At 44.3% G+C, this 243,187-nt stretch overlaps 1 protein-coding gene across 2 annotated transcripts; it reads left to right on the top strand.

Moving 5' to 3' along the window:
- Positions 1–30,152: 30,152 nt before the first annotated feature.
- LOC146861069 (transient receptor potential cation channel subfamily M member 8-like) lies at positions 30,153–217,782 on the top strand. Of its 2 annotated transcripts, none has more exons than XM_085645108.1 (18): positions 30,153–30,353; positions 39,774–39,876; positions 72,538–72,656; positions 73,426–73,704; positions 74,772–74,873; positions 102,777–102,906; positions 109,011–109,156; positions 116,866–116,978; positions 140,448–140,658; positions 154,635–154,726; positions 157,713–157,851; positions 159,724–159,895; positions 181,500–181,677; positions 189,412–189,602; positions 193,880–193,979; positions 199,704–199,737; positions 203,133–203,201; positions 217,493–217,782. In XM_085645108.1, the coding sequence occupies exons 1-17, from the start codon at positions 30,333–30,335 to the stop codon at positions 203,181–203,183; spliced, it is 2,181 nt and encodes a 726-aa protein (XP_085501234.1). In that variant the 5' UTR covers positions 30,153–30,332; the 3' UTR covers positions 203,184–203,201; positions 217,493–217,782. The 2 variants fall into 2 exon arrangements, with proteins under 2 accessions (XP_085501234.1, XP_085501233.1); XM_085645107.1 differs by lacking the exon at positions 217,493–217,782 and adding an exon at positions 203,374–205,256.
- Positions 217,783–243,187: the final 25,405 nt, after the last annotated feature.

Here is a 243,187-nt window from a genome sequence, read left to right on the forward strand (position 1 = left end):
ACATGATTGCTATTGGTATAGCAGCCTGGGGAATGGTCGCCAACAGAGACAGCCTGGTTCACCAACAAAGTACCAAAGTATGTTCCATCCCTACAGCAAGACACTTTACACCCAGGGCTCAGATTGTCTAGGAAGGTTCAATGCATGATTGTGATTGCAAACTTGATAACATGGCCTTTGAATATTGTTACTGGTAACTTTTAGAATAAGGGTAAGTCTGAGGATTGTCAACCTACATAAGAGCTGGAGGGTGTCCAAATGAACACTTTTATTCTACTTCTTAGCAGTATTAGTATATGCTGCTTAGGAGAAAAACTGCTATACCAAAAAGGTTCTTTAAAGGAAGTCGTTCATTGAAGAAATCATTCCTTTTAGTAAGCGTCAGTCATAGATCAGGAAAGTTGATTACTAAGTAATAACTGATCTTCCGTTTGTTGCATCATGGACAGATATCAGATCTGTACCACTGCTAGATTTGGGCTTCGGTTTTAAGTTTTACGTTTTTTTATTACTATTCAACTTTGGTTCTTTGTTCAGAAAGGACAAAACATACTCAAACAATGTGACTTGTGTGCGTATTTAAAACACAATTGGGGGATTTAGGGCAGGTTCACCAGTTAAGCAATAGATGGTAATTGATACTGGCAGGAAAGGGGCAGAATGCGCTAATGTCTGCCTTTTTATTGTTATGCTATTTTAACTGTTTTAGTTCTGAACGAGGACACAGGCTCCCATTGAAAAAAAGGGGTGATTAGGGAAAATCGTACACCCTTGGTGGGCACCCCATGGTGCCTGCCACACTGTGCATGGTTGTAAAGAGGGGTCGCATGGGCACCCTCACGTGGCCAATTCCTAAGGCCCCGGGTGAAGGGGGGCCTGCTGCAGGCCTCCAAAGTCAGATTCCGACAGCCAATTTATTTCAGAACAACCGATTCGGAAAGGCTGTCCGAATCTGACATCCTAATTGCTCGGTCGGAAATGCGTTCCCTAGATCACTACGATTCGGCTCTGACCGACTCGGTTACTCCCAATGCCTTTCAAAACCGAGTCGGACAGTTTGAACGCCTCCCAGCCATCGTATTCACTCATCGGGAAACGTGTCCGAGTCGGTCCAGAAGGCGGGTTCCAAATCGGATTCGACCGAATCGAATGCCGTTCCTAGCCTTTCCTGACAACATCCTAATCGACCCCTTAGTTGGAATTATTTGGCACCTGTTGAGGTGCCAGAATGCAGAGGTGCCTCAACTCTGTCCTTAGTTTACGTCACTGACACTTTCCCTCAGCTACCAGCTCAGAACAGGTAGAGCCTTTCTCAATTTACTTCTTAGCACAATGTGGCACAAGCAGGAGATAGAGTCTTCTTTCATTTTGTTTCTTTAATTACTATTCATACCAGCTGGTCACAATATTATGGGTACATAGGTTCTCCACTTTGCCTATGTTAAAATCACTCTTCCAAAATGTAATTACCAAAGACAGGCAAAGACATCATTGCAAAAATTTTACTAATTGTGAACCACGAATTGGAAATGAAATACTGTGCACTCCTTCAGTGGGTGTAAAACTTTCCTTTGTTAACCAACTCTAAACAGGAATACGCAGGTCGAAAACTGATTAATCCCACTCTATTTACATCGTTTTCCTTTGATAAGCTTATACTACATGATTCGTTTTTGGTATCTTTAATCCCTATACAGATGTAGGATTTAACTTTTTAGAAATGCTACTGAGATGCACTATAATTAACTATATTTGAGCTCAATCAAAAATATATTTCATCATGAAGTCTACCCGAGACATTCACAGTGAGAATAATTAGGATACACATATGAATTTCCCCTGTATACTTCAATGAATACTGGAATAAACAGTGTATATATACAGGAGCACTACACCCGTGTAAGTGCTGGTATCTTTGACAGCTTTATGATAGGATCTGCCCTTGTAACGGCTACCCTCACACATCTCCCTCACAGCTCATTCATTCTTCATTCTCCATCAGTCAAAACTATTTTGTGGTCGAAAACACTCTGATTCGCAGTTTGTGACCTCAAACAAGTGTTTGGCTAGCTACCAAAACCATTTTAGGAGTCAGAAACGTCTTAACAACTCCTAAAATAGGTTTCTGACTGCATACTGATTCAGTATTTGGAAGGGTGTGTTGGGCATCAATTCCAAATGTTGAATTGGTACTGGAAGCATCAATGGCGTGTGACTGAAATTCAGATTGCAAATCATTGAAAAGTTACTGATTCCCAAGTTGCGGTGGTAAGTCATTTGCAAAGGGAAGGGGGTCCCCATTTGTGATTTGTTGAAAACATTTCTGTTGGGGGAGGCAAGTTAAAAGAAATTGAGAGGAAAAAAATCCAGATTTGCTCAAACAAGCTCAGTGAAACTCATTTTTGGTTGGCAAATTCTCTCACAAAATATTGTTTTTTAAATTTTCCTCTAATGCGTATAACGATGACTTCAGATGCTTGGTTATGAGTGACTATTTAGAAGGTAAAATCTCAGAGAAGCGTTTAAAAAAGGAAACGTTTCTTTTTTAAAGCAGCTCAGTTTCCTTTAAAGAAAATCAGACTGCTTTCTGAATAAAAATGTTTCTTTAGTTTATCCAATCAAAGGGAGTTGCAATTAGTGACCAACCTAATTAATAGTAATTAGATAGGTCAGTTTGCAACCTAGTCCAATTCAAAATTGTTCGAATCGATATAATAGTACTTAGATTGGTAAGTAAAATTGAATACTGGTCGCAAAAATACTCAGCACAAATTGCGACTAATACAACCGTAAATCTGGACCTATGTTTGCCTCAATGCTGGTAAAACATTGCATTACCCCCAGGTCCCTCCTGTCCTCGTCTCATTCCTTAACTAAGTGGAAATGACCATCTCCGCGACAGAAAAAAGAACAGGAGCATGCTGGGATACCCAACCCACTCCCTCCCACTGGGAGTACATAAGCGGTACCAGTCAAGCATGCCGCCTATTCTTTTTTTCTGTCTTCTGACAGAATGGGACGTGTTTGGACTTACCTGCTGGATTCTTCGTTGGATGTCTCGCCGGGGCTGCAGGGCTGTCCTCACCGTCCTCTTTACGCGTTCTCCTGGCCTGTCGGGCTTGCCAGGAGCCGCGTTTCTTGCCGCCTGGCCCTTTGCGGCTGGGGCGCCGTTCCTCCCGGTCTCTTCCAGGTTGCAGTGCGCGTCTCCCTGTGGCTTGTCCGGACTGGGGGACGCGCTGCTGCGGCTTTTTTGCGGGTCCTGGGGCTCTGCTGGGTGATGCTCCTGGGCCCCCTGCCTGTCGTTTTGGTGCCGTCATGATGGCTCAGCGTGTTGAGTGCTCGCCCCGGTCAGCTGCTGTGTTATGGAGGACGCAAGTTCGGATCAAGACAAGCCGGGCGCAGCTCCTCAACCTTTCTCCTGCCAGCCTCCTCCAATCTTCCTGGCGCCCCTGATGCGAGGTTGGGTCGGTCCGGGGGATGGCCTTGCTGTGGCCTCGGAGGCCGTCTTTGTCAGGCTGCTCCACCCGGCGCTGGTTTCCTGGTGCGCGCCTGGGATGGCTGATGTGTGGGGGGGGGGGCAGTGAGCTTGTGGTGCGCTCTTCCTGCCTCCTTGGTGAGTACCACGTAGCGTTTTTTCATTTTTTCTACAGTATCACAGGGACTGTTGGGGTTATGTCCGCATCCCCTTCTCTCGTGTGTGCTCTTTTCATTTGTGTATTGTGTTGTGTGGTGCTCCAGATGTGCTGGGTGTTCCATCAACTGTGGTTTACTGGATCTTGGGGGCTGCCTGGATCTGCACAGCACCCTGCCCCCACACATGGGCGCACATACATTTTGGTGAGACGTTCTGGTTGATGTTTCTGCCTCTTCCTCTGCAGGTTTCTTGTTCGGCCTGCAGCCTCCCTGGCCTGCAAGCACATGGTCTTGTCTGGTCTCCGGTGTTGTGGTGGTTCAGACCTGGGTAGTGCCTGGCTGGGGAACGCATTGGGATGCCTGGTGCCGTGGGCGTCCGGGTGTTTCCATGGTTGTCGGGCTGTCTTGGCTTCAGCTGTGCCTCCCTGTGTGTCCCTGGTCTTGTCTTCTTTCTGGCTAGGAGTTCACCTGGGTATTCCTGGTTCGTTGGGCTGTTGGGCTTTCTGTGGGGTTCACTTGCTGCCCTGGCTGGTGTGTCTTCCCCCTTGCTTCTGGTTGCTGCCACCCTGTGCGCCTGGCCCTCTGGGGGTGGTCGGGGTTTGTTCCTGGGGCCTCCTGCTTGCACTGCTTGCACTCTGCTATTGGGCTGAGTTCGGCTGGTCTCCCTGGTCCCTTGCCTTTTGGGTTCCTTGCTTTCTTCCGGTGCTGTTGGTTTCCGTCATCCTCAGGTCTCTCCAGGTGCTGGTGGATTCCTGCTGGGGCTTCTCTTTGTTGGCTCCTGTTCCTGCATGCAGGCCCTCTGTGTTTTGCTGGTTGCGTGAGGTGTGGGTCCGTTTGCTGTCTCGGTCCGGGGCCCTTGGTGTCTCCGGCCTGGTTCTTTGCCTCCGCTGTCTGCTGCTCCCGGGATCCTGGCTGTCTTTCAGCATCTTTGGCTGCCTGCGACGTTGGCTCCCCTGCCTTCGATGTCCTGTCTTGGGCCGTGGTTTCCCCTGGGTTGCTGCCCTTTTTTTGAGGGTTATGCCTGGGGGGTGGGGGGGGGGGGGGAACCGGGAGTCCTTCGGGGCTTCCTCCGTGGGTTCTGTGTCCCTGGCCTTCTGGCTTTTCGCTTGTTCGGCGCTGGTTGCTGGTTGGCATCTGGGCTGGGGGTCGGTCCCTGTGGGTCTGCTGTTGGCCTGTCCTCTTGGTGCATACCGCCTGGTGGTTTCTTGCTTGAGTTTCCTGACCTGCTGCCTTGGCTTCTGTTGCGCCTGCTTTCCGCCCTGTGGGTTCGCCGGGTCGGTCCTGGTTCCTCCCTGGGATGGTGTCTGCTTGCTGGGCCGTGGCACGTTTTGGGCGGTCTCTCCCAGGGTTTGTTTGCTTCTTCTTGTGGCCTCTTTGCCCTGTCCTCTGGGCCTCTGGCCGTCCTGCCCTGCAGGCTTCTGTTGTCCCTGGTTGGCCCTGGTTGGTGCCTGGTTTGGGGTGCGCCTGGGTTTGCCTGTTGCTGTAGCCTATTCTGGTTGCCCCCGGCTGATTGTCGGGCATTTTGCCCTTTTTCGGGTCTTGTTGCCTTGCTATTCTTGGGCTTCCTATGGCTGCCTGCGGCCCTTCTGTCCGTTGGTTCCTGCCCTTCGGTGGGTTCGGGCCTGGTGCGTGCCTGTTTGGGTGCCTTCCTGCCTGCGGTTTTCGCTGTTGGGCGCTTCTTGCATCCTTCCGGGTGCTTTTGCTTGCCTCGTGCTTGGGGTGTCTACCTTCCATGGGTTCGATGGGTCCACCACCTTGTTTTCCGGGGGGGAGGGGGCTGTTATGTCCTTCCTCTGTTCTGGTGGTCCCTTGGCCTTGTTGGGCTGTTGGCTCCAGGGCGGTGCTCGTTGGGGCCCTAATGGGTTCTGGCAAGTGTTGGGTGTTGGCTTGTTGGGCTTCCCTTCTAGCCTGCCCCTCCTTTTGCCTCCTGAGGTGACTGGGTGTGGTTGGTCTTCCTTAGCCTCTGCCTTGGGTGGCCCCCTTTTTTCTTAGGGTGCTCGGCTCCTGTGCCCTGCCCTGTCTGCTGTGCCCTTTTCCTACTTGTGGGTGTTGGGTGTCGGCCTCCCCTGGTGCGTGGACCACTTTATTGCTTCCCACTCCTCTTGTTCCGCTTTCGGGTTGCAGTTGGCTTTCCCTTGGGTCTGGGGCTCTGGCTTTTTCCCTTTGGGGGGCCTGTCGTTGGGCCTGTGCTCCCACGAGTGCTGGTTTTGGCCTGTGGTGTCTGTGACCCTTGCTCTCTTGTTGGCTCTGGGGTGTTCCTTCTCCCCTTGTTTGAGTCTGTTCCCGCTCCCCTGTGGCTTCTCCGGGCTCCTCTCCTTTGGTTTCTGGTGCCTAGGTTGTTCCGGTGTGCTCTTGGGGCCTGGGCTCTGCCTCTGTTGGGTTTGCCCTTGTGATCCCTGTGTTTGGCCTCCCATTCGCTTGTGCGTTTGGGTCGCTGGTGCACATCTCGGCTTGGTAGTGTCAGGCTGCTCATTCTCTTGGGCTGGTCTTCTGTCCTCTCCTGTGCCACTCCTTTTCGGCTGGCTGTGGTGCTGGGTCCATTGTGTGGGCTGCTGGGCTCCCTCCTTCTGTTTCTCCGCTCTCTGGGTGGCGTGGCTGTGATTGGCTGCTGTGTCTTTACCTGTGCCCCTTCTTGGTTGGGGGTTCTTTTTGCCTCTCCTTCCGGGTCCTGGTGGTGCTGTGTTGTGTGCCTCCTGGCTGGGTGGCTGGCCTGATGGTTCTTCGGCTGGCTTCTTGGGCATTTGTGGGTCTCCTGCGGGGTTGGGCTGTTGGTCTCCTTGTTGCTCTTTCCTGTTTTGCCCTTCTACCTCTTGGGGTTCGCCTTCGGTGGTTCCTTGGTGTCCTCCTTTCTCCTCCTGGCGATTGGTCGGCTCTTGGTTGGTGTTGTTTCCTCCTTCCCGGTTCTGGGGTTTTGGTTTCCCCGGTTCCGTGTTGGGTCTCTGTTGTCATCTTTCTTAGTTGTGTCCTGGTTTTTGCCGGGTTTTCTTGGGGTTGAGCTTCTTTGCTCTCCCTGGCCCCCGTTGGGCGGGTTGCTGGGCTTCTTGTCCCGGTGTCTCCTGCTTCGAGGGTGTGCCTCGGGCCTGGCCATTTCTTGTGCCCCGGTTTCTTCATCCAGTGGGGTGGCCTTTTGGTTCCTGTGGCTCTTCAGTATCTCGGCCAGGGTTGGCCGTTGGTCGGTCCTGCCCTGTGGCCTGGTTCTTCTGTGGGTTTCTGGACTCTGGGTTCCCTGTTGCTGCTGTTGTCGGCTGGGTGGCGGGGGCCCTGCTTGGGTTTCCTGCCCCCTTTTCTTCCTGGCTGTTCCTCTGGGTGCGTGCCTGTTTGCTTGCCCGGTTCTGCCCTCTTTTATCTTTGCGACTCTGCTGGTGGCTTCCCCTGATGTGTTGGGGTGTCCTGTGGATGGTCGAGTCTTGCCTCTGCTTTGTTCCTTCCTGGGCCTTCGGCCCTGCCGCCCTGTGCGGTCTGTTCTCCTCTGCTCTTGGCCGTTGGGCTGGGTTGGCCTGTTTGGTTCCGGGTTGGGTGGCTGCCTGGTGGTGCCTGGGTCTGTGAGCTTCACCCTTGGGGGTTTCTCCCTGGTCGGTTGCCCTTTCTGGCTCCGTTTCTCCGTTGGGGCACGCCCACTTCTCCTGGACTTCCTTTGGTCGTTTGGGGGGAGGGTAATGGGGCTTGGTTTTGGCCCCTCTTGTTGCTCCTTTGGGGCTTGGCTCTACGTGTGTGGCCCCCTTCTGGCTTGCCTGGGGGGTGTTCTTTGTTTTTTCACTGGTCGTCCCCTGCTGGTTTTGGGGATCTCGGCTCTGTCCGCTTGGTTGGGGGCATGCTTGGTGTGTGCTCCTGCCTGCGTTTTTCTCCTTCTTGTGGGCTCCTTTTTGCTTCTGTGGGGTGCCGATTTTTGGTCTTGTGCCCTTGGCGTTGGTGGGGGTCTGGAAGGCTGGGTTCTCTGCTTTGGTATTCTCCACTTAGTTAAAGAATGGGACGAGGACAGGAGGGACCTGGGGGTAATGTCCTATTACTTACCGGTAATCTTCATTACTCCTGGTCCCGTTGTCCTCATCCCATTCCTTACACCCTCCCTCCCTCCCTAACGGACGGCCGTCCGGTTGTTGGTTTGGTATTTTCAGACTGCATGCTGGGCTGGTGCCGCTTATGTACTCCCAGTGGGAGGGAGTGGGTTGGGTATCCCAGCATGCTCTTGTTCTTTTTTTTGTCGCGGAGATGGTCATCTCCACTTAGTTAAGGAATGGGACGAGGACAACGGGACCAGGAGTAATGAAGATTACCAGTAAGTAATAGGACAATCCTCGCAGTTTACCTGGTCACTAGTTGCAACCGTATACTGCTGAACTAGCAGCCCTCTCACTGAGACGGTGAGCATGGCTCACTGAAACATTCTCTGTGATCCCAGGAACCAGGGACATTTTCAGGATAAGTCTGACAGAGGCCCTGGGTTGCTCACTCAAGTTCAAATAGATCTCTATTCGGTTGGTAATACGACCATAAAGGCTCATAAAAGAAATACATTTGTTAACCATCAAGAATATAAAGACATAAAAAAAAATTACAAAAACTATTTAAATATCAAGTAAAATCTTAAAGCCCACATCACCCAATTAAATTCATTAAACATACATAATTCACCTATTGAGCAATATATATTAAAAACATATAAAATGCCATTAAATATCAGATAAAAATAAATCATACAACCTCAACATCGCCTAATTTAGTTAATTGTGTGTACCTCTTTCTCAAACTTTATGCCTGAATGACAAAATTTAAAACAGCGAAGCAAATTGGTGGGGACTCTAAGCGCTGCAAAAAAATCAGCCCTTCAAAATGCAAGTTAAAAGCCCTCTGTTTAGGAATTGGCCGCAGGAATCTAGATCTCTAAGCTGCAGAGTGGGCAAAATAATATTAAGTGGTTAGTAGATTCACCAGAAATCCCATCACAAAAACAAGGGGGCTGCTCATTCAGTGCCTTCCATTTGAAGGTATCCTCAGCATTACCTCTTCTCTCTCCAGCTCCTCACTCTGAATTCTCTCCCTACCGCCCCCCAACTCCTATCTGACAAGCATTCTCTTCACCTCAACACGAGCCCCAGCATTTAAGAGATGACAAGAGAACATAAAAAGAGACAAACAACAGTCCTGGTGAAATGTAACTCCTGCTAAGTAAACAAAAGATATGCTATGAATCTTATTTAGACTAAATGACATTGAAAATACTGTGAAGAGCACCAGCATCACCTCTACCAAGGGGCCTATTCCGATCCGGGTCAGAAAGAACTCCGACCGAGCCGGATCCGGAGTGTTTTCCGACCGAGCCGGAGTCCTGCAGTCCGACCGAGCGAGTACGATGCGGCTGTATGCTGCCGGACTCGGTTCGGTCGGACTCCCATAGAAGTCAGTGGGAGCCAGTCGTACAACACGTACATGGGCTCCCATTAACTGAATGGGTATGTCGCGGACAAGGGCTCCCCCTACAGTGGGTACGCGTCGGTGCCATCCACACCATACATGCCTGTGTTGGGGAGACCCATGGGTCTCCCCCTGTGTCCGAGTCGTAGGGCTGCGGGTGACAGGGTGTCCGACGTGGACCCCCAAAGACAACCACCCGGACAATTTGCGAGCCAGACACTCCGGCTCGCACAGGCTGTCCGACGCGTGCATCGTACTGGCTCGGTTGTGAATCGCATCCATTGCACGCCAGGGTTAGCTTACGACCGAAACGTACGGAGTGGTTCGGACCTGAAAATGACTCGTTGGTGAATTTCATGGAGCTCGCATCGTAGTTGCTCGCTCTTACAGCTGTACGAGTCGGCCAGAAAACACGCGTACGGCTCGTAGTTTTTCCGGCCGGATTGCGATCGGTGCCCTTCCGACCCGGATCGGAATCGGCCCCTATATAGTCACTCATAGGCAAGAATCTGAAGTGTCATCCGAATAGGTATTACAGGCAAACTTTACAACAACAACAAAAAACACATTTTACAAGTGAATTCACCAATAAAAAAATATAGTTTTGCTGTCAATTGTTGTTGAAATCTGGATGTATTCTCTCAATGTATTTTAACTTTGCAGCATTCATGACTTTATAAAGCTTGCAAGAAAAAAAACAAAGTTTGTGTTTGAGGGACTTTTCAACAACGCACATACCTGCCTATATAACAGTCTGTACTTCCTTTTCATTCCAGTCTTGATTTGTGGGTAGATATTGGTCTTGACAGTGCTCACTTTACATTATTCTCTTTCAGTTTTTGCTTGTTGCCTTGTGTTTCAAATTCGTTATTAATTTCCTATAGAACAGTTTTGTATTTTTAGGTCTCGCCTAGAGAGCAGCGCGCATGCCCTGCACTAGGAGAGGGCCTCTTGGCATCGCTACAGCTTTTGTCTGCTTTTCTTGAAGCTCGTGCGTGTGGTGCTCACACGCTATTGGGCTTTGCGTGCGTCTTCATAAAAAGACAGCACGCAATTGGACAAAGGCGGGTGCATGTCCCACCTTTGTATCCGCCCACGGCCTACGGCTTGCAAGAGCGAGCAGCAGCGCCATCTGTTTTCAATTATCGCGCCCGCGCCCCGGGCTCGCGTTAATTGTAAACAGATGGCGGTTGAGCAGCGGCTTTTCTCCCTTGTTTCTAAGTTGTCTCCAGCAACAGTTTGGGGGTATTTCTTTTTTTTTTCCTTTGCAAGATACCTAAAACATTGTAGGTAATAAACGTGACTCAAATGCTTCCTTTTTGATTTTTCTCTGGATTCAGATTTGTTTTACATTTTACATGCTCTTTCCTTTAGCTCTAAGCTCATGAACAACAAGGCTGGTTTCTTACAGACTATAGTTTTTTTAAGTATGCGTCAGTAGTATGCTAATAGTTGTAAATACAGATTGATTTCGCAATTACTTGGCCTGATTATTCATTATGAATGCATTAATGTGTAGGAAAGCTGTATAGGTTTTAGTTTTCAAATCCACTTTCAAGGTAACTGTTCCGATCACTCTGCACTTTACATGCCTTTGGGTATTTGGCACAATACAGATCTAATAAATAATTGTCTGCAGCTGCTACCTCACAGCTTAAATAGCACTTTAGTCGGTTCTCGGCCTGTGTGGCAGCTCAGAAATTTGTGGGGAAAAAAGCCTAATTCACCAGAAAATATGCATTCAATCCTAAATTGACCGAATCCGTTGTTTACCTTTTTTGTTTTCACTCTCTAAATGAGCTTGTCTATACTGCAAATAACGTAAATGAGTTATTGGCATAGATTACTAGCAAAATACTCACTTCTTGCAAAAAGCCATGGCACATTAATCTAATGAGCATTCTACTTTACTGCCCAAATGAACATTATTTGCAGCGGCGGGGTTGTTTCTTTTATAACATCATGGAAGATGGAGACCTCCCAAAATGGTCCCGATTAACACTTGTGCAGAGTGGAATTCCCAATGCAATTAATACTCTGCATAATTATACAGGGCCTAGTGTTCCCACACCTGGGCTTCCAGGGTGCAGGAACACTCGATATTATTTTACCGTCCAGAAAATCTACCCGCTAAAATTGCATCCGGAATAGGCTGCAGTGCACAGTTTTGCGTGCGTGATTGGATCCCTACTGAGTTCTAAGAAACCGAGCTCTCTTCCCCTCAGTTTCCGAAATTTTTCCAGCAGGCAGGACTTGGAGAGATTTTATTTTTGAAGACTACTTATTGTTTGGGGTTTCTTGGAAAGCAGCATATTTATTTGTGCTCCTTTGTTGTGTTTTCTAATGTTACAATCCATTTTATTGGCTCTCCATTTCAAATAACTTTAGGCACAGAGATAGATGCACCAGGCTTCCATAAATAAGTCTTGATGACTTTAACTAAGGTGTACCGTAGCCTTTAAGTAAGTCATTTTAGTTTGCTATCTAGGGGTGTGTGAAAAGTGCGTAACTTACTTTTGTGAAAACTACGTGAAAATATGCATGATTATGTGAACGTGCAAATCTGTCCATGCCATATTTTAGTGGGAAATACGTCATTGCATCAATTTCTGACACAAGGACGAAAATTGCAAGTAAGGGGAGCAGCAACATCTCAAATTGTGACCATTTGTGTTGTTCCATGCACTCACCGTAAGTTTTTCTGCACACTGCGTAAATACGCAGTGTGGCATAATGGTTTAATTTCAGGAATTTCATGTAACCAGCGGAATGCGAAATTCCCAAAATTAGGCTGGCATAATTTAAATATTTCCCAGATCAAGTGCTGTCAAGGCATTAAAAAACTGCCCCCTTTACAACCTGAGCTCATGATTGGCAAGCTGGAAAATGGATTCAAGTCACTGTTTGCTCAGGCAGAAGGCAACCTTAACAAAAACTTCTGTGGACTTGAAACCTACTGGTGTAGCCACACTATGCAGCCATGCTTCTGATAGCATCCTATCCTGATTTAGCTGGTATTTTTCCTGCTGATCGCCATTTTACTAAGCGAGTTGCTCACATTCAGAAAGCCCAAATCGGCTGGAAATGGGGTCCACCCAAAGTGGTACTCCTTTAAAATGGGTGATTGCCATGCCTTACCCAGGCCATAACATGACTAATAGTTAGGGGTGGGCGGAATTTGCGGAATTAACCTTCGCAAATTATCGCGAGAATGTTTAAAATTATCGCAAACAAGCAGAAATATCGCGAAGATGCGGAAGTTTTTTTCCGGCATGTTCGCGAGATTTTCTGCATGGTTGCGGGTCGCCAACTTACCCATGTGGTTGCTTGCGGGCGCGGCCATCTTGTTTTGAGTTGTTCTCGCGGTGCATGATCGCGAGAAGAAAGACGTGATCGCGCGACGCATGACGTCACTGCGGGCGCGAACTGTCGCGAGACAGCGCAAATGGCTAAAAACAATACAACATCTCATGGAGAACGCGACCGGATCAAGAAAACTTGTCGGCGAACGCAGGGATTCAGGTAAGGCGATCGCGCGCGCGCGAGAATGTATCATTTTACAGCGCGAGCAAGAAACAAATTATCGCCAAGCTGCGGAAACCGGAATTTTTGACATTTTCGCGCTCTCCGCGGAACGCAAAAATGTCAAATTATCGCAATTTCCGCGAACGGAACGAAATTTTTGCCCAGGCCTACTAATAGTTGCAGGCGGATGAGAGAAGGAGGAGAGAGAAATAAAAAAACAGAGTTTATTTACATGTCTGCAAAATTCGATGGCACTTTAAAACACATGCCTTCTGTATAGCCTTCTGTTATACTGCAGTAAATCAGTAAATTCAATTTTCTTACCACAGCTACAGAAAAAAAGTTCAGGTTTTAGGAATGTACAAAATACACTTTTTTTCACCTATCTGATTTGTTAATGCATTGCAACACAATACATAGGATAATGTGCTACATACCTAAATGCTTATTAGGTCCCAAAGGCAAGACCTATTGGCAATGGCAATGCTTGTTTTATTCCCCTGTTGGGTTTTCCCGTTTGGCTTTCCTGATTTTCATTATGTTTTGCAGACATATTAGGATTGACTTTCTGACTGCTTGTCAATGGCTACCCATCATGGTATATTCTGGGTGTTTATAAAGCATATTCCTGCTTGAATCAGAGTATCAGAGGTGGAAGGAGGCCACATTGTTCAGATCCATCATCCATATATCATATATTGGCAGTTACCAGATTATCTTTGATTCCATCTAGGTATTTTCTGCTAAGGAAAAAATGCTTGCCCTTATTCTTGCAAATGTCTGCCTATGTTTCCCCTGGGTTGTACTAGCAGGGAAGATAGAGCACCCTTAGTTTGAAGGTCCTCATATAACTTCATCACTTGAGGGGTGTCTGTCTGCAGGACCAGCTACTCCTAGGTAATGTTAGTCTTTAGAAACCAGTGGCCATAGCCATGGAGGGGCCTGGTAGGACCACGGTCCGGCATATTAATACTGGGATCCCTGAAAATTCAACAGGCTAAAGGCAGTGCCCGCAGGTCAGGGTCAAGGTATACAGCAACAAATACTCAGCTGATGTTAACACTTCCTTCATCTCTGAACATGTGCAGCATGCAAGCTAAAATCAAAGACACGCACTACACTGTGAAACAAACTCCAAACAATTTCTGTAACATTCAAACTATCAGTGAAACTGCTCCTGCCTGGTCAGGTCTACACAAATTAGCATATTAATAAGAATGTACTGTAATGTATGAATAAGTGAAATGCACTAGTTACTTATCAGTTCTCCCTTTCTTGAAGTGACTCCCTCTCTCTATAGGAAAAACATTATTTCAGAATGTTTGTCAATGTATCCTTTATAGAACCCCTGTCTTCCCTGGTCTATTATTTGCATCAGCAGGTCTCTTGTCCACCTTCATCCTCAGCCCACATGGGTGGTCTATCTCCTAAATGGTTGGAAGTAGGCTTGGAGTGGTATAATGAGTTTATAAGCAAGCTATAACATCATGAGAGACTTTAATGCTGGCCCACTGACACAGGAAGACCCACACTGCCACTAGGAAACTGGCACAGTGGGAACAACAATGACAACACTGTCATCGGCACACTACCACAGGAGCACAAACACTGATATGGGGACATTGATGGGGGTACAGTGACAAAGGATCACTGACACTAAGACACTTAAAAGAGGACACAGACACAGGGCACTGGCAACTGGGCACTAGCACTGGGATAATGACGAATGCAATTCAACATTCGCACTAGGACACTGGCACGGGGACACTGAACCTGAGCACCAGCACTAATGCTGGGACACTGGCATGTGGGTGTTTCACTGGGGCATTGGCACAGTGACGCTAGTAGACAAGACCACTGACGTGCAGGCACTGCCACTAGGACACGGACACTTGAACATTGATTCAGGGGCACGGACACTGACATGGACATGTTGACATGGACAAAGTGGATAAGTGGGTCAACATCTTGCCCACACCGACTGCACAGCCTTTTTATGTCCCGCCACTTTGGCAACCAATTCATATTATTCCTTCATTTTAAAGCAACGTTTAAACCATGTAATCCTTCTTAGTGTGTCTTTCATTACATTCAGTCTTTGCTTAAATCCACACGCGGGATGTTATGCCTTTTCCATGTTTCTAATGTTGAAGCTGTGCCCATCCGGACCTCTTGCTCAAACACGACAAGCGCAGGATTTCGTCCAAAACAGCGTTTATTTAAAACCCTAATGCATTTCGGGCCACAGGTGCCCTTCGTCAGGAATAATATGAATTGGTTGCCAAAGTGGCGGGACATAAAAAGGCTGTGCAGTCGGTGTGGGGCAAGATGTTGCTCCACTTACCCATGTTGTCATAAGTTTTGGTGCCATTTGGGCAGGGCATTATACCGACATGAACACACTAAGACAAGCATAGACAAAAACGAAATAAAGAAAATAATGAAAACAAGAAGAAAAAGGTGTGCACCCTACCACCCCTATTGGACATGGACAAAGTGACATCGGGATATTGGCATGGGTCACAAACATTACAAGCAGGACGCTAACACAGAAGTATCAACAGTGACACTATGGCACTGACACAAGCACTAGCATTCAAGCGGTGACACCGATGCAAAGGCACTAATTATGGGTCATTGATACGGGGACACTCACATGGGCATATTGACTTGGGAACAGTGGCACTGAAACACTGACAACACTGGGGTACTGATCTGTTGACACTGACCTAGGGTTCTGATTCTGGGATAATGACAGAAAGACACTGAACTGGAGGCACAGACCTAGGGTAACAAGCATGGATGCTAAAACTGGGACACTAAAATAGACAGTGGGCACTACAACACTGCCAAGGGGTACTGCCACAGCAACACTGCCTGGGTACACAGACAAACACAGGGACAAGAAGACGCTGCCACAGAGACACTGAAACTAACATGACAACATTGACTTTGGGATGCTGACATTTGCCCTTGAACAGTGACCCAGAAGAGCTGACATGGAGAGATTGATACTGGGGCATTGACGCTGGGACACGGGTTGATGGGGAAATAGGGATGCTGACATTGACACTGGACATCTTAAAGAGGGAAAACAAAAAGAGGGGCACTGACAAATATCCACTAATACAGACATGAGGGACACTGAAAAGTCTACAGACGTTAGTGCTGGAACACAAGAACACCAGCACTGAGACACTGACAAAGTGGAAACAAAAACAATGTGAAGCATGGCATGAGTGTTAATTGTGCTGTTTCTACCAAATAAATGTGACTAGTCGCATTGTGGTACTGCTTTTCATACCAGCGTCAGTTTGGCTCTTGTTTGACACTGGCACCCTACTTATCGCGTGTGATTATTGAGCCTTACAAATCCACATAAAATACCATATCTGGTCAATGTCGATTCTAGATTGGCAAATATGCTTCTTGTCCCGGGAAAATGTGGTTTCTGGCATGACAGTGGTCCTTTACATACCCACAGCATACTTGAGGCAAGCAGTTCTGCTACTTACCCAGTACGATCATAGAAGGGCTTCTCTGTAGCACCTATGAATTGAAAGGGCAGTAAGAGGAACCCCAAGGGGCTATCTCCCAGTAGAAGATGGCTGTTCTCTTGATTATCTTGGGCTGGGAGGATTGCAATCCTACATTTTTGTGGTTATTACCCTAGAGGACACCTAGGCTGGAAGGTATCTTTATGGATGTGTAACATGTCATGTGGAAACATCAGGCAGTCATGGATTTTTAGTATAGACTTAAAAATTGTAGCATGCAGTGTTGAACCTTACAAAACAATACTGTCTGAAGGGGTGACACAACCTGAAGCAATTGGGAAGCCATGCCAATGCAAGTGCAAATATTCAGAAAAACATATCAGGATAGTTCAGACACAAAATGGACTTAGTATTTCAATTCAGATTTGTATTTCTAGACAGTGGGTACATTTGTGGCTATGCACTTACATACTTCCTGTAAAATGCAATCAGAATAGTGCAGGACACTCAGCACGTTTAACAAAGTGAGATATACATTGTGACATATTGCTTTTCTTCTAGGGGACCTACGTTGCACACTATGTCATTGATGACGTGCAGAAAGACCGGTTGTACTGCCTTGACAACAATCACACTCATCAAATACTGGTGGACAATGGTTCCCATGCACACCCCACCATAGAAGCAGACCTTCGGGCACGCTTGGAAAAATATATTTCAGAGCTAAATGCCACAGGTTAGTATGGACGTCTATCACTGTTGCGCAACATGGACCTAACCTAACTCAACCACCACCTTACTTTAATGTTCCATCCACTTTACTTTGAATGTATTGTAGCAGTAACCGACCATTCTGCAAGGTTCTCACTATGGTATTTGTAAGAAAAGCACCTGAAAGCTTGATGGTAGAAAGTGGCCAAAGGCTTGGATGTGTGTCATGGCACAACACGAACTGCACCTTTTCCACACCCCGCAGAGGATCACGACTGAACACCATAGTACGTTTTTGCCCCACGTTTGGGCAGTATAATCCAAGACATATTCTGCAGAGGATATTGGTGGTGCAAGGATGCAACAAGTGAAACCCAATGCATCAAAAATGAATACAGAATCTAAGATCCAAACAACGTTCTTAAAATTAGGAGAAGGGAGGATCATGGGTACTTCTGCTTACCACTGGCTCCATGGTCTTGGGTGGGATTGTTCTCCAACTGCATAACCAGCATATTTGCATTGCACGTTTAACTCTCCATGAGTTCTTTGGTCGAGCAGTCATGCATTACCTAAGGGGATAGCAACGGATGTGGAATCCAAATACAAAATGCCACAATAAACTTTAGTAGCCAGTTAGCACTAAATCTTTTAAAACGGTGGGGCAGTTAAAAGGATGATCAACAAACTAAAATAGGATGGTTCTAACACATTATGGGACTGAGTTTTTTTTTTCCACAACATATTTTATTGACATTTTGTACCATACAGACCAGAAGGATCCGGACAAAGTGAGACATACATATCCGTTTTGAGAAACAGCAATAATTCCTATTTGCCCACTGGCTACGGGTGCAGAATGCATGGAGAAACATAAACCAAAACGAGAATGTAAAGTAACAAAACTATATAAAACATTGCGCATCCATACTCTGAAGTCCATACTCTGTTCCCTCCCGATATCACTTAATTAGAGGCCCTGACAATCAATCAATCAATCAATCATAACATTTGTAAAGCGCACTACATACCCGTGAGGGTCTCAAGGTGCTAGGGGGGGGGAAGCTGCTACTGTTCGAAGAGCCAGGTCTTGAGAAGTCTTCTGAAGATCAGGAGGTCTTAGGTCTGCCGTAGGTGGATGGGGAGGGTGTTCCATGTCTTGGCGGCGAGGTGGGAGAATGATCTGCCGCCGGAGGTTGCTCTCCGGATGCGGGGGACGGTGGCGAGGGCGCGGTTTGTGGAGCGGAGCTGGCGGGTGGGGGTGAAGAAGCTGAGTCGGCTGTTGAGGTACGCTGGTCCAGTGTTGTGGAGTGCCTTGTGTGCGTGGGTGAGGAGCTTGAAGGTTATCCTCTTGTTGACAGGGAGCCAGTGCAGGTCTCTCAGGTGGGGTGTGATCTGGCTGCGGTGAGGGATGTCGAGGATCAGGCGTGCGGAGGCGTTCTGGATGCGTTGGAGCCGTTTCAGGAGTTTGACCAAGGTTCCTGCGGAGACGGCGTTTCCGTAGTCCAGTCTGCTGCTGACGAGGACCTGGGTGACCGTCCTTCTCGTTTCGGTGGGGATCCACTTGTAGATCCTGCGGAGCATGCAGAGGGTGTTGAAGCAGGAGGAGGAGATGGCGTTGACCTGCTTCGTCATGGCGAGAGTGGAGTCGAGGATGACCCCTAGGTTGCGTGCGTGGTTGGTGGGTGTTGGGGGTGCTCCTAGTGCAGTCGGCCACCAGGAGTCACCCCAGGCCGAGGGGGTGGATCCGGGATCCGAGGATGAGGACTTCCATCTTGTCTGAGTTCAGCTTCAGTCGGCTGTTCCTCATCCAGTTGGCGACGGCCTTCATTCCTTCGTGGAGTTTGGTTTTGGCAGTGTGGGGGTCCTTGATGAGGGAGAGGATCAGCTGGGTGTCGTCGGCATAGGAGATGATGTTGAGGTCGTGCGACGTAGACATTGAACAGCGTTGGGCTGAGGGATGAGCCCTGGGGTACTCCGCAGATGATCCTGGTGGCTTCGGAGTGGAAGGGGGGGAGGCGGACGCTCTGTGTTCTGCCGGAGAGGAAGGAGGGGTCCAGTTCAGGGCCTTATCTTTGATTCCGGCGCCATAGAGGCGTGTTCGTAGTGTGCGGTTGCAGACCGTGTCGAAGGCGGCCGACAGGATCCGGAGGATGAGGGCTGTGGTTTCTCCGTTGTCTAGCAGGGTCCTGATGTCATCGGTGGCGGCGATGAGGGCAGTTTCGGTGCTGTGGTTGCTGCGAAACCCGGACTGGGAAGGGTCTAGGATGCTGTTCTCCTCGAGGAAGCTGGTCAGTTGTTTGTTGACGGCCTTCTCGATGACCTTCGCCGGGAACGGGAGCAGGGAGATGGGTCGGAAGTTCTTGAGGTCGTTGGGGTCTGCCTTGGGTTTCTTGAGTAAGGCGTTGATCTCTGCATGCTTCCAGCTCTCCGGGAAGGTAGCTGTCTTGAAGAAGATGTTGATGGCTTTCCGGAGATGGGGTGCGATGGTGCCGCTGGCTTTGTTGAAGATGTGGTGTGGGTAGGGGTCTGACGGGGATCCGGAGTGGACGGTGTTCATGATCTTGATGGTGTCGTCATCGTTGATGTTGGTCCAGGAGAGCAGGCGGTTGGTGCTGATGGTGGTTGTGGGGGCGGGGGTATCAGTGGTTGCTGGGGCGGTCGCGCCGTTGAAGCTGTCGTGGATGTCTGCGATCTTGTGGTGGAAGAAGGTGGCCAGCGAGTCGCATAGTTCCTGCGAAGGTGGGATGTCGTTGGTTTTGGGGCTGGGGTTGGAGAGTTCCTTTACGATTTTGAAGAGCTCTTTGCTGTTGGGTGCGTTGTTGTCTAGGCGGTCTTTGAAGGAGGCCCTTTTGGCGGATCTGATGAGGTGGTGGTGTCTGCGGGTGGCGTTCTTGTGGGCTGTGTAGCTTTCCGGTGTTTGTTCGCGGATGCAGTTCTTTTCCAGCTTTCGGCAGGTTTGCTTGGGGGCCTGGAGGTCTTCTGTGAACCAGCTGGCTTTCTTGCTGGTGTGGTTGTTGGAGGAGGCATGACATGTGCTGTATTGTTCTGATCTTGCCCATAGGAAATGATCTCATTTTCTAGTCGGAGGCCTATTGTAGTGTGTGGTTCCAGCGGCAAGCCTCCTGGGGTTAAGGTTTGATGACAAACTATTTCACAATGCCTGCATAGTAAAATGTTAACATATAAATTGTATTAACATTCATGGAGATATGTGATCCTTTGGGGACAGTTTCATGGGCTCTTGTCTTTTTTTGTAAATCTTCAGATCTCAGTATTTTTATTTTGTGTCCCACTGGCAGCCTCCTTGTGCCCCCGATAGGCACTTGGAGATGGGAAGGTAATTTTAGGATCCAGTTGCATATTTGAGCTGCAATATCTGCATAACTGGAAGCACTAGAAAGTTGGTTCAAACAGTCTTATAATCGAGGTGAACAGTCACAACCAGAAGGATGCTAGCCCACAATCTAGGGTGAATGGGAAATATGTTCATGGCGTGCCGAGGTGTGAAAATGTGAGATGGAGGCTCCCACAAAAAAGGAAATTGTACAGGGCAGGTAATGACGATACCGGGTCCCAATACTCACAGCCCTTGATTGTCCCTCCAGATATTTAACTTTCTGGAAAAATTGTTTCTCTCAGTTAGGTCAATGCAGCTGAAGAGCATGCCTGGTGTGTTTCAGTTCCTGGAGATGTCCTCCAGGCAAGCTTCCGTCGGCTGGTCCTTACTCGTTGTTCTCCTGGGTGAGGTTAATACCTCCCCACACATGAAGCATCACAGGCCCTGCTTCTTCCAGGACTTCCTCGAGAATCTTAGGTTTGTTCCCAGCCTTGGGGAAAACAATACTTTTTGGAAACCTGTTCTTGATGAAGTGTCTCCTAGCCAGTAGTACTACAGATCATCTTCTGCAGTCCAGACATATAAAAACTACTGGCTCTGGTGGAAGGGGGCCCATACTCACCAAACATTGGGGCCGAATATTGGAAGCTAGTGCCAACTAACATGTTGTGATGGGTTCAAAATGAGAACCTCAGCCAAGCAAAGTGAGGAGAATCTTTACTGACCATCTTCCTGGGCCTTCATAAAGGAGGGGATAACAGTCACCAGTTGGGGAAATGAAATGTGATCCCCAGGCAGACATGGACTACTGAAGTGGCTTGTGTGGTATCCTGTCTGTAACCGCACACAGATCGGTGGGGCCATAGGAGATGGATGGGGCCTCGAGCAAATCAGACATGCAGAGTGGAGCCTGCTCACCCCCAGATAGACCTGCAGTGAGACCTACCAAGAAACAAATCACTCGTTGGTCAGTATTTTGTGTTCAGGCAGGTCGCTGGACTGAGCATAGAATGCATCCAAAAGCAAGGCATGGGCGAAACTGCGATACAGTCTCTGAACCTGTACTAAGTATAGGGGATACGAAATGTCCTGATCCAGTGCAGAGAAGCCTCATCTTTGTCTACATGAAACACGTCGATGCAGAAACAAACCACTCACATGGCACTCAGTCAATGTGCATACTACATGTCAGTGCAGGCATACCACATGAACTTTGAGAACAGAAGGACCCAGTTATGGGTGACTGAGTACATTTTACATGGAGATGGTGAGAAATATTTTCCCGCCCGTAGATGCCCCATACAAAATTGCTCAGTGTCCATAAACAGACCTGCAATTACATAATCATTGCAAGAGATGTCTATGGGCCCGATTCACAGAACTAACTTAAGACAAAATCCTAAACTTACTCCTTTTGGTATTCACAGAAGGCATTAGGTAGTAGTAAAGTTAGGATTTTGTCTTAAGTTTGACTTAAGACAGACTTAAGACAGTCTTATGACAAACTTAAGACAGACTTAAGACAGACTTAAGAGAAACTTAAGACAGACTTAAGACAGACTTAAGGCAGACTTAAGACAGAATCAAGACAGATTAAGGACAGACTTAAGACAGACTTAAGACAGACTTAAGACAGATTTAGGACAGACTTAAGACAGACTTAAGACAGACTTAAGACAGACTTAAGACAGTCTTAAGACAAACTTAAGACAATCTTAGGACAGACTTAAGACTGACTTAAGACAGACTTAAGACAAACTTAGGACAGACTTAAGACAGACTTAGTACAGACTTAAGACAGACTTAAGATAAAATCCTAACTTTACTACTACTAAATGCCTTCTGTGAATACCAAAAGTAGTAAGTTTAGGATTTTGTCTTAAGTTAGTTCTGTGAATCGGGCCCTATGAGAAGAGCACAGGGGCCACCATTGAATGGTACAGAAAGCAAAGACAGTAGAATGCACTGGTTCTGTTTTATTTTTTTGTGTTCAAAATATTTTTTTGAATTTTATAATATAGCAAACACTAGACAAAAAAAACAGCACAGAAAAAGGTAACTAGAAGATTATCCTTAACATTAGCAGAAATGTAATAAATGTACCTATACCATTACAATTGTATTATGATATGGAAAAATAACATTAAAGGATAAGGAAAGGGAAATAAATACAAAGTAATGTCTATACAAATATTGGTTGCTAAACTTACTAACTTAACCTTAAATTCTTTATGTATTGAACACTACATGACATGTTAGAAATACTTCTTTATAAATATAGTGCTATATGTTATGTTATGTTATGTTATGTTATGTTATGTTATATTGATTTATTATGCGCACAGCTACTCCAGCCAAGGAGCGTCCCGGCGCAAAGACAAGGAGGAACACAACACAACAGAAACGGGAAAACCTGAGATGAACAACTAAAACAAAAAAGTCTTAATGGCTCTCCGGAACGAAAGCAGATCGTCTAACTGACGGATTTCAACTGGGAGGGTGTTCCAAATTAGTGCAGCTTTCACGCTGAAGGAACGACCCCCCATCCGACTGAGTCTAAATCTAGGGACCACAGCAAGGGCCTGGCCCTGAGATCGGAGGCTACGAGTGGGGACATAGAAAGAAATAAAATTGGACAGGATTTCAGGGCCTATACCTCTTAATATTTTAAAAGCCAAGCAAAGGACCTTGAAAAGAATACGCTTCCTTACAGGGAGCCAATGCAAGGAACGGAGGACATTCGCCACCGGGCAAAATCTGGGTAGGCCAACAATGGCTCTGGCCGCAGCATTTTGAACCCGCTGTAGGCGAGTTAACTCAGCCTGATTAGCCCCAGCCAGAAGAGAGCTAGCGTAGTCCAGGCGAGAGATAATAGTAGCCTGGACTACAAGCTGTCTGGTTGGGGCATCAAAATATTTAAGAACTGGTCTAAGTCCTCTTAACAGACCAAAACAACAGGCTGCCGTTTTTTGGTATGTCCTATAAAGGTAAGGCCAACGTCCAACCAGACCCCAAGATTTTTCACCTCCGACACTGGGGTCGGAGTGGGGCCCAGCTCAGAAGGCCACCACTGATCGCCCCAAAGCTCCACTCCCTTCCCAACAACCATCACCTCTGTTTTTGTGGCATTGAGCTGGAGACAGTTTTCTGTCAGCCAGCAAGCCACCGCCTTCAGTCCAGACTGAAACCTGGGGGCATCTTGATGAACATCTCCGCTAAGGGTAACCGCCAGCTGAGTGTCATCGGCATATGAGACCAGAGTGAGGCCCCACTGCCTCGCGACATCAGCCAGCGGTCTCACGTAAAGATTGAACAACGTGGGACTTAGCGAAGACCCTTGCGGAACCCCCATGGCCAGAGGCTGGAAACTGGACGAAAAGGGAGGAATGGCCACACAGAAGGAACGGTTGTCCAGGAAGGAGCGGAACCACTGCAGCGCCAGACCACTGACACCGATCTCCTCAAGCCGATGCAGGAGGATGCCATGAGATACAGTGTCGAAGGCGGCGCTGAGATCTAACAATATCAGCGCCGCCGTCTGACCCGCATCCAACCTAGCACGCAGCTATTCCACCATTGCGAGGAGAGCGGTCTCCGTGCTGTGACCAGCGCGGAAACCGTTTTGTGTGGGATCAAGGGCGTTGGTCCGGACTAGATGTTCCGACAGGGCCAGATTGACATGGGCCTCTGTCAACTTTGCCGGCCAAGGTAGCAGCGAGATGGGGCGAAAACTTTCAGGCTTAGACGGGTCTAAGGAGGGTTTTTTGATATAATTATCAATAGCTTTCCAAAATAAATGATAAGTAGAGTTGTTATGCACTACACCGGATAAAGACAGATTAGCACATCTTCTAGTAAATATTATCCATTACCACCATATATGGAGTAATAATAATGAAGGATTCTTTCAATTAGCAGTAAAAGATTTTAAAGCTGCAGAGATTAAGAAATCCAGAAGTTTGTAATTTAACTCAGACAAATTTGTGGCAAGAACTTCAGATTACACTGTTTTTGTTTTATAATCATACCAATGTGTCTCAAGACACAGCATGTCTGCAATGTCCCACAGTTTTACAAGCACAATGAAGATTGTGCGCACAATGTACACACACATGCACACAATCAGAGTCACCACGGTCCAAGAGGTTCAGTGAACGTTAGAAGAACACCATGATTGTCCAACCACAACAGATGCATGAAGTACAGAAGAACACAGCGGCAGCATTATCCTGCCTGACCTGTTAATTACAGAATGCAAAGACATGCAATAGGTTGTGTGACCTGCACTGCTGTTGTACATAGAGTGGATGATAAGAGACAATGGGCAGAGGATGAGAAGTAACAGCCAGAGCTGCCTACTTTTGAACTGGGTTCGGGTCTCGGTGCCAGCTCAACAACCTGTGATTCTGGGCAAAGCACTAATCTCCCCGTGCCCACTAAAAATGAATGTGTCCTTGTGTAATGTAACTGGTGCTCATGTAAAGCGCTCCAATACCTTCAGGTCGCGTTTGCACTGTATAACAAATCTCACATAGTAATCCTGAAACAGTCTCGAGTTATTGGTTGCCAATTCATCATTCCTGCTTTCCTTTTTGTGCATTTTCGCAGACTCCATCTATGGTGGGAAGATTCCAATAGTATGTTTTGTACAAGGAGGAGGATAAGAGACTCTCAAGGTGAGTATTGACACCTTTGGGCATTTGTTCGCGCTGTAGAAATTGCCAAATGGATCAATCAGTCAATCAATCGAGTAGTGGACTTTTCCCAGACCATTTATCCCACAGGAAACATTTGTGCCTTCTTTGCAGGAAATCGCAATGATGAAAACAAAAAAGTGATGAGTAATCACCAGGGGCTGAGACTAATTTAAGTAATCCACCCAGCACATTTATGCTGTCCTCAGTGCTGTGCAGGGAAGCACATTTAAATATTCATTTCATTTATTTGGCTTTTCATAGAGAGCTGCCTGTAACCTGCGGTTTCTTCAAAGTGCAAGAGGAGAAGTAGAGTAAAATATAGTTATTAGAGAAAGAGGTGGGGGTGCAGGGGCTCATCTGATCATGGCAGTGGGTCAGCCACGGCTGATGTTCTGCGATCACTGTCCTGGTAAATGGAATCTCCATTAGAACAAAGGTCAGAATAATTCAATTTTCAGGAGTGTGATTTCCAATTACTGGTGAGGGTTTATCAAAACATGTATATGGCCCGTCCTTATAAGCCTGCTTTTATAATCCACCGTACCAACTAAGGTGAGCTGTGCAGCCTTGTATGCATGCATATATTTAGCTTTGCTTGCTACCTAGCGCAACCTAGCTGGAAATCGAAAGTGTGTGGTACCATTGGCCAAAGCCCAAAAGAACAAATCTGATCATATACAGTGAGGTTGGTAACCAGTTACTTCTACTGTGGAGGGAGTCGGGAGGGGTGCGGGCGACAGAGAAGATCTTTTAAGGGATATGCTGTCAGTTTCTTTCTGAAGTGGCGAAGTGTCAGAGCAGTTTTGATTTTGACAGGGATGCTATTCCACATTCTAGGTGCCTAGGTGGAGAATAACCCTGGGCGTAGTTCGCGAAGTAGCACTACGCGTAGCTACGCAAAGTGCACTTCGCACTACGCGAGCTACGTGTAGCACTTCGCGAACTGTGTAGTACCCTGTTCGCACTGTGCAAGATGCCGTTTTCAATGATTGCACAGTGCGGACAAGCATCCGGCACTGTGCAATCATTGAAAACGGCATCTTGCACAGTGCGAGCTGTAGTTTTCTGCCGCTCGAGTAGATTTTTACTTGAGCGACAGCTTTCGCAACGCGGATTGGTAGTTTCTCATCGCGAGCGGTCGCGAGCATACGCGACCACTCGCAATGAGAAACCTGACCTCCCCGCGTAGAGAATCTCACCGGGAGGTTTATTTTCCACGCTCGCAATCGCCAACTTGATGTTGCTGATCGCGAACAAGGAAAAGTCTCGCCGGGATGTCATTTTGCTTCCTCGCAGTCGCCAACTTGATGTTGAGGACCGTGAGCAAGCAAAAAATGACCGCTGCACTATGCAACGCTACGCTACGCTACGCGTGTTTGCACTGTGCTACGTGCAATTCGCGTAGTGCGAAGTAGCGCAAACTTCGCAAACTACGTGAGCGTTGCGTAGTGTTTTCCCCAGGGTTAGTGGAGAAGACTTGCCTAGGTGGGTGACCACTCTAGCATGGTCTAGGCTACTAGTGTGACACTGTCTCTTTCGGGTGGTTAGTGTCTTGGGCTGGCATGTCTTGGTATTGTTTCTGATAGCCTTGTTGGTGATGCAGCAGGTCTTGAAGATGATTAGCACCTGAAATGTATGTGAATATAGTTACTTGAGCATTGGGAATATGTGGTGAGACATCTTTGAGCCCATGTGGTGACATGTCAAGGAGTATAGGATCTTTCTGGGGGTGCCAGATTGGTGTCTGGGAGGCCATTTTGTAGGGTGCTGCTTTCGTCCAGGTTGGAGAGGACCAGGGCGTTTATGCTGGTTCTGGAGTCAGTTCCTGGAAGAAAGATGTCAGTTTCTTTAGGAGGAAATGCTGTTTGGGATTTTGTTCGATTATGTTTTCTTTGAACGTGACGTTGGTGTGGAAGGTGAATCCAAGGGATTTTACGTTCCATGCCATAAGTCAGGCATGAATCAATGGTTGTTTAAAGCTCTTGGCAAACTATAGAAATCCTCTCTTATCTAGGTGCTTAACACCCAGCTCTGGATGTGCATAATGCAGGCTTTGGGTTATTGAGTATTACTGGGTGCAGAGATTTTGAGGTAGGGTTGAATGTTATTTACTTATTAATGGATCTTGATGTGGTGGTGGGTAAGTAATTATCCGAGGAAAAAGGGAGCAGCCAGAAAATGAAAATAGTTCCCACTTTGAACTGAAGTGCTGATGACACCAAACAATTGAAGCAAGTGATGCCAACCCTCCCTCGAACAGCTTCCTTGTCACTTCCTTTCAAACGCATATCCATTCATTTTTTCTCCTATACATCTACCTGCTGATATCCACTATTTCGCCTTTACATTCATTCATTCTTTCATCCATCATTTAATTTTTTCCCATTCCATCCATTCATTCATCAATCCACCCAACCTGATATCTATCATCCATCCATTGACTCTGCCATCCATCTGCCCACCCATCCATCCACTCTGCCATCCATCCATCCATCCATCCATCCATCCATCCATCCATCCATCCATCCATCCATCCATCCATCCATCCATCCATCAATCCATCCATCCATCCATCCATCCACCCATCCATCTTTCCAGCCACCCACTCTGCTATCAATCTATCTAGACACTCTGCCATCCATCCATTCTTCCATCCTTCCATTCATCACTTCTACCATCCTTCCACCCATTTCTATTAACCCCTTATTCCAGTGTTAATGAGCATTTGTCTGCCGAGTTGCAGACAGAAGAGACACATAAAGGACTCCACCCCCGCTGTAGCTGCTAATGCCTGGGGTCCACGACGCCCATACAGAGGAGCTTAATGCAGAGTTTGTAGATGATGGGTGAGAGAATTGGACTTCAAGTGAATTGATGGATGAATGGCAGAGTGGATGGGTGGTATGGTGGATGGATGGTACTCCTCAAGAGACCAGGAATCTCTGCAGTCCCTACTCCTACTTGTATGATGGCAGGACTGTGTCGGAAATGACCATGCATGTTTTCAGGGTGTGGCTCAATGCTTGATGATGGACTGCGTGAAAGGTCATGCTGAGCAGGATCAGGGGGAAAGGGTCTTTTCTGCTATGATTGAGGAAGGATTTTTCAACTACTTGACTAGTAGTTTTTCTGTGCTGTTGCCTGATTTGAAGCTTGCCTGATTGTCCTGTAGCAAATTGTTCTTGCTAATCTTCCCTTATAGCACTATGGTAAAAGCTTCATCAGTGATTTTTCCAATGATTGGTAGTTGGATGATGGGACGGAAATTGGCAGGTTCAGGTGAACCCAGGGTCGGTTTCTTCAGCAGGAGCATCTACCCTGCATCAAGGACATCCGGGAGGAGTTGACGATGTTGAAGCGGGGCTTGTAGTCACCTCCACAAAGAATCTCAAAGATGAATGAAGGTAGATTGCCATCTTCATATGAGGTGGCCTTAAAGAGGTCCAGGATGTTGATGAATACAGTGTTTGAGAGGAGGTATCCATTTGGGGGTGTCACCATAACTTCCCCCAGGGCTTAAGTTCTCCATTACAATCCCGCAAATTACAACGTTGAGGCCATCACTGGTGAAACTGGGAAAATACTGTGAACATTGTCATTATAATCTGATTTATTAGGCAAACTAAAAATCTTACGTTTTAACACAGACAATTTGAACAAACATAATGTAGGTAAGAAGGCTGAAATAAGACTGACCATCAGTATGTGTCCTGGTGCACAGAAAGTATATACATAAAGAGATAATTACTTGAAAATAAATGGTGGTTTACCAAAATATCATCAGAAAAACAGTGTTTGACAAATATATCATGTCCTAAATTATGTTTACAAAAATATCAACCTGTGTGATTTAGATTTTCTATTGTTTTGCATTGCTGTAGCTGAGAGCCACTTGCATGAATCTCAGATTCTAAATCTGGTTATTCGCTGGTATAACATAGTGACTTTGGTTGCCAAAAGTTGTTTACCATAGTTGCTACTTCATCTAAGAATTCCGGGCTTTGTGGCGAGCAGTGGCGTAGGAAGGGGGGTGTGGTGGGTGCGGGGCCACCCGGGTGTCATCACTGAGGGGGGTGACAAAAATGTGTGTTTTAAACACATATTTTTGCCATTTTGTCAAGCCGGGGGTGATAAGTGTCATCACTGAGGGGGGTGACAAAATGGCAAAAATATGTGTTTTAAACATATTTTACAAAATGGCAAAAATAAGTATTTTAAACATATATTTTTGCAATTTTGTCAAGCCGAGGGTGACAAGACATTTTCCGCACCAGGTCCCACCTGACCTTGCTACGCCACTGGTGGAGAGGGCTATCTGAGACCCTGTCAGCGCTGCCCTTGCTCTCTACTCCAGTGAAGAGCAGAGAGCACAGCTTACAGAGGAGAGGGGTTAGGGCGGCAGAGGTTGTGGGGGTGTTGAGGTGGAGGGGCGGTTGTTGTAGGCCAAATATTTTTTTACATATAGAACAATTTCTGGATTTGTTTTAGGCTTTGGTACACAACCTCCCATTAACTGATGTTTTTAGAGAACTATACATATGTATAGATGTGTTTATTCATGTGTGTGAGTCTATTAAATGTATATTATCCCTATTATTATGCATCTGTTCATTTATTAGGCATATTGCATGACTTTCAAGGAGATAGTACTTGGCTTGTGTATGAGTACACTACATGTATTCTCATGTATGTGAGTTCTGCCAATCCCATTCAAAATTCAAAGCAGGAGTTATGTAAAAGAATACACATTATACATTGTTTAGGTTCTACATATTTTGATGCATGAAGGTTAACACAAGAGAAAGCAAAAGGTAGACCACTGTTAAAGTTTAAAGGTAGCCATTTGTTATAATTTATGGTTCCTTTGCCGACCAAGAGATTGATAATGACATTTGTTTATGTGTAATTCCAAAGGGTTAGTCAAAAATGTGAGAAAAGAGATGGAAATTAACAGGAGACAAAACTCACCTTTTTCTTGGAGACATCCATCTAATCCACAGAAGAGCACAGTTTTTGAATGAACATTTGTGTGACATGTCCACTCTAGAGAGGAACAAATTTGGTGTGGAAAAGGAGCATACGAAACGTAATAAATTAGGGAATTATACGACGCAACAGAGCCTTTCCCTGTTTTGCCTGTTGTTGACAAATACGGCACTGGCACAAAGACACAAAAAATCTACCTGATTCATTGTGTGAATCTGACAGCTTGCTCGTCTTCGGCACAGGAGTATCATGTTGTTTGTCTTGGCCTATGATATGCAAGATGGATTGGTTTCCCATAGTATTGCATACGTGAATGATGTCTACTTACTGAACTTCTTGATTCTTTCCTAGTCCGTCCATGTTGCTCTCAATAATAAAATCCCCTGTGTGGTGGTGGAAGGGTCAGGGCAGATTGCTGATGCCATCGCTGCTCTCATCGAGACAGAGGAGAAGCCCCTGTGCTCCTCCTCCATCAAAGCAAAACTGTCCCAGTGCCTGCCCCATACGGCTTCCCGACTGTCCGAAGAGGAGATGGAAATTTGGATCCAATGGGTAAGTGTGTCTCGTGCCATAATGCACACTGTGGTGTAGGATGCGGGCTTGTGAGAGCGAGTATTTATAAACAAATGCAGGGATCCAGCACCCGCATTGGACGGGCCCTAGACTTTAAGTGCACTCCCTTCTAGCAGAACTGAAGCAGTTCTAGTGATTCAATGCATATTGCACCCATGGGAAATGCACGTTGTAAAGTGTAATATACCGGTGTTTCATTGACTTTTAACCCTGAAGTGGCCTTTGAGCAGCATAAGGTGTGTAATATTACCAATGAGCAATTTATAAATGGTTTGTGTATCAAGCAGTTTAGGAAGTGCCAGTTTCCCAAACAATCCCTACAGCCTAGGCTGGAATTTCATAACTGCTGTATTTGCCCAAAGAACCATGAGTGCCTGCCACACAGTGCAGGGATGTGTACAAACTTTCAGCCTGCCGCACAAGCTCCCATTGAAAATTGGAAGTTTGTGACCACACCATGTGAGGTAGCATCCTAATGGAGTTGTCGGAACCGCCGACCTAAGGTCGGGAGGTACCTTCCCTGAAACGGTGTGAGTCAGAGGGAAATCCGACCGACATCATAATTCGGGCCTTAGCGGTCACAGACCCTGTGATTTAGCGAATCGCAGGCTTTGCGACTACTAAATGGCTTCTTACATCTGGCACCAAGTTATCAAAAATATTGTCTGTTAGAAATCTTATGCCCTAAATTACATTAAAAAAAGATGTCCCCATAGATGTAGATTTTCTTTTATTATCTCTGATGGGGTCATATTATTCTAAATGATATTAAGGGCATGACATTTTGTTTACAATATTCTGATACCCTAGCAGGAATTTATAAGCCTCGATCATAGATTATTTAAAAAAATATATATTTATTGATTTTATTCATAACTAAAGCCTGGGTACATCAAGATATTATTTCGGCAATTAGTAGGCAAAGTCAAATGAAATATGTATCAAAACAGTGCCAGGAGGCACTATCAAGGGTCCAAATATAAGATAAAAAATAAACCTGTACAGTAACATATAGGAGATAATTTTAAATATACCTCAGGGGTTAATGAGCACCAAATAAAGTCAGGCAATAAACCAATCTATTCCAAACAACCAAGCCCAAAGCCACCTCCCCTCGTGCACCATCCCATCTCTCTGCCTATTAATGACGTACACATAATGTAACATTCCCTAGAGTGTCATTCACCTCTCGAGGACTCCCATTCAGACATCTGGGCATCACTCAGCTGGTGTAAACAGATCGTTCAACCTTGTCAGATAGTCCTTCTATTGTTCCATGAGGTTACACTTCCCATCCTTGGCCCTAGCATCAGCTCTTATCAAGAGTTCTGCTGTGGCCCAGCAAAACACATCCATTTGCCATGCCGTAATTGAGGGGGTGGTCATCGCCTTGCAGGACTTTCAAATGAGATGTTTGCTAAGACAAGAGCCAGACCCTGAAAGCACACCAGGTGTTTTGTTTCTTTTGTTATTACCCCTGCATTAAGGATGCAATGGGTGGGATCACAAGGTAAGATAGAATCCCTGATAGCAGAAATACAAGAGGTCACCAATCACCAGTAATCCAAGATCACTGGACATGCCCACACCATATGAATGAAGTCCGCCTCAATCTGCAAGCATCTGGGACACTGTGTACTTGTGCCAGGGTACCTCTTGCCTATTCTGTCTGGAGAGGGGTATGTGCGATGCAGATAATTAAATTGCGTGAAGCGGAACCCAGCAAATCGATTTGAGGGATCCACAACATCCCTGCCAGACAGTGTCTGTCAATTCTATTGATAATTTATCTTCCCACCATCCCTTGAGGGTATGGAAGCAGGGATCAAAGGGATCCAGAATCAGCTCGAGCTCGAGGTGCCTAGAGCTCGAGGTGGTCAGCATTAACTCCAATGGACCAACCACCCTTGATAGATCTTTCTCAAAGTCCCACATTCTACTAGTCACATCCCAGAGGGTAGAAAATAATAGAAACTGTCCTGGGCCTAAGTCGCCACCCTCCATCAGATCCTCGAATGTGCCCAATCTGCCCTCCACTAGTACATCTCCCCACGTCGTGTATCCCGCTGCCGTCCAGGCATCCACTTCATGTAGAGCCTGCTGGGACCTACAAAGCGGTGGTTCCCATAATGGAAAACTGGGCTCAAACGGCACCCCGTACGTCCATGGTGGATATACTGCCTTCAGCACCACACCACCACGTTTACTAGGACATTTGGCACCATGCATCAACCTCATCATCCGAAGCACAGCCCTCACTCTCCATAAAAATACCTATTGATGTGTTCCCCTATGATCATGCAGAATGCTGTATCTGTTAGTGCCCGGGGCTGTAGGCGCCAGGTAGGTATAGATGAGCGAGGTCTCCCTCAATGAAAGTACACCAGCAGGGGATAGTGATCAGACAGTGTCCGTCTCAGATATTTTGCCCACTTGCATTTATTCACTAGTGTCCCGGTACCGTAGATTGGGTCTATTCTCATGTGGAGGGAATGTAATGCAGAGTAATGTGAGTATTCACGCTTATGCGGGTATAACATGTGCCAGACATCAAATACCTGCACATCTGTGACATCATTCCAAATAAGAGGGGATACTGTGTCTCTTGTTATAAGTGCCCATGCCCCTCACATTCCATGTGAGTATTTTATATTCATGTGTGGTCATGTAGTATGTATGTGGTAGGAGATATTATCTGTGAACTGCATGGTAAGGTGGAGATGGAACCGCAGGGAGGCTGGGCAAAGAAACAAAAATATCAATCAATAGAAAAGAAAAAACCTCAAGAACAATCACCCAAAAACCACAAATCCCAGCCCACACCTTGAATCGGTTATGACCAGACATCGCCAACAATGATTGGTCCCCTAGTGCAACGTCTACTTGGTGGTGAGGGGGATCCAAGATAGCCAACCCTCAATAATACAATTAGGCCCCCTTTGACAATGCAGGAGAACAAGGACCTGTTCCTACTGCTATAGTAGAATTGCCCGTGGTTCATATCACTCCCTCAACCCACCAGGGGACACCAGACACGAAGAAACATCACAAAAAGGATATATGTTTTGTCTTCAGGTACTCTGCAATAATTCGGCAGTACTTGGGGTGGCCAAGGGGCCATCTTTCAGTTCCTCCTGTAGATCGATTTCTTGCATAACATCATGCAATGCCCTCACCTCCCCATCGGATGTTCTGCCGCCTGGGCTGGATAGGGATGTCTGACTTGTTGCTATTGGTTCCTCCGCTCTGCCTAGCACCACCCGCATCTTTGATTGTCTGCCACGGACGTTCCTAGTAGAACGCCTCCAGTTCCGTTGCGTCTTCCAGGCTCTCTCTTGAACCGTTTGGGAGGAACGTTACTAGTCATCTCGTGTTTTCAGTCAGATTTATGTCTTGTTGGGTGAGTGGAAAAATAGTGCCTCATTGACTGACATGACCCTAGGTTTTGCAGGAAACAACAGTGCGTATTTGATATCCAGAGTACGTAGATGCTGTTTCACAGCATGGAATGAGCCACGTTGCCTCCGTACCTCAATCGTGTAGTCCGGGAAGATTGTGACAGTGCTGTTTCTGCAGTCCAGGGGCTCTTGGTTCTGACAATGTTTAGGATACTGTCTCTCTCCCGAAAGTTAAATAATCTTGTCATCACAGGTCGGGGGTGATCTCCCGGGTTCGGTGGATGCCCTGGTACTCGATGAGCACTTTCTATAGAAAATAACTTGGAGATCTTCCCTCTCAATACTTGCTCCGCTAGCCATGTTTCCAAGTACAGCTCCATACTTGGACCTTTGTGCCCTCAGGAAGGCCCAACACTCTAATATTGTTCCGGCGGAAGTCCTCCTCAGCCCTAGCCAGTAGATGGCATCATCAGCCCTAGCCTGTAGATGAGCCACCTCTTTCTGCAGTGTCTCAATCTTTTGCTGGTGTTTAGTCACAGATGGACAAATTGTTGCCAATTCTGTTTCAGCGACTTTTGCTCTATTGTTTAGTCGTTTATGGTCCTCACACAGTAACCCTACATTAATCATCAATTAATCCAATTTAGGCTCCAGAGAGGACTTAAGGCTATTGACAGCTATTAATAGTTCCGTAAGTCTCTCTGTGTGGTCTTGCAAATGTTGTTCTGCAGATGAATGGTGCACTGGAGGACCTACGTATGTGGTAGTGCACACGGTGGGTCCATCTTCTCCCCTACCCATTTTCAATTTAGAAATGTTGGCAAAGTGAAGTTAAAAGTACACTTGCTAGGTCGGTTTGGGGAAGGTAAGAACGCATTAGTGTTCCAGAGGTAGAGCACAGTGCCACTCATACCAAAGACGTTGATCAGCATGTCTGGCAGGGTAATGGTTTCACTGGCAACTCATCACCCCGCCACGGCCTCCACAATTATCCCATAGGCCCTTATCCCCCAAAAACCATCACCTGTGCATTTTTTCGTGGTAGGGGAGATAGCTGGTGAGTCCATGCAGTGCCTTCAGCAGAGCGAGAGTTTTGGCGTGTGTGGGCTGTGTTTGAGCAACTCATCCCAGACAAACGGGCTCGCAGTGTGCATATGACACTCTAGAAGGAACTTTGCAGGATTAGGAGTAGAGTGCACTGCATGTGTAGTTAACAGTTAGTAAGGGGCAGTGATGAACAGTGTGGTCACCAGGTTCAGGGCAGTCAGTGCCTTTGCAACATGAGTGCCAGCAGTGTGTAAAACAAATCACACTCGAGAAGTTCCTTGTGAGTATGGTGTCATGGTCTCAGTCACCTTGAAAGGACCTATACAATTGGAAAATCCTTAGAAATTCACTGAAAAAGCCAAAGGTTACAGGGGCATTATAGTTAGGCTCAGATTTCACTCATACAAAACCTTTGAAATTCAGGAGTTATAGTTTCCTGCGTTAACTATAACTTACGCCCCTGCAATGCGCTACTTATGACCTTACATATTACATCACTCATGACATGTTCAGTGACATCACTGATGACATTTCAAATGACATCACTGATGACATCATCCAGTAATTGTAAGTATTTCGCAAATGTTTCGGAAACTTAAAGATATATAGTAAGCCACTGCATAAATTAAATTATTATTCTTTCTGTACTACTAATAAGTGATACTATTTCTAACATGTGATCTGAGTGGTTGTGTGACTGTCTGTATCTGTGTGAGTGGGTGTGTGAGTGGCTCTATGGGTGTGTGAGTGGGTGTGTGAGTGGCTGTATGGGTAAATAAGTGGGTGTCTGAGTAGCTGTATGGGTGAATACGTGGCTGTGTGAGTGGCTGTATGGGTGACAGGGTATATAAGTGGCTGTGTGGGAGAATGAGCGGCTGTTTGAATAGGTGTTTGGTTAATTGAGTGGGTATGTGAGTGGCTGTATTGGAGAGTGAGTGTCTGTGTGAGTGGCTATATGGGTGAGTGAGTGGTGGTATGGGTGCTTGTATGGATGTGTGAATGTGTATATACATGGTTGTGAGTGGGTGCATGAGCAGTTGCATGGGCGAGTGAGTGATTTTGGTAAAAGGCTGTATGGATAAGTGAGTGTGGTTGTGAGTGACTGTATGGGTGAATAAGTGGGTGTGCGAGTAGCAGTATGGTTGAATGAGTGGATGTGTGAGTGACTATATGGGTGAGTGAGCAGCTGTGTGACTTGGTGTATGAATAAGTGAGTGGCTGTATGGGTGAGTGAGTGTATGAGTGGCTCTGTATGAGTGAGTGTGGGTGTGAGCAGTAGTACGGGTGTGTGAGTGTCAATTGAGATGTCATCAGTGATGTTACTGGCCATGTCATGAGTGATGTAATATTTGAGGTCATATGCAGTGCATTGCGGGGGCGTTAGTTATAGTTAACTCAGGCAACTATAACTGCTGACTATCACTGGTTTTGTATAAGTGAAATCTGAGCCTAACTATAACGTCTCTGTACCCTTTGTTTGTTTCAGTGAATTTCTATGTTTTTTATGTTATTTCCTAACTATAACATCCCTGTAACCTTTATTATTTTTAATCAATGTCTACAGTTTTTTTAATTGTATTTCCTAACTGTAACTTGTAGCCTTTGAGAGTGGGTGTGTAAGTGGCTGTATAGGTTGATGAGTGGGTGTGTGAGTGAGTGGCTGTATGGGTTGTGTGTGGGTGTGTGAGTGACTGTATGGGTTTGTGAATGAGTGTGAGTTGTTTTCTGGGCGTGTGAGTGGTTCTATGGGGCTGTGAGTGAGTGTGTGAATGCCTGTGTGGGTCTGTGACTGGGTCTGTGAGTAGTGCTATGGGTCTGTGAATGGGTGTGTGAGTGACTGTGTGGGCCTGTAAGTGGATGTGAGAGTGACTCTTTGTGTCTGTGAGTGGATGTATGATTGGTGCTATGGGTCTGTCTCCTCATATACTCCCTCATGTTCTATATTTAGAATACCCCACGGCATTGTGGGTCAGTGTCCTATGGCTCTTGTCTATTTGTACTTTGTGAAAGAGAAAAATTAATGTATTCACCGATGGTCAGCGAGGTATATAGCTAAAAATAGATGAGGAAGCATTATATAATATTACAAACTGGTACAATTAGTAACTAGCTTGGCAAAATGAATGACATTCTCACAATTTGCTTGACACTGAATTATGACGCTGTGTGACGTGGAACTGAAGCAAAATACAGAGGGCCTGATTCACAAACCATTTGCACTCTAAATCAGGATTACGTTAGCAAGTGACTTCTACACATTCACAGTCACCTTTCAACTATAAATACATTAACTATGTGTAAGTATGCCACAAATGTGTACGATGATAAAGAAGTAAGATCTATGCAAGCTCCAAACTCCAATAACACCTAAGTTGGCGAGCATTCACAAACTCCTTTGTGAACCTTATCCACCCTTTAGATGGTCTTAGAATTGGCCCTGAAAAGAGTTGGAGTAAATCCCCTTCTAGGGTGGCAGACAGATTGACAGAACGGAACATCTCCAAACCTAGTAGAGTGTAAAGGAAGGCGAAAAATGCCTTAACTATTGAAAATAAAAAAGCGCAAATGCACAGTAGGGTTTCACTCTGTTTACAGGGGAAATTTCAATCTGAAAAAACGTCAGAGGACATTCACAATAGTATACCTGGAAAGGTGTGACTGACACAGCTTTAAAGGTGTATTATCTCAGAGAAAAATATTTTATATTTTCTACTTTATTTATTGCTCCCACGAACCACTCCACTATCAAACAGGACACATTAGACAGAACATTGCACCCACATTCAGCACAAGGCACTCAAGCCATGTAACCAACTATCAAGTGGCTCACAACAACAGCAGAAGCCTTTAAGAAATAGAACACACAAAGTTTCAGTAGAATACATTAGACAGGGCACATTTGAAACAGACAGAACAGTCCAGGTATGCTATAGAGGCAACTATCACATGGATTCCAACAGCCCTACCCTTAGAGATAGCTCACACAGGCATCTAATAGAGCACTTTAGACAAGCCCACTCCAATTCATCCTGCACAGCATCCTATCAATGCTACCAGTGCTCTCACAGCTGGGCTTCCACCATGATGCACCACAGTGAGACCCAACCGGACACATGATACAGAACTCCTTACACACATCCAACAAGGTCCGGATATGCCACATTCCATATAGTTAGGTACCCAACCCTCGCCACGAGGACTAACACCTGCATCTTCTGGGGAACGGGCTTATCTACTACCCTATGACTTGCCTATGCTGCCTTTCTGTACCCTAAGGCACCAAATCTTAAACCCACAACTGAATTAATGTAATGGCACTTAACCAAGATAGAAAGATGTATTTTGCCTTTTTTTAAACAAAAACTTTATTGCATTTTAATAAATTCACTTGATGGCTTAGGCAAATCATGACATCATACAGTTACACGTCAGAAACATGAAATAACAATCTGGTGTGTGAGTATCATGCATAAAAAGTGATTGAGTGTTGCAATTCCGTCTGATTGAGATAAACAAAACCATATACATCTTAAATATGTGTCCAGATGAACTTAACCAATCCCACCCCATCCCACCTGTCGCCAACTAGACATCGTCACCAGGTCAGTCAGTCAGTCAGTCAAATACGCTTTATTCGATTTGTTAAAATCATAAAAGGCATAAAATTAACATACATACAACGTAAAATCGTCACCAGGTAGCTGATCTATGTGTGTAGGGCAATGGGTATTGATGCCTATAGAAGAATGTACGTAAAGTGGATGTTGAGCCTGTATTACCCCTGATGCTGGTAGATAATCCTCTGTAGGTGCTGCTGAGCTGCGTCATAAGTAGACCATGAATTAAGGAGCATACCTGGACCGTACCAGTAACGGTGCAAGATCAGGGTGGGGGGGAGGGGGGTTGGCGGGGTATTGGATGGGGCCGTCAGTCTGGCACTGTATCCGGGTCATTTCCTAGTATGGCTGCGATCACTACTCCCCTTCGACCGCCTTCCACTCAAAGGTTGTGTATTACCTTATCATCTCCAACACATCGTAGGGCTTTGCACCGTTTCGGAGGAACCCTCCCGAAAACACCTACCTGTAAAGTAACCTTACCCTAACCTACTTTTTATTTCAATAACTCTTTCGCTTATCTAACTCACATGAAACAAAGGAATGCCTGGCAGTATACTGGAGATGATGTAGTGGCCTGGCCAGGTGAGGTAGCGAAGATATTCAAAGAGAAACAACACAGTGCCAGTAACACAGCATCACATGCTCTGGTTAGTGCAGACAACCGCAGAAACCCACTGCACTCCCAAGAGTTCCACGAGGCAACGCCAAAGGAAGAATGTGCGCCGTACAAAACCTCGTAGCCGCACATAGCATAAGAAAACATGAGATGGCGTTGAATAAAATAACATAGCATTACAAGAGAGTCATACATGTTGTTATTAGTCAGGCGTCTGAAAATGATGGTATGTTAAATACGGATGCTACTCTTGGGTTGAGAACGGACGACACGCGGAGGAACCCACGTCACTCCCCCATAATCCGCAAGGGCAAGTGGCCAGCGCCCTTTGAGAAAGGGAGTCCAAGAACTTTAGTTCCCTTGAGTTATGGAGTGCTAGAAAATGAATGAGGCCATCTGGAAGGGCTGGATAGAAGGGAGTGCTTTAGAGAGTGCAAGAGCAGGGCCATTTAAAGGTGTGTCTTGCAACTCCCATCAATGTATTCTAAAGCATTTTGGGCAAGTAATTCAGATGGCATGATTACTAGCAAAAAAGGGGCACGAGAGGATGGAGGTGCTGTTTAAGGAAACGTTGCATCTGAGGATCAAGAATTGATGGAAAATTATTATCTTCACCTGTTTTCTGCAATTTCTATGCTTAGATTTCTTCAAGCTTTTTATGTGGCGATCAACTTGTTTTTTGTTATGAAAAAAGTAATTTTTTTAACATATTTTTCAGATCAAAGACATCCTGTCCAAAATGCATCTTTTAACAGTGATGAAAATGGAAGAGGCTGGAGACGAGTCTGTCAGCAACACAATTTCCTCAGCGTTGTACAAAGGTAAGCAAGGCTATAGTGCGCCCATGAGTGTATTGCATCTGTACTAATTTCATGCATGGGCCAGATTTACTAACATTTGGCGCAGTAAGATGACTTGTTGTGCTGCGTCAAATAGAGAGGGCAAGAATGCTCTATACTTACTAAGATATGGCGTATTACTGCTCTTTCCGCTCTGGCGCCAACGCAGACACCCTTGTGCCATAGTGCAAGGGTGCCTGTGTTACAGGCAGGATTGGTTTTGTGCAGGAAGGGACACGTTCCTGTACAAAAATAATCATCAGAGGCATTTTCCTCTTTAAACGTGTGCTACAGATTACAGCACACAGAGAAAGAGAAAATAAACATATTTCTCCTAATACATCTCTGTGCCTGATTCCGATCTCGTTCTGAAAGCAAACCAAATGATTTGTGTCTGTAATTCTTTCCGTACCACTCGTGTCAGGGGAGTCCGACCAAACAAGTATGATGCATTTGAATGCGTCCGGATACGATTCGGTCTGACTCCCATTGACTTTAATGGGAGCCTGTGTACCGAACGCGCACACAGGCTCTCATTGACAAAAGGGGTGGTTGGGGATCATCGTGCACCCTGTGGCGGGCACCCCTTGGTGCCTGCCACACTGTGCATGGTCTGAAAGGGGGGATCCATGGGTACCCGCACGAGCATGATTTGGAGAGCCCTGGTTGAAGGGGGGCCTGCTATGGGCCCCCAAAGACCGATTCCAGGAGCCTTCTTAGTCCAGGCAAAACGAATAGTAAAGGCTGTCTGAATCGTTCATTGTACTTGCTTGCTTGGAAAACCTACTCCATAGAGCTGTACGATTTAGCTCCGGAAGGCTCTATCTCTCTGAATGCCTTCCGGAACCGATTTGGTCAGTGCTAAGGGTTTCCAGGCATCGTACTTGGTCATTCGGAATTGGGAACGAGTTGGTCGGAAACAAGGGCTCCGTATCGGTTTAGGTGAAACCAAATCCGATTTGGACCCCTTGTGACCGAGATCAGAATCAGGCCCTCTGTTGGGATGGATTACCATTTGATGCATTTCCAGGTTTACACTCCAGCCTGGGAAAACCCTCCCAATGCAAAGTAACGCAAGGCAACGACTTGCACTGCTTCGCTTTACTCTAGATTTGCTAAGCCCCTAGAGCCATGCATGGTGGCTTTGCATTGCTTAGTGGATCAGACTTAAGGGTTTGCATTGCCTAGCATCGGTTTGAGAGACGCGATGGCAACGCAAGCCCTTAGTAAATCTGGGCCATGATGTGCACACTACACTTTCACACTGTTAAGAATTTTATACGTGGGTGAAATGTGTGGCATTTATAGCACTCTATAGAACTCTCTCCAGGGATGAACTGTGTCTCCAAAATGTGGGAGAGTTCCCAGCGGGATACAGCAATATGAGTTGGTTTTGCTGCTGCACATGAATAATTTTACTAAGTATTGAGTAGACACTGAAGTTATGATCTATTTTTTTCAAAATGTACTTTTGGAAAGAACAATCTTATGATGCTTATTTAGTGCAACATGGGGATGGTGCTGCACAGTGGACAAGGGATGTTGGTTCCTAGTCTTGCCCTGTGTTGTGTTAGGAGAGAGCAGGACCTGACAGGTCTTTTTATTTATTGAGCTTTGCACAATATGGTGTCACCAACCTCCCCTGCCCTGTATATTGAAATATATGCATACATACATGATGTCTGTCGGGTCTGTCCAGGAAGAACCCTGTTGTTCTCAGGAATGGCATGATGCTAAGAATGGACCACCTCCAGGTACCACTGGGTTCCTATATGAAACTAACATAGGACCCCTGAGATGCCAGGTTAGGGGAAGGAGGAGGGAAAGGAACAGCTAGGAAGGAGACCTGCAATGACAAATGTAATAATAATTAGCACAGTCTGTGTATATTTCAAATTCAATAGTCATCGGCAATGTATGTACTTGTAATACCACTGGTACCTTTAATAAATGGCTTGAAAATCTTTCCTTCGAAAGGGAAATAGTCCTTTCAGAAATTAGATACATATATATCAGTGGTTCCCAAACTTTTTTGACCTGTGCCTCCCTTGACCTAATTGGCAGTTGGCCGTGGCTCACCACCATTTTTTTACCGGGGGGGGGGGGGGATGTAAGCCCGACCACGGGAGTACTTACAGTTGTCTTCCTTAAATTAATTGGGATGCAATGAAGGTATTATTATCATATTTGTAACAAAATAAAAATATAACAGTTGTTTAATAAGAACTCGTTAAGTGAGAAACACTACAATATTAATTGCCAATTGTTTCCATGATTTTAACATCTTTTTTTAACCACACAACAAGCAAGCAGGACTCGGCCAAAGTCAGTCGGAAGGTGAATAAGGGGGACTGAGCTAATTCTGTTTGCAGGGCAGACAAGTAGATCTGGGTTACAGCCAGGCACAAAGCAAGTTCATGTGGCGAGCCTGTCACATGCCAAGTCTGCTGGACAGTGGGAGAGAAAGTCACTTTGCACACCGGCCAGTACATCTCAACCGAGCAATTCACATGGCAAAACAGCAGGGCAGAGGAAGAACAAGTGGCATGAGAGGCTAGTTACATTAGTAGTGGATGCAGTCCTGGGCTTCTGCCAGTTGCATCCAGGAGTAGAACCAGCCTAATTGGGCATTATATCCTGCAATACAAAAGCCCTAATTAAAGAATATTCATTACACTCCACATCCACATCTCCGGATTGCTCTGTATTCATGTGCATTGGGTACGGAGGGCACTGACATATCCCTGTCTTTTTAATCTGAGATGCTTGTGTTCCCCAATTCTGGGTCACAGGCTGCTCCGGTACATACAAGACACAGTTCGTGCCTGTAAACAGCGAGGAAACAATCCTTTCACCCTCCTTGAGCGGGTAGAATGACGTCTTCGGCTATACCAGGACCTGAATTCAGTGAAATAAGCCTTATTATCACTGGGTTAATAATCACAGCCCACAAATATCAGCACTGCGATGTCTCGTCCGAGGTAGAAGTGCTAGGCTAGTCAACTGTAAGAAATAGGGACTGGTAGTACCAGTGCCAGAAAAAGTTTTATACTGAAACTGGAGAAATATACGGAGGGTCAGATTGCAGCCAGGAAATTAATCCTGGCTGCAATGCAGCCTATTTTGACAGCCACGAGTTTGCCCACTGGAATTTCTGATTTATAAAATCAGTCGCGGTGTTTCAAGTTCACACATAGTGCGGGAACAGCAGACAGCATATAATTATACATGGGCTGTGTGAAGTTGTAGCAATATTTGACATCTTAAAGTTTATCTTGTTCTGCGAGGAGCCTGCCCTACATGTTCTTTAGGATGCTGTCCTGTTTTCCGACAAGACTGTGGGCCACTGCACATTAATTTAACTTGTCCCTTTCAAACTCGACTTATCAAAATAAATGAGTTAAACATGGGCGAGCAGTGATTCAGCCCTCTGACCTATGTAACTTGTGAAGAGGGCCCCACGAGACACGGCGGGCAGCAATAATGCCCAACTGTCTGCTGCGTATGCCGGCGTATGCGGAGGCTACGTCTGTGAAAGGAAAGCACATACGTACGCATGTATGGCGGCAGTGCGCTCTTACTGGGCCAAGCCATGTTCCTGGATTATGCAGGTGGCATTTCTAACTCCCCCGTATGTTGCGCCACTGCTGGAATGACCTTCAATTGCTCGCTGCATTCAGGCCCTGGTAGGGCGTCATGCTCAGCATACGGCCAATCGCTATTTTCCCATATCGTGCGGGGCACCCCTGGCTACTCATAACGGCGCACTGGGGTGCCACGGCACACAGTTTGGGAACCACTACATATATATATATATACATATATATCTATCTATCTTCTGGATACGTAGACACAGGAAAGACTTGATACAATAGTACTTAGTCCACAATGTTCCTCTCATAAAGAAAAAATACACATAGCTTGAATCTTCTCTCTATGGACATGTCTTGTGATAACTTCTCACAATTGTGCTTAGTTCAGCATGCAAATTCATTGTGTCTTTGAAACTACAAAATAGCTGTGCTTTTCCTCTGCACATGATGCTTCATTAATAATGATATAGTTCAGCTGGATTGTGCTTTCCTCAATGCTCGTTAAGTAACATCAATTATATTTGGATCTGAGTTTATATATGCAAAATGAGACTGAATAGCTCACAAAGTTTGTTTTAGGTAAATGATACATCCTTTTACTTTCCTGGAGCTTTAGAATAAGCACGTCTTTTTTTCTGGAAAGAGTTAAATGTTGTTGTGCAGTCTTATCAACCATTTGAAACTGAAAGCAATTAACAGAGTTCATTGAAGAACATGACTCATCCAAATACTTTGAGCCTCTTGGTAAATACAGTGAATCTTATTTTATCTCAGAAGAGTTAATCTTGAAAGAAAAAGTCTTTTAACTTTTGCATCTGAAAGCAGATAACAGCATACACTACCACACAAGCTGAATGCATTTTCCTTGGGTTTCTTGTTAACAATGAGTCTTATGATCTCAGAAGATTTAAATACTTGTACAAAGTCATTTGACTTTTGAAATTGTAATGCAGTTAAACAGGCCAAGAGAGACAAATGCATTCCTGGCATACTTAAACAGAAAACTGAAACAGATATTTGAAACTTTGCTTTTCTAAAAACAAAGGGCTACTACAGAGCTGCTACAGCACCTCACAAAGGTGAAACAGAGGCCGCATTTACTTGTCAGATTTATGAGCGATCAGGCACCACAAGGATTCTGAATGATAGCGAGCTCCTACCAAGGTTCCACGGATACGACATTTGGAAATCACAGCGAGAGCACTCCTCCTCTCCATTCATCGAAGGATTTTTCGAATAGTAAGCGTTGGTTACTTGGTGTGGCTACCTTATAGACAGGAGATGCCCAGCCAGGTCAGTGCAAAGTATCATGGTACTCGTAGCCTTTTACGATCAAGGATTGTTATTTTCTTGTTATTTGGCCTTGTCCACGAGGAGAGACTTGAAGCGATCATCTCATTCCAGATCATGACAATGTCCTTCTTCTTCCACCATTCTTTGGCCATTCCTCTCTATCCTTTTCTGAAGAAATTTGAAAACAGAACACCTGCCCACATCACACTTGGCAGTACCTTTGCCTTAAAAAAAGAAATCCCACCCCCCAAATATGAAAAAATACCTACTATCTCGCTACGGTCCTCATCACCACACATAAAAACTCTTGCTTCCTCCCATCCAAATAAAATTAAAAAACCCTTGGAATCCTGGGGCCTTCCATCACCGCCTTCTACTACACAAACGCTATGCTGTGTGCTCTCAATAAGTGAAAAAAGAGCTGCCACCATCCTGGCAGCAGCTCTGGAAGTTTTGCAGCGTGAATCTTTCTGGATTCACTATGCTGTGTATTATTCCGCCACCTAGTGGTTGATTCCAGAATTGTAGTATTTCTTCTTTTTTTTTTTCCGTGGCCTGGTGGGCTTTGACATACCACCATTTGGTGTCCTTCTGTGACGTCAACGTGCGTCCTCCGGAAGCTCCCACCTTTGGTCGCCATCTTCAGATTCCGCCGTTGGGTCTGGATTGAGACGGAAGGAGCTCCAGAACTTTGGAGAGAAGAATCCACGAAAATCATCAAAAACAGAGGAAAATAACTGATCGACACACCGGCCTTCAACGCGGTGAACCAGGACGCAGAGAAGTAGGAAGAATACCAAAAAGCTTCGATGTTCTACGGAGAATGCGCACACAGGAGGCTCCCTGGGCACTGTAATGGGCAAGACACCATTCAAGTTCTGCGACAATTGCCACAACAAGTACACGCAGAAGGACCAACACCCGGTCTGTAACCTTTGCCTGCCGCTCGACCACCGCTCCAAAGATTGCAACACGTGCTCGGGGTTCACCCTAAAAAAGTTGAGAGTGAGGGAGAGGCAAAGGAGAGCAAATTACAACATGCAGGGGCAAGGACCACCACCATCACTTCAAGACTTGGGCCGCTCCAGCGAAGAGGAGGACAAAGTCGCCGAAGGCCCCAAAGGCGAGGAGGACGTACACGTCCAAGTCGTCAATGCCAAAAAAAGAGCTCCGAAGGAGGTAAGGGAGACTACGACCCGTAAACAATCCACTGAGCCCCGAAAGAGTGACTCTAAGTCCTCCAAAACAGCCCCTGCGCTGAAACACTCGACGACCGTGAGTGCTTACAAGGACAAACAGTCTGTCGGTTCCTTAGACAAGGACTCCCAGATGGCAAAAACCCTTGATAAGACCAAGTTGTCGAAAAGCAGTAACGAAAAGGCTTCGACTTCAACGCCGACAAGCGCCACGAGAAAGCCTGAAAATCTCGACACCGAAGCACAAGCCTCGGAGCTCGAAAAGAAAAGGAAAAGGCTCGAAGCCGAAATGGCAAGTATCTTGCAATGCAAGAAAGACTTCGACGAGACAATAAGGCAATTCAAGATCCTGCCGAAACCTCAATGCTACCCGAAAAGGAATTTGAGGAGTTGCAGGTACCTACAACCCCAGAATCGGCTGATGAAGAGGAGGGAGAAGACTACTACTTAGAGGCCGAGGGAGAAGAAGAAGATGACCAAACCTATCACGGTTCGGCGACTTCAGAGACACAAGAGATGCAGTGAGAAGATCTCGACGCCAACTCACCAGAAGAAGGGGTAGACTCATACCCATCAAGGCCCTCACCTCCCGACGACATTGGGATGTATAACCAGGTCATAAGGAAGGCTGCAGACACCTATGGAGTGCAGCTAGAGGAGGAAAAGCCACAGTCCTGCTTCCTCCTAGAGACCTTGCTGCCCACACAGACATGAAGTCAGTTCCTGCCCATGCTCCCAAGTGTGCTGGACCAGGGTAAGGAAGCATTGAAGGAGCCTCCGTCATGCAAGGCAGTAACATAAAGGGGAGAGAAAAAGTACAAGCACTCCTCTAAGGACCCAATGTACATCAGAGGGTCAGTGCCTGCTGACTCTATGATAGCTGCCAAATCAAGGTAAAGGGCCAATGTTCCCACTAATGCAGGGCCACCACCAGACAAGGAGAGCAAAAGGATGAATCTCACAGGGAGAAAGATGGAACGAAGCGTGGCAATTCAGTGGCGCATAGCAAATTATAATGTCCTAATCAACAGGCATGCATACCAGCACTGGGAGGAGGATAGGCGAACTGATAAAGAATCTCCCAGATCAGTTCCAAAGAAGGGCAGCCCACTTGGTGGAAGAGTGGAAAACATGGCCAATACATGTTTAAAGTCAGCCCTAGATGCTGTGGAAACATCAAGCAGACAGATGATGATAGGGGTTACAGAAAGAAGACATGCATGGCTAAAAATATCAGGGTTCAAACCTGAGGTCCAAAGTAACATCTTGAACACATCATTCAATGGTGAACAGCTATTCAGAACAGCTGTGGACGACAAGCTAACCCAGCTGAAAAAAGAGAATGAAACCGCAAGATCCATGGGGGCCCTAAAATTCAGAGGACTGCGTAGGGGAACACCATCACAGAGACCAACAGGCAGAGGCAACCATGAGCCAGTAGCCTCACACCAGACCTTCCAGCAAACTTATCAAGGAGGGAACCAAGGCCAACAATAGGATCAACAAAACCAATGTTGACAATTCCAACAGGGGAGACCCTTTCGAGGGAGCTCTCAAGGCAGAGGCCAACAGCAAAGAGGGGGACAACAACCCACCTCCAAGTGACTGCACTACAGCCTGGGAGCACACTCTAAAAAGAACTCAGAGGGCGCTAAAACAAGGAAACTTTCAAACACAAGGTCCAAAGAAAAAAACACCCCTCCAACACACAACACCAGTGGGAGGCAGAATAGGACACTTCTTCCAGGAGTGGAGAAGGATTACATCCGACAAGGGGATATTAACATAATAAAACACGGATACTTCATAGATCTAGCAAAACAACCGCCATGCAGAAGACCAAGGCACAAAGCGCACTCACAAACAGAAAGGTCATATATGCTCAAAGAAGTGCAAGAGCTTCTAAACAAAGGGGCCATAGAGAGGGTGCCTTACAAAGAAAGGAACAAGGGGGTATATTCAACTTACTTCCTCATAAAAAAAGGAGGACGGGACATTAAGACCTATACTAGACTTAAGGTTCCTAAACAAGTTGGTAAAAACTAAAAAATTCAAAATGGCGTGCTTACGAGAAGCAATACCTCAGATACAGGTAGGCGACAACATGGCAACTATAGATCTAAAAGACGCTTACTTGCACATCCCCATGAACAGCAAACACAAGAACCTACTCAGATTCGTAGTCAACAAAGCTCACTACCAGTTCACGGTGCTAGCGTTCGGACTCAAGTCAGCACCAAGAGTCTTCACAAAATGCCTAGCTGCAGTAGTAGCCCACCTGGGAAGGCAGGGAATCCACGTTTATCCATACCTAGACGACTGGTTAGTAAGAGCAAGCACATACGACCTTTGCAAACAGCACATTCAAAGGGTCACAGACACCTTGAAATATCTCGGTTTCTCAATACATTGGGAGAAATCATCAATAACACCAGAGCAGGTAAAGATATTCTTAGAGGCAAAAATAAACACAACATTAGGGAAGGTGTTCCCGTGCACAAAGAGAACAGTAGCAAAACTGAAGGAGACAAAGCTATAAGGCAAGGGGCAAGCTCTGACAGTGAGGACGGTGAGCAAACTGCTGGGAATGATGGCTTCATGCATTCATCTAGTCCCACACATTCGACTACACATGAGACCATTCCAGGAATGGCTCCAACAACAATGGTCACAGGCAACAGGGAGTTGGGAGGATCTAGTGGTTGTCACAGAAACAGTACTTCAAGAAATGACATGGTGGAACAGGAAACGCATAACTCATGGGAGACCCTTCACACAGCCAACTCCTACAGTAACCATACCAACAGACGCCTCCCAACTAGGATGGGGGGCACACATGAACAACCTCAAAGTGAGGGGTTTAAGGACACAGCAAGATGCTGTAAAGCACATCAACTTCCTTGGAATTAAAGACAGTGTCCCTAGCCTTAAAAGCCTTTCAGAAGGAGCTTTACAGAAGGAGGGTGTTGATACAAACAGACAACACAACCACAATGTTTTACATCAACAAACAAGGAGGGACACAATCATTGACACTATCAACCCTAGCCCAAGAACTATGGAGATAGGCTATCCCGAGGAAGATAGACTTACTAGCAATTCACCTTCCTGGGCAGGACAATGTGGAAGTGGACAGGCTGAGCAGACAAATATCAGCGTTCCACGAGTGGGAGATGACTCAATCAGAGATTTAAAAAATCTTCAGAAAATGGGGCACTCCACAATTTGACCTATTTGCAACACCCCAAAATGCAGAATGCCAACACTTCGCATCCAGACAGCCGTGCGCACAGTCCCTGGGGAATGCGCTATAGATAGACTGGTCAGGGACATTTGCTTATGCTTTTCCCCCAATACCACTGCTGCACAGAGTACTCAACAAATGCAGGACCAGCAGCAGGACACTCATCCTCATAGCACCAAAATGGGCCAGGCAAACCTGGTTCACACAGATAATGGAAATGTTGCAGGGGACAAAACACGAGTTCAGGAAGGACCTCCTTACCCTGCAAAACGGAAAGGTGCTACTCCCATGCAAGCCCGCCTCAGATCAAATTGAGAGCCCGGTTGTGTGTGTGAAACTCTGGTCTTCGCTTTTTAAAAAAACGAAATTTTTACTTGCTGGTTGTGTGTGTGAAACTCTGTCATTGCCTTTTAAAAAACGAAATTTTTACTTACTGATCTTATTTTTGCTATATGCACTACTTTGGGGGGACTGCTGCTGGGAATCGTTTTTTATGCTGTTTTAAAATTTACTTGCCATTGTCCTGAGTGTGCCCGATCCCTGTAGACGCTCTAGCCGGTGTGTCTTCTTTCCCTCACTTCCTGTTGAGACACTGGGTGAGCGCCATTTTGGTTGGCGCTCTAGCATTCTAGCGCAATAACGATCCTTCCCTCTTTAAAAGGTAGACCCATGCAAGAGCGCAGCGCGTGCACGCAGCGGGCACGCCGAATACACGCCGAATGCGCGCCAGAGGCAAGCCCGTCTGCGCCCATCCGCGCACTGACTGTGCACAGTGCCAGTCATGCTGCAGGATCGCTCTCCCAGCCCCCACGCCCTGCTAGTGTTTGCTAGTCTAAGGACTAACTCATGAGGCTTGGTGGGCAGAAGTCCGAGGTAGGGGTTAAGGCTGGGAGGGAGGGGGACCAGGCCTTGCGTACTGATGGCTCGCTGATTGAGGTAATGTGCGGTCTTGTGAATGCCAGGTCTCTAGTTAAACACTTTCAGGAAATACACATCCTGCTGGAATGTCACGACCTGGACGTACTTTTTATCTCAGAAACCTGGACTCGCACTGATTCTTTAGTTGAACTAGGACTTGTTGCCCCCCTGGGTATAATGTTTTTCACAAACCCCATATATCAGGGAGAGAAGGAGGGTTGGGAGTAATCTTTAAAGATAAATGGATCTTCACCCCTCTTGAATTAGATGAGGCCGAAGGGTTCGAACTCCTGGGGTTTTCCTTAAGGGAAGCTCACGGCCATCTATTAACCGGTATGCTTTGCTACAGACCCCAAGGAGGACCTAACTCTAAGTGCTCTGCCCTGATTGATGTGGTGTGTAACTTGGCCTTGACACACTCTAAACTGATCATCCTGGGTAATTTCAACTTGTGCGCTGATGGCCCGCTGGACACGGCGTTTAAGGAATTGTCGGAAGCTTGCGCAAGCTTCGATATGCTCCAGCTGGTGTTGCAACTTACGCACGAGGGTGGACATATATTAGTTCTACTGTTTGCTAATTCCAACATGGCTACAATTACAGATGTTTTACCACTGTGCTGGACTGATCATAGTCTGGTAAACTTTAGGCTTACTCTGCCTAATGTGTGTTGTAAAGTCTATCATCAGAGACAATATCGGCTGGCCAGAGAATGGGCCACATTGAGTAAGCTTAAAAATTCCTTGCATTGGAATGACTTAGACAGCCTGGACCCCAGTAGGTCGGTGGACTGGAACTACCATCTCCACTGTGTGCAGATCCGAGACAGGCTTGATAAGCATATTCCTGCAAAGAAGCTAAAAAAGAGAGAGAGACCCTCAGCCCCCTGGTTTAACGAGGAATTGCGAGCACTCAGGATGGGTTGTAAAGTGGCCGAAAAAGCCTGGAGAAAAGGATATAGTGATTCAGATAAAAATGCTTTTAAGAATCAACTTAATCTGTACAAAAACACAATAGCGAAAACTAAAGCCGAGTACTTTGCTAATAACATTCTTCTAGCAACTAATAGCACCAAAACTATATTCAGCTTTGTAAAGAGTCTGTCTAAACCTGACTGTGCTAATAACAAAATTCCTGTTACTCAAGCTTTATGCGATGAGTTAGCTTCCTATCTGGAGGATAAAATCGACAAGATAGTTAGGGATTTTGATCCACCAATAGCGGTGGAAGAACCTGACCCTCAGTTGTCCAATGCTGAGCAGTGTTCTCTGCCATCACCAGACTCTAAGTCCAGCAACCCTACCATTTTAAAACACTGCCGCATACTCTGGATTGCTTTCGCATTCCGGATGAGGAAACATTTGATACCTTAGCCAGGGGTGTCTCCTCTGGTTCCCCCTTGGACCCCCTTCCCCACAGAATCTGGAAGGAATACGGGGCCGAGCTCTTTCCCTATTTACGACAGATTTGTGGTCTATCCTTGAGTACGGGGGAGGTCCCTAAAAACTGGAAGGAAGCAGTCGTGACCCCTCTTCTAAATAAAAACACGCTTGACCCCGGGTGTGTGGCCAACTATCGGCCAATTTCTTTATTGAAATATCCTGTTAAAATTCTGGAACGCATCGTCAGTAAGTCCCTATCCCAGTATCTTGAGGAGTATTCGCTCCTTGACAAGCGGCAATTTGGCTTTCGGCCCAAGCACGGTACTGAAACAGCACTTGTTACCGTGCTTGATGATATGAGGATGCGGGCGGACAGTGGCCATTCAGTGATCTTGGCGCTGTTGGACATGTCAGCAGCTTTTGACAGTGTAAACCACGGTATACTGTTGGAGAGACTTAAAGACCAGGGTGTGACCGGCCGCGCCCTCGACTGGCTTTGTTCTTATCTAACAGACAGGACACAGACATTGTGCCTTCAGCCGTTCTCCGCTAACAAGTCTTCCTTACGACAGGGGGTCCCGCAGGGCTCAGGGATTAGTCCTGTGCTCTTTAACATCTATTTGCCGCCTCTCATTCCGCTTATTATATCTTTTGGAGTGGAGGTGGTCAATTACGCGAATGATACCCAGCTCGTGTTTTCCTTGGAAGGGAATGATTCCATTTCCTTGGAAAGATTTCACGAGTGTATGACTAGCATCACGAAGTGGCTTAAGAAGAACTGGTTACAATTTAACAGCTCTAAAACGGAAGTAGCCCTGTGTTCTTCCAGAAGGTCTGATCAGCCTGTTTTACCCATCTTTCAGCTGTCCCCTACTGGCGCTCCTATTACCCCTTCTAGCACAGTACGCAATTTGGGGGTGATGGTGGATCAGTACTTCCAACTGAATTCTCAGGTTAACAAAACGGTTGGCACTTGCTTCTCGCTAATTCGAGTGCTGAGAAAGATCCTCAGTTTTTTGCCTAACTCTGCTAGAACGCAGGTTGTGAGATGCGTAATTCTCAGCAGACTTGATTACTGCAATTCTACATCTTGGTGCGCCTAACAACCTTATCAGGAAGCTGTACAGAATACAGGCCATTGCAGCGAAACTTGTTTTAAATAGGCAGCGAGGGACCTCAACCACATTAGCCTTGCGAGATTTGCATTGGCTGCCGATCCACCAGCGAATTCAATTCAAAGCTCTATGCACTGTCTTCAGGGCAGCTCATGGAATGGGCCCTAAGAACCTGCAAAGAAAATTCAGCTGGTATTCTCCAACTAGAAACCTTCGTTCTGCTTCTGCATTTCTGATGAATGTGGTCAGGTTCAGGCGGTCCAGAACATGTGGCAGATCTTTCTCTGCCGTTGCTTCTCGGCTATGGAACACTCTCCCTTTGGATCTACGTCAGGTCCAAAGTCTTATGGATTTCAGGAAAAAGTTGAAAACGTTTTTATTCCCTAGGCTGGAGTAATGTTTTCTTCTGATATTATCTCTCTTTTCCTCCCTTCCTATTTCACACCTCGGCTGCCCCTATTAACTTCTGGTGGGGACTCTCCTTTTTAAGCGCCAGGATACCCGTCGGGTGATAGAGCGCTATATAAGAACCTCATTACATTACATTACAGAGCCAGAGAGCCTAAACCTGACAGCATGGCTCCTGAGGACTTAGAATTCTCTCACCTCAGATTCCAGAAAGCACAATGGCAGTACTCAGAGAGGCAAGGAGACCTATATCGAGAAAACGCTACACAGCAAAATGAAAAAGGTTCTCCCTTTGGTGCCGCAGGGAAAAACTTTCACGAAAGGTCACAAAGGAATCAACAGTACTCAAATTTTAACATATTTGCTTCAATAGAAACTAAGCTACGCTTCCACACGGGTACACTTGGCAGCGATCATAGCTTACACAAGAGGGGAAACAGGGAGGAGTTTCTTCACATCCCAAGTGGTCAAACGATTCCTAGAAGGAGCAAAAAGGATAGCACCCCCAAAGAGGGTACCAACACCCGCATGGAACCTCAACGGGGTGCTCACACAAATGATGAAGGCATCATTCGAACCAATCCACAAAACTTCTTTACAGATGCTCACACTAAAGACAGCATTCTTAGCGGCGATTACTTCACTACGTAGAGTAAGTGAATTACAGGCTCTAACACTACAAGAGCCCTACTTCCAAATACTTAATGACAGATTCGTCATGAGAACGGATCCACACTTTATGTCAAAGGTGGTATCTAAGTTCCACATCAACCAAATGATACAAACAGGGGCGTAACCCCCGCAGCCCCCGCGGTGTGGGGGGCCCCCAGTCTTCAGTACATGAAGGGGGGCCCCCCTCAGCTCATCTGTAGAGAGCTGTGAGAGAGAGGCAGAAGCAGCTGCAGTGTGCAGCCTGCTCTGAGCTCCTCCCACTGACCCAGGACTGAAGAGAAACAAAGTAACAAGTTACATTGTTTCTCTTCAGTCAGAGCCATGAGCCAGGCCCGGAAAAAAGATGGGGGTGGGGGCCCCAGAGAGAGCAGGAGGCAGCACAGAGAACTGACAGGGGCAGGAGAAGGATTGCAGCTCCAGGAACAGGATCTGCTGGGACGCCTTGGAAGGTGAGAGTTAGAGCTATTGATATTGTAAAGGACAATGTATTTTACCTATGCGTTTTCTGTTTGGAGTGGAGTGAATGTGTGTGGTGTCAAGTGGACATATATGGTTTGGATTGTAATTGTTAGTTGTGGAATTGTGTTGCATGGATTTGATCTGTATAGTGAAATAATGTGGCAGGGTGTGCCGTGTAATTATGCGGTATTGAGTGGGGTGGGATTGTGTGTTTTGTAGTGGGATTATCTGGAATGGTATTTTGTGTTGTGGAGTGGTATGTAGTGGAGCTTACTTATGTGGTGTGATGCTGAATATTGTACCATGATGTAGAATTTTGTGGTGTAGATTGGATGTATGTGGTGTGTTGTGCATTTGTGTTGTTAGTTTGAATTATGTAGTTTCTTGTGAATTATGTGGTGTGGAATGGAAATGTGTGGAGTTGTATTGTGTGATGTGGAAGTTGTGGTGTTGGCATGAGGCATGCTGTGAAGTGTAGCTATGTGGAGTGTTGCTACGTGGCATAGACTGGATTTATGTGGAGTGTATGTATGCAGTATGGAGTAGAGCATAATTATGTGGAGGTTAATTATGTGGTGCTGAGTGGTATTATGTGGAGTGTAATTATGCTGTGTGATAAATTGTGTGGGAATGAATTGTGGAATTGTGTGACGTGTGGAATTATGTGGCATGGTGTGGTGTATAATTGTGCACAGTAGAATTATGCAGCATGTTGCAGAGTAGTATTTTGTGGAGGGTAATTATGTGTTTTAGAGTTGAGTGTAAATATATTGTGTGAAGTGTAATTATATAGGTTGAAGTGGAATTATGTGTAGTTGAGTTGTGTGGAGTGTATTTATGTGGTTTGGAGTGGTATTAAGTTGTGTGGAATGTTATTCTGTGATGTGGAATTATGTGGTATGGAGTGAAGTGGAAATATGTGTTTTTTAATGTTTAGGATTGTAATTATGTGGTATGGAATGTTGTAGGGTTAATTTATTTATAGTAGAATTATAAGCAGGGGCGTAACACAGGCCCCCGCACACTCCGCGCTTCAGGGGCCCCCTCACTCAGTGGAGCACACAAGCCCCTTAGTTCATGAATTAAATGGTGTGCATGGCCATGGTGAGCACGCATGGCCTCCTGATTAATTAAATGGTGCCCGCACCGCCAGCGACGGATCACAGGCCTCATCAGCCCCCAGCAAGCCTCTTCATGAATTAAATGGTCTGGCCTCTTAATTAATTAAATGGTGCGCATGTCCGCCGGGACCCGGGCGGGCCTCTGAGGCTCTTTATTATGATGCGCAGCGTAGCGATGTCTCTGCGTCTACACGAGTGCGCATCTTCAGGGTCGGGCATATGGTGGGGTTGGTGATCATACCATTGTCATGCGCATTGCGCAGAAGCGCAATAAAAAGTACGCGTGATGAGTGCAGTGAGGCATCCCACCCAGGACCCAGACAGAGTGATTACTGAGAAAGACCGTCACCGTGCAGCATCCCCGGCCATAATTTAATTATTACTAGCCCCTGCCTGGGGCTAGCCTTGCCCTTGCCCTCTTCTGCTGCCCGCTCGTGCCTGCCACTGAAGCTGCAGGCCAGGCCTCAGGTGAGTTTGTCCGAGCCGAGGCAGGAGTGGTCCGTGGTGGCGAGGAGTCTCAGTGGGTGGGTGGGGTGGGATGAGATCATAATTTAGATCAGGGAGGGCATCATGGTGGAGCCCGACCGGGAAATCGGGAATAAAAGTAAAATGTAATACGTAGGCCGGCCCAGGGCGTAATTGACCCCCGCAGAGGTGAATGACTTTACGCTTGCCCTGGTTGCAGAAACCTCTCTAAAAGGCTGGATTTGGGGAATACTACACATACTATCTGTAGGTAGAGGAGGGAATACACAGACTGTCAGCTGCATGACAGGTAGTGCCTGGGCCTGGAACAGAGCCATAACACTCCAGGGATGGAAAAGGAAAATGACTAAGGAAACTCCTCTGTGGGTAAGTACCTTCTTAGAAAAGGAACACATTGAAAGGATTTAGAAGTTGGCATCTTTATGGAATTTCCAAAGTAGGGGACCTAACACAGGGCAGTGGAGCACGAAGACACTTGAGCACATGGAAAGGAATATAAATAAATACAGCTAAAGCTATGTCCTGACGTCGTGCCCATAATATGGGCTGAATTGTTGGAATATAGTCTGTGGGAACGTGGGATCCTAGTGGAACGTTTGTCTAATGGACAATTCCTGCCCTTTACAAGGCTCCGAACAACAACATGTCTGGCTGCCTCCATAGGCTTACAACCTCATGGGAAAGAGATCTGGGCCCCCTCGTGGGCACTGCCTGGGATACGGCCCTCTTGCCCATGAATTTGAACAGTGTCACTCATATTTTGGATCAGCCCACAGGAAAGCATACTTAGAGCAGAACAATCGGTCAGCCCTCTTTATCCATGGCTTTGTTGAAAGCTTCATTTACATTTCTAAATGCTAGTCATCATGACTGACTGCAGTTTTAATCTTTACTTCTCTGAATTTGCTCACTTTTGCTTAAAGGGCTTTTGAGGGGATGCTGAGCAGCTCCCTCGAGGGTGAGGGTTAATAGCCCCTCACCCCTGAGCAACAGCTGAATTTGCAAGGAAGAAAAGTAGACTTTTTCCATATGATCTGGGTGTGTAGTGCCATACATATCTACTGGAGAACTACAGCCAGTGAACTCTCAGGAAGAGTGAGAAAATGGTCCTCTGACACCACTATGCATAATTTAAGGACCAAACGATGTGAACTTGGCTAGAGCTAGACTTGCTTGTTGCTTCTTTGGGCCTTATGGAAGAGAAGAGGGATGTAGTTAGAGCATGGGTACTCACAAACACTTTACCAGGGGCCACAAAGTACAGTCTGTGGTGTGACTGAGGGCCACACTGATGCCAGCAGGGTGGCGGTTGGGTGATATGGGATTTGTAAGGTGGGTGTAGAGGAAGCGAAGCATGTAGAAAAAGTGGCTGATTTGCACAATGCGAAACCATAAAACCTGTTATCAATCCCGCCTTCCCCACTTGACCAAACTGTGTGATCCTAAGCAATAGTTTTTTTTTCACTTTGCCCCTTTTTCTTTTCTTGTGTTAATATTTAATAAGCTATGATGTAGTCAATTTATAATAGCAGCCCAGGCCACCCAGAGGGTGCACATGACAAATGACTTGCCTCAGTGCACTATTGACATTGTTGTCATGGTCGGTGGAAGCATGAATGTTTCTAAATTGATGCGTGAAAACTATCCTATTACAATAAAAAAAACTCTCAACGCAGTGATATCATCAGATATATTGTGGAGAAAAGGCTCTACAGGCTAATGAAAAAGACGTTTTGGAATTTTGAACAGACTTTATCATATTTTTACACGTTTACTGTAAGATGTCTTTAAAAAATGAAGGTGGGGGGCATATAAGGGGTCCTACAGAGGGAAGAGGGCTGCATGGCAGCTCGAAGAAGGAATAATGAACCTAGACCATCTTATCGGTTTGTAGCACTCGTACACCCAAAGGTCACCTAACGGTGCTCATCTCTGGATAATGAATTAGTAGACATTTCAAAACCAAAACTGAAGAAAAGTATGAGGATAGCTAGAGATTTGGGGTACATTTTCCAAATAAAAGGCAGAAGTTTCCTCTCTCAGGTTAAAAAAGGTTGTGCTTGGATAAGACCCGTAGGCTTTGTTAGAATGGCATTCAGTGCTTAATTTGAGCCGGTGGGGGCACTGGCACTTATTTTTGGGGACCAGCACTGTTCCGATCGCAAGAGAGGAAAAACACAAAGAACAGAAAGCAGCCAACTGCAAGAGAGAGAATAAGGGGCAGGGAGTCCATAAAAGACTGTTGGCCTTGGTATTTGGTGCACCCATGTTTAATTGCACCGCCGCCAGAGCTTTGGGTACATTTTTAAAATTACAAATTAAGCACTGGTGGAAACATCGGTAGAGGTGGAGCGGAGACCAGCAGCGGAGAGATCAGCTGGAGGCACTGGGAGGTGAGTGTGAAGCAGAAAGAATGGCAGTCCTGCGCCAGCAGCCTCGGTAGCAGTCTCAGCTCCCTACAGTCTGTATCCTCTGCTCACACCATGGCAAGTTCTGCTGCTGAGCTGTGAGCTCCTGCAGAACCTGCCGGGCGCACTCGGCAGAACCTCCAGCCCAAAACACCTCATGTTGGCCAGGTTCTGCAGCCGTCCATTCCCTGGTACACTCTGTGTGGTGTGAAACGCCCTCTTCAGTCTCTCTTTTCTTCACTCTCAACCTGTGCAAAAATACACACCATAATAAGGTAGAACGAAGGTAGACTGTGCAATGAAGCACTACCTTAAAGTGCTGAAGGCTGTTTTAATGTAACAGGTTAACCCAACACCCTACAGCATATGTCTTACAGCCTAATATTCACCTTAATCATACAATTAATTGGATCTACCATTCTCACCCTTAATCCTCCAGAAGAAGCCCAGACCAGCCAAACGAACCCCACCACATCCCACACATTCCTAAAGCAAGTCAACTGTTATAGTCCATTGTTGCACCCTTTCTGTTCAACCTTGCCAGTCACTGAACACAACTCCACCACGGCGAGCTGGAACTGACTGTCCTGCCACCATCCCAACCATCACTTAGTCCTCCTGCCAGCCATTCCTGCTGCCATCCAGCAAAACCTCAACAGGTCTTTCCTGCCCCCCCCCCCACTGCCCTACCCATCTCCCCAGTACTCCCCTCTATCACCAACATGTTAATCAAACTAGTGGTGTAACAATAGCCCCCGTAGACGGCCGCGGTGCAGGGGGGGGGGGGGCTCCCGAGCTCCTGGTGCCCCTCCAGCACTGACAGGCCCCTGGCCAGTTAGCTTCAGGCTGGGTCCGGAGCGTGGGGGCCCCATGCATGTACTTTGCAGGGGGGCCCCCTCAAGCTTTGTTATACCACTGGATACAAATAGCAAGTTTTTTCCAAAAACCAAAGACAAAAGCAGAAAGAGCATTGCACACCCTGGACGCCAGAAGGGCGATCATGTACTACATAGAGAGAACAAAGGAATGCAGGAAAACAAAGCACTTCTTTGTCTCTTTTGCAAACAGTTTCCTCGGACGACCAGTCACAAAGAATACCATTGCAAGATGGATTGCACAGGTCATACAGTTCTGCCTCAAACAATCAGGACAAACCTTGCAAGGAGATCCACATGCTCACTCAACAATGAAGAAAGGAGCAACAGTGGCTATCCTAGCAAACACACCAAATTCAGGACATTTGCCAAGAGGCAACACGGTCTCCAGTGCACACGTTCACAAAGCACTACTGCGTGGACATTCAGATGAACAAGGAAGCACAAGTAGGACAAAAGGTCTTACAGCATATATTCACAAACCAGCGTTCATCTTCCACCCAGCCACCACAAGACTAGCAAACCACTACAAAGTCTATGCACAGCATAGTAAATCCAGAAAGATTCACGCTGCAAAACGTATAGTTTCTTACTTGTCGGTGTAGTTTTGCAGCTTGAAGACTTTCTGGATTCACTAGCGAACCCACCTGCCTTCGCCAGGAAGATGACAAAGGAGTAATAAATGAAGGGAATCAAAAACGAAGAGAAAAACAAAAAAAGAATTCGAAGATAGCGACCAAAGGTGGGAGCTTCCGGAGGAAGCACGTCAACGTCACAGAAGGACACCAAATGGTGGTATGTCGAAGCCCACCAGGCCAAAAAAAAAAAAGAAGAAATACTACAATTCTGGACCCAACCACTAGATGGCGGAATAATGTACAGCATAGTGAATCCAGAAAGTCTTCAAGCTGCAAAACTACACCGACAGGTAAGAAACGATATGATTTCATATCAGTGCAGAGAGAGTTATATTGATAATAGCTCTGCCAGAGCTGCTTCCAGCATGCAGGCAAAATGCCCTGTATTTTGTGGATCTGCAGTACAGGAGAGAGGGGAGGTGGCAGCATGAAAGCTTCACACATATTCACCTGCCTCCTTCTTTTGTGCGGGGACCCAGGAGAGGCAGTGGGGAAGGTGGGATGGCACCTGCCATTCCACTGCATCATTGGGTCTCTGGCAAACGAGTCAGGCAGTGGAATTCTGTTCGTTTTGTAGCAAGTATATTTACAATATTTGCTAAAAACTCTATTTTTAATAGCAGTTACGCCTCTTTACCAAGAAAACAACATAATAAAACCTTTTCAATTCCCTTAAAAATGCTTCATTTACAAGGATTGTATAGAAGAAATCTAAAACCTACTAAATTAACCAGTTATAGGTATCTACCTAATCATAACTCATGCATTTGTGTGCATGATCTTACACGCAATATTACAAATGACATAATGGATGATACCACAGGTAATTTTACCCGCCACCCCCTTTTACATCATAAATTACATCATTGAAGCCTCTCAGCATTCCTGCACCAAGCAACCCATTGGGTGAAGGGTCTAGTCATTGTCCATACTATCAAATATATGTTGAAACATGTTCAGTGGCGCAAGTTTGTCACTGCTAAATGTTTTTACCTTTGCACTAAAGCCATTTACAAAATCGCAAAAGTATTTTCGATTTAGTATATCAGTTTTGAAATGGCTCATGAATCTCTATTTGAAGAGGCTATTTTGTGGGCATTCCTTCCAAACAGCCATTCAGTATGATGTATCAATGGTTTGTACTGTAATTCCAATCGCAGACCATTAGGGCCTGTTACATTTTTTTTATTTTAAAAAAAGTTTCTGGGTGAGTAGGAAGTGGTCCAGGAGGCCACTGTCAACTGTCAAAGAAACTTTTAAAAAAGCAACTGTATTTCCTTCAAGGAAATTAGGCTGTTTAGATATTTTATCTAAAGTCACTCACAGACATAGTGGTCTTCTGACCTAGCAGGCCACTATCCCTATGATTTTCTCCAATCAGAGTGGGTCTCAATTTGCAACTTAGCGCATAAATATTAATCATGTAGGTTGGATTGCTACCCACTCTGAATCCTTTTTTTGATAACCGACCTATTTGCACATGTAAATTGTGCATTTGCAAAAAAGCCCTTTGTGGTAACTAAAATATTGATTGTCAATTGCACCCATTGTTTGACACTAAAATGTTCATACCGCTTGTTCTATATGCCTTTTGACCCTGACAACACACCTTACTAGGCATGGTCTTCTGTTGTTTTGAGGAACATCTTTACCATAATCTATGTTCAGTGCCCATATCCCAAGATCACACAGGATATGAACTTTAGCCATTCATAGCATGCATTGTGTAAAGGTCCATGGATTTTTCGTAGCTGTATGCTCTGCACCCATTCTCCAAGATTTCAATGGACACAATCATGTGTTATGATGAGTCGGCTCTGGATATGCCAAAAGAAGAGGGAGGAGGAAAAGCTACCTATATTGTGTTAGGGTACATCCATTAAATCATTTTACCCATCAGTGCAGTTGATATACAATTATTAGTAGATTGATGGGAGTCCTTCCCTGTGGGGACAATTTCCCCTAAGACAATGGAGCACATGGAGTGGTTCTCTTCCCAGATAGGATAAAAATCACTGTCTCAATGAAGTGACCTGCTTCGTCATCGGGCCCCTCCTTCACCCTGTTGACATGAAGTTACACACAGTGGACTTCCTCAGTATCTCTTTAGCTGAAAGTGTGAGTGGTTGTCCAACTGCTATGCTGTGTCCTGAAGGGCCTGGAACACTAGAATTAGAAATGTAAGTAAAGGTGATTGTATGACCTTTATTTATCGCTCCCTAAAAACAAAAATGTCTGGAGAGCTGTTCAGTGCAGGGTTCCAATGTTATGCCAACTTGTTTTCCCCCTCTAAAGTGGTCTGAATTGGGTGTGTGGCATTTATCAAGACAAATGGGTCACCCAATTCTTAACACAAACCATAAATGAATTGTTTAGAGTAATAAGTCTGTTCATCAGTTGTGAAAGGGAAAGACTACACCCCACCTGTTTGAAGCATCCTCCCGAGCAGTGACTTCAAAAGAGCTGCAACACGACAGGTCTCAGTCAGGTGCCAAAATTTGAGGCCATAACCAGTCAAAAGGTCTGTCTGTGGCTCCAATGGGCATCAAATGCCAATTCCTGAGCCATGTTCCCATAAGTCTTGAGTGCACTGCACATACCCAGTGGGAACTATGTAAAGGATATGACCTGTGAGCATTCCCTGCATCCTGATGTCTTCACAATGTATCCTGGATATGGTGTGCTTGTTCTTTGGCTATGCCCTGAACAGGCTACCTCCAGAAGAAAGTGAGCATGTTCTATGCCCAGACACAGCAAGCAAAGTGCATTAGGGTGTGCTATTTGACCATGGCATCACCCTACCTTCAAGCCCTCTAAGCATCTCTTCCTTTCTATTAACATCTCACATTAAGGATTACCAATTTGCAGAGCTATCAGCGATTAACTATCTTAAGGTTTCTCCCCCTGACCCTGCAATCTTTTCTGTATTGCAGAGATGCTCCTACCACACATCAGGAAGTGCTCAGGTAGAGGGCTTTAGGTTAACAGTCTCAAGACCCTGAAGTAGCGTGGCATTTGTTGGACAATTCTCTCATTATTAACTAATGCAACAAACGGTTCCAAGTCTAACAGCGAAGTACATTAATAATTGATAACTGGACCATTACAATATATATTGACCCAACAACTGAACATGAAGCTTCAACTTCTAGTTCAGAGCAACATCTATCAAGGTATTTATTTATTTTGAAAGTCTTATATAGCGCGAACAAGATCCTTGAGGATATCAGAGCGCTTTACATAACAACAACTGTAAGTTGAAACAAACAATAGTGTGCAGGTGACAGTCATATAAAAACAACATTTCGAGTAAGAAATCGTAGGAGTATTAATCAGGTAGTGCATTTTAAACAAGCTCTAAAGAACTCGGGCATGGATAGCTAGTGCTCATGTAAATTTTGCCATGAGCAACGCTTTCACTTCTTTTTGAACGATGCAGAAGAGTCATTAAGTATGGTTTCAGGGGGAAGAGTGTTCCATATTTTGGGCACCATCCCTGAGAAGGATCGTTTATAGGTTTTCTTCTTGTTGAACCTTTTTGGTTTCAGTAGAAGTTTTCCAGCATTTCTAGAGGACCTTAGACCACCAGAGATAGTCAGTTTCTGCGCGAGGTAACTAGGAGTGTTGTGATGAAAGGCTTTATGAGTCATGCACACAATTTTTAGATGGATTCTCGCTTCAAATGGTAGCCAGTTCAGGGATTTAAGGTCAGGGGAAATGTGAGCACTTCTTTTCGAGCCAGTGATGAGTCTAGCTGCCGCGCTGATAGTTGCTCTTAGTGGGGCTGCTGCAGCTTTTGGGAGGCCACATAAGAAGACACTTCCGTACTCCACATGAGGGATAACTAGAGATTGTACTGCCAATTTGAAGTCCTCGAATGGCAGGAAGGGTTTAAGCTTCCTCAATGTATTTATCTGGAAATTAGCTCCCTTTGTAGCGTTACTGATGTGTTTTTGCATCGTAAGGTTGCTGTCAAGGGTAATTCCCAAGGATTTTGCTGAATCCGCGATGGTTGGTTGAACGTTGAAGGCGGTAAGCTGTTTGATCAAGTCGTGCATTAAAGGGACTTTGACCGGTGGTACTATGAGGAGGAATTCTGTTTTTAGCGCGTTTAGTTTGAGATGATTTTCTGAAAGCCAAGACTGGGTGGTCCTGAGTGTGGAGTTAAGCATATTAATGTCTTCTAGGGAGTTGATCTTGAGATATAGTTGTGTGTCGTCCGCGTACATATGGAATTCTACGTTAGATGCGTGCAGAATTTCAGTGAGAGGTTCCATGAACAAGTTAAATAAGGTCGGCGAGAGAGAGGACCCTTGCGGAACCCCAAGTGTTACAGGTGAGGAATTGGAGAGTGTGTTGTTGACCTTGAATTTTTGTGTACGGTTATGGAGGAAGGAGGTAAACCAGTTTAACACTGTGCCTGACAGACCCATTCTATGCTCCAGGAGATCAATTAGTTTCTGGTGTTTGACCGTATCAAGGGCTGAGGAAAGGTCTAGCAGGATGAGTAGGCACGAATCGTTCTGGTCAAGGATTTGTAACGCATCATCAATAATGTGTGTCATGGCTGATTCTGTGCTGTGACCCTCTCTGAAACCTGATTGGTGTTTATTTAGGAGTTCAAAGTGATCTATGTGACTGGTTAGTTGTCGGCGAACACATTTTTCCAGCAGTTTGGCCAGGGTGGGAATATTGGATATGGGTCGATAGTTGTTAAGGTCCGTAGGGTCAGCAGTGGGTTTCTTTAGAATTAGTGAGACTTGACCTACTTTGAGGGAGTCCGGGATGCAACCTTGTTGAAGTGAGCGGTTAATGATTTTGGTCCAAAGTGGAAGAAGCCAAGGGGCAAGGTCTTTGACTGCATTGGCACTGAGGGGGTCAATGAGGTGATTGGCCGGTTTCAGGGTATTGAGGATTTTGCCTAGGGCGTGTTCAGTGTACGTATCAAAGGAGGACCATGCTGCCTCGTTTTTAGGGCCAAGCTTAGGGGGGGGTTGGCCTGACGTGGTTGGAAAAGAGGTGGAGATTTCTGTATTAGGAGCAAAGTGTGGTAGTTGGTTATTGAGGAGATCCTTCAAGATGTTGTCGGTCTTCAGATTAAAGAAAGTAGAGAATTCTTCACAGTTAGGTTGAGGGCGAGCTAGGTCTTGTAGCCGTTGGGGTGCATCCTTGGATTGATTTTTGATTAATTCAAAAAGTTTTTTGGGGCGTTTTTTTGCTTGGTTTAGTTGATGGCTGAAGAAATCATCAGCTTTAGTGCACAGGGGGCCTCATGTAGGTAAATAAATTTTACCGTTTCTTAAATACCGAGCCGTACCGAATCGGTAAATTAGAATCGGTAAGTTATATGTAGGTAAAAATTCGGTAACAGTTACCGATTCGGTAACATTCGGTAATCACGAATCGGAATTCACCGAATCGGTAAATACCGAGGTGGTATTTACCGAATCGGAAAATACCGAGGATACTACCACCTTCCCTTTACTAAGAAGCTAATATTATTATTATGCTAATAGAAGGTCTCTTAGGCTTGAATAGGGGACCCCATACCTCAAAGATCAGCTTAGTGAAATCACATCACAGGAGCATCAGGAGTCTTCTCGCAGGAAGGCTCGTCTTCGGTCTGAATAATAAACATGATGTCTGTGATATTAAAAGCACCAACTTTCAGGTATTTGCAGCTGCGCGTGTGTTATGGCTAAATAGTGGGTCGATCAACCGAGAGTGGAAAACATGCATTGTGTAATATTCCAGACTGTTTGTCACACCATGTACAGACCAAGGTCGCTGCGCAGAGCTTGGGATGGTAACAACAGATTGCTCACGTGTGAAGCAAGTCTCGAGTCAGCAGTTTATTTAAGAAATAACATGTAAACGCAGTGTCGTGTGCAAAGACAAAAAGATGGCTTTCTAACATTTAACGTGGTTATGCGAACTTAACAATGTATGTACGTATTCAGGGAGAACTCACTACACGCCCCCTTGATCGAAGCACTATTTAATAGGCAAGAAAAGAGAGAACGCAGAGTTCAGTTTCGTCAGAGCAGAACAAGGCGTAACCAATGCTGCGCCAAAGTCCGAAACTACAAAAAATAGCAGCATAGAATTCCCCAAAAAAATGCAAGTATATGAAAAAACTCAAAACGACCATCAGGAAGAGAAAAAAGAGAAATAAAAGAAATAAATGTTGCGCCAGGGTGCTGTCCAGTAGCACAGGCGCAATGGACGACAGTCCAGTTAATCCATGAATGTATAGGCAGCATATGTGGCCACTGCTTCCAACAAAAAATCGTTTGCAGGGCCACTAAAAGTCTCAGCCATCCAATTAAGTAAAGAAAAGGAACATACGTGTTCTCCAACCATCGGAGCCTCTAGCACAATCAGAGGGCACCCGGAATGTTCCTCCAAATAGCTCATAGCCAAGAAGTCGTAGGCGGCCGCAGAGATGTCCCAATTACCCAGGATACCATGCGCCGCACCACAGGCCATAATCCGGACACCAGAACAGGCCAACTCGTGAGACACTAAGGGCCTCATCAGTCGATCGAAATCCGGCACCGGAGACACCATGTTGGTCAAGCACAAATCCAGAGGCCATTCAAAGGGACAATCCAGGCAGTGAAATACAGGTTGTACGCAGGTGAAGTAGGAATACCTGAAGGATAATCCATAAGCCAGGCTCAAAGTCGCCAATGGCAAAGTACCATAAAAGTCAAGCATCCTATCACGAAGAAGATGCAGACGGGACAGGTGCTCGTGTGGCACAGAAGGAGCAGCCATTCCGGAGTATAAAAAGGAAAAGCAGCACACCTGCCACTAGCGCCAGAAGCAGCGGGACACCTCCAAAGATGCTCGAGAAAAGTGAATGAAAAAATGCCGGAATCACACCAAAAATAGTTTGGAAAGAGGTCACGAGACCCGAGCCCACAAGTTTAAAAAAATGAGCCAGGCCGGTCGTGGACGAGGCATTGAAAATAGTTTGGATTAAAGAGCCGAAATGCAGGGGGAGGTCAGTATTCAGAAGCGCCTGTACCTCAGTGCGCGTATTTGCAACGTGAAGGACAAATGTTTCACGAGAGGAAGTCAAAGGCACCTCTTTTTGGGACAATAGCGCTCTTATTCTGCTCAACTTGTTGAACTCTGCTTTCAAGGTTGGAATCGAAGGCCAGATGGAAACATCCAGCCGCCCATGCGGGGGTGGAAAAAGAACATTATTGCAGCAGACAACTTTCTGCGAGACAGTTACTATGTACGGGATTCCCACTAACATCCCGCAGCAAGCTTCATTATTCAAAATTAAATAACTACCGTTTGCAAGCAGCGTGAAAGAAGGTGTAATCACAGGCACTGGGATACCTCGTAGGACGCACGCCAAATTCGGGGCTTGTACATTGCATGCGCCGTGTAATTGAATGTGCCTACATACCAAGGAATGGTCTGGTGTTGTGGTACATTCCTCGCCTTTCAAATAAACCTCAGTTCCGTCCCTAGTACATCTATACGTAAAGGGGAGGGACCAAACCTCATGTATGAAAGCGGTGCCCAGCGGTTCATACCTACCCAAAGCATAATGTTTCATACAAGACGTAAACTTAAAAAGCGCGAAAGGGAGAGTTATCAATCCGTGTACTAACCACGTAGCTGAATTGATCTCCGCTACAGAGAAAGGCAACGGTTCTAACTTTTCAATCTGTAACAATGAATATGTAGCATCCTTCATGGACATAAATCGCTGCTTGTCAGTAAGGTTGTAGGGAAGGAATAACGATGTAGTGTTCAGATAGTCCCAAGGGACCCTCCCTGCCTTTAACGTCTGCAACGTCCATGCAAACTGCATAACAGAACGCAACTGGTTTTGACCATGATATAACACAGACATATCATCATGCACAATATCAACAACCGAAGAAACAATATTGTCTAATGTATAAATCCTAGAAGAGAGAGTGCTAATGCTATTATCTATAACGGCTAAAACCTTCTCCATGTTTGCTTGATCAATAGCTCTCAATCTGGAAGCCGCCTCAATCTGCGACAACTTCCAGACTTCGTTGTAAATAGCATACGCCCACCTATTGGTTCTGCCACCCACAGGACCCTTAACAAAATCATTCAAATCGGTATGCACATTGATGGAGTGGGTGGACTTCCTGTTCCTGTAGATGTGCTCTGTGTCAGCTGGTGGACAGATTGGGATGTGTGTACCATCAATACAGCCGATGACATGGGGGAACTGTGCCATGTGATAAAAGTCTGTTTTTGTTTTCTGCAGTGCAGCCTGTGTGTTGGGGAAGCTGATGTAGTGGTGCATTCTCTGCATCATGGCATCCAGGAACTTCCTGAGGAAACGTGACAGGCAACTCTGGGATACACCACCCACCGCAGCTATCACCACCTGATAACTGCCGGATGCCAGCAGATGTAGGCTGCAGAGCACCTGCACATGTGGGGGTATGGCGTGCGCCCTTCTTATTGGCTGGTCCAGGAGTGGGTGAAGGTCCCTGATTAAGTCCATGATGGTTTCGGGGTGTAGCCTGTACCTCTCATGTATCTCTGCATCAGTCAGCTGGAATAGTGTGATGCGCTGTCTGTAGATGCGTTCCTCCCGTCGCCAAGCCCTCAGTCCTGCTGCCTGTAGACGTAGGCGCCTTGCAATGACATACATAGCGGCCATGTTGTCCACGCTGTTGCATTTTGGGATTGCTTATATGCACTGTTGATGGTTACCACCTGCTTTCAATCCGTGTTAATTACCGACTCTTATTTACCGATTTTCTTGGATTTCTTAATTACCGAGTGCTCCTACATGTCATTTTCATTTTTACCACTTCATATTTACCACTTCATATTTACCGATTCGTTAAGTATGTATTCGGTAAATCTGATTCGGTATTTTAGAATTCGGTAAATATGATTCGGTATTTACCGCCTCATATTTACCGAAAAGTCGTTTTTGGACTCCTACATCTCACTTGTCTGAATACCGGTCGGTAACGGCATATTTACCGAAAATCGGCCGTTACCGACCGGTATTTGGCTACCTACATGAGGCCCTTAATCTTTTTGTAGTAAGCATTTCTCTTTTTCCTTAGAAGTTTAAGGTGGATAGCTGAAGGGACTGATCTCCAGTTGCGTTCAAAGGATCTGAGGGCCCGTCTGTCCTCATTAAGCAGCGTGTTGTACCAAGGCTTGGAATCTTTAATGGGAGCTCTCTTAAGTTGCAGAGGGGCTACCTCATTAATTATCGTAGTCATAGCGTTGAGATAGTGGTTGGTGAGAACATGAACGCCAGAGGTGACTGAAGGGGGCTGGAGCAGATTGTAGCTGGAAGAGGGTAGTGAGTTGGGATTGAGTTTTTTCAGGTCTCTTTTCCAGATCTTTGGTTTTGTGGATTACGCTGAAATGAGTTTGGTGGTTCCATTGATATAGAAGGCAATAATATGATGGTCCGACCAGTCACAAGGTTGGATCGAATCCACATGGATGATGTCAGATTTAGCGATTATAAGATCAATGGTTGAGCCTTTATTGTGTGTCGGGCTGTTGCAGGATTGGATGAGGGTAAGATCATCCAAGAAGTTTTTGAAGCTCTTGACCACTGAGTCATTGTTGTCGTTCCAATGGAGATTGAAGTCGCCAAGGAATATTTGGGTATTCTGCTGACCCGTGTAAGAGGCGATCAAGTCCATGAGGTGTTCGATGAAGATGAGGTTGTCTCCTGGGGGATGATAGATGATGTGGGATGAACCTACTGGTTTGCCATTGCAACTAATGTCCAGACACAAGTATTCGCATGATGTGAAAGTAGGCGATAAGGCTCTGTTTATGGTGATGTTGCTGCGATGTATACAGGCTATGCCACCCCCTATTTTGTCCGTTCTGTCTAATCTAATGATGTCGTAGTCAGGTGGTACAAGGATGTCGAGGAGAGGGGTGGATGATTCTGTTAACCAGGTTTCAGTTAGAAATAAGATATCCAGCTCCTGAGAGATGATGAGGTCAGCTATGTCAGCTGCTTGTCTGGAGGCCGATCTACAGTTTAGCAGAGTGCATTTCAGATGGGGTGAAATGAGGGAAGAGGATGGGTCCTGAGTGATAGGGATCCTTTGTAGGTTGTTATCAATGACTCCTCTGTTGTTGTGTGTAGATAGTCTGCAGGGGTTGAAGGGGACAGTCGGGATGGTCATCTGAGAGGGCGTAAGGGAGTTGGGGAGGGAGGGTTCGTAGGAGTGCAGAAGGGAGAGGAGATCGCTCTCCGAAAACGGGTTGGTGCTGCACCTTGGGCGTGTTAGTGTGTTGTGAGACGGAACTGTTTTCCAGCTGGGTGGGTGCAGTTTAGAGGCGGATGAAATGAGGTCCGGGTGCTCGTGTAATTTATAAGTCGTTGAGGGTGTGAAGTGCAATGAGTGTTTAGACAAAATCACCTTGAACGCATGCAGCTCTGCTTGAATTTGGTGCAGGACGATCATAATATCCTCTAGTCTAGGGTCTGATGCGGATGGGAGAGAGGTTAGGGAGTGTGTTATGCCTGAGGATGGCTGTGTGGGAGGGTGTAGAGTGGGGGTTGCTGACTGAAGGTGTGGAGATAGGATGGAGGGTGGAATGCTCATAGGGAAGCGTAGTATCAAAGGGGGGTGAAGTGAAACGTTGTTAGACTGCTGATTATGTGGGGGTGGGTGAATGCGCTGTGGGGAGTATGTGTCAGGAAAGACCTTGTCTGGCAAAGTGGATGTGGCAGGAGAGAAAGAGACAGTGGGGAGAGGAGCGGAGAGCTTCAGAGGAATATGATCCCCGCCAAAGGGAGGCACGTGGGCTGCCTCCGTCGTGCTGGGCCGTAAAGAGCATGGGTCAGGTGCAGTGGCGGGAGGACTGTAGATGTTAGGGGTGTACGGGGGGAGTGCCGTAAGGCACCGGTGCCAGTAGTGGCGGCTGCGGCGTGTGCAGGGCGAGGGTGTGATGCGAGCAGGATGGTGAGGAAGGGGTGAAACGCGATGTGTGGGTGAGGGGTGTAAATTGAGTGGGGGAGGGACGAGGACAGGGCGGAAGCGGGGAGGTAATGTTTGTCATGGTGGGGGGGCTAATCCGCTCTGTGTAGCCGCAGGTAGCGGGTTGCGAGCGCAGCTGGGATATAGATACCCGGTTTTTAATGATGGGGAAGATGTTGTCAAAGAGATTTAAATTGCAGTCTGTGGCTTGGATGAGAATAGTGCCGTTATTGTAAATGGTGATGGTCGCTGTCGCTTGATAAAGTTGGGAGGGGGAGATACTGAAGGCTGTCCCATGCGCCGATTTCCTTGTAGAGGAGATCGAGAGAGAAGCTAGGAAAGCCTTTCTCCATTGGGCTCTTCGTTTAGTGTGGAAAATGAAATCAGTGGTAGAAAACCCACTATGATTTGAGAAATAGGGGTCGGCGAAGAGAATTTCGGGGTGGAGTTTTATGAAATTATGCTTGAAACGTTTGGGTGACAGTTTAGAGAGGTTAGGGGGATAAATGATGCTGTAGGTGTGTGTACCTGCAAGCTCCATGGTGTGAACCCCCCCAAAGCAGTGCGAATCCCCCTAGGGGGAAGCGATAGGGGGGGGAGCAGCGTGAGGGCTGAAGCCAGGGGCAGAGTAACAGTGGACTGAGAGGAAAGGTGGCAAACTGGAAGCAGATGTAAGCCCTGAGGTGCCGATTGCAGATAGGGAAGAGAAGTGCAAGAAGGGGGGTGGACAAGGAAAAGAGTAAAGGTTTAGGGGCAGAGAGAAAAAAAAAGTGTGGAGAGAAAAAGCGATGATCAGTCTTATCTGGGATGATGGGTGGGAGCAGTCTAAGATGGCTGCCTCATTGGGGCTGCGCAAATAGTGCAAGTATGTAGTCCATTGTCAGTTTCCATAGCCATTACATATGTGTCTTCAGAGTCCTCTTTTCTTTTGAATGGGAAATATGTAGAGTAAGGGTACATTTCTGTCCATACGCACCTCAAGTGAGTTTTGTAGAACCCCTAGCTCCAGATTTAGTTATTACCCCACCCATCTGATGTTTATTTTAAGATGCCTTTCCCGAATTACACTTCATACTTTGTTGAAGTTTCCCCATCATATTAGTTAATCCTCAGCAAAGTCTCCAATAAAGTCCTCAGCAAAGTCTTCAATAAAGTCTAACATTTGTTGGAAAAACCCTTCTTGTTTTTAGTTCATTATATATCTTACTATTATGGTAACCTGTTTTTCCTGCAGACAAACTTGAGGAGAATCGATCTTCTCTCTTTGACATCCTGTTTCAAATCAATCCTGTAAAAGAGAGTATCTTTATGTTAGGATATGACCATGACACTTGTTTTAGACACTTCTGATGCAATTTTTGTATTTTGTTATTAAATAGATGTATCTCCATTTATAGAAAGTGAATCTCCTGTAAATAAATACTTGAAGACCTTTCACACACTTAAATAACCCACATTTTTATGTTCTTTGGTTGAGAGTTTAATCCCTTAGCATTTAATAACAACTACATAACTATTGTTATTGGTTGCCAACCAGTTTATTGATGAGGTCTCTTGATTGGTGCTTAGTCCCATAAGTATTAGCTTACACTTTGTCATCAGGTTACGCACCCCTTTCCCAGCCAATAACCCAGAAAGAAAAAATTAAAGTCAAAACCTTTTACAGCATAGTAATACACAATGGTTGTCTTGTGCTTGTTGTGTCCACAATGCTTCATATGTCTTCCTCACTGATTCCCAGCTGTAGGTATGCAGCCTTTATATCAGTAATCATAGATCAGGTATAGAGGCTTGGTACTTTTGGTGGCATTTGTAGACTGTTTCTTAAACCTCTTGTGTCTACTCTGCAGCATTCACTACTAACGAACTGTACAAGGAGAACTGGAGCGCTCAGCTGAAACTACTCCTGGAGTGGGACCAGCTGAGCCTGGCTAGCGAAGAGATCTTCACCAATGACAGAAACTGGGAGGTAAGGAACATAGTTAGTATAAATTGAGAGCTTATGGCGAACCCACCAGAGTGGGGAGATATTTCAAACATCAGAGACAGCACTCACTACTCCTATTGACTAAGGGGTGTGCAAATATTTTCATGAAATACTTGCAATTTTCTCAAACGTGTGCATATTACGCAAAACAGATTTTATCTGTATCTCTAGTAAAAAAAAATCTCAATCGAATACCTCACATATAGAAGTCACGCAAGATACTGGTTGGGAGAGAAAGTATCTTGTTTGTGGCGAAACTGTCTCTAGTGAGACATTTTCTACCCTAACCAGTCTCCCGCAGGAAAAAATCACTCTGAAATTTCATGTTAGGTGAAATGGCAGAACATTCACACATTTAGCCGAAATTCAGGAACCACTTAAAAGTACATCAGTTTATCAGAACTTTCACAAAGGTCTATGAGTGACTATTAGCTGGTCAACGGTTGCATGTTTTCAACAAATTATCACAAGTGCAGTCTCAAATAGCATCTGTTAACATGTAACTAGCAAGAGTTGACCATTAGATACAAGAGCTACAAGACAAAGTCCCCTAAGCCACGCCTTTGAGGTGTCTATCATGTTGGCCTATGGATAGTTCAGACCGAGCAATATTAGTGAATTCATTCACTGCAATAAATCCACTGCTTTGAATTTCAGTCAGGCTTTCTCAGGGTCAGTCCAGCACACCCTTTCTTTTGAAGCGCAGCTCTCTTGTGCCACTAACAAAGCCCTGTGCTTTCTTTCTCCTCAGTCTGTTGACTTGGACGATGCTATGTTCTGGGCCCTAGTGAAGGACCGCCCACAATTCATCCGCCTCTTCATGGAGAATGGATTAAACTTGAAGAAGTTCCTAAGCAATGAAGTGCTGACAGAGCTCTTCTCTGAGAACTTCAGCTCCCTAGCCTATCAAAACCTCAAAAATGCCAAGAATTCCCACAAAGACCCTCTACTTAGGTTCATTTGGAAAACGGTCAGCAGCTTTCAGAAGAACCGAAAGAAGAATCAGGATGGGACAACAGTGCAGATCACTGTAAGTGACCAATGAGACAGCTCACCCTCAGCCGCAGAGCATTATTATGAATTTACTGCATGAATTAGTGACATATTTACTGGGTTAATTCTGGCATGGGGAAGTAGTGTGAAAATGTCTCATAAATACTAAGGGTTTGATTGTGACTTTGGCGGTGCTGCGCCACCTTTGCGCCAGGACAGCACCACCAAAGCCATGCATAGTCTGCACGCCAGATTACAAGTGCAGCTCGTGTCTGGCAGGCTTTTCTTTTGCCGTTGATGAAAACAGGCATCGCAATCGGAACGCAAAAGAAGCTCCTGAACAGCATGAACTGTGAATACCATGCAGTGCTGATACTTGTGGTGCATGCAACCCGGGGTGCGCATGTTGTGCCCCTCTGGATGCATCCTAATGGGGGTGGGGGCCTGTCGGGCCACCTTTGTTTCCACACCGCCAGCGTTTCATGGCAGTGAGCCTGCCATGAAAATTCTGGCGATGGGGAAACTCGAAATAAGCTTGAAGGACCATGGCGGTCCAGCCTTGCATATTGGATGGCATTGTCCGCTGCGCCACACCCAGTCAACAGCGGTTCCCTGCCACAGCCGGCGCAGCAGCCGCGGCCCTTGCAGGTAAGAGCGTGGGGCTGGGTCGGGGGGATTTCGACGGATGTGATGAGGGAAAATTAATTATTTATTTAATTTTCCCTCATCATCGTCCGTCGAACTCTCCCACCGCCCCGTCCCATCACCCCACTGCTCTTACCTGCACTGGCCGGGGCTGCAGCGCAGCAGTGGTTGGTCCCAATGGCTTTCTCAGAATAGGGCAGCCACAGGACCGCCACCGCTGTGCCACCGCGAGTTTCGTGGTCAAAGTCCGAACTCCCAGCATTCTCTTCCCTCTGAATTTCCATGAAAAATAGCGATGTTGATAAAAGGAATTGCACTGTTCTAAATCTTATCCTGTGTATGTGATAGATCCATCTTTGTTCTTCTTGCTGCAAATTAATATTCACTTTAACATGTCTCTAATGTTTTTCCATTTCATGCAGTGATTTGCCATGTTTTTCACCTGTGGTTTTTATTTAGGAAAAAGACAAATCGCCAATCTCCAGGCACCGGATGCATGCCCTGTTTACTTGGGCCGTTCTGCAGAACATGGGAGATTTGTCAAGCGTCATCTGGGAGAAGGTATAAGGTCTTATCCTGCGTAACTCACTGTTCTTACGGATATTAAGGAAACGATGGGTCACATGACAACTTCCAGACACCAGGACAGCAGAAATTATTTGTAGCATAGATTCATGCATGTTTTGGTCTGCTGGGCAGTTTATAACTCCCACTCTGTGTGACCAAGCATTAAGTGCTCCCGTATAGCAGGTTTAGGTTAATATCTGAAGCAATTAAATGCTTCCCTCCCTCTTGGGGGCATATATACAAGCACCTATCGCCACAGGAACTTTGTGACATTTCGGTGGCGATAAGGGCTTCGCCTTATTTAAAAGGCAGCATTAACCCACTTAATGTGGCTTAACACTGCCTTGTAAATAAGGCCCCTTTCACGCTATTCTTAGCATGAAAGGGGTGGGCAGTGGGTGTTGCAGTGGCTGACCCCATCTGCTGCTGCTGGTTCCTTTGACCCGGAGGTCAGGTGTTTGTGTCCCTCCTCCACCTGCAGGCTCCTGTCTGCGCCTCATCCCTGGCAGTCTATTTAGTTTCATTTGTACAACACAATTATAGCCAATGCCAGGAAATGCTTGATGCGCAACGTTATAGCCATCACTTGCTCAGGTCTACAGGAACCACTGTGATCTCACCTCAGCTTCCACTGCTATCTGTGACAAAGATGGCAGCAAAGAAGCAGCGTCAATGAGAGACAGCAGGTGTGGCCTAGTTGAGAAATGTAGTTAATTAGGGCACCACTAACTCCCTTTCGGACTTTCCTTCTAGGTTCTATACTATTGTTTCTATAGTCCTGAAAATCCCCAAAGAGCACTGAGCTGACCATGAAGGACTGCTTGACTATGCAAAGTTACTTTCAAGTTTCTCTAGACAGTATCTCTTTCCTCAGCCCATGAAGGGGCAGCTCCTCCACAAGGGCGAGAAAGCCAAAACATAAAATGGTAATAACCTTTAGTTATTACCATTTTATGTTTGCTTTGTGCATTGTGGGTGGGCGGGCCTGGTCTGCTCTTTGAGCAGGGCAGGGGAGGAGTGGTTTGCCCACTCCTGAGTGCACAAACACTGTTTGGTCATGCGCTCTCTGCCCTTCTCCGTGCAGGCAGCATTGCAGCCTGCATGGGGAACATGCCCACCCTACTTGCCCTTGGGTGGTCGTCGTCCCGACCAATCACAACGCTGCATTGCAATGTTGTGATTGGCTTAGGGGAGGGAGCCTGGCTGCCTGGCTGCCTGCTTCATGTTTCTGTAGGAGGCAGGAGAGCAGGAGCAGAGAAGACTCGGGACCCAGCGGAAAGGTACATTTAATTTTATTTCTTTCATTTTTTTATTTCCCCTCAACACCCCCCGCGAACCCCCTAATGACACCCCTGTGATTCCCACCCCCGGTGACCCATTGTGCCCCCCCACCCACGAGCAATGCTGGCCGCTACTGAGCCCATGTCTGGGACACACCGGGGTGATCAAATGACACTGGTTAGCATGGTCTGTAATAACTAAAATGTTTTGTCTTGGCAGAGTGAAGAAGAATTCAGGAGAACTTAGGACCTGATTTAGAACATGTTACTATCACAATGTAACGGATATCCCGTCTGCCTATTACAAGTGTCATAGAATATAGTGGACTTGTTAAAAGGCGGATGGGATATCCATCACTTTGTGGCGGAGTATGACATCTACCAAATAGTAAATTATGCCCTTTGTCTTTAAGTTTACACCTGCATGCTTGCTGCTTCTTTAAAGCCAGTCATTGGACCTATAAACCATTACAACATTAGCAGATTTGCAGGGATCCCACTCTACCTGAAAAACCATTTCAAGTGCAGCATAGCAAGGCTGCCAGGGACCTCTCAGTGCCAGCTCACCTTCCTGATGACAGTAGAGGAAAAAGACTGTATCTTGGCAAGTGAGGGTAATGCACCAAAACAAGAACTGCCTATTACCAATCCAAGTCCACAATACAAAATCTCTGTCTGCAACCATGGTGTAAGAATGAGGCAAACACCTGCCCCCCCCCCCAACTCACTGTACCAGGTTTTCTTATTAACAGTGCCAAGGGTTCCAAACCAGCACAGAAAGAGGATGGCATCCAAGCCCCAAAGCGGAAGTTGATGACTGATAACCCCCTTTCAGGTTCATCACCAAAAACCTGGAAGTTCTGCACTCTGCCAGGAAAGGAGGCTGTGTTGAACTTTAACCACCTTGAAAGAAGAAGCTCATTAGCTGTGGGAGATGTGTACAAGAAGGGGAAGGTTTTGAGGGGCTGTGCTGGATGAAATGGCTTGCTGCAGCCCAAGGAACTATCTGCATTGCCAGGCCATTGGCTCCAGCTCCCTTGCAAGTCTTGAATCTGTACTCACATAAAGGTACGTTGACCTCTGCTGAGCCCATGGAAAGTGGCTTAATGTGGCCAAAGGTGAGGAAAGTGACCAAGAAGGGCAAACTCCAAGACAAAGCACCTGGTATGTGTTTGCTCTGGAAAGATTTGCAACCGCCTTCACTTTTTCACCCATAAAATGGGGCTGTAATGGCCTCAAGCCGACTAAGATCACAAGCACGTTCAGCAGAAAGAAGATGAGATTGTATCCCGCCAGTCCCTATGGGCCAAATAATGTGCTGGTGCCTTAAACGTGTTGTGCTCTATGTAAACTATTGGGGGTAACTTTACAGAAATACTCACTTCCATTGTTAATTATGCCCCTTACTCCTGCACTATGAATTTTATGTATAGTATTTAATTATTGCTGAGATTTAAATCAACTTTATGTTTAAGTAAAAGCAATAACTGGACAAAGATTTATTAACTGTTATGTGCCCCACTGAGTTCTGAGTTTAAACCTCACAACACCTCCCAGAATAAGTCTTGCACTGCTCAGCTTTGGTACGCTGAGGGCCAAGTGCTAAAGAAATGAACTTGGTGCTGCGTTTTGTATTCAATGGCAAAGTAAACCCCTAGGACACCAGCGATAATATTGTTACAGTCTGAGCCCAGTAATAGTGATTGGCCCATGACTCCTGAAAAGGTTCCTTCAACTCTTTTCATTCTCAGTCTGCTTTGTGCCACAGAGTTTCTGCCCATCCTGGCCTCAAAGACCTTCAACACCATCTCCAGAATAGGTTATCTACCAAGCATCCTGAGAAAGTCATGGCCATCTAGAATGCTTCTATCTACGCCAATACGTTTCCAACGTGAAAGATCCTTTTAATATTGGAGTATTTCTGTCATCAAGGTTGTTTGCAACAATATGATGTCAAAGTCCCTTTCGATGTTGAGGGTATTCCCCTTACATCAAGGACTTCTTTAAAGGGTGAGGACCAATGCACTTAGTCCATCACAGTGTTCTGGGACTTTCTCAAGTTGAAGGGCCACACAGAAAATCTGGATGCCTATGAGGAACCTTTGTGAGTTATCATAAGCAACACCATTAGGACTCATGTCGGAGCACTGACTCCTTTGCTGCTCCTTTGCTTGAACTCATAAATCAAAGTCTTTTTAAGTAGTATCATAATTTTTATAAAAGTGATGCACTAATCATCAATTGACTGATGGAGCCACTGATGCATTGCAGTCACTTAGGTCACGATTACGTCTTCGGCAGTGTGAGAGCGGGACTGCCATGCTGCCACCCCGCTCCCACACTGCCAAACCTGTGTGCGCACCGCTGGCCAGATTACAACTTTTACAGTCACTGACAGGAGGTTCTTCGGCCGGCCCATGGCATTGCCTATGACATTGGCTGCGTGATAGGAACATCAAAGGCAGTACCTGCATGGCATGGACTGGTCCAGTCCATGCCATTCAGGTACTGGGGGGCATGCATGCAGGGGGACACAACATGTGCTTCACCTGCATGCACCCCATGGCCCTGAAGCAACAGGGCGGCCCTGTAGGGCTCCCTTTGTTTTCTCTCCACCACGGTTTTCATGGAGTAGGAGCCGCCATGAAAACCATGGCTGAAAGGAAACTCGTAATATGCTTGGCGAAACTGCGGCGGTCCTGTCAAGCATATTGCGGCCTCAAGACCACCGCCAAGGATCTCTGGTGGTGCAATGGCTGTTCGACTGCCCAAGTTGTGATAGGGCGATCAGACCACCGGTGCGGAGGTGCCTGCACTGCCACTGCAGCTACAGCAGTCCATAGGACTGCAGTAGTCGTAAGCGGCCCTAATTAATGCAGAGGATTGTAATATTGATTTCCACACTGCTGTCACTGCAGAGAAGCCATTTGCTGATACTCAAGAGCGGAAAAAGTCACTTTCTGATTACTGCTAGCTTCCTCTCACTAAAAAGCAATGATTCCAAGCAAGTTTTTCTGGCTAGGGGAACGAAAACTGCTTCACAGTTTCATCTGTAAATTGAAATTGGCTATCCCACTATAGAAGAATTCATTATTTGTGATTTGTCAAGTCATTCTGATGAAGACACAATTTTGTCTATCTCAACACCTCAATGTGGTCAGAGGCTGACTGAATTATGATCATGCTACTGACAATCCAAACAGCTGGGACTAAGGCCGTAGTGGAAGAATGGGCAGGAAGGGGGCAAGGGCTGTCCCCACACGTCAAAGGAAAAGAGCGCAGTGGTACATTTAAAAGGATTTTAGGAATGCTTTAAAAATTTGCTGAAAGTCATATTGCTGTCTGGCAGGTGACAATCTTGCTCCAACATCCATTGTATGTACCACTCACAAAAAGGATATCCTAAATGGATTTCTGGGCTGCGACAGCCAACCAAAGCATATACATTTGACATTCATGTTACTACACACTTACATTGTAAACATAAATGTAGCATCCATATTCCATATGGATGGGCATTCCTCAAAGATGAGCCCCTCAAAATTGCACAGAACAGGGTTCTTACTACTTCAGTTTTTGTGGCTTAGGAAAGCAAAAAGAAGTTCTTAACAATTTTTAAAACCAGCAGCGAAGTGGCACATTGGCTACTGGTAGGGTTCCAAACTCAGATGGGCTCATAGTTCAAACAGCAGCTGCCTTGTGACTAGTAATACATGAATGATATAAGGGGCTGGATTTTGTGGCATTGATTTCTTAGTGCAATGTTAAAACTTCTTCCATCAATCAACTTCAATGTGTAAAAGTCATGGAAGAGTCACAGAGGTACACCATTTTATGCATCTGTAATTCATCTTGTGTTGCAAAGTGAAATACCATGTGAGGATCGCAGTATTACAATGTAAGAGCTTGTAGTGAAATGTCTAGACTTGAGAAGCCAAATAAGAGGCTGAGTAATGTGACAGTGTTGTTTGTGCAGAATTTTGCTACAAACATGTCAGTTTTTCACCCTGTGCTATAATATTATTATACTTAAAGGTATTATAATGTAAATTAGTTTTGAATATTTACTTTACCGGGTAGTTATAGTTAGGTCAGCTGTTCCATAGGAAAAGCGTTTTTTGTGATGCTAATAACTTTGCCACCGTTTGACATGATTGAAGTTTGTGTATGGAAACATTTGGGGTGAAACATCAGTCATGGCCGAGAAGAAAAGGGGTCGCAAAACACAAAATCCCCATACATTTTCCATTGACTTCTTTAAGAATGGCTACAGCAAACATAGTTTAATATAATTACATAACATTTGCCAGAAAGCTAGATCTTGGTCCGCAGATTGAGCTTTGTGTGATTTGGTGGAAATTTGTTCAGAATTTTTGAGAAGTTTAGGTTTAAAAATAATTGGGAATCTGGATGGTTGGGTCTGCGAGATGTTTGATAGAGTTTTGCTGGAGCACGAGTTTAAAATTAGAGCACTCTGATTGACCCAGAGAGCTTTTTTTCCTTTGGCAATCTCTCTCCCGTGGGAGTCAGACTCTCGCAGGAAAGAGCGGTCTGATAGGCTGCCAGCAATATTACAAAAATGTTGCTGGCAGCCATTGCAGAACCTGGGGGACCTAGTTCCAGTTCTAGATTACCAAATAGACAAAGTAGGCACCAACCTATAGGCCCTACTCCTTTTGGGGGCCCCACAACAACAGATAAAAATACAACTTAAAGTACATAAACCAGAGACATCAAATTCATGTAACAGTTTGTCTTTTAAGAGCTTATCTTCTGGCATCTGTCAGTTTGTATAAAAAATCTGGTACATTGGGTATTAGGAGATAACTTGTGAGGGGAGCCCCAAAATTTCAACTGCCTAGGGTCCGCCACAGGGTTTATTCCGGCAATGCTTAGTCCCCTGTCCTGAACATGTTAAAAAATATATATAAGAGGGTAGGGAGACCCTGACACCATAGTCCCCAAAATTGTTGCGATCCCAGCAGAAACAAATGGCAGCCAGACAGCATTGTTCAATAGAGGCCCGATGAGCATGATTGTGAGGTTTAATACAGTATATTCCTGTACTGGATTGTGGGCATGTTATGACATTAGTGAGAGGCCCATATTAATATGTTAGTATCACAAGGCTCTCCATTGATTGGTTTAACAAGATGTGCCTTCAATATTTTGAATTTGCATTTTGTTCCAATGTTAATACATGGTACACACTGTGGTACAAGTCATCTTGACTGGAATAATACCATTGACTATATGTGCTATGTTTGAACAAATTTGTTATGATTATTATATTTTTTGAGTTTTTTGCTATGTTTTCATGTGCTTTGGTTCCAACTTTTCAATATGGTGCTCAATTTGTACAGGCTTATCAGTCCTCTTTCTATTAGTACTATGCACATTTATGGAGGCTGTTTTCACTGAAAGCAGCACACATGAGCAAGGCCAGAGGGTGAAACGCGTTGTTGAGATGTCTTGTTTTATTTCAATAAATGAAAGATTTTTTTTCAGTCCTGAGTACGCGTTCATTAACTTTGACAAGATTGTAATGCTGAAACGCGTAAGGATAAGGGGTATCCTTTGCGCTGCTGTGCCCGTGGAAATAAAGCCTGCATCTCCGCTATTGGGCCTCTGTGTGATGTGTAATGGAAGTCAAATTGATGGGCTGCTCCGTGCCCGTTGTTAGAGGCCGCCCTGTAGGGTTGGAGGCTCCTTGCTCGGTGGCATGTTGTTGGATATATATATATCGTCACTGAAAAAACCATAGGTTTCACACACGTTATAGTTAGGAATTAGCATTTAAAAAACCTTGCAAATTCACTAAAAAAAACATAGGTTTCACACATGTTATAGTTAGCTGGACATAACACTCGTACAAAACCATTGAAATTCCCCCGTTATAGTTAGTTCAGCTAACTATAACTCGCGCGACCGCAATCCACTGCTGATGACGTCACATATTACATCACTCATGACATGGTCAGTGACATCACTCATGACATCACTGATGACATCTCAAATGACATCACTGATGACATCACTGATGACATCATCCAGTGAATAAGTACGCTCGTGGACTTTTGGTGCGTGCCCCGTGCACGCACGGTGCGCGCACGGTGCGCGCATATAGATATTTATGTATTTTTAACTGCACTTTTCTCAGGAACTACTGAACAGATTGACACCATATATGCAAAAGGCACATGCCTGACCTGAGGGCTACCTCTTTGCCAAATTTCAAGTAATTCTGTTCAGCCGTTCGGGCTGTACCTTCGACTAAAGGTCCTATGGGAAAATGCATGGGGAAAACGCGTTTTGGGACCCCCCTTTTTTCTCAGCCCCCGCTTGACGAATCACCCCAAGACTTTCAGGGTAGGAGCTGAGTGGAGCGCCCCATTAGTTTTGGAAATTTCATGAAGATAAGTCAACCGGCGCCAAAGTTATTCAAAATAGAATTTTCAGATTTCCTATGGGAACTCGTTCCTAACTATAACTATCTACTGGCGACCGCCAGTAGATAATATATGTACATATATATATATATATATATATATATATTCATATATATATGTGTGTGTGTGTATATATATATATATTCACTGAAAAAACCATAGGTTTCAGGGGCGTTATAGTTAGCTGGACTTTTCACTCGTACAAAACCATTGAAATTCCCCCGTTATAGTTAGTTCAGCTAACTATACCTCGCGCGCCCACAATGCACTGCTGATGACATCACACATTACATCACTCATGACATGGTCAGTGACATCACTCATGACATCACTGATGACATCTCAAATGACATCACTGATGAAATCCCTGATGACATCATCCAGTGAATGTGTGTTTTTCTGAAAATTACATATGTTTTATATATGTATATCTCAAGGTCGATGGAAGAATAAATGGGTATATAAATGTCTACATGGATGATTTATTTTTGAAAAATTGATTGTATAACTGATTGATTAAGTGTATCTTAGTGAATACATGGCTTAGTGAGTAATGTTTAAATATGTAAATATCTGTATCAGTCTCTCACTTTGTTTATAAGTGGCTGCATGGGTTGGTGAGTAGCTACATGAGTGTCTATATAGGTTATTAGTTGTTTTTTGAGTATCAGTACAAGTGTCTGAGTGTCTGTATGGTTCGGTGGGGGGTATTACGTAGTGCATAGGTGCATGAATGAGTGACTCACTGTTTGTATGTGTTGAAGACAGCATGTGTGCAGGACTGTATGGGTGGATGAGTGTGTGCATGGGTGTGTTAGTGAGTGAATGACTGTCTCAATAGTGTCTTTATGAGTAACTACATATGTTTTAAACTAGTATATGTGACTATTGGTGTATATAAGGGGGTATCTGGCACATGCATCAACAATGCCATTTGCGATTCCTTATTAGCGAAAAATAAGGATTCGCTAATAAGGAATAGCAAAAGGCTATGCATGAAGAAATCGCTTACAAAATAGCGATTTCTAAACATTCCTTAATTGCAACTCGCAAATTGCGAGTCGCAATGAAGGAATACCTCCCCATTCATTCCTATGGACCTAGAGGCCCATAGGAATGAATGGGAAGACATTCTCAATTTGCGATTCTCAATTAGAGAATCGCAAATTGCTCATGCAATTTCAAGGGTGCCAGGGTGTCAAAAGGACACCCTGTTGCACCCCTGAAATCTGCATATGAGTACATCTTGCACACACACATGCCCCAAGGGCATGTGTGTGTGTAAAATGGAACTTTGAAAAATTCACTTTAGTGCATTTTTCAAAGTTTTTGCTATTTTTGTTATTTTTACTTTCATGCATTGCATTTAAGGAATTTCAATTTGAGTTTCCTTAAATGCAATCGCAATTTAAGTAATCGCAATTTAGAGATTACTTACATTGCAATTTTTGCATATGGGATGATACATCCCAAATGCAAAAATACCGGTCGCAAAGGGGCAGATTCTGAGAATCTGCCCGTTTGCGACCGTTTTTTGCTTTGATGCATGTGGGCCTATATGTGAGAGTGAGAGATTGAAAGAGTTCCTGTCTGAATGAGTATGTGTTTCTATAAGTGATTGTTTAAAAGACTAAGTATGTGTAAGTTTCTGTAGAAGTAAGTGTGGTGGTGTGTGTATAACTGTATATGCAAGTAAATGGATGTTTGATTCTTTATTAGCATGAGTGACTATGTGTGTGAGTAACTCTATGGATGAGTGGCGTTGTGTAACAGGATGTATAGGTGTATGAGTACATATGATGAGTGAGTACATGTATGAGTGACTGTATAGGACTGTTGGTGAATGAGCGGATGTGTATGTGGATTTTAGAATTACTGAATATGTTGTTGTAACTGGTATTGGTATGTCCATTGTTTTGAAAATTTTAGTTTCTATTTTTGAATGTGTGTATCAAAGGTTATATTAGGAGGAGAGGAGGTCTGCCACTCTATCACAAGGATGATGTCATCAGTGATGTCATCAGTGATGTCATTTGAGATGTCATCAGTGATGTCATGAGTGATGTCACTGACCATGTCATGAGTGATGTAATATGTGACGTCATCAGCAGTGCATTGCGGGCGCGCGAGTTATAGTTAGCTGAACTAACTATAACGGGGGAATTTCAATGGTTTTGTACAAGTGAAAAGTCCAGCTAACCATAACGCCCCTGAAACCTATGGTTTTTTCAGTGAATTTCTAAGGTTTTTTAAATGCTAATTCCTAACTATAACTTGCCTGAAACCTCTGTTTTTTTCAGTGAATTTCAAAGGTGTTTTAAATGCTAATTTCTAACTATGCCTACAGAGATAGGACATGTGAAGAAAGAAGAAAAAACGCACAGAAAGAAGAAAAAGAAATGCAGAAAGAAGCAACAGAAGTCCTCAAAGACGAAGAAAAGTGCAGGAAGAAGGATAACGTGCAGAATGAACAAACAGAAGAGCAGAAAGAAGCCTTGTTACAAAATCATCCTGTACCCTCAACTTTTTCAGACGGATACTGCTGGTAACTGAGTCTGACTAGCCAGTCTTAGAGCCAGTGCTATGTTAAAACACACTCAGAATACAGTGAAAACACCTACATACACTAGGGAACACTATGCGTTGGTGTCCCCCTGTGATTAGCATGACCTCCTCTGTAAGCCCCTAATATATAATAGGGCAGGGGATTAAAACTACCTCTTAAAACGCGCCACAGGGCATGTTTGCACACATCACCTCAGGCCCCGTCCCTTCACTTCCCCACTGTGTAAACACGCCCTGTGGCCATTTTAAGTTGGGAGATTAAGTCCTCTTGAATCCTGAGGGTCCCTAGGGTCCAACTAGACCACTAGGTACCTCCAGTAAGCGCCACAGAGCTGCGTTGCAGAGAGATGTAAAAAGGATCACGGCCTAGACCACCTCTCTACAACGCAGCGCAGTGGCGCTTACTGGAAGCACCTGGTGGGCTAGTTGGCCCCCAGGGTCCCTCAGGATTGAAGGGGAATTATTTCCCCAACTTAAAACGCTCCACAGGGCTTGTTTGCACACGTTAACTCAGGCCCGGTCCCCTCCCTTCACCACTGTGTAAACACGCCCTGTGGCCGTTTTTAGTTGGGAGATTAAGTTCATTTGAATCCTGAGGGTCCCTAGGGTCCAACTAGCCCACTAGGTACCTCCAGTAAGCGCCACAGAGCTGCGTTGCAGAGAGGTGTAAAAAGTGGCACGACCTGGACCACCTCTCTGCAACGCAGCTCAGTGGCGCTTACTGGAAGCACCTGGTGGGCTAGTTAGCCCCCAGGGGCCCGCAGGATTGAAGGGGAATTATTTCCCCAACTTAAAACGCTCCACAGGGCTTGTTTGCACACGTTAACTCAGGCCCGGTCCCCTCCCTTCACCACTGTGTAAACACGCCCTGTGGCCGTTTTTAGTTGGGAGATTAAGTTCATTTGAATCCTGAGGGTCCCTAGGGTCCAACTAGCCCACTAGGTACCTCCAGTAAGCGCCACAGAGCTGCGTTGCAGAGAGGTGTAAAAAGTGGCACGACCTGGACCACCTCTCTGCAACGCAGCTCAGTGGCGCTTACTGGAAGCACCTGGTGGGCTAGTTAGCCCCCAGGGGCCCTCAGGATTGAAGGGGAATTATTTCCCCAACTTAAAACGCGCCATAGGGTGTGTTTGCACACGTCACCTCAGGGCCCATCCCCTCCCTTCCCCACTGTGTAAACACGCCCTGTGGCCGTTTTTTAAGTTGGGAGATTAAGTCCCCTTGAATCCTGAGGGTCCCTAGGGGCAAAATAGCCCACTAGGTACGTCCAGTAAGCGCCATTGCAGAGAGGTGTAAAAAGGGGCACGGCCTGAACCACCTCTCTGCAACGCAGAGCAGTGACGCTTACTGGAAGCACCTGGTGGGCTAGTTGGCCCCCAGGGTCCCTCAGGATTGAAAGGGAATTATTTCCCCAACTTAAAACGCGCCACAGGACGTGTTTGCACACGTCACCTCAGGCCCCGTCCCCTCCCTTCACCACTGTGTAAACGCACCCTGTGGCCGTTCTAAGTTGAGAGATTAAGTCCCCTTGAATCCTAAGGGTCTCTAGGGTCAAACTAGCCCACTAGGTACCTCCAGTAAGCGCCACAGAGCTGCGTTGCATAGAGGTGTAAAAAGGGGCGTGCCCTCAGAACACCTGTGTGCAACGCAGCTCCCTGGCGCATACTGGAGATACCTGTCGGGCTAGTTGGCCCTCAGGGACCCTCAGTATTAAAGGGGAATTAATTCCCCAACTTACAACTGGCCAGGGGGCGCGTTTGCAGAGTGCTGCAAGGAGGGGGCATGGCCTCCGGCACGATGCCGGTCTTTTATTTATTTTATTTTTTTAAGAAGGAGGGCTGTGTGGCCCCCCTTCTTTTTCTAATTTATTGGCCCTGGGGACCCCAACCCCAAGGGCCTGCACCCTAATTTTTTTTGTTGAAAAAAATAAATTTGGCCTTCCCAAGGCCTTAATCGGCCCCGGGGACCCCAACCCCCGGGTCATGGCCTTTTTTTTTTATTATTCTTTAGGAGGGGGGCTGCATTGCCCCTCCTCAGGCCACTTATGGCCCCGGGGACCCCATCCCCCGGGGCCGGCCTTTGTTTTTTATTATTTAAAAAAAATATATATTTATAGAAACACCTAGGACATGCTGGACAAACCGTATGTACCTATCACTATGACGATTTGCGTGATATTCATTTAAAGGCGACTATGCATACAATGAATCCACGTGGAATGTATTTACACCGCTAGTGAAGCTCTGACGTGTCTGACGCCCTACTGTGCCTAATCCCGGCGCCCCGCCGGTGGGTACTCTCCAAGTAGACACCCTTGTCGTTTATTTATACAAACATGGGTAGCTATTGGCGGGCACATTTAATACACACGCACACCAAGCCATTCAAAGGGGATTCAACAAAAATTCGACCAAACTATGCAAGAAACCCCCCTCACGGTTAATAAAACACACATCCACCGCCGGATGTGTAAAACTTTTTATTTTACTCTCTGGAAAGGAGACACACCTCACTTGAGAGTCACAGCGTGCTCCTGGATGAGCCCAATGCTGTGTTACACCCACCAGTGCCCGCCGAGTGCCACACACCTCTGTGTTGTATTCCACCAGCTAGAGCGTATGCTATGACACTCTCTTGCCGATGTGCACTGTAACACCACCCCGTGAATATGTCATGCCACACTTGCCTTCGCACGGGTTATATTGCCCCATCTAACGTGCCTTCCTCGATGCCTATGTTATAACGCACAGCGCTATGCCATACATATTACAATCTGGGATCCATATCTTTGCCACAGTGCATATGCAACGTTACACTCCCCAGCACATATTTTATATTACAACTTTAGAGACTAGTTAGGTTACACAACACTGCCCTGTTCATATTACACTCCAAGGCGCATATCACATAGCACGCGCTAGTGCCTGTGCTATCTTGCGCTCTCCAATTAATCTGTCATTGCGCACAATGTGTTACATATTATATTTGACGCCCGGTTCATCTTATATCACACTTTTTGGTGCATAGTTTATACCATATACTATATCTAGTTTTCATTTTCAATCGTGCTCTCAGGACTATGTTCTATATAACACTGCGTCCACCTACCCTTTCCACGGGCATTACATTTTGCGATGGGGGGTGGAGGGTCAGGGGGTGTTTCTGCCAAGTGAGCCCAGAGTCACAGTCACAAACGTCCTCTTCTTCCTGAATAAAAGTGATATTATGCTGCATACTTGTTCATATTTTGAGTAGTTCGCACAGACACACATTTTAAAAACAATAAAGTTCCTAATACCCACCTTCTCTGAACAGTTAGCTTGCTGCCCCATCCACCTCCTCCCTATCCTCTGTTGTCTGAATCCATGGACTAGCCTCCTCCCTCCTGCCATGCATGGTCTGATGTGCTGCCACTGCCCTCCATTTAGCATGATGTACCAGTCCACTCCTCCAGCCCTCCATTGCCCAATTCTATGGCCCATCATTGACCTCCTGCTTAGCCTCTGTGCTTAGCTTGCTGCCCCTATTCTCCTTCCCCCTGCCCTCCGATGTCTTTGTGCATGCCCCTGCTCCATCCTTTTTGCCCACCATGTTACATGGAGCTGTCACTCCTATCTACCTTGAGTGTTCTGTAAGGGGCCACTCCCCTCCCACCTGCCTAGCATTGTCAGATGACTGTAACCTGTCCCTGCCACCTCCACCCTGCCTGTCCACATGCCATGCCCCTATCCCCTTCCTCCTGTCCTCCATGGTCCATTTTACTGCCACACCCTTCTGCCCTCCCTGGTCTGTTGTGCTGCAACTGCTCCTCCTGCCTGCCCCGCGCGGTCTGTTGTGAGGCCCCTTCCCCTGAACTCTCTTGTCTGTGCCCAGGTCCTGACCCTCCCTTCTATCCTCAATGGTCCTTTGTGCATGCCCCTGCACCCTCCTTCTTGCCCATCATAGCCATTGTGCTGCCACTAACCCTCCCGCTTGCCATGCATGGTCTTCTGTGCTGCCATGGCCCCTCCCACCTTCCCTGTGTGGTCAGCTAACTGCCCCTGACCCCCTCCCACCTTCCCTCCATGTTCTGTGTGTATGCCATCATTGTCTCATTGTTGCTCTCCATGGTGTGTCTTGTTTCTAGTGCCCATCCTGCCTGACCTCCATGGTCATCTTGCTGCTCCTGCCCTGCCCCCTTGCCCCCAGCCCTCTGTTTCCATATGCAGACCCCTATTCCCTCCCTCTTGGCTTGTCTGTTCCATTGTAATGTCCCTGATCTGTCCCACCTGCCCTTTATGGTCTGTTATGCTGCAGCTTTCTCTCCTGTCTGTCCATTATGGTCAGTTGGCTACCATTGCCTCTTTCCCCTCTGTTCTCTGCTGTCCATGTGCATGGTCCTGTCCCCTCCCTATTGCTTTCTATGGATTGTTGTGCTGCACTCCAGTCAGGCATGCCCTGTGTGGTGTATTGTGCTGCTGCAAACCCTGATGCCTGCCCTGTAGGGTCAGTTTGGTGCACCTCTCCATGTCCCTCCTGTCCTCTATTATCCAAGTCCATGTCCCTACCCCAATTCCTCCTGCCTACCATGATCCAATGTACCATACTTGCGAACATTTTGAACTTGGTAAGAGGGAGATTTTGAAAAACAAATGGAGTATTGATTTTCCCCTTTGAGTTACATTGAAAAAGAGGAGATTGTAGACAGGAGACAGATCAAATAAAGCCCATTTGAGCTTAAAAACATTGGACATTTCCTGGCTGAAACTGGTCTTTTGGCATGTATGGTTTTACTACCACTGCCTCTTCCTTCTGCCCACAATGGTCTATTATATTGCCATAGTCCTGTATTGTTGGTTTGTTGCCCCTGCCCCCCTTTCCACTGCCCACCATAATCTGTTGTGCTGCCACTGCCCTTCCTGCCTGCCCAGTTTGGTCAAATTGTTGCCTCTGCACTCTTACCTGCCTTCAATTTTCAGAGTCCGTGCCCCTGGCTTCTGCCTCTCAACAGTATCCCAATGAACAACTAGATTGCTAACATTCTATATTTATTAAAAAAGTGTGGAATGCCTGACAAAATCTTTATGTAATCAAAACTGTAATACCTAGAGCATTTCCTTTAGAAATTGCATATATGAGAGGGTCTTATTTGGATCAAAATTATGGTTAGTGCTCTAAAAAACTAAAATGAGGACATATTTTCTGAGTTTTCAAATAGCGACAAAGAACTTTTAAATTATTTGTAATCTTTATGTTTTTTATCCACTTGACCACTTGATTAAATGTTGCACCTAGGGGAGAGGATGTGGTGTTACTTCCAGAGCTGCAGACTGTGCAACTGGGGAGCCATGTTGGAATTTCTGCTTAAGCTCAACATTCTGTGATTCTGGTCAAATCACTTAATCTCCCCATGTCTACAACCAAAATGAATTTGATCTTGTGTGATGTAACCAATGCTCATGTAAAGCACTCCAATACCTGACAAGTCTGCACTATATAAAACTGCAAATACACAAAAGTGTTTTGCACACTTCTGTCATTGGGCTACATGTGGGCTACATCTGGGTGATATTTGTGCTGCATTTGGGCTCTTTTGTCTCTGATGGCAGTTTGGGAGACTTATTTGCTATGAAGTTTCCTAATTTCCTCATTTACTACAGTCTCCTCAGTAGGAAATACTTTCAGCTTTTTATTTTGATTCCATCTAGAAGGCATTCAGATGTGTCACACATTTGCCATAAATTCAGAATGTTAGCACTCTAGTTGCTTATTAGATCACTGTAGTAAAGCTACTGCTCACCAGGGAAGTCTGCTGCTGGTATTGAAAGTGCATGTTTCAGTCTGCATGTCAGGAAATAGAAGAGGATTTGAGAAGTCACTCAAAAAGGCGCCTCATTTTTCTTTCTGCAATACTAATCATACTTTTTATGGCAAAATGAACCCCCTCATTTTGTTCGTTTTTAAATTAAATGTTTTGAGAGTTACCACTTTATTCCAATCAAGATGGCTTCAGGTGTGCAATACGTTTGTCATAAGTAGGACTGTTGTAGCTCTAGTTGTTCTTTAGAACACTCTGGGAAGCTGCAGTAGAACACAAAGGAATCAACTGACAGTCTCTGCCCTTGTTGAATGTACATGTTTTACTGAGAATGTCAGACTTCATTCTCACACGACTGAGAAAGATAATGTGAATTTACAGACAATATGCTATCAGTTTAGCTTATAGATCACCTTCCAAACCTCTGTGGAAAAAGCATGAGAAAATATTTTTCTCTCAAACATGATTCATGATATCACAGCAGAAGGCTTTATCACATGGTAAAATTACCTTAGAACACACCACAATTCCTAAAATGAGTATGGTACCATCAGCAAATAATTTATAATGTAACTAAAGTCTTAAAACCTTCTATTAACTGCAATACTTGAGGTGCTATCATGTATATTGGTCCCAAGATGGCTGCCAACACTTCTTGGATGAAATACTGACAGCCAATCAGATCTCACGATGAGATGTGTGGTTAGGCTCCGCCCAGATATATCTATCTTTTTAACTCTATATTTCTCAGGAACTACTGAACAGATTTACACCATTTAAGTAAAAGGCACGAGTCTGAACTGAGGACTACGTCTTTGCCAAATTTGGTGTAATTCCGTTCAGCAGTTCGGGCTGTAGCTGCGTCAACAGGTCCTATGGGAAAATGCATGGGGAAAACGCATTTTAGGACCCCCCTTTTTTCTCGACCCACGCCTGACGAATCACCGTGAAAGTTTCAGGATAGGAGCGGACTGGAGCTGGCCAAATGTTTGGAAAATTTCGTGAAGATTCGTCAATCGGCGCCAACGTTATTCCAAATAGAATGTTGCGGATTTCCTATGGAAAATAGGTCCTAACTATAACTACCTACTGGCGACTGCCAGAAGGTAATATATATATATGTGTATATATATAAATATATATAAACCATTACCATTTTTTTTTTATTCAAACAATATTATCAAACAGATGTTAAAAAATACTCAAAAACAGAATAACTAATTAAACAAGTACAATCATTATAAAGAGATTAAATTTTAAGGAAATAAAATCCTCCAAAAAATAAAAAATGTAACAAAATATAAATAATACAAAAATTAAAACATAGAATATAAACAAAGAATATTAAAATAAACTCATATAAATAACTTGATGTATAAAATGTTTAACTCTGGAGGGGTTAAATTTGCTGTTCCTGCTTTATTCTAACCAACAGTAGGGAAAGCGTTGGACTCCGGAGGGGTTTGATTTACTATTCCCACTCCAGTCTAAGCAAGAGTAGGGAAAGTGTTGTACTCTGGAGGGATTAGATTTGCAATTCCCATTCCAGTTGAAGCAACGATAGGTAAAGTGTTGAACTCCGAAGGGGGTAGATTTACTATTCTATGTCAGGACCGGAGGCTTCGGATTATGCTTTTATCTCTCTTCGCTTTTATTATTACAAAAACACAGCAGCCAGAGAGATCTCACAGTATTCACTGAATATCAAATACAGAAAAAAACGACAACTCCCTACAACCGGGGAGGCATTCAGATACGTAGTCCATCAACTGTTTCCATTAACCACAATACAAAGTCCTCTGTCTGTCTCCTCCCTTTCTCTTTCGTCGGTGCTTCGCAGCCAGTTAAGTGGTCTCTATTTAGCTTTCTCTGTAATGTTCATTGTGACGGTATTCTTTTTACCAGGTTTCAGTGGCATTGTCCTTAATATTGTACCGCTAGTGTTTGGTTATTGCTGAGCTTGCTGTTTGCTATTCAGAGCCCCTGCCGGCCGCTGGAACGCTCGTCCCTCCTTATACGGCCGGCTCCCCTGCTGGTGCGGCGTCATCTGCGGCTGCTAGGGGGGACTTGTCCGTCTCGTTGCTCTCGCGTCGCGGCTTCTCAGATGAGGAGCGCGCCGCAAGAGTAACGAACGCCTAGCCTTGTCCCCGTATCTCTGCCTAGCCAAGACGTCCGTGAATCAGACTGTATTTCCTGCATAGTCCTCTCCTGAACGCCCCGGCAGGGGTCCGTAGTGCGGGGTTTACACCCGCGGTGAACACGCTTCTTAGCACTGTAAAGGACCTGATTTTCATTTGTTTTTTCTCACGCATTGAGCGAGCTATTAGCTCTGGGCATTAACGCTGCTGTCATAGATGCGCTGGGAGGCAGACACCCGTCATGTTCTGTTCCTGAGGGTTGTAGCGCGTTGTGGGTTGTGGTGCGAACCTATCTGTGGTCTTTGGGGCTACCCAAATTCTGCGCAGCCTCCGGCCTGCCCCCAATATATTTTCCTGCGTGTGTGTGTTTTCTTGCAGTTTGTGCACTTCCCAGGCACATTGAGTAGTGGTATTCCCTCTCTGGGTACTTACCTTGTCACTATGGCTGGTCAGGCAGAATACTATGGGGAGGAGGTCCAGGAGTACCTACCTTATGACGATGATTTCTTTGATGCTGTAGATGCTTCAATTTATAGGGCGGTTAATGAAGTGGTGAGTCCTATGGAACAATGCCTCTCAGACAGGATAGTTCAGGAGTGTAATAGGTTGGCTGCGGTGTGCGTAGGCGCCGCACCTGTCCCCGGCGATGAGTCCGGAGGAGGTACCCCACCCCCCAAGAAACAGGGTCCGGACGTTGTGCACGTAGATGCCTTTGCGCGCCTTAAGATGGCGTTTTTTAGCGAAAGCGGCGTCGGACGTCCCTCTCCCTCCATCAGAGGGAGCTCCCCAGGATATTCCGGACCCTCCATCCCCTGCCACGGATAACGACACCCAAGGGGATACCGAAGAAGAAGGGCATGCTTAACCCCGACGATATTAAGCATCCCCGGTCGTCGGCTTGGGTCCCGGGGGATAAAGTTGTCCGCTTTTGTTGGAGGGAAGATTTATTAAGGGTCAAGGGGGCAGGGGGCTGAGCTCAGAGCCCTGGGAACCTTCACGGAGTGAGCGAGGGAGTGAGTTAGGGACAAAAGGGGCACCTTAATTTGAACCGGGGTGCCTAGGAACGCTCGCTCTAAAAATGAAGGAAATAGACATGTGAGCCATGGAATTTGAGGTAGGGTACAGTGGCAGTTTATTGAGAAGATGCAACTTCAAAGAAACTGCAAGACAAAGGCATAAAATACAAAATACAGAATCCAGATAGTCACATGGATTGGGTGGTATTCTCTGTATCCAAACTATTGTACTGTCAGAGAGAGAGAAACTAAATCTAATAAACACTTTTATAGAAGCACCATGAAAACAGCATAAATGACGTAAAGTATGTCTCAGAATACATAACACCTTTACCTAGGACCACTCACGTTTATCCAAGAGTGAGCAATCCTGCAATTACAATACAAAACATTTTAAATGCAAAAGTGAAGAGAAAAATGATTAAACATAACATGACATTTCATATAGGTAAAATAAAGCAAAACACTTTAAGCAAGGCAGAGCAAGACACTTTGAATAAGACAAGACAAGAGCTTCTTAGCTCTTGGGGAAAAACCTACACAGTCTGTTACCTACATACAGACACCAAGGTAGTCCGCCGAGGATTGTGTGAGCTCCCCTTTTATATGATCTTTAGGCTATGAGAGGTGCCTACAATATCGTCATCTCACGCCACTTCTACCTACGTCAATCTACCCCAAAAGCTTTGTCTGCAATTTTTATCGGACGTCTCGTCATTTACCCACTTAATGCGGACCGTAGATTAGGTGAAAAGGTCAGTTTCTCAGGCCACTCGCTCGTCGTAAATTGCATAGGGCAAGCAGAAAAATGGGTATTGTACTGAAATTCTATATATGCTTGTATAAATCTCCTATGTTCTTTAGCTTGACACATCTGCGGTGGCCACTTCCTTTAAAGTATGTACCAGCCCAGGAAGCATGTACCAGCCCAGGATGCAGCCTACTGTATGTCGAAAGTTTCAGGGGGATGTTGAACTTTGAAACAGTGAACTGAGCACACGGGTAGGCTGGGGGCTCCTAGTTTGGAGCAGGAGGCCTCGCAGAAAGAGGAGCTGGATATGATTTGGGTCAGATCTGCCTTCAGCCTGCTATACAGTAAAATGGCAGAACTATGGCCAACTTAACAAAGAGGCCTACATATTGAACAGAAGGGCCTACACAGGAGTTTCATGCTGGCTGAGTGGTAGGGATGCCTCAGGGTATTTATATGGAAAAATCGGTCCCTTTCTCACTTTCTTGCGAACCGCCTCCGCAAGCCTCTTGAGAAGGAGGCGCGGAGTTGTTTAAGAGCGGAGTGTCCGAGACCCTCTCTGCCTGATAAGATTGCGTTTACGCCAGAGTTAGACCCTAAAATGACCACTTTTTTGGCGAAGTATGTGAAAGACCCTTGGAAGGGTATTGATAGGTCTTGGCGGTCCTGTCAGGACAAACTCCTCGATGCCATCGGACCAATGTCCAAAATCTTAGACATGGTGGAGGAGGCTAAAGTGACAGGTTCGACCATCTCTCCAGAAGTCCTATCTAACTGGGCCCAGCGAGCCATCATTTTTATGGGCAACGCGAATTGCGCTCTTTCAACCAAGCGTCGCTGCTCGTTGTTTACTAAATTAGACCCCAAGCTTGGGGATCTGGCTTCTTCGGAAGCAGGGGCAGTGGCCCAAGGGGGCCTCTTTGATGAACCATTCGTTAAAGAGCTTGGTAAATTTGTCTTTTACTTTGTTGGACAAGGCCCAGTCCAGTATTAAAAGGTTTTTACCCAGCGGGTTTTCCGTGGGGCCGGTCGAGGCAGGGGCCGCTCGTCCAGCCGTGGTTTCCAACAAAACCCTTCAAGGGGACAAGGCTCTGGCCGCGGCCAATATAATTCAACCGCGAACTACAACAACTTTTATCCAACACGAGGACAGCGTTTCAGAGGCCGTGGAGGTTTCAAGTCCAATTCCGGCGGCGGAAGTTCAAACGGTAAGTGTCCTTTCCGCAGACAAGATTCGCATAGGGGGGCGACTTGCATGCTTTCAGGGCGCTTGGGCAGCGCTAACTTCCGATGCATGGGTCCTCCAAACCGTTCAGAGTTTTCATGTAGAGTTTCTAGACAACCCTCGACAAGAGACGCGGCCTCGTCCGCTATTTTTCAGCCCTCAGGACGCACAGTTAATTGACAAAGAGGTCTCCGAGTTGCTCCGCAAAGGAGCCTTGTGTCGCTCGACTCTGCACCCCCTCGGTGTACTCAGAAATGTATTTCTAGTGGACAAAGCCGACGGGGGTCGTCGACCCGTTATCAACCTCAAGGAATTCAATGCTTGGTTAGTGTACCGCCATTTTAAGATGGAGGGAATCCATCTGCTGCGCGACCTTCTGTGACCATCCGATTGGATGGCACGTTTGGACTTAAAAGATGCCTATCTGGTAATTCCCATTCATCCACCCCAATCGACGGTTCCTACAGTTTTGTTGGGGGGGTCTGGTGTACGAGTTCACCGCCCTTCCATTCTTCCTCGGCTCCGTTGTGCTTCACCAAGGTGCTTCATCCTGCAGTGGAGTTCCTCCGAGCGCGGGGCATTCGCATGATCATCTATTTAGACGACCTTCTTCTTATGGCTCAGTGTCCCCAAACCCTGTTGCAGCAACTCCGACAGACTGTGTCCCTTTTAGAGGATCTGGGGATTGTCATCAACGCAACGAAGTCGATTCTCCAACCTTTGCAGTCAGTCACCTTTCTTGGTTTTGTGGTGGACTCCGTTCAGGCGACTCTGAGTCTTCCGTCGAGGAAGATGGCGAAAATTCACCACGAGCTCTGCCGGACTGCTTCCAGGCCGACTATCTCGTTGCGTCACTTGGTCAGACTCGTGGGCCTTCTGTCGTCCTCGATCCAAGCGATTTTTCCAGGACGCTTGCACTATCGGGCCCTTCAACGTCTCAAGGCTTATCATCTCAGGAAAGGTTGATCGTACGATCATGTGGTACCGCTTTCAGCGGAGGCCAGGGACGAGATTCATTGTGGTTAACCCATATGGAAGCATGGAACGTTCGCGCAATTTTCGGCTCCGTTCCGGATTTGGTCATCGAGTCCGACGCCAGCAGATCAGGTTGGGGTGCTCGATGCAGGGATTTTTCCACCGGAGGAGTTTGGTCTCTAGACGAGCAGGATTTTCATATCAATTGTTTAGAACTTCTAACGGCTTCTTTCGCGGTGCGCTGTTGGACCAAGGACAGAGTGCAGTCTTGCGTCCTTTTGAAGATGGACAATATCTCCGCAGCTCGATATGTCAATTGGTTGGGAGGGCCCCGTTCTCGAGCGTTGGCCAATCTGGCGAAATACATTTGGGGGTTCTGCCTGGATCACCACATATCGGTGACGGCAGAGTATCTCCCGGGCCAGAACAATTGGGTCGCGGACTGGCACTCCAGACATCTCTACGATTCCAGCCTGTGGACCCTCAGATTTTCCGGTGGCTGAACAATCTTTGGGGACCGTTTTCAGCGGATCTCTTTGCCTCTCGTCTGGACCATCAGGTTCAGAGGTACTTCAGTTGGAGGCCGGATCCGATGGCTCTTGCCACGGGTGCCTTCCTTCAGGACTGGAGTGCGGAACGAGGCTATGCGTTTCCACCGTTTTCAATGATAATGAGGACGGCAGCTCAGATCCGCCGGCAGTGTGCGGAGGTAACACTGGTAACTCCCCTTTGGAGGTCTCAAGTTTGGTTTCCGTTTCTTCTGGAACTTTCCTGGGATTCTCCAATCCTACTCCCCCTGTATCCTCAGCTTCTTCTGAACCCGGACGGAGATCCTCATCATCTAGTCACACAGGGGACACTCCGACTCATGGTATGGCAGCTTTCAGGCGACGGTGGTCGTTGCCGGGGCTTTCGGGACAGGCTGAGGCCCTACTGTCAAAGGCTTGGTCAGATAGCACCACGAAACGCTACCGGTCCGCGTGGGCACGATGGGTTCGTTGGTGTCTTCGACGGAGTCTGGAACCCGTGGTCGCAGGAGTCGTTCCCCTCCTAAACTTCTTCGCTGATCTGGCATCGGAAGGTTTAGAGTATCGCTCCATTAACGCGATCAGATCCGCGGTTTCGGACGGTCACGTTCCTTTGGACGGGGCCCCAATTGGGGAACACCCGTTGGTTTGCAGACTTCTATGGGGTGTAAGGTTATCGTTACCCCTGGAGCCTCGCTATTCCGTCCTTTGGGACGTCTTACACGGTATTGAATTTGTTTCTTTCCTGGCAACCCAATAGATACCTGTCTTTGAAAGAACTATCTTCCAAGCTCGCTATGCTTTTGTGCTTGGTCTCCTGCAGGAGAGTTTCAGATGTTCACGCTTTGGACATCTCGGCGTGGACTTTTTCCCCGGACGGGGGTTGTTTTTACGATAGGCCGCAGGACTAAGTCTCATACAAGAACAATTTCGTACCCGGCTTTTCGGGACTCGCCAAAATTATGTGTGGTGGACTGCCTGAAAGCGTACGAGGATTTAACGCAGGAACTTCGCCCTCCAGGCGAGCGACAGCTCATGATAGCTCTCAAGAAGCCACACGAAGTAGTCTCTTCTCCCACCATAGCTAGGTGGGTACGGTGGGTTATGCAAGACGCTGGTATTGACACTAAGCAGTTTGGTGCCCACTCTACGTGAGGTGCTATGGCCTCAAAGGCTTTTGCACTGGGAGCGCGTCTGGAGGATTTAATGCATGCAGCGGACTGGTCTTCAGACTCTACTTTCAAGAGGTTTTATTTTAAACCGGTACTGAATGTGGCACAGTTGGTGGTAAGTAAGCTTTGAACTAGCATAATCCGAAGCCTCCGGTCCTGACATAGAATCGGAATTTGCCTAGTATCATGACGGTAAGTTCCAATTCTATTAAGGACACGGAGGCGAGGATTATCCCTCCCGGGGAACTATGGTGTGAACCCACCCGTATGGTAGTAAGTAACCAATTTCCTTATTAATGGCTTTGTTCAGGTTTTTTGCTTCTCTGTATTAATGTTCTTGCACTATGTTGCTGTTTAATCGCAGCTTTGCCGATATTACCAATTACTCACCTTGATTTTTGGTTCTTTCAGGGAATGATGGAACTAAACAGGTCCAATGATGGGATGGCGTGACTTGCGCGAAGAAAGAGGAAGGGAGGAGACAGACAGAGGACTTTGTATTGTGGTTAATGGAAACAGTTGATGGACTACGTATCTGAATGCCTCCCTGGTTGTAGGGAGTTGTAGTTTTTTTCTGTATTTGATATTCAGTGATTACTGTGAAATCTCTCTGGCTGCTGTGTTTTTGTCATAATAAAAGTGAAGAGAGATAAAAGCATAATCCTCGCCTCCGTGTCCTTAATAGAATTGGAACTTACCATCATGATACTAGGCAAATTCCGATTCCTACCTATATCTACACAACAGTAGGGAAGATGTGGGACTTTAAAAGAATTATAAATAAAAGTATACCTTCTAATAATTAAAAACAAAAAATACCAATGACTACTATAAAAATCTGAAATCATATTTTAAATTAAAAATGATTAATAATTAACAAAATTAAAACCTGTAAAGATGAAAAGAACTGAAATATAAAAATCTTCTCTGCCAAAACAAAAACAGTAAACACCTGAACATGTTTACTTTCATACAAACTTATAAGCAAATATTTTTTCAAGTAAACAAAAAAACAAACTCTTGAATACAGTACATTAAAACTTAAAAGTGCATCTAAAATACATTTTTATTGAAAATATTTAACAGTAAACAATGAAAAATTGAAATATAAAAATGTTGAACTTACACGGGCCGATTACTATGTCGGATGCTTTCCGACTGAGGTTGGAGACTTTCCGATCAATGCTGTCAGTTTGAGTTCCAGCCGCCGAATTACGATGTTGGCGGTCAGAGCGTAAACCGGCCGGTCATAACGACGTGGTTCCGATCTGCTCTCGGAGTCTCCCGGCTGGTTGGAGCCGCACCGTAATCCCCGATGGACGGCATTTCCGCAGTCGGGACAACGATGTCGGTTTTCTACAGCCTTTCCGTGCCGACCTTTCTGACACAGAAAGGCTGTCGGAAAGCGACTTTGGGGGACCCTAGAAGGGCCCCCTTGCCTCTGTGGCCTACGGTTGGTGGCTGATGGGGGTACCTAGAGTGCCCCCTGTAAATCCCTACACTGTGAGGTAGGCACCATGGGGTCCCTGCCACAGGGAGCAGGGTTTTACACACACACCCATTTCTCTATGGGAGTCTCTATTACAGTCGGTTTACAGCCATAGCATAAGCTCCCATAGTGGAATGAGAGTATCGGTCGCATCGTAATCAGGTGGTCGGAACCGCAGACCGGAGGTCGGTCTTTTACGATTCCGCTACGGCGTCGGTTGGAGGCACCTCAGAACCAACATGGTAATGAGGCCCTTAATCTCCTATATTAAAACATATATAATTAACAAGTAATCAGTTAAATATTATTAACAAAAATTAAAGTAACATTTTTAAATTAAATAGCTTCCCATCCTATACCCCTAAAAACAAACAAGCCCTACTAAAATATCAATTACTTAACAAAACGTCAAAATATAAATATACTGTAAAATATTAAAACAATTGTGTTAAACATAAAACAATTATCTGTTACATAGTTAATTAACAATCAAAAATTAATTATCTTCAATATAAAAATAATTAAATTAAATAAACTGCCCACCCCTTTTTTACCTACAACCGCAATAGCCCACAACAACAAAAAAACTTTAAAATGTTTAATATAGATTAAAGATATAAAAATGTACGTACATACGTTAACTATTAAAAAATAAAACTATTTACATAATTATTAAGAAATACAAAATCAATTTCACATTGCACAATTAATTAACAATAAAATAAAATTAATTATAATTTCATTTAAATCCACCCTATTCCCCTACAAACCCAACAACCCACCACAACATAAGATCCACGGATAGCCACCTTATCTTCAGAAGTCTACTCAAGAATTGGCTCTTCCCCACTTAACCACCATACTCAAACATAAATATGCAGCATATCCCTCTGTATATAAGCATTTATTTGAACTATTGATGTGTACCTACATATGTGTATTGCTTTGTATAAACATGTATAATAATTATGTTTTAAAAGATATTGATATTCGTTAGTTCTGCTTTAAAAAATTACATATTACTTATAGTTACATTAATCCATGTTTAACATGTATATGTACATAAGTGACTGCATAAATAATTACATCTTTAATCTTTAATTAATTTAAAGTATAACAACACTTGAAAGTCTGAGTTTATTAAATGCAACTTTAATCTACATTTATTACCTTCCTTATGCATATATATGCCTTCCATGTATCTATGTATCTTTATATTTATTACTTTGCTTCTATTTCAGCATATCCAACCACTACCCTTTATCTCACCCTATATCTCTCGCAATATATCCTCTACCTCAACTCTGACTCATCTCAAACCACATTCTACTACACTCTCCAATGCACTACCCTATTTATCACCCTATACCACTCTCAATATCTTCTACCTCAACTCTCTGACTCATCTCAACCGTAATTCTGTTACTCTTTCCAATGTACTACCCTCTTTCTCACCCTATACCTCTATCAATATATCCTCTACCTCCACTCTCTAATTCATCCCAAATAGCCCTTTCTCGACTCTTCCCTCCTCTTTCCCTCCTTGCATCACTTCATACCACTTTTACTATTCAGATGTCCCATACAAGCCTTTCTAAACCCTTCCTTTTGACTCTTTCTCCTCCACCTCCTCTTTACTCATCCCAAACCCGCTCCTACTGCTTTGAACCCCATCAGAAAAAAGCTTTCTAGACCCTTCTCTCTTCTATCCCTCCACTATTGCTTTTCAATCCAAATAACAGACTAACATGTCCACCGCTCAAATGAATTTCATATTTCGGTATACTAATTCTGCACTAATCCTGTTTGGGTTCCGGAGTAGTGTACTATCCGCCGAAAAGCGAAACAACACCTCATCAGGGGTAGCAAGCGCTATATAAATGCAAACCATTCCCTCTTCCATCCCTCCACTATCCTTTTCAATCCAAATAACAGACTAACATGTCCACCACTCACATTAATTTCATATTTCACTATACTAATTTCACCACTAACCCTATGGGTACCGGAGTAGAGTGCTACTCGCCCAAGAGCGCTTTGATGCCTCATCAGGGTTAGTAAGCAATATATAAATTCAATTACAGTGCAATACAATACAGTACAATACAATCAATTACTTATTTAACTCCAAAAAATAAAAAAAATCTATGTACAACTTTAATTACAAATAATAACAATTATACTAACAATTATTAACAACTTAATATTAATAAATTCATATTTTAATTGATGTGTATTAAAACATGTAACAACAATATTATTTACAACTATATTTAAGTAAACTATATTAAAGAAAATTATATTTATTTAAAACAATAATAATAGCAAAAAACAATACTCTTTACAACAATATTCTGTGATTTTATATTTTTGTCTTAGAAATATTCTTGGCACGATATGGTATGATATTTGCCACTCAATACTTTGTCCAAGCACTCTAATTGGGCTTCTGTTTGATTATATGCATTACAAGCTCTTGTCTGGTCATTGACTATCTACCTTTGCAATTCCAGGTGCCAGGTGGTACTGCGGCTGCCCTTGGAGCAAGTAAGCTGCTGAAGAGCATTGCGAAGGTCACCAACCACGACAATGATAGGGACGCATATGAGGAAATTGCTAATGAGTATGAGACAAGAGCTGTTGGTAAGTCTCAGGGCTGTTTCATGAATGTGTCTATGCTTTGGGCGCTCAGTGTCGAAGAAACACAGATCACTAAATTTGTGGCATCACCTCACATAGGCCCTCATTATGGTGACGGTCGCTCAGACCGCCGGCCGCATATGCGGTGGTCAGGTCACTGCCTACAAGCATGCGGGCAGTCCGACTGCCGCATTCTAATGTGACCGCCTGGCTGGCAGTCAGAAACGCATCTGAACCACTGTGGGGGCATACTGCGGCCATGGGAAATAGCCACAGCCCATGCCTCCACTGTGCAGCACCTCTTGCGCATCCATGGACCGTGTGCCATGCACCATATGGTGCATGGCACATGGTGCACGGAGGTGAGTGGGGAAGCTACATGTTTCCCCAGGGCCACTTTTTAGTGGCTCACCCTGTTTGGGGCCACCAATATCCCTTTCTGACAACCTTTTCATGGCGGTGTTCCCACCATGAAAAGGCTGTTGGAAAGGGATATTGTAAACGCGACGGCGGTGCCTGCCTTGGCACCACCGCCATGCTAAGACGATGTTCCAACAGCTGTGGGATGTCAGCGTTTGGACCACCACCTAACGGCTTGTCAGTGACCCAACCGCCCAACATCATAATGAAGGCCATAATGTTGCATTTCTTTCAAACAAGGGTTTTCCAGCAATTTGTAAGATAATGGGAAAATGGGTTTTCATGATTGCAGTACAATGATACACCACTAATATTCACTTGGAAAGATGATCTGACTTCTTCCCAATAACAAACCATATCATACCTGTCATACAGCTTCTTTTAGCGTATGGCTAAGAGGGTGCACACTGTAAACTGATAGGGCTCTCGCCCCACCAAACCTGCAGTTCCCATGCCGTATTTAGGGGTGGGGGTGAGATCGATGATATGCTTCAGATGTCAGACCTTAGCTAACTCTGCTTTTGGAAAATCTTAATCTGATAGTCCACTTGCCACAGGCCACTGATCACGCAGCGGACGGCACTTCAACTATGGATATTTCACTTGGCAGGATGCACCAGCGGATACACTTTCAGTGAAGAAATCCCTGCTGACAGTGTGGCGATGTCTAAATTAAGCAGCTGATCATGTGCTGGGAGCAGAACTTTAGCCTCTGATTGAATGGCAGTCCCAGGAGGCTGCCTGCCGACCTCAGTGATGTCCACAGTGGCCAACATTTATGCAATATTATGGTGCATTATTTAGATCCTCATGGGCAGTCTTCCGAACCTCTTGGGTGGTGAAGGCCCCATGGCAGACCATCCACTGTGCTTAAAGTGATCCACATGTCTGGCAAATCATTTCTTATAAAAGTATGGATGCATTTTTGTCAGAAATAAACTTACAAGGTGGGCTGTGGCAGGGATAAAAAGAATGATCTGTTTGCATAGTGAGAAAACTCCATGCATCTTAGAAGGACAATATTTTAAGTATTTTCTGTCAATCCATAACAGGTATGTTAGGAGCTTTAAGTTTATTCAACACAGCACACATTATTGTCTCTCAAAATAATCTAATAAACTGCAGAAAACAGGCTAGCGGACAACGCCTAATCCATGTGTGGCTATGCTAAAGGTCAACCAATCATGGCTTTTATAGCAGCTAACCAATGATAGGGCAACTCTGTGGTGGTGCCTCACCAATCCCGGTGCAACTCCTTGGCTGACTAACCAATCGCAGCAAGGCTTTCTCTGTGAATGGGAAAAGTATTACACAGCCTTTATCAATGAACGCACACTGAACAACCCAAAATAAATCTTGTCTGCTCAACCTAAATAGGGAGAAAATCAGTAAGTTAGAATAAAATGGATCTTGCAACAATAGAAACAAGACTAGTACCTCCACGACACTTGTCAATCTTCAGTCACACTAAAGCAGACTCCCGTCCAGTAGAAATCCACCTCTGGCCTGTGAATTTATTCTTGTGCACCAAAGAGCAAAAGATACCAACCTAAATTAGACCCACAAACCCCTTCAAAGGAACACTCATTTGGACAGAAAAATCCCTATTAGCATGTATGCGGCACTTCACAAAACACACTACCTTATAGAGACAATTGCAGCAAATGTATCTCAAGATCTTGGATTTGGACAAATCAGATTACCAAAACAACAAATAAATAAACCAAAAACTGCATTCAATCAATCAATCAATCAAGAAATTTGTATCGCGCACTACTCACCCGGAAGGGTCTCAAGGCGCTTGGGGGAGGGGGGCTGCTACTGCTCGAACAGCCAGGTCTTGAGCTGCCTCCTGAAGGCGAGGTGGTCCCGGGTCAGTCGCAGGTGGACGGGCAGGGAGTTCCATGTCTTAGCCGCCAGGTAGGAGAAGGATCTTCCTCCGGCGGTGGTTCTCTGGATGCGAGGGACGACGGCGAGGGCGAGGTTCACGGATCGTAGCTGGCGGGTGGGCGTGTAGAAGGTCAGTCGCTCGTTAAGGTATCTTGGGCCCAGGTCGTGGAGGGATTTGTGTGCGTGGGTGAGGAGTCTGAACGTGATCCTCTTGTTGACAGGGAGCCAGTGCAGGTCTCTTAGGTGGCTCGAGATGTGGCAGCGTCGGGGGACGTCCAGGATGAGTCGGGCGGAGGCGTTCTGGATACGTTGAAGTCGTTTCTGAAGCTTGGCTGTTGTACTGGCGTAGAGGGTGTTTCCGTAGTCTAGTCTGCTGGTGACGAGGGCCTGGGTGACCGTCTTCGTGGTCTCGATCGGGATCCATCGGAAGATCTTGCGGAGCATGCGAAGGTTGTGGAAGCAAGCTGAGGAGACGGCGTTGACTTGTCTGGTCATCGATAGGGAGGAGTCCAGGATGACGCCCAAGTTGCGTGCGTGGTCCGTTGGTTTGGGTGCGGTGCCTAGTGCCGGGGGCCACCAGGAGTCGTCCCATGCGGAGGGCGATGGTCCCAGGATGAGGACTTCTGTCTTGTCCGTGTTCAGCTTCAGGCGGCTGATGTTCATCCATTCGGCGACGTCTTTCATTCATTCATTCGTGTAGGCAGACTTTGGCGGTGTCGGGGTCTCTGGTGAGGGAGAGAATCAGTTGGGTGTCGTCGGCGTAGGAAATGATGTTGAGGTTGTGTTGGCGTGCGATGGCAGCGAGGGGTTTCATGTAGACGTTGAAGAGGGTGGGGCTGAGCGATGATCCTTGCGGGACGCCGCAGATGACTTCGGTGGCTTCAGAGCGGAACGGAGGGAGGCGTACTCTCTGTGTTCTGCCGGAGAGGTAAGAGATGATCCATTCCAGGGCATTTCCTTGGATGCCAGTGTCGTTAAGGCGTTGGACTAGGGTGCGGTGGCAGACGGTGTCAAATGCTGCGGAGAGGTCTAGGAGGATGAGTGCCGCTGTTTCGCCGTTGTCGAGCAGGGCTCGGATGTCGTCGGTGGCTGCGATGAGTGCGGTCTCGGTGCTGTGGTTCGCTCTGAATCCGGACTGCGATGGGTCGAGGGATCCGTTCGTCTCGAGGAAGGCGGCTAGTTGCTTGTTGACGATCTTCTCGATGACCTTGGCGGGGAAGGGAAGGAGCGAGATGGGGCGGAAGTTCTTGAGGTCGGTCGGGTCCGCTGTTGGTTTCTTCAGCAGTGCGCTGAGCTCGGCGTGCTTCCAGCTCTCCGGGAAGGTGGCTGTGTCGAAGGAGGTGTTGATGATGTTTCGGAGGTAGGGTGCGATGGTAGAGGCGGCCTTGTTGAAGACATGGTGGGGGCACGGGTCGGTCGGCGATCCGGAGTGGATGGTGTTCATCATGCTTGCCGTGTCTTCGGGGGTCACCTTGGTCCATGTCTGGAGGGTGGCAGCAAGGTGTGTTGGTTCGACCGATGGGTGCGGGGGTGGAGCGCCGAAGCTGATGTGGATGTCGGCGATCTTGCGGTGGAAGTACGAGGCGAGGGAGTCGCAGAGGTCCTGCGAGGGAGTGATGTCGTTGTTGCCGGTGCTGGGGTTGGAGAACTCTTTGACGATGTTGAAGAGCTCCTTGCTGTCATGGGCGTTCTTGTCCAGTCGCTCCTTCAGGGATGTCTTCTTGGTGGTGCGGATGAGCTGGTGGTGTCTCCGGGTGGCGAGTTTGAGGGCGGTCATGTTGTCGGCTGTTTTGTCGATGAGCCAGGCCTTCTCGAGGGTGCGGCAGGCCTTCTTGGAGTCCTTGAGTTCGTCGGTGAACCAGGGGGCCTTCTTGCTTCTGGGTCTGGTGGGTGGGTTCTTCATCGGGCGAGGTCATCAGCACAGGAGGTCAGCCACTGCGTGAGGTCAAGGGCAGCTGTGTTGGAGTCCGTTGTTCTGCCTGGTGGGTTCTGGCTGAGGGAGGTGGTGAGCTGGTCGACTGTGATCTTGCTCCAGTTTCTGTGGGGAACCTGCTTCGGGTGGTGGTGGATCGTGTTCTTTTGGAAGCTGAAGTGGACGCAGCTGTGGTCAGTCCAGTGAAGTCCGGTGGAGTGGCTGAAGGTGACGTGCTTGCTGGATGAGAAGAGGGGGTCGAGCGTGTGGCCGGCGTAGTGGGTGGGGGTGTTGACCAGTTGCTGGAGTCCGAGGTTGGCGAGGTTGTCCAGCAGGGCGGTGGTGTTGCGGTCGTTGTTGTTCTCCAGGTGGAAGTTGAGGTCTCCTAGGAGGATGTAGTCGGCGGAGGGGAGGGCGTGAGGGCTGATGAAGTCCATGATGTCTTCGCAGAACTGTGTGCGCGGTCCAGGGGGTCTGTAGATGAGGGTGCCTCTGAGGGTGGTCTTGGGGTCAGTGTGAATCTGGAAGTGCAGGTATTCGGCGGCGTTGAATGTGTCGATGGAGTCAGTCGAGATGCGGATGGTACTTTTGTGAACGATGGCGATGCCCCCTCCGGTCTGGTTGACGCGATCCTTCCTGATGATCTTGTAGCCGTCCGGGATGGCTATGGCGATGTCGGGGGCTGAGGAGGCGTTCATCCAGGTTTCCGTGAGGAAGGCGATGTCTGGAGATGCTATTAACATGCCCTGTTAATAGCAGCTTCCTGTTCTGGCTTAAACACAGCCTCAGGGGCTATACAGGTCAGTGGGATAATGTAAGAAAAAGAATAGAATAATTTGCTGGAGGGATTGAAAAGGCATAACACCTATTGGTAGACAGAAAAACATGTTGCTTTAGTGCTCCCTGTTTTTGTCTCCCAGGTTAGGTGGAGACTAAGATATGGACTAGGGCAATAGTTCTTAACCTGTGGTCGGACAACCCCTAGGGGTCCACAAAACCTACTCAAGGGGTCCGCAACTGCTTAGGAAATGAAATAATATTAACAGATTTAAAAAGGTGTATATAAATGAAGAAGCAAAATATACAATTGGAAATTGTAAAACATTCTGTAATTGTGAAGGAATTTGAAATTGGAGGCTAAAAATTAAATTAGCATCCTCAGATTGATTCGTGAGAGTAATGCAAGTGCATCAAACAGACTACAGCACGGACCATGAGTGGACTCAATTGAATTTAGAAGAAACTACATCTATTTTTTGTGTGTATTGTTTGCTGTTCAGATTATCAAAAATGCTTAGACGTGGCCCTGTGGCTTCCAGGAATGACTCCGTAGGGGTCCCCGAATTCCAATAATTATTCATTGGGGGCCCGCGGGTTCCAGTAAGGCTGAAGTGGTGGCCCACAGATGTCAAAATATTAAGAAGCACTGGACAAGGGTGTATGTGTATATTTAGAGTTTTGATTTAGCCGTCAGATAAGTAAATTGTGTCTGCTGAACCAGGTTGGGATTGTCATGAGAAAAAGACTACCCTCAGAGCAATGAAGATTACTAGTATTTCATATGGGAATTTGTCAGTATAGTATACAGCTGTACAACCATGCAACTTTCTCATGCTATTTTCCAAGGTGTTAGAGCTACAGTGACAGGTTCTGAAGGCAAAACCAGACAATAATCATAGGGTCCTTCAACAATTCACCCACTACCTCTCTGTCTATCACTCGTTGACTTTCTTAACGCCTCTTCTCTGACTCCCTATTCTCCCTTTCGCTGCTACTTGCTGCTTCTCTGGTGCCATCATACCCTCTCTCTTCCATGTTCTTACTCCCTAGCTCCAAAACACTACCTCTGTTTTTGACTTCCTCTTTTTTCCTTTGTGCTTCTTAGAGCTGTTCTCGGAGTGCTATAGGAGTGACGTTGAGCTGGCGGAGAGGTTGCTGCTCTACTCCTGTGCAGCATGGAAAGGGAAGAACTGCTTAGAGCTGGCTGTGGAAGCCAAAGATCGAGACTTCATCGCTCAGCCAGGCGTCCAGGTGAGGAGGAGATGTGAGTGAAGGATCAAAGGTACCAACAGCATATTGAGGTCAAATGAAATGGTAACTCAGCTTGCAGTAGAGGTAAGGACACAGTAAGGTCAGAGGTGGAGATGTCATGTTATTAGCACATATTTCCCTTTAGAATGACCTCCTGACGCTGAGTGTTCAGATGGTTCCTGTCCACACACTTCTGATTTGTAATGTTATATTTCGGTGTTAGTGGGGTGTGCCTGAGGGCTTTAGTGGTTGATAATGCAGCTCTCATAGCAGAACCGTGTGCACTGCCTTGCGGTTAGAAACAGCCCGATAGTTTTTTCACTAAGTGACATGTATAATATAAAATGGATGTGTGCCGGACCGGACTAGCCATAGCAGGCACCGGGCATTTCCCCCGTGGGCCGGAGGTGGGGAGGCCGGTTTTGTGCCAGTGGGGACCGATTTTGTTACAGGGGGCCAGTTTTGCAGCGGTAATATCGCCCCCCTGTAACAAAAGCAGGAGCGTTGCGTTTGACAACCACCCACCTCCACCCTCCCACCACCCCTCCCGCTCCTAGGGCCATCGCCAGGGCTGGTTGCTGTTCCCAGTCCGGCCCTGGATGTGTCTTAGGTGTCTGTCTAATGAGTTATTTGTTTTTGTAATACGTGAGGAGATGCTCTGTGTAATGTGTGCTTTGTGTTTGAGATTGTATGTGTTCCATAGTGGTTAGTGTTGTCAGATGTTGGTGGTGTGAAGTGAAGGGGGGTGTGGGGTATTTTATTTCTAGTTTGTTCTGGATAGTGCGATAATATGCAACATGGCAGCCTGTATTGCTATGCTGGGTGTTTGTGACATGTTTTGTCTTATGTGTTCTTGATTTTACATTAGTGTGAGAAATAATGTTATATTTCTCTGTAGTATATTATCTTAGATAGTTTTGTCATGAGACTCTTGCTTGCTGCAAATATGGTGTAAGGTAATTGGGGTGAGGTTAAATGAGAAGTGAGATGATTCAGGGAACTATATGAGGAATAAAGAGAAATATTAAATTCAAAATCAAGTGTTTCCTCGAGAACCACCACAATCCTGAGCCCTCAGCTTTCCCTTGAAAGTTTTGACATTTTGAATGCTTTGACCACTTTATAATTTAAAGTCTAAATAGCTTGCTTCGCTTGAGAGTGGCGATCATCTGGAATAATGATATAAGTAAAAGGCATTCAGCAATACAGTCGCTGAGTAAGCCTGGGTGCAGTTTACGGAGTTCCAAGTGCTAAACAAACTCTGACTCATTACGCGGAGCTCCGCAAGCGGCGGAGTGCATTAGAAAAATGCCATTCTCCATAATTGCTAGCGACACCATGTACAGCGCACATGGGCGCGAGCGGATGCTGCTTCCTTTCTGCCTCTCGAGTAGATTTTCTACTCGAGCTGCAGCTTTCTCAATGTGAACAGTTGGTTTCTCAACACTAGTGGTCTCGAACATATTCGGACACTTGCATTGAGAAATCCGACCGCCTGCGTTGAGAAATCTCACCGGGAGGTTGATTTCCCTCGCTCGCCAACTTGAAGTTGACGAGCGCGAATGAGGATAAATCTCACCGGGAGGTGGATTTTCCTCACCAACTTGATGTTGACTAGCGTGAACGAGGAAAAAAACTCTGCAATGCGGAGGAATATTTTGAAACTCCGCAAGCTCCAAGTAACGTGGAGTGCGGATAACTCCACAAACTTCGCAAGCGGTGTGGATTTCACCGCCCAGGCTTATTGCTGAGTCGGAAATACAACTGCTTTGCCAGTGCAGACCTATTGGCTTTGTCAGATCTTTTTGCCATGCTGCTCAGCATCAGCAGAAGTAAAAAATATATATTGCCGATGGACAATGGTGTATATGCTCACATGCATAATTATGCATGCGAGCATATGTGTCATGATTCTACAGCAGCCCCAATGTTATGACACATATGTATTTTGCATTAATACACATGCATTTCATGTGCATGCATCATGAATTAGCAAACATTTTGGTGTTTTTTTTTTATTTTTATCTAATTTACTGTTTTAAGATGGCAGACACCCCAAGAGCAGTACCTCAAAAATGCACCAAAATTTGTTTTTAGAAAGAAAAAATAATAAAAATAAAACGGTACAGAGAGGCAATGGAAGAGTGGGGTGGGGTGGTATCAGAAAGAGCCATGCTGGTGGCAAACTATGAGGGGAGTAAGAACAACAGGGAGTGGAAGGGTTTGTTTAAAAAATCAGGACAGTAGGGATGGGGAAAGCAAGGGGAGCAAGGGTTGGAAACAACCACAGAAACAGGCAAGATGGAGTGAGAACAAAAAGCACATGTACTAAAACAAAAAAGAGTAGCTCCCTAAACCTAAGAAGATGTTAAACACAAGGCATCCCATCAAAACACACGAAAAACAAATAGTAATGAAAGCCATTAAATAAGAAGCAGCAGGGCCTAATTTGAGCCAGTAGTTTCTGGTGCTCGGCACCGGCACTTAATTGTCGACATCTCCACTCGTGACAGCTGCCATATGGTGACGCTGTTTGCATAATTTAGAGATAAGCAGAACAGCAATTGTTAATTAATTCAGTATGCACTAAAAACAACTAAGATCCGGCGCCCAAGCTATTTTATTTTATGGGGACCGGGAATAGGCTGAATTGTAACACTTGTAGCAGTGTGCTGGTTAGTACTTGTGTTGGTACTGTCATTGGCAGTGCTGGCAGTGGCAATGGGTGGTGCAAGCTGCAGAGGCCTCCTGGCTAGACCCCTGGCACTTTTCTTTTTTTTAACAAATCAAGCACTGAGAAGCAGGGAAATTAGATAGAAAAGAAAGACATCCAATCAAGATCAAGCAGCTTACCCAAAGTCCCCTGTCCATATCTTTTTTATATATGAGAAACAATGGCTATTTCATTTGATACATTTCAACAAGTTTCTGCATTCAGTATAAGTGGGCTTTGGGTCCCTGTCAGGCACTGTCTCTTTATTCATTTCTTCCCTACATGATGTCAGTAGTGTCGGGACACTGACTCTTTGAAAACCTATTTTCACCTTTAACACAATTGACCCTTTCATAGTTCTCCACAGGCTGAAAGACATGAGTCTTGCCAGCCAGACCTTTACATGGGTTGATTATTTTCTGAGTCTAATGAATGAATGAATGAATGAATGAATGAATGAATATATATATATATATTTGTAGAGCGCATGGCTACCAGAGGCCTCCCAGTGCTAGCGACAAAGTAATGAGTCGATAAAGGAGCATTTAATGGAACAGCAGGGTCTTCAGAGCCTTACGAAAGGAAGAGTGACTAGTCTCAAGCCGAATCCTATCTGGGAGTTGATTCCAGCTTTTCGCCGAGATGGTGGAAAACATCCGACCCCCGCTCCGAGCTCTATGCACTCTAGGAGCTATAGCGAGGCGTTTTGTTTCTGAGCGTAATGTTCTCTTGGGAAGGTAGGGGGTAATGATGGTTCTTAGGATAGGAGGCGCCCTCAAGGACATTACTTTGTGAGCAATACAAAGAGCCTTAAACTGAATTCTTTCCGCCACTGGCAACCAATGCAGAGAGGCAATCAGGGGTTTAACCGAAGCATTATAAGGAGCCTGCAATAAGGAACGGGCTGCACAGTTCTGCACCCTTTGAAGTTTTTTTATGGCGGAACTGGGAGCTCCAAGGTAGAGCACATTTGCATAATCAATTCTGGATAGTATCAAGGCCTGGACCATCAGTTTCTCCGCACCAAAAGTCAGCACTGTAAGAATTTTCCTTATCATTTTAAGGATTCCAAAACAAGTAGATGCCACTTTTCGTGCTTGTTCGTTGAAGTCGAGTTTATGGTCAAACCATACTCCAAGACTTTTTATGCGATCTTTTGGCGTAGGCATAACCCCAAGGCATTTCGGCCAGAGAACATCGGGGCTAATATTGGTGGGTTTCCCTAGGAACATCAACTCTGTTTTTGCACCGTTTAATTTTAAGAAGGAGTTGCCCATCCAGGTGGCTATTCTCTCCAGGCAGTTGGCCAAGCAGAACTGATTCTCGTTCAGCTGATTTAGGGACACAATCAACTGTGTATCGTCTGCATATGAGACGATCTTAACCCCGAAGGGCTTGACCAATTCGCCCAGAGGTCGCATATATACATTAAAAAGAGTGGGGCTAATCACATAGCAGTCCCCATAGCTCCACTTCAGTACTAGTATAAAAATCTTATGTGGGGTTCAACAGCACTCAGCTTTTTAACCCTTTTATTAATTTTAATGTTTATCTTATACTGCTATTTAAATTGGCTTCTTCAGATATGCTGATCTTGGGCATCTGCTGCCCTTTCTCCGGTATCAATATGGAGGTGCATACCAAAAATTCACAACTTGCCTGCTAGAATAGTCGCATGGGTTTAGTTCCTAGCTAAATAACTCGCCAGTGGCACTGGCCACATACTCCATCCTTGTCAGCCCAGAGGTCACAATCTTCGTAATGTGGTGTATGCGTGTCAGAGTCCAGTGACAGTAAAGACAGACTATTAGAAACTTCAGCCCTAAGAGAGCTGCTCGGTTACCTTTGGATCATCTACTGGAGAGTGCACGTTGATAGAGTATTTCCAAAATCTCTTCTACATTGAGTGAAGCTACAATAAAAGGAGGCTGTATGACTGATCAAACAAACTCTTCACAGAGTGCACAGTGCACCAGTGCTGTGAAACTGCACTGAATTCTGGTTGGACAATAGATTCAAGGCACTATACATTATTCGTTATTCTTTTTATGGCATGGGATCCTCACTACTTAACTCAAAGTTCAAATACTCTGTGTAAGACCTTTTTTCGAATGTGCATAGTTGCAGTGCTTAATTTGAGCCGGCCCCCAATGGCACTTATTTTTGGGGACCGGCACTTATTTTTCCACCTCAGATGATTACTGAGAAGAAAAACATACAAATCGGAAAGACAGAAGAACAGTCACAAAGGAAGAAAGAAGGAATCTGCAAGAGTTAGATAAATGGGTAAGGAGTATGTGCTGGTGGATTAAAGACTACCAGCCTTGGTATTCGTTGCATCGACATTTAATTGCACTGACCCCGGGCATCTAAGCAGAGCTTTGGGCACCGGCTATGGCTGTGAACAAAGGCCTCAGGGAGCCTGAGGGGATTTCAATTCTCTTGCGCTCCCTGAAGCCTTTGTTTTATTTGTTAGAACATTCTGCCCTCTTGTGGCAGAATGTTCTAATAGCTTATAGCCCTTTGTAGCTGGGCTATACCGGCAATTAAAGTCCCACTCCCTTGTTAAAGGCGCGAGCTGAAAAGCTGGAGCGGGCCTTTAATAGCCGGTATAGCCCGCTACCCTGGCTATAAGGCTATATTATGATATAAATGGAAATTCCTATGGCAGAAACCAGACAAAACACAATGCACAATAACCAATTACACAGCAATGAAACAATATAGTAGTGAAGCGAGAGGGCCTGGCTATGCAGTCCATATACTGTTAGCGACCTTGGAATTACTTTGAATGTTGCCACAATCCTACAAACAAAATGCACGCTATGACAGAAATGCAGTTAGAGTTCTGTTTACAAATGTATAACGATGAAAATCAATAACTGCTCACAAGATATACGCTGCAATGTAGAGGATTTCAATCCTCTTGCTGACACTGAATTACTTTGTCATGCAAATGCTTGTTTGGTGCGACACAAAAAGAACATAATGCCACCCAGAGAGAATTTCTGCTGGACTTAGATCAGCAGAATGCACTATTAAGATCAGGCGCGGTAGGGCAGGATGCGGGTTGCAGTCGAAAGGTGATGGGATAGGGAAAATAAATTAAATAAATAAATACAACCACTTACCTTGCGCTCGCCACATTGCTATCTCAGAGATTTGGCGAGCGCATGGTAACAGGTTTTATTTATTTATTTATTTATTTATTTTATTTTCCTTATCCAGTCGTCTGTCGACTCCCCCTGCCCCACCCCACCACTCTTACTTGTGCCGGCCGTGCCAGATTACGAAGCAAATGTACTGCAATGGGGTGGTATCCGTTAGGACCTTGTCCATACTATTTCCCATGATGGAATGAGGCTCAAATTGAACCTTGTGGAGCCTATCAAAAAAGCTGCTGCTCCAACAAGGAGGATTTGTGGATTTTTATTACCGATTTGTAAAATGTTTTGCATTGCCTGTTCATGAAATGTACAGTTTTCAGGGGATGCAATTTGCCAATATGCATTTCCTCAAGTCAAATTAGTTATCGTAAAGGACCCATCTCTGGGAAACTTTTACCCTAATACACCAACCATACTGACCATGGACGCCCGTAACCAGGGATTGGGTGCTAGCTACCATCAAGCAACAAGTAGATGGGAAAAAGCATATTGTAGCATTAGCATTCCTTGCCTTGAAGGGACCAGAGAAACATTACTGAGTGGTAGACAGTGATGACCTGGGATGCTACTGGGTGGTTAGACACTTCAAATGTTTTATTTTCAAAGGTCCGCCACAGACACTCTTTATTTTTAGGTCAGGCAACCAGGAGCTAGACATACACTAAATGCACAGGCTCCTGGCTGCCTGAGCAGAACTTTGCTAGGCTGAAGATGTCACAGCTCCTGTGGGTGTGACCTCTTCATCCTTGCAAAGTACCTCGAGGTCACCTCGAGGTCCTCCCCCCATGATGAAGGGGAGTGTCACTGATAGCCACAGACCTGGGTTCTTCAGTTGTAAGGCCTGAAGTGCCCAGGGCTGAGCGTCAAACACCGCCACCTCGTCACACAGTGTGGTGGGGTCAGCAACTCTTACTGACCCCATCCCACTCTGTGATGAGGTAGAGACTGCCGCCTTCCTTCCAGCCAATGAGGGAAGGCCGCAGTTCCATCCCCCCTGGGACCTCCGAGGTAGAGTAGCACAGGTGTGGTTTTTTTAAGGTCTGGTGCATGCGTGCTTGTATATATGAATATTTGGGTGTGAATGTTGTGAATGGATGTGTGTGTGTGCACGCATGTGAATGCATGGGTGTGAGTGAGTGTGTTTGTGTATGTGTCACGCCCACCCCATCTCTGCTAAAATGACTAGCCGCCACTGGTGATATGACCAATTGAATTGTGTAAAGATGTGCATGTTTTGTGTAGTGGGCTCAGTACAAGTACAACTTTTGACTTTCTGTAAAAGTAGTAAATGTTCTCACCCTGGAAGAATAAGTCGAGTGGGTCTCAATGTTACCCTAGAGAATGGAGACAAACCTGGAGTGTAGATCAAGTGTCAATGTGCAACTCTGAGCGTCTCTCTGTTCAGAAGCCCCTTGGCCATATATTTGTCTTTCCTAAAATGGGGGGGGCGACACTTAGGAGTGTGCATACTGTAACTATGTGCAAACAAACTATGTCATGATCTGATTTCCCTCTCCAAATTATGTTTTAATGGAATTTGATGTGTTATTTTCTACACTATAATATTATCATTATTATTCCTTGTGGTTACGTTCCCACCTGATATTACTGTTTCATTGGTAAATTCTGTTGATCCAGCTGTTAACTGTCAGCTCCAATTGTCATTGTGGATTACTCCAGCTTGGTGATGGCAACAATATCTCTTCTGCATCTTTACCCTGGTTTGAGAATTTTACTATCATAACACAGTTGTTAAATAGCAGAAGATAATTCATCTTGTGAGTTGTGCTATACACATTACCACTATTCTTTCCTTCCTTTTTTCACAGGATTTTGTGTCCAAGCAGTGGCATGGGCACATAGCCATGGACACCCCCTCCTGGAAGGTGCTGCTGAGTGTGTTCATCTTCCCCCTGATTGGCTGCGGTTTCATCTCCTTCAGGTAGTCCATGTTGTCTAAAAGCCGTTGTAGAGAACCACAGACCCCTCCTGTTCCAGAGTCCATGGGGGCACTTTCAGTTCTTTAGAAGGAAACAGCTGTCCGCCCTTTTGGCCTTTTATTGAAAAATGCATCAAGCAGTGGAGTTCACATAGCAGAGAGGGGAATAGGCTACAGGAAATTAGAAGACTTCTCATCCAGTTGATACTGCCTCTGCTTGGCAGATAGAACTGGGGACAAGTACTCTTTTACATATACCCAATATAGTCCACAAAATCTTGTTTAAAAAATATAGTGAAACACAGTTATTGTTCTAAAGTATTGTGGGACAGAATATAAAAGGTAAGAATATCTTTATTTGAAGTTTTTCATATTGTTTTTTAAATGTAGGCGTACATAATATTGACATTGTATTTCAATTAGTTATTTGAATTTCATTCGTTTTTGTGTAATATGTTGCTATTAATTTAATGTAAAGTATGTTTCATTATTTTTTAGTGTTGTTTTTTTTTATTTGATAATAAATGTTAAGTTTTTATTTCATTTTATTTTTAGAGGGTGGGAAGTATTTCAAATCTATTGTTTAAAAATTGTAATTGATTTAATTAAAAAAATAATTTTGTCTAATTTTTCATGTTCATGTTGCATTTTTAGTTTTATCAATGTATATAAATAGTATAAGATTAAAATTATTTTTCTTGATTTGTTTATGGAAATATATTTTATGTTTGTTTATTCTGTATATATGTAATTTATTTTGTATTAATTTAGGATAGGGCATATTAAATCTGAGTTTTTAGAGTTTAGTATTTTCTCTTCTAATGCTCATGCTGGAGTGGGAACAGTAGTTTTCACCCCTTCAAAACCCAACACTTTCACTACAGTTGCTCAGGTTGGAGTGATAATAGTAAAACTAACTCCTCCAAATTTTAACACTTTCCAGACTGTTGCTTACGTTGGAGTTGGAACAGTAAATCTAACCCCTACAAAGTCCAACTCTTTCACTTTACAGTTGTTTACATTGTAGTCGCAATAGTAAATCTCCCACCTCCAAAGTCCTACACTTTCCTTATTGTTGCTCAGATTCAGTTGGGAGTAGTGAACTTTAAACCTCGAAGTCTAAATATTTGATTTTTTTAAAGTTGTTTTAATATATATTTTTTGTTTTCATTTTAAAAGTTAGTTTAATGTAAATAATGTTTTTATTAATTATTTGTATACTTTTTTATGTTATTGTATATTTTTCTACATTGTGTAATGTCCATTGTTTGCCATAATTCTTTTCATTCAAATGTTTTTATTAGTTTCAATGATAATTAAATTGTTTTAAAATATGTTTATTATTTTTATGTTTACTGTAAATTATTCATTTTTATTTTATATTTATAAACTATGATTTATTTATATTTCTTATATTATAAGTACATTATTTGTAAATGTAATGTTATCTTTAAAATTAATATATATTTTAACATTTATTTAATGGATAATAGTTAAAATTCCATAGTCTTATTCATTTTTGGGCAATGAAAAAGCATATAAAGTCGATATTTATGTCCTCAGTATTTTTTGCAAACATAAGGAGATGATGGATGGAGCGCTGAAACTTTTCAGACACTCACCCCCCCCCCCACACAGATCTTGGTTGAATCCATCATCGTTCTTTAGCTCACTTCGCCACCCCAGTTCAGACACAGCTATATGCAAATCAGCCAGGATATCTTGATTACAGTGGCACAGTGAGCCCGGGACCCACATCTGGGCATACCCGGCGCACTTAGGGCGAGACAGCAAAAGACACACAATTGATGGACGGAATGCAGAACAAATCAAAACATTCACCCCCAGTCAAGAGATCTGAGTTAAATCCATCATTCTTTTGCTCACCATGCCACCCCAGTTTAGACCTGGCCATATGCAAATCAGTCTTGACCCTGTGCCTCATGGGAACAGTCCAGCCCAAACTGCCAAGTCATGTCTTTCCTGGACCGGAAACAAGCATCCTGAGACAGGTTTCGGGCGAAGAGCCCTCATCAGCCAGGCTAGCTTGAATCCAGTGGCAAAGTCACACAGTTTAGTTCCACCTGCTGTGCCTGGAATCCTAGCACCAAATGAAAACAGGCACAAAAACATAGGCAGCAGTGGGTGTGGTTAACACTGTATCATCTTTCCGTATGCAAAATGAATGACTTTTGTGAAAGGCGCACGTATTAAATGAGTCACCGTTGGGGCGGTCAGAACAGTGACAGCTGTACTCAAGAGCTACTCTCAGTTACAAATAACTAGCAAACTAGCATTCACAGTGCTCCCTGACATAACAGTAATTAGGCTTATCTATATGCAAGAGCCGCATTCTTTAACAATTATCTCACACAACTTATGAAAATACAATGCTGTGTTACTTTTTCACGCAAAGCCATACTGCTAATTTACATGCAATGTTCATTTTTAGTAGGGGTGGGCAATAAATTCCTCTCCGCTGGCGGAGTTTTGCCCCCTCTGCATTACAAGCATAATGCAGAGTGGGCAAATCTCCTCTGAGCACTGCGTGGCAGAGTTTTTTCTCACGCGCTGCTTGCCAACGTTATGCTGGTGAGCGAGAATTTCTGTCTCCTGTTGCGATTTCCGACGCTAAAACGGCATCCGGCGAGATGTTCTCAAAGCAGGTGGTCATGACCATTCGCGTTGACAAAACTGTCGCTCAAGTAGAAAATCTACTCGAGCGACAGCAAAGAAGCAGTAGCCTCCGGTGAACTACGTAGAGCAGTTTGCGCTGATTTTGCAGTACGGAACAAGCGCCCTGCGCTAAAAATCAGCTTGACTTACTGATTTCCACCCGCTTCCGTAACTCTGCTGTATCTCATGGAGTTTTTATGTAACTCCACAGAATTTCGAAAAAGGGAATCTTTGCAAGTTCCACCCACCGCTAATTTTTAAGAAATCTGGGCCCCATACAGAATCTCTGTACGTGATCAACTGACCATTTTTATAATTAGTCTACTTTATATTTCTTGCTTCTATTGTTTCGTGTTCCTTAGGCTTGCTTTCCTCATATGATCCCTGAGTGCTACCTCCCCCACTCAATACATCAACACCATCAATGCAGAAGTTCTTATTGGTAGGGTGTTCTGATGACCCTGGTCTGACTGGCCTACAGGGCAATCAGGCAGTGCCCAAAGTCCTGGTCTGACAGGCCAGTTTGTGGGCTGTTGGTGGCCTGATATTAAAACAAAAATTGTCTGCAGCAAGCTCAAATCCATACAATCTCCTAAACCTTGCAAAACACCTATCTTTATACATTCTAAACTACCCTAATTTTCAAACATGGAGCCCTTATTTAGCCTTCTAGTTCACTAATGGGGGCCACTTTTATTTTTTGTGCCTGGGTCTATTTTCTGTCCCAGTCTGGCCCTGCTTATCACTCACCACTACTCACGTGGAGGTATGCAGGGTTGGTGAATATGTTGTGTCCCTGGCTTTGCTGCTTTCACAATTCACTTGATTCTCTCCAACGGCCCAGTTGCTGGTGGCACATGACCTTCTTATGTATCAGACTCCACAGGGCACTAGTCAGGCAGGCAGTCTTTCAGATCCTTTGGCATGCTTGGATAAAGGTACCAAGACTCATCTTGTTGAGCTAGAAAATGGAGGCCTCTCTGAATGGTAACCACAGACAGTTAGCCTACAGCACCCAACAACCAATAAATCTCAGTTAGGTCGTGATTTCTGCTTTTCATAGAAGTATAGAGTGTCATTTTATTGATTCTGTTATTTCTATCTCCCATTAAATGTGTCTTTGCGTGGTGCTCGGTACAGTGTGATATGATTTGTAATGGTGTAATGACCCGGTTACTTACTGGTAATGTCCATTACTCTGAGTCCTGGTCTTCCTCATTCTAGTCTTTACCTATGAGTTTATCTCATCTCGCAGAAATTGTTTACCAAGGCTGACTTTAAATATTTCCCCCAGCATAGCCGTCTCTGTATCCAGAAGTACTGAACTATGTAATTTCCTGAAAGAAACTTTGTGTAATAATAAATAAGCTAGAGACATAAATCAGCCAATAAAAAATAGGAGGTATCCAGTACTGGAAGGAGAAAGACCTGAACTCGGAGTAATATTAAAGATTACCAGGAAGTAAGCGAGTCATTACCTCCTCAGCTATCTTACTCATCCATTCTTTACCTGTGAGGAAATACCCAAGCAGATATAGATTGAATTAATACACACATTTGAAAAGGAAAGAAATTACACAACTCAATGCAACTCCCATGAATGATTATTCCGGTTTACCACACCAGAAAAATAATTTCTTTAAACAGAACAAACATAAGACAATGCATGTGACTCAAAGTCTGTAGGTACGTCACCCCCAACCGTAAACGATGGTGAAGCATGAATGTATGCAGGGATGCCCATGTCACAGCACAACAGCTGTATCATGTGGATGTCCCTTTAAAAGCTGCTCAAGAAGCACACACACCCCTGGTTGATATACCCAGAATTTGAACTGGAATTTGTTTCCCTGAGATGTCATATGATATGGAAATGACCAATTTACCCCATTTGGATAGAGTCGAAGTGAGGAACGCTTTGGTTGGCAGACCAAAAGGGACAAAGTGGGAATCAACTTTATGGAAAGAAGTAGCTCTTTTCAGATAGATGGTTAATGCCTTGTGCACAATCAAGGTGTGTAGCGTAACCTCTTAACAGGGTTGGGATAAAAAAAAAAAGGCAATTCTATGTCTTCCGAGAAATGAAACGCAAATGGGATCTTAGTGATGAAGTGAGGACCAGCCTCAGTACCACCTTGTCCAGTGAAAAAATGGAGGCAAAGACAAGAGAATGAATGTGTCCTTGTGTAACGAAACTGTTGCTCATGTGAAGCACTCTGATATCCAATATCTTTGGGTCTAGTTTGTGCTATATAAAACTCTAAAAAACAAACTTTTTAAAAAAGAGAGCACCAATTTCACTGACCCTTCTGCCCGCGTAAATAGCCACCAAAAAGTGCACCTCTGCTGAGAGAAATGTCAGATCTTCTGATAAGAGTGGTTCAAATGCCAGACACTGCAACTCTTGTAGAACTAAGGGAAGATATATACCAAGCCGGCCTTGGCTAATGTACAAGTGGTCTCCTGAGAAATAACGGGTGGCTAAGGGTGCCATAGCATGCACATGTTACCCTTGGAACACCACTCCTCCTGAGGATCAGGGATGATTGCTGCTTTGATCAACAAAAACTGGATCCCATCTAATAATGCCTGAAGTCAAATCTGATTCTTTGGAGGTGGAATATGCTGAAAATGCCGAGTAGGGTGGCTAACTTAATCTATTCTGTAGCCTTGTGAGACTACCTATCATGCCCATGCATCTGATACAGTGTCTTGCCAAATCTTTTGGGAATGAAGAAGACGGCTTATCACTGGAAGACTCTCGGCACAGTCATGCCTTGGGAGGATGGAATATAGCAGTTTAGGAAGAAGAGGTGGAGGGTTGGAGCCAGGCATTATCTCCGGCCACAACCCCGGCCTCAAAAGGGTTGATGTTTAGGCTTTGAGGTCATTGGACTTGCATATGTAAATCAAGAGGAGGGAGAAAGAAGGAGTTGCGACCCACTCGGCTTCTTTAACAAATATCTAAATATCAAAAGAGAGTGGATCACTGGTCCTGAAAGAACCAAAGATAGCATCAACAGTTAATAAACTGTTAAGAAACCCTCATGCACGTTTTTTCGCAAGATGGTGTTGTAGCGGTATGTTCGATTATCCGCTTTGCTTAACAACGTGACAGCATCATCATTGGGTTACTGTGTGCTTCCTCCACCCGGAGGTTCTTGCCTCTGGTTTTTTCAGTAGTGATCATAAAAGGTGTGTGATAAAGGCATCCCAGTGAGTGTAGGTTAAAAAACTCGTAAAACCAGTCAAATTTTTTTTTAATAGAACTGGGTTCGGGTTTGATTAAAAAATGATTTACGTGCAGAGTCAGACACTTTAGGGTCTGTTGCACTTGGTGAAAATATTCAAAAAAATGGTCGACATGTTTCAGCCCTATCTTGCGCCCCTAAGGGTCAGGTGGGCTTTCTTCAGGACCTAGTGTAATAGTGGAGGAATCTAAATATTTATAGGACTCCTTTGAGGAGGGTGGAGTGAATAGTCCAAACAACACGAGTTTGTTCACTTTGAACCTGTTAGGAGGTGGTGGAAAGAAAAGGTATGAAGACTAGTTTCTGTCAAAATACATGCTGTTACTAAGTTCAAAATTTAGAGCATCAGCCGTTGTTTTGCAACTTAAAATGACAATACTTTAATTGAAACATAATGCCAATGGATAAAAAGGCAGAAATTGACATTTGTTAATGGCAAAAATGGCCCTCTTTTTTTGTATTTCAGAAGGGGTTTGCAGGTGGAAAGAAACAAAACAGAAAAACAAAAAACACAAACACATAGACTATTCGCCATTCTTTAGAAGTGAGAAAACATTTCCCGTTGGACTTGGGAACGCGGTACACGATGTTAGGCTGTCGAGCACAAAGCATCAATGTCATACATAACAAAAAGAGGCACAGGAAAAACTAGGAGCGGAATGGTGAGCCACCTATCCTGTGTTTGTTACAGATCGTTAAACGCCGTGTTACGTGAAGCTGCCAATACTCAGTATACGGACTTCGAATTGTGCAAGGAGATAACAAGAATGTCATGTTACGCTGCCAGTGTCATTAAGGTGAAGATATCACAAGGTGTTCGTATGATTATCAGAACGATTATTCAGGAAAGTAGTGTTCAACGCCCAAAGCTAGACATATATGCTGATTTTTTGAAGGCCGTGAGCGCGCGCAGACTTGTCAAGGCATGCTAGTTTTAGTTGGTCACCGTAATGTGCAAAATGAAAAAATATATATACCTTGTTTTCTCAAGTCGAGGAAAACCTTCGGGGGTAGGAGGCTAAACCCCGCTCTTGGGAAAGGGGAAATGGAAAGAATTTTAAGTAAATTGTATACATTACGTTCCTTCGATGGTCTGCTCGTGTCCGCCTCGGCCGCTACCTTGCGCATGGGTGTTGTCGACTGGTTCTGCCGCTGCCTCTCTTTCCCCGGTATGCCTACTGTTAGTACCGGGTCAGCTTTTTAAAGGGGCCGGGTCGTCACATGGGTAAACAGGGAACGGGGGGAGGAACAAAATTAAATTGCACCTGATTCTGGTTTTTCTTCGTTTTAACGTTGCTTGAAGTTGTTATAAAGTAGAATTTATACTAAAAAAATATGTTACTTCACAACAAAGAGAAAAGTATATCGGGCGATTGCTCGAGTCGGCATCTTCTTATTGTTCATCTGCTGTTTCAATAAAGTTACGGTTGTCGCAGCGCACGTCTCATGGTAATTTTGTCACGCTGCACGTTACATTTTTCTATGAAGATGTAGTCAGATTCATTGTTGAAAGGGGTACTACATTTCTCTCGGAGATGTAGTCGAAATCGTTAGTAAAGTAGTGTGGGGTGATATAATAATGCGGGATCACTCTCAAATATTGTTATATGGTTCCGATATGTAGCTTTATCCTTGGTCATGATTGAGAGAATAGTTCCGGTACATTTCATCTTGGTGGAAAGGTTCATCTTTCTGCCTTGGTATAGTCAGTGCTCAATTGGTGCATAATAGTTGTCATTTGTTTATGCTTAACCAAGGTATATTATCATTAAGTCCCTGTACATTGGTGCGAAGCCGGTGGACCCATCTTTGTTCTTTTTCAAAAAGAATTTTTTCTGCGTTGTGATTTTTTACAGTTAGTGTTTCTAGGATGACCCACTGGAGATGGTTGACTGTATGACCTTTTTCCAGATAGTGGCTACTCATTTTTGTGGTGCTCTTTTTGCATTTAACATTGCTCCTATGTTCGCAGAGTCGTTGTTTTGCTTTTCGACAGGTCATTCCGATATAGCGTAATTCACAAGGACATGTGATCATGTATATCACATGGGTAGTATTACAGTTGGTATGTGCTCGGATTGTCCATTTTAAGTCTGGTAAAAGTTGCAGGGTTTTTGTTGCCGTAGTGAGGTGACAGACGGAACACGTGCCACATGGATAATGGCCGGTTACTGGTACATTACTCCAAAGGCTTAGGGTTGTTTCCAAAGTTGGTTTAGGTGGAGGTCTTGTATGTACCAAAATGTCCTTTAGATTCCGTGTCCGCTTGTTTGAGAACCTCGGTTTTGGCCATTTCAAGGCTCCTGATGTTAGAATCTTCCAATTCTTGTTGATAATTTTCTTTACGTCATTGGACACTGGGCTGTAAGTGCTGACACAGGTGACTAGATTTGTCATTGGTTCTTTCACAGTTGTTTCCAAGAGGGCCTCTCTCGGTTGGTTTCTCGCCCTCTTTTGACATTTTTTGATGGTTCGTAGGGGGTAATCTCTGTTCTTTAACTTCTCGCTCAGATCTTTCGCTTGTTCTTTATAATCTTGAATGTTACTACAGTTGCGTCTGAGTCGGAGAAACTGACCATATGGAAGGTTCTCTCTCATTGGGCGCGGGTGGAAGCTGTTGAAGGAGAGTAAACTGTTCTTCGCAGTAGCCTTGAAAAAAGTCTTTGTCTGGATGGTATTGTGGTCAATGAAGATGGTGACATCTAGGAAGTCAAGTTCGTTTGGGCTTGATGAGTATGTAAATTTCAGCCACTCGTCTCTGGTGTTCAGCCACTGGTGGAATTCAATTAGTGTTGTTGTGTCGCCTTCCCAGATTAACAGGACATCATCAATATACCTTTTCCAGAAGATGATCTGGTCAAGAAAGGGGTTGGTAGGACTCTGTACGAAATTAGCTTCGAAATCGCTCACGTACAGTCCGGCCACGCTCGGCGCGAAGGTACTCCCCATGGAAGTACCATGGCGTTGTCGGTACATGATGTTATTGTATTCGAAGTGGTTCTCGGTGAGTGCTAGCCTGCAACACTCCAAAAAGAAGTGTCTTGGCGTTTTGTGGTTCCACTGCTGATTGAACAGTAGGACTTCAAGGGTATCCAGCGTTTTCTCCTGTGGGACGCTGGTGTAAAGACTTTCGACGTCTAAACCAACTAGCAACATTCTTCCTTCTGCGAAGCGTTGGTCTTTTAGAAGGTTAAGGAGTTCTTTAGTGTCCTTAAGATAGGTAGGTGTCCTTTGCACTAGTGGTTTAAGATAGTGATCCGCGAATTGTGACAGTGGTTCGAGGACAGATTCGATCCCAGAGACAATTGGTCTTCCTGGCGGTGGTCTGCGGTCTTTATGAATCTTGGGAAGCGAGTAGAAGTACGGCATCCTCGGTGTCCGGGCAACCAGGAACTCTGCTTCACTTTTGGAGATCCAACTGTTCATTTCAGCTTCGTCAACCATCTGTGTGATGGTTCTTTGGAGACGTTCTGTAGGGTCTGTTGTAATAATCTCATAGAACTTTCTGTCTGACAGGAGGTCCATACATTGTTGCTCATACCCTTCTTTACTAAGCAGCACAATTCCTCCGCCTTTGTCGGCGGGTTTTATTACAAGATCGCCATTTTTCCGCAATGTGTCCAAAGCTAGTTGTTCGGCTCTGGATACATTCACAAATGGTCTCTTAGTTTGATTTTTGAGACCTTCCACTTCTCTCATGATAGCTTGCTCGAATGCCATAATCTCCACTGGAACCTGATGGTTCAGGGGACAGAACCTGGATTTTCGGCGTAAGGTGGTATTGCCTTCTCTCTCTTGTTCATCCTGTTCTTTGAAGTAAGTTTAAGCTTAATTATACAACAGAATTCTGCCATCTCGCATTGGAGTTTGAAAATGTCAACAGGAGGGGTTGGAACATAGCTCAAGCCTTTATTTAAAATGTTTTCCTGTTCAGTTGTAAGGGTAATATCAGTTAGGTTAAAGACGAGGTTGTTGCGCTGGTCCCCGGCTTCGCATTGGTCATACTCCTGGTGTGTACTTGGCGCTGTTGGTCTTCCCAGGTTACTCCCTTTCTTCTTGCCCTGTTGTTGGTCTGGCCTCTCCCTAAAAAAGGAGGTCTGTGTGTGTAGTTTTGACTCATATTCGGTGGTGGTGGAATTCCCATCTGTGGGGGGCCTGGGTAAAAGGGGGCATTCCAGCCTTGAAAGTTCGGATTAAATGGTTGAAAGGGGGCTGGGTGTGGCGGAACGTTGAAAAAGGGGTTATACCAGTTATGAGACCTTCTCCTATTTTGGCGTCTATATTGTCCTCTATTTCTCCTGGGTGTGTAGGTCTCATCACCACTCCAGTCCGATCCGTTGGAAGAGGAGCCCATGCTTGAGTTACTCGAGTTGTGATCATAGTTCTCTTCCGGGACTTTGTAGTCGTCGGCACTATAGGGGTGCATTCTTTCATTTGAGAACTTCTTTAGGTCTTTTCCAAGTTTTTGGATTTTGTTTTGTGTGATATAGTCCCTGGTCTCGTTCATCTCTTTGTTGATCTCTTCAAGTCTTTTTTTGTATACTGTTAGATGTACCATGTTCTTAAGTTTAGTTTCAGTCACCTGGATCTTAATGGTGAGTTCTTCAGTCAACCTGGTAGCTGTTTTTATGATCAGGACAAGGTAATCTCTCGTACACTTCCATGAGATCGAGGACCAATCTTTGCGGAAGACCAAGTCATGCAGGAAAATGCGTGGAGCATTGTTCACCCAGAGTCCTCTTGGTGCCGCATTAGCGCGGAGATATTCGGTCATTATGACCCCATGAATAGCAGTGCGTACTTGTTCTTTTTTCAGCTCTGACAGTTCTTCCCAGTCTGTAGTTTGTGCTAAAGTTTGTGTTAGGTCTTTATCCTGCAGTAGTGAGGGGAGGGACAAAATGGCATTGATTTCGTCTGTAGAGTAGCTCAGGCCTAAATTCTCGGCCATGGCAATTTTAGAAAAGCCTTTCAGTGGGACTTTTTGTCCTGAGAGAAAGGATGCGTGTGATCGTAAGTAACAACTTACAGGGAACTCCCACAGCTGTACGCTGCTGAGAACGTATGTAAATCAAGAGGAGGGAGAAAGAAGGAGTTGCGACCCACTCGGCTTCTTTAACAAATATCTAAATATCAAAAGAGAGTGGATCACTGGTCCTGAAAGAACCAAAGATAGCATCAACAGTTAATAAACTGTTAAGAAACCCTCATGCACGTTTTTTCGCAAGATGGTGTTGTAGCGGTATGTTCGATTATCCGCTTTGCTTAACAACGTGACAGCATCATCATTGGGTTACTGTGTGCTTCCTTCACCCGGAGGTTCTTGCCTCTGGTTTTTTCAGTAGTGATCATAAAAGGTGTGTGATAAAGGCATCCCAGTGAGTGTAGGTTAAAAAACTCGTAAAACCAGTCAACATTTTTTTTAATAGAACTGGGTTCGGGTTTGATTAAAAAATGATTTACGTGCAGAGTCAGACACTTTAGGGTCTGTTGCACTTGGTGAAAATATTCAAAAAAATGGTCGACATGTTTCAGCCCTATCTTGCGCCCCTAAGGGTCAGGTGGGCTTTATTCAGGACCTAGTGTAATAGTGGAGGAATCTAAATATTCATAGGACTCCTTTGAGGAGGGTGGAGTGAATAGTCCAACCAACACGAGTTTGTTCACTTTGAACCTGTTAGGAGGTGGTGGAAAGAAAAGGTATGAAGACTAGTTTCAGTCAAAATACATGCTGTTACTAAGTTCAAAATTTAGAGCATCAGCCGTTGTTTTGCAACTTAAAATGACAATACTTTAATTGAAACATAATGCCAATGGATAAAAAGGCAGAAATTGACATTTGTTAATGGCAAAAATGGCCCTCTTTTTTTGTATTTCAGAAGGGGTTTGCAGGTGGAAAGAAACAAAACAGAAAAACAAAAAACACAAACACATAGACTATTCACCATTTTTTAGAAGTGAGAAAACATTTCCCGTTGGACTTGGGAACGCGGTACACGATGTTAGGCTGTCGAGCACAAAGCATCAATGTCATACATAACAAAAAGAGGCACAGGAAAAACTAGGAGCGGAATGGTGAGCCACCTATCCTGTGTTTGTTACAGATCGTTAAACGCCGTGTTACGTGAAGCTGCCAATACTCAGTATACGGACTTCGAATTGTGCAAGGAGATAACAAGAATGTCATGTTACGCTGCCAGTGTCATTAAGGTGAAGATATCACAAGGTGTTCGTATGATTATCAGAACGATTATTCAGGAAAGTAGTGTTCAACGCCCAAAGCTAGACATATATGCTGATTTTTTGAAGGCCGTGAGCGCGCGCAGACTTGTCAAGGCATGCTAGTTTTAGTTGGTCACCGTAATGTGCAAAATGAAAAAATATATATACCTTGTTTTCTCAAGTCGAGGAAAACCTTCGGGGGTAGGAGGCTAAACCCCGCTCTTGGGAAAGGGGAAATGGAAAGAATTTTAAGTAAATTGTATACATTACGTTCCTTCGATGGTCTGCTCGTGTCCGCCTCGGCCGCTACCTTGCGCATGGGTGTTGTCGACTGGTTCTGCCGCTGCCTCTCTTTCCCCGGTATGCCTACTGTTAGTACCGGGTCAGCTTTTTAAAGGGGCAGGGTCGTCACATGGGTAAACAGGGAACGGGGGGAGGAACAAAATTAAATTGCACCTGATTCTGGTTTTTCTTCGTTTTAACGTTGCTTGAAGTTGTTATAAAGTAGAATTTATACTAAAAAAATATGTTACTTCACAACAAAGAGAAAAGTATATCGGGCGATTGCTCGAGTCGGCATCTTCTTATTGTTCATCTGCTGTTTCAATAAAGTTACGGTTGTCGCAGCGCACGTCTCATGGTAATTTTGTCACGCTGCACGTTACATTTCTCTATGAAGATGTAGTCAGATTCATTGTTGAAAGGGGTACTACATTTCTCTCGGAGATGTAGTCGAAATCGTTAGTAAAGTAGTGTGGGGTGATATAATAATGTGGGATCACTCTCAAATATTGTTATATGGTTCCGATATGTAGCTTTATCCTTGGTCATGATTGAGAGAATAGTTCCGGTACATTTCATCTTGGTGGAAAGGTTCATCTTTCTGCCTTGGTATAGTCAGTGCTCAATTGGTGCATAATAGTTGTCATTTGTTTATGCTTAACCAAGGTATATTATCATTAAGTCCCTGTACATTGGTGCGAAGCCGGTGGACCCATCTTTGTTCTTTTTCAAAAAGAATTTTTTCTGCGTTGTGATTTTTTACAGTTAGTGTTTCTAGGATGACCCACTGGAGATGGTTGACTGTATGACCTTTTTCCAGATAGTGGCTACTCATTTTTGTGGTGCTCTTTTTGCATTTAACATTGCTCCTATGTTCGCAGAGTCGTTGTTTTGCTTTTCGACAGGTCATTCCGATATAGCGTAATTCACAAGGACATGTGATCATGTAGATCACATGGGTAGTATTACAGTTGGTATGTGCTCGGATTGTCCATTTTAAGTCTGGTAAAAGTTGCAGGGCTTTTGTTGCCGTAGTGAGGTGACAGACGGAACACGTGCCACATGGATAATGGCCGGTTACTGGTACATTACTCCAAAGGCTTAGGGTTGTTTCCAAAGTTGGTTTAGGTGGAGGTCTTGTATGTACCAAAATGTCCTTTAGATTCCGTGTCCGCTTGTTTGAGAACCTCGGTTTTGGCCATTTCAAGGCTCCTGATGTTAGAATCTTCCAATTCTTGTTGATAATTTTCTTTACCTCATTGGACACTGGGCTGTAAGTGCTGACACAGGTGACTAGATTTGTCATTGGTTCTTTCACAGTTGTTTCCAAGAGGGCCTCTCTCGGTTGGTTTCTCGCCCTCTTTTGACATTTTTTGATGGTTCGTAGGGGGTAATCTCTGTTCTTTAACTTCTCGCTCAGATCTTTCGCTTGTTCTTTATAATCTTGAATGTTACTACAGTTGCGTCTGAGTCGGAGAAACTGACCGTATGGAAGGTTCTCTCTCATTGGGCGCGGGTGGAAGCTGTTGAAGGAGAGTAAACTGTTCTTCGCAGTAGCCTTGAAAAAACGCAACTGTAGGAACATTCAAGATTATAAAGAACAAGCCTAAGCCTTTGGAGTAATGTACCAGTAACCGGCCATTATCCATGTGTCCAGTGGGTCATCCTAGAAACACTAACTGTAAAAAATCACAACGCAGAAAAAATTCTTTTTGAAAAAGAACAAAGATGGGTCCACCGGCTTCGCACCAATGTACAGGGACTTAATGATAATATACCTTGGTTAAGCATAAACAAATGACAACTATTATGCACCAATTGAGCACTGACTATACCAAGGCAGAAAGATGAACCTTTCCACCAAGATGAAATGTACCGGAACTATTCTCTCAATCATGACCAAGGATAAAGCTACATATCGGAACCATATAACAATATTTGAGAGTGATCCCGCATTATTAGATCACCCCACACTACTTTACTATCGATTTCGACTACATCTCCGAGAGAAATGTAGTACCCCTTTCAACAATGAATCTGACTACATCTTCATAGAGAAATGTAACGTGCAGCGTGACAAAATTACCATGAGACGTGCGCTGCGACAATCGTAACTTTATTGAAACAGCAGATGAACAATAAGAAGATGCCGACTCGAGCAATCGCCCGATATACTTTTCTCTTTGTTGTGAAGTAACATATTTTTTTAGTATAAATTCTACTTTATAACAACTTCAAGCAACGTTAAAACGAAGAAAAACCAGAATCAGGTGCAATTTAATTTTGTTCCTCCCCCCGTTCCCTGTTTACCCATGTGACGACCCTGCCCCTTTAAAAAGCTGACCCGGTACTAACAGTAGGCATACCGGGGAAAGAGAGGCAGCGGCAGAACCAGTCGACAACACCCATGCGCAAGGTAGCGGCCGAGGCGGACACGAGCAGACCATCGAAGGAACGTAATGTATACAATTTACTTAAAATTCTTTCCATTTCCCCTTTCCCAAGAGCGGGGTTTAGCCTCCTACCCCCGAAGGTTTTCCTCGACTTGAGAAAACAAGGTATATATATTTTTTCATTTTGCACATTACGGTGACCAACTAAAACTAGCATGCCTTGACAAGTCTGCGCGCGCTCACGGCCTTCAAAAAATCAGCATATATGTCTAGCTTTGGGCGTTGAACACTACTTTCCTGAATAATCGTTCTGATAATCATACGAACACCTTGTGATATCTTCACCTTAATGACACTGGCAGCGTAACATGACATTCTTGTTATCTCCTTGCACAATTCGAAGTCCGTATACTGAGTATTGGCAGCTTCACGTAACACGGCGTTTAACGATCTGTAACAAACACAGGATAGGTGGCTCACCATTCCGCTCCTAGTTTTTCCTGTGCCTCTTTTTGTTATGTATGACATTGATGCTTTGTGCTCGACAGCCTAACATCGTGTACCGCGTTCCCAAGTCCAACGGGAAATGTTTTCTCACTTCTAAAAAATGGCGAATAGTCTATGTGTTTGTGTTTTTTGTTTTTCTGTTTTGTTTCTTTCCACCTGCAAACCCCTTCTGAAATACAAAAAAAGAGGGCCATTTTTGCCATTAACAAATGTCAATTTCTGCCTTTTTATCCATTGGCATTATGTTTCAATTAAAGTATTGTCATTTTAAGTTGCAAAACAACGGCTGATGCTCTAAATTTTGAACTTAGTAACAGCATGTATTTTGACTGAAACTAGTCTTCATACCTTTTCTTTCCACCACCTCCTAACAGGTTCAAAGTGAACAAACTCGTGTTGGTTGGACTATTCACTCCACCCTCCTCAAAGGAGTCCTATGAATATTTAGATTCCTCCACTATTACACTAGGTCCTGAAGAAAGCCCACCTGACCCTTAGGGGCGCAAGATAGGGCTGAAACATGTCGACCATTTTTTTGAATATTTTCACCAAGTGCAACAGACCCTAAAGTGTCTGACTCTGCACGTAAATCATTTTTTAATCAAACCCGAACCCAGTTCTATTAAAAAAAAATTTGACTGGTTTTACGAGTTTTTTAACCTACACTCACTGGGATGCCTTTATCACACACCTTTTATGATCACTACTGAAAAAACCAGAGGCTAGAACCTCCGGGTGGAGGAAGCACACAGTAACCCAATGATGATACTGTCACGTTGTTAAGCAAAGCGGATAATCGAACATACCGCTACAACACCATCTTGCGAAAAAACGTGCATGAGGGTTTCTTAACAGTTTATTAACTGTTGATGCTATCTTTGGTTCTTTCAGGACCAGTGATCCACTCTCTTTTGATATTTAGTCATTGGACTTGCGCCATGAGTTTTTTATTCTCAGCAGTATTTTTAACATTTCCTCCAGCTGTGGTTAAAAGGTTCGAGAGCCATAGAAAGGAAGTTTCATGAAAACCAATTTCTGAGGGATAGCTACTTTCCATGAGCTCATCTAGTGTGCTGCTTCAGAGGATCCCGAAGCAGCAGCAGAAGCGCTTCAGTTGTCGAAAGATCATCGGATAAAAACACACTTGTTCCAGCATGGCTGAAGCAGGGTGAACAATCCATCCTTTCTTGGATCTGGTTAGCCAATGAATGTAAATCTTTCAATAGTGAATGAAATGTGTACGGAATGTATGCATTTACTCTAATCACAACATTTTACGCTGTGTACGCTCTTTTGACAGCTTCCTCCACCTTTCTATCCATGGGATCTGATAGTAGTGCATCTTCTGAGACAACCCTAAAGGGTCCCGTCATCGCTAACTCACAAGACACTACATCTTCCCATTTGTTAAATAAAAAATATAAAAATGTACAGACATATAAATCTATACATTACTACTCCTCTATATGTTGTCATGGAGCTCTGACCAAATGCCTAGATCATGTCCTCTGAGGCTTGGAAGAGGGAAGAGAAGTTTCCCTGCTTGGCACTGGTGATGTAGGTACAGATGCAGTCAAGGGGCTCTCTACAGTCTCAGTTGAACCAGTCTCATCTCTAACATCAGGTACTGGTGAATGATGAGGCAGATGCCTGAAGTGCAAAGAATCTCACGTGCTGGACTTTCCAGGACAGTGAGCTGCCACCTTACAGTTGAACTTTACTAATCACAACTTTGAAAGAATTAGCATCAAAGGGCGCATCAGATTTGCATCTTCCCTGTTGTCGCACCAATACTCGATCAACTTTAGGGAAAGTAATGTTTTTCACACATCGAAGCTTGTCGGTCCATATTTTCATCTTTTGCTTACAGCACAAGTCTGTTTGACAAAGTTCACCTTCTGTTGGTCCATTGTGGTAACTTGGCCATCATGCCTCTCCCAAACATCAGAGTGGCAGGACTTTCACCTGTATTTGAATGAAGAATTGACAGGTAAGCTTGAAGAGCGGCATGGAGAACAGACTTAAAATCAAGCCTCTCAAACGTAGCACGCTGGACTGTCTTTTTAAGTGTGCTCATAAAGAATTCAGCAACGCCATTTCCTTGTGGCCAAAGAGGTGTGCTTTTCTGATGCTTCACATTGAGTTGATTAAGAGATTCTCTGAATTCTTGAATGGTGGGCTATTGACAGACTTTAGAATTGAAGGAGCACTGCATGTTGCAAAAATGCCATCTAATCTATCAATGGCTCTTTCTTCAGTAGTCGATGAGAGATCTTCTACCAATGGAAAACAGGAGCATTCATCAATAACCATCATCATTTGATGTCCGTTGTCAAGAGGACCAAAGAAATCAACAGCAATTCTCTCCCATACATTTTTTGGCAGCTCAGACATATTCAAGGAATGTTGAGTGATTTTGGGAGATAAGCAATTGTACAAATGACAGGCCTTCAACTCTCTTTCAACTTTCTCGTCAAGAGAAGGAAACCAAACTTGATGTCAGAGAGCTCGTTTAGTGGCAACAATTCCACTATGTCCTTCATGGGCCACTTCAATTATTTGTTGTCTCAGACTCTCTGGTATGCCAATTCTTAAACCTCGTAAGAAAACTTCCTTCTTGAGTAACAGACAGTTCATACTGCACAGTTTTTTAACTTTTGATATTTGTCACGTGTGAGAGGTTGTGTGCTGCTTCCAGGAGTGATGTGCATTAATGACTTTTAGCATCGTCATGTCACTATCTTTGCGCGTTGCAGCAATGACTTGTTCTAATGAAGTAGTGACAGGCGCACTGGACATTACGATGAAGTTAATGTAGGCATCAGCCACTTTGAAAGGGGTATGAGGGCAGTGTACTGGCACTTGTAAAAAGTAGTCAGCAGGGTTTTGATTTTTCCCTGGTCGGTGCATGATAGTGTAGTCATATTCCTGTAATCCCAACATACAATTCTAGAAGGCATCTTGGCTTTAAGGTTGCCAAAGATGGCAAGCAATATTTGATTGTCCATTACAACAGTGGAAGGTTTTCCATATAGGAATACATGGACATGTTTACAAGCCCACACCACTGCTAAGCTTTCTTTCTTTGGTTGCGAATTGGCGAGTTCAGTTTGTGACAAACTTCTGCTTGCCAATGCCACAATTTGCCTTCAAGCATTTTGGTGTCCACTGTGTTGGGCAAGGATCATACCCAACCCGACTGGGGTTGCATCAATAACAACCTCAATATGGAGCTCTGGATCAAAGCAGGCCATTTCAGTGGCATTCTGAATTGTATACATGATTTTCTTAAAACTTTGTTCACATTCGTATGAGCAGTAAAATTAAGCATTTTTTGGTTAAGTCTCTTAAAGGAGCACTAACTGTGGCAAAATCTCATATGAATATGGAACAGCAACTGGCCATGCCAAAGAATGAACGTAACATGGTAACATCTTGCGGGGGATTGGCAGCTGACAAAGCTTGTACTTTAGCAGGATCTGGTGTCCTACCCCCATCAGAAAAGATATGGCCAAAGATTTTGAGTTTTGTTTTGTGGAATTCACGTTTTCCAATGTTTAAAGTTAAACCTTCAACAGCAGGTAAATGCAACACTCTTGTGTAATAAATGTATCATGTTCCATCTGTGTAGCACCGAAGATTATTATATCATCAATGTAATTGAAGGCATTCTTTACACGTTGTATGATACTTCTTGAAAAAGACATCTTGAAAAAGTTTGCCCGCTGATGACACACCAAAATGTAAGCATTTATATCTGAACAAAGCAATATGGGTAGAAAAGGTGGTAATGTACCTACATTTTTCTTTGAGTTCCAATTGATGATATCCTTCATTCAAATCAAGGCAAGAGAAGTCCGTGGCACCATTTAGCTGTGTGATCATGTTGGCAATGTGCGGACCGGCATGTCGTTCTCTTTCAATTGCCTTGTTGGCTTGACGCATATCAACACAGATGTGTACAATTCCTTCACTGTCCTTTTAAGGCACTACCACTATGGGCAAAACCCACGGAGTTGGACCATTAGATCACTCAATGGTATTATGCTTTAGTAATGTCTCAAGCTCTTTCTCAACTGCGTCTTGTATATGAAATGCAATTCGTCTATGTCTTGTAGCAACAGGGCGAACATCCTCATTAATATGCATTTGCACTATCATTGTCTGAAGTTTCCCCAATCCATGAAACAACAACGGGAACTGACTTACTATCTCATGGTGAGTGTTCATGTTGTAGTTCCCACATATCAGTCCCATACAGATATCAGTCCCATATCAGCAGCAATATTGAAAATGAGAAAACAGGCACTTGACGCAGTACCATGAGGTACATGAATGGGTACTTGTACTTTTGTGTTTCATGGTTGCTACGAATGAACCTTGACTCTTTAATGGCGTTGATGCAGCCCATGCATATACTTTAGTCTTCGTGTGAGGGGGCAATAGAGACAGTTCAGTGTGTTTCTCCTCAGGCATGGTGTTTATTGACGCACATTATCAATAATAAAAGGAATGGTGCAACTGTTTACTTTAAGTGTAATTTTCGGACAGTGTTTGAATAAGTTATGTGATTTTACTGGTCGAATGTTTGACTCTTATTCTTCTTTGCATGCTGCCAGTGTAACATGCGCATGTTTTTTCTACTTCGTTTAGTGTTGATTTGCCTTAGCAGATGTTGCTTCTTGGCCGTTCAGGCATCCATTTTGTTTTCTCATCGTGATGTACTTAGCTTTTCCTCCACCTTGCAAACCAATACAAAATGGCTCTCCTTCCCACAGCCTTTGCATACTTGACTAATGCAGGAACATTTACCTTTGTGCGGAAATGAAAATCCACATCTAAAGCACAGTTTCCTTTTTTTAGAGATATTATTTTGTGTCCTTCAGCTTTGTGTTTCTGCTTACTTTTCATGTTCATGACTGACTCATTCTGGGCTCCTCCAGCATCCATGTCAGCAGCTTGTCGATCAGCCCGTTTCTGAGCTCTGGCAGGCATGAGAACTCGCTCCAGACTAAGGGTTTCTCTCAGCATTCATCGTCTGGGTGAATCTGACAGACATCAGTTGATAACTCGGACATGTATAGCTTCTTCTACATTGAATTCATTGAACTTACAGTGTTTGATGAGCTTATCAAGTCTTCCAACAAATTTGTCGATTATTTCACCAGCTTTCTGTCATTCCTGATTGAAAATATATCTTTTGTAATCGACATTCAGCATCAGATTGAATTTGCGATTTAATGTGCCTTTGATCTGTGACTTCATCAGTTTGCGGTAATCTTTTGATTACTGCTTTTACTTCTTCACCTGCAAGATTTTCGAGATATTTGACGATCTTTTTGCTATTTGTTTCTTCCAGTCCATCAATGAAATAATCAAGCGTTTCTATCCAGGCAGACCAGCTATCACCAATATTCTTCTATTTAGCAGTGTCAAATGGAGGTGGTGGTTTCAGGAAGGTGGTGGCTCTATAACCAGTTGTGGAACTTACTGACATTGAGAATCTATGCTTCTCACCTGAACTTGCACCATTCATACCATCAGCAAGTCCTTGCGAAGTGCTTGCTTCATGGTCATTATGGCTAATCTGAATAGGTAAAGCTTCTTTTTTATGTGGCCAATGGAGCTTTTCAACTCTTGAAGGACTTTCGAGTTGTGCAGCACACACCTGGCACGTTCGTTGGTGTCTGCATCAGGGGTCAACACCTCTGTATTCACAACCCTGGGTATTCTACTTGGGTCATGGTGCCAACAGAAGCGGTATGACTCTCTTTTTTTCCGCTTTTGGGTAAGTACTATAATAATTTCTCAACCTGGTTTTCACTGCCTTTAGCGCTTTTATGTATTTGGATATTTTTATTGCTAGCGCTTTCTCTCCCTTATCTGTCACTGCTTCCAGTGCTCCTCTGTAACTGATTGTTTCTGCCTTTAGCATTATCATTTCATACAATTTATAGGTCAGTGTAGCAAAGTGATGCAGTACCTCTTTCACAGCCTTCGTAGCAGACTTCTGGCCAATGATGAGTAAACTTCTCAGTGAGGCTTTCGTTATCATCAAATGCTTCACAGTGGCTGGAGCAGCTCTTTGACCCTTCATACGTCAAACATTGATCTTCACTTTGACTAAGGCACATGTGGCACTCATGAACAGTTTGCTGTACCAGGGCAAACTCTCTGGGAGAGCGCTGTCGATCTTCGGGTTACATTTCCACTATCTTGTCGCCATTTGTACTGTACTCCCCAGCCTGGGTACTCATAAGTGAATACGCCACACACGGAGCATAGTATTACACGTCTTTATTCCTCAGCATATAACTGTGAACTCAGCATTCTAAACATTAACTCTTTTCACTACACCTGAACACTTACATCATAGTTATACAGAGTCCATCAGGAACAAAAAGGGTCCCATCATCGCTAACTCACAAAAAACTACACCCAGTAGGGATATCTTAAATATCAGTAAAGTGAAGCGTGGTTGCTCAGCAAACCGTAATACGGACAAAGTGACTGATGGCAAGATTTACAGTCTGTCAGCTCAGCAATACAGTTATGACGATGCTACATAAGAGACTGCTAAAGCAAACCTTGCGAAAAGGAGAAAGTAAAATTAATTAATTAAAATACATAGAAACGTGTAAAACAACGCATCATAGTCGGGAAGGTGAAGCCTTCCCTTGAGTGCAGAAGAAATAACAAAGGAAGTGAGTTTCAGGAAATTACATATTTCAATACTACTGGGTAATGAGGGGGCCATCTTGGTAGAAGTATTACAAGATGGGCTTGATAAACAATGTCTACAAGCTGGGAACATAAACTCAAAGGTAAGAAATGGACAAGGAAGACTGATGAGAAGATAATGTGATGTGGTATTGTTTTTGGTAATTTGCTATGGTGGAGTAAGAAATGTTGTGGTAGCATTGATTATGATTAAGGTGTGAAATGGTGTGTCTTGGGTTGGGTACAGTGTGATTGGGTGCAATAGGGGTAAGTGGGAAAAGGAACTGTGGTAGGGGATAGTGTAAAAATATGTCTAGAAAATGTTATGTTGTGTAGCCTGTTGATGTGTTGGATGATGTCAGTGTGCTGTTGTGTGGTTTTTATGGTGTGTTCAGTGTGTTTTAGGTGCATCCTCTTGTAGCTTTGATTCAGGTGAGTGTCTTCCAGTTCTTCCACATAGGTGTCAGTGTTTCAAAGTGCAATAGATTCCCCATTCATTTCAAGACTGTGTTAAAGTGCTACATCAGACTGTTTCAGCAAAAACCTCAACAGTGCAGACCAACCTTCAAGGCAAGGTTTCCCTGACCACCCTATGTTCAACTGGTCTGGTGCTCTTACACCAAACATCTTTTTGTGCAGCATAGATAGAGGTCTTCAGTGAGTGCTTGGGTTGAAGTAGTGTGTGATAAGGGGTCTGGGTGCATTGGTTTAGGTCCTAGGCTCTGGAAGGACCCAACAAGGGTAAATACAAGTAAGAAAGAGTTGTCACACTTAACTTGTGTGGCCCTTGGCAAGGATATCTTGTGGCAGAGATCTGGAAAAAGTCAGTGCCATCACATAGCAACCTGCCAGCCAATCACTGCCTGATTATGACCTGAAGTGGTATCGTAACAGGTTCAGGGGCCCAGATGGTCGGATGGGGACTGGCATGCTTGCCCTGAAATTGCACCAGGGACAATACTGCATAGGAGGGATACAGGCAAGATGGAGAATGAAATAGATGGCCTTTGTGGAAGTCCCATGACACACCACCATCCGATCCCTGCCTGATTACTGCCTCGGGAGCCTGGCAACACACCAAGGACCATGAGGCAGGAACAGTCAGGCCAGGGACAATGCCATGCTTCTGTGATGGGAGATGGATAAGAGACATAAAAAGAAGGGACAGGAGGTAAAAAAAAGCTGGAAAGATTGTGTTGATCCTAGTTATGTAAATGACATTCCCATAGCTCTGAACAGCATTCGAACATAGGAGCCTGACTGACTACCCCAGCCCCAATATCCACTCAGAGTCACTAGCTTGTTAGTAACCCTACTTCTTTGTCCCTCCTGCACCTTGGATGAATATCACATTTCTGTTGTAGTGTTGCATGAGAATGTCAGAAACTGACAGGGACTCACTTCCTGTTCTTTGTTGTATTCAGAGAGGAGCAGCCAGGAACGAATGTGTTCTGGAAGTACAAGGCCTTCTTCACCTCTCCGCTGGTGATCTTCTCCTCGACTGTCATCTTCTACATGGGCTTCCTGATGGTCTTTGCTCACGTGGTGCTGATGAACTTCCAGCCTGTGCCCACTGGGCTTGAAATCTTCCTCTATCTGCTGGTGTTCACCATGTTATGTGAAGAAATCAGACAGGTATGTGGTCCCGTGTAATATATACCCAAAGTGGGATACTAGAAAATGGATCAGGAAAACATGTTACAGGCTAGGGTTTAACCACACACACTAAGGTGTCAAGGCTGATAGCGTACACCAAGTTTAAAGAGAGCTGGGAAAAATTGATTCACAACAAGTCAACGCAACCTAGATACACATCACTCACAACTCTGGGCTTCAAGTCAGACAGCTGAAATAATCACACACAGCCTGGGATGCAAAATGGGAGTCAGTATCATCACAATTCACACATTGCTTTGGTCTTGCATATTGAGTTGTGGAGGTGATTAGAATACAGCACTTTTAGGAAGCGATCATTCATACAGAGGACATTGAGGCTGCATCCAGATAGGGAAGAGGCAGAAGTGTGAAAACGGGCATCATTATTGTGAGGTCTGGCTTGTTCCCACCTCAGAAGCAGTACCTGTTAGGGATCCTTTCTTATGTGTCAAGAGCTGAGCCACACAGTGTTGTCCTGCTGCACTGCTCCAAATTGTTGCACTGTGGTTGGGACTTGGAATAGCAGGACCAAAGTGGCAGGGGGCATGTAATGTCGTAATAGAGCAGTCAAGTGTTAGGGCACTAGGACCCTTGACTAGGACCCTTGTGGTGGGAATCATCCTACCAGTTGGAACCAGGGGAAGGAAAGGGAAGAGCTTGGGTAGGAAGTGGGAAGGTAGGTGTTGGTAGTGATAAAATGAAGACATAGAATGTGATGCTTTGAGCACCAGGCAGAAATTCAGAAATTGTACCCTATCACTTGTCATGTCTTCATTGCTGCTAGCTGCAATGTGACAACTGGCGACGAGGATGGGATGCAAGTACCCAGCTGCATCAGTGTTGCCGGATGCGTGAAGAAGGGACCAGTCCGTGCAAAGCGACATTGGAAGCCCACCCCAGTTGCATGACAAGCAGCAGAAACCAATGCGATGCCAGGCGCCCACCCTGGTTGCGCTGTGGCGAGGATTGCACAAACTCCCCTGAGCAGCAAGCGAAGGTGAACGGGGTGCTGCCAGGCCAAGCAACTCAACATGCACTGTGCCTGCATATTAATTGCTTGTGAGATAGGACCTCTGTAGTCTTGTGAGATCGAGAAACACAGGTACAAATTTTGATTCAGGCGGCCCCATTTACTTGCATGGACAGCAAATACCGGTGGCCATTTCGGAGTAAGGCCCTCCCTTCACTGCAAAAGCACCAAAGCAGCCATTTTGAAGTCAGGCCCCTCATTCACAAGAGTGAAAATCCTCAATGGAAGGTCCAGAGGACCCATTTGACATCTTTAAGGAGGGCACAGGAGAGTGATCCAACAAACAGGCTTCAAACAAATATAGAATGAATTATCAGATAAACTCATCCAACATGTCGACATCTGTCGAAGCAACACTGGGTGATATGCAAAGGCCCAGCATCATGGAAGTCGCTTATCTCTGCCCCTCCAGAGCTGTTGCCTCTCACATCTGGTAGCGGAATGGGGCTGCGCTGGCAGGAATGGTTGGATGACTTTGAGGATTTTATGAAAGGGTCAAAAGTAACAGATCAGGAAGAATGCCTCATTGCTTCGCGCAATCTGGTTAGTAAATACATTGTACAGATCATCAGAGAGATACCCACAGAGTCAACAAAATGCTTCTACACAAACAAAATATAGACTATGACTACCTTCAACCTGATCTTGCAAGAAAAGGATGAATCAGTGGGGAGTTCATGACGCGCCTCAAACTGCTGGCACGATACTGTGCTTTTGACACGTTCACGACAGAAGATGCGCACCGTCTCCGAGTCATTGACCAAAGCACATCTGAGCCATTCCATCGCCGCTTACTGAAGAAAAGTTACTACCTGGACGAAATTGAAGCGATAACTTGGGTGAATGATAAGGCCAAGGAACATGCAAAGAAGATGGAGGCCGGGAAGTCGGAGAAGCACGAACAAGCGCTCTGACTGCAGGCTCAACACATGGACAAACGACATTCAGATCTATTGCGCAAACTAAGCTCCAAGGACCACCATCTCTGTCCCACCCACGTGGGAAAAAGTAAAGAGAACAGAAGAGAATGCTACTGATGCGGACAGAAATAACCTCATGTGGGAATATGTCCTGCTATTGGCCAAGACTGCAGTCGTCGTTTGAACGAAAATCACTATGAAAGGGTATGGAAAGCACCACAATGTAATGTCTTGAAATGTGCAAGGGAGTACAACCCTCGCCATCATGCAAGGGCCGTAAGACATTAACGAGAGCGTTCCACCAGCTCGTCAGGGTCATGTGTAATGTCACAATCCACCTCCCGATCCAAACGCTCTGTCTCCCGAGAGATGAGGTCCCTCACCCCCCCCCCCCCATATCTCAAGACTTTTATGAGTATCTCTGCATGGTTGCTGATTATGACACGTTAAATAAATATCTGAGACTACGTTTGCACATGGGGGAACATCAGGCACAAATAATTTTTAACATCGTAGCCTCCCTCAACTATATCTGTGCCACAGAATATTAAAGAATGAATCCACGGCCAAAGCTACAAAAGGCTGCTGTGCGAGTATACTCCTAGACGGCCAAGGAGCCGCTATCAGGTCTGTGGCAATTTTGAACAACTCTCACCTACAAAGACAGGACTGTGGAAGCTCAAAATACATATAATCGATGGACCCGGAGCAGCAGACTGCTCGACCAGCTTACCGACTTCAGAGGAACTGAAGCTAGTGGCCATCTTATACATGGTGGATGATTATAGCAAATAAATACCCTAAGCTATGTACAGGACTGGGCAAGATGGCTAAATTTCAAATATGATTACACATCAATGAACAAATAAAACCTGTAGCTCAACACCACCGGGGAATGTCATTTCACCTGCAGAGCGTGGTGGAAGATTATCTGCGGGAGCTACTCAGGGAAGACATCATTGAAAAGTCACTGGGCCAACACTATGGGTGTCCCCCGTAGTGGTTGTACCGAAACAAGACACAGAAGGAAAGGTATGCTTATGCGTAGAAATGAGAGCTCCCAACACTGCCATTGAGCAATAGAGACACCCAGGGCCCCACATCAGTCATATGATGACGCAGCTGAATGGAACCAAGATGTTTTCAAAATTAGATCTCAACAAGGGATATAACCAGCTCAAGCTACATGAAAGCGCTCGATACATTACCACTTTCACAACGCATCAAGGACTGTTCAGAGACAAGCATCTGAGCTTTGGTGTTTCATCGGCAGCCAAGATTTTTCAAGAGGCCATATGAAGAGTCATTTGCCCCATAATGAACTCCCTAAACTACAATGATGACATTCTACTGTTTGGTGCAACCCCTAAAGAACATGACAGAGCCCTGCATCGAGTGTGTCATTTGCTTCTTGATGCCAACTTAACTTTTAATCGGTACAAGTGTGAATTTCACAAAACCACATTGAAGTTCCATGGACACATTTTCTCTGGGGATGACCTGACCCCGAGAAGGTCAAAGCCCTGAACAACATCTCGCCCAAGAGATGTCACAGATGTCTAGTCGTTATTATGGATGGGCAGATACTGTGCTCGGTACATAAAAAAGTGTTTCACTCTAAGCTACCCCCTTCGAGAACCGACCAAGCAGGGGCAGCCATTCAAATGGTCGTCATGTGTGACCAGGTCTTCCATGAAATCAAAGCAACAGTAGGGAATGCCACTGACCTGGCTTATTTCAACCCTGGCTGGAAGAAAGAACTCACGTGGATGCAAGACTGCCCACAGTTCCACTAGATGCCATCACAGAAGCCACTGCCATCTTGATACATAGAAACACCTGGAAGGAAATAACCGAGATGGGCATTAGATGTTAAAGATCTAGTCTCATTTCGACACGTCAAGAAAGAATTAACATAGCTGACAGTGGATTGCTAGTCAGTGACAAGAGGATTGCCATACCCAAAAAGCGACGCCAATGAGTAGTGAACCTAGCACACGAAGGACATAAGCACATTGTGGCCACAAAAAAGGCCCTGTAAAAGTGAGTCAGCCAGGACGAGCCAACATTACAAATGTCAGAACTTCAAGAAGACGTGTGGTGCGATTTGGCTGTTGATTTCTTTGGTGCCCTGCAATACGGAAAAATACATACCTGTCATAATGAATGAATACTCACAATTTCTAATTGCTCAACAAGTGCTATCTACCAAAGTGACAGCGACCATCCCAGTGCTTTACAAAATACTTGGGGCGTGGGGTATTTCCAAAGTTGTCAAGACTGACAGTGGACTCCCATTCAATGGACACGAATTTGCTGAATTCACCACCCATTTCAACTTCAGGCCTCAGAAAATCACTACTCTTTGGATCCAAGCAAATGGGTTGGTGGAACGGTTCATGGCCACCCTAAAGAGAAGTTTACAACAAACTTAACTATTCCAATGAGAAGTCCAGCCGGCCCTCAATGAGGTATTGTGAGCCTATCAGAACACCTCTGACAGCACTGCAGGAAAGTGTCCAGCCACTCCCATGCTGGGCCGAGCGGAGCACAAAAGAATTCCGACCTGGGAAATCCGACTGACACTTTGTGCAGGATCCAAGAGGAATTAGAGATGGCACATCGTGACAGACACAAAAAGGCCAAAATGAAGAAGCATGTCGACACTCAAAGGAAAGCAAAAATAATGACGATCCAGGAAGGCGACTGGATTCTCGTCCAACAAGAACAAAAGAAGAAAACAGACAGCAGATACCATGACTGCCCTTTACGAGTGACCGCCCAAAAGTAAACCATGATCACTGCTTCATTCAAGGACAAGACAGTGATTCGAAATGTGTCTGACTGCAAGAAGTGCAAAAAGAACAATTGATGGACAGAATGCAGAATAATGTCATACATTCACCCCATTACAGAGATCTGAGCCTAAATCCATCGTGTTTTTTTGCTCACCATAACATTCCAGTTTGGACCCAGCTATATGCAAATCAGTCTTATTCCTGCACCCAATGGGAACAGTCGGGCCCGAACTGCCAGGCCAGGTCCTCCCTGGACTGGAAACAAGCATCCTAGGACCGGTTTCAGGCTTTCAGCCCTGATCAGCCAGGATAGCTTGATTACAGTGGCATGGAGAGCACGGGACCCACGTCTGGGCATACCTGTCCCACTCGGGGTGACCAATACAAAAAGAACAATTGATGGACAGAATGCAGAACAATGTCATACATTCACCCCAGTGATCTGGGCCTAAATCTATTGTTTATTTTGCTCACCATGCCATTCCAGTTTGGACCCAGCCATATGCAAATCAGTCTTGATCCTGCCCCCAATGGGAACAGTCCAGCCTGAACTGCCAGGCCAGGTCCTCCCTGGACTGGAAAAAAGCATCCTAGGACCGGTTTCGGGCTTTCAGCCCTCATCAGCCATGATAGCTTGACTCCAGTGGCATGGAGAGCACGGGACCCACGTCTGGGCATACCTGTCCCACTCGGGGTGACCAATACAAAAAGAACACTTCATAGACAGAATGCAGAACAATGTCATACATTTACCCCAGTACAGAGATCTGTGCCTAAATCCATCTTTTTTTTGCTCGCCTTGCCATTCCAGTTTGACCCAGCCATATGCAAATCAGTCTTGATCCTGCCCCCAATGGGAACAGTCCAGCCCGAACTGCCAAGCCAGGTCCTCCCAGGACTGGAAAGAAGCATCCTAGGACTGGTTTCGGGCTTTCAGCCCTCATCAGCAAGGATACCTTGACTCCAGTGGCATGGAGAGCACGGCACCCATGTCTGGGCATACCTGTCCCACTCGGGGTGACAAATGCAAAAAGAACAATTGATGGACAGAATGCAGAACAATGTCATACATTCACCCCAGTACAGAGATCTGGGCCTAAATCCTTCGTTTTTTTTACTCACCATGCCATTCAAGTTTGGATCCAGCCATATGCAAATCAGTCTTGATCCTGCACCCAATGGGAACAGTCCAGCCCGAACTGCCAGGCCAGGTCCTCCCTGGACTGGAAACAAGCATCCTAGGACCAGTTTCAGGCTTTCAGCCCTCATCAGTCAGGATAGCTTGACTCCAGTGGCATGGAGAGCACGAGCCCACGTCTGGGCATACCTGTATGCAGAACAATGTCATACATTCACCCCAGTGATCTGGGCCTAAATCTATTGTTTATTTTGCTCACCATGCCATTCCAGTTTGGACCCAGCCATATGCATATCAGTCTTGATCCTGCCCCCAATGGGAACAGTCCAGCCTGAACTGCCAGGCCAGGTCCTCCCTGGACTGGAAAAAAGCATCCTAGGACCGGTTTCGGGCTTTCAGCCTTGATCAGCCAGGATAGCTTGACTCCAGTGGCATGGAGAGCACAAGACCCACGTCTGGGCATACCCGTCCCACTCGGGGGGACAAATGCAAAAAGAGCAATTGATGGACAGAATGCAGAGCAATGTCATACATTCACCCAGTACAGAGATCTGGGCCTTAATCCATCCTTTTTCTTGCTCACCATGCCAATCCAGTTTGGACCCAGAACAATGTCATACATTCACCCCAGTACAGAGATCTGGGCCTAAATCCATCGTTTTTTTGCTTACAGGGTCAAAACTGATTTGCACATGGCTGGGTCCAAACTGGGGTGGCGTAGTGGGCAAAAGAACGATGGATTTAACCAAGATCTTTTGACTGGGAGAGAATGTTTGCATTGTCAGCATTCCGTCCATCATTTGTTTGCTGTAACACTTTTTGCCCTAAGTGGGATGGGTATGCCCAGACTTGGGTCCCTTGCTCACTGTGCCACTGGATTCAAGCAAGTCTGGCTGAAGAAGGGTGACATACCCTGAAACCAGTCCCAGGATGCTTGTTTCCGGTCCAGGGAGGACCTGGGCTGGCAGTTCGGTCTGGACTGTTCCCATGGGGCACAGGGTCAAGACTGGTTTGATATGGCTGGGTCCAAACTGGGGTGGTGTAGTGGGCTAAAGAACAATGGATTTAACCCAGTTCTTTTGACTGGGGGAGAATGTTTGCATTGTCAGCATTACGTCCATCATTTGTTTGCTGTAACACTTTTTGCCCTAAGTGGGATGGGTATGCCCAGACGTGGGTCCCTTGCTCACTGTGCCACTGGATTCAAGCTAGTCTGGCTGAAGAAGGGTGACATACCCTGAACCGGTCCCAGGATGCTTGTTTCCGGTCCAGGGAGGACCTGGCCTGGCAGTTCGGTCTGGACTGTTCCCATGGAGCACAGGGTCAAAACTGATTTGCATATGGCTGGGTCCAAACTGGGGTGGCATAGTGGGCAAAAGTACTATGGATTTAACCCAGATCTTTTGACTGGGGGAGAATGTTTGCATTGTCAGCATTCCGTCCATCATTTGTTTGCTGTAACACTTTTCACCCTAAGTGGGAAGGGTATGCCCAAACATGGGTCCCTTGCTCACTGTGCCACTCGATTCAAGCTAGCCTGGCTGAAGAAGGGTGGCATACCCTGAAACCGGTCCCAGGATGCTTGTTTCCCGTCCAGGGAGGACCTGGCCTGGCAGCTCGGTCTGGACTGTTCCCATGAGGCATAGGGTCAAGACTGATTTGCATATGGCTGGGTCCAAACTGGGGTGGTGTAGTGGGCAAAAGAACGATGGATTTAACCCAGATCTTTTGACTGGGGGAGAATGTTTGCATTGCCAGCATTCCGTCCATCATTTGTTTGCTGTATTACTTCAAGAAGAGCATCCCAGGAAACAAGACACCTACGAACATTGACAGTTCTGGAGCAAATTCAAGAACAAGCCAGCAACCAGAACCCTTAAACTACAGAGTTGTTGCCTATGCCTGCGGATCCTAGTCCACTGAGATGGTCACAACAAACTTTCTGAAGACCTGACTGGCTCATTGAAGACATCTAATCACTTCATCCTCAGATAAGGAACTTTCATTGGGGGAGATGTAATGTCGTAGTAGAGCAATCAAGTGTTAGGGCTCCAGGACCCTGGTGGTGGGAGTCGTCCTACCAGGTGAAGCCAGGGGATGGAAGGGGAGCAGCTGGGGAAAGAAGTGGGCAGATAGGGATTGGCAGTGATAGAGTGAAGACCCAGGGGCCGATTAAGATGTTGAGCGGAAACTTTCTGCCTGACACTGACTCGCAGTCAGCAGTTCTGCCTGCCCGATTACGATGCGACTGAGCACTCTGCGGGCGGATTCCCATTGTTTCCTATGGGAGCTTGTGTTCTGCCCGACAACACATGCTCCTATGGGGAAATGGGTTGTGTGTGTAAAACCCTGCACCCTGTCGCGGGCACCCCACGGTGCCTGCCACACCGTGCTGGGTTTGACAGGTGGGTCCCTTAGGTACCCCCTCAGCCATCAACCGGAGGCCGCAGGATGAAGGGGGCCCTGTTGGGGCCCCGCAAAGTCACTTTCCAACAGCCTTTTGATGTCAGACAGGCCGACTCGGAAAAGCTGTTGGAAACCGACATCATAATCTTGAGGTCGGAAACGCTTTCAAATAGAGGTGTACGATGCAGTTCCGACAGACACGAATTCTCCGAGAGCCAGTCAGTATTGATTCAGAATGACTGCGCGGTTTACCTTCCTACCGCGAACATCGTAAACCGACCGAGGCGGTCGGAAGGGTTCCAACACCATCAAGGTGATTCTGACTATTTGGAGAAGGCTTTCCATCCGACATCATAATTGACCCCATAGTGCCTAGTTACGATGTTGAGCGGACTTGCGTCTGCCTTAGATTGGCAGCTCTGACCACAGGATTACAATGTAAACACCCATTGGGCGGTCACAATCATGCATTTTACAATTGAACTTTGTGCAGCGGGCGGATATGGCCCACACCACAAAGCTTCCATTGTAAAATGGATGTTTTGAAACATCCCTGCACTGTGTGGCAGGCACTTCACACCACATGTGCCCCCCAGCCTCCATAGTGGAGGACCAGGGGGCCCCAAAGTCAGTTTCTGCCTGCCTTTTCATGGCGGGCAGACTGCCTTGATAGGGTAGGCGGAAAGTGCCATCATAATCCCAATGGCAGAGCCAAGTCTGGCTCCGCCATCATTAGGGGATTACGGTGTGTTCCGACGAGTCCTCGGAAGCACTGCGAATAGTCCCTCCACCCGATGCCACCGCCTGCCGCATCGCAGTGCGGTGGAAGGACTACAGGGGCAGATGTCTGTGGGATCAACACTGACAGTACATCGGTGTCGGTCCTACCAACATCATAATCAGCCCCATTGAATGTGATGGTCTGAGCACCAGGCAGAATTAAAGAAGTTGTACCCTATTCAGTGTTGTGTTTTCATTGCTGCTAGACCCGATGTGACAGGAAATTGCGAAAAAGATGTTCATTGCGAAAGCACTTTTCCTGTTTGATGATTCCACCAGCACTTGATGGACAGATGGATAGAGGGTTTTAGGTCCTGACACTAGCTTGTCCATCGAAGGAAGAGTGTGGTGGAGGAGAACCATTATTGAAAACATTCACCACTGTTATTAAAGCATAACACATAGCTCTTTGATTGTGAACTGTCAGTGCCTTCCTGTTCTTTAATATCCACCTTAACATTGGTGGGCTGGGGAATCAGGGTATGGCAGCCGTCTACAAGACCTAAACAATTCAGCCTGATAGCTCAGTGGGTTGATGCACCTACAAAAGAGATCTATGTGTAACTCCAATCGGTCAGTTTGTTGCCACATTGGTACAACTTAGCCTCTCATTCTTCTGAGTAGGGTAGATGGATCGCTGACACAATATCGAAATCCAAAATATCGTGATACTGAAATATCGTGTCAAAAACATCGATCACAAAAATATCGTTTTTCGATACATGTAATGGTAAATATAAAAATATCAAAACAAAATATCATTTTACACTTATATCGAAAAAATGTATACAATAATGTACTTTTTCATAGATATACAATTAAAGACTGTAAATATTAAATATTTTCACATATAACATATATATATATATAAATACAAACATATTTAAAGACACACATAAATATGAATGTGTGTATATTTATATACACATATATAATATAAAACAATTTTGAAGATATATATAGATATATAGACGGATATACTTTTACATACATATGTACAAATAATCAATAAAAGTAACGAATAAACTGCAAAAAAAAAATATTTCTACTTTATCAAGAAAACCATGAAAATTATATATAAATATATTTTACTAACACTAAGTTCTAACTTACATAAATGTATATATATATACAAATATAAAATTAAATACAAACACATGATAATTATAAATATATAACAATGCTAAAAAACAATTAATCTCCATGAATAATAAATATACTATTCCCACTCCAGTATGTGTGGAACAGTAGGGAAAATATTGGACACCGAAAGGGTAACATTTACTATTCCCACTCCAGTGTGTGCAACAGTAGGAAAAGCATAGGACTCAGGAGGGGTTACATTTACTATTCCCATTCCAGTAGGTGCAACAGTAGGGAAAGCATTGGACTCAGGAGGGGTACAATTGACTATTCTCACTCCAGTGGGTGCAACAACAGGGAAAACATTGGACTCAGGAGGGGTAACATTTACTATTCCCACTCCAGTCTGTGCAACAGTAGAGAAAGTGTTGCCCTCAGGAAGGGTTAAACTAAACATTCCCACTACAGTGTGTGCAACACTAGCGAAAGCGTTGGACTCAGGAGAGGTTAAATTTACTATTCCCACTCTAGTCTGTGAAACAGTAGGGAAAGTGTTGGACTCAGGAAGGGTAAAATGTATTATCCCCACTCCAACCAGTGCAACAGAGGGAAAGCTTTGGACTCAGGAGGGGTTAAATTAACTATGCCCACTCCAGTAGTTGCAACAATACGGAAAGCTTTGGACTCAGAAAAGGTCATATTGACTATTCCCACCACAGTTGGTGCAACAGTACGCAAAGGATTGAACTGAGGAGCGATTACATTTTCTATTCCCACTCCAGTCTGTGCAACAGTAGGGAAAGTGTTGGACTCAGGAGGGGTTACATTTACTATTCCCACTCAACTTTGTGAAACAGTAGGGGAAGTATTGGACTCAGGAAGGGTAAAATGTATTATTCCCACTCCAGCTGGTTCAACAGAGGGAAAGATTTGGATTTAGGAGGGGTTAAAATAACTATTCCCACTCCAGGAGGTGCAACAGTAGGGAAAGTGTTGGACTCAGAAAAGGTTAAATTGACTATTCTCACACCAGTTGGTGCAACAGTAGGCAAAGTGTCGGACTGAAGAGGGATCACATTTTCTAGTCCTACTCCAGTCTGTGCAACAGTAGGGAAAGTGTTGGACTCAGGAAGGGTAAAATGCATTTTTCGCACTCTAGTTGGTGCAACAGTAGGGAAAGCTTTGGACTCAGGAGCGGTTAAATTAACTTTTCCCACTCCAGTTGGTACAACAGTAGGGAAAGCATTGGACTCAAAAAAGGTTAGATTAACTTCTCCCACACCAGTCTGTGCAACAGTAGGGAAAGTGCTGGACTCAGGAAGGGTAAAATGTATTATCCCCACTCCAACCAGTGCAACAGAGGGAAAGCTTTGGACTCAGGAGGGGTTAAATTAGCTATGCCCACTCCAGTTGTTGTAATAATAGGGACAGCTTTGGACTCAGAAAAGGTAAAAATGACTATTCCCACACCAGTTGGTGCAACAGGAGGCAAAGTGTTGGACTGAGGAGGGATTACATTGTCTATTCCCACTCCAGTCTGTGCAACAGTAGGGAAAGTGCAGGACTCAGGAGGGGTTACATTTACTATTCCCGCACCAGTGTGGGCAGCAGCAGAGAAAGTGTTGGTCTCAGGAGGGGTAAAGCTTACTATTTCCACCTTAGTGTGTACAACAGTAGGGAAAGTGTTGGGCCCAGGAGGGGTTACATTTACTATTCACACTCCAGTGGGTGCAACAGTAGGGAAAGAGGGGACTCGGGAGAGGTTATATTTACAATTCTCACACCAGTTGGTGCAACAGTAGGGAAAGCGTTGGACTCAGGAGAGGTAGAATTTACTATTCCCACTTCAGTCGGTGCAATAGTAGGGAAAGCGTTAGACTCAGAAGGGGTAAAATTTACTATTCCCACTCCATTCACTGGTACAGTACAGAGAGAGTACTTCACTTTAAACAAATAACATATTTTAACAACTCTATTAAATATCCCAAAAATGTTAATTCTAAATTTAAAAATTAAATGTCTTCATTTTAACAGAAATGTTTAAAAAATCACAGAAATATTATAATTTGTAATAATTATTATGAATTAACACAAATATTATTAATTTAATTAAAATACCACACTATATTCCCACAAACATAACAGCCAACAATTAAAATGTAATTGAAATAAACAAAGTATTACACGATTAACATATTAAATAAAGCAACATTTTTTAAAATAAATGAATACAAAAGTTTTTATTTGTGATTACTTTAATATTTTTCCCCATTACTCTACCAACTAAACAACAGATACCTAACATATAACTTAACAAATATTATAGGTTCACAATTAACGTAATTTTCATTTAAATAATCAATATTAAAGTAATATTTAATTATCAATAATTAATTTCTCAATTAACTTCTCACCTTGTAACCCTAAAGACACAGCAGGCCACACATGACATATCATTTAAAAAAATCGAAATTGTGCAACTTACATAATTAATTATCAATTAAATAATTCATATTAATTTAAATTCATTATTAATTAATTATAAATAATTTACTTCCCACCCTGTACCCCAACAAACCCGCACCTGACATATAATTTAACAAATAGAGCAATTACAAAACATACATGACTAATTATCAACTAATTATAATTAATTTGCTTCCCACCCTGTACCCCAATATACCCCACAACCTGCACATAAAACATAAAATTATAAATAAGTTAACTACATAATTTACATAATTAATTATCAGTCACATTATTAATAATTAAAAGTTAATTATTAATTTATAACAATTAATTTACTTCCCACCCTGTACCCCTACGTACCCCACAACCCACTCCTAAGACATTACTTACAAAATAAATTAATTACACAATTTACATAATTATCAATTTAATAATTAATAATTAAAAACATAATTATTAATTAATTACAATTAATTTACTTCCCACCCTATACCCTTGCAAACCTCACAACCTGTATCTAAAACGTTACTTCAAAATAAGTTAATTACACAATTTACCTACTTGATTAGCAATTAAATAATTAATAATTATTAAAATGTAGTATTCATTAATTATAATTTAATGACTTTCCACCCTATACCCCTAAAAAACCCAAAACCCACTACTACACAAAAAATTAAAATAAACAATTAAATTAAGTTAAAAAACAACTAAAAATTAACAAACTATATTAAAAAAAAATTAGCTATTATACAAACAATTTATAACATATACAATTAAAACATATATTAAAATACATATAAATAATTTAAAAACGATATTACTAACAACAATGTTTTTGTAAACGATATTAACAACATAGATATTTTTAACATCGATATTGACAACAGAGATATGTTTGTAAACGATATTAGCAACATAGATATTTTTGACACCGATTTTACTCACCTTAGAAAATCAATAATCTTGCTAAAGATATTCCAGCATCACAATATTTGTTCATCACAATATTAAAATCTCGATATTTCTGCATCTCAATATTTTTTACTTGATATTTCGTCTGAATACCTGGTAGATGTGTATCATTCTGCGGGGTAATTACATCATTACATTTCAGTGCTTGGATACTTTAATTGATTTTGAGAGGTATTTTGAAACCATGATATATTGCATCTAAAGTCAGACTTTCTCGTTTCTTCATTAAGGGGCGTATAGAAGTGGATGTCACCTATTTTTACCTGAAAAGGGCAAATGACAGTACATTTGACACAATCTGTAATGGGGAGATTTGGTCAGCTCTGTCTCTTGCTAACATGCATGTTTGTTAACAGCTGTACATGAGTGGAGTCCAGTATTTCTCAGACACATGGAACATCATGGACATGCTAGGCATCTTCTTCTTCAGTGTCGCCGCTTTGGTGAGGTGAGTTGCCCAGCAGGGTCATATGCCCACCACTTACACCCCAAGAACCAGGCAATGCCAGTGCTGCTTCTGTTAATGGTGTTTTACGTGGATGCTTTTATTGTAAAAGGATGTGTGTGGCTAATGGAGCAGGGCTGCTGTGCTTGGGGAGGCAAGACTGCTGCTCTGAAGAAGGAGACGTATTCAATTCAATTCAATTCAATTGTATTTGTATAGCGCATGGATAGCCAGCGCTAGATGCAAAACGACCCCTCCATGAACCATTTCCTCAAACCACTTTTAGATTAAAGGAGAGTTTTTAACATTTTCCTGCAGCAGGCTTCCGACGGCTGACCTAAGGGAAGCCGGAAGAGCACACCTTAGTCATGTAGGGGCAGATTTACAAGCCCCTTGTGTCACTTTTGCACCGTCGTTGCGTCACTTTTGTGGCGCAGCGGCAGCGTAAAAGTTGCGGCCCATTTACAACATGACACATCTAGGTAGATGCGTCACGTTGTGAAAACCTGCGCCACATTAAACCTGCGTCAGGTTTAATGTATGCAGGGTGGGTGTTCCATCGCAGGAAGCCCAGTAAAAGTGACGCAGTGAAATCTACAAGATTTCACTGAGTCACTTTTACGTCCAAGCTGCGTCAAAACCCTGCGCCTGCTTGAAGCAGGTGTAAGAATTGACGCAGCATGTTAGGCATAGGGCGGGCCTTAGCACTGCTGGAGTTGCGTCGTGCTTGCGACATGACTCCAGCAATGCGTGACTTTTCCGTCAACAGATGCGTCAGAATTTCTGACGCATCTGTCAATCTTTGCGCCATGGTGCGCCGTATTCTAAATACGGCGCATCTATGTTGACGCAAGGATTTGGCATGATGGCGCAGGGAAAGTGACGCATCTCTACAGATGCGTCACTTTCTTGTAAATCAGCCCCGAAGTGAGCAATGCAGAAGAGCGGCCTCCACTCCTCGCTCTTTTGATTTTAGGCACCACCAAAAGTCCTAGGTTGCTAGAGCGAAGGGCTCTTCCTCGAACATAAGGGGTAAGCAGGGATTGAATGAATGATTGAATAGAGTACAACAAGACGGAAGGTAGGGCTGGTCAGTTGCATATCAGAGTTCAGAATGTAATATAAAACTGCAAGTCTACACTTTTCTGGAACAAGCAACCTTTCCCACTTCATGTATTGACTCTCGCCAACCCGATAGGCCTTTAACAAGTAAAAGACTCACATGAGCCTTGCTCTACCCCAGCCCTGCCAGCCCTTCAGAGGCAGGAGCCATTTTGACATCCTCCCTAATTTCCAGAGGGAAAGTCCACCTCTGGCAAGCAGGGATGAACTGAGAAAACACATATTAATCACTTGCTAAACTAAAGGTGTATCAAATTTCATTTTTTATGCTGTTCATCTTTTTCACTTATTACGATAAATCCAGAATTTAATGTAAGGAAAGGGAAACATCTCCATTTTGTAGGGGTGACGTGGTTTGGAGGGTCTGGGGTATCCCCATAGAAGTGTTTCACCTGGGGCCATAATTACCTCACTTCACCGGGCCTCACATAATGAGGCCTAGGGGCCCGATTCACAGAACTAACTTAAGACAAAATCCTAAACTTACTACCATTTTGGTATTCACAGAAGGCACTTACTCATTTTGGTATTCACAGAAGGCACTTACTCATTTCGGTATTCCCAGAAGTTAGGAGTTCTAACTTTAGGACTCCTAAATGCCTTCTGTGAATACCGAAAGTCTTAAAATTAGGATGTTTCTCAGTTTAGTAGTAGTATAGTTAGGACTCCTAACTTTAGGACTCCTAAATGCCTTCTGTGAATACCGAAAGTCTTCAAATTAGGGTTTTTCTCAATTTAGGAGTCCTAAAGTTAGGACTCCTAACTTCTGTGAATACCGAAATGAGTAAGTGCCTTCTGTGAATACCAAAATGAGTAAGTGCCTTCTGTGAATACCAAAATGGTAGTAAGTTTAGGATTTTGTCTTAAGTTAGTTCTGTGAATCGGGCCCTATGTGTTTCTAGAGCATGAGGCCTCTAGTGGTTTGGCTAGATGTTTTAGGATGTGAGGTTCCATTCCTGGTGATTGGATTAGGGTTTTGGCATGCTGATATGTCCCAATTCATGTGATCCACAAAGAAGCTTCTTGCCTCAGCTATGCCTTTTGTCACCAAAATGTCATGAGGGTGAGCTCAAAGCTGTTTCCATGTGTGGTCAGCTCCTACAGAAGGTCATCTTAACTGAATCCTCATCGGTCCTGACTACTGCTTTTGTCAATGACTAAACCTTATATAGAATTCATAAGCAGGGTCGCTCTTTGAGAGCGCGGTTTCAGATGAATGACCTGGGAGCTCCAGAAAATATCTTGCAAAAACTCCAAGCACAGGTAGTTATACCCATGTCCAGCCATGGAAATATATTCAAAGGTACAGTTCTCAGGCCAGACAAACAGAAGTGCATTCATTGTACGTGTAACAACTCCTTCTTGGTATATTGATAAGATTTCTTAAGCAGTGCGTGCTTCCCACTGCAGCTGCAGCCGTGAGACCCTTGCAAATGTCAGGAGGAGATGAGAACATCCTATCTCACTCTCTATTCTTCCCAGCTCTGCAAAATACCCTTAATTATGAGTCGCTGAAGCTCCAGCATGCATTAGTGATATAGGAATGTGTTTACGTGACTCAAGCAAGAAGGAGTCGCTCTTGCGTTTGCTTCCTAGGTGCCCCCACTACAGCCCTGGTTAACTGTTTACCTGGGAATCCTTTGACGTTGAGAACGTAAAGTAAGCAACTTGCGCTCAGTTATAACTTTGGTACCCTTATTTCTTCAACCATTACTCTCCTCCATCTTTCTTTGTTTGAATCTAATTACCTATCCCAACTTGGGACGTACAGAGAAAAAAGAATGCCCTCAGAATAGCCTCTTCTCTGCTGATGTGTTTGTTTGATTTTCTCTTACATCTCTTACAACACTTTGTTCTTTTCCCACAGACTCCATAATTCTCCCTCGTCTTTGTATGCTGGAAGAGTGATATTCTGCCTGGATTACATCATCTTCACTGTTCGACTGATCCACATCTTCATTGTGAGCCGGAATCTAGGCCCCAAGATCATTATGCTGAAGCGAATGGTAAGAGAGGCTGGCAGCAGTTGGTTGCCATGTGTTAGCCCAGGGCTGCTCCAAAGGGTCGGGATCAATGCCAGATGTGTTTGGATAACTACTGACAAGCGAAATAATTCTCATTTAGATTATTTTTAAGTAAATTTTTCCCTATTGGCGTCCTAAAATTCTGGCATGGATCTGATCCCTTAGGTCCACTTATAGTCAAGCCTGGCCTAGTATTTGAAGTGTTCTCGCACAGGAACAACAGTTTAGGATAAGATACCAAAATTTGATTTATTTTTATTTCTGTGTGCCTCAGAAGCAGTGGCGGCCGCTATTTACTGGGGGTGGAGAGGGGATGGGGAAGGTTGTAAATGAAAAGAAAAATAACAAAACAAAAATACTTACCTTTAAACCTGGCCACCCGGCCAGCCGCCGCGTCCGCGTCTCGGTCTGCTTGCGACCACCTCTCGCTCCTGGAAGCAGGATCAGCGAGCCCCAGGGCTCCTGACTCCCTTAGCCAATCACAACACTGCAATGCAGTGCTGTGATTGGTCGTAGCGCCGTGGATCGGCACTCAGGTAGGAAATGGGAGCCTGAGGCCTGTTCTGCACCCAGGCTGTAACGCAGCCTGGGTGCAGAACAAGCAAAGTGCGCATGACAGTTTGGCCGGCCTGAGAGGGCCGGTCAAAGTATCATTGCGCACCTTGGAGTGGGCAAACTACTCCTCCCCTGCTCTGGCAGTCCAGCCACACCCCTCCCCAGAACAGGAAAGGAAAAATAACGGTAGATATTCTCAATTTCGTTTTCTTTAACTACTGCTCACAGAGCAGTGAGGCGAAGCTCCTCCGCCTTAGCAGAGCAGCTGCCACTGCTCAGGAGGTGTAATGCAGATGCAGAGCATTTTAGCACAGCACTAAAAAGGCTGAGGGTTAACACCCTGATCTAAATTGAATTTTACCTTTTAAACTGGGAGGCAAGAGAAACGGGTAAAGTGTGACAGAGCCTTACTTGTTAGACTGGAGAAAGGGTGTGTGCCACAGACGCCAAAGCATTTGATGCATAATGCTACCTTCATTAAGGAGGTGGAAAGGGGCTACAGAACCTTTCACTGGGGAACACACTTACAGAGGACTCGGCAAAAAATGACAGATCCTCCTTCTGCCCTATTTATAGTTTGCTCTTTGGTTGATGTCTGACAGCAGAGACACCACTTTCGCCATGCTGCGCTGCGACCGCAGTCACAGATGTTGGTTGTTCTCTCTCACCGCCATGTTTGGTAGGAGTTAGCCCAGTCAAAGAGGACCATGGAAACTGAGGGGAACTTTCACATAAAAGTGTTCTATTTCTAAAATGCAGTGAAACCCTCCCAAGTATATTAGGCTGCCAAGCTATGTTGGGAATGATAGTGAACCCGCACTTGGTACATTTCCAGTGCCACACTGATGAGAAAATGTCACCACCAAAACGAATTTCATAGAATTGTGCTCAGATTATCCATCAAAGCCCAAAATCAAAGCATCTTCTGCCATGACAGAGTTAGCCACTTTAAAGAAGAAACCTCTTCCACCATGATAGAGGAATCCAAATGTGGCACAATGCTAGTTTGGCAGAGAACATGCATCTACCGCACCGCTGGGTGGAAGTTCAGTCAGCAAAACTGGAGATCCTTCTTCTGGTGGACTCAGAGAATTGACAAACTCGCCTAGTCCCACAGGTTCCATGTCAGGAGGATGTGTATTCCTGCCAGGAGCTGCTTATGTAGCTGTCTCTTCCAAAATCTCAAAAATGTCAAGTATGGGCAGAACGATGAATGGCCTTCCTACCTTAAACGTACTGTACAAACAGCACCCTTCACTCAATGTATTTCTAATGTTAACTTCCTTCCATCCTTCATAGCTGCTCGATGTCTTTTTGTTCCTGTTCCTCTTCATGGTCTGGGCACTGGCATTTGGTGTGGCACGCCAAGGTATCCTGCGCCAAAATGAGCAGCGCTGGGAGTGGATCTTCCGATCTGTCATTTACGAGCCATATCTGGCAGTCTTTGGAACATTCCCATCTGACATGGATGGTAAGACATTTGGATTTAAAGTGCCCATCCTGAATGGGCATTGCCCCCAAAAGCACCTCTTTTCTGTCTTAGCTTTTGTTTCCAAGTATTACCCTCAGCGACTTTCTCTGTTCTTCCTAATAACTTTCTATTCCAGTCTTCCAATTCCTTCTCTGATTTTGATTCTCTTTGCTGCTTCTCTGGTGTTGTTCATAGCTCTTCTTTAGACATCTTTAATTCTTTATTTATTCTTCTGATTGATGCCTATCTCATTTCCACATTTCCTGTTCCATTTAAGTTCTCCTCTGCATTCTCTTTCGTTGCACAAATGTTCTTTTTTCATTTCATTTATTATATTTATTGCCCATTTCAATATTCTGACTAGAAATCATAACTCTGGGTACATAGGGGAGACGGTATCATGTTGAAGAACATTCTCTCCTGCAGTTTTTGATCACACAACACAAGAATTCTCGGTATACCTCCTAATTAAGGCATTGCCCGTCGAATCACTCTCTTTAACTGTACATTTGTCTATTACACCAACCAAATAGAAAACAACAAACTCTTGGCTTATATCATCTATCTTTTTTTTTTTAGTTAAGTAGTTTTTATTGAAGATAAAAACACACAGGATAACAAATACAAATTTAGCCAGTAGGAGTAAGTAAATTGTAAACATGTCAGCAACTATAGATGATGACTATACAATAGGCTAATACTACGTAAAGAGGAAACAGAATCTAAACAGTATAAACAGTAAACTCAAAAGTTTGCTAAGAACAGGAAATAAAAAGCAAAGCATAGTATACCACAAAGAAATATAAAACTCCTAAAAAGGTAATAATGCGAATATATTATTTAAATAGAAGAGTGAAAATTTTTATCAAAAAGGAGAGAAGGAAAGATAAAGAGGAAAAGGATAGGAGGAGAAAGAAAGGAGAAGTAAAGGAAAGAGAGAGGACAGAAAGAAAAAGAAGAAGAACAAGATGTTAAGAGTAGATAGAGACTATGATGCTGATGATAAGAAGGATGTAAAGGGTAGCCATAGTAGGTCGGATTTAATTTGTACGTGAATGGAGGATTGAGGGATAGAGGCAATTCTATGTTCGTCACAAATATAGTTCCACCAATGAAGAAAGGATAATTTAGAATTGTCTTTCCAGCAAGTGAGTATGACTTTAATGGCCACAGCAAGGAATAAGTCTAACAGTGGAGAGGCAGGAGTAAATAGATCAAAATCTGGTGAAACAGTGCCCAAAAATACATTTTGAATATTAAGTTGTACATTATTAGAAAAGATCCGTGTACATTTTGACCATATATCCTTCCAAAAGGCATAAACTTTAGGACAATAAAATAATAAATGTATTAAGGAGCCTTCAGCATTAGGGCAAGACCAACAAGATGATGTGACAGAGTGATTGAATTTATGTAACAAAAGAGGAGTAATGATGACTCTATTAAAAATAAAAAAGAGGGATTGTGTGAGATTTGCAGCTTTGGAGGTTTTGAATAGTTTCTGCCAAAACTTATCCCATTGTGATACTGACAGAGTCAAGGAAAGGTCATGTTCCCACTCCAGTTCCACCTTAGATTTGACCCGTGTACAGATAGGAGTAGATAGAGATTTATAGATATAGGAGGCACTAGGAATAGTATCGGAAGAGGTAAGAAATAATGAAGAGTCAGAAAGAGAGGAAGAAGGAGTTGGAGGAGAAGAGAATTTCTGTAGACACTCCTGTAGAATTGGGGCTAACGTATCATATTGCAGAATACAGGAATCAGGAAGATTGAAGGTAACTTGTAACTGATGGAAAGAGAGAATTACATTGTTGACAATTAGTTGATGTACAAAAAGAAGGCCCTTTTCTTTCCATTGTTTGTAATAGAATGACTTGTGGCGAAATTTAATGTACTTGTTAAACCAAAGTGATGACGCTAGAAAAGATTCATAATTATTCAGGTTCTTAAAGAAAAGTGTGTGTAACAACATTTGAGAATGTTTCAAAATAGGGTATTTGGAAATAAAAGTACAGTTAGTCATCTCGTATTGAAAATTCATTTAACAAGGAATATTCAACATTGACCCAAGAGGGTTTAGGCAAGTCTTGATAATCCCCGGACAAAGCAAAAAATTGACGAATCAAGAATGCATTATGATACAAATTAAAATCAGGGAATCTTACACCTCCTTCGTTTTTAGGACGAATCAATTTAGCCAGGGCAATGCGTGCATGCTTGTTATTCCATAGAAACTTGGTGCATAGCGAATTAATCTGGGAAAAATAATATTTAGGAATTTTGAAGGGTAACATAGACAATATAAATAAAATCTGAGGAACAATCATCATTTTAATGGTATCAAGTCTGCCCCACCAAGAGAGGAACAACGGAGACCAGAGATTTAACAAATTAGTAATTTTAAGTTTTAAGGCAGAGAAATTCTGAGCAAGTGTATCACGAATGGTGGGGGTAAACCATGTGCCAAGGTATTTTATTTTTTGGGGACACCATGTGAAATTAGACAATTCAAACATATACCTGTAACATGAAGGATTTAAAGGTAAAATCTCAGTTTTAGAGAAGTTTAATTTGTAACCTGAAACCTTAGCAAATGATGCAATTTCCTTCAATAAGGGGGGTAGGGAGGATACAGGATTAGACATATAAATAAGAACATCATCAGCATATGCGGACAGTTTAATTTGTTGAGATTTAAGATTGAAACCAGTAATGAGAGGATTACTTCTGATACGTTCCAGAAATGGTTCTAGACATAACAGGAAAAGTAATGGTGAAAGAGGGCAGCCCTGGCGTGTACCTCTCTGAAGGGAAAAATAAGGGGAAAAGAGACCATTAACAAAAATACAAGCTTTGGGGTTGGTGTATAACAACTTAACATAAGAAATAAACTTCGGACCAAAGCCAAACCATCGTAAGGTGTGAAGCAGAAATTCCCAATTAACACGGTCAAAGGCTTTTTCAGCGTCCAGGGATAAAGCCGCTAATGGGGAGGGATATTTTGTACTAAGAGCAAGGATATTGGAAAACATTCTGGCATTATCAGAGGCCAAGCGACCTTTAACAAAACCAACTTGGTCAGGATTGATGAGAAGGGGAATAATTTTCTCTAAACGAGAAGCCAATATTTTTGCAAAGATTTTACAATCATAATTAATTAATGAAATAGAACGAAAAATTTTACAATAGGAGGAATCTTTATCTGGTTTGGGGATTACAATGATAAGAGCTTCCAAAAAAGAACCACAAGCTTGGGAATTGGAGATAAAAGAATTAAAAAGTTCTAATAATTTGGGTGCAAAAATTGAGGAGAAAGCAGAAAGTAATTCAATTGAAAAGCCATCCGGGCCAGGAGCTTTTGCTTTCTTCATAGATTTAAGTGCATCAGATAATTCTTGTAAGGACACTTCTTCTTCAAGGGGTTGAAAATTATCTTGTGAAATTTGAGGCTTAGGGATATCCCTGAAAAAAGTAGCAAAATCATCTTCAGAGGGATTGGTGGTTTCTGTGTATAAGAGCTTGTAATACGATTGAAATGTGTCAATAATATCCGAATCAGATGAGAGGAGAGAGTCGTCAAATTCTGAATGGATTGGGCCAATAGCTTTTCGTTCTGATTTAATTTTTAGATAGTTTGCTAACATTTTCCCGGCTTTATTTTGGCCTCCGTGATATTTCGACTTAACCTTGAGGAGAATATTACAGGCATCCGTTGTAGCAATCTTATTCAGGGTGGATTTAGTTTTGATTAACTCTTGTAGAGATGAGGAGGATTTGGAAGAATAATACTTATGCTCTAACGCTTTTATATGGGTTAAAGTTTCTTTATATTTAGCATGCAGCAATTTTTTCTTCTTTGAGGAATAGGCAATAGTAAAAGCTCTGAAAGATGCTTTAAAAGCATCCCAATTGTTGTGTAGGGAGGTATCTAAAGATTTATTAAAAGAAAAAAATTCCTTAATAAAAGAGGTCGCTTCTGAAATAAAAGTACGATCTGATAAAAGAAAGTTATTGAAACGCCATCTCCTTGTTTGCAAGTGGTGAGAGATAAGTCAATATGGGTGGAGACAGGAGCATGGTCAGAAATAAAAATAGATCCAATCTCAGATGACTGGAGACAAGGTAGCAGTGATTTAGAAATAAGAATATAATCAATACGAGATCTAGTATGATGTACAGGTGAAAAGAAAGTAAATTCTGAGGTATCAGGGTTACATGTTTTCCAGGTATCGAATAGAGGACGAGAGGAAATGGCTGTTTGAAAGGATTTGTGGGATTTGTCAGGTTTGAACTTGCGGTTGGATTGCCTATCAGTGAACGGATCCAACCAATTATTAAAATCACCACCAATCACAATATTAGAATTGGGAATTGATAATAATTTCAATTTTATAGAATTCCAAAAATCAATGTCTGGTTTAACAGGCCCGTAAATATTGAAAAAAGTCAGTTGTCGTTTATTAATGATGACCTCAGCCAATATCCATCGACCATTCGGATCACACTCAGATGATAAGATTTGAGCATTAATGGATTTATGAAATAAAATAGCGACACCACCGTGTCGGTCATTAGCAGGAGAGAAAACAATCTGATTGACCCATTGACGTTTAAGTTTAAGTGATTCTTTATCATTGCAATGAGTTTCCTGTAAAAAAGCAACCTGGGTGTTAAGTTTAGCTAGATGAGACAATACCTTTTGACGCTTGACGGGGTGGCCCAGACCACGAACATTCCACGACACGACATTAACCATATTTCCGGGAACAGGGGAACGTACGAACATAGGACCATAAAACTGCAGGATTGACAAGAAAAAAAAAGGAAAGACATGTTACAATAAGTAAAACAGAAAGACAAGTCTTAGGAGATAAGCCAGACCTAGATAACAAGATTAAAAATGAGGAAGAACGAAGAAAAGAAAAATAGAAAGAAGGAAGAGGAAGAGGAAAGAGGTGTGAAAGAGGGAAGAAGAGAAAAGTAAACAGACCAAGGAAGAACATCCAGATCTGTAAAAAGAAAGAAGATCTAAGAGCAGGGAAACGTAGTGACACCGAAGGACGCGGACCACAGTGAAAGCAGGGGCAGAAAAAATAAGAAATGGGCTATAAGCCTCACAAGAATAAAGAAGGACAGAAAATCAACATAAGAAAACAGGCAAGTCAATAAAACAATTAAAGCAGGAACAATCCAATAATGTAAATGAAATCAAGAGCCAGTATCCATGCCATGTGAGGAAAAGTTATGAAGAAAAAGTTTGAGTTTATCCGGATCCTCAAAGGAGCGAGAGCGACCCTCATGAGTGATTTTGCAGAGGCAGGGATGAAGAATTCCATATTGAATGTTGAGTTGTCGCAATTGAGGCCGAAGAGCAAGGAATTCTTTGCGTCTGGCGTTTGTAGCATTAGATATATCTTGAGAAATTAAAATGTTATGACCAGACCAAATAAGGCGACGCTTAAATCTGACAGCCTTCAAAACTTGCATGAGTTCGGTGAATTCCAAGAACAACATTATAATACCACGAGGTTTATTAGCAGATGGCTGAAGCCGACCCAACCGGTGCGCTCTTTGTATGTTGAGAGGATTAGACAATGACTGAATGTCCAAAAGCTCTGGAAGAAATTTCTGTAGAAATGAGACTAGGTCAGACCCTTCAACATTTTCCGGCAGGCCAAAAAGGCGTAAGTTGTTTCTACGATTACGATTTTCAAGATCCTCAGTGTGGAGTTTTAGTTTCAAAATTTCTTGTTCAAGAAGAGGAATCTTTGTAGAGATATCTTGAATGTCACTGACTCGTTGCTCAAGATCAAGAACTTTACTTTCCATAACAATCCATCTTTCCTCAATTTGCTTAAGCTTGTCATTGGTGGCGGTCATGAAGGGCTGAAGGCCTCGAACCTCATCCAAGATGGTATCCAGGATTGGATTCTGCGATGATAAAATTGGTGAAGGTGGATCATTTTTGTGCCTTTTCGGTTTTGTGCCAGAAACCGATGGTCTGGACATGTGGGGATCGCTAGCCATCATCAAAAACAACAGAAAGTCAAACCAGAAAGTCAAACCAGAAAGTAAATTCAAAGCAGCAACATTTTTGACGGTACTGCAATGTAAGGAGGTAAGTACGCCACTCACGCAGGTGCACTGTATCAACTCAGGAATTGGCGATTGGAAATGGACGTGAGCTTGGGCTGGAACAAGACCGAGGTACCCCAAGGACAATGCACTGATGTAAGTAATAAAAAAAAAACAGTGGACCCAAGCCTTGAATGAAAGTAGTCCATCAATAATAGACAGAGAGCACCTGGCAAAAGCAGCAGAAATTGGAGAAAACACTAACCGCAAGGGCACCTCATGAAGTACAGCACATGTGAGGAGAAGCGATGCATATTGAAGTAGGAGGCGGGCCAGTGCACTGCAGTATCAGGAAGTGGTGAAAAACGGCTAAAAACAACAATAGTAGATCCAGAGGTGGGCTTCAGGCATCACAAAAAAACTGGTTGGAGGCAACACAGCCTCAATTCAGAAGTCGACAAAGTCTGGAGAGGGAGAAGCGAGCGCCGCGAAAAACGGAACAAAATGGCGGCCGCTCGCATCTCTGAGGGAGGAAAACCGCCGATGCGAAGAAAGGCCGCCAAATGTGAGGAAGTTCGGAGCGGAGGCGGTCAAAAGACTCACCGCGATGTCCCCATTGCTTTGCAGTCCCTCACAGCAGCACCATGCCGAAACGACGGTATTTAGCAGGTTCCGAGTCCCGCGACGAAGCGGAGCTCAAGCAGGGTCCGCCATATTCCTTCGGCGTTCAAGCCACGCCCCCCTATATATCATCAATCTTAATCATCTTGCAGCTCTATCAAAGTGAGTGCACAGTCTTAGGGACTTCAACATTTAGAGAGATTTTTCCTTCAAAGCCTACAGTCAGTGCTGGACAATCTGTATTTCTAGTAACTTATCGAAAACCCAACGCATGACAAACTCTATAACCTGGGTCTTCTGTTCTCATTAACCCAGAACTTCCAAGTTTCTGACTTTCAGGGCCGATCCTATATTGGCCCCTAATCAACGCCTGCAATGAGGCACAAAACTCAACTCGCAAGTTGCTATTCTTCCGTCTCCCATTCCGAGAAGCTTGTCAGTCGTCATACCAGCCAGCTTTTTGCAAGCCCTTGCAGTGAACGACCGGTCACCTTCAGGCATCCTAAATGAGGTCCCATCACCCATGACATTTCCCATGATCAAATAGCACCCATCAAAACCAAGACATCTATGTTGACTAAGCACACAGTGGACGACTGGTACACCAGCCTACTGAATCAACATGTTCAAATGTCATCGAGGCACTGGAAGAATTCCCAGCATGCCTAGGACTGTATAGCCTGCCACAGGTGCCCTACAGAGGTCACAAAACGTATTTCCAATCAAACATCTATGTTTCAGGGAAGGCCTAAAAAACTCTCCGTATCTGTAGGGAGTTGATCACACTCTGCAAGACCTCATCCCAGTTCTTTAGCAATCTCTTTTCAACAGGCCATATCATCTCTTCAGTTTCCAGATCAGTATTTTCCAGGTAATTTCACATTCAATGGCCTCTCCTTGTAAACCCCTTCATACCGCTGCACCATTCTCAGCCATCTATGTGGCTGCAATCGCAAAAAGCTTATATCTCTTTAATCAGAACCCCCCATCAGACACCTGGAATGCCGACATGCTGAACTTGGTCTTCTGAATTATAGGTTAGGTGCAGCCGCGGTCGGTAGTAGGAGTTCCTGCAGGGCGGTGACGTCGGGAGGGGGAGGGGCAGGGTGGGGGGTAGTAAACTATGGATTACGGAGGTTTACAGGTAAGTAAACATATAAATTAATAAAACGAATTTCGTTGCGTGCACTGCATCCCCAAATGCGATGCAGTGCACGCAACAAAATTCGTTTTATTAATTCTTATGTTTACTTACCTGTAAACCTCCGTAATACATAGTTTACTACCCCCCACCCTGCCCCTCCCCCTTCCCGACATCACCGCCCTGCAGGAACTCCTACTACCGACCGCGGCTGGTTAGGTGGTATAGTTAATAGGGTGTAGGTGCCAAAGGTGGTTTCACTAAAATTTACAAGGTGAGTTTCTGATTAGTGACGGTGCTATAGGGTAAGGGAGAACCACCCGCCTCCCCAAGTTATTGTGACAAAAAGCAACAAGATACAATGATTCAAAACCCTAGCACACGTGATATTCAAATTATGGTTCTTTTCCCCATGTTATTCACACAAAACAGTTAATCAATCAGTCGAGTTCCTTTCTTTTTCTTTTCTTTAATCAAACTTCAGGTTTTCCAGTCAGTAAAACATTTTTAGGCCCACACGTGTTTCGTCGCCTCAGTAATTTTATACATGCGACTTGTTCACGGCTAGGTAAGAAAACAATACGATAGATTATGTTACATTTTTAAACGTATACATACGTCTTTTAAGAACAAATGTGCTACCAGGGGAAAGTAACAAGAAAAGGTGCCTATGCGTGCATATGATAGAGTGACAGTTAGAGTTTTGGTTTAAGACCCCAACGAAAAAGGATTCCCATAATTTCATACAATTTGCACATGGATTGGTTTGCACAAGTGAATACTGAAAAATATATGTGACAGAATTAAGTTCTATGTGGTTTTACACCCAGTTGCACTGAAATAAGAAAGTTAAAGATGAAACTAAAATTGTCACACTGTGACCTACGACCAATGTGAAACCACCACTTCCTTCATCCAATCGATCAGCCTCTTAAAACATGCAGTAAGAGTCCAAGAAAGACCGAGACAACCAACCTGAACAGTAATACTGAAATATAGTCTATGGGGAGACACAAAAGAAACGTATTTGTATATCAGTATACGTTCAAATAGTCCTGTCTTAAATCTCAAGCTACACTGAATATATATCCCTCCAAGATTAGAGTCAGTATACATACTCCTAATGTGGAGATAATTCCAGGCAACATTAATCCTGTGGCGTGGGGTGTTCTCCAAATTGTTACAACACATGTGAGCTCCGCTGGGCGGTCAATAAGCACCCTTCTTCTGTAAATAGGCTTCCAAATCTGAGAGATATAAAGCTCCGCTGGGCGGTCAATAAGCACCCTTCTTCTGTAAATAGGCTTCCAAATCTGGGAGATATAAAGCGAGAGACAAGAACACTCTTGCTTACTAACTAATATTAGGGCACCCCATCTTGTCCGGTCCCGGTTCTCTCGGGCGACACCAGAAGTCCCCATCGGCGATACCAGCCCAAATCATACCCATAAAATTCACAGCACCTCAAACGTGTTTAAATGGGTGTTATGGCACGACCCATCCACCCAGCCCAAGTCGTATAGCTGCCTGAGTACGCTGCCTCACCCACCGTGCCCCCAACTAGGACTACGTTGTGGATCCTGTATTAGCATCGACAGTGACGTCATTCTGTGCAATGGGATGTGACAACAGATAATTCTTTAGAGGACCCCAGATATCCACCAGTTTGGAGGCGGTAGGTAGAAGCTCCGCGTACCTGAGCAGAGCATCCTGACAGTGCACCATGTCCTGTATCCACTCTTTGAATTTGGGGGCTCTTCCCCTCCCCCACCTACAGGCCACTCGTCTCTTCGCGAATAAGAGAGCAACTGTTGTGAATCTACGGTACGGTCGCCTGATTGTTTTCGTGTAACCCAATAGTGCCTGTGTTGGAGATGGACTCAGAGGGGTGTCTATCATCTCAGATAGGCCCGAATACACCTGCTGCCAATATCTAGCAACCTCCTGGCATCCCCAAGCTAGATGTAAAAAGTCCGCCGCTGGCGCGCGACAGCGCCCACAGAGGTCATCCTCTCGGAGGCCAATCCTGCACAGTTGGGCGGGGGTGTAATAGAGTCTGTGCAAGAATTTATAATGAATAATCCTGAATCTACTACTGGAGGAGATCTGCTCAGTCTGTTGGCAGCAAAAGCTCCACAGCTCGTCTTCCATGAGTGTGCCCAGCTCCTCCTCCCATCTAGTACGCGCTCTGCAGGGCTCGAGTGTGGTGTGCAGTGAATGATATAGTTTAGAGACCGCGTGTGCAGGAGAGTCAGCTTTGAGCAGCTGGTGTAGTGGATCCAAAGTGGGTGGTTCGTCAGGGAACGCCTCTGTCACTGCCTGAATCCCACTACATAGCCGAATACACAGAAACGTGTCCATGGGTGTAGGTGTCAGGTCCCCAAACATGTGTGCCATTGAACGAAAGCGTCCCCCCTGATAAAGATCCCCCCACGTCTTAATTTTAAGTTTGGTCATCACTTTTTTAAACAATTGTTCCTGCAGCAGAGGTAGTATAGGGTGATACGCTAGTGGGAGCAATGGGGAATAAACCAGCGTCGTCTGGACTTTTTGCGCAATATGCCGCCAGGCTAGAACGGAGCTGGAGACGGTAGTTTGATATGCAACCTGTGTCTCCGGTACACTAAATAATGCCCCTTCCTGCGGGATAGGATCTGCCAGCAAATGTTCGACCGCTACCTGGGGCATAAAAGGGGGAGGATGGATCCAATAATAGACAAAATGGGCCTGAGCGCTGTAATAATATAGTTCAAACTCCGGTAAACCAAAACCTCCCTGGGCAAATGGACGAGTCAAAAAATCCCAGCTCAAACGAGGTCGCTTCCCTCCCCAAACCAGCTGGATGAGTTCAGAACGCAAAAATTTGAAAAAGGACTTGCCCGGGTGGTATGGGATGTTTAAAAATAGATAAAGGAGTTTTGGAAGAATGACCATCTTAATGAGGGATGCTCGGCCCGCCATGGAGAGGGGTAGCGTGATCCATCTGGTCACGCATGTCTGAATATGGTCAATTGCACAGCCATAATTCAACCGCATTAGTTCCTCGCGATCACGAGAGAGCATTATGCCCAGATATCTGACCACACTGCCGCACCATTGCAAAGGATAATCAAGGGGGAAAGGTTGTGCCACCTTTGTAAGTGGGAAGATAGTAGATTTACCCCAGTTAATGTGAATACCTGACAGAACCGCAAAGCGGATGAATTCCCTCAAAATAGGGTTAAGGTTGACGGATGGATCTCGAATGTAAAGTGTAATGTCATCCGCGTAGAGGGAGATCAGAACTTGTCTCTGGAGGCAACGCAGAGCTTTGTCCCGATGGTGTTGCCGGAGCCGGGCTGCCAATGGTTCCATGGCCAGTGCAAATAACAGGGGAGATAGGGGGCACCCCTGGCGAGTGCCCCTTGATATCCTAAAGGCCTCAGATATCCAGCCGTTCACACTGACTCTAGCCACGGGTTTATGATAAAGGATTGTGATCCACTTCATAAAGCCTATTGGCAGTCCCATGTTTCGTAGTATGCAAAGGAGGTAGTCCCATTCCAATGAGTCAAAGGCTTTAGTGGCGTCTAAAAAGACTGCCACCATTGGTAAGCCAGGGTCGACATTTTGCAATATCGAAAAAAGGGTACGAAGGCTGTGTGAGGTAGCCCTGCCGGGAATAAATCCCGCTTGATCAGATAACACCAGTCCCTCTATCAACAACTGCAGACGATTAGCCAGCACCTTAGTCAATATTTTAGCATCGCAGTTGATTAGGGAAAGGGGGCGATAAGAATCGCAAGACTGAGGCGGTTTCCCAGGTTTCAGCAGAGAGGTGATTAAAGCTTCCTGCATTGACGGCAGGAGTGTCCCGGACTCATGTGCCTCCAGGAAGACCTCTCGAAGCACCGGCGCCAGTATGTCCACATAAGCCTTATAAAAATCCATGGGCAGACCGTCTAAACCGGGCGCCTTCCCGGATGCCATCTGCCCTATTGCGTCTTTAATTTCATCCAATCCAATGGGCGCTGCCAAGAATTCTCTTTGATAGTCCGGCAGCCATCCCAAGGTGAGCTCCCTCAGGTAGTCATCCATTTCCAGAGTGCCAACCCTGGTAGTGGTATAGAGTGTTGCATAGTGTGTAGTGAAAGCGGCCATGATCGATTGTATGTCACGCAGAGGTTCCCCTCCGTCACCCTCCAGCTCCAAGACAAAATTAGAACGCCGAGGGGGCCTCACTACTCCCGCCAGAAACTTCCCGGGGCGCTCTCCCTCCCCGTACGCCCTAGCCTTGAAGTATTTACTTCGGAAGTTGACCTCCCTATCAGCAGTGGATTTATAGTCAGTCAATGCTATTCTGTATTGAAGTTGTGCATCTGCGTTGGTAGCGTAGTCCGATCGGGTTTCCAGTGAGTGTAGTGTGCGCTCCAGTGTATGTAATGTGTTACGCAATGCCCGCAGTATGCCTGAGCTCTTGGAAATACAGATACCTCGCACCGTGACCTTCAGCGCTTCCCACATAGTTGCCACCCGCTCCACTGACCCCTTATTATGTAAAAGGAAGTCTTCAATGTCTTGTCCCAATTCATTACGGAAGAGTTCGTCAAGTAATATGTTGGGTTGTAGTCTCCATGCAGGTGGTTTCCCCACTATGTCCTGTAATCGGAACCTAGCCATTACTGGGGAGTGATCGGAGAACGTGCGACCTACATGCTGTACCGCTGCCAAAGACGGGGCCAGCCCCCAAGAGATTAAGATGTAGTCCAATCTAGCCCAGGAGGCGTGTGCTGTATTCCAATGTGTGCCCTCTGTTCGTGTCGGGTGTAAGTGCCGCCAAGCGTCTATGACGTCCTGAGTGTCACATATGTCTCGCAAATATCTATGCGTGTTTGTGTAGTGATGTGCAGAGGGGTTCGATCTATCTAAGACTGGGCTGAGAACTGCATTAAAATCCCCTCCCCATATCAGGTGTGTCGATCCTATGTCTCGGATCTTATTCCAGAGGGCAATGAAGCTGCTAGGATCATCGCAATTAGGACCATAAGAGCAGGCCAAAGTGATTGTTTCATTGCCAATCCTACCCCACGTTAAACAATACCGTCCCTCCCGGTCGGCCGTATCTCCCAAAGGGGTATAGGGGATATTTCTTTTTATCAAGATAGCAGTACCTCTCGCATAAGAGGAGTACGGTGCAAAGACCGAATGCGCCGCCCATCTAGCAGCGAAGCTACCCCTGCGCTGGGGGTCCATGTGGGTCTCCTGTAAAAATACTATATGCACATTCAGTCTATCCAACGAACCCACTATCTGTCTGCACTTCCTGGGGTCACCCAGTCCCCTAACGTTCCAAGTGATAGTGGAGATCAGTCCCCCGCGTTAATATCAAGATTGCTGGCGTGGCTCATATCTCCAATAAGAGAGCAATTGTTCAACGTGGGCTCTGTCAAGTACCTGTCCTAGTGCTACTTTTGTCCGGGAATTGTCAAGGAATAATTCAGCTCTATGCTTTGCGACTTTGTCCATTCCGTACTTAACCAAAACATAAACAATTTCCTGAGAACATCCCCCCCCACCCACACCGACATCCCAATCATGCCGGGCATGTTTCCCCCCCCCCCCCGTACAAACCCAAAAAACCAAGTCATGACCCTATTGGGGTACACCCATATTGGGGGACACAAGGGGTCCAGAAACGCTGCACGCTCGTTTCAGTAACTAGCGGCAGAAGCGGGAAGGGGAGGGAAGTGCAGGGAAGTGCCAGGGCGAACTTATGCTAAAAGCATCACGGCAACCCTGAAATCGCTGAAGCTTTACGGCTTTTAGGCGAGCAATTTAAACCCAACGTGTAGAGCAGTCTCTGTCATTAATAAAAAGACATATCGTAAGGTGGGACTGAGGAAAAAAAAAACATACATGAATGATATAACAATGGTAATAAAGCCTCCCATCAGTCCAGCGCAGAGGTAGGCGAGCGGGAGCGGGCTCTCCCCGAGGGGGACCGAGTAGTGCTCTGGGGTCGCTTGTTGTCTTTTAGAAAGTGTTCCACTTGTGATGGATCCTGGAAGATGTGCTGGTTGCCCTGGTGGACTATTCGTAACTTAGCCGGATATATCATAGAGTATTGGATGCCACTCTGGAGAAGTCTTTTTTTAACTGCCGTAAACTTGCGTCGCGCATCCTGCACTGATTGCGTGAAGTCCGGGTAGAAGGAGAGCGTGGTGTTCTCAAATTGGACCGGTTGTTTTTCCCGGGCAAGGCGTAGTAAGGTATCACGGTCTCTATAGTTCAGGAATCGGATGATGACAGGTCTAGGGGGGGCTCCGGGTATGGGCCGGGGGCCGAGAGAGCAGTGGGCCCGCTCCACCACCAGTTGCTGGGAGAAAGCCTCCATGCCAAAAAGGTCAGCCAATAGCTTCTCAATGAAGTGCTCCATCTTGCCCACATTCGTGGACTCCGCAAGGCCAATAAGGCGCACATTGTTGCGGCGCGACCGCGCCTCTAAATCTTTGTTCTTATCGGCGATCACCTTTAAAAGTCTCTCCATTTGTGATACTTTGGTGGCAGTGGTCGCCGCCCCATCCTCCAGCCCGGATACCCTCTGCTCCGCTTCCTTCACTCTTTCCTCCTGCTGATCAAGGCGATGCACCACAGAGTCCAGGTGTTTGGACATGTTGTCAAGCTTAGAGTCTATAGAGGTGAGACTTGTCTGCATTGTGAGCAGGAGCGCCTTCCAATCCACCTCTGCGCCATCACCCCCATCAGAGTCGCCATCCTCTGGCGGCGGGGCTCGGGGCTTTTTCTTGTGGGACTCAAAGGGGAGCTTGGATTGCTTAGCGTCCGGTTTCCCCATGTTGACAATGTATGCGGGGCAGGCTCCAGCACAGGAGCAAAGCCCGGAGCGCCCCCACCGCCCAACCGCCCGGTAGAGCCAACAAGAGCCCTACTGCAGGGTGCGGTGAGCGGCCTCCACAGCGCCCCGTCTCACCGCCCAGGAATGTCGAGCTGTGCCTTGTATTATCCGATGGCCTCGATGATAGAAGGGGCGACCTCCGGCGAGCTATGGGAGCGATTCGTAGAACTGAAGGCCTCCACCTAGTTGAGTCTCCTCCTCCCGTCTGTAATGAGGCAAGCTATCTGCACTTTTTCCGATGACGGGCTCTGCGTTGCCATAAGCCCCGAGACAAGATGAGATTCAGCGGCCACAGCCCCAGCCAGCGCTGATGAGGGATCACCACCCCTCCACCCCCTCGTATGCCTCGGATTGTAATGGCAGTGCGGGAAGCTCCCCACCACCTCTGAGGGTCTTCTCGGCCTGAGCCTGAAAGTTCTTCCCACGGCTGCCTCCACCTCACCTCCACCCAGGGCGCACAGCGTCGTCTTCTCCGGCCTAGATGATCGAAGGGGCGACCTCCGGCGAGCTATGGGAGCGATTCACCGCTCTGAAGGCTTACACCTAGTTGAGTCTCCTCCTCCCGTCTGTAATGAGGCAAGTTATTTGCACTTTTTCCGATGGCGAGCTCTGCATTGCCACAAGCCCCGAGAAAGGATGGGATTCGGCGGCCACAGCCCAGCCAGCGCCGATGGGGGATCACCACCTCTCCACCCCCTCGTATGCCTCGCTTTTTGATGGAAGTGCGGGAACCTCCTCACCACTGCTGAGGGTTTTCTCGGCCTGAGCCTGAAAGTTCTTCCCACGCCTGCCTCCACCTCACCTCCACTCAGAGCGCTTAGCGTCGTCTTCTCCGTACCAGGGCTCCCAATCTCCCGCGCGTGGCTCGCGCTGCCGCCGTCTGGATTTCCACGGCCTTCCGACCTCGGCGAGTCCCTGACCTCGCGTGCTCGCGCACGCCGCTTCTTTCCCTCAGGATGGTCCGCAGCCTCGCCCGCGGGAGGGAACAACGCTCCTATCTCCGGAGCGCAAGGACAGATCGGCTCAAAAATCTCAGCGAGCGTGCTCACCCTCGATCTGTACCGTAAGTGCCGCTTAGATGTGGGTTTCCGTGCGTGCGGATGGGCTGAAGGATAAATTAATCGCCCGGCTGGCGAGAGCCTCACGGATGTGCGGCCATGTTGGTCTGGCGCCCTCTAGCGCCCCCATCCATGTGAAAATTGAATGAAATTATGGGAATCCTTTTTCGTTGGGGTCTTAAACCAAAACTCTAACTGTCATTCTATCATATGCATGCATAGGCACCTTTTCTTGTTACTTTCCCCTGGTAGCACATTTGTTCTTAAAAGACGTATGTATACGTTTAAAAATGTAACATAAGCTATCGTATTGTTTTCTTACCTAGCCTAGCCGTGAACAAGTCGCATGTATAAAATTACTGAGGCAACGAAACACGTGTTGGCCTAAGAACGTTTTACTGACTGGAAAACCTGATTTGACTCGACTGATTGATTAACTGTTTTGTGTGAACAACATGGGGAAAAGAACCATAATTTGAATATCACGTGTGCTAGGGTTTTGAATCAATCCTCTGAATTATAGGTCCTTCCTTTACACATAATTCTCTTACCACACAACACAAAGCATTCAACTGAAGCTAGACTGCATGTTTATATTTTAGATTTACTTGGGGTAATGCTGTAATCATTGCCTCCTTAAAAAACAAACAGGTGCAGACCCCTTGATTCTATCCAATTACCAGCTCATCACTGGCCTTTCAGCACTGCTGACATCATTACTTCTGACCTTCAATTTCATCAAAGGACCAAAACAACCTAACTTATATAAAGCAGAACTGTCCTCCTCCAGGGACAACATGCACCTTGATGCCTCTTGGCTGGTCCATGGCCATGGACACCATCAGTCATGTAGGGTGATATTTCTTCAGATAACAGTCCATGAACAACCAGCCACCACAGCAGTACCTTCCTGCTGTTCTTCTGATTCTACGGGAATCCCCCAAACTTCCCAAAGAAGGAGTAACTTTGGGATTAACTTTGAGACACAGTGGACCTTCGAACAGCAATCCAATGTCAGTATGTCAGTGTGTCACTACGCCGTTGTGGTTCACAATCACTCATTGTAATACGCTATATTTTGACCCACCACATCATGGGTCTTTATATTGGATGTACTACATCATGCTACATTACGTCATCTCAGGGGAGAGGAGCCCTGTGACTGTTTTTTTAAATTATTGTATTCTTTGCCCTTTTTTTTATTTAATTCTTATGCTTCCCATATTTTAGATACAATGTCCCACAGTCTTATGCCTCCCATGTAGAGAGCCACAATATAGTGGGTTCAATATAGTTGGGCTTCACTAAATAAATACAGTCACTACAAGCACCTTCCATCACCCAACACTTCTAGGTAGCTCATCCACCTCTTCACAAGATTGCCATGGTCCCTAGAAGTAGTTATCTGTGACCCAGACTATCACAAATTCCAAAAATCTTTACATATTTCATTGTGTGATTAGAAATATTTAAAATGATCATGAACCTTATTAAAACTAAAATGAAGTCTACATGTCATGCTTTCTTGTATATCACAATTAATTTGATTTGCTTTATTATGTCACTCTTCAAATCCGTTCAATCAAAATGGAAATTTTATTTTTATTTATTTATAAGGAGAATAGTATTAGAATATGGCCTTTTAAAGATGCATGAATACTCATAAATTCATGCAGAAATGCATCCCAGGTCGGCATATTGTTTCACTTTTTATGATGTTTGATTAGATTTTTTTTGTTTTATCTTTATTTATCCAATTTTTCAAACATTAACTGGGCGGTTATATACAGTCTTCTTCAGACACATTTCTCCAGTTTGATGAGAAATTTAGAGAGTACTTATCGAAGGCATGCAATTCCTATTCTAATTACCAGTTGGCATACCTTATGAAATTATTAAATGAACATGTAAGGCAGGAACAGTCGTCTGGGATACATTTGCTTGCCTAATCATCCAGTTACTGCTTTTAACAAACTACGGTGCAATTGCTATAGCTTTAAGTTAGTTTTTTTATGCAAACTTTTAAGGTACTGATGGCACCCAGATCTCAGTTCATCTCACTAATGAACTTGGCACTAGATTTGGGAATTTGAGCATTTGTCAACTGAGTTATTCAGAAATTAATTGATTGTGACAACTGAAGTTTCAACAAGCAAATCTCTTAGCACAAGGAACTGAGCATATACTCTTGCTGCGGCAAGAACACAGAAATTGACATACATCTTTGTGCACTAAACAGAGACAGCAACCTTGACATGACATATGTGGCTGGTAGAGGGCAGAATGGAAATATCTACAAAGAGCTCTTTCGGATATCTGTTCTGTTGGTGGCGAGTACCTTTGAAGTTATATTAGAAAATCAGCTTCTGAATTTGCAGGTGATCTGGAAAAAGAAAGAAAGAAAACGAATAATCGGGATATGACGGTGATATAAATGTATTAGTGATTAACAGCGGTAGTTGGAAATGGAGAACAGGGTTGGCTTTAGTGCTTGTGTCGACCTAAATCTCTTTTGGCGCATCTCCAACACAAAAATTCTCTCACTTCCATACTCTGCCAGTCAGTGCTTAATTTGTAAAAGATTAAGTGCTGGGGCTCAAACTCGTCCGGAGTCATGAAACGTTGGGGTGCTAAACACAAAGACTGCGACTCTTGCTTCTACCTCAAGCCTCTTTAATCCACCACCAGACACTCCCAGCCTCTATATCTGACTCGAGCAGGTTACTTTTATTCCTTAATTACTCCCTCTTTGTCATTGTTTTTCCATTTTTCTCTTCCTCGTTTTTCCCCCCCTTTTGTGTTTTTCCTTTCTGAGGCCCTGGATCAAAGTTTGTTGAGGTAAAATACATGCTGGTCCCCTAAAATCAGTGCTGGTGGTTGTGGGCTTCAGTGGGCAACGCTCACCTCCGATTAAGCACTGGCACCACAGTCTGTTGCCTCTGGGTCACAAACCGGGGAATCACTGTGAGGGAGGAAGCAATGGGAAGATTTCTGGCCTCAGCATCCCACCTCTGCCCTTTATGGAAGGAGAGCGGTTGGAACATGTCACGTTCCAACCCAGCTGCTGCACATGGTGGAAATAGGGCTTTCCATGGCTACAAATTAAAACAGTTCACAGGGCGTGCTTGCTTTTAAGGTTCCCACTCTAATCTAATCTACTAGGAATGTTTGCAAATAGTATTTTCTAGGTTTTTATATGGGTTTTATATTGCATGATAAAAACATATAAGATCATATTTTCACTGCAGGTTTCATTTTTCTAAAAAAACTAAATGAATATATAGAACCTGCTCTGTCTCCAAAGCTATAAAAGACAGCCTCCATTATGCAACTACTTCTTTTAAATACAAGCTGTAATGCATTTTAATTTTGTCATTGTTTTGGGATCGAAACGTAGAAGAGGAACTAAAAGAATCTGTTTAAATACCTTTTCCCTCTTGGGAAATGGTACAAATGGCTTTGTGTCTCTTACGATGTTCCCTTAAGGAAACTACACCGTACATTGGTTTTCTGTATTTGCTATTTAATATTAAGAGATGTATCATTTCAACAGGTGAGTATGCATATACATATTTATAACATGGATTAGAATTAAATATTACCCTAAAATGACGCTGCTCAGACAAACTGCAGGTGTAAATGTGAAAATGCGAATGATAGGAAAGTGCCTGGGCTCCCTCCTGCACCTGCTCACAATCATTCAGGTTTTTTTTTAAATCAGGGAACACCCACCCACCCACACACGCACACACACACACACCTTTTGCAAATTGTATAGAACCATGTTGCCATGTCTGACTGCCTGACTTACGTGCCTGTGCCTTTGCTTTGTCAAATATGGGTGTCTTCCAGCAAGCAGCCAGGGTCTCACGCCGATAATGCTCTCTGTCTCAAACACAACACAGAGGGCAGAATATGGCCAGCCGGTTTTATTTCTAGGCAGCGAGGAGTGCGCTCTTTTAACTTGCTCTTCATTGTTGAGTGCCTTTGCAGAAAACTTCATCCTGCACCTGCGCAGTTACAGCTTGCCTCCCCCCAGCTCAGCTACGGGAGCCTGGTGGCAGGCCTCAAACAAAATTATAAAATCTGCGTCAGAAAATTAACTAAACATGACGGTCTGCGTAACAAGCAGCCGTGCTAACCTGAAGATGCAGTATCGTCATGCCTGGACCAGGGTGGGCTAGCCTATTAAAACATACCCGGCAGCCACCCTGAAGGACAGGTACATTTATTTTTTAATAATTATCGGGCCAGCCAACCATTGAAGGAAAACTTTATAGCCCCGGCCCTGTGAAATAGGAGCCGGGGCTGAGCACCGGAAAGCACCGGCACAAATTAAGCACTGCCGCTAGTGCCCCTCATCTCTCCATAGCCCCTCTCTCACATGCATTTAATTTGTTTCTATAGCACTACTCATACCAGTGTAGAGTGCCAGAGCACATTACATCACACACACATTATACAGAGACAATGAATCATATGTGTGTAGTTCAGTCTATAGGAAATGTCCCACAAGATAATGTGGATTGCAAGGTCTAGGATTCACACATCATCAATACTAGTAGACAGTATAAATTAAAGGTGTTTGGTCTGGAGAAACACAAACCAAGGATTTAAAACGTTTAACAGTGTTCGGCTTTACTAATTAGAATGTATTTCTACTCTAACAAACCTATTTTAGCTACATTAGGATAATGAAAGCCTGGGGAAAACATAACGTTCTAACTTATACCTTGCAGTTTGCATGCAGCTCTTTGATGACTGATGACAGTTCACAGCTCACTGTCCTATATTAGGAATGTAACTTATGAACTGCAAGTAACAAAAGGATCTCTCTGACAAAAGCAGTAACCTACAGAGCTACCCACATAAAATTCAGTTGGGCAATTTGCATGGTACACGTTCTTTGCAGCAGGCATCTTAAGCCTCTGCGCTACTTTATCAGGAGTGGAAACTGCAACTAGACAAACTTAAATCTCTCTCCAGGAGGAACATTAATCCCCCGAGTTATCTTGACATTTTTATTATTGCCTGAAAACTGCTGGACACACATGCTTTTTAAACCTGTGTTATTTCTAAACACAACTCCCCCAAGGTCAGCGCCAGGTACAGCTGCGCCGGTCGCACCGACCTAGAGCCAGCCCTGATTAATAGTCAAAGAAAGAAACCAAAGAAGTGGGACCAGTGAAAAGGGACATTTGTGGGAGGATACGTTAAAAGGGATGCTGATGACAAAGTACTCATCAAGCTCTGTTGGTAAGTTATATTTAATGTGAAGAGGAAGAAGAAGGGTGAATATTTCTTATTCTAGGTCTCTTCTCTCACACCCCTTGGATTCAGTGTCAATTTTCTCTTCCAATGTTAATCCTCACTTCCATTGGGTTTCAGGCAGCTCCATAGATTCATCAGTTTGAATCCTCGTAAGGTACATTGATTCATAGAATCTGGAATTTTTATATCTATGTTTTGGTATTTTTTGCTCTTTGTTCATGTGTTTGAGGTGCACACTTGCTGTTCCAAGGGGCAGGGTGGATGTCATTTTTTCAGTATAATGGATTCCAGATCTTTGAGCAGCTTTTCTCTTCTCTGTTTTTTGTCACTGGTCACATTCATAAAATCTTCACATATAGTGTATGGAATTCTATTTCTGGGGTTACAGGAACCTCCATACATTTTTACATTCTCTTTATAGGGTTTCAGTCATACTGACATAAATCCTTCACACAATGTACCCGGGTGCTTGGCATCTCCATAGATCAATCATGTGTTTAATGTTCACCCCAAAAGTCATCACATCGTGTTGCTCTGTTTCAGGTACTGCTATTGATTTTGATCTCTGCACCTTCGATGGGAACGAGTCGAAGCCTCTATGTGTGGAGTTAGACTCTGATGGCCTCCCACGGTACCCTCAGTGGATGACCATCCCACTGATGTGCATCTATATGCTCTTCATCAACATTCTGCTGGTGAACCTGCTGACTGCCATGTTTGGGTATGTAATTCACAAATATTTTCTACATATTCCCAGTTTATTTTTATCAAGAAAATCATTACAATGACCACATTATCAAAAAAACATAACAACAAAATGATTCTGTTATGGTGACAACAAAATAGTTCCAACCTGCAGACGACAGCGTTGAGGTGAAAGTGTTCAGTGGTTTCCCATGAAAAACAGGAAGCAACGGAGACATAAGTAAAAGGATTGTGGTAATGGATTCTTGATAAAAGCGTTTTGGCAATTACTTGGTTTTAGAATTTAAGTCTATCACATAGATTTCACATCAACCAGCTGGCTTGCATTAAGACTATAAGGGGCCGATTATGATATCGGTCGGAAAGGCTCCGAATCGGATTCTGTCATTCCAACCGATTAGGAAAGCTTTCTGACCAAACAATTACAATGTTCGGAAAGTGTTCGGACAGTCCGAGTCGGTTCCGACTCAGTTTCGAACGGCATTCGGAGGAACCAAGTCATTTGGAGCTGACTTGTACAGGTCAACGGACCAGGTTTCCGACCAAGCGATTACAATGTTGGATTCGAACAGCCTTTCCAAATCTGTTGTTCAGACACGGATTGGCTGTCGGAATCTGACTTTGGGAGCCCAAAGCACGCCTCCCTTCACAGAATGGGCACCTTGGGGGTACCCAAGGGACCCCCTTTCAGACCATGCCCCTTTCAGACCATGCCCAGTGGCAGGCACCATGGGGTGCCTGCCACAGGGTGCACAATCTTCCCCACGCACCCCTTTCTTCAATGGGAGCCTATGTATTCAGTTGGAACACAGGCTCCCATTGAAGTAAATGGGGGTCCGACCGAATGCTATCCGGAACCATCGTAATCGGTCGGTTGGACTCTCCGAATCTGATTCGGTCGGAAACCATTCCGAAACCAATTCAGTCGGAATGCTTTATGACCTAAATCATAATCGGGCCCTAAGTACTATAGCACAATTTCATGAAGAAATATATCAGAAAATAAGTCCTAAATATTTGCATTGTGCTGACGAGAAAACTATTTTTTCCATTTTGAACTATTAAAAATATTTTGCAAAACAAATGAATGAGTCCCATACCTCAACTTCCATTGTTAACTCTCTGTGACCCTGGTGAAATTCTTTTAGTCTCCTTTTACTTGGATACATTAGGCCTGATTGGATTGGTGCTCAATGACATGAAAAATTTACTAGTGGAAAGTGTCTAAGCTTCCAAAATGTCAAGAGCTGAAATACTAATTTTGAAAGATGTTTAACACATTTTTAAAGATTCATGTCACCTTTCAGCTTCCTCTCAAAGCAGCTTTCATTGCTCAGAAAGACAATATTATCCAGGTTCACAGTAGTAGAGAAGGTGTGGTTGTCCTTAAAAACATTAACTTTCACTTTGACAGTCTGTGACCAGCTGCAATATTTATAAATCTTTCTCACATGATGTGAAAAGTCTTTGGACTTTATCAGTACAAATATACTATTGCAAATGGTCACAGTTTTGATGGTTAACCCCCAAACTATGCTATATGATTGCTCATGATGCTGACCCACATATATATCTGGTCTAAATTAAGCCAGTTTTTCATCTAGGTGAAGAGTTCCTGACTAGACCTACCTAGACTGGAAATTAAATTCAACTTTTAGGTTAGAATCTAAATGACAAATAAATAACAAAAATCATGTCTAAAGTAATACAATCGAAACAAATGGTTTAAATCTAGCTTGTAGTGAGGTGCACAATGGAACAAAACATTCAGCAACTCTTCAACAAAAATAATAGCAAGCAACTCCATTATAAAAAATAAAAAAAACTCTGCTAGGTAAAGATTTAACTAGAAAAAAGCACTTCACTTCAAGGACACTGCAAGTACATCATTCACAGATTTTTAAAAAAGAGACAGATTGCTGAACTAACCCGTAGTAACCACCAAACCCCCACCCCCTACCTTCTGTGGGATAATCCTCAAAAGAGCTGGTCCTGAACCATAACACGTTTCCTTACTGCCCACCTTGATCTTGCACCCGAACATGCAATAGTTGCATAGAAGGACCTTCGTCCTGAGTTCAAGTCCAACCTCTCCAAAAAGTTTCTTGCCAACTTTTCCCCCCAAAATGTAATGAGGTCCATTCACAATGGTAAACTTACATATGAGTAAATCTGCATGTGTAAGGTTACTCTTAACTTTTTTATAATTTTGCTATTTTGAGCTATTCGCCATTTATAAGTGTACTTTTACTCAATAATGGAGACTTCCATGTCCTCACTCCTTTACAAAAGGGGATGAAGTCAGCAACAACTTCAAATACAACAGTAGAAGCTCGACCAGTAGTGACTTTACAACTATATTTGACGTTCTGCACACTTGGCAGCGTCCTCCACTACTGGGGTGAATATCTCCACATGGTAAAGTATAGGGAAAAGTTTAGAAGTTTATAAAATATTTTAAACATAATTTTTAAAGTTAAATACTTATGTAGATACAGTATATTACTGCAATACTAAAATAATTTTAAATTAAAATTGTAATTATTTTGAATATATTTAAATCAAAATAAAATGATTTCTTCCTTCTGAAGAAGAAAATCCAATCTAAATAAAAACAAATGTTTTGAAATTATTAAAAGTAATGCATATAATTAATTAACATTAATTTAATTATTTTTAATAAATGTTATTGTCACATTATTTTTTACATTTGAAACAGGTTAGTAAAATATCTTAAAATATGTGAATAATTCTGTTTTATTTTCAGATTGTTCTAAAGTTAAATGAAATGTCATTATAATTTATCAATGTAAACATTTTAATTTATTTTAACATTGATTCCTGCAGGGTTTTATTTTAAGGCCCTGCTGTCATTATTTCTATGGGAGGGTGTTATAGTATCTGTGAGTGGTCATGAATGGTGCTGGGCGTACTCCAGCTCTGAGGAAGAGGAATTTAGAGGAGGAGGAATTTACCACGATTTCAATTCCCTTTTTGACTGGAGTAACTTTGGAAGTGCAGTCTGTGAATAGGAATGAACTTACTTTTTTTGGGTGGGTAGATGCCCCCACCTAAACCCCAGTCTAACCCTCTATTAACCACTCCTTGCTCTTTTCTATTTCCCTTCCCTTTAGTGGTATTCCCCATTTTTCAGCCACTTCCTTCTTTCCCTCCCACATTTACCGTACTTTGGGTGAAGATCTCTGCACAGAAAAAGCAGGAGAGGTGGAGGCGCAAACCCCACACATAAAACCTTACATATAGGTTTGTGAATAGCATTTTGTAGTTTGTTTTGTAGTACTACAAAACAGGGCCGGACTGGGAACCACAACCGGCCCTGGCAAAGTACTCGGCCGGCCCCACTCCTGCGGGGTGCCGCCGAGCTTTTTGCCAGGGCTGGTTTTTGGCCGATTTTGTTACAGGGCCGATTTTGCAAAAAAAACTGCCCTGTAACGAAAACGGCCCCCAGGGGCCCAAAAACGGCCCCCACCCGTGCGGCGCACCGGGCGATTGCCCAGTGCCCGCTACGGCCAGTCCGGCCCTGACTACAAAACAGCCTACAAAGCACATTTTGTGAATAGCCTAGTTGTCTATATATTTGCCCTCTGGATCTTTTCAGAGTGTTATCAGAGACACTGTGGCCATCTCACGGGCAAGCTAATCAGAATGCTTGTGACAGGTACTGAGATACATCTCCAGCTGAGTGCACCATCGTATTGCCCTGCCACAGTTGTAAGTACTTTTGTTCCAGGTGTTACTAACAAAGCTCGAGAGGTCAGAGCGGCATGTCAGAATGGTAGAGTGTGTTGGGAACTAATTTCAACAGTTTAGTCTCTAGAATGAGGGTGTTAGAGGCTGTTTTTGTGTGAGATTTCTGCCTATCTTTTATCTGTGAAGGGCAAGGGGAGGACAGAGCGGCATGAGGGGTGATACTGGAACAAGTTGGGTGTGAATGGTGTTGAGTTATTTCCTAGCTTTACGTTGTAAATTCCCTGGAACAGGAAGACTAGACTGACAGATTATGTGCCACATAAATTGATGTTTCCTGCCGCATAATTTAAGTAACTCTGTCACACAATTTGGTCATCCATTGCTGCACAATCCAAGGGTCCCTGCCAATAGTAAAGTTCTGCATAGTGGTTCAGGGGCAGTCATTATGGTGATGAAACCCATATTTCAAAGGTTTGTATACCACAGCATTTTGTGCAATAAAAGCACCAAAACATGGCAGAAGACTGTGTGCAGCTGGGAAGGGAATTGGATGTAGTATCAAACAATCAAGCAATCCAAGAAACTCAATGAAAAACTACTTTTAAAGTGAAGTTATGTTTAAGATTGGATATAACACCTTGATGCAAGTTTAAAAAACCTCAGAAACTCACTTAAAAACTGTGTTAAAGTGAAGTTATGGTTACAAAACAAAACCCGAGAACCACTGAATTTACTAGTTACCCAAAACTGGTAAAGAAGCCATGCATTCATTTACTCACACACCAAATGCATTGTAGATTTTACTAATGAGTAATACCCCTTAAAAGCATAGTATAAACAAATCCCAACATGTGCCAGCCAATAAATACTACTAAATTCATAGCTGTCTCCCTATCAGTGTTAAAAGTAATACGATAGGTAATCTCACCGGTGAGATTATTTGAGAAATAAGTAATTGCGCCTGTCAGATCAAAGGTTAGGTCAGGAACATTGCACCTGGTATGCGAGTTAAGAATTGCATGTATTTTGTGCGAGTTAGGGATCTTGGTCCTAAACAAAACTTGTAAATTTCTGCATTTTTTATTTTTGATTGAAACCATAACTCCACTTTTAACTGTGGTATTTCTGCCAATATATATATTTGTACATAAAAATTGTTCTAGCTACCATCTCAACCCCCATGTCTAACCTGCCTTATTTAGGGCATGCACGCATGGATTGGTCAGATGTAGAAGGCCAATTTTGTGACAGAATGTTGCCTTTTCCCTATACACGAAAATCAAACAGTTTTTTGAGCAGGAAATTAAAATTCAAACATTTTCTTTTCATCTTCCTAAAAAATGTGCTTATGGGAGAAATCCTACGTTCTTAATTTAGGTAGTTCTAAAAGTTTATACTGATTCTAAATCCAATTTGGATAAGTGCATACAATTGCATAAGGAAAAGCAATGGGCTGTTCTTAAAGATTTGCAAACAGGCATTTCATAGTGTGATTCATTGACACTACTCCTGTCTGCTAATTTTCTTTCGACCTAAATCTGGCACCAATCCCTGTCTGAGCCTCCTCTTCCAGACATACAGCTGCGCAGGCGGAGCCCCACAGCCAAGTTTGCATTTTCATTCAATCTTGCTCCATCTAAAGATGTTCTCTTTCAGGGTCATATTTTCTAGAGTACCAATCTGTGGCAGTGCTCTACCTGACAAGAAGACACAATGCCACTCCGTGTGTGTTTCTGGACAAATGGCACAACATCTCCTAAGGCCTAAGCTGTGCCGTGAACAGCATCTTTGCCACTGTCTACCACCTTTTTTCAAATATTGAATCTTTCATAGGGCCTCATTACGATGGCAGTTGGATGAGTATCCGACCGCCATCCTTTCAGGCTCAACACTGTCCGGCAAGGAGTCGGTGGTCCCGGCAGCCCAATTACGATACGACCGCCATGCAGGCAGTCGTAAACATCCCTTTTTCCAATGCGGCTTGTGCTGCGGCCCGGAAAAGTGCCGCAGCACAAGCCACAATAGAAAAAGGGATGTTTTTGAACATCCGTGCACCATGTGCTAGGCACCATGTGGTGCCTGGCACTCGGTGCATGGATGTTTGGGGGGTCCCCTAGGCCACATAGCAGGGTCCCCAAAGTCCCTTTCCGACAGCCTTTTCCATGACAACCTAATTGGGCCCATAGATTCTCATGCTTAAATTATTAACCCATTGGCAGACTGGGAATCATTAGTAGATATGCAAAATCAGCACTGTCCGAAATGTACCCCTTAAAACGGTCTTCACCCAGCCATCAAAGTGCCTAATTCACACAGGTAAACCTACACTTTTGTTTACATTTATGATTGTTTGGTGTTCACAAAGGTCAGTCCTACCTTTTTCATGCACGGAGAGTCTGCAATCGTAAAGATACCAGTCATAAAATACATTTGTGAATAGCAAACAAGTGTAAACTTACTCAAAAGTGTATGCTTACCTATGTGAATCAGGCCCTAAGTGTTTCAACTGCAAAGCAGTCCATAAGGTGGGAGGCCTTGTGCGCCAATTTCCAAATGTTTTCATCATTCTGATTTTTAACACACTATTGCAAAAGGTAATAATGAAAGCCTCATGAAATGGGAGGGGGTATTTGCAAGGAAGTAACTTTTTCTTATAGGCATTGGTTCTTCCATAGATCCACATGCTTGAATCCGAGCTAAAAAGCGGTGCAAGAAACTGGGGACAAAACTCACCTGAATGAAAGATGTTTTCCATCAAAGACGCAGGGCTTACATTGTAGGGGATGCTTTTTCTCGAATATATAATGTTACTTAGCAGACCATTACTTCGCAAGTTTTTACTAAGATGTTTTTACATCGCAAATAGTAACAGATTCTGCTAAGTAAAAAATGCGTAGTAATGGTAAGTCGTAGTAGTGGCCGCGAAGTAATGGTAGATAACCCTTTTTCTTCCCCGGCCTTACTCCATATCCAGAAAGAATAGAGGCACTTCCTAATAATCCAGTTCTAGATAATTAAGGCCAATCTGCCCGTGCAGATTGTGGTGTGAGATCTTATAAGTTACAGTTGGGCGCCAATCATCATCAATTCATAGCATGTCCTCACACAGCCTATAATCCTACTACTTCAGAAATCCTTTTCTCAAGTCGAAGATTCCCTGACTGACAGACAGTTTTTGAAGCCTGAAACAATCCAAGTTTTCCACCCCCTGCAAAGGGCTGCGTCTATCCTTGTGAACTGCAGATCTGCTGGGCAGCACTATAATAATTGCTATAAAACTTAGAAGTTGATGTAGAAGATCCCACTAACAAAGGAGTTCTAGAGGTAAGCATTATTAAATGTCCTGGTGCTGCAGCTGCCCAGAAAGAAGTAGGTAGAATCACATTGTCCCTTACCACTTGGGAAGAAGCTTCTAAAGGATGACGTAACACAAGTCCTCTCCATTCCTCCATCTTCATTATTATTACCCCTGTATTGTCCAGAAAAACATCCAAAATCAAACTAATCAGCCGGAATGAGTATTAATGCCTCTCTGTGACATAGGGTTGCCACAATGTTTACTTTTTAAATTAGACCCAAACAGTGCAGTTTTTAGCTTTCTCAAACCCCAAACTCCCAATGAGGCTTATTATTCTGTGTGGACCGACCTTAGCTGATCAGAACAGGTTACCCATGCTCTGGCAGATCTTTACAGATGATTCAGGTCAGTTCTGGAAAGATGTCGACCTTATTGTAAGAGTGGGTGCCATATTATACATTTTGTAAAAATCTGAGCTATTTTCATGAACATAATAACCTTGACGCTTCACAGTGGATTTTTAGAAATCTATTGGTCGGTCTATTACTTATTTTAAGACATGCCTAGAGATATAATGTGCTTTAAAGATTAAAATAATGCCATTTGTATTGCACGTCAACAGCAACCTTCAGCACACCTGTATCCACACTTCTGCTGGTTCTGCTTCTGCTTAACAAACTTTATAGTTCCCCTTGGTAATGGTACCCCCCATTCTTCCGCTCCACTCTTTTGGAATCCTAGTTTCACTGTGGATGCTGTGCAGAGCAACACTGACAAAACATGGAAGTTCCAGCGCTACTTCCTGGTGCAGGAGTACAGCTGCCGCCTGCCTATCCCGTTCCCCTTCGTCATCTTCGCCTACATCTACACCATACTGTGGAAGATGACTGCCTGCTGCCGGAAGGAGGGGCCCAGAGAACCACCAGTGTGCTGTGAGCTTCACTTCATTTGCATGTCTTTCTTTCATTCGGTGCTTCCTCTGAAAAGCTCTACAAGTGGAAACAAAGCAAATACAATAATGTAGTACAAAGTAATATGAATCATTTAAACAAAGGTGAACATGTACACGAATGAAAGAAAAATAGTAGATACAGAACAGAGGAAAGTAGTTTAGCTTTTAAGTGCCAGAGGAGAGATTGTGAGAAAATAAGAGTATACAGGGACGAGGCATGTACAGTAATTCATGGCAGGCAGCCAAGTGAAGATCAGGGGTGGCTCATCAGTGGGAACTAAAGATGATTGATGGGATGGAGACAAATCATGAATATATTTATATGGAATATTATCAAGGATTGGTTGTTTCTGACATGCAGAGGTTGTTGAAGTTAAGGCCTGCCACCCTCTAAGGGCCTAATTACGAGTTTAGGTGTTATTTATCGCACATAATAAATAACAACACCAAGGCGTACGTACACCGTTACTAGTTTGTGGGAAGTAACACGCAGATTTTGGTGTTAAACGCACCAAAATCCGCATTGAACGGTAAATATCGTACAATTTCTCCCCTTAATTTTCAGCAGTTTGACCTGCTGAAATTGAACAAAGGTTCAGTTATTTAATGCATCCGATAATTATAGCATGCGTTAAGTAAAACAAAACTCGTATTTGATCCCGTGCGTAAACAGGGGTTTACGCACAGGTCAGAAATAACTGACCCACTCGTAATCAGGCCATAAAACGATTCCATTTTCCAGATTTGACGAATGAGGAATAACGTAAGAAGCAGACAGTCAGATTAAGGAAGGAAAAAACTTAATTTAGAAAAAATTCCTCCTTGACTGAACACGTCAATCTGAGCTAGAGCAAAATTCCTTTGCTTTTGTAGTAAAGCCACTAAAAAAATTAACAAAGAGTTGTAAAGCTGACCGTAAATATCTGGCCCAGATTGCTTGGTAAATGGAATGGGGTTTTTCCTGAAGATTTAGAGGGAAGGAAGCAAGAGTTACTGAATTGTATACTTACTGGCATAACAGGATCAACTTTCGGGAAAAAGAGTGACGCCCCCGCAGAACAGTTCTGGGTACCTGTAAGCACCGCCCAGAAAGCTCAGCATTTGAAAGGGGAATGTGTGTTACTAAGGCCCTTATTACGAGTTTGGCGGTCCATTGGACAGCCAAACCCGTGTTGGCGGTCCGACCACTGCCATACTCTGGCCCCGCCTGCAGTATTATGAGGGTGTCGGGGGGACCGTTGCGACCACTGGGGATCAAGGATCCTGCAAACGTTGTGCAGCATTCAGGTACACTAATATGCTGACGGTGCCACAGCGGCAATACCAAGCATATTAAGAGTTGCCTGTCCACCGCCCTTCTCATGGTGGCGAGCCTGTCATGAAAGGGGTGGTGGAGAAGCAACAAAGGGGGCTCTAATAAGGACGCATGCTGCTCCTGGACCTGGGGTGGCATGCGGGGGGCACATGTAATACTCCACTGGTTTTGCACCCCAAGTTCCTGCACGGTGTGGAATGTATGCCACACCGTGCTGAAAGGTGCAGTCGGCGATCTGAGAGTGGCGGTATGCATGTTAGACTCTTCTATGAGCCTAACAGACCACTGCTGTCAGACCGCCGTAGGGCAAACCGCCAGAGCAGGATTTAACTCCTAATCTGGCGGGTGGTCGCACCACGGCTTTAGCGGTTGTACAATGGACAGGACCACCAAAGTCATAAGAAACTCTAAGTGTGTCCAAGCAAAAACTATTCCTTGTTCTAAGATAAGGAGATAACTCACAACCATTAGCAAAAAAACAGAATGTGGAGAAAGACATTGTTTTAAGTTTCCAAAAAGTAAATATCAGATATCTGTTCCTGTAATCTGGTTTGTGAACCTCTTAGTTTTGGCAAAGTCAATTTAATTCTAACAAATATAAAGGAAAAAGAATTTAAAATGGACAAGAAAAAAGTAAATAAGCAAAAAAGAGAAGCAATACCCAATGAGATATATAAAGTTGGCAGGACTTTGAAAAGAAGATCAATGTGAAAATCCAAGATGGTTTTCAGAGATGAAAATAGGTAGAAGAAAGAGGATAGAAGACCAACCAAAAGAAAGAATCACTAATCAAGACAAAAATGTAGCAGTATAAGAATACGGATTTTAGCAGAAGAGAAGGTGAGGAAGGACCACATCTTACGAAAGCTGAGTAGCAGAAATCTACAGATGTGAGTACTGGAGGAAATACGACAGTAGAAGGAAAGTATTGGGTAAAAGATGACATCCTGATTATGGCAGTGAAAATACGGGGGAAGGAAAGTGAGGGGAAAAATAGACGCGAGAGAAGGGCAAACAAGTGTAATTGTTTGTTTTCTTGTTTTTGATAAATCATAAAAAGTTGGGGATGAAAAGGATGAAAAGAATCTCTGTTTTACTGACGTTCAGATGAATCATAAAGCTGGAAGAAAAAACAAAAATGTATCAATGTAGATGTGACAGGAAACTTTCAAGCAAAGGATATAGTAGGAAGATGAGTGATGTGGATATAGTACAGGGGAGGTGCAAGGATAGAATCCCGAGGAACACCATAACCAAGAGGAAAGGATGAGGATGAGTGAATGGGTCATCAGAGCAACAAGGCCACCTTATCTGCTCCCTCTAAATTTACACCAGTTACTAAGGGGCTGATTATGATGCTGGTCCGACCGGCTTCCGCAGTCCTGTCGGAGGCAGTGGGGCCATCAAAGGTCACCTTGGAAGCAGTCGGTCCGACCGCCGGATACGATGCATGCATCGTGTCCTCTGACCTACTGCTGAAGAACGCCAACTCTGACAGTTTTTCTCTGACCATCGAGATAGTGGTCAGAAACAAGCTGCATCCATAGAGCTGTTCAGGGAACTCCTATCGTCAGAAGCAAAGGATTTGGGGTGCATACTCACCCTAATCCACTTCTCATCCAGCAGTCTCCACTGTGGATCCCTTTCTCCAGGTCCCCCTATACTTCGGAATCTGAACCCCGATGAAAACGATCCTGTGGGTGCCGGAATCCCGGTAAGTCCTTCTTCGGTATGTATACCCATTGACTGGACTGCTTATCTCCAGCAATGGGGTACAGGGTGCACAAGGCATATCCCCAAATATGTTATGCACGTGTGTACATATCACATGTTTTCTGTGATTTTTTTATTCATTTGCAGCAACATATTTGGGGATATGTGCTCTGCCGTAGCAGCATTTGCATTGTAATACGGCAGGGTTAGATCCCCACCCTTGGCGGTCAGAAAGGGCTCGCAAAGATAATCAATCCGACCAGCATTGTAATTAGCCCCTAAGTTTAAAGAAGGATTTGCATTTTAAAACTGGTGTGCATTCATAGGGCCTAATTATGAGTCTGGTGGTCAGACTCATGGTGCTGCGGCAGTGGCGGTTCAGCCACCGCCACTCCAGTGGTCCGACCGCCCCATTATGACTTGGGAGGTTGGACCGCCCTGGGACCACTGCTAGGGAACCACCGTTCCCTGGCAGTGGCGCGGCAGTCAGAGGCTGCCATATACTTGGTGGGCCACTGTGGTCCCATTAAACATTTAACAAGTTTCCGCTCCAAAAGGGTTTTCATGGCGGTTCCACTGCCATGAAAACCCTGGCAGAGAGGAACAAAGCCTCTGCGCCCTGTGCATGTACACAGGGGGGCACAACATGTGCCCCCCTGTGTGCATGCTCACCAGTTTGTGAACGGCATGGACGTTACAGTCCATGCCGTGCAGGAACGTTATGAGGCATTCCCATAGAGTGGCTTTTTCAAAAGCACCGCCGCCTTTAAAAGAGGCACCCCAGCAGGAACTGCCACGCCGCCCGCCTGCAAGACTACAAAATAATTGTAATCTGGCGGGCGGGTGGCAACAACTCGTAGAGGTGCGTGGGCACTGCTAAAAGTCATAATCGGGCCCTCAGAGTTATGTTTGGATCCCAGTTCTCTGAAAAATGGGGTGCTGCAGTTGAGGAATGAGAGGCTTTGCCAGTGACCACATCTGTGTTTGGGTCCCTGTAACTGGAACAACGAGGGGGCTGCAGTTCAGGGTCAAGTGCTGTGGCACCAAGATAACCTAAAATATCGGTATGTATGGGTGTCAGGAATTTTAGATTTTAAGTTTCTGTCATTTTAGATGTGTTTATTAAAATAACTCATTGACCAGCAATATAATTATCCATTCCTCGGGTTGCAATGCTGTGTTTCTAAGAAGTCTGCATATTAATTCCTAAGTACAAATCTTTCCTCCAGGCTCTACCTATGAGGACATAGACCTGCTGGCGTGGGAAGCCATCATGAGAGAGAATTACCTGGTGAAAAGCAGCATCCAGGAGACAGACAACTCCAAAAAGTACGTGACTATGGGAAACACCCAAAAAACTTGCTTGACATGTGCCTCTCATCCCTTCTTTCCTACACAACACAAGTAACCCTGAGCAACGAAAAGCAATCAAAGCATTTATTTTTACTTTTTCATTTACGTTTCATGTAGACCAAAAACATTTCAAGGGTTCTGCACCACCTCCTCTTTGCTATTGCTCAAAAAATCAGTACCTGTCTTAATATACTCTGTCTCGCGGTGCACTTTAAATATCCAAATACGCGGGGATATTTAGCTTGGAAAGCATTTCTTTCTAGCTTTTGCAGCGAAAAATATTAAGTTAGAAAAGGATTCCCAAAAGGTTTTACCTGCTGTAAAACGTGGGAGCAAAAAGCACAGGGTGCGCAATCTGCACATGGGCGAGTAAGTCAAACACTGCCCAAATTGGAATCCCATTTCAAGCGCATAAAAAACTACAAATCATCTTTGTAATTGTAACCAAGAACACATTTTGAATATAACCACACTTTAACCACTGTGACAGCTTGGCACTTGGATCTAAAGGGACTAGGACCAGAGTTTGACTACTAAATCTTGCAAGTTGAGGTAATTGTGAGGCAAGATTAGAAAAGAGATGCTATTTTTCGAACTGTTTTGCACTATATGGTTTGAAACTTAAAATAAAATATACAATTAATTTTGGAAAAAATTGTTTGTCACTAAATGTGTATGAATACAAATATTTCAAACGAAAAGTTTCAAATTGTTAATCTACATTGCTCTGCCTCTTTTTCACTGTACTTTACACTCGATGGCCTGGTAGGAAATGTATGTTACCAATGTCTCAGATTAGGCCAAATTTGTATATATGTTTATTGTGGAAAGTTTTCTTTGCTTTGGAGAAATTAAGTAGTGACTATTTCAGAAGTTCTCTTCTGTGGATCCCTCTGTTTGCTGATTCAGGCTGCATTTTTATTGACTTCCCTATGGGTCCCTCCTTCTGGGAGGAACAACAAACACAGATCTAAGCCTAAGAGGTGCTGTTTAGATTCGTTGATGCTAGTGAATGATATGTGGTCTGTGTGCCTTTTCACTTTGTGAGATTTATTCACTGATATTTTGGTCGCTACAGATTGATGCCGATTCACCAAAAGGTCAGGTTTAGAGGAAGGCAGCCGAAGTGACATCACAGGGTTGACCTCTTTGTCCCACCCATAGCTCCATTCTACTATTTGCTCGTAAGTTGCTGGGGAATGGACGAGGAGTGCGGACTACAGCTCTTTAAGGGCCCCACCCATGGTCGGCTTCTCCGTTATGGCATAGGAGCGTTGCCCCACTGCTGAATCCAGCATGAAAACATGTCAAATAAAATGATAATGAAGCAATTAATAAAACTGCTTCATTACCATTTTATTTTACGCGTAGAAAGGAGCTGAAGCCGAGTTTGGAGTGCGGGGCCATCAGCAGCAGGAGCAGGGGTGGGCACAGAGCACCAAGTTTGCCTGTCGGTTTGGCCGGCCATCTTAGGATGGCTGAACCGACATATCAGCAGGGCTCTGGAGCACAGGCTCCCAGTCTCTGCTGGAGCGTGAAACCAGCCCGCTCTGCCAAATCCCAGAGCTTCTTTCTTGCTAGTTAATTCCAGCATGAGAGCAGTGTCTGGATTGGTGCAGGCAAGTCTGGGAGCCTGTGTGGGCAGCTCCTGTGCATTGGGACTTGAAGAGTGCCGCAAGGCAGCAGGACGTAAGTTTTAATTTTTATTTTTTTTGTCCCTCGCAAAGCCTCACCACCTTTCCATGCTAGCAGCCGCCACTGGCCCTACCCCCTTTCTGTTTCTATACCTTCTTTCATCACTCTTGAGACCAAGGCTACACATAGTAGTTCAAGTGGTGCAAGGTGCAAACCCTGTATACCAGTAGCTATCCTTGACTACCCCTAACTGTATCAATGACATCTAGGCAAAGAGAGGTGCAATTAATGACTTATGTTAAATACCTTGTTATTACATGCTGTGTAAAGCCTCTCTTCTGTCGTTTTAAAGCAATTCAAATAACAGATGAACATAAAGTAAAAAAAAAAGGGTTTGGGAGACATATACTATCTACAATTTGCACTCCTTCCTTATTCTATCACCCTCAGCATCAAATAATGAGGCTGCTGGGGGCAAAGGGTGGAACGAGCGCCAGCCCCGACATGCCCAAAGTTATATGATGTAATTTTATCTACCCCAGGCATTTTCTTGAATTGAATTCCATACCTAATTGATGTCCATCCCATTAAATTAAACACACAAAAGGTGATGGCAGGAATGCCTGCAATAAGTCTCACCACTGGCAATCGCTTCGCTGGGGGCAGCAGTCCAACCGATCCTTCTTTTGCCTGCCTTGCCAACTCAGTTTGGGCTCCGTCATATGCCAATCAGTCCTGACCCTGCTCCAATAAGAACAGGCAAGCCTGACCTAGCAAGCCAGGTCCTCCCTTAACTGGAACACAGGCAACACAAGACCGGGTTCACCCTGGCTGGGGCTCCTCAGTCAGGTCTAGCTTGGTTTCAGTGGCACAGTGAGCACGGGACCCACTTTGCAAGGTATTTAACTCCACTTTGATCACACCAAAAGAAGCGATTCGGGAACTTAGTGCAACCTAAAGCATCTGCAATCCATTTTTTTGCACATTCGGTGGATTACAGAAGAAATATCATGTTACAAGCAGAACTTAATATTCTTTTAATAAAAATAATTCTGGGGCCAACAGTTTATCTTAAGAGCCCACTGCTGCTGCCTAGGCAACTGAGTAGTCTTCATTCCTCCCCATGTCCCTTTCTTCCACCACCATACACTTCTATCTCTTTATCTAACTCTTGCAAGGTCTCTTTGCCTCTTCTCCCTTCCCTTCTCACTGTGTCCCTATCGTTCTCTTTCTCCTTGTTTTGCCTTTCTCTCTGTTGCTTTTGGTCAAACGCTTTTTATGAAAAATAAGTTGGCGTTCCATAGATAAGTGCCCGGGCTCATTACCGGCACAAAATAAGTACTTCATATAAGATATGTAATGTCTACACGATAGAATTGATGTTAATTGAATATCCAGATCAATGAAGAGAATTCATTAATAATGTAAACAGACAAAACGCAAGATGGAACATTAACTTTAAAATAAAAATGATGTGTATCTCAGTGGTCAATAAACGAAACATCTCATCAGATGTACATATGTTAAAGGATTCCCCATATATTTTTAAATAAGTCGATTTTAATCTCTGAATTTGTAAAGGACTTTCTCTATTTCAGTCAGTTAGAACATTTCCAGAATCCATTTTGCAATTTGAGATCTCAAGATGAATTTCTAGCTTAATAGAAGTTGTTTTTGGAGTTCCAATGCCACATAGAGCCCAGATACTAATTTGTATACAAACCTTTTCTTTAGCTACATAGTAGTTGTTATTATTAAAGGAATGAGCTCAAATACTCCAATCAGAACAAAATAATTATTAATAAGGAGCACGCAGTTTCAGAATGGTATAGGAGACAATTATATTATATCATTTTGTGCTGTGAGTGACACAAGAAACCACATGTTGTGCTGCTGTATAACATAACAATGTAATATAAGTGTAAGTCCATACACTGAATTAATAGTACAAAGGTGCCCTTAATCTGAAGCCAATTAAGACACATCTGCTGAAAAGACACAAATACATAAGAGCTGCCAAATGCTGCCATGGTTATGTACGGCTGCAAAATGTCTCATGTAACATAAATAATTGTTGTTGGTATATTTCTTGTGTCCCATGCTTGATGTGTGCAGCGGACCCTGATGCATGAACATCTATTGATGCTTGTCATGGTGATTCTGGTACCCAGTTTGACCTTGTGATTCCCCAGGGCTTATCTTCCCAGCATTGGCGGCAATGTATGCACAAATCCATATGTGAAAGAGATTGTCCTTGTCTTTTATGATTACTATGAGCATTTGACCCTCCAGGGAGGACACACACCTATGCCTTTTTTATGCACCCTATCAATCCTGCTGCTCTTGTAGTGGTGCTCTCTGTACAAAGTATACAAGAACTCGTGACAACTAAGAGAAACAGGTCTACTCTGATTGATATGAAATATATTGTTTACTACAACCCTAAACTTCTATCATCTGTGGATACTCATAGTGAGTTTGGTACCGGAATATGCCGTTTTAAATATCATGCTACAAAAATATCATAGCAAATATATTGACGACCAAATTTTCAATAATCATATGTGGTCAATTGAATGTTCATCATACTTATTTCCACATCCCTGTACCTTGACCATATATGGCTTCAAAGTATATAGATGTAGAGTTAAGACACTAAAGCAATACTTACCAATATACACTTACCTGATTTTTGGTTCTTGATATTTTAGCTATCATATTCTTATATCAGAATATTTCTGTATCCATTATTGTGACATATACCTGTCACAGTGTTGGACATTTATGCTGTGAAAAGGCATAGGTGTTCTCAGTCCTGTAATGTGTGGATGAGCGCTTGTTCCTAGTTCCCATTCCCTGTCATCCTTAATTCCTTAGTCCTTTTTGTACATATTCACTCACAGCACTAATGTCGTCTATCTAGCTCATGTTCTACAATTCGTTTTTGGCCATTTCTGTTTCTCACTTTGTTATTGGTTCCAGGATTCCCTTTCTCTTTCACCTTTTCTGCTCAGTCGCAGCACCAGTTCTAGAACATTCCTGTATTCCATCACTCCATCTTAAGAAATGTTTATACATATATACAGACAGCGGGTACTTCTTATATGGCTAACTTCTTCCATAATAAAGCTAGTTCTGAAGCTGCAATTGAAGCTCATTCTACAAATAGAACCATCTTCGATTAGTCTTTCCCAATTTGTCATCAAAAGAGCACATGTAAAACTGAACCCTCCCACTACCAAGCAATATGTATGGATTTATTGATATTGGTGGTAGGTTATGGTCAACAGGGCACTCTAGTCTGTCCTTGGATCCATTCGCCTTGCTTCTTGCCCACTGACATATTTGTAAGCCTGGGTGTGCAATTCCTTTTCACTTGTGGAGTATGGAGTGGAGGTTTTCCTCTCTTGTGGCTCGCCAATGATAAGTTGGTGTGCGCAAGCAAGAGACATCTTACTCCAGGCCACCTCCCTGCAAGATTTCTAATTACGGGCGGACGCGGCTGGTCGCTACGGCTCACTTTGAGACACCTTCTGCTTGCATTGAGGAAGCTGCCGCTGGAGTAGAAGTTCTACTCGAGCGGCAGAAAGAAGCAGCGCCCTCTTGCGCTGCGTGTGGTGCCATTCACGATGATTTTTAGCGAGGGACAAATACCCAGTGCTAAAAATGACCGTGACGGATCTCCACATAGCGCAGTTGAGTTTTTTGGTCACTTTGCGGAGTACGCATAGAGGAACACCATGAACTCAGCCCAGGGCTACACATTTTGCTGCTTCTGCAAACTCCAGTAATTCCCAATGCCTATCAAATTGGTACTCCTATCATTTATCTTCAGCTCTTACTCCCTGCTGCTGGATCCTATGATGCTGGAGGTGGAAGGGACCTTTTTACACTTTTGACCTCAGGAGTCATTTGACTAATTTCTGTGGATTGTGCTTTGGAATTGTTTGTAATGAATAAAGGGTCTTTGAATGGTATTTATGTTTTTGATTGTCACTGTGTGCACCCTAATGGCATTTGATGGTCACTGTAAGCTTGAAATTATAATATTTTCTGTCATTCTAGGTTGGAGGCCCGATTTCAGAAAATGGAAGAAAAGGTAAGATTATTGCTTCTCTGTTGTATTTGGGGAGATGAATGACTAATTAGGGAAGGTATAAGCTTATTATTACACTTGTAATCTGAGATAGAATATGCTTCCTAGTAGCACCATCCTAAAATGCTCCCTCACTCCCATTGCAAGACCTCTTGTCAGAAGGAGCTCCTTACATCTTTGTGCTTCAAGAGCTTGAAGACAAACTTGATTTTTCTAAATAGTGTGTAATCTAAGTAATGCATAGGGGAGAAGGTAGTTGGTGGACTTTTTGATGGTATGTTATGGGTTATGTTATGCTATGTTACGTTGTGTTAATTTATGTTTTGGGTTATGTTATGATATGGTAGTTAGACTTGTAGAGTGCACTAATCACCCATGAGGGCTCTCAGGTACTAGAGGTGAGTGGTTGAATGATCCCCATGGAGTTATTTGAAGAGTCAGGTCTACAGCTTCTTGTGGAATTCAAGAAGTGAGGAGGAGGCCCTGATGTACTGTGGAGGTCATTCCATGTTTTGGGTGTGATGCCCAATGTTGTGTAGGGCTTTGTATGGGTCTGAGTAGGTTGAATTGTCCATATTTGTGAATGGAGCGCGAGTGGAGTTCCTTGAAGTGTGGTGTGATGTGCGTGCGGTGTGGTAGATCCAGTATGACACTTTCTGCAGCATTTTGTATAGTCTGGAATATTTGTAGGGGAGTTGCTTGAAGACTCTAGCATAGGGTGTGTTGTCATAGTCAAGCCTGCTTATAATGGGTGCTTAGGTGACGGTCCGTCTGGTGTTCTGTGGTAGCCACTTCAAAATCTTATGTCGAATGTTTAGAATGTAAAAGCAGGAGATGTTCACTGTACTGACTTGTGTTGTCATGGACAGTTTGTCATCTAGGATGATTCCCAGATTTGTAGCATGGTCGGTGGATGCTGGTGTTGGTCCTAGCTCTGAGGGCCACCAGGTGGTGTCCTGAGGGGTACTTGTTACCAAAGAACAGAACTTCTGTCTTGTCGGGATTGAGTTTCAGGCAGTTTGCTCTTATTCAGTTTGCAACTATGGTCATGCAGTTGGAAAAGGTTGGTTATGGAGGTGGTAGTTTTGTCCATCAGGGAGAAGATGAGTTGGGTGTCATCAGTATATGAGATGATGGTGATGCCTTGGGATCGGATGATGTTGGCTAGCGGGGTCAAGTAGATGTTGAACAGGGTGGGGCTGAGAGAAGATCCCTGAGGGACTCCGCAGATCAATTTCTTGGTCTCTGATGTGAATTGTGGCATTCTGAATCTTTGGGTTCTTCCCATGAGGAAGGAGCAGATCCAGTTGAGTGTGGTTCCTTGGGTGCCTATGTCATGGAATCTTCTGATCAAAGTGTAGTAGGAGATGGTGGCGGTGGTTGAGGATAAGTTGAGTAGAATGATGGCTGCTGTTTCACCTTGGTCCAGGATGGTTCTGATGTTGTTAGTGGCGCAATGAGTGTTGTTTCGGTGCTGTGGTTCTTCTGGAAGCTGGATTGGGTGTTGTCCATTGGGTGGTGGGTATCAAGGTGGGTTGAGAGTTGTTTGTTGATGGCCTTCTCCATCACTTTCACTGGATGAGGGGAACACGGATATTGGACGGAAGTTGCATAGGTGGTGTGGATCAACCGTTGTTTTTTTGAGAAGAGGTAGGCTTTGGAGTTGATGGTAAGTGGGGCGACAAAGTCAGTGATGAGGTTGGTAAAGGTGGTTTCCCGACCCGGTGGTTGATAGGTGAGGGCCCTGTGCTGGTTGAAGTTATAGGAGATTTGAAGTTTGAAGTGCAGGTGCTCCATGAAACGGGTGGCAATTTTTGCAATGGTCGAGCATTTGAGGGATTTCTTTAAGATGATTGAGAGTCCTCCTCCATGCTTGTGGTTGCAGTCCCGTCATGCGATCTTGTAGCCTGTGAGTATTGCCATGGCAATGTTGGTGCCCGTATGGAGTTGAGTCAGGTTTCTGTGATGAAGAGGAGGTCTGGTGCTTCCCTACTTAGCAGGTCCCAGATCTCAGTTGCGTGTTTGCTGAGTGATCATGTGCTGAGCAGCATGCATTCAAGTGTTGTTGTGTTGGTCTGTGGAAGTGTGAGGTGTAGGGCGGGGGTGCAGGTGGTTGGTTTGTGAGTGGGGTGTATGTGTAAAAGGCTGCATGAGAATTGGCAGGTGAGAAGGAGACGACTCCCACTGTGTTGTTAGGCGCAGTTCGGTCGCGGTGTAGTGAGTGAAGTCATGAGTCGAGCGTCCAAAGGAAGGCTGCAGATTATCATTCTGGGGGGTCGGGCCAGGGTTTCTGGCATTGGGTGTGGTTCAGGTGTAAACAAGCCTGCCTTTGGCGTGCAAGAATGCGTGCTCCCTGTGAATGCAGTGGCTGCTATTACGTAGGTTCTTTGAAGGGGAAGGAGAGCGGGTGGTGGGTGGGGCTTCTAGCATCGGGAAGAAGAGGTGGGAAGGTGACACAGGAGGAGCAGGTATGGAGCAGAGGAGGCTGGAGGTGGGAAAATGCACAGAAGGGGAGAGGGGGAAAACGGCACACACAAAAAAAAACTGGCAAAAAAGAGACAAAAGTGCACAAATTAGAAAGAGGCATAAAAGAGAACAAGGTACAAAGAGAAAACTACAGAAAAGGCACAAAAGAGAGCTACACAGAAATAGAAAAGGCCAAAAAGAGAAAAAGGCTCCAAAGAGAGAAGGGCACAAAAGTGGTAGAAAGTGATAAAGTAGAGCAGAACACACAAAAGAGAGAAGGCACTAAAAAGCGAAATTCACAAAAGTGGAAAAGAGGAAAACAAAAGTGGAAAAAGTGGTTAAAGAGAGCAGAAAACACAAAAGTGGTGTAACAGAGGCACTAAAGGCATAAGGGCACAAAAGTGGAAGAGACTGGAAAACAGACACTTGAGTGAATAAGGCAGAGAGAGAGAAGAGAGACTTCGCTGAGTGAAAAGGAGGAGAGAGCACAGAGAGGGCGAGGTGGAAACCGCGAAGCGAAGACCAGGTCTGAAAGGGCCTAGACTGGTTGTTGGACCAATCCCAGGTAAGTGGGAGGGGCTGGGTCTGGACTTTGTAGTGGTATTATGCATACCCTACTACTCACACCCGCGCAAATCACTATAGCTAAAGTGTCCATCCGGTCGAAGAACGGTCCCCTTAAAAGGGGATGGAGAAGAAGAAGTATTACTTCTGCAGAGAATCTACCATGTCTTCCAACACTCTGATGCCATTACCAGTCAGCTGGCAAGACTGCTGTTGACCTTTAACTAATATGACCTCCTTGACTATACTCAACATCCTAGAGGCAACTACACCGTATTGTGACAGCCAGGCTAAATAGAATATCCAAGCTTGTATGTGTATTTGCATTCAGGGAACTCATAGATACACACATTCCTTTCCTTCTGCAGGTGAATGACTTGAAGAGTCTCTTGCAAGAGGTTTCTGCCAAACTGAAATGAGCCCTCCGACCTGACAAAGTGAGTATGCTAATTCTTTGGATTGCATGACACATGCAAGGCAGATCAGCTCCATTAACCCTGGACTTTCGCTTGCTGAAGTCATAAGCAGGTAGTAAAACAGTAGTTCTAAACTGAAGTAGCTGCACAATGCTGCCGTTTTATTTTTTCTTGTCTGTTTTCCCTGTGATAGAAGCAAAGGAAAGGAACACAGTTAGAGCGAAGAGCTTGCAAAAATCTGAAAACAACGAGAAGAAGAAGCATCAATGGAGGCTTCAGAGAAAGTTCTTACATTTCTGCTCCCATTACTGGAGGGATAGCTCTACCATTTATGGGCCCTTTTTTCCCTACAGTTATCATATCAACCATTAGAGGATGGTCTTTCTATAGTCTAACTTGACTCAATTAGGATTTTATAAGATGGTATCTCCTTCGAACTGCCCTAGTACAAGGGTGAAATGACACCTTCTCTAAAGTTACGTCGACATAGCCGAAGTCACCCATGTGATAACAGTGCCAACTGCATGGCACCACTCTTTCTTGTGTCCATCTCTCCCTGCTCTCCTTATCAGTTGGAGCAGATGTTGTTACTAGGGGATTTTACAAACAATCACCAAACGTTGAGCGACACCTGAATTCGACCCGTCCTGCAAGGTGAACAATGGTGGAGAAGTGATTTCCGTCATCTTGTGCTGCAAAATCATTTATAGTTGCATTGCTCTTCCCCTCAGTCTGCCCACGGTGGGGTTGATGGTACAAAAGCACTTCTCCTCGTCTCGCCCACAGTGTCAGTGATGGTACTTTGGCACGGGCCCTCACTCTGCTGCCTTCTTGAACGAAACAATGAAAGTGGTAAAAATAGAATGCTTTGGAGGTGAAGAACAATATGGTCCCTTCCTAAGGTAGCTTATTTTAACTAAAATATTAAAGCATTTCATTTTAAAAGGCGCATAGACCAATTACACTACATACCGCGACATCATGCTAATAGAGGTTTCCAAAGCCCCATTGTGGTAGGAGGTATGTGTGGGCATGCACATATTCACTGAGAAACACCTACTGTTTACCACAGTTTCAAGAAAAAACGGAATATGGTACAAGTAGGAGGTGGTCCAATAGCCCTGTAACAAGTTGGATAGTAGGACTGCCATGGGACCGCTGCTGCTGACAGGGATCTGTGAACCCTGGCGTTCTTGCAGCGGTCTGAGGCCCATAATATGCTGGTGGTGCCGCAGCGGCACGGCGAAGCATATTGTGAGTTTCCTCACCATCACAGTTTTCATGGCGGAGACCCCGCCATGATAGGTGTGGCAGTGAGGAAACAGGGCCCCGGTGCCTCTGCACCAGGGGAACCATGCAGGGGGGCAAATGTTGTGCCCCCTTTCAGCATACACCCCCAGTTCCTGCAAGGCATGGACTTAACAGCAAAACAAATGCAAACTACAAGTACCAGAGTGCAACGGGCCTTATTAGTGCAAACACCTGATGAGTACTGGAGGAACCTGCTTTAAGAGTGGTGTTTTACCATTTTATATGTAAACCGATTCCTGCCACACGTAGTAAGCATGTTTTGAGAGGAGGTGGGCTGTGCCTTGAAAAGGCTTAAATCAACAGTGGTTGACATTGATATCATTTGATAAAGGCTAATAAATTATAAGGTTAAATAAGCTCATGCAATTAATGATAGAGTATTGGTAAGTCAGCAAATACCACCACAGTACTACGTTAAACAGAAGGGCAATACTGTTATCCTCAAATATTGCATTTCAACAAAATGTCCCTACAAACATATACAAAACAATTAATACAGGAACATTATATGAACAAACACATTGACCTTTGCCCCCAGTGTAACAATCACAGCAAAAACAAACATAACAATAAAAGTATAGTGAAAAGCTGATGGGTTTGTAGCAAACAACCACTTAGAATCCTTGGAATATTCCTTGGAGACCTCTGTAATAATTAATAGCACAGAAGTAGAGAACGATGGTGGTCTATATTGAGTAAACCATGAGCATATATGATAAATTTACCTGTATGTCCGTAATTAAAAGGGGAATTATTAGCCACAGTTAAGGGTATTGACAGAAACACATGTGTACACCCTAGTGCGATAAAGAAATTGTTTACTCACTCGAGGAACCTGGCTTGTGGGGATAAAATGCACAAGCTAAAGTGAGCAATTGACTATAATTACGAACGAGGTGATCCCCGAATCAATATCTAGGGAACAATTTACCCCTGAACGGATGAAAGTTGCCGCCAATAAGGGAGCCGTGATCTGCAAAATAGGTTACCCCGAATGGCAGAGCGCTGTGAGAAGTCAATGTTCCAATACAGCAGAAGACAGCACAAGCCATCCTGTCTCTCCTTGATGGAGTGCAGATGGCGCTTGAGGATTGAATACATTTTTTGCCAGCTGCGTGTGCAGAGAGGTAACCTGTAACAGGCATCACAGGCTGCCACGAGGAGACAGAGCTCCAATAAGGCAGAGGATATTGCGTTGAACCGGCACTATCAGAGATCAAGTGCGACAGTGTTTGTAAACAGCTCCAAAATTGAGGCTTGAAGCACATCATGCATTTCAGGCCTCAACTTGGGCTGAGTATAGTCAGCACCGTGAAAGAGGCAAGACCAGCTGAATCAGAATATAACACAGTATACTATTTCTGATGGCCCTTCTACAAATATTGGTGGAGCATGGCACCTTAATAATTATTTGGTTTACAATTCACAATTTGTGCCTCAACATATCTGGAAATAAAGTCCCTGCTCTTACTGGCCCCAAAGGCTATGTAGCTTTGCCGTAGGTAAATAATTAAACAGGAGCTGCTAATCTACATTCTAATTACAAATCACAGTTACACATCAATGTTTGAGAGTCAATGATAAGATTTTGGTATGAGTTTAAAGGGTTTTTTCAATCTCTTTTAGTAAAATATTTCTTTATTAGTCACCAATAGGTAATCAATTAATCAGAAATACAATACAGGACAATTGCATGAGATTGTTCCATATATGTAGTGTCCCTATTCGCAATATTAAGACGAGAGCAGTATCTTAAACCCATAAAGAGTTTGAAAGTGAGAGGTGAAAGCATAAAGCTTTAAGAAATTTAATAAGTGGTTCTCATGAAGAGAAGTTCTGAAATTCAGTGGAGTCTCAGAAATATAATACAGGGTCTGCTCAAAGGATAAAGCTTCAGAGCGTAGAGAGTCTGGGTCTCAGAGTCTCAGATCATGTGTGTGGAGTGTGTGTGGAGAAGATGTCATCTATGTCCTGTCTAGGAACACGCACTAATATAACATTTTGATATCAACACCTAAAACAAATGTTGCAACAATCCAACTTTCTTCAGTAGATTGGAACACAATGTCTTCATGGGAACGGATATCTACCACGGACTAGGGCTGTGTTGAAGCAAATGCTTACAAATATTAAGTGTTACATGTACATTACCAACAACATTGCACAAATTATGGTTTGGTTCCCACTCGCCTCTCTTCTAAAAGACAAAACAGTTCATGGTTAGGTTTGTCATGCAAAAATGAAACATCTCGTTCTCACATATTCTACCTTAGAAACCCTATTCTTAATGAAACATTTAACTAAGATTTTTTTTAACTACATTTCTATTTTATTTTATGGGTTAGGTTTCTCGGGGAAGATCGAAAACTATCCTTTCTACCGGATCAGCACATTTTATCATTGACCTCTTCATTTATTCACATTAAGAAGAATGTAGACCTTAAGTCAAGAAAAACTGAAAAGTTAAATTGCATCCTAAAGCCTTTCTAACTTGACGTGCAACTATGGAAGCCTAGTGCTCCCCTTTTGCCTTTATAAATGTGGCTTTTTCTTTTAGGGATACACGTTATTTCTACACAATAATTGCACAAATTGACATTTATTAATAACATTCTATCAATATATAAATATATGCACAAAGGATTAAAACAGTCTAATTAGCAAAACCCCATTGGCAAGGACCGACACAGAAAAGGGTGGGGCTGGGAAGGACAGGGGAAGAGAAAGGGATATGTATATGAATCTCAGGAATGAAAACAACAACACTATTGCAAGGCAGAAGGCAACCTAATCAATAGTCAGTTACATGACAAGAAATAATCCTTATATCATACTGAAGTTCGTGGTGCTCTTATGGAGAGCCAAATCTAATCTATTCCTACAAGGAATTCAGAGTCAAATAGAAATTATTCTTTAAGTAGACAGACAAATCCTCTCCATTCTTCAGAGAAGTTCAGTCCATTTAAAATGGAGTCACACATGGTGATCCTTTTACATTCAAGTCTTTGTAGTATGAAAAAGAGAGATCCCCTCCTCTCTCAGTCATCTTCGGCACATCCAGTACTTGCCATCTGATATCATTGGCCATGTGTTTTTTCTCAATGTCGAGTGATACCAAGGGGGCAGTAGATACCCCACAGTGAAATCTGCTTCGATGTTCCCTTTGTATGTTCACTGAAGCCTAGAGGGCAGGGACACCATATACAACAGACCACATTAGTAGTATTACAATTGGAAAAGTTTCATAGTTTCAAAGTGATAGCACCATTTTTGAATACCTTTGTATTGATTGTGAATTGACAGATCACACACCCACCACACTCAAAGCGTCCTCTCATAGGTGGAAGTTCCTTTAGGCGATTCAGGGTATTGGCTATCAGTATTATTATTGGCTACCTCGGGGTCAAATGAATGCACTAAATCAGGAATACTCAAAGTATGGCCTGAGGACCGGATGCTGCCCTCCTGACCTATAATTATGCCCCCCTGGTGAACAGAAGCACTGAACTGCACTTCACTTGACAGTTCAGGAACATTCAGAAAGCTATGAAACGGCTATACTTTATTTGCAGGTTAACCAAATTAAAGGTAAAGAAGCAAATAATGATTCCTAGACATCTTATCTTTAGCACACATCTGCTTCACGCCCCCCTACACCCACCTTTTAACTCTCCGACCCTCACCCTGCTGGCATCAGTCCGGCCCTTGGGCAGTCACAGACAGTACTTTGTGGCCCCCGGGGAAATGATTGTGAGTACCCATGCACTAAACAATCTCAAATATTTTTGCCTATTTAAAAAGACAGCACTGGCCATTCAGCAGTAAGTTGTTTACTAGATTCTGATTCTATCGGGAATCGCCCTGTTCATAATTACAGTGGATTGCTCACTTTATCTTGTGTATTTTACTCCCACAGGCCATGTCCTCTGATTGAGTACACAATTTCTTTATTACACTAGGATGTACGTGTGTGTTTCTGTCAATACCCTTAATCACGGTTAATATTTCTCCCATTAATTAGGGACATACAGGTAAATTCCTCATATGCGCTCTGGGGACATATTGCACAGCGTTTGTTCATATAATTTTCTTGTATGAAATTGTCTTGTATGTGTTTCTTTGGACATTTTGTTGAAATGTAATATTTGAGGCTAAAAGTGTTGCCCTTGTGCTTCATCCAGTACGGTGGTGGCCTTTGTTGACTGTTATGTTTGGTTATTACTACATGATGTAATATATGTTATTGCACTTTAAATGGGGGATTCTACTTTGTGTTCTAGCGTTGCTAAGGGGAGCATCATAGCGGTGTTCCTAGATGGGCAGTTGTATGCTGGCTGTTAGGGGGATACCAACGCTATTCCTATGCTCTGAATAAACCATCTACTTCGTGGTACTCTTACTGTGTCTGTGGATTACTACTTATTGATTACAACAAATGGCGACGATTAGCCAGCAAGTGAGAAGCAGAAGCAAGAGCGTGGAGGGAATGGCATGTTGGTGTGAAGGAACCATAAAGGTGTTTAGGAATCGACCTAACAGAAGAAAAAAAAATAAAAGAGAAAAGAAAAGAACTCTCGGACAGCGAGGACTGTCTTCGGGAAAGGGAATCTGTGGTCGCTGAGGAGGCAAAAATTCGGGTTTGTGTGTCAAAGAGGGTAATCCGAAAAGAAAGACTGTGAAATGGAAGAAAATTGTGAGTACTAAATGCGAACAGTAGTCAGTGACATTTGAAACTCAGAAGATAGTCTCAAGAGGGCGATGTATTATATCTTTGTGAAATTGGTGACATCAACGGATGGTATGGCTAACGGTTACCTCTTCGTATAACAACAACATCGCGTGGTCACTTCTTGACGTCTGCCATTTCTGGATGAACATTGTGTGGTCACTCTTTGACGTCTGCCATTTCACGGGCGAAGCGGACCAACAATCGGAACGTGAGTGTGCCGACGTTGGAAGCGTCGGAACGTAATTGACGGCGGCGTGTTGACGCAAACGGCGGCCATATTGGTTAAAGCGTATAGTTGCTATGGGAACCAACTCGTACGTACGAATGGTTTCACACGCTTCGTAATAACAAACGGAAGAGATATTAACATTCAGCATTGTGGATTAAAGCTGAGTACTGTTTCTAGCGTTGCTATGGAACCAGCTCTTTCGTAATGAAATAGATGAATGGCTTCACGCTCTTAGACGAATGGCTTCATGCTCGTTGCAGTAACTAACGGAAGAGAAATTAACCTCCAGCGTTATCGCTTAAGTCAAAGTACTGTTTTTTTTTGTGGTTCTAATCGGTTTTTTTGTGTGTTTTTTTTTTTTTTAAAAACAGTTGCATACTAGTATTGGGACATTTAGAGAAAGAAACGGTAGAGTTATTGCAATAAGTGTGAATATAGTATTACAAATTGTTAGCAGCTAATTATTATATTGAGATATGGAAAGTATTAATGTAATAACACCACCCTTATTTCTCCAACAACCTGGTGATCCTCCCATAGAGTGGGAAGAATGGATAGTGATATTTGAAAATTATATTGAGGCTTTGGATGGTAAAGACTTCAGTGCTTCAAGGAAAAAAGCCTTATTACTAAGTACGTTAGGAAAGGAGGGTCAACACGCATTTAAATTTTTACCAGCTGGGGTGGATGTGGTAGGAAGGGCAATATCAAATGTTTACTTAGAAGCAAAAGAAAGATTAAGGAAACAATATGCTAAAGAAAGAAACATAGTGATGTGTAGGCATAAATTCTATACACAACCACAGAGGCAGGATGAAACTAGTGACCAATTTGTAACACGCTTACGTGAGTTATCTCTAGATTGTCAGTTTGGAAACATGAGGGAAGAGATGATTAGGGATCAATTTATTGTACAATGTTGAAACAAAAAAATGCAGGAAAGACTATGGGCTGCAAAGAACCCTACACTCACAAATGCTATTGACATAGCTAAAGTGGTGGAGCAATCGGAGTTGTGTATGAAAGAATTGGAAAAGAAGAAAGAGAATACTACAGCTGTAACATGTATAGGTAAAGATGATGTAGCAGCGTTGAGTTCTAGCAAAGGTAATGAAAGTAATGAAAGGAAAGGGGTATCCGGAAAAAAATATGGCAATAATTCCGGCAGTTATTTGGAAAATAGTAAGACACATGAGAGGATGTGTACTAGGTAGTACATACCACACGAGTGACTATAAGAGGTGTTATGCCATTGACAAGGAGTGTAAGAAATGTGGTCGTAAATGCCATTTTTACAAGATGTGTAAAACATATAAACCAAAAATATCAATAGTACAAAGTGAAGTAGGAAATATAACATCATTATGTGAGGTTGAAGGCGTGAATAAAATTCTGTGTGTAGATGATGAGAATATAATAGACCCAGTCGGAAGGAGGGTAAGACCCAAGGCCATGTTTACAATATATGGAAAAGAAGTGGAATTAATGGTTGATTCGGGGTCGTTTTGGACAATCATTCCTTGTACATTGTTTGAACAGAATTGGCCGAATGAAAAGTTACTCCCTAAGGACATCAATCCGGGAGGATACCAAGGGGAGAAGATAGACATCATAGGATATATGGTTGTAGACATCACTTTTCATGATAGATGTATAAAAGGCAAGGTATATGTGGCACACAGTGGTCCACCAATATTGGGATGGGCACACCAATACGATCTACACATAGTTATTAATCCAAGGGCTGTAAACCAGGTGATGGTGGTTGATGAAATCACAACTGACACAATTATAGAGGGAATGAGTAATGTGTTTTCAGATGAAATTGGCGAACTCAAGGGTTATGTTCATAAGATTATACTTAAACCTGATGCCATACCAATGCAGCATAAGGTCAGAAAAGTTCCTATCATTGCTAGGGATGAGGTTAAACGAATGTTGTGTGAGATGGTGGAACAAGGTATAATAGAACAAATTGAGACGCCAAGTTGGATTTCACCTGTTGTCATCACGGGCAAACCTGACGGCAGTTACAGGTTCTGTGTGGACTTGCGCACACTCAACCAAAACATTGTGGTTGATAATTATCCTTTACCAAACATAAATGAACTCATTTTATTGTTAAAAGGGGGAAAATATTTTTCAAAACTAGACCTACGCAGTGCGTATCATCAGATTAAATTGCATGCATAGTCAAAACCACTAACGGCGTTCATTACTACGGAGGGCATATTTCAATTCACAAGGATGCCGTTCGGTTTGGCGTCTGCTGCTGGAGTGTTTCAACGAATGATGGGGGCGGTTTTGAAGAATATAAAAAACGTTTATTTTCAGGATGATGTCTTAGTATTTGGGGACACGAAAGAATGTCATGATCTTGTTTTAAAAGAAGTGTTATGTAAAATGGATAATGCTGGTCTGACGCTTAAAAAAGAGAAATGTAAATTTGCGGTAGAAGAGGTAGAGTACCTAGGGTATACTTTATCTAGTGAAGGGGTGAAACCAAAACGAGATCTATTGGAGGCGATAAGGAAGGCCCCATCACCCACAGACAAAGATAAACTTAGATCATTTTTAGGACTAATAGAGTACTATGCAAAATTTGTACACAATTTTGCTGAAAAAGAGAAAAGATTAAAATACTCCTCAGGAAAGGGGTAAAATTTGTGTGGGACAAGGAGCAACAAGAGACTTTTGAGAAGATTAAAAAGGAAATTTGTGAAGCAGGAATTTTGACCCCATTTGTCACTAAATTAAGGTCGATCCTTACTGTAGATGCTAGTGCAGTAGGTATAGGGGCTGTATTGGCACAAGTCCACACATCTGGCCTTAAGACTGTAGCATTTGCTTCAAGGACACTTACTGATTCCGAGAGGAATTACTCAGTGATTGAAAGAGAAGCTCTGGCGGCAGCATGGGGAGCTGAATATTTTCGCATGTATTTATGGGGGTTTCATTTTACCTTACAGACCGATCACAAACCATTAGTGAAGATCTTATCCCCTGGTGGGGCAGGTAAAGGGTCAGCAAGATTGGCCAGAATGGCAGCACGCTTACAGGAATATGTGTACAAAGTTGAGTATATTGCGGGTTGGAGGAATAGTCAATCTGATGGATTTTCTAGACTACCACTACCGTGGGATGAGATAGATAAAGCAAAAGTGGAAGCATTTCAATGTGAAGGTGCAGTTGCGACGGTGGATGAGTTTGTAGAAATGTGTGGCAGAGCGATAGATAAGGACCTATGGAATGTGAATATGCTAAAGGATGAAGTCCTTGAAGCGGTTAAAGAGCTAATTGTTAGAGGGAGTAGAAGGCAGAGTACTCTTCCGATGGGTGTGAGACCTTTCCTGAAAGTTTTGGAGGAATTATCTATATTTGATAAAGAAGGAAACATTATTATGAAGGATGATAAATTCATACCTCCACAAGAGTTGAGGTTTGCTCTGTTTAAATTGGCTCATGAAGGTCATATGGGTCAAACACTCACAAAGAAAAGGTTAAGGGAACACTTTTGGTGGCCTGCAATGGACCAACAGGTGTCTGATTGGGTTGAGAGGTGTGTGGAATGTGTGGAGAGTGAGAAAAGATTGAGAGTAGGTAACCAATGCGATTTAGGCAAAATTGATGTTCCTGATTTACCTTGGCATACTATATGCCTAGACTTTATTGGTCCATTTGTTGGATTAGGCTCTGAGTTGAGATTTGGAATAGTTGTAATTGATGTGATGTCTAAGTGGTTGATTGTAGAATTTGTAAAGGAGATTACCACAAGTAGTACTATTAAGATATTATCTAACATTTTTAGGGAAGAAGGATACCCGGTTAAATTAATCACTGACAATGGTACACAGTTAACTTCTGCAGAAATTACATCATATTTGAAATCGTGTGGGATAGTACACACAAGGACATCTTTCTATAACCCACAGGGGAATGGGGTAGTGGAAAGGGCCAATCGCATGGTGAAGGGAATCATTCAAATGGCAATTATAAATAGGAGGGATGTGAAGGCTATGGTAAATGATTTGGTGTGGGCTTATCGCACAACAGCGAACACTGTGTCTGGGAAAGTTCCGTTTGTTGTTATGAGAGGACATACCGCTAGTACCAAATTAATCCCAGCATGGATGAAAGAGTGTATTGGTTTGGCCAGTTTAAATTATGACAAATTAGAGGATTGTAAGTCACTTCCACTTGGAACATCTATTAAACCCAATGATTGGGTTAAAGTCAAACCAGGACGTATAGGGGCTGGTTTTACAAAATTTTGTGGCACGTATAAGGTGAAAAATGTACATAGTAGGCATTTCACATTATATAATGGGGAGAATTGGAATTTAAGGAGGGTTGCTTTGTACAAAAGAAACATTGGTTTGGACAGGGAGGTTGAATGTAGACAAGCTAGTGACCTTAACCCTTATCTGCTTATCAGTGACAAAGAGATGTGCAATAGACAGCCTTCTGTTGTCACAGGAGATCAAGGTGACAATATCAATAATAGAGCTCTAGTACAGAAATCTAGATGTCCACCTAGGTATTTACAAGATTATGTATGTGGGGACAAATCGATATGGGTTTTGTTGTTGTAGTGTTAACTATGTATTTCACTGTTATGTATAGAAGAGATAAAGGGAAGAGGATATGTTATGTTTGGTTATTACTACATGATGTAATATATGTTATTGCACTTTAAATGGGGGATTCTACTTTGTGTTCTAGTGTTGCTATGGGGAGCATCATAGCGGTGTTCCTAGATGGGCAGTTGTATGCTGGCTGTTAGGGGGATACCAACGCTATTCCTATGCTCTGAATAAACCATCTACTTCGTGGTACTCTTACTGTGTCTGTGGATTACTACTTATTGATTACAACATTGACCTATCAATATTATGTCATTGATTGCATGAGATTATTTAAACTGTCCATTTAGTACTCTTTATCAAATGATTACAGTGAGAACCTCTGTTGCATGAAGATTATGAAAACAATTAAGCAGGAATACCATGCTTACAAAGGGCATGCTTGGCATTGGATAGTAGAAATGTGCATTGCTCAAGTGATACTGCAGCTAGCCCATGGTTGGAGGTGGAAGGATGGAGGTCAAGGCGAGTCAAGATTACATCAGAGATATTGTGTGCCTAGTAGAGGGCAAGTGTGCAATCTTGTGAGATGGTTCAGAGAAAAGCTGCCTAAAATATAGGACGTCCTGTTTAGTTGAAGGAGTGAAAAAGGTCATGTTTAAGTCAATCTGTGCTTGAGATGAAAGTCTGAAGAGTCCTCAACTAAGCTAATGAGACAGCATGTTATGGATCACCGCGCAAAGCGAGTAGAGTCTGTAAAGTCGCCAGTGTTTTGATTTGCACTGCAAATTGCCATTTAAATATTGGAACTCGCTGTACATGTGCCGCATTGTTTGCTTGTTTATTTGTCAGAGTATGTCGATAAAGAAAATGTACGATTCATTGTCTTGTTATTTTTAATTTTCCCCTTAAATTCTGTAAAATAAATATCTGAACTAAAAAGTGTCTTCAGCCCACAGTTTATCATGCTATGTCCTTCTGGAATGATCACAGCAGATGAATACAATAAACTTTGTCCTACATTGGAGAAAAGGTAGCTAACAGAGTTCATATTTTTAGGACCTTGTATAGTAAAAAGGTAGTCGTTCTTCCTTGCATAATGTTCCTAGTGGTTTGGCCTTCAGCGCAACCAAAAGTGTTTCTTGCATATTAGATGACACAAATGCATTTTGGAATTCTAGGTAAAATATCCAAATATCATGATTAACACAGGGCCTCAGTCGATGTTCATCAACAAATATGGTTGCATTTCCAGCTCCCACATGAATGATTCTGTCCCTTGTCAAGTCTGTGGGTTAATGGTCAATTCTTAATGACACCAATATTTTTCGTTTGTTATCTATCCTGGTACAATAACATGTTTTCTATAAATGTACAGGTGGCATGGTGAATGTTGGATGCATTCTGTGTATGAGAGGAATGTGATAATTTCTTTTTTTCAGAAAACACTTTGTGGGGTCCAGTATTGTGGCTGTAGATCACATCTTATTTAGTGTGTGAAATATATAGTTCTAAAACTACTCGTGACTTGTGCTTTAAAAAAAATAATTTCCCAGGTCTCCGTTCTGCTTATCAACCAAGTTTTTAAGTTGAGCATTCGAGACCTCGTGTATATACTTTAGTATATACTTATGTGTATGTACTTTGTGGGCTCTGGAGATCAGCCCTAGGACTTGTCTGCTTCCACTGACTGACTTTTGTTTCTGTTCAACTGCCTCTATTTAACTGTCTTGATAGAAAACGACCAGTAGAGGTCAGTAAAATACCAGAATTGCTTTCTGCTGAGGGACTTTCTTTTTTAAATTTTTCTGGCAGCTGCCTCTATTTAACTTTCTTGATAGAAAACGACCAGCAGAGGTCAGTAAAATACCACAATCACTTTAGCATTCTCTAGACTCCAGTCCATAGAAATTGTCTTCCACAAGCATGCGAAGACAATAATATTTTTTTCAAATCTTGTATTTTCAGTGATATGACCACCGAAGGCCCTGATTTTATAGTAAACACAGAGCTTTGGACTATACTATTTCCCGCTGAAAGGCAATATTTCTCTCCATGTGTTCCCAAACCTGGCGTGTCATGCAGTTCGGTGCTTACTTTCCCTCCATGTTAAAGAACAGTAGATGTTTCAGCACCCAGGCTAATGTGCTGCATAGCTAAATATATATAAGGTCCCAAAGGCGAGACCGATTGCATTGCAAATGCTTGTTTCAAGATGGTGGTAATGGTGGAGAGCACAAAAGGTATTGATTTGTGTGGGAAATGTTTCTTTTTTGCATGTTCTATGCTGATTTCAATTTTTATGCAGCTAGATTACTACCATTTGGGACCACTGGGAAGTGAGAATCTGATGCTTAGTGGTCAGTGTATATGTGATATTTCGCCAAAAACATGGTGACCGTTTTAAAAACAATTTGTATATTTGACGTTCATGTAAGTCCACTGTAATATGCACACAAATGCGCAGGTTAGTACTTGATTTCTGCCAGTGCTTTCTGGTGGGCACTACCAGTGCTTATTTCACTGGGCTCGACCCTTTGCCACCGCCCCTGCTATTCCTGTCCTGGTCTTTAGTTGCCTTTGTTTATGGAGTAGTGGAAGACAGTAGAGTCAGTCCTTTATGATTTACCGTAAGGCCCTTAGCAATAGAAGAAGGACCGCCAATATAGCCATCCTTGGCCATTCAGTGTATTGGCCGCCATTTTTCTATTTCCACAAACTACAGTGAAACACAAAAGAAGACTGCTGCTTTTCCGACTGGATGGTGTACGTCATGTCTTTCATCCAGGATAATCAGAGAGGTGACATGTTGGTAGCGCACAGAGGTATTCAGATGGTCCAGGCCAGTAATGGCTCCTCAGACACTGTTGAGACTTGAAATGGGCAGTGCCCACACCCATTTACACACTTACACTTCCTCCCCTCTCAGCACCGGACCGCTCGGCTTGTCACTGTGCTCAGAAGATACTCTAGGAAAGTGCAAGAACCAGATAGCGGAAGGAATAGTATGCTAGGCAGCTGCTGCCTCCTAAGAAACATTTTAAGGACATGAAGCATGGATGTGAGTGAGGTTTACCATCCTTTTTAAATAATGTCCAATAAAGGAAGAATAGAGCAGAAAGAGACAGTGGTTTTTCCAAACCTGAAAGAGGCAGGCCCATATTATGAGTCCCTTTCTAAACGTATTTTAGCATTGTCTGTTCCAGCAAACTTTCCAAGTCGGGGCAGGCCTCCAGGCCCTGCCAGCCACACTTTTTCTTTATCCTGAAATCCAGTCTGCGGGCATCCCTTTTCCAAAATGTTCTAAAAGCAGGTGACGCTGTGGACGCCCAGCCTCTAGGGTCAGTAGGAGAACTGGACTCTTGCAGTCCGTGTTGATGAAAACTTAAGGCAGGCAAGTCGTGCAATCATTAGATAACTGGGTTTGAAAACGAGAGTGACATTTCCTTTGACATTGCAGGTATGCCAAGTGACTCTGCCATATGTGGAATTATATCCTTTGAAGGCACGAACAATGGCATGTTGGTACGTGTAACCGAAGGTAATAAACGAATCAAGTGGAAGACATTGAAGGAGCGGGACAGTGTATGTAGAAAATTACAAAAGAATTATGGACTGTACTTTCAGTGGATTGACGATCGCATGGAATTTTGGAAGTATACACTGTTTTCATGCAATACATCTGCACAGAATATTTTTAAAGACCAACCCACTGCCACATTAAATACCTGGTGTAATGATTGGATACCTTGGTCACTCTCATTTGCTGCATATGATTAAGACTCGCTAGAGGTGAAACACATTATGCAGGGAGACTTGCCGTGATTAAAGGATTTTCACTACAACACTTACTGGTGGGCTTGTTTGCATGGTACTGGAGGGTGAGTACATGCTTAGTTTGGAACATATTGATGACTGGTGCACCGTGTCAGGACCTGACCTGAGAGGCTGGCCGTCCCCATCATCACCTGCTTTTGGAATATGTATTGTTGGGACTGACTCCAGTCCGAAACTCCAGTCCAGGACTTCCTGAAGATGAAAGCGGCAGGATGATGTGCTTGTGGGACCAGCAGTTTGGTGCTTGGGCCAACGGTGATGCAGGCAGGATCGTGAGCGCCACCCACATGGGAATCAGGTACTTACCTAAGGCGCCCGCACCTCTGCTACGCCCACCTTTGAAATTCTGCCAATCGCAACAAAGCAAGCACTATTAAAAGATTGGACTCAGACAAAACTTTTTATTGGAGATAAGCATTTAAGAAAAGAAACTGCTCCAAAACGCGTCATGCGAAATCAAATTAAGTTGCTGGTTCCTACAAGCCACTGCGTGTGCCCGTCTCTTCCTCGCTGTGGGGGGACATGGTTTGTGATATTATATATATATATATATTGGAAAAAACAAAGGTTACATGGACGTTATAGCTAGGTTCAGATTTCACTCGTACAATTCCATAGAAACTCAGCAGTTTATGAGAGTGAAACATATATACTAAGGTGCCACAAACATTTATAATTTGTGTACTACTGTGTGATTCAATTTTTAAACATAGATTATGTGAATGTCTGTGTAACTGTGTGTATCTGTGTGTGAGTGGGTGTGTGTGGCTGTATGTGTGAGTGAGTGAGAGTGTGACTGGTTGTATTGGTGAATAAGGGTGTCTGTGAGTAGCTGTATAGGTGAGTGGGTGGATGTGTCAGTGGCTGTATGAGGAAGTGAGTGGCTGTATGGGTGAGTGGGTGACTGTGTGGTAGAGTGACTTGGTATGTAAGTGGTAGATGGATGACTGAGTGGGTATATGACAGACTGAATAAGTAAGTGAGTGAATTTTGGAGTGTCTGTATGGGTGAGTGAGTGCATAAGTGGTGTAAGGGTGGGTTAGTGGGTGTGAGAGTGGCTGTATGGGTAAGTGTGTGAGAGGCTGTATGGGTGTGTGCTTGTCTCAGTGACTATTTAAGTGAGCATGTACATGTGTTAGTATCTGTTTGAGTAAGTGTGCAAGTGTGTGAGTATCTGTATGGGTGAGCAAGTGGCTTTGTGAGTGGCTGTATGGGTGAGTGAGTGGGTGTGCAATTAGCTGTACGGGTGAGTGAGTGGCTTTGTGAGTGGCTGTATGGGTGAGTGAGCGGGTGTGTAATTAGCTGAATGGGTGAGTGAGTGGCTGTGTGAGTGTTGTTTGGGTGTATGAATGGGTGTGTGAGTGTCTGTATGACTGGGTGTGTGAGTGGCTATTTTAGTGAGTGAGTGAGTGGGTAAATGAGTGGGTATATGGGTGAGTTAGAGGCTCTGTAAGTGGCTGTATAAGAGAATAAGTAAGGGTATGAGTAGCTGTATGCGTGAGTTTGTGGTTGTGTGAGTGGCACAATGGGTATATAAATATATAAGTATATAAGTATGGGTATATATGTGTATATATATCTATATATCTATCTAATTGTGAGAAATCCTTGTCACCTCAATTGGAGATAAAAGAAGAAGCGGCACACCAGGAGACTGCACAATTGATTTATTGTGCAACAAAAGCAAGATGACGCGTTTCGGCGTGTAGCCTTTTTCGAGTAATTCAACCTACAGCAAATTCCTCTAGAAATAGGAGCCACAGTTCATGAACATGGAAAACATACTCCATGGCATCACTGTGAAGTGTGAAACAATAATGATAAATTTACACTTTACATCAGTGAAACAGAACGTCTAATTCATAATACACAATGACAATCATTTCTGGAATCATGATTAGTCCTTAGGTTATGTACCTTATTGTTAGTGCTACGGTATAGACTCCATAGGGCAACTGCTGTAAGCTGCTGCAAAGGGAAAGTGAATGGGAGAGGATTATCAAAGTGCAACTAATTGCCAGGCCAAGGAGAGATTATTAACGTCTTAATTTTCACAGACACTCTCTAAGGAACACAAATATGTACCCTAGCTACCCAATAACTTTAACAAAGGCAAGATATGAACGGTTAACCTTCTTCGACTACTAAATAACTTTAATCTGAAGTAGAATATAGCCGATTAACCTACCCCTAACGTCCAGCATTAAAACCAGTGAAATGGTGTTAAAACTAAAATTGAAAAACTGAAAACAGAAAACAGAGAAAGGTTTTTACCTAGCAGCCAATATGTGTGGCCAATTCTTCACTTCTATTCAATCCATTGGGAGTTTTCATATTTAAATCAATTATCTATCTCAATTCAAGGACTCAGAGATTCTTCTCCCTGTCTCCTCCTCTGAATTTTTCTGTTTGAAAAAAACAGTGTACCGTCAACGATCAGGCACAGTGATGGGCACTTGTTTCGCCCCCAGCCTGGCGAACCTTTTCCTAGGCTGGTGGGAGGAACAAATTGTCTGGACAGAAGCCAATGAACGATATACTGACCATATCCCTACATGGATCAGATATATCGATGATCGATTATTAATCTGGGAGGAACCTGAACTTTTGGAACTAGAATTCATTCAGAAACTTGCTGCAAATGATTTGAATCTTAAGTTTACCCATATGATCAGTCAGAATTATTGTGAATTCTTAGATGTTTGTGTACAAATTGTGGATGGCAAGATAACAACGAGTTTGTTTAGAAAGGAGACGGCGGGCAATACCGTGTTACATGCGACTAGCCACCACCCAATTCCATTAGTACACAGCATTCCATATGGTGAATTGCTGCATGCCCGCCGCAATTGCAGCACTAATGATGGTTTTCTCGCAGATCAGAAAACAATGGAAAATAGATTTAAAGACGGAGGCTACAGGGAAAAAGTCTTACAAAAAGCAAAAGAAAAAGTCAAAAATAAATCACAAAAAGAGTTACTGTTTAATTCATCTCTTACAAAGGATAGAAAGTTTGACACAGTGGACAATGAAGCCCCAAGAATGATTACAACTTATAGTAAGGGGGCATGGAACTTGAGGAGAATAATGAAGGTGCATTGGAGCCTATTGGTGGCTGACCCAGTGATAGGGAAACATGTAGGCAAAACACCTAAATTGACCTACAGGCGACCTAAATCCCTGAAGGATCGTCTAATATCCAGTTACCCCTCAACGGTGACTGGAACAGAATGGTTACAGCCTCCCAGTGGTTTTGTAACATGCGGTGCATGCAAGGCATGCAAGAATGGCAAGATCTGCAAAACCTATAGAACAGTGGTAGGTACCACCAAAAACATTCTAAAATTCATTAACTGCAATAGCAATTTTGCTGTCTATGTGCTGGTGTGCCCTTGTGGCGTCCAGTACATAGGCAGCACTAAACTCCCACTAAAACAACAAATTTTGCAACATCTTCATGCCATGGCCAACCATGATTTTAATTACCCAGTAGCCCGGCACTTCTCGAACAAACATAAGAGCAATGGCAGTTCCCTCAAATTCTTTGGAATAGACAGAATACTCCCCCACATCAGAGGAGGAGACAGGGAGAAGAATCTCCGAGTCCTTGAATCGAGATATATAATTGATTTAAATACGAAAACTCCCAATGGATTGAATAGGAGTGAAGAATTGGCCACACATATTGGCTGCTAGGTAAAAACCTTTCTCTGCTTTCTGTTTTCAGTTTTAAAATGATAGTTTTAACACCTTTTCACTGATTTTAATGCTGGACGTTAGGGGTAGGTTAATCGGTTATATTTTACTTCGGATTAAAGTTATTGAGCAGTCGAAGTAGGTTAACCGTTCATATTGTGCCTTGGTTAAAGGTATTGAGTAGCTAGGGTATATATTTGTGTTCGGTAGAGAGTTTCTGTCAAAATGAAGACGTTAATAATCTCTCCCTGTCCTGGCAATTAGTTACACTTTGATAATCCTCTCCCACTCACTTTCCCTTTGCACCAGCTTACAGCAGTTCCCCTATGGAGTCTATAGCGTAGCACTAACAATAAGGTACATAAACTAATATTAAGAGAAAGAGGGCAGCAGTACGAGGTATTTAACCAGCATGCTGAATAATAGCAAATAGATGGATACATGACCCATATTCTGTTTGTTACATGTTGCCACTTTTTACCGTTATGAGTTTTTACAACTGTGGGGCGATTGCACTAATTCTCTACATATTATGAAGGGATCAGTAGCGTTTATCATAACGGGCTGACAAAATAAGCGAGAAGTAAATCAAATACGACAGAATAATGTATTTACCATGCGTTTGGCTAAGGTCATATTTTAATGACAGGTTTTTTTCATTTGAATTAACTTTATTGTTTTTTCATTTGAATTAACTTTATCGTTCATCAGCACATGACATCAACCGTATTGAGGGGGGTTATCAATCCCAGTATGCATCAATGCAAGAATATAGCCGCAACGCTAAGTAAACTACTGATTGTGAATGTAATGAACTATCTTGACTGCAAGCATCTAATGTTAAATGTTCAACAATTATGAAATATATTTCATTATTTGATATGAGATCCCACATGAAGCGATAAGGACTAATCATGATTCCAGAAATGATTGTAATTGTGTATAATGAATTAGACGTTCTGTTTCACTGATGTAATGTTTAAATTTATCATTATTGTTTCACACTTCACAGTGACGCCATGGAGTATGTTTTCCATGTTCATGAACTGTGACTCATATTTCTAGAGGAATTTGCTGTAGGTTGAATTACTCGAAAAAGGCTACACGCCGAAACGCGTCGTCTTGCTTTTGGTGCACAAGAAATCAATTGTGCAGTCTCCTGGTGTGCCGCTTCTTCTTTTATCTCCAATTGGGGTGACAAGGATTTCTCGTAAATTTAAATACGGCTGCTGTCGCCATACAGCTGGCACTGACACCGCAGGATTGGGAACCGCGGAGCACAGCAGCATGGTGGATATATATACTATTGATCCAGAGGTGTGCATTCTGCTATGAATGCTGGTATGCTTAGATTCATCTTAATGCAGACCTCATGTGGGCTGGATTGTTTTCTTCCAACTTTATTATTTTATGCCCTTCGAAGGTATCCTACATGTTAACATCTTCCCTTAAGTAAGAGGGCACAATAGTGTGTCCTTGTCATCATATGAGAAAGCACCCTGCAAACACTTCCTCTTCAGTGTGATTCCCTGCAACAGCTCTCTTAACCTCTCTTCCCACTTACTTAGTAATGTTTATTACCCCTCCTGGGGTATAGGCCATCAAACAGGACGCTCCAGTCGTCCCTGTCCTGGGCTTTTCTTTCTATCTGACTCAGGGTGTAACCCATCTCCTTGTAGTTAGCCTTGAGGCCTCAGTGCCAGGTGTTTCTTGGCCTTTCTCTTTTCTTTTTCCCCTGAGGCTTCCAGCTCAGGGCTTGCCTGGTGGTGTCTGATGCAAGCTTGCAAAGAGTGTGACCTATCCAGTCCCAGTAACTTTTCATGATTTCTTCATGAGCAGGGAGTTGGAAAGTCTGCTGCCATAGGTCGTTGTTGCTGATGGTGAATGGCCAATTGATTTGGAGGATTTTCCTCAGACAACTGTTGATGAAAGTCTGAACTTTGCTGGTAGGGGTCCAAGTATCTGTTCCTTACAGTAAGACTGATTTTACATTGTTGTTAAAAAGCCAGATCTTGGTTTGTAGCATTACGTCCTTGGAGCTCCAGATCTTTTTTAGCTGAATGAAGTCATCTCTTGCTTTGCTTATTTTTGTCTTGACTTCGGCAACTGTGCCACCCTGCTTGTCTATGACACTGTCCATGTAGGTGAAGGCCTCATCCTCTTCCAGTGCATTGCCTTCAAGAGTGTCTGCAGTTGTGCTGGCTGTGTTAGCCTTCAGGATCTTGGTTTTCCCCCTGTGTATGTTGAGGCCAAGTTGTGTTGATGTGGCTGCCACATTGTTGGTCGTCTCTTGCATCTGCAGGTGGGTGTGGAAGAGTAGGGCCTGGTCGTCTGAAAAGTCCAGGTCATTGAGCTGCGTCCAAGGTGTCCAATGGATCACATTTCTTCTCTTTGCTGTGATTGTCTTCATTATCCAGTCTACCGCCAGCAGTAAGAGAAAGGGCGAGAGAAGACAACTCTGGCGGACTCCAGCCCTCACTTGGAAGGCTTCAGTGAGCTGTTCTCCATGTACTATTTTGCAGGTCATTCCCTCGTAAGAGTTCTTGATGATTCTTACGTGTTTATCTGTGATGGAGGAGTTTCCAAATACATCTCTTTGTCCATGCTATTGAATGCTTTCTCATAATCGATGAAGTTGACATTGAGGAAGGGGTTCCATTCCATCGACTGCTCAATGATGATGCGCAGTGTTGCAATCCGGTCTGTGCAGGATCTATCTTTACAGAAGCCGGCTTACTGGTCTTGCAACTGAGGGTCGATTTGTTGCTTTAGTCTCTTCAAGAAGACTTTGTTGAACACTTTGCCTGGGTTTGATAGTAGAGTTTTCCCTCTGTAATTTGTGCAGTTACTCAAGTCACCTTTCTTGGGGATCTTGATAAGATATCCCTGCTTCCAGTCTGATGGCACTTTTTCCTCTTCCCAGATCCTTGGAAACATGGGGTAGAGCATGTCTCGTGGTGTTTCGATTTTTGCCTGTAGTGCCTCTCCCCACTGCATTCTGGTAAAAACACTAGGCTATCAATTTAGGTTCCCACTACCAGATGCCACACATCTCAGAAACTACTGCTTGGAAGGCAAAAACCAATATTGATTTAATAAAACTCTTTCTGGTCCGACCCTGAGAAACTAAAATTGCACAAAATTGTTTTAATACTAAAATGCATTAGTTAAGGGTATTATTATTTTTTCACTTTCAAAAACTTGTTTCGATGTTATCCTATCCATCTTTTGTCACAAAACTGTTTTGAAGTAAATATATTCAATTCAGACTCATCTTCCGTCCTAAGCTGCTCGATTACAGCTGTGCGCAGTTCTTCTGAGTTCAGGAGGTATTTCATGTGGCAGCGTGGGAGAAGGGAAATTATCCGAGCTATAAATGTTGACATTGTTAACATTCCGAGTGTCAAGCATGCCAAATATATAACAATTTCGCTCCTCCCACCCTGGTTAGGCGAATGTGAAAGACATCTTTAGCTTGAATTAAACTGTGTGCTTGGTAACCTTCAGATGATTACCAATGTCAATTGGCCTTTGTGTAGTGAAAAACCTTTGACCAAGCTTCACAAAAACACAAAAGAGAAACATTATGAGCAGCTGTTGTGCATACTTCGTAGCACAAATACCGGGTAATTAGCACCAAGTAGGAGATCTTGATTTCTTGGCCAATTCGAAGTCAATTTTAATCAGGTGCTGATATTCTCTGGTTCATTTTTTAAGCATGCAATAGTTTAAAAAGAACATTTATAGACATAATCAGTAACATACATGGGCATAAAACGCTTAGGAATACAAATAGTACAAAAAATGCTAACATTTTCGAAACGTAAGTGAAAAAGAGTGGCTGTGATTATGTAAAAGTACACAAAGAGGCAAGAACTCAGCATTATTAGCAGAACGTGGTCAATATCTGGCTGTAGGTCAATGTTGAGTTAGGAGGCATGCACATTTTTGACTTTGGCACCAACGTTTTCCTCTTTTGACCATGAAAGGGTTGTGTAAGGGCCCATGTAGGTGCCAATAATAACTTGCAATGCTTGGCAGGGTTACAGCGGGATCCTAAGGCAAAGTGGAGCAGCGAAGATTGCCAGGAGTGGTCACAACAGAATTGAACGGGAGACTCTACACCAGGACATCAAAATGAACACAACCCAAGCCTATATCTCAGTGAGAAAATTGAAATTCCTGACAAACTACTTTGATTATGATTTCAGGAGAGGGTCAGTGCTCAGAAGAATACAACCAAAAGCCAAACAACACCCATACTCTCTTTTGAACTTGATCCAGCATATCCCTGCCACGGAAATACATATTATTCGCTGAATCGATATTTTCGATTCTGCATGAGTGGATAATGCGTGAACATGATCTTCATAAAATTCTGCATCTTTACGCCAGCATGCGGTTTTGTAGAACTCCCATGACCACACTGTGAATCTATTAAAAAAACACTCCTCTGCCCAAGCACTCACTCGCAGTCAGGCACGGTAACTCCAAACATACAGGACCTGGTTCACCAAGAAAGTAAAAAAAGACTAAATGAACGGAAAGATCTTTCTCTGTGGGAGTAAGATCTCCTGTGTGAATGGAAATTCTTTTTTTCTTTGGAGAAGGCCTTTCCCCCACAACTCTACACATTGAAGGGAATGTCAAGATTAATCCACTCTCAAGACGTTGAGTACATTTGTGGTGAGGAGTTTTTTTCCTGAATCTTGGCATTTGTCATCAAGCATTTCCCCTACAAAAATCAACAAATGCTAACAGTTTCTTTGAGACTGATATACCCAACAGGGTCTTTTTGTAAATGGGTATTTACATAATTTGTTCTAAACTTATAAGGCAAAATGAAATTATCAAAGCAACTGATCACCATCCTGACCAAAAAATGTTTTGTTTTTTTTGCACGTGCATGCAGAAGATTAAAAAAGGAACAACAATAGTCTTCAGAAGCAGTGCAAGAAATTGGGGTAGAAAAACTGTGTGATGTTAGGATTGGAATAATAAAAAAAAGTTTGGAAGAGGCAATTATTGCTTTAGGGAATCTTATAATCTCCAGGAATCAAAGTATGCAAAACATGGGCGATTAAGCAAATATCTCTATGTTGCTGTCAGTTCAGCTGAAACAATGTAAAATCTTTATTTTCATCAATATTTTCCATGTCAGTTACATACCTGAAGCCATTCTCAGCCTATACAAGTAGGCTCCAAAAAAAAAGCTACAAAATATGTCACATTTTAAGTAAGATGCCAAGTGACAAACATAGCTGTGATTGGGGAGCACGGATTGGTGAGAAAGTGGACTTTAGTGTGTAGGTGCAACACCTCTTAAAAGTGAGCAAAAGAGGAACTGACTTTAATCTTACATTGGTAAAATGAAGGATTCTGCGGAGCGCAAACTTATATCCAGTAAAGATACTTAAATATACCTTATATGATCATTTTCTGTAGTGAACAGCGTTTCGCCGAATTTGGAAAGGTAGTAACGAATAGTAATTTATGACATTGATGTTTTAGCTGTTCTAATGTTGAAATATTTTGGAAGATAGTAACATGTGGACTCTTACAACCTAAAAAAAGAGTTATATTCAATGAACAGACCCCACAATAGTCCGCAGGATTCAGGTCACAATGTGTGGATCATCAGAGCAGTGATGGTAGGGAGATATTGACAGTGTCTAACTGAAAGAATGTGGTTTTACATTTACAAATGCTATCTACTGCGGCTTCATAAAAAAAAAACCTTATCGTGTAATAACAGAGTAATGAAAATCCAGCTGTATGGTAAGATTTCTTCGACTTTACTTTTATGGTGCAACATATTTGCAAACATTATTCATAGTGGATCATAGTATAAATTGGTTTTCCTTTCTCTCTTTTCTTTTCTGATCATAATATGTATTTCTTCCCATACTTATCAGTGGTAGCTGCAGCTCCCCCACTAGGGATCTGTTCCCATGTAAAGTCCAGGTGCCACTCCCTCGGCTGAATTGCAGGCCTTGATCCAGCAGGATCCTGTAACGGCAAAGCACATTACTAGGCCCTACACAAAAGGTCCATTGAATGACTCTGATCAGAGAAGGACAGATACACTAACATTAACGTAAAGAGATAGGCACTAAAGGCTAATGTTGAAGCAGAAGAAGAAAAACATGCGGCATCATGTCAAGGATAACCGGGGATGTGGGATGGAGGGCGGAATTTCAGCACTCCAGGCAAAATTGAGTTTTGGCAGCAAATTCACTCCCCATAAGCCTTAAAAATGCCATTTAAAAAAGTGCATTGAGAATTCCATAAAAATTAAATTTCAACAGCTGGTAATTGGCAAACAATTGTGTTTGTGTCCTCATGTAATGCAACTTGTGCTATGTAAAGCGCTCTGATACCCAATTCGGGTCAAGTTTGCGCTATATAAAACTCTGTAAAAAAAAAAAGAACTAACTAACCCTAAACAATTTTCGACCACCTCTTTGCGTCTCAAACTTACTATGAAGATCTAAAAACCTTCTACATCTCCAAAGTACAAACTATTAGAGAGAACATTAGTGGGAATTTAAACCTCCTGAGGTTCCGTAGATCAGCAGTACACACCACCTGGACCAACTACATACCCATAGATAAGAAACACGGCTTACTCGGAAGTGTAGTTCGCTGCTGGTGCTCTGCTGCACAGCACGCACGCCACAAGTGCACAGCCTGAATTGAATCAGGGCCAGTACTTTGTAAGGGCCACCAGCCTTTCAATTGTTAAAAGGCATTCAACAAAGACGGCTTCGAGGTACTACTTCTTTGTCCTTGGATCGGATCGAAATGTAAATGGCACCCCCAGCACCAATTCCTGACAACGACATTCCCTTTTTCTTCATTCTGCTACTAGACAAATTTCTACTTACATCTTTGATATTTTTAATCATCTCTCGAACCAGGTCCTTTTCCAGGCCCTTTTAATTCCGAAGGGTTACTCTACTAATGAAAAAAGTCTTGGCCCTCTTCATAGGTTCAACAATCATCCCATTTTCTCCCTGCTGTTGCTAAGGTCTTCTAAACATACCTAGCCAAACGTCTCTCTCTTATCTCCAAACAAAAGAGGGGCTTGATGATGCACAAGCTGTCTTCTACAGAAACAGGAACAACGAAACAGGTATTAAATCGATCTTGGGAAACTTTAGACTTCCTGCTGACACCATTAATTTCAGTGCGCTGATCTTACTTCAATTGTTGCCAGCTTTCGGCACAATGAGACATGCCCTTCGCTTAAATGAACACCAGCAGGCGGGTATTCATGGATAGTTTGTGGGTGGTATGTATACACTGGGGCAGATGTTAAAAGTGACGCAAAAGTGGCGCAAGGGGCTTGCAAATCTGCCCATTGTGTTTATCAGAGAGATCACAAAGCATGTCACTTGGTCCATTTCTTTCATCTGCAAATAATATTTCTTGCAGTGTCCTTCAGATCATTTCTCATTCTCCATAGCAGTATAAACCATATACCAGTTCCCTTTCATCTCTTATCCGATCACACAGTGTTAGGAACCCTTGTAGTGGGAGGCTAATCCCACCTTCTCCCCTCAGAGGTCACCCTATATCACTATCCAGGAGAGTAGGGAGCATCCTTTGGAACTTAGTTGAAGAGGGGTTAAGGGATGAGAGAGAGACAGAGGCAGAAAGAGCCTTGTTACCAGCAAAATGGATTTTCGAAGATCTGGACGGGTCGCTCTAAGGTACAGGTTTGCACAGTGTTGCAGAGGCGTACTTGCAGTATTTTGAGTAACTGTACACATTGATATATAATAGGTAAGTACATCATCAGAAGCGTGAGTGGGTTTCCCTGTGAATAGTCCTAAGAAAACCAAGAAACTTGCCCAAAAGACCCTAAGATTAAAAATGAAATACACATCTCTCCCGGAGGTTAAAGCCAGTCACCAAAGCCAAAAACAGAGCTCCATCGCGAAGTATAAAAACAGGTTCCAGATAGTCCAGCCTAATAGCAAGGGAAGTCAGGAGCCCATGAAAAACTAGGGAAACGGCCACTACAACGCGGCCGTTTCCACGCATAACAGTAACCACGCATGCATTACAACGCATGCGTGGTTACCACGATTGCCTTTACCACGCATACCTTTACTACGAGATACGTAGTAAAGGCATGTGTGGTAAAGGTAATATTAAAAAAATGGGGGTGGGGGGTCTCCCCCTCACAAAAAAAAAACCTGATTGGAGGCAAACGGCGTCGTACCGTCGTTAGAGGAAACGGAAAGACACTTCCGCTTCCTCTTTACGACGTGCGACGCAGATCAGAAGAGCTTTCAGAGGAGAGGACCTAGCGAGGTAAGGGGGAATAAGGAATAAATATGGAGGACTTGTAGCGAAGGGGAAAATGTAAGAGTTTGTGGGTGGGGGAATCGCACAGGGAAAATATTTAAATATTGAGGGGAGGGGAATTTATTAGAAGAAAAAGGGGCAGGGGGGACAGGGGGGTCGCACAGGGGTATTATTAAAAAAAAAAAAAATGAACATTTACCACGAAAATGCCTTTACCGAAATGCGTGGTAAATGTTATTCGTGGTAACGCATTCACGTTGTAACGCATGCGTAGTAAAGGCATGCATTGTAACGGAATGCGTTGTAATGACATATAACCGAAAAACTATAGCTAAGTCGAATGACAATGATCCGACCAAGACAAAAACACAGGGGTAAAATATAGGGAGTAAGTACGTAGGAGGGAAACCGAGGGAACCAGTAAAAAAGGGGAGGGACCATAGATACGGGTGTGAACAAAAGTGGCAAGTGAAACAACAGAAGCTGCCAGACACCATCTTCAGTGTCGCTACTTATGATGCTCTACCGTCCGTGACCTTGAAGTCAAGTAGGGTCCTCGGGTGGCTGGGGCAGCATGTACCGGAACTGACCATGGAAGTTGCAGTCCTCTATGATCGTAGTCTCAACTGATCCGTCCTCCATCGCCTTCGATTCCTGACTTTCTCATCTGGGGGCATATGTACAAAGAAGTGGCGGAGTGAGGCGTTAGCCGTCATGGCTTAACGCCTCACTCTGCTACTTCAGAAACACAAGGCTGCACCATATTTACAAGAGTAAGGTGCAGCTTTGCGCTTCCCCCTGCTGCGGCGCTACACTTAGCTGCCTATCGGCAGGGGAAGATTGTTTATGTGTAGGAAGAGTCCCTTCCTGCACATAAACAATCTTTAAATGCTGTTTTGTCACTTCTATGTGTGCTGCTTAATGCAGCAGACATGGAAGTTACAAAATTCATTTTGTTTTAAAGATTGTTTATGTGCAGGAAGGGACACCTTCCTCCACATAAACAATCAAAGGCGTTTGCTTTTTCCATGTGTGCTGCACCATGCAGCACATATGGAAAAAGCAAAAACGAGGAGAAATAAAGCATTTCTTCTCATTTCGCCTAGACCAGGTTTTCCCTGGTTTTCATTCATACGCCACCATTGTAAATAGGGGGCAGCGTCACAATCAATGGGTGTTGCGGTGGAACACCAATTGCAACACCCACTGCCCTCCCCTTTCACGCTAAGCATAGCGTGAAAGGGTGCCTTATTTATAAGGCGGCTTTAAGCCACGTTAAGTGGGTTAACGCTGCCTTCTAAATAAGGCAAAGCCCCTATCGCCACAGGAACGTCCTAAAAAGTGACGTTCTCGTGGCGATAGGGGCTTGTACATAAACCCTAATGTGTCTTATGTTGAAATCTGACACACGGCCTACATTTATGTGGCTACACTCATGACACCCAACTTTTTTTCGTACTAAGTGGACGGCTCTTCAACAACTTGCCGCAGAGAGCCTCTGACTTGAAAGACTGGACGGACAAGCACCGGCTGAAGCTTAGTTCAAAGCAGACACCCTCTCATTGGGTTAAAAGCTTAGGTGTTAAGCCAGCTTCTGCCCTTGAGATAGACACTCATCACCGGCCATTTAATCGTGTAACGTCTGACCGAGAGAGATGTGACCCTTAGTCCCCTCCCTTCCTCAGCGTTAAATCTTCATTGAGTAATTGCCTACAATTTGTTTAACAGCTGGGATCGCGAATTGCCCATTTGGATGGGCCCAGACGCTCTCCTTCTCTCCACCAATCAGATGCTTCTTCAAATTCCGCTTTTCTGGAAAGCTCCAAACAAAGGTCGGCCCTTTTGCATGCACGCGCCCACCCTATGGAAGATGGAACGCATTTCCACCTGCTTTACTGTCTTTTTCCTCTCACCTTCGTTTTGGAAAACTGCTTCACTTTTCCACTCATATCTGGGTGACAGTGAGGTGGATAAACATTTTACAACATGGCATTATGAGAGCAGCGGCCCTGACTGGAATTTACTGTGGAGGGGAAGGTACCAGTGGGACTAGGGGGACTGGCCCTCCACCTGGTGAATGCTTTTCTGTGATCTGCCCAAATGCGATGATCTGGCAATAAAAGCATTTGGGGGCATATTATCAAGCAGGGCGTTAAAATTATCGCCACTTTCTGCCGCTAAAGCAGCGATAATGGGCTTGATAATATGCCGCAGAGAATACCCATAGAAGCCCATGTTGACACCAGAACATAGGCTTCTATGGGAATTCTCTGCGGCAAATTATCAAGCCTATTATCGCGCTTTAGCTGCAGTTTTCTGCCGCTAAAGCGGCGATCATTTTAACGCCATTTCTTGATAATATGCCCCCAAGAGAGAAATAATTGTGCGAACGTTCATGCCCAAGAGGTATCTGGTGGAAGAAGCTAAAGGGGAGATGTCAGAGGGGGTTCATGTGGACCGGGCACGTGGCCTCACACCTTTTGTTTATGACAAAAGAATGTGTGAGTACAACCGTTGTGAGCAAGCAGACTTTGCTGTCCTTACTACCTTTCAAATAATTGTTCTGATTCTTTTTTAATCACTGATAAGTTTCCTAGTGCAAAAATACTGAAACATTCTCCAGATTGTGGCATTGCAAACATTACTTCTATGGCAGGCCCTGCAGGTTTATGTGCATATCCATGAATAAGACATGGAGCCATACACTTGTGCAAAGAAGCCTCGTGGTGTCAGCGCCTGGGTTCAAACACGAAGACAGTCACAAGTGCATTTCAATATAAAACGCCCTTGAATTTTTGATGATTGCCAATGTTCATTGAATACAGTGCCAGTAATAGATTACATTGCCAAATGCCTAATAGTGCAACCGCGAATAGGCATAGAAAAGAGCCAGATTTAAACAAATGGCCTCAAAAAAAGATTTAATTGCTAATCTAAAGGGAGCACCTAAATGACAAAATGCAATTTTGCCAGAGTCTCCATATCCCTTGCACTGGAGTTGATGGCATCACCAGACTGTGGGGGATTGTTGACAGTGCAAACATACAAAACTTTCAGTCTATTGGTTACTCTCTCCGTCATTTATGTACACTCAAAACCACTCTTTCACCATTAATCCTGTGCATGTATGTGAGTAAATTTTAGCACATGATGTTCGATTGATGTTTTTTTCAATAGTTTTATTACCAAATCAGATGCTTTTACATTGATTACAAGATGCATAGAGGATTTATGTCGTCAATTTGAACTACAAAGTTCAGTTTTCAATTCGGCCACAAGATGGCAATAGAAAGCCAGGAATATTGGATAGTTGTTTAGGAGACGAGGTTATTTATTAATTTTATTTATTTTTGTAGTTTTGTGTAGCGTAAAAAAATGCGCGAAGGTGTTAGGGCCCTAAAGGTAAGCTACATAAGATAAAAATTGCAGACGACAGTGACAACAATGGGAACAACAAACAACAGCAGAGTTCAAAATACTGATTTCAGTGGGGGCAAGACCAGTTAGGGAAGTCAAGTTAAGAGAGAGTTGCCATAGTTTAACCTTGACAATACGAGAGACTGGACAGTCTCTTAAGGCCTTGTTCAGTGAAAAATTGCTGAATCCCGTAAAGCAGTGGCGAACGAGCATTCTTGGCCATTGCGTTGATTTGTATCTGTAGGTTGAGGGGCATATATTGATGGACTGTGTAATCTGCTGCAAATGTGATTGAGTACCCTGTTTGCCAAACTGACAGTCCGTTTCTCAATAGTGTCTGGCGGCCTGTCACGTTTCCCCTGGCATTGCACCCATTGGCTTTAACAACGGAAACCTTAGGCCGATGGCCAGATTAGTTCGGTCTGTCGGTCTAAGTACATCAGACTGCCTGCCGTATTTACATTGGATGGTCTGACCTACTTTTTTCGCTGTTCAGGACTGCTTGTAAAGGCCTGAGGGTCATGACTAGAACAATTAAACAAGCATTTGCAATGCAATAGGTCTTGCATTTACAAAACTCTTGAAAATGCAAGACCTATTGCATTGCAAATGGTTGTTTGTAAAAGCGTCCCATTCCGTACTTTCCGTTTATTGGTGGCCGCACCCCTTTCCTTCGGCGAGGCTCGCGAAAGCGCGGCATGAGGTGCTTTTACAAACAGTTAAATTAAAAAATAGGGAAAAAAAACACATGCAGCCGAGTTTGGCTCAGCAAAGCGGCCGCAAATAAATCAAAGGCGCGGCCGCCACTGTGGCATGCCGTGCTATGAGAAAAAAATGAAGACTAACGAGAGAGCGTGGTAAAAAGCATTTAACAAAATATCGGTCATAGGCTCCAAGCCTACCGAGCCCCAACCAGACCTACCAGGATATTGCGGCATAGATTTGCAAATTTTGCGGCACAAAAATTTAAATTTTGCTTCACAAAAATTGAAATTTAGCGGCACAAAAATGAAACTTTGGTTGCATTATTGCAGCACTTTATTTTACTCGTAATCATTCCTTTTCAGACCTAAATCAATGGAACCTGTTTTAGCGGAGTATTCCTCTTTGAAATAGGCATGTTTAAAGTTTTTGCAGCTCTACAGAAGCCCAGCTCCAATCTACTAACGTCGTGGGAGGAGGCAGTATTTCTCCCTGGGATGTTCTAGCACCCGTGAATGCACCCCTGCCAGGTAAGGGTGGGCAGAATTTGCGAAATTGCCTTTCGCAAAACTTCACGAAACGGCAAAAAATCTCCGCGAACACGCGAAAGTTTGTGTGCTCGTGGAGATTTTGTGCTGATTAATGCGTTACTGAATTTGACCTTCGGGCACCTGCTTTATTTATATCTTTAAGTGCATCCTGTGGAGGTTTAATTTTTGTGACAGGAGCATCGTGCCAGAAGGAATCCTGCCCTGCATATTTATCCAAGAAGATGCCACCGTTTTGTGCAATACCTCTACTCAACTGGAGTACTTTCTACTGGCTAATCAGTAAGTGCTACCTCGGTGTGTAAATGTATAGTGCTTTTCCTACACTACTGCTGCCTGAAGGGCCAGAAGAGTTGTCTCCAGCGACCATGTGTGTCTGTAACTTTTGCCACCGTGCCAATGGGCGCCGGGGTCCCTCGAGTGAGCTGTCCATCATAGTGGGGAAAGGGCGGGAAGACTTTGCACACCGCTGGTGTGTGGGCTGGGGCCAAAACGGGCGGGGCTTCTATGCAGTTCACATGCCTCTTGTTCATAAAGGGCCAGAGACCAATCAGAGCAGCAGATGAGGAGACAGAACCTCCTGGTGTCAGGAACTACATGGGGATTGCGCTCGAGAAACTCATGGCTGCACAGACCTCCATCAAAGGATTACAGCAAATTGTTGACGGTAGATATGGGGAGAAAGCACACCTGCCTAGCCTCCACCGTGCTCACGAATCTTTTATGCTGATTAATGCGTTACTGAATTTGACCTTCAACTCGGGCACCTGCTTTATTTATATCTGTAAGTGCTTCCTGTTGAGGTTTAATTTTTGTGACAGGAGCATCGTGCCAGAAGGAATCCTGCCCTGCATATTTATCCAAGAAGATGCCACCGTTTTGTGCAATACCTCTACTCAACTGGAGTACTTTCTACTGGCTAATCAGTAAGTGCTACCTCAGTGGGTAAATGTATAGTGCTTTTCCTACACTACAGCTGCGTAAAGGGCCAGAAGAGTTGTCTCCAGCGGCCATGTGTGTCTAACTTTTGACACCGTGCCAATGGGCGCCGGGGTCCCTCGAGTGAGCTGTCCATCATAGTGGGGAAAGGGCAGGAGACGTTGCACACCGCTAGTGTGTGGGCTGGGGCCAAACGGGCGGGGCTTCTATGCAGTTCACATGCCTCTTGTTTATAAAGGGTCAGAGACCGGTTTAAGTCACACAGCCCATTTCTCTCTCTGGTTTCAGTTACACAGCTCCCTTCACTCTCTGGTTTCAGTCACGCAGCTCCCTACATTCTTTGGTTTCCGTCACGCAGCTCCCTTAACTCTGATCTCAGTCACACAGCTCCCTTCACTCTCTGGTCTCAGTGACGCAGCTCCCTTCACTCTCTGGTCTCAGTCATGCAGCTCCCTTCACTCTCTGGTTTCAGTCATGTAGCCCCCCTTTGCTCCCTGTGTGCAGTCACACGGCCCCCTTTCGTTCCCTGGGTGAAGTCAGACATCCCCCTTCGCTCCCTGGGTGCAGCCATACAGCCTCCTCTTGTGTCGCGTGCACTGACTTCCTTTTATAGGTGGTGCTGACAGGACTGACATCTTGCAATAATCATCCTTTAGAACCAGGTTCCCCAGTTCCGAATTTGGCAGCTCTGACCATGGTGTCACATCCTCTCCCCCACTAAACACCATACTGCCCCACACAGAGAAACTCGCACTGCCTGAAACTACAATCCAATTGTGCCCCGCTATAAAAACCTGGATGTGGCTCAATTTAAATTACACACTAGACAAAAGCAATATGCTGCCTACAAAAAAAAGTAACAACATCCTCGAAAAAGCAAACACTGATAGGGAATGCAAAATTAAGTAAAGCATGTGAAATGTAAGCAGGAACAACATGGTTACTTTAACGCTTTTAAACTCACTATTCAGAAATCAGTGAGTACTTTTGCCGAAAAAGTTAAGGACATGATTACAGGGCACGGAATGGACCCATTTTAATGTCCATTTCTTATATCCTTACAAAACGTAAGCAGTATGGTAAAAAGACCACTTCCCTGAACACCGAGCCGCAGTCCACATTTAGTTTTCCAATCCACGTGTTGCAGTACCTCCAGGATTGGTGCACTAGTTCCCAGCCCGGGGTAAAACAATGTTATTCAAAGAAAGACAAGAAAACAAAAGTAGCGCTTCACTGGCAAACTCTGTATAGTGGCACAAATGTGTTTGGGTGTGAATAAAATCAATCTGGTCACTTTGCTACCATTCTGTCTGGCTTTATTTAGTTATTTATTTTTCATATTTTTTTTTAACAACAAATTTTATTGGGTTATTCGTTGGAAAGACAGGCAGCAGCCCTACAATGACCTGTAGGAGAAAAAAGATTAACATCACGAAAGTACTAGCATTTTTACCAATTTCCAACACCTGCCAAACATGTAGGTGGTGCAAATGTAACAAACTGCAAACAGTACTCGATCTCAAGACAAGAATACATGACACATTGGCATAGGGATCCATTAACAGACGGTGCGGGAAAGGCCGGTCAAGTAGCATTTGGGAATATGGGGCACCATTCAGTGGTCTGCGGGTGGCAGGGGGGAAAACATGATTCCTCGATATGACGCCCATCAGGTCCACATTTTCCAATGTTTTGCAGGGCATCCTCGGGCTAGAAATACTGCTATCTCGGCCCCCATACATCTATCTAGTTCGGTCTTCCATTTGCCCAGGGTTAGGGGAGATGTCGCTTTCCATAATTGTGCGATGTCCCTCTTGGCGATAGTGAGAGCAGAAAACAGTAAATGCTGCTTGTACTTATTACCCCCAATGTCGTCTGTGCTGTGTAAGAGGAAGAGTCGCGGGTCGAGTGGGAGCTCCCACGAAAGCACCTCATTGAGGCAGGACAGAATTCTGCTCCAAAAGGGTTGCAACACCGTGCAACTCCAGACTGTGTGCAAGAATGTCCCCTCCTCCCGGTCACACCGCAGACATGTAGGGGACTGGATAACTCCCATACGCCTAAGTCTGGTCTGTGTATAATAAGCCCGGTGCAAGTATTTAAACTGTATCAGGCGGTATCGTGTGGAAACCGCCGCACCCGTGGGCTAGCGATAGCTTCAGCCCAGTCGTCGCCCGTCAGGTATGGAAGGCCGGCCTGCCACGCCAGCCGTGTCTTGTCAAGTGTGTGGGTCGTCAGGGTCTGGTATATTTGCCCGATCTTGTGGAAGCCAAGGTCTCCCATTAGTTATTCTAATGGGTGGAATTCTGGAAGGCTCTCAAGCGTGTGGATCAGGAGAGTGAGTGCATTACGGAGTTGGATGAATTTGTAAAATTGTGTTTTATGTAAGTCGAACTCCACCTGTAGTTGCTGGAAGGATTTCAGTGTAGTACCCCGCATCACATCGCTGAGGGTCGAGATCCCCACTAAATCCCATCCCCGGAACCCCCTCAAGGCAGCCACAGGGCGGAGGTATGTACCCTGCCATAGTAGGGTTGCCTGGGTAAACTTCCCCTTCCAACCCATCTGTCGGACTTTAGCCCGCCACAGCTGTATCATGACTTTACCGGCAGGAGGCATGTAATCTAGGTGTGTGACACTATATAGGAGGTGAAAAAGGGGAGCCCGTTCCATCGCCACATGCTCGATCGCGTATGCTGGGTCTGTAGGGGAGTTATACCACCATTCATTTACCACGAGTATATGGGACACCACATAATAAGAGTAGCTGTCCGCTGCTGCGATCCCCCCACAGTATGTGGATTGCACACATGTGTGGATAGCGACCCTGACCGCGCAACCATTCCAGAGGAAGTTGTTTTGTATGGCGTCAACCTGTGTGAACCAAGAGCGCGGAATAGGATACGGAAAGTTTTGGAGGCGATACAAAATCAGGGGTAGAGACACCATCTTAAAGATGGCCGGGCGCCCCTAAAAGGACAAGGGAAGGGAGGACCATATTGCCATTTCGCCATTGAGACTCGCTAGCAATGGAGTGATATTATGTGCCCAGGAGACTTTAGGGCACAGGGTCACAAAAATGTCGAGATATTTAAAACCATCCGTCGCCGGGATAGCTGCAAAGCCCAAGCATCGCGACCCTGGTGACCGCACACAGGAAACAGCACGGATTTTGCGGGGTTCATGTGTAAGCCTGTAGTTTCCCCCAAAACCCTGAGAATTTGCAGTATACGGGGCCCAGAGAACCAGGAGTCCGTCATAAAAAATAGGACATTGTCCGCATATAACGCAATACAGTCCGATCGCGACTGAGACCAGTCAAAGCCACGGAGCACCCGGTCACTTCTAACCCACGTCACTAGGGGCTCAACCGCGAGAGCAAACAATAGCGGGGACAGGGGACAGCCCTGTCTAGTGCCTCTTTGGATAGGGAAGGGGTGGGAGCGGTGCCCTGCGATGCGCACTGATGCCGTTAGGTCAGTGTGGAGCAGGCGCACATAAGCGATGAAGTGCAGCCCAAAATTGATCGCCTCGACCAATTGGAAGAGGTACACCCAACTCAATGAGTCAAAAGCTTTTTCAATATTGGCCAATAGCATGGTGGCCGACCGACCCACCGCTGGAGCAGCAACCATAGCATTATGTACCCTCCGGATTATTATGGCGGGTGGCTCTTTGGGGCATGAATCCCGACTGGTCGGGATGTATCAAATCCGAGACGCATGCCCGTAGGTGTTCGACAAGGACTTTCTCCAACAGTTTAGGCTCAGAGTTAATGGGGGAAATGGGGCGTAAATGGGTAGTCCAGAGGGTGGCCAGGCTTGAGGAATAACACTATTTTCGCATGTCGTCAATCTTGGGGCAATATGGTTAGGTCCTCGGCCACCTGGATTACCGCCAATAAATGGGGGCCTAAGAGCTGTATGTTCGGCCACAGGAATTCCATAGGGAATCCATTAGGACCAGGGGCGCGCCCCGGGTGTATTGCATTAAGGGCCCCAGTCAGTTCGTCTACTGTAATTGGCGCCTCCAATTGCTCGCGCAGATGGTCAGGAAGCTTCCGTGGCAGAATATCTGTGAGGAATTCCGCTATTAGATCGGTCGAGATCTGTTCGTGTTGTGCATATAGGGTCGTGAAGTGCCATGCAAATCCCCTGGCAACGCCATCTGGTGACATTCACAAGGACCCATCTGCGCCGCGAATAGTGGGGACAATCGCCGGAGAGTTATCAGCCTGGCAGAGCCGGTGGAGCATTCTGCTTGATTTATCGCCCCAGTGATAAACCCGATGTTGTGACGCCTCCCAAATTGTCTTGGCCTCCCCCATTAGATATTGCTGCAGTTCTTGTTGCACCTGCAGTAGGTTGCGCTGTATAATAGGGCTAGGGTCTAGGTTAAACTGTGAAGCTAAGACCGTCTGGCGTGACTCTAGAGCCTCCAGTTGCTCCCGAGATGCGCGTTTTTCTTTGGTGCGATAGCTAATTTCGGCACCCCGAACGGTAGGCTTGATGGCTTCCCGCAAGATACATCGGGATGGGGCGGAGGGGCCATTGACATCTAGGTACGTGGTATTCGCCGTGTGAAGCATATCCAGATAGTCCGGACACCAGAGATACCAGGGAGACAGGCGTCAGCAAAAGGGGGGCTTGCGAGAGCATGTGTGGAATTGTAGGGTGACCGGGGAGTGATCAGAGAGCCCACGAGGCTGATGAGTTACTTGTGAGAATCTGTGAAGGAATACGCGAGGGGCGAAGAAATAATCTAAACGAGACTGTGGTGCATGGACTGTGGACAGATATGTGTAGCTATGCTCTGCGGGAGGATATTCTCACCAAACGTCTGCCCAACCCAGGGTGGAACCCAATGTGCTCAGTTTAGTGGGACCCAGTAATGGTGGGCAGTCAGCGCTGCGTTGCCGGTCCAGTGGCCCCATTGTGTCGTTCCAGTCATCCCCCAGAAGGGTCAAATCATCAGGCAGATCTCCCCAGGCACCAGAAATCTTGTCAATGAAGGCCGTCCATTGCAGGGGAGGGGCGTAGACGCTGCCTATAGTAACAGTTCCCCATACAGCATGCCCGTGATGAAGAGGAATCGGCCTCCGGGATCTGTCCTGTGTGCTACGTGTTGGAACTGGACCCTGTGATGTATTAAAATGGCCACTCCCCGGGAACCCCTGGTGAACCCCGCATGATAAACATGATGAAAACCAAAACGGGCTAGACATGGGGCTTTGTTGCCTAAGAGGTGGGTTTCTTGCTAGGATGTCAGCCCCATACCTCTTAGCTTGACCTAAGATAGCGCCTCATTTCACTTTATTCAGGAGGCCCCTGACATTCCATGAAACCACAGTAAGATCCCCGAGAGGGGTTGCATCACCTAGCACCATTATCCCTCAGCTCGAAAATAATGGCAGCAAAGAGATCGAAATCTGGATGGTCTGTCTGCATATAACATAAAAACAACAACCTAAAACTACATTCCCCTAATGTCCCTCCACCCCCCACCCGACACTGCCATAAACTAGGAGTATCTGTCGTGGTGTGAGTAACACCAGGCTCCCAACAGGGGAAACCCGAGCCCCCACACCAAAGGCACCCTACCCACCCAGAAAACATGAGAACAAGGGGGGCACAAAGAGTCTGTGGCTCGGCAGCCTCATGGCCTAGCATCCACACCCACCCAGAGGAAGATTCATACAGAGAGTCTCAATGAACAACAATCAATGTCAACTTGCAGTTATCTGCCAGCGGTGCGCCAAAGAGTTCAGGAGGGTCGCTCCGGAACCATGTCGTCTCTTGGATTTGGGCCTCTGTGACCTATGATTAGGGGTGGGCGGAATTTGCGGAATTAACCTTCGCAAATTATCGCGAGAATGTTTAAAATTATCGCAAACAAGCAGAAATATCGCGAAGATGCGGAAGTTTTTTTCCGGCATGTTCGCGAGATTTTCTGCATGGTTGCGGGTCGCCAACTTACCCATGTGGTTGCTTGCGGGCGCGGCCATCTTGTTTTGAGTTGTTCTCGCGGTGCATGATCGCGAGAAGAAAGACGTGATCGCGCGACGCATGACGTCACTGCGGGCGCGAACTGTCGCGAGACAGCGCAAATGGCTAAAAACAATACAACATCTCATGGAGAACGCGACCGGATCAAGAAAACTTGTCGGCGAACGCAGGGATTCAGGTAAGGCGATCGCGCGCGCGCGAGAATGTATCATTTTACAGCGCGAGCAAGAAACAAATTATCGCCAAGCTGCGGAAACCGGAATTTTTGACATTTTCGCGCTCTCCGCGGAACGCAAAAATGTCAAATTATCGCAATTTCCGCGAACGGAACGAAATTTTTGCCCAGGCCTACCTATGATGCCGTGAGCTGCGTGATGAGTCTGAATCCAATAACGGCGGTGAACCTGACCGGGGTTGGAGGCGCTCATCTGTCCAGGCCAAGACGGCCTCTGGAGTGTCAAAGAAAACGACTTGGAGTTGAAGATCACTCGCATCATGGCTGGATATAAAAGCATTTATTGTAAGTTCATGTTGCGTTTCGCGGTGGGTGGTGAAGAAAGATGGGGGGGCAGCTGAAGCGGCAGAGCAGAAGTGGACACTGTTATTGTATTCTCTGGCAAGAAGGAAAAGACAGAGTCCTTTTCCTTCTATGCCCGGCCCGCCCGGCCCCGTGCTGGGATCCTCATTGATGTTTAGTAGTTGCGTTGGTACTGTTACTGGCAGCACTGGCAGGGGCAAGGGATGGTGCAAGCTACAGTGTCCCCCTGACGAGGCCACTGGCACTTATTGTTTTACAAATTAAGCACTGCTAGTGATATGGTATGGAAGTTATGGACACTAACATTACCACAATGCTATGTAGTTTAGAGATAGTAACGCATCCCATGCTTCTGCATCCTAGTGACATGAAGCCTCTGCCTTATAAAGCATCCTAGGGGAATTAATGTACCACGCTGCACTGCAAAGAATGCTGGGAAATATACTGCTGATGCTTTTTTCATTAATTCTTGGTTGCAACTCAGTAGTTATAGCACCAGGGAATTAATTTATTTATTATTTGGAGAGTTGGACAGCACAACTTGTACTTCTCTGCACTTTTGCACTTTATGTATTTAAATTTTGCAGTAGTGCAGAAAAAGAAAACTTTCAGCCGGGAGTTACCATTACCTGCTGTTATTAAGTCCTAGAAAAGGGACTGTATTTGCAATTGTTTGTACAGGCTTGTTAAATGTGATCCTGCACCCCACGTTTATCACAGGGCTAGTGCTGGTATGTGTGGGGCTTCTGGGGCTCCCCTGTGACTGCCCATAGATTAGAGTGTATGCAACCAAAGCAAGGGGTTGCGTTGGGGGCTGCATGGCTTTTTATATAATGGTAGAGATGGAAAGCCCAAAGAAAAAATGTGTAGTCGTACATTCGCAGTTAGTACACACAAAATACACAAAGGCCTTGCGAGACAACTACTTTTTTCCCAATAAAATCATTACAAACGACCGACCGACTTCCTGTTGTACTCCTCATCCTCATTTTTGACATTATTTCCTGCAATTATATGAACAGCAGTCGAGCCTGCAAGCTGGAGAGCAGAGAAGGTATACTTTCCTTTCCTCGCTCCGCTTTCATCAATATTGTAATGGAGGAAGCAGGCAGCTATTACGGCTGTACAGCGCGGTTCACATGATGACGTATGCGCAT

The sequence above is a fragment of the Triturus cristatus genome, chromosome 3_1 (genome assembly GCF_964204655.1).
Source record: "Triturus cristatus chromosome 3_1, aTriCri1.1, whole genome shotgun sequence".
Classification (NCBI taxonomy): Eukaryota; Metazoa; Chordata; class Amphibia; order Caudata; family Salamandridae; genus Triturus; species Triturus cristatus.

Excerpts from the sequence above, each read along its gene's own strand:
- LOC146861069 (XM_085645108.1), top strand. The coding sequence starts at position 30,333 with ATGGAAATTTGGATCCAATGG. Across the intron at positions 74,874-102,776 it reads CAAGCGTCATCTGGGAGAAG|GTGCCAGGTGGTACTGCGGC; the intron begins GTATAAGGTCTT and ends TTGCAATTCCAG. Across the intron at positions 157,852-159,723 it reads TCATTATGCTGAAGCGAATG|CTGCTCGATGTCTTTTTGTT; the intron begins GTAAGAGAGGCT and ends CATCCTTCATAG.